The sequence below is a fragment of the Nyctereutes procyonoides genome, unplaced genomic scaffold (assembly GCF_905146905.1).
Source record: "Nyctereutes procyonoides isolate TBG_1078 unplaced genomic scaffold, NYPRO_anot_genome, whole genome shotgun sequence".
Classification (NCBI taxonomy): Eukaryota; Metazoa; Chordata; class Mammalia; order Carnivora; family Canidae; genus Nyctereutes; species Nyctereutes procyonoides.
Genome location: NW_026575049.1, coordinates 24,307,506 through 24,588,482, shown reverse-complemented (window position 1 = coordinate 24,588,482; position 280,977 = coordinate 24,307,506). Strand labels below are relative to the sequence as shown.

The 280,977-nt window shown below is 48.3% G+C and overlaps 10 protein-coding genes, 1 long non-coding RNA gene and 1 pseudogene across 28 annotated transcripts in view; 5 read left to right on the top strand and 7 right to left on the bottom strand.

Moving 5' to 3' along the window:
* Positions 1-445, bottom strand: part of PMM1 (phosphomannomutase 1) — a 9,729-nt gene extending 9,284 nt beyond the window's left edge. The window contains exon 1 of the mRNA XM_055328436.1: positions 287-445. Coding sequence (XP_055184411.1) covers positions 287-373 — 87 coding nt within the window. The 5' untranslated portion in view covers positions 374-445. The remainder of the gene's footprint in view (positions 1-286) is intronic.
* A 4,482-nt stretch (positions 446-4,927) lies between these two features.
* LOC129511601 (uncharacterized) lies at positions 4,928-10,089 on the bottom strand. The gene is made up of 3 exons (XR_008664866.1): positions 9,309-10,089; positions 8,391-8,529; positions 4,928-5,003 (listed from the first exon to the last, which is right to left on the bottom strand). It is a non-coding gene; the product is annotated as an uncharacterized LOC129511601 (long non-coding RNA).
* XRCC6 (X-ray repair cross complementing 6) lies at positions 4,997-50,920 on the top strand. Of its 4 annotated transcripts, none has more exons than XM_055328431.1 (13): positions 4,997-5,633; positions 27,586-27,676; positions 29,678-29,790; positions 30,555-30,693; positions 30,956-31,210; positions 32,616-32,799; positions 39,334-39,520; positions 41,531-41,699; positions 42,614-42,775; positions 44,680-44,809; positions 45,254-45,354; positions 49,730-49,843; positions 50,494-50,920. In XM_055328431.1, the coding sequence occupies exons 2-13, from the start codon at positions 27,601-27,603 to the stop codon at positions 50,688-50,690; spliced, it is 1,827 nt and encodes a 608-aa protein (XP_055184406.1). In that variant the 5' UTR covers positions 4,997-5,633; positions 27,586-27,600; the 3' UTR covers positions 50,691-50,920. The 4 variants fall into 4 exon arrangements, with proteins under 4 accessions (XP_055184406.1, XP_055184407.1, XP_055184405.1 ...); XM_055328432.1 differs by lacking the exon at positions 4,997-5,633 and adding an exon at positions 5,665-5,714; XM_055328430.1 differs by lacking the exon at positions 4,997-5,633 and adding an exon at positions 26,886-26,949.
* Positions 11,097-26,687, bottom strand: DESI1 (desumoylating isopeptidase 1). The gene is made up of 6 exons (XM_055328437.1): positions 26,371-26,687; positions 20,107-20,128; positions 18,741-18,810; positions 16,193-16,302; positions 15,535-15,657; positions 11,097-13,623 (listed from the first exon to the last, which is right to left on the bottom strand). The coding sequence occupies exons 1-6, from the start codon at positions 26,456-26,458 to the stop codon at positions 13,530-13,532; spliced, it is 507 nt and encodes a 168-aa protein (XP_055184412.1). The 5' UTR covers positions 26,459-26,687; the 3' UTR covers positions 11,097-13,529.
* A 6,056-nt stretch (positions 50,921-56,976) lies between the features above and the next one.
* On the bottom strand, positions 56,977-65,283 carry SNU13 (small nuclear ribonucleoprotein 13). 2 transcript variants are annotated; one of them, XM_055328428.1, is made up of 3 exons: positions 65,173-65,283; positions 59,046-59,166; positions 56,977-58,204 (listed from the first exon to the last, which is right to left on the bottom strand). In XM_055328428.1, the coding sequence occupies exons 1-3, from the start codon at positions 65,173-65,175 to the stop codon at positions 57,942-57,944; spliced, it is 387 nt and encodes a 128-aa protein (XP_055184403.1). In that variant the 5' UTR covers positions 65,176-65,283; the 3' UTR covers positions 56,977-57,941. The 2 variants fall into 2 exon arrangements, with proteins under 2 accessions (XP_055184403.1, XP_055184402.1); XM_055328427.1 differs by lacking the exon at positions 65,173-65,283 and adding an exon at positions 60,633-60,759.
* A 15,685-nt stretch (positions 65,284-80,968) lies between these two features.
* Positions 80,969-155,757, top strand: MEI1 (meiotic double-stranded break formation protein 1). The gene is made up of 31 exons (XM_055328365.1): positions 80,969-81,139; positions 83,905-84,028; positions 84,830-84,880; positions 86,896-86,969; positions 88,654-88,759; positions 89,283-89,486; positions 90,005-90,135; positions 94,520-94,634; positions 95,144-95,260; positions 96,602-96,701; positions 96,824-96,958; positions 101,603-101,717; positions 102,582-102,673; positions 103,411-103,552; positions 105,832-105,943; positions 108,942-109,002; positions 110,435-110,532; positions 113,043-113,211; positions 119,732-119,879; positions 128,891-129,166; positions 135,239-135,404; positions 136,493-136,597; positions 138,973-139,083; positions 139,401-139,561; positions 142,353-142,434; positions 142,623-142,798; positions 152,502-152,583; positions 153,029-153,135; positions 154,447-154,578; positions 154,765-154,871; positions 155,644-155,757. The coding sequence occupies exons 1-31, from the start codon at positions 80,969-80,971 to the stop codon at positions 155,687-155,689; spliced, it is 3,816 nt and encodes a 1,271-aa protein (XP_055184340.1). The 3' UTR covers positions 155,690-155,757.
* LOC129511558 (chromobox protein homolog 3-like) lies at positions 124,574-124,940 on the top strand (annotated as a pseudogene).
* A 249-nt stretch (positions 155,758-156,006) lies between the features above and the next one.
* CCDC134 (coiled-coil domain containing 134) lies at positions 156,007-175,061 on the top strand. 4 transcript variants are annotated; one of them, XM_055328368.1, is made up of 8 exons: positions 156,854-156,929; positions 158,033-158,126; positions 158,691-158,809; positions 159,662-159,783; positions 159,999-160,083; positions 162,140-162,393; positions 162,687-162,758; positions 170,973-175,061. In XM_055328368.1, the coding sequence occupies exons 2-8, from the start codon at positions 158,098-158,100 to the stop codon at positions 171,096-171,098; spliced, it is 807 nt and encodes a 268-aa protein (XP_055184343.1). In that variant the 5' UTR covers positions 156,854-156,929; positions 158,033-158,097; the 3' UTR covers positions 171,099-175,061. The 4 variants fall into 4 exon arrangements, with proteins under 4 accessions (XP_055184344.1, XP_055184341.1, XP_055184342.1 ...); XM_055328369.1 differs by lacking the exons at positions 156,854-156,929; positions 158,033-158,126 and adding an exon at positions 156,007-156,105; XM_055328366.1 differs by lacking the exon at positions 158,033-158,126 and having other exon boundaries at positions 156,755-156,929.
* Positions 175,062-176,270: 1,209 nt separating this feature from the next.
* SREBF2 (sterol regulatory element binding transcription factor 2) lies at positions 176,271-238,251 on the top strand. 2 transcript variants are annotated; one of them, XM_055328040.1, is made up of 19 exons: positions 176,271-176,514; positions 201,976-202,401; positions 203,392-203,573; positions 204,420-204,566; positions 206,023-206,244; positions 208,249-208,363; positions 208,584-208,765; positions 211,201-211,393; positions 212,031-212,212; positions 214,765-215,041; positions 217,623-217,792; positions 225,464-225,632; positions 226,879-226,996; positions 227,806-227,915; positions 229,497-229,629; positions 232,176-232,344; positions 234,507-234,692; positions 235,925-236,036; positions 236,507-238,251. In XM_055328040.1, the coding sequence occupies exons 1-19, from the start codon at positions 176,427-176,429 to the stop codon at positions 236,725-236,727; spliced, it is 3,402 nt and encodes a 1,133-aa protein (XP_055184015.1). In that variant the 5' UTR covers positions 176,271-176,426; the 3' UTR covers positions 236,728-238,251. The 2 variants fall into 2 exon arrangements, with proteins under 2 accessions (XP_055184015.1, XP_055184016.1); XM_055328041.1 differs by lacking the exon at positions 176,271-176,514 and adding an exon at positions 186,027-186,155.
* A 2,305-nt stretch (positions 238,252-240,556) lies between these two features.
* SHISA8 (shisa family member 8) lies at positions 240,557-246,604 on the bottom strand. Its single transcript, XM_055329422.1, has 6 exons — positions 246,318-246,604; positions 245,598-245,930; positions 244,942-245,442; positions 242,301-242,431; positions 241,355-241,498; positions 240,557-241,094 (listed from the first exon to the last, which is right to left on the bottom strand). Exons 1-6 carry the CDS (start codon positions 246,602-246,604, stop codon positions 240,691-240,693), a joined length of 1,800 nt encoding a protein of 599 aa, XP_055185397.1. The 3' UTR covers positions 240,557-240,690.
* Positions 246,605-254,448: 7,844 nt separating this feature from the next.
* Positions 254,449-256,826, bottom strand: TNFRSF13C (TNF receptor superfamily member 13C). Its single transcript, XM_055329261.1, has 3 exons — positions 256,096-256,826; positions 255,501-255,746; positions 254,449-255,140 (listed from the first exon to the last, which is right to left on the bottom strand). Exons 1-3 carry the CDS (start codon positions 256,253-256,255, stop codon positions 254,959-254,961), a joined length of 588 nt encoding a protein of 195 aa, XP_055185236.1. The 5' UTR covers positions 256,256-256,826; the 3' UTR covers positions 254,449-254,958.
* A 1,504-nt stretch (positions 256,827-258,330) lies between these two features.
* CENPM (centromere protein M) lies at positions 258,331-276,491 on the bottom strand. 10 transcript variants are annotated; one of them, XM_055329250.1, is made up of 7 exons: positions 276,370-276,491; positions 275,790-275,869; positions 273,761-273,868; positions 269,972-270,051; positions 268,530-268,621; positions 264,613-264,824; positions 263,420-264,252 (listed from the first exon to the last, which is right to left on the bottom strand). In XM_055329250.1, exons 1-7 carry the CDS (start codon positions 276,424-276,426, stop codon positions 264,165-264,167), a joined length of 717 nt encoding a protein of 238 aa, XP_055185225.1. In that variant the 5' UTR covers positions 276,427-276,491; the 3' UTR covers positions 263,420-264,164. The 10 variants fall into 10 exon arrangements, with proteins under 10 accessions (XP_055185234.1, XP_055185225.1, XP_055185226.1 ...); XM_055329251.1 differs by having other exon boundaries at positions 273,761-273,853; XM_055329253.1 differs by lacking the exon at positions 276,370-276,491 and adding an exon at positions 275,975-276,050.
* Between the last annotated feature and the right edge of the window lie 4,486 nt (positions 276,492-280,977).

The window sequence follows — 280,977 nt, the reverse complement described above, 5'->3', positions numbered from 1 at the left end:
GAGGAAGCCTGAGCTGGGGAAGGGAAGCTAGGTCCCCGCTCGCAGCCTCCTCCCTCCAGCATCCCACCCACCCCGACGCTCCCGGGCAGGAGGTGGGCGCAGGTGCTCGGGGGCTGCGACGTGGGGGCCGGGTCCCCATCACTCCCAGCGGACGGCCGTGGGGCGTCAGGGGCCGCGGACCGCTGCATCCCACACTCGGTCCTGGAGGGCCCCGGGGTTACCACTTTGGGCCTCTGAGCGTCCGCGCGACACTCCCGATGGGAGGCGCTGAACGTCGGGGCCTTACCTGGCGAGCCGGCGTGAGGGTCCCGTCCACGTCAAACAGGCAGAGGACGCGCTCCTTCCTGCGGGCGCCCTCAGCGGCGACGGCCATGGCTGCAGCTCCGCTCGCGCGGGAGACGCCGGGGATGCGGCCGCCGGAGCCGCTTCTGAAAGAGGCTAGACCGGGCGGGGCCTGGGGGGGCGGGGCCAGCCGGCAGGGCCGCGGGGCCCGCCCGCGAAGGGGCGTGATCAGGGCGTGATCTTTGCGGGAGGGGCGGGGCTGGGGCTGGGCCAGCTGGCAGAGCCGCGGGGCCCCGCCCAAGAAAGGGCGTGGCCAGGGCGTGATCTCGGCGGGAGGGGGAGGGGCCCGAGCGGACTCAGGAAGGCTGATTCTGATTGCGTCAGGAGGGCAGGGGGCGGGGCAAGGGGCGGGGCAGAACGCGGCGGATTGGTCGGACGGGCCCAGACCAGACGGGGGCGGGGCCTGGGCCTGGGCCCAGCGGGAAGTGAGGGCTAGAACCCGGAAGAGAGGAGCGGGGCTTCCGCGGGTTGACTCTGAGTGTACCTGGTCGAGAAGGGGCTGGCCGGGGGCGGAGCCTCGAACCCCGCAGTGCAGGGGGCGGGGGCGGGACTCCAAGGACCCGAGCTGTCCCCGATTCTCCCTGCCTGCCATCTATGACTCATTCCCTCGTTGCTAATCCCTTTGCCCTACAAATTTTAAGCTTTAAGTAATCTGATGGCCTTTGCTCAGGCTCTGGACTTTGCCAGATGGCCTTACGCCTCCCGCTGTCATTCTGTCCACCGCATGAGGCCCAGCTCATGGTCTGCCTCCTTAAAGAAACCTTCCTGGATCCCTCTTTTCGCAACCATTTAACCATCACATTGACTTTATGGTCAGTCCTAGGTTGTCCACTACTATGTGACTTTGGCCAAGTCACTGCACTGAGGCTTTGTGTCTCCATCTGTAAAATGGGAAGAATACCACCTACTTTGTAAGGTTGCTGTGTGCACCTGCAAAGAAATAATAAATATAATGGAGCCCACATGGGACCTGGTGCTCCGCAGACCTACGCCAAAGGAGAATTTATACAGATGTGCTTGATATTGTTACTGATTAAACAGCTATTGGCACGTCAAAATAATGTAGTTTTGGAATACAGGTGAGGTTTGGTGGGGTGAGGTCTGGAGCCCATGACCACGAAAGAGTTCTTGAGACTTCTTTGATCAAAATGGTGGTTTTATTAAAGCACAGAGACAGGACCTGTGGGCAGAAGGAGCTGCACTGGGGTTGTGAGGAGTGGCTGGTTATATATTTGGGAGTTGGGAGAGGTAGGGAAAAGGGAAATTTTCAAAAGAACTTTCATATGCTAAAGAGGACCTGCAAGATACTGGAGGCCTTGCCTTTGTCAGGTTAAGGTTGTTTTTCCTTCTTGCAATGCATTAACATAAGATAGTTGGGAGCTTCCTGGAGAAATGTTACACTCTATCCACTTCAAGTAGCTGTCAATAGGCTGCATTTAATTGTATCTACATTTCCTTCTGGAAGCTAGGATATTGATAAAAATGCTTTGTTCTTGTAAATTACTAAAACATTTGTAAACTGAGGGAGATTTATGTCTTGGAGGATTGTGATCTCTGTAAGTTAACTATTCGTTTTTCCTTAGCTTTAGGGCGGCCAGGCCAGGAGTGTCTAAGGAATGTCACCTGGGGGAGGGGCTGGTTGCCAGGTGTCAGCTTGTGCTTTGTACTCAGCTAGCCTTGTGCTCCCTCATCAAAGTTTTTTCTTTTTTAACAATTTTCTTTTTTTAAAAAAAATATTTTATTTATTTATTCATGAGAGAGAGAGAGAGAGAGAGGCAGAGACACAGGCAGAGGGAGAAGCAGGCTCCATGCAGGGAGCCTGATGTGGGACTAGACCCTGGGACTCCAGGATCACGCCCTGGGCCAAAGGCAGGCGCTAAACTGCTACCCAGGGATTCCCCCTCATCAAAGTCTTAAAAATGAGCCAGCAATTTAACTTGCAGAAAATAAGGAGAAAAATTGGGGATTGGTTAAAATTTTTTTAACGATTTTATTTATTTATTCATGAGAGACACAGGCAAAGGGAGAAGAAGCAGGCTCCATGCAGGAATCCCGACGTGGGACTCCATCCCAGACTTGATCCCAGGTCTCTAGGATCACGCCCTGGGCTGAAGGCAGGCGCTAAACCGTTGAGCCACCCAGGGATCCCCTTGGGGATTGGTTAAATTAACTATAATCCATTTATGAGGTGAAGTTCTGTGAAGCCATAAAACCTGTGTTGTAGAATATTTTGTGTGGAAAGAGCTTGCAAGAAAAAGTAGCTGTCTGCGGGTGCTGATATGATGGTGAGTTTCAAAGTTTTTTCTTCTTTTGGAAATGCATTGACTGCAGGTTCTTCTTCATCGGGACTCTCCTTTTTGGCTTCCTTCCATACTTTCAGAGCCAAGCCCACCCCTACCTCCCTCTGTGCTCCCAGGGGATACCCTGGCCAGACATTTTTGCTGCACCCACCATTCTTGCCCTGATGCCTGTGATCAGCTCTGGCAGTTTTCATTATCCGTATCCTCTTGTTGTGCCCAAGACTGCAAATCCGAGAAACCACCAAGGAGCCGAACCTATGCAAGCACATGAGGGTTTATTAGCAAGCTCGAGCTTGGGTCCAAGTATACCCGACACAGTGGAGCAGGGACTTGGACCCCGAGGTGGGTTACAGCTGGGTTTTTTATAGGCTGGTCTATACATTCTGATATGGGGCTTAAGGGCATTGAGCTCTGTTCTCATTCTAATATGGGACTTTCTACCACGGGGGTGGGCTCTGTTGTCTTTCTGATATGGGATTCTCTGCCTAGGGCAATTCTGAGCTCTGTTGTCTTTCTGATATGGGATTCATTCTGCAGTTTTTCCTATAAAATTCAGCTCTTATTCACAGGGGCCTAAGATGGCTGTACTTGTGCTAATGCTAAACTTGAGGTGGAGTGGCCTTGATTTTTCTTGGCCTCCATACTCGGAGTGGCACTTCAGTGTACAGTGCTCTTGATAGTTGGGTTTTTGGTTGGTTGGTTTTGTCTTGGTAACTGTGCTGCTCTGGGAAGATCACTGGAGGCAGAGTTAGGAAAATTGCAGATTCGTCCCTGCTAACTATGAGGACTTGGACAGGTCACCTTTCCTGACTTGTTTTTTCATCAATATAATGGGGACTTAATCCCCACCTGAGATAATTGTGTCATAGTCATGCTAGTGATGAGATAGTAGTGATAAGATAGTAGTAGTGACAGAAGTGAGGAGACAGTAGTGATGAAGGAGCAGCAGGCAAGCTAAGGACAAAGCACAGCTGACACCCTGCAACATCCTCCCTCCTAGGTGGAATCCTGTGACATTCCTCCAGGGAAACTTCCAACTATCTTAATTTTAATGCTTTTCTAGGGAGAAAACCAATCTTACCTTGACAATAACAAGGCCTCCAGTATTCTGAGAGTCCTCTTTAGCAGATGAAAGTCTTTTTAGACACCTCCTTTTTCCTCATCCTCAACTCCCAAGTATATAATCAACCATTCTTCATGCCCCCAGTCCAGCAGCTTTCTGCCCACAAATTCTGTCCATGTGCTGTAATAAAACTACCTTTTTATAAAATCATCCTTTTACACCAAAAACGTCTCAAGAATTCTTTCTTGGGACACCTGCGTGGCTCAGTGGTTGAGTGTCTGCCTGCCTTGGCTCAGGTTGTGATCCCGGGGTCCTGGGATCGAGTACTGAATCGGGTTCCCTGGAGGGAGCCTGCTTCTCCCTCTGCCTGTGTCTCTGCCTCTCTCTCTCTCTCTGTGTGTGTGTAACTATCATAAATAAATAAATAAATAAATAAATAAATAAATAAATAAAATAAAAATAAATAGCAAAATAAATGGCATTTTAATTTTTTTAACTTAATATTTTTGAAAGTCAAAATTAATGCAAAAAAATCCACAATGAGCAAAACATCAGATAAAATTTAGAGCGCCCGGGTGGCAGTCAATTGAGCATCTGACTCTTGGTTTCCGCTCAGGTTATGATCTCAGAGCTGTGAAATAGAGCCCTGTGCTGGATACCACACTCAGCACGGAGCTTGCTTGAGATTCTCTCTCTCTCTCTCTCTCTCTCTCTTTCCCTCCCACTTGCTCTCTCTCTCTCTCTCAAATAAATCTTTTTTTTTTTTTTAAGATTTTATTTATTCAGACAGAGACACAGGCAGAGGGAGAAGCAGGCTCCATGCAGGGAGCCCGACGTGGGACTCAAGCTCTGGACTCCAGGATCACACCCTGAGCTGAAGACAGACGCTCAATCACTGAGCCACCCAGGTGTCCCATCAAATTAATAAATCAAAAAAAAAAAAAAAAAAAGGATCAGTAATTGTGCCCTGCTGAGGAGCCATTGTCAAGCTGGGCAAAAGAAAAAAATCTTTTTTTTCCAGGCCCTGTACCAGAGTTTGGTTCATTGATTAAACAAATGCATTGTGCTACACACTGTTCTGGGTTCCGGAAACAAAACAAGGGCCTTGCCCTCAAGAAGCTTTTATTTTCTGTTGGATACAGACAGCAAACAGAATCATCTCCTTGGGAAGGAAAACCCAACTTGTTCTCCTGCTCCTCCTCCTTCTGCTCCATCTGGATCTTGTCCCCGAGGCTCTGAGCACAGGCAGGACCTGAGACCCTCCCAGGACCCAGGAGTGTAGAGTCTGTGGGTGGGGGCTGGAATTAATTTCTCATTAGATTAGATTAATTTCTCATATTTCATGGCCAATACCTGTTTCATTGCCCAAGAATTCCTAGGAACTGATTAAATCCAGATACCTGGGCCCCAGACCTGCTGCTGGGATCCAGAAGCCATAGGATGGGGTTCACAGAGGCAGGACAGGTTTTTGTCTCCTGTGGATTGGGTCCACGGCAATAGCACACCCGTGCCTTAGATCTGTAGTGAACTCATTTCCTTACAAATACCTTTCAAGAGTCTCTTCCTGATTTCTTACCTCAACCATTTCATTCATAAGGCCACTGAAACCCAGAGAGGGGGAGTGAGCTGCCCAAGGCACAGACCCAGGAGGACCTGAGGGAGGAGCCCTGGTGGCCACCAGTGTGTCCCTTTAAGAGAGAGGCTCATCCCTGGCAACTGTGCTCTGATGGGGCCCTGGGAGCCCCCAGGGAGAGGGAGGAGTAAAACTGGGGGTACTGGGGCTTGAAAGACTGGCCAGAGGGCATTTCAAGAGCACCAAACAAAGCCAGGCCTGAAGACAGGAGGCCTGAGACCATCGCCTGGAAGAATCCTGCTCAGGAAGGAAGGCTCTGACTCTTTGGAGCTGGGCATTTGACTGAGGCTTGGAGGTCAGTGGCTTTCATATTTGGTTTGGACACTGTGACTCCTGCCCTGGGTGTTTCACTTACTTTTACCAAGAACCCTTTGAGGTGAGTACCCTTATAGGAATTTCTAGATGTCAGTACTGACCCCAGAGAGATGAAGTTGGCTTTCCAGGATCACGGAATGGTCAGGTTTCACATTCACTTCTGCTCCTCTAAAGCTCGTGGTTTTCCCTGCCCCCTTGGTGGAAGGCCAACTGTCAACATGTGCTAAGTGAATATTGGTGGGGTGTTGACTCTCTTTTTCCCTACATGGAGTGTGACTTTTTGAGGGTGACAGGCCCAGCCTGAGGGGCAGTCATGCTGTAGTGTGTATATAGTCAAACCAACAGCTCCTGGGGCTGCCTCTTCCCAGTGAGGTGACCTTGGGTAGGTCCCTCCCTTAGCCTGTTCCTCATTTATAAATGGGGTCCCCACTGCCAGCCTCTCCCGGGCTGTCAGGAAGATGTGGGGTGCAGGAGAGGAGATGTGCTAACAGAGGCTTTGCAAAGAACAGTCGGGGCTGGTTTGCTGGTTCTAATTCCCTCTGGGTTCAGGGGCAGTGGGAGGCTGGGGAGACTGGATGTTGGCTTTTTTTTCTCCCAGGCTTCAAAATGTCTGCAGGGCTTACATTGTTTTCACAATAAACAAGTCCATGGAATTTAAACAGGTGGAAGGACGCATGCTCAGAGGTGTTTGTGGAGGGAGTGGGAACTGTTGCTGGGTTGGCACAGGCCCCCTTGGGACAGAAGCCAGTGGGGACAGGGATGACAGGGATGACAGGGCCCCACCTGGAGGTGGGGGCAGGACCGGCACCCCCACCACCACCACCACCAGGGGCTGGTGATCTCTGTGGATCAGAGCCCAGCCCCAGGACTGAGAACTTGGGTGATTCACTCCTCACCTCTGGAGCCAGAGGTGGGGAGAGGAGTCCAGCCAGGAGGGGTGTAGAGATTGTCTGATCCCTAGTCTTCATTCTGTAGATGCAGAAGCTGAGGCCCAGGGACACCTGGGTGGCTCAGTGGTTGAGCATCTGCCTTTGGCGCAGGTAGTGATCCTGGGGTCGTGGGATGGAGTCCCACATCCGGCTCCCCGCAGGGAGTCTGCTTCTCCATCTGCCTGTGTCTCTGCCTCTTCCTGTATCTCTCATTAATAAATAAGATCTTAAAAAAAAAAAGGAGCTGAGGCCCAAAGAGGGGGAGGCTTTGATCAGGGTTCTATGAGTCAGAGGCTCAATTCAGGTAGGTCTGCACGCAAGTCCAGGGTTTCTTGTGACCCATCCTTGCTTTCCATGTTGGCTCCACGGGAGATGCTGGCACTGGGCCAGGTCCTGTGTTGGATGCTGGGCACTCAGGTGATCACAACCAGGCCCTGCCTTGGATGGTGCCCCAGTTGGTGGGAGTGTGCCAGGAAACACCCACAGGAGGAAGGGTGTACTGTGGTGTGGGGAGAAGTCAGGAAGGGCTTGTAGAGGAAATGCTGGAGCAGGGCCTTTAGCTCTGAGGACTCGTCCAGCAAACAGTAACAGGAGCTAGAGGTAGAAATGGCTTGCAGTGATAGGGGCCCTCACTTGCAGCAGGGTATAGGGTTGGAGACGTCCAGGGACAAGCTTAAGAAGGACTTTGATAGGGGTGCCTGGGTGGCTCAGCTGGTTAAACATCGACTCCTCATTTTGGCTCAAGTCATGATCTTAGGGTTGTGAGATCCAGCCCCGCGTGCCTGGAGCTCTGTGCTGGTCATGGAGCCTGCTTGAGATTGTCTTCCTCCTCTCCCTCCATCCCACTGTCTCTCTCCAAAAAAAGGGGGGGGGTAAGGGAGTGGCACCTGGGTGGCTCAGTCCATTGAGCGTCTGCCTTTTTTTTTTTTTTTTTTTTTTATCTATGATAGTCACACAGAGAGAGAGAGAGGGGCAGAGACATAGGCAGAGGGAGAAGCAGGCTCCATGCACCGGGAGCCGGACATGGGATTTGATCCTGGGTCTCCAAGATCGCGCCCTGGGCCAAAGGCAGGCGCCAAACCGCTGCGCCACCCAGGGATCCCAGAGCGTCTGCCTTCTGCTTGGGTCGTGATCCCGGGGTCCTGGGATGAGTCCGCAGTCAGGCTCCCTGCTCAGTGGGGAGCTTGCTTCTCCCTCTCCCACTGCCCCTCTCCCTACTTATGCTCTGTCAAGTACCTAAAATCTTTTTAAAAACTTTTTTTATAAAAAAGGGAGGGCTTTGATAAGTGTGAGAGCAACTGGACTGTTGCCCTGTGGCTATGGGGGGCCACGGAAGGGTGGAGGTGTGGGTGGGGGGAGCAAGCCCTGCTCCTGGGACCCTGGGTAGGAGACAAGTGAAGGTTGGTGGTTGTCTGGGCCGCGCGTGCGTGCACAGCGCCACCTGGTGTCCGCCTCTCTCCCTGCGGCATCACCCTACCGGGCGGCCTCCAGCGGAGGGAATTGGAGCAGAGATCTCTGCGGGGGACTCTGAGCTCCCAGGAACCCTTTAGACCAGGACCAGTCCCACAACCCCTGCCCCCTACCAAAGCAGTCAGGCTCCGTGGTCAACGGCTCACATTCAGTGATGTGCCAGGTCCCTCTTGAGTTCTTTGCTGCCCTCTCAGGCCAGAGCCCCCATGAGCTTGAGGAGACATGGGCCTCATGGTCCAGCCTGCCAGCCTGGGAGGGCCTCCTCCTCCAACCACCATCCCACTCCAGAGCAGGTCCCGCCTCCACGCACACATCTGTGATGAGCGGCCTATTCCTACCTCATGGTTCCTTCAAGCTTTGGGGAACTTTGCTGGAATGTTCTCAGAGCTTCTTCTATCCAATACCACCAGGCACCATCGTTCCCTCTTCAGTGGTTCTCCTTCCGTCTTTCTGGGCCTTACAGATCTTCACTACAGGCTGAGAGAACAAAGGCAGGTACCACACAGCATGTCTAGCATCTGTGTCTTCAAATCCACAGAAACATTGCAGAGATGTGCACAAAACCCAGTATCTCTTAGGACGATGGAATTTCAGATGACTTTTTCCTCTCATCTTTGGACTTTCATTGATTGCTTACATTTTCTAAATATATACAATATTGTAACCAAAAAAAGAAAAATCGGTTTGGAAAAAACAAATTAAGATACTTAAGCAGGAAAAAAAAAAAAGATATTTAAGCAGGGATGCCTGGGTGGCTCAGTGGTTTGGGCCTGCCTTTGGCCCAGGGTGTGTTCCTGGGGTCCCAGGATCAAGTCCTGCATCGGGCTCCCTGCATGGAGCCTGCTTCTCCCTCTGCCTGTGTCTCTGCCTCTCTTTCGGTGTCTCTCATGTATAAATAAATAAAATATTTTTAAAAATCAAGATATTTAAGCACACCCCAGATTAAAGCTGGAGTTGCTCAGTAAAAGCTCACAGACGCAGGGCAAGAGGCTGACAGTGAGTGGCTCTGCAGTCACCACAGCTCTGGCCTTCCCTGCTTCCCAGGGGCTGTTCATTCCTCCCTGCACCCTGAATACCTGGGCAACAGGTTGCTTCTTCCCAGCTCCAGGCACTTAGCAGGTACTCAAAACACCTCGCCTCTTAACTGACTACTCTACTCCCCCTCCAGCCCACTGCCCACCCCCTGCAATCCCTGGTTTTCTGCGGCTCCTCTTGCCCCACCCCACCCCAGTCTGTTCTCAACATAGCAAACCCACCTACAAGGCCCTCCACCTTCGCGCTTCCATCACCCCTCGGCTCTTATGCTCGAGCCACTCTGGTCTCTGTTCAGTCCTTCTAGTGTTCTTTTCACCGGCTGCTCCCTCTGGCCGGAATGTCCTTCAGGCCTCAGATTAAACTTCACTTTGCCACATGACTTCCCCAGCCTCCTAACATATTCCCCATTCACACACAATGCCGCCACCAGGTTTTATTTCCTCCCTAGCACTATGCCACCTGAGATTATCAAACTTCTCCACCCTCTGTTTCCTCACATCCCCAAAATAGAACCCCTGCCAGACAGGGGCCTTGTTGGTCCTGCTCACCACTGCATCTCTAACACAGAGCCCAGGGGTACTTTCCATACAATAGGCTCCCAGGTAAACCTTTGGGGGGATGGATGAACCCTCTCAATTGACTTGCCAGGAGTCACAAAGTCTAAAGGTAAAACCACTTGCCAGTTTCTCCACAAGCAGGTAGTACACATCTGCATCATCGTGTAAACATCCTCAGCAGAGAGGAATGGCCAGGGCCTCTGCACGGAGCTGGCTCACAGGGACGCAGGAACCAATTACCCCATTTTACAGATAAGGACACTAACAAACTGGCTCCCAAGTGGCACAGTTAGGACTTAAACCTAGGCACTTTTTTTTTTTTTAAGATTTTATTTATTTAGGGGTAGCCCCGATGGTGCAGCAATTTGGCGCCGCCTGCAGCCTGGGGTGTGATCCTGGAGACCCCGGATGGAGTCCCACATCGGGCTCCCTGCAGGAAGCCTGCTTCTCCTTTTGCCTATGTCTCTGCCTCTCTCGCTTTCTCTGTGTCACAAGAGAGGCAGAGACACAGGCAGAGGGAGAACCAGGCTCCCTGCAGGGAGCCCGATGTGGGACTTGATCCCCGGTGTCCCGGATCCTGGGCTGACGGCAGCACTAAGCCGCTAAGCCACCTGGGCTGCCCAAACCCAGGCACTCTTAAGGACTCCTGCCTCTGAACATGCCAGCTTTGAGGGGGAAAATGTCAGCCAAAGCCACCTACCCTCTGTATCCTCTGGAGAGACAGCACTGTATTCTTCAGCTAGCATGCTGGAAAGACACAGCGCCTCAACAGTGAGGTCTCATGGGTGTGGTGGTGAGAATATGGTCTAGATTCAAGGGCTCAGCCATTTGCCACCTGGACAACTTTTTTTCTCTGCATCTGTCTTCCCCATCTGTAACATGAGACCAATATCTACATCTCAAGCCCATTGCATGTGACAGCACCTAGCATGGGCTCAGCCCGTGGAAGGTGCTCACTCAAAGTAGGTCAAGTGAATCTACAGACACCTGCAGTCACGCTGCTGTCTGGTTGTACCAGGGGACACTCAGAGAGCTGCCTACCCACCCCTACACGTGTTTAAGGAGCTCATGGTAACAAGGTGGGGAGAGAGCCTTGGAGCCATGAACCCAGCCTATAGCCAAACTGAAAGCAGAAGTAAACACTTCTTGGTGCGGCCAGAGTCCTCTGGGGGAAGATCTCAGAAGTTGGGGCCAGCAGATGCGGCTCTGAGTCTTACTTTACCACCAGCCACAAGGTGACATTGGGCAAGTAATATTCTCTCTGGGCCTTTTCCCTATTTTTGTAACCCAATGGTGAAAGTCATACGTTCATCCCTGTTATTGTCACTTCTTAACCATAAGGCTTACAACCAAGCAAAGGCAGCATATCCAGATTCAGCAAAGTTAAGCTCAGAGGGAGACAGAAGCCTGGCTATGTTGGACGCATACCCAGACCTTCAAGCACGACACAAATGCAGCAGGCAGAATGAGTTTATTGCATTAGAAAAAATACCAAAGAAAACCAGCAAACACCTCCGTACTAGACACAGTTATTAGTTTGACTTCAAGGGTAAAAAGGAAATCTCAAAGGTATAGCTTTATTTTGGGGAGGGGGGTGATGGTCTCATCCCTCCACCTTCTCTGTCCCTTTAAACCAATGGACCTCCCTGAAGGTGTCCAGTGTAGGATATGATCACACACATGGCTCATTTCTCACTCTGCTTGCCTCACACACCTGTGTGGAGCTAGCTGGTCACAATGAGCATGCTTCTGGGGTTCTGGGATTGACCGAGAAGTATGAGGACGGGGTTGGGGGTTGTAGCCTCATCCCAGGCTTCCAAAATGAGTGCTGGGGGCTTGGGTGGGGAAAGTGAGCTTGCCTTCCTGGAGGCACTCTGAGTAGACAGCTGGCTGGCCCCTCCATCTCTCCCCACAATCCTTTGGGCACAGGCATTGGCACAAATGGCTGCTGGGCATGGAGTGGGGGTGCTTTCAATGTACCAAGTGACTTAGTTTCTTAGGGTAGCCAGTTTGGTTAACTTCTCCTGGGTCTGGAGTGACTGCTATTAGGAATGCAGCCAGTTGAGCCTGGGTATGGGGAAGAAGGGAGAAGCAGCCTGTGATGCCCAGTCCCCTCTGGAGAGAGCTGAGTTCTGAGGAGAGAGGCCCGGGCAAGGCAAGCTGGAGAAGGACAGAAATTGGGTGGGAGGCAGGGAGAAGGCTGCCCAACAAGAGAAACCAATGAGCTGCCCTCCAAGAGAAACCTAGCCTGAAACCCATCCTCCTTGAGCCCAATTCTGCACATGGGTCTACATTAAAGAGTCCCTGCTGGTTTCTGGTCTCCAAAATGTCGCTTGACATCACAGCTGGTTACCGTGGAGGTGCCCCTGGTCAGGTCACAGGCAAACACTAAGGCAGAAAACCATCTTTTCCTCCAGCCAAGACCCCAATGGTGCCAACTGCTATGACTAATGGCAGAGACAGGAGGAGATGAGGCCAGAGATGAACAGCAGCTTTTTGAAGAGCAAAGGCACCTGCTACGGGCCAGACCCCAGAAAAGAGAACATAATTCAAGTCTGAGAAGTGGCAGGAGCTGTGGCAAGAAGGGGCGCACAGATGCCAGGGCTGGGATTCAGACACCTGGCAGTTCTAAGTCCCTTCCCCAACACTCACTCCCCTGAAAACTAACTTAAGGGAGGCATATGAAGAAAAGGAATCTGAAAGCCTCTCCAGATAAGAAATCTCCAGACTGTCCCTCCCTATAAGCTCCTGGCAGCAACTCATGAGGAAAATGGCCAGTCAGGCTCTCAACAGTGAATTCTTGAAGTCAGAATGACAATGGAAATAACACGTGCCTTCAAAACACATTGAGGATAATGTAAAAAAAAAAAAAAAAAAAATCTATCGAAAATAACTTGAAATTTTCTTGCCACCTTGATTCTGCATTATTATTCTTTCTATGTCAGGGATATTTTTCTAGAGCAGGGAGTCCTTTCCCCTTGGTCCCTAGCCAAATATTGCATATTGGTTGGGGGGTGGGGTGGGAGGTACAGTGACTGCAAATAAACTACATTATTACTTGTAGACATGAAGATTGGGTCTCTGCCGTTCCAGCCCAAACCTTCAGTAACTATCAGGTGAGTTATGCTGAGGAAGAGCAGCCTGTAGGCAGCAAGGCAGGTGCTCCAAAATTGATATCAGAGGATTGGCAATCAGTAGGTGGAAGGAAGAATGGCTTTATCCTGTATTCTCTGGCCTGACACTTGCTGTCATCCTCCCTTGATCCTGAGGCTTCTGGTTGCTCCAGCCCTGGCCCCGTGGCCTTGCTTGGGGTAGGGAGGGAAGGTGAGAGAGGTTGCAGCTACAGAGTTCACTTAGGTTGGTTAGTCATCCTGAAACTGGTCCCAGGTGCACCACCAAATCCTTTGGTTCATTTAAAAACCAGACAGTAACTGCTTCCAGGATGTTGCAACTGCCACTTCACAGAGGTCGTAAAACTCACCTGGGTCCCACAGGTGGTGACAACCTGGGTAGAGCATGGGCATTCTCTGCAAAGAGGTGCTAGGTTGGGGCTCCCCCAAACTGTGCCTCTTGCCTTCTGCTTAAACAAACCCCCTCCCTTTCTCCAGTGTGGAGGACGCTCAGGAAGCAGCGTCAAAAGTGAACTCACAGACAAGACAGCCTTAATAAATTAGTATAATACTATTAGAAGGGATGGCATTTTGTTCTGTATCTTAGCAGCATTGTCCTACATGCAGCCTGATGATCTCCTTCCCTGGGAAATTTAAAAAGCCGTCCCCTGGTTGTTAGCTCTGATGTAAAATTATAAAATAGAAATCTGGTAGGGTTTGTTTTGTTTAAAAAGGAAAAGCCCCTGATGAGGCAGGGTGGTCCCATGCAGTCCTGTTAACTCTGGCCATTGGGTCGGCCTACAGGGCTCCCTCCATGAGGCTGGATCTGGATGGGGTCCAGGAAGGGCCGCAGAGCCTGTCCGAAGGGCCTGTGGAGAAAAGAGACCCAGGGCTGGGGTGGGCTGGGTGCAGACAGTCACAACGGTGCCCACAGGGGTGGTGGTGCCACACCAGGAAGGACACCATAGCTTCATTCAGTTTTCTCACCTACCCCGCACATGACGGTCATTGAGGGGCTCTCAAGACAGCCTGCTCTGTCCTTTTACCCCTGGGGCCCCCTCCTTGGTAGATGCTGCCATTTTACTACCTTCGCCAGATTCTGGTTAGCCATGGCTTAAACGGGCTAGCAATGCACAGGGAACTAGAGCTTTCTGGCCTTTCAGTACCTGAATCTTTAATTTTCACAGTATAAGATAAAAATAAATTTTGAGGAAGGAAGCTGAGGCAAAGGAATGAGGATATGAAAATGGTATCTTCTAGGGAGTGCAGGGGATATTCGGGAAATCAACAATTGCAGGTTGCCAGAAGCCGTTAATGCCACTTTCTAAAGCCCCCTCTCCCCCGTTTGTGCTCAGAGTAGCTTAGCTGGAAAGAACACTGTAAATACTGGAGTCTTAGAGACTTTCCAGAATTCCTAGAACCTTAAATCAGGGTGCCCACAACACATCTCAGTTACTGGCTTTCTTTTTTTTTTTTTAGTGGATATTGCCATTTTTGGAAATCCTGTCTAGGTTCAAAGGCAATGAAGCATTCTCAAGCATAAACAGATGAAACCAGGATACATTAGCCCTTATTCAGACAAGTTCTGGAACTCCACCCATCAAACAATAACAACCAGAACATTCTTCAACTACTTCTATTTGTTTAGGGCACCATAACCTAGATCCTTTAGCGAGGCTGTGGTGTTCAACACGCCCACCAGGAAACAGGCAGGCAAGGCCAGGAGCTAAGGCTCTCCCCACCAGCTGGACACGGCAGTCCCATTTCCTCTGCAAGTTTTTCGCAAGTGGGGTTCCTACCCACATGTGATAAACAGCTCACCTTGCCAAGCCTGCTAAACCTGCCAGGATCTTTGTTGGACATGGCCCCAGTTCAGGAGAAACCGAGTCAGAGTTAGCAGACGGATATGGTCCTGGAGTGGGTAGGGTCTGCCTGAACATAATCAACAGCAAAGGAAGGGAAGGGTGTGATGGGTTTGGGTGCGTGTGTCCTTTTAGGCGACACTGCCTGGATGATGCCCCACAAAGCTCAGACTACATCAGGGTGGGAGGGGCTACAGCATGTTCCTGAAGAAAACATCAACTGAGGGCTGACTGTGTACTACAAGATATGAAGGCCAGTAGGAAGTTGTCTTTGAGGACATGAAAGGGCCCATGGTGCAGGGGAAGAAAGACCAACAAATGACATTTACAGAATAAATCACCCTACTAAATCTCTGATCTATCCTCTGCTTGTCTATTTGCATTTTAGGGAACCTGGATGGCTCAGTCAGTTAAGTGTCTGCCTTCGGCTCAGGTTATGATCCTGAAGCCTGGGATGGAGCCCCATATTGGGCTCCCTCCTCAGCAGGGAGCCTGCTTCTCCGTCTCCCTTTGCCCCTGTTCTCTCTAATAAAGAAAGAAAATCTTAAAAAAAAAAAGTGGCATTTTATGCAACTGTTTCTGGGGAGCAGTGGCTTGCTTCATGAACAAGGTGAAAGGCAGATGCCAGGTTTCTGTACCAATGCTGGAGCCAGTGACAAGTGAGTTTCTAAGTTCTGTGGTTGCACTCAGGCTGGGGTAGAGCTGGCCTAAGTCCAAGGATGGTGAAGGCCACACAGGCAAGCACCAATGACTGGAGGGAAGGGTGGGCCCTCTATGTTGGCTGGTGCCATCCTGACAGGGCCCACTTGTAGTGGGAGGACTCTGAAGAGAGCAGGGAAGGGCAGAGGTGGGTCAGCCAAGTGGTGCTGACCATGATCAGGGATCCGAGGGACAGGGACAGAGGCTGAGGCCACTTACGTGGATAGAATTTCAGAGGGAAGGTCAGTGATGTAAGAAGGGATCTTGCGCCCAGTCAGGAACTGTGCCACTTCATTGGTGAAGGTATTACAGTTGTTTTCAAAGATGTTGTAGGCCTCTCTCCTATACATTGTGGAAAAGGTATGGGGAACAGGTCAGAGGGGCAGCGAACCATATGTGGGATAAGTCAAACCCAGTAATGGCGTGGTGAGCACAGCTGAGTACGAGGGCTAGCATTTTCCTTCTCTCTTACACTCCAAAAGGACTGCTGGATTTGCCGCTCTGGACCGTAAGACACCGATTTTGTAAGGGAAGGATGGAATCAAAATATATGGCTCCTTTGCGGTCTCAGGAAAATCTTTACATTCACAGAAGCAGAGCTTGAGGGTTAGAGTTGAACACTACTACGACTGTCTAAAGCTTCTCAAAAGAAGAGAAAACCCGCTCAAGTTCACATATCACCCCGACCCCTCCGCAAACCCCGTTTTTGAGAGCTCTTACCGTGGCAGGGCTGCCTTTTCTCCATATCTATTCAACAAATACTGGGCCAGACCTTGTGCTGAGTGCTCTAGGGGATGTGACCTGGTGGCTGCCCTCTGGGGCCAATCATCTAGTGGGGGGACAGACACGACTAACCACCACCCATGTCTCCACTCACCGGAACAGAGACTCCCCCAGGGAGGACAGGTACTCCTGAAAGAGTTCTTCTGTGACTTCTGTGCTCCCCACATCAACCACAGAATCTGGGGGCCCAAGCAATGTCCCTCCCTAAAAGAGCCAACCCAAAGAAAGTCATTAAGTCACCATCTCCACTGAATTTTTTCATGTGGCTTCCCATGGAAGACCACAAACGCTCTGCTCCAACGTTTATCTTTCAGAGCACCCAGGGCAGATGAGAGGGCTAGTTGCTATTTGTATCAAGCAATTGCCACATGCTGGCAACATGGCTAAAAAAAGCTGGGCTACTTGTTTCTGGTGGGGCCCTGGGAAGCTGAGTCTCTGGCTGGTCAGACCCCTGAAGCTGTCTACTCATCTGGTTAAGAAAAAACATAGAAATCCAGAACCTGAAGTCTCCCTTTGTCCGCAATGTGGCTGATCCCAAGGGCACAACAAGATAACCAGAAATGGTTAGTGCTCGACAGGCCAGCTTTCTATGCCTGTATTTAAGTGGATGCAGCCAGTTTTTCCTTGTGACACACTTGATGTTCCTTCTAAGACTGGGAAAATGTGAAGGACTCTGAGAAATCAGGCAGGCTGGCAAATACTTCCATAATTCAGTTCTATTTTGATCTGTGAGTCTAATCTAACAATGGTGATAGGGTTCCCCAGGCAAGGACTTAATGGCCCATGAAAGGCCTATAGAAATCCTTGAGTTAACAGACTGCCATAGCAGATCAAAGGAGAGACTGAGGCCAAGGGGGAACCAGCCAAGGGTGAAGCAACAGATCACTGGGGAGGACAGAGCTGGGAATGAGCTGGGGGATAAGGGAGAGCACTCCTTGAGCAGAGCTCCTGAAAAGATCAATCATTCATGCAATAATTATTGAGCACCTACTGTGTGCCTAACATTGTTCTAGGCACTGGGGAAAGCATGGTGAGCAGGATAATTAAGATAGTTCAAGAATAGTGGGCTCAGAATTATAAGAGACTGAAAGGTCACTAGTCGACCCCCTATTATTTACCCACAACAAACATGCATTGAGACTATGTGCTAGGCCTTACGCTAGACACTGGGGTATGATATGGACAAAATAGATGAGATCCTTGCCCTTGTGAAGCTTATAGTCTAGCGGGGATGGCAGACAAAAAAATCCCATAAACCAATGCATAATTATGAGTTGCAATGAGGGTCTTGCTGGAAAAGTTCAGAATGCCATCAGTACGTATGACAGGGGACCTTTCTGGTCTGAGGGGTCTGGGAAGACTTGCCTGAGAAATTGACACTGAGCTCAATCTGAAGGATGGAGAGGCAGAACCAGGTCAAGGATCAGGGAGGTGGACTGAAGTGAGAGGGTAGGTTTCAATGTCCACGGAATGTTCTAGGAAGGAGAAGGGTGTGGGAGTGGGGAAAGGCAAAACCTGAAAAGAGGTCAGTCAGAGAGGGAGACCGAGACCAGATCAGATGGGGCCCGGGGGCCAGGCTGAGCTTGCTAGGTTTTATTCCAAGAGCAGTGGGGAAGAGTTCTGACTGAAGCAGGGGAATACCATGGTCAGTTTTTCATTTTGAAAAAGATCACTTCGGGGGCAGCCCGGGTGGCTTAGCAGTTTAGCATAGGCTTTGGCCCAGGATGTGATCCTGGAGACCTGGGATCGAGTCCCACGTCAGGCTCCCTGTATGGAGCCTGCTTCTCCCTCTGCCTGTGTCTCTGCCTCTCTCTCTCTGTATCTCTCATGAATAAATAAATAAAATCTTAAAAAAATTTAAAAAAAAAGAAAAAGATCACTTCGCCTCCCTGTGCAGAGTTCTAAGAAGGAATGATGTATTGCTGCAGTCCACTTGAGATGTGAGAGTGGCATGGATGGAAATATGGGAAGAGATAGAGAAAGACTGATTTAAGGTGCATTTACAAGGCAGAATTGACTGGGCTTCATGAAGGATTTACCAGAAAAGGTAGGGAACCAGTGAGAGGAAGAAACCAAGAATGACTTTCCATTTATGAGTATCAAAATGAGAGCATGGCTTGGTCTCTGGTTGAGCACCTCCTGTGAAAACTCTGATAGCTCAGAGACCAATTTTTTGGAAAGGTGCATGGGCTTTGAGAGACAGAGTCTTGACTTTTAGCACTGGTGCCACTTACTGGCCCTATAACTTGAGGCAACTCACTTTACCTCTCAGAACTCTCCTCCTTTGGCTGAACATTGGCTGAGTTCATTCTATGAGCTAGGCTCGGAGCTGGTGATAGGGCAGAGAGCAAGACATAGTCTCAGCTCACAAGGAGCTTCCACATAGCTCCCTACAGAGACTCAGGAGCAGCTGATCTACTGTATCACAGACAGTGTGACCCAGAGGGACCCACACATGCTGAGGGAACACAGAAGAGGCTTGGGAAGGGTGTTCTTGAGTTGAGTTTAAAGTAGTTATGAGGAACTATGCCATAGGTTGACATCCACTGGGCTAGAAGCCAGACATACAGAGTGGTAGCAAAGTTCCTGGTCTATGGGAACCCCAGGAACCTTGGGGAAGGGTGTGGGGGGAAGTCACTCACTGGGGGACAGCTGGAGATACCACCACTGCCGAAGTAGAACTCATCCTTGTGTACCACTATGGAGGTGTGCCTGTAATGCAGAGAAGAGATAGGAGAAGTCAGAACTCTTAAAACTGGTCTGAGAAAAAGCAAATACCACCTTGCAAAGAGAGTAATTTCTACCCAAAGATAGGGCTTACAAGGTCAATAACTTATATAACTAACCAAAGGCATAAATATCATAGATTCAGTTTCTCAACTTTGGCATCATTAACATTTGGGGCTGGAGAATTCTTGGCTGGGGGGCTGTGCTGTGTATTCTAGGCAGTTTAGCAGGATTGTGCCCCCCTACATCCCCATACCCACCTCTTCAGTTGTGACAACCAGACACTACTGAATGTCCCTGGGGGCAGAACTGTCCTCCTTGAGCTTTAGGTCATGTCAGCAGAGGGGAGGCCCTATAATCACTCTGATACTGACAAACCTATAGCAGAATAAAGCTCTGTAGACCAAGGTGTGTTCCCAGGCTTTTAAAACTAACAGGAGCAGTCAACCTGGACCATGCTGAGGGCAAGACCAGATGATAAGCAAAAGTGCTCATATTACTTGGTTTGAGTCAAACAAAGCAAAGGATCATTCTGGTCATCCCAGATGTCAGCAGGCTCTAGGAGTCCAGAAGGAATACTGACCTATGGTTTCCTCATTAATGGAACTGAGAGCTCAGCCACCATCTTGTCTGACAGGGATGGATCCAGGACAGAGAGACCAAAGTAGATGTGTTTTAAGACAGTCATGTGGGACCCTTGAGACTTCTGTAGTTAGAAAGCTTGGTTAGGGGTGGGCATGACATCATTCTGCCTTTCTTTAGGGCAGGTTTTATCAACCTCAGCACTAGTGCCATTCTTTGTTATGAAGGGCTGTCCTGTGCATGGTTAGGATATTTATAGCAGCATCTCTGGCCACCACCCACCCATCAAAAATATCTCTAGACACTGCCAAATGTCCCTGGGGTGGGAGGTCAGGGCACAAAACTCCTGGTTGAGAACCACTGCTTTAGAACTTGTAAGTTTTGGGCAGCCCCGGTGGCACAGGGGTTTAGCACCGCCTACAGCCCGGGGCGTGGTCCTGGAGACCCGGGATCGAGTTCCACCTGTGTCTCTGCCTCTCTCTCTCATTCTCTCTCTCTCTCTCTCTCTCTCTCTCTGTCTCTATGAATAAATAAAATAAAATCTTTAAAAAAATTAAAAAAAAAAGAGAGAACTTGTAAGTTTTATGATACAGAGAGCTGGGTTTCAAGCTGGAAGCCACAGTCTGGAACCTGAAGTGCACAGGTACAGCTTTGTTTCATAAACCAGCCAATCAACATAAGGAGTCCCACCCAACTTACCAGATGCCTTCCAGTTGTTTCCCTGTGGAGAAAAGAAGAGATTTAGCCACTTGGAACCAGACTAAATGGCTTCCCCGCATGAGTAAATTCAGAACATGGCTTAACATCCCAGAGTAACCTGGAATGGGGGGACCTGGGGGGGGCACAGTTGGTTAAGCATCTGACTCTTGGTTTCAGCTCAGGTCATGATCTCAGGGTCATGGGATTGAGCTCTTTGCTCAGCTTGGGGTCTGCTTAACATTCTCTCTCCCTTTGCCCTTCCCCCCTGTTTGGACTTTCCCTGAAATAATCTTAAAAAAAAAAAAAAGAGTAACTCATCATAAACCTCTTGGGGCACTTTCTAGGAATGCAATTCTCCTCCAATAAGGTCCTTAGATCCTGATACAGGTATGTTGTGCTGTGTTAAGTAGGTTGAAAAGTGATCAGCATCCATCAGAATGCAACATAAAAAAACACTGGTATGGATGTACCCCAATTTTATGTCTGCTTTTCTTTCCCCTTCAGGGTCAATTTAACTTTGCCTTTTTAATTTGTCTCATATATACAGATAACAGTAGAACAATGGTATAAAAAAGCTATCATCCACTTCTTCATTGAGCATAGGTGAGATCCTTCAGGAAATGACAAAGCAAAACCTAACAAATGCCATCCACCTGAATAGTCAATGCAAATATATTTTATATCTCCATATGGGTAGAAATGGTATTAGGTATGGAAATGAAAATAGGAAAATATGAAGAGATCACTGTCTTGCCTTTAAGAAGCCCAAAGTCAAATGGAAAGAGAGACATACATCGCTTTTTGGCCTTTGGGCTAAGATCAAGTGAAAGACACACATAGCTAAGTAAAATACAATGTTGATAGGCTCTAATCATAGAGTGGTGGAAAACTACACAGTGGTAAAAATAAGATGCTAACTATGATAAAGATAAGGAACTACCTTTACAAGCTGCAATTCAACCAGGGAACAAGTACAGGCAGGAATGGACGTTTCTGCTAGAAGGAATAGTATGTGCGAACACACAGGTGGGATAAAGAAAGGTTAGAGAAAAGCGTACAGTGATGGTGATCACTGGAGGAAAAGCGGCCAGCAGGTGCCCTGGCAAAAATAGGGTCAGCTTGGACAGAAGGCTGCCCTAAACTCTGGGGGCCTTCTTGGTTCCTAGATGGTAGAGTGCCTTGATCAGAGCCACGTTTTTAAAAGACACCTATGTCTTTTAAAAGAGAACTGTAGGGATCCCTGGGTGGCTCAGTGGTTTCGCGCCTGCCTTTGGCCCAGGGTGCAAACCTGGAGTCCTGGGATCGAGTCCTGCGTCGGGCTCCCGGCATGTAGCCTGTTTCTCCCTCTGCCTGTGTCTCTGCCTCTCTCTCTTTCTCTCTCTCTCATAAATAAATAAAAATAAATCTTAAAAAAAATAAAATAAAATAAAAGAGAACTGTAGGGGAGCCTGGATGGCTCAGTTAGTTGTCTACCTTTGGGTTCAGGTCATGATTCCAGAGTCCCAGGATCGAGCCCTGCATTGGGCTCCCTGTTCAGCGAGGAGTCTGCTTCTCCCTCTGCCCCTCACCCTATTCTCATGCTCTCACTCTCTCACAATAAATAAAATCTTAAAAAGAGAGAGAGAGAGAGAGAGAGAGGAGAGAGGGAACCGTAGGTGAAGAGGAACGGGAGGGCGGACAATAGAGACAGCAGACTGAGTGAAGTCTGTGCAGTAGTCAATGGGAGATACTATATGCCAGTGTTAAGGATGACAAGGAAGGGCAGTGAAAGATGCGAGAACGTTATCAGACATTACTCACTTGCCTTTGCCTATAACTTCATGTTAACAATTACTGATTGCTAAACGTTGCTTTCAGTATCTGCCCGGTGACTTTCTAAAGGATGAAATTCTAAGTACCGTGTGAAAGAAAGGGGATATGCTTCCTTTGCATAAACCACTCTAGTTATTCTGTAATTTACCTAGGAAATAAATGGAATGAGTATCTTGCTCCTTTAAGAAAACTTTGTAATGAGATAACATTTAACCTAATTCTTTTTTTGGAAGAGACAAAAGAGACCATGGCCCCTCCATGATGACCCACTGATGGCTGCTTACAGTGTCATCAGAGGCAGCTAAGAATATGACAAATTCAGACCCTCATTTCTCCTCTTGCTAGCAGCAGATCCTGGGCAAGTTTACTCAAGCTCTTTGAACCTCAGTTTCTTCAATAGAGACTTATGACCACAAACAATAATGTATATAAAGCATCACAGTGTGGGGGCAACCTGGCTGGCTCAGTCAGTGGAGCTTGAGACTCTTGATCTCAGGGTTGTGAGTTTGAGCCCCCACTGGGTATAAAGCTTACTTAAAAAATAAGAATAGGGCAGCCCCGGTGGCTCAGGAGTTTAGCGCCGCCTTCAGTCCCGAGCGTGATCCTGGAGTCCTGGGATCAAGTCCCATGTCGGGCTCCCTGCGTGAAACCTGCTTCTCGCTGCCTGTGTCTCTGCCTCTCTCTTTCTGTGTCTCTCATGAATAAATAAATAAAATCTTAAAAAAATAAATAAAAAATAAAGGGGCACCTGGGGGGCTCAGCCAGTTAAGTGTCCAACTTTTTTTTTTAAAGATTTTATTTATTTATTCATGAGACACATAGAGAGGCAGAGACACAGGCAGAGGGAGAAGCAGGCTCCATGCAGGGAGCCTGACGTGGGACTTGATACTGGGTCTCCAGGATCACGCCCTGGGCTGAAGGTGGCACTAAACCCTGACCACCCAGGCTGCCCAAGTGTCCAACTCTTAACTTCGGCTCAGGTCATGATCTCAGGGTCTTGAGATCGAGCCCTGCATTGGGCTCTGTGCTCAGTGGGGAGTCTGCTTAAGATTCTCTCTCCTTGGGGATCTCTGGGTGGCTCAGTAGTTTAGAGCCTGCCTCTGGCCCAGGACATGATCCTGGGGTCCAGGGATCGAGTCCCACATCGGGCTCCCTGCATGGAGCCTGCTTCTTCTCCCTCTGCCTGTATCTCTGCCCCTCTCTCTCTGTGTCTCTCATGAATAAATAAATAAAATATTAAAAAAAAAAAAAAAAGATTCTCTCTCCCTCTGCTCCTCTTCCCCTCTTCCAAAAGTAAGATAAAATAAAGCATCACAGTGTGTGGTACCCAGAAGTTTGATAAATGGAGACTATATTAGGTATAATGGCCTTGGGGAAAAGGGTATAAAGACCTCCAAAAAATAAATTTTACCTCAGGATTGGTGGTAAGATCTAAGAAGAGATTTCAGTACCTAGGGAATTAATATGAAATACTGTGTCTATTTTACATATAAATGTTTCAACTCTGTGTTTGTGTTGCTAGGCTAAATGAAATAACAAGGAGAATAAAATGTAGCTGAGTTTTGTCCTCCAGTTAGGAGACGGGTGTGCTTTTCACTAAAAGACTTGCTACTTTGACTGACAAGGTCACAAATGGACAGAGGGGTTCTGGACTGGGGTTTCTGGGATAGCCCCCAAAAGACTATGGGGCAAGCTCTGCCCTCATCCAAAATGAGCGGAAATTCCACAGAAGTGGATAAGAAGAAACACACTGGATGCTGAAGGGGAATGGTAACCCATTTAGGACAAGCATCTTCAAATGTGGATCGAGCAGACTTACATCCTTTCTTAATCTGAACTCTCCTTCACAGTTATCCTATTCTCACAACATCCTCGTGTAGTAGAGTAGGGCAAATGTTTATATTTATTAACATCATTTTACAAACAGGTAAATAAAGATGCGTGGTTGGTCCGGCATAGAAGCAAGAAAGAAAAACACAATATGAGGCGATATCCATTTTCCACAAGTTTTCAACTCTAGAAAGTAGTGACTATTAGCTTTGACAATCCTTGCATTACTTTTGCAAAAGGCATAAAAAGCAATATGGGAAAAAAGGGATAGAGAAGAGAGAATTAGATTTGCAGGCAAGGTGATGTTCTCAGAAATGCCATTGTGGTCAGATGTGCCAAACTGGTAAAGTTCCCATTTTTGGCTGAGGTGCTTTTAGGATTTTACACCTTTTTTTTAAAAAGAGGGAGGAGGCAGGTCCAGCCACTCCACCTTCAGTTATGGCACTGTTCCCTTCACCCATGATATTCCACAAGGGCCTTCTTTCAGTTCCAGGATAAGACCAGGCTCTATCCTACCTCAGGGCCTTGGTAGATTGATCCCCCTTATGTTTAGGACACTATAACTTCCTTACCACCCTCCTTGTGACACCTTCTTCATCCTTAAATTCCCAACTTAAGTCACACTGCTTCTGATACCCTTATTTAAAGTTAGGTTTCTCTTGTTACTTTTTATCTCAGCACCCTGATTGCTTCTTGCACAGCCTAGCACTTATCACGATTATTATTTGAAATAATTTAAATAATTCTTTTCTTTGCCTATTTTTAATATTTTCCCCAGGAACCAGCTCCATGATGGTAGTGAACATCTTCGCTCAATATATTGTCCTCAGTTAAGCTTAACACATGGACTAGCACATAGTAGGCACTCAAAAAAAAAAAACCAACCTGTTGATTGAATCATGAAGCAGTGAGCCCTAAGGGCAATTGTGGCTATGATCAAACTAACCAAATAATGGCTCCGTTCCAAGAAGTTTAGTTAAAACTTGACTGATGTAGTCTGTGTAGTGTTAGTCACCTTCCTCGGTGACTTTGTAAGTTTTACTTTCAGCTTTACCTTACTCATTTTAACAACTGGATGATCTAGGCCCAAACTTCTAGCCAACAACAGATTGGCTACATAGCAATTATCTGAAGAGCTTATTAAAAATACAGATTTTTTTGGATCAAAACCCCAGGAGACTCTTATTTACTACTTGTGTGATGAAGCTCTGGAATCTGTATAATTAAAATGTTCTTATTTTGAGTAGATAACATATGGGTAGTACACCATTCAAAAGGTACAAACGAGTTTATAGTGAGTCTCCCCTCTATTCCTGCCCTCTGGCATCAAGTTTTCCTTTCTGTAAGTTACCACTGTTTCAATTTCTTAAGTATTCTTCTAGATTAATTATCTGCCTACATGAGCATGTATACATCCTTTGCTTCAAACACACCTTAATATTTAAAGAACTGCTCCAACTTTGTTTTCTCTATTTCCATCGAACAAAACTCGTTGAAAGTTATCTGTATTTTTAACAAGCATCCCAGGTGATTCTGATGTGAAGCCAATATGAGCAACCATTCACTGGCCCAGGGTTAAGAGATTTAAGTTTAATCGACTATGATACATCAGAAACTCAAAAACACTGAAAAGGTGCTTTCCAAAGTAGCCTTGCTTACTCACTCGACTTCTGCCCTCTTGTCTTACCGAGATGAACTAAAACATTCTCTACGGCGCCCATAAAAGCCAGGAAAAACTAGCCATTCAAACGGATGTTGCCAAAGCTGTTCACTTTTTCAATTCCTGGAATCTTTTCCTGCCCAATACCACCTGAAATAAATCACAAACTCGGCAATTTCTATGTTAGGTGAGACATTTTGGTACTTGGGTTACAATGAGGTTTGATGTGCAGTGAACGAGGGCTGGTTTTCTCTCCCGGCAGTTAAGTAGTTTCACGGAGCACCACCGATCTACTACTTCCTCTACTAATCCTTACCGACACAACAGTATCCGATCCTCCTCTCAAATTGCTTTCTAACCATCTGGGCAAAAGCAATGAGCTTAGAGCCCGTGGGGAAGACCGCATTGTCAGGGCAGAAGTTGATGAATCCTGGAGTTCCGGCTCCAGCCGACCTGGCTTCACCTCCACCTGGGAGCAGTGCCTGGGCCCCCGTGCGGCTCTGGCTTCCTATTCCCGTCCACCCCGGGGACTGCAAAAGAGTTTCCTTTTCGCACCGAGGGAAGGCTCTCCAAGGGCCACCCGGGGAATCTCCTCCGCAGGGTCCCTTTCACCACGCGGGGCACCGCGCGGCAGGCAACCTCCCCTCCCCTACGCTGCGCGGAGGAAGGAGTGTAAAGAGCTCCCCGCGGAAGGCAGGGGAGCCTCCGGGATGCAGCGCCGGTTCACCCGGCCGCGCGGAGTGGGCAGCGGGAGGGCGTGACTCCTCCATCCCTTCCTCCTGGATTCACAACGTGAGGTCGGTAAAGTGGGGCTCCAGGCGCCCGAGCCCCCGACCTCTCCCTTCTCCAGTCGCGCTCTCCTCCATCCTCCGGGCCCCGCGTCTCTCCCGGAGCCGTGGTCCAGGCCTCCCTACCTCTGCCGGGCGTCCCGGCACCCTCTCGCCCGCCCCCAGCCCCCTCACCCAGCATGATGGGGCTGAGCCGCCGGGCCAGGCCCTTGGACAGGTCGTACACGTAGAGCTTCACCGGATAGAGATTCGGCGGCTCCATCGGGACCCGTGGCGGCGGCGGCCACGAAGTCCCTCAGGCACCCGGCAGCGGCTTGGACCTTCCCGTACCCGACGGGGGTGGGGAGCGGAGGGAGCGGGGCGGGGACCGAGCCCAGGCCCGGCCTGAGGGGCGGGGGAGAGGCGGCCCTGCGCTGCACGCGCCCCCGCACCCGCCACCGGCAACGACTACTGTGAGGTGACAGAGCGGGGACGGGCAGGGTCCGCGCGGAAGAGAGGGCGGGGGCGGGGACGCACTCTTGCGCATGTGCCTACCGTCCCGGCGGGCGGCGAGGGGCGGGGTTTCGCGGATGGGGTCGGGTTAGTAAGAGACCGTGGAGGAAAGCGAGTGGCGGGAGTGGGCGTGTCGGCTTGAGGAGGGACGTGCGCACTGTGCGTGATGACGTAAAGGACGCTGATTGGGAGCGAGCGCTGGAGCCTGTGCGTGCGCGGCGCCCCGCCTCTGTCCAAATTGATCTCTTCCTTGTGCCTCAGGTAGGCAGGTGCGGGCTGTTTGGTGTGCCCCTTGCTTTCCGGTCGGGGCTGGCCTCCGCCTGCTTCGCTCACTGACTCTTGCGCGTCCCTCCAAGGCTCCCCGGGGGGCAGCGTCAGCACAAGGGGTGCGGACCCGCGGGGTAGACATAGTTTCTGGTCCCCGTTCCCTCTTCCGTGGGAGGCGGCCGCTGGCCTTGAGGCCAGCCTCTGTGTGAGACCCCGCGGGGCGTGGCTGGCGGAGGAGTGGGGGAAAGTTCTGGGGCGGGATGAGCAGTACTGTGGGTCCGCTAGAGGACTGAGTACCCTGGAGCAGGAATCCCGTGGGTTCAGAGGGTGCCGGAGGCCGGACGGGACCTCCAGGTGTGGGCTGCCTCGGAATCCCAGTCCGAGGGCCATCAGCGGCCCTGAAGCGGCCCTAACTAGGGGGTAGCCGAGGGGAGGCTGCTGCTACAGTGATGCCCGTGACCGTATACTAATGCGTCGTAATTACGACGAGCTATGGAGGCAGTAAGATCCAGCATCCACATTCCTCACGAGTGACCTCCAGACTTAAGGGAGGATTTCAAAGGAGCCTAGGCGTCGATATTTTTTAGGTTTGAATTTGCTTCTCACTGATCATAACTTTCTTTCACTTAGTGAGCAATAAACAATATGTCAGGCTGGGAGTCTTATTACAAAAACGAGGGCGATGAAGAAGAAGAGCAAGAAGACGGCCTTGAAGCCGGTGGTAAGTTACACTGACGGATGCTGTTCTGTGTTAAGGACTTTCCCTGTCTCTGCTGCCCAATGGCTTACTCTTCTCTCTTCAGAGAATCTCAAATGCTATTCTCCCTTTGAACTTTGCAGCGCTACCCTAGGCTCTTTTATTTAAGTCCTGGGTAAGAACATTTTAAGTGTTCTTACTAAAAGTGAGAAACATAGGAGATACGTAACATAAAAGGGAAAATTTATTGAAATCTATATAATCTACCAGCCTAGGCAGCCCGTTTGGCGCAGCAGTTTAGCGCCGCCTGCAGCCTGGGTGTGATCCTGGAGACCCGGGGTCGAGTCCCACTTCGGGCTCCCTGCATGGAGCCTGCTTCTCCCTCTGCCTGTGTCTCTGCCTCTCTCTCTCTCTCAGTGTCTCTATGAATAAATAAATAAAATCTTTAAAATAATAATAATCTACTAGCCTAATACAGCCATTACCATCATTTTGGCATTTTGCATTTTTCCTTCACAGATCTTTCATTCTGATATTTCTTAACTATGTATGTCTGTTTTTCTTTGGTTCTGATTTTTTTTTTAATTTATTTGATAGTCACAGAGAGAGAGAGAGAGAGAGGCAGAGACACAGACAGAGGGAGAAGCAGGCCCCATGCACCGGGAGCCCGACGTGGGATTCGATCCCGGGTCTCCAGGATCGCACCCTGGGCCAAAGGCAGGCGCCAAACCGCTGCGCCACCCAGGGATCCCGGTTCTGATTTTTTTATAGTTAATCATAGTGAATATATATCTTTTCATTTTAATTTACAACAGTTTTCTTCCAAAAATATGTTTTTTAAAGATTTTATTTGAGAGAGACAGAGCATGAACAGTGGGGAGGAGGCAGAGGGAGCAAGAGAAGTAGACTCCCCACTGAGTAGGGATCCCAACTTGGGATTCAATTCCAGGACCCTGAGGTCATGACTTGAGCAGAAGGCAGATGCTTAATTGAGCCACCCAGGTACCCCACAAAAAAGAATTTTAAACATACATGCATAATTTTGTGTTCTGCCTTTTTTCCTTAATGTATTATAGATATATTTTCCCTTGTAACTACATTTATGTTGTCTTTATAACTCATTTTAAGGTAGTGTAATTTATTCAGTCTACCTGCCATTGGACATTTTAGTTATTTTCAATTTCTTACTTTAATGAACAACATTGTGGGAAATTTTGCATAAGGCGTTTCCCATATCTAATGTTCCTTTTAGATTGCTAAGAGGTAGAATTCACTGGGTCAAGATAGAATTTTTGTTTAGGGCTCTTGACCTATAATCGCTGTATTGTTTTACAGATGGGTAATTACATATATTGTATTAGAAAGCAGCAGTGTGAAAAAAAAGGGAGATAAACCAGACATTTTAGTGTTTTTATAAAAAACTCAGCATGACCTATGATGCCAGAAAGGAAAAAAGAATACCTGAATCTGATGAAGCCTCTGTACGCCCTCAGTAAGAAAGAACAGGATTATGTCAGTCTACACCAAAAGAATGCAGTCAGTAAAATCCAGATGCTGAAAAACTGTACATAAATAACACAACATTCTGATTCTTCAATGAATAAGATATAAGACAAAGATGGAGGGGGTATCTATAGATTAAGAGGCTTCAAACACTTTTTTTTTTTTTTTTTTTTTAGGTAGGCTCCATGACCAATGTGGAGCTCAACTTGGGGCTTGAACTCATGACCTTGAAATCAAGACCTGAGCTGAGATCAAGAGTCAGATGCTTAACTGACTATGCCATCCAGGCGCCCCCAAAGATACATATTTTTTTAAGTCAAAACTAGTGTTTAGGAATGTTCACTTGAATGATAAAACTGTAAATAAGGAAATGATTATTAAAAATCAGGATAGTGGTTATTCCTGGGAAGAGGGGTGGGCGTTATAATTGGCATGGCTTTTATCGATTTGTTTTATATGAATAATAAACATGATAAATATGAACTCAAGGGCAAACATTTTCTTCTGTTTTTTCCCCCATAGGAGAATATACATATTCAGGAAGAGATAGTTTGATTTTTTTGGTTGATGGTTCTAGGGCCATGTTTGAATCTCAGGGTGAAGTTGAACTGACTCCTTTTGACATGAGCATCCAGGTAAGACCACCTGGATAGTAGGGTGGGAGGTATCATCATGGTTGCTTTATTTCTCAGCTTTGCAGATTCAGAAACTTGATGTTGTCAGTGGCCCCCAGAATTAAGTAGATCACAGGACTGAGCAGCTCTTCTGAGACACTGATTTACCAGATGCTGACATTACTTTAAATGGGTAGACAGGATTTTCCTGGAATACTGACATCTATAATTGTGTAATTAAGCAAATTTTATTCCAAAACATACAGAAAAAAAAAAAGGTGCTGTTAGCAGTTATGGACTTATTGTTGGGTCACATCTCCTTATTGTTAGCTTAAACCTTTCACTTATGTAATTACATATGTTTCTTGGTATCAGGCTACTTGGGGGAAGATCAAGTGGCCTGTCCGAACTCGGTCAATTAAGTATATGACATGAAGGGGACGCAAATCCAGGTTTTCTGATTCTAGTACTGGGCTGTTTTCCCCTCTTATAGAAGAATGTCCTTCCTGAGTAACGTGTTTTTAATTCCCTGATTTCTTATGACAAGAACTACTTATACTTCCATTATACACTTAACTCACTCTGCCTTTTATTATATTATAGTATATATGCCCGTCCCTCTCACTGATTCCTGACTTTCCTCAAGGTAGGGGTCATGCCTTAATCTGATGCCATGTACAAATTCAGCAAATATATTAAGGTTCTACTATGTGCCAGGCACTTATGGAATTTAAGTTTAGTGATAAGTTAAATATTAATTGAATTTTTATTTTGATTTTTGTTAGTGTATCCAGAGTGTGTATACCAATAAGATCATAAGCAGTAATCAAGATCTCTTGGCAGTGGTGTTCTATGGTACTGAGAAGGATAAAAATTCAGTGAATTTCAAAAATATTTACGTCTTACAGGAGTTGGATAATCCAGGTCAGTAGTAGTTTAAGATCCACTTTTCCCTTACATTGGAAGGTCACGACCCTGAACAAAGAGGGATGTGGGAAAGGAAGTAGATGACCTCTTGACTAAGTGTATGCTTTCCTGCACAAGGGGGTTCTTCCTGGGATGTGGACCTTATGGGTTAAACACCTCTGGGGTAGAACGGGACCCTAGGCTCTTCTGTTAGCCTTATAAAAGAAGCACTGACGCAGTTATGATTTTTCTGCCCATTTGACTTCCTGTCTCTGACCAGGTGCTAAACGAGTGCTTGAACTTGACCAGTTTAAGGGGGAGCGGGGGAAAAAACATTTCCAAGACCTAATTGGCCATGGATCTGACTACTCACTGAGTGAGGTGCTGTGGGTCTGTGCCAACCTCTTTAGCGATGTCCAGGTTAAGATGAGCCATAAGAGGATCATGCTGTTCACCAATGAAGATGACCCCCATGGCAATGACAGTGCCAAAGCTAGCAGGGCCAGGACCAAAGCTGGGGATCTCCGTGACACAGGTTGGCATTTTCCCTGTTCTTTTACATGGGCGCTGAATCTTATTGCTTCTTTCTTTTTATTTTGTTTTTTAAAGATTTTATTTATTCACGAGATAAATAGAAAGGCAGGTTCCCTGCAGGGAGCCTGATGCAGAACTCAATCCCAGGACCCTGGGATCATGACCTGAGCCGAAGGCAGATGCTCAACCACTGAGCCACCCCAGTGTCCCTAATTGCTTCTTTATAGTCAAACATTTGCTTTTCTCCATTCAGAATGAAATGAAAGAATAAAATGAAGCTGGGGCAGACACCTGTGTTATATTCCTAATGAAAATGATGAGGCCATTCACTTTCTTTCTTTTTTTATATTTATTTATTTATTTATTTATTTATTTATTTATTTATTTATTTATTTATTTATTTATTTATTTTAGAGGGAGAGCAAGAGTGTGCGTGTATACTAGTAGAGGGAGGGGCAGAGGGAAAGAATCCCAAACTGACTGCGCTGAGCACAGAGCCCAACTTGGGGCTCAATCCCACGACCCTGAGATCATAATCCAAGCTGAAATCAAGAGCCCGATGCCTAACCACCTGAGCCACCCAGATGCCTCAATGCCATTCACTTTCTACAGGGCTTTACTAGAGTGAGCTTTTCTTGACTTTTTATGCTACCATGTATGGTGGTGGTTTGAATAAGTTGTCAGGGCATCTGGCTGGCTCAGGAGATAGAGCAGCTTTTGGTCTCGGGGTTGGGAGCTAGAGCCCTGCATTGAGTATGAAGCCTATTTAAAAAGAAAATAAAAATATTGAATAAGTTGTCATTATAGCATCTGATTCCTTTAGTGATTCTATAAGTCCTGAAACTACATTTTATTTTATTTTATTTTTTATTTTTATTTTTATTTTTTTAAAATATTTTATTTATTTATTCATGAGAGACAGAGAGAGAGAGAAAGGCAGAGATACAGGCAGAGGGAGAAGCAGGCTCCATGCAGGGACCCCGATGTGGGACTCGATCCCGGGACTCCAGGATCACGCCCGGGGCTGAAGGCGGCGCTAAACCGCTGAGCCACCCAGGGATCCCCTGAAACTACATTTTAAAAAATATTTATTTATTTGAGAGAGAAGGAGAGAACAAGCGAGAGAGCACAGGCAGGAGAAGTGGCAGAGGGAGAGGGAGAGGAGCGGAACAAGCAGACTCCCCACCAAGCGGGAAGCCCAATGGAGGGTTCAATCCCAGGACCCTGGGATCATGACCTGAGCCGAAGGCAGACAGACATTTAACCGACTGAGCTACCCAGACTCCCGTATAAGTCCTGAAAATGTTAATAGTCCATCTAGTTCTTTGCATATTTGGGTTTAACCAAAAAAACCTCTTGCTTGCTGAAAATTGTTTTCCCTCAACTTTTGTCCATCCTTGCCCCAGGTATCTTCTTGGACTTGATGCACTTGAAGAAACGTGGGGGTTTTGACATATCCTTGTTCTACCGAGATATCATCAGCATAGCAGAGGATGAGGACCTAGGGGTTCACTTTGAGGAATCGAGCAAGCTAGAAGACCTGTTGAGGAAGGTTCGTGCCAAGGAGACCCGGAAGCGTGTGCTCTGCAGGTGTGCTCTGAACTTGGGCCAGCCGCCCATGATCTCCTACCTAATCATAAGCACTGCACTGCATGGACCTCCTTGGCTACTTACCTCTGGGCGGTGCCCCACTGTGTGTGGCTAAAAACTTGCTTTATTTCAGGATAGCACAAACTATTTGGTTCTCTTGTATGCTAGTTCTTCAGAGTAACACGGCACTCCACTTCCTTGGGATAAACAGTTGTGGCTTGCTGCTGTCCTCAGATGCAGTCACTAGTATATCATCTGCTTGCTTCTCTGTAAATTGTGGTTAACAGTAATACCTGGTAAAGTGCTAGTGATTGTCACTGTTGTTGAGTTATTCTGATTTCTTGTAAACTTGAGACCAACAGGAACCAGATTGTTAAATTGCCTTATTTTAGAGAGCTTTGCCTTTAGAATCCTAAGAGCTCCCCCCCAATTCCCCCTTGTTGCTTTCTAAAGATTCACATCAGACTTTCATTTTAGACTAGTTTCAGCATAAGGGAACATGACCATTGGTAGCTTTTGACCAGTTTTTAAGAGATTACTGACAATTCTACTAGAAAATTCATGAAATGGTTTTAGGGAAACCACAAACCAGCCCATTGCTATGGCTGTAGTTTGGCTCTCCTTTCCCCCTTAGGAATGATTTCTCTTTCCTTGCACAAGCACCCTGGCATCTCTTCTCCCTTCCTGAAATAATGGAGTATTGTTACTATAATTTGGAAATCTAGCACACATTTTGGTGGGGATGACGGAAAGAGTAAAATAGTGGTTAAATGTAGGTCCTGGAGTCAGATTGACTTGGACTATAGTCTTGGTCCTTTTGTGCAACCCTGGGCAAGTTATATAACTTCTCTAGACCTCAGTAAAGTGGGAACAAAAACTGTACCACCTCATAGGATGGCTTATTTAATCAATATTAAATAAGATAACCCAGGCATAGTGCAGGGCACATGGTAAATATTTACAAATGTTAGGTGTCAGTTTTATTCTGTGGAAGAGGTTTTTTTGTTTTTTGTTTTTGGAAGAGTTGTTATAGGATAATTGATATAAATAATAAGTTGGAACTGTTTGAGAATGAATAATGCCTTAGGCCTAGAAAATGATTAATGTTCTCACTATAATCAAATAATGGAATTATTTTATTGCATGGTTATTGTGTGCCAGCCACTGTCCTAAGTTCTTTGTTAATACACAAACTTATTTAATCTTTTTTTATTTTTATTTATTTATTTTTAAAGATTTTATTTATTTATTCATAGAGACACATACAGAGAGAGAGAGAGAGAGAGCCAGAGACACAGGCAGAGGGAGAAGCAGGCCCCATGCAGAGAGCCCAACGTGGGACTCCATCGAGGGTCTCCAGGATCGCACCCTGGGCTGCAGGCGGCGCTAAACCGCTGTGCCACCGGGGCTGCCCTTTTTTTTTTTTTTTTTTTTTTATAAATTAATTTTTATTGGTGTTCAATTTACTAACATACAGAATAACACCCAGTGCTCATCCCGTCAAGTGTCCCCCTCCATGCCCGTCACCCATTCACCCCCACCCCCCGCCCTCCTCCCCTTCCACCACCCCTAGTTCCTTTCCCAGATTTAGGAGTCTTTATGTTCTGTGTCCCTTTCTGATATCTCCCACACATTTCTTCTCCCTTCCCTTATATTCCCCTTCACTATTATTCATATTTCCCAAATGAGTGAGAACATACACTGTTTGTCCTTCTCCGATTGACTTACTTCACTCAGCATAATACCCTCCAGTTCCATCCACGTTGAAGCAAATGGTGGGTATTTGTTGTTTCTAATGGCTGAGTAATATTCCATTGTATACATAAACCACATCTTCTTTATCCATTCATCTTTCGATGGGCACCGAGGCTCCTTCCACAGTTTGGCTATTGTGGACATGGCTGCTAGAAACATCGGGGTGCAGGTGCCCCGGCGTTTCATTGCATCTGAATCTTCGGGGTAAATCCCTAACAGTGCAATTGCTGGGTCGTAGGGCAGGTCTATTTTTAATTCTTTGAGGAACCTCCACACAGTTTTCCAGAGTGGCTGCACCAGTTCACATTCCCACCAACAGTGTAAGAGGGTTCCCTTTTCTCCACATCCTCTCCAACATTTGTTGTTTCCTGCCTTATTAATTTTCCCCATTCTCACTGGTGTGAGGTGGTATCTCATTGTGGTTTTGATTTGTATTTCCCTGATGGCAAGTGATGCAGAGCATTTTCTCATGTGCATGTTGGCCATGTCTATGTCTTCCTCTGTGAGATTTCTCTTCATGTCTTTTGCCCATTTCATGATTGGATTGTTTGTTTCTTTGGTGTTGAGTTTAATAAGTTCTTTATAGATTTTGGAAACTAGCCCTTTATCTGATATGTTATTTGCAAATATCTTCTCCCATTCTGTAGGTTGTCTTTGAGTTTTGTTGACTTAATCTTTTTTAGAGAGAGAAAGAGAGCATGTGTGTGAGTAGTGAGAGAGAGAGAAAGAAGGAGAGAGAATCTTTTTTTTTTTTTTAAGAGTGAAGTTGGGGAGGGGCAGAGGGAAACAGAGAGAAGCAGACTCCTTGCTGAATGCAGAGCCCAGTGAGGAGCTTGATCTCACATCTCACGCCCTGAGATCATGACCTGAGCCGAAATCATGATTCGGACATTTAACTGACTGAGCTACCCAGGTGCCCTTTAACTTAATCTTTTTTTTTTTTTTTTTTTTTAAGATTTTATTTGTTTATTCATGAGAGACAGAGAGAACCAGAGACACAGGCAGAGGGAGAAGCAGGCTCCGTGTAGGGAGCCCGATGTGGGACTCGATCCTGGGACTCCAGGATCATGCCCTGGGCCCAAGGCAGGCATTCAACTGCTGAGCCACCCAGGCATCCCATAACTTACTTAATCTTTATGATAACCCTTTGAGGTGGGTTGAAACCCACTCATTAATAATATAAACTTAAAACATTTCAGTTGAAAAAAAAATTCAGTTGAAGTTAAATATATTAAGTACTTTATTTTGCACCGTTTTTCACATTTTTCTTGCTAAGGTGTGACACAAATCATAGGATTTTCTACTGTAACTTTATTTATTTATTTTAAAAAAGGTTTTATATATTTATTCATGAGACACACAGAGATATATAGAGAGAGGCAGAGACAGGCAGAGGGAGAAGCAGGCTCCATGCAGGGAGCCCAACGCGGAACTCGATCCCAGGTCTCCAGGATCACACCCTGGGCTGAAGGCGGTGCTAAACCGCTGAGCCATCAGGGCTGCCCTGTGACTTTATTTTAACTTAGACTTATGATATTTTCAGGATCGAAAGATAATGTAGTTCATAAATATGAAATTTAAGATTGGTAGGGAGGCTGATGGATTTGCTATTTTTGGTTAGAAATAGAACCAAGGTCATTTGAAGCCTGAGGCCAGAGTAGACCACATTGACCAGTGCTTTTTTTCCCAGTATACTAAAATTTAGAGGACACAACGATTTTTAAAAATTACTTTTGAAGGTTGTACATTTATTTATTTATTTATTTATTTATTTATTTATTTATTTATGATAGTCACACAGAGAGAGAGAGAGGCAAAGACACAGGCAGAGGGAGAAGCAGGCTCCATGCACTGGGAGCCCGACGTGGGATTCGATCCCGGGTCTCTGGGATCGCGCCCTGGGCCAAAGGCAGGCGCTAAACCGCTGCGCCACCCAGGGATCCCAGGTTGTACATTTTTTAAAATGTGTTACATTTATCGTCAGTTCTCTTTCAGCAGCCTTTAGACAACCGAGTCTAACAAGCCAGAATAGGCTTAAACTAGGAAATCACTAAATGGTGGGTGTTCGTGGTAATGCCCGTCTGTGAGTACATACTCCGTTACCAAATTGTTGTTATTATTTTTTAAGATTTTACTTATTTATTCATGAGACAGAGAGAGAGAGAGAGAGAGAGGCAGAGAAACAGGCAGAGGGAGAAGCAGGCTCCCCGCAAGGAGCCCGATGTGGGACTCCATCCCGCATCCCGGAACCACGCCTTCAGCTGAAGGCAGATGCTCAACTGCTGAGCCACCCAGGCGTCCCTCCATTACCAAATTAATCTGAAGGTATGTTAGAGACATGAGAGACATACAGAGAGAGACAGAGATGTAGGCAGAGGGAGAAGCAGGCTCCATGCAGGAAGCCCAATGTAGGACTCGATCCCAGGACTGTGGGATCATGCCCTGGGCCAAAGGCAGATGCTCAACTACTGAACCACCCAGGCATTCCTTTTTTTAAAAATATGGTAAATATATTTGCACATTTCATTATTATAGGACACATTTTCAAGAGGTCTTATTGCTGCATATGATGTTGGTATAAATACCCCGGAACAATACGTCCTAATGGAAAAATCCATCAGCTCTGAATCAGACATATCTGAGTTTGAACAATTATTTTTTAATGATTTTATTCATCTATCTGACAGAGGGAGCACACAAGTAGGGGGTAGTGGCAGAGGAAGAGGGAGTAGCAGACTCCCCAATGAGCAGGGAGCCTGATGCGGGGCTTGATCCCAGAACCCTGAGATCATGACCCGAGCCGAAGGCAGCAGCTTATCTGACTGAGCCACACAGGCCCCCCCCTCCCTTTTTTTAAAAAAATATTTTATTTATTCATGAGAGACACAGAGAGAGGCTGAGACATAGGTAGAGGGAGAAGCAGGCTGCATGCAGGAAGCCTGATGTGGGACTTGATCCTGGGACTCTGGGATCACGCCCTGAGCTGCAGGCAGACGCTCAACCGCTGAGCCACCCAGGCGACCTGAGGCATCCCTTTTTAAAGATTGATTGATTTGGCATGAGTGAGAGGGGCAGAGGGAGAGAGAATCTCAAGCGGACTCCCTGCTGAGTTTGGAGCCCAGTGTGGGACTTGATCTCACAACCCCGAAATCACAGCATGAGCTGAAACAAAGAGTCATACGCTCAACTAATTGTACCACCCAAGTGCCTCTGAACGCTGGTTTTTATTAGTTGTCTGTCCTTGGGAAAGTTAGATGACTTCTCTGAGTGTTTTCATCTGTGAAAAGGACAGTAATAAGGTTTTGGGGTAGTAAACAACAGAAAATGACTCTTGACTAATTTCATATATTCAAACAAAATTCTGATCAAGGTAGTTTAGGAACCAAGGTGGCACTGGGAATCCAGATAGCAAGAACTAATAATGACAGTGTCTTTAGAACTGCTATCAGAAAGTATCCCCCGTGACAAGGTCCTTCCTTCATCACTGCTTATGACCTAGAGTCTTCTGAGATTATGTCTGATGGCTTAAGCCTAGGCCAGATATGTCCACCACTGACCAGAGGAGGGTACAGCACCTTGATTGACATTCCCTCAAAACTGCAGTGGGGGAAGGGCTTTCATTGTTAAAAGAAGGGAGAGGGGATACTAGACAAGCAGAAGCAACAGATCGTATAGTATTACAGGGTTATTATGATTAAAAGAAAATAGCTATAAAGTGATACAGTGCTGGGTGGGCTCAATTAAAACCATCGTTATTTATTTATTTACTTACTTATTTTTAGAGAGAACACCCAGTCATGCTCTTCAGAGCTGGGGGCAAGGGGCACAGGGAGGTGGAGAGAGAATCTTAAGCAGGATCCATGCCCAGTGCAGAGCCTGACTTGGAACTTGATCTCATGACTCTGAGATCATGACCTTAGCTGAAATCAAGAGTCAGATGTTTTGGGGTTTTGTTTTGTTTTGTTTTAAAATATTTTATTTTATTTTTTATTTTTTTAAAGATTTTATTTATTCATTCATGAGAGACCTAGAGAGATAGAGAGAGAGGCAGAGACACAGGCAGAGGGAGAAGCAGGCATCATACAGAGAGCCTGACATGAGACTCGATCCAGGGTCTCCAGGATCACGCCCTGGGCTGCAGGCGGCGCCAAACCGCTGCGCCACTGGGGCTGCCCTAAAATATTTTATTTATTAATGAGAGACACAGGGAAAGGCAGAGACAGAGGCAGAGGGAGAAGCAGGCTCCCTGTGGGCCATGTGGGCCTCGATCCAAGGACTCGGATCACAACCTGAGCCAAGGGCAGATGCTCAACCACTGAGCCACCCAGGTGCCCCCAAACAATCATTATTTTTATTTCAGTACACTCTTTATCATTATTTTAAGTAGTTAACTATATATTCTGAAACTAATTTTTGTGGTATAGACTCTGAAGATAATATTATAGCAAACTACTGTATTATTAAAACACGTTTGGGCAGCCCGGGTGGCTCAGTGGTTTAGCGCCACCTTCCGCCCAGGATGTGATCCTGGAGACCCAGGATCGAGTCCTGCATTGGGCTCCCTGCATGGAGTCTGCTTATCCCTCTGCCTGTGTCTCTGCCTCTCTCTCTGTGTCTCTCACGAATAAATAAATAAAATCTTAAAAAAAAATGTTATATTTATATTCTAAGAATTTGGGTTATTGGAGAGAATAAGACAAGGCTTAGATACCACAAAACAATTTTAGCTAGGAAAGCAAAATCTTTCAGTCCATGGTTTTTTATTTTAATCCCCTCCAGGTTGAAGCTTAAGCTCAGCAAGGATACTGCGCTCACTGTCGGCATTTATAATATGGTCCAGAAGGCTGTCAGACCTCCTCCGGTGAGGCTTTATCGGGAGACCAATGAACCAGTGAAATCCAAAACCCGGACATTTAATGTAAATACGGGCAGTTTGCTTTTGCCTAGTGACACCAAGAGATCTCAGGTAGGCCTGCCTTCTTACTGAATTTTGTCTCATTGAAGAGTTAACAAGGAGGGAGACACTGATCAGCCTAACCAGTTAAATATCTTTCTGTGCTCATCTTTATAGCTAAGCTGTTAAAACACAAAGCCATTACTCTTTGGAGCTCTGACATCTAGATCTTTTTTTTTCTTTTTTTTTTAAGATTTTAATTTTAAGTAATCTCTACAGGCAACATAGGGCTTGAATTTGCAACCCCGAGATTAAGAGTTGCAAGCTCCTCCACCAGCTGAGCCAGCCAGGCACCCAAGCATCTAGATCATTGATACCTTAACAGCTAGAAAGTTAGAACCAATGTTTAAAAGAGATTTCAGTGGAAACTTTAGCTCTTGACCACTCTCTGTTCTGCTCTAACAGTTGAATTCCTTACTTGGGCACAGTAGCAGAAAAAGCTTCATAGTTAAATAGGGAGATGAGCTAGGGAAAGTATGTTAGGTGTGCAGTGCACTTTTTCTGGGGAGAGTTTCCTCCTTCCAATCAAATTTTTCCTGTGCTTTGAAATGATACACATGTGCCTTTCTTAATCTGAAGGACAGACTGAAAATGCAGAACACTGTCTTTCTTCTCTCACCTTTGTTCAATAGATGGAAGGATTAGATGGCTAAAATTAAAATCAAATGAGTCATCCTTTTTAATTATGCAAAATGTGGGAGAAAATCTGAGATTTTTTTGCATAAGTTCAGGACCCAGAAGGATCAACTAAGTGACTAAATATTATTTTGTTTCAACCCATGAGAAATGTTTTGGAGCACAAATCTCGAGCCAGAGTGTTCTGTCCTACTTTCTATTTTTTTTTTTTTATTATTCATGATAGTCACACAGAGAGAGAGAGAGAGAGAGAGAGAGAGAGAGAGAGAGGCAGAGGCAGAGACACAGGCAGAGGGAGAAGCAGGCTCCATGCACCGGGAGCCCGACGTGGGACTCGATCCCGGGTCCCCAGGATCGCGCCCTGGGCCAAAGGCAGGCGCCAAACCGCTGCGCCACCTAGGGATCCCCTGTCCTACTTTCTGAAGAAGACAAGAAATTTCCTCTTCCATTTTGGAAGTAACTAGTTATCCATGTTGGTTTATTCATAGGCGGTAGCTCTTCTGGTCATGGAGTTTCTTTCTTGAGCCAGTGTGCCTACAAAAAAACTCGAGGGCTCTGTTTTGTTCATTAACCTCAAATTTGACTCTGTTGCTAAGTTCTGTTACTAGTCGTGTGTCTTTTTTTTCCAAAGGTTTTTTATTTATTCATGAGAGACAGACAGACAGACACACACACGCACACACACACACACAGGCAGAGATACAGGCAGAGGGAGAAGCAGGCTCCATACAGGGACCCCAATGTGGGACTCAATCCCGGGTCTCCAGGATCATGCCCTGGGCTGACGGCGGCTCTAAACCCCTGAGCCACCTGGGTTGCCCACTAGTCGTATATCTACAGCCACAGTACAAAATTAAAGTTTGGAGGGAATACTTAATATGTGTGTTTGTGTGTGTGTCTGTCTCTCACACTCAGACCCACCGTGGTGCCTTACATAGGTCCTCTTGATAAATAGGCATGGTTTGAGCGTCTTTTGTGGGTCAGAGATGACGCTGAGGGTTCAGTATTTGTTAACTGAGAGAAGGAGTCAGTGCCTGAAGAGCATAACCTTCAGCACCAGAGAGATGGTCATTTAAAGCCTAATTCGATCGTATAACCTAGAGCAAGTTTCCAACCATGAAGCCTCAGTTACTCATCCGTAAGATGGTTTTTAACACCTACCACCTAGGACTGACACAGACGATAGATTGGATAATGAATATAAGATTCCTGGCTGGCACTTAGTAAATGTTAATTCCCTATGGTAGGTAGGAGGCAGATGCCCTTGGTGAGACATCTACCTGTTCCTTAGAAGAAAGCTGATTCTAACCTGCTAGTGTCATGTGGCCATCATTTTGCATCTCCATGTTGCCTGTGTATGTGGCCCTTGTGTTCCCTTTCCTTCAGAACTATGGGAATCGTCAGATTGTACTAGAGAAAGAGGAAACAGAAGAGCTGAAACGCTTTGATGAACCAGGTTTGATTCTCATCGGTTTCAAGCCCTTGATAATGCTGAAGAAGCACCATTACCTGAGGCCCTCCCTGTTTGTGTACCCTGAAGAGTCCTTGGTGAATGGTACGTGTTATAGACTGAGGGTAAATAAATGAGTAACAGAAGGTAGTTCTTCTTGGAAACTGGATAGGATGTAACAAGGGAGTATTTTTTTTTTTTTTAAGATTTAATTTATTTACCCATGAGAGACACAGGGAGAGAGAGAGAGAGAGACACGCAGAGACACAGGCAGAGGGAGAAGCAGGCTTCATGCAGGGAGCCCGATGCAGACTCGATCCCGGGACTCCAGGACCACACCCTGGGCTGAAGGCAGGTGCTAAATTGCTGAGCTACCCAGGGATCCCTGCAATGGGGTATTTTGAAAGTGTTTCATGCTCAGATAAGTTTTGGAAATTTGGGACTACACAAAGTTAAAGAGATTTCTTTAGGACCTCTAATACACTGTTAGATGTTGTGAGTATCCAGGAGGGGCTAAGGAATTAGTATTTTTAAAACTCCTATGGAGTTCTTTCTTTGAGGCATCAGATAGAGTTAAAAAGGGAAAAAAAAAAACCCACAAAAAAACCAGTTTCTTCCCTAGTGTTGGCAATTAAAGGTGATATGAACTAGGTCATTGTGTTTGTGCTGTCCAGACCTATATTCCTCTGTGCTATAGCTAATGAACCCCTGGATTTGACCTGGTTGGCTTTTCTTAGTAACTGGGGCTTATATCATTAGTCTAAAGATAGTAAAAGGGAACTAATGTTAATAATTCACACTCTGAAATGGAGTATTTGAGGCATCTAATCTCATTGCTGTCCCTACTCTTTCTTTCTGTGTTTCTGCTGCCCCCACTTCCCTTTACACCTTACCTATTGAAGTATCATAAGCCCTTTTAAGAAAATGGAAGAGAAATTGTTGGCTTTTAACATGCGCTAAGAGGGAAAAAAGGAAGAGATACCTTTAGGATACAGATCCCTGGGACATTTGTTTTCCAGGGAGCTCAACCCTGTTTATTGCTCTGCTCACCAAGTGTCTGGAGAAGGAGGTTGTGGCAGTGTGCAGATACACCCCCCGTCGGAACATCCCTCCTTATTTTGTGGCCTTGTTGCCACAAGAAGAGGAGCTAGATGACCAGAAAATTCAGGTGACACCCCCAGGTATGTGAAAGATATTTTCAGTGCTTCTGAACCTTGCTCAGACTTTGGAATCCCTTATAGGGTCCCAACTCAGAGCTGCTGAACCAGAGTCTCCAAGAACGGGACCTGGGAAAGGTGTATTTTTAGAGTTTCACAGGTGGATTTAATGCAGAGCCAGGTAAAGCTGCCAAATATGGTTGTGCAGTGCACAGTGTGCACAACTGTACGAGGCATTTCTGCATCCACAGTTGAGAATTGGCTGCATAGAGACTATTTGCAGTCTTTGTTATTGACAAAGTTTCTTTCTTTATTATTTTTTTTAAAGATTTTATTTATTTATTCATGAGAGACACACAGAGGCAGAGATACAGGCAGAGGGAGAAACAGGCTCCATGCAGGGAGTCTGATGCAGGACTTGATTCTGGGATTCCAGGATCACGTCCTGGGCCGAAGGCAGGAGCTAAACTGCTGAGCCACCCAAGAATCCCATGACAAAGTTTTTGGCTCAACTGCTGACACCTTTTTACTAAAAGCCATTGTTTGCCACCTTTGCAATGTTTAATGTTTGGTTTTTCCTCTGCATACACCAAGGCAATGAGGTTTAGTGGAAAGACCATAGCTTTTGAGGTCAGACTTGATTTATTCTTTTTTTTTTTTTTTTGATTTATTCTTATGTGTGGGAAAGTGTACTTTCTTTAGTCTCAGCCCCATCTTTGCCACTTGTTACCTGGCTGACTTGGGCAAATAATTTAATCTTTCTGTTTCTATTCCTTATCTGCAAAGATGAGAATTCTGGAACACTTTTCAGGTTGTTTCCCATATGAAATAAGTTAATAAATGTATAAGTGCCTAGTACAAAGTAGCCAAAAGATGGTAGGTAGTCTTCTTCTTGAGCCATGCTAATAAACAACTATAAAGTAACTCTGTGGAAAAAAAACTTTTTTTTTTTTTGAAGATTTATTTATTCATGAGAGACACACAGAGAGAGGCAGAGACACAGGCAGAGGGAGAAGCAGAGCCCGATGTGGGACTTGATCCCAAGACCCTAGGATCACAACCTGAGCCGAAGGCAGATGCTCAACCACTGAGCCACCCAGGAATCCCAACTCTTTGAAAATGTTATATTTGTAACCCTGGTCATTAGAATGCTGAGGAATAGCTTTATATGTCGGTTAGTGAGTTCTTGTCTCTCAGCTCCAAGCTTCTCCTGTTCTGCTTTGTTCTGCTGAGGTGGACACTCTCCAAACCCAGTGTCCTCCTTCGCCAGCTGACTCTGTCAGGCTCTGTCAGTGATGGGTGCTAGAGGGAAAGCATAAGGCAGAGGCCAGCAAAGGGACCTGCTCCTTCCTTTTGCTCAGTGCCGTTGGCATTGCCAGCAGCAGCCTTTCACCTGGCAGCGGCAGTTGGTTCCAGTATAGATTTTTAAGACTCTTTGAGCCTGACAGAAACTGGAACACAGAACAGCCTGATGACCCTTCCACTTTCCTTTTAGCGTGTGTGTGTGTGTGGTGGGCGGGTGACGAGGGGAGAGACTGAAGCTCAAAGGGCCAGATGGAGCTGGGACTCAGCCCTCCCGGGAGGGGGCACTACCCAACTGGCTCTGGGCATGTAAGAAGGCCGGAGGCTGGAACCGACTGCCACTGGCAGGTGAAGAGCCCTAGTGAATGCCGGCAGGGGCAGGGACAGGAGGGCATGGCAAGGAGTAGCCTGCCTCCCTCTCCACTCTGCAGGCTCCAGAGGGAGTCAGTTAGGCTGACAGTAACAGGAATCATCTGATAAAGGAGAAGCCGGGTTGTCAGCCCCACAGTCCCAGCCCCAGCCTCACAGGACACAGAAGGGCGAATCTGGAGTTGAGACAAATGACAATTCTATAACTGAAACCTTTTGTGAAGTCAAATCTCAGAAAACTCATCTCCCTTCTTCAGGCTTTCAGCTTGTCTTCTTACCCTATGCTGATGATAAACGCAAGGTGCCCTTTACTGAAAAAGTCATGGCAAACCCAGAGCAGATAGACAAGATGAAGGCTATTGTTCAGAAGCTCCGATTCAATTACAGGTGAGTAGTGGGTCCATCTCAGGCTTTCTTTTGGAACAGTCTCCTGAAGTGAGAGGATTGTCTTACTCCCAGGCCACTGCTATGTAGGGAAAGAAAGTGTTCAGGTTCTTTCTCTCCCCATGTCCCACCTCCTCTGTCTTGTTTTTGTACTTCCATGGTCCCTCTTCCTCTGTGTCTTTCTATGCCCACTGTTGCTCGTAACAGACAGATGGGCAGGTGTTGTTTGCCTTTTAAACTAATCCTTGGATTCCCAATAAATTGAAAATTGGAGAGAGGAAAGTTGATTCAATCAAGAGGGGAGAGTCCCTGCTGTTTGATTTGGGCTGTTTTCTCAGCTTACCCTGGACCTGTGCTGCCTCCGTCGGGTTTATTTAATAATTTTATTCATTTGTTATTTTTTTTCAATGTTTCAGTGTACTTATGCTATTATTCTTGTTTTACTAGAAGTGACAGCTTTGAGAACCCAGTGCTGCAGCAACACTTCAGGAACCTGGAGGTGCTGGCTTTGGATTTGATGGAACCCGAGCAGGCGGAGGATCTGACACGTAAGACAGCTATGGTGGGGCTCAGTGGTTCTTTCCACGGAGCTTTTCCTAATGGTTTCCCTCTGGACTGAGAGGTGGATGCATTTTCTAGCACCCTCTAAAGACTCAGCCTTGTCCTTCCAGCCGTATCTGAGAGATTTTCTAGACCAGCATAGGCTGCCTCAGAACAGATTTGGCTGGTTCTTTTTGTTTATGAGATTTTATTTATTATTTGAGAGAGAGAGAATGAGTGAGCAAGAGAGAGAGCTTGAGCTGGGGAAGAGGGAGAAGGAGAGGGAGAAGCAGGCTCCATGCTGAGCATGGCTTGATCCCGGGACCCCAGAATCATGGCCTGAGCCAAAAGCAGATGCTTAACTGACTAAGCCACCCAGGTTCCCCAAGATTTGGCTGGTCTGTAATGAGAAGAGAGGAAAGTGCCAGACTTCTGAGACCTGCCTTTGAACGAGGCCACTTTGTGACTAGATATCGGTAAAAGTAAAAAACAAAAACGGAAACAAATCTGTAATATTTATTGAGCACTCACTTTGTGCCAGGCACTGTTGTCCTGTGTATTGTTGACTCCGTTAATTCTGGTAACTATGAGAGAGGTGCTGCTGTTGTCCTTATTTTCTAGAGAAGGGAGGGACTTGCTGAGGCACGAAGTAATGAGTGACGAATCTAGGTTTAGAATCCACGGAGTCTGGCCTGGAGCCCTTGCTCTGTGCCACTGTGCTTACTGTCTCTCCATCAGACTTTATGTGCTCTGCCTGAGAAGATCCTCCTTGTTACCCAGCGTCAGGAAGATTGGCCTGGCCTCCTCGGTTGAGCTCTGAGCTCGCTGCCAGTCCCTTTCTTGATTGTAATTCTCTTACATATTTCACATGCAGAGTTTACTGATGTCAGTAAATGCCCAGTGGGAAACAGATGAGATTTGATGAAGGCTCTTGACAGACATTGAAAGAATCCAAACAATTAATGTAACCTGCTTAGCTTCCCAGGTATTAATGATCTCTTTTATGCTAAACCAAATAGCCCCAGCACGAGAGCTATGAGAGCCAGTGCACCTGTGCTGTGGCATGACCATTAGCCAGATCTGTCAGGAGGGCATTGCTGGGGTTAAGTGGCCCATCTCTCCGGATGGCCTTTTTTTTTTTTTTTTTTTAAGATTTTTATTTATTTATTCATGAGAGACACAGAGAGAGAGGCAGAGACACAGGCAGAGGGAGGAGCAGGCTCCATGCAGGGAGCCCAGTGTGGGACTCAATCCCACATCTCCAGGCTCATGCCCTGGGCTGAAGGCGGTGCTAAACTGCTGAGCCATCCAGGGAACCCCGAGCACTCCCATTTTTAGAGGAGAAAAAGGGAAGCAGTCCCAGCAAAGGAGTCCCCTGTAGGGTCAACGGAGGCCCAGGAGAAAAATCAAAATTGCATGGTGTCATGAAGCCAAATGGAGAAAGTGAGAAAAACAGTCGCTTCAGTGAGTTATTAAGAGAAAACCATTATCATTGTGTCAGAGGGAAGCAGATACACATCGGATTAGAAGTGAATGAAGATGGGCAGCCCGGTGGTTTATCACCTGCCTTTGACCCAGGGTGTGCCTGGAGTCCCGGGATTGAGTCCCACATGGGGCTCCCTGCATGGAGCCTGCTTCTCCCTCTGCCTTTGTCTCTGCCTCTCTCTCTCTCTCTCTCTGTCTCAAGAATAAATAAATAAAATCTTAAAAAAAAAAAAGAAGTGAATGAAGAATATAAAAGAGCAAAGAGTCAAAGCTGTGTGATGTCTGAGCGGTAAGAGACCTGGGTCCTAGAGCAGATGTCCACCAGGCACGGCAGCTGCAGTTCCGACCAGAGCATAGCAGAAAGGACAGAGCTGGGGACACAGGCTCGGGAGTCACGGACATGAGGGGACGCTGGAGGCAGTGGCAGCAGACAGAAAGGAGGGGCTGAGGAGATACAGGAAAAACCAGAGTAGCCAGAAGTGTTTTGAAAATAGGCAGGAAGAGAAAACACAGCTTGCAGTAAAATTACAGGACAGGAGCCAGGATGCAAGAGGCTGAGGCCCTGGTAAGGAACAGAGAGAATGCCATGGAACAAAAGGGAACAACTGTGTCCAGGCAATTCCTGAGCATCAGGACCGAGATGTGGTTAGTATCTCCTAAGAACGTATCACAGTCCCCATCTAACCTATAAAGAAACTGAGTTTCAGGCAGATCCACGAGATCCCAAGGATACTCAAGTTAGTACTCGGCAGAGCTGGGAATCAAATCTGTATCAGCTGTTCCAAAGCCTGTGTCCATCACCGCCGTGCTGGAGACCAGGCAACTGACTTCCTGATTTGCCTAAAGGCCATTGGGGGTTGGGGGGGGGCAGCCTGGGTGGCTCAGCGGTTTAGCACCACCTTCAGCCCAGGGAGTCATCCTGGAGATCTGGGATCGAGTCCCACATTGGGCTCCCTGCATGGAGCCTGCTTTTCCCTCTGCCTGTGTCTCTGCCTCTCTCTCTCTCTCTCTGTCTCTCATGAATAAATAAATTAATTAAATATTTTAAAAAATGGGAGCACTCTAGGTGACCTTGGGCCCCAGCTTTCTGTCACTTTACTTCTTACTAGGTGGCCTCCTCAGGCTACACCAGTGGTTCTGAGTGCCTGGACCAGCAGCACTGGCATCACCTGGAAACTTGTCAGAAATGCCAACTTTGAGCACTTCCCAAGCAGACTAAACCTGAAACTCAGGTTGGGACCCGGCAATCTGTGCTTTATAAGAGGCCTTCCAGGTGACTTTGAGACATGCTACTACCTCTAGCACACTGGTCCTCAACTTTGGCCATACGACAGAATCATCTGGGGGACTTAAAAAAATCTGGCTGTTTAGGCCTCATGCACAGACCAATTAAATCAGAATCTCTAGGGTAGGGTTTGGACATCAGTATTTTTTAAAAGTCCTAGCTGGTTCCCAGGTTGAAAACCAGAGTTCTTGTAGACACTCGTGTAGACTAGGACATGGGGCTTCTGACTAAGCAGGAGCCCAGTTTGGCTGTAACTTTGTGCCAGGAGCTCCCATCAGTACTCTGCAAACATGGCAACTTGAGGAGGCGATGAGACCCCTCTCATCATGCCTGCCCTGACACAGCTCACATCACAAGCTCTACAAACCATACATTGGTAAGGTAACAATAAAGAAAATAAAAATACTGTTTTTCCTGCAGAGATCTCTTTTTTCCCATTGTATTGGTCTTGGGGAATGCTCCTGCCATCCCAACCGGACCCCAATGCCCCTGGCCTCCCCTGCACCTCACATTCCATCTGTCAGTTCTGCTGCTTCTCAGGTTTGTGGTCTCTTCTCCCCACCCAACTTTGGCCATCTGTCTCCCCTTCCTTCAGTTCATACTCCACACACAGCTCGGGGTGATCTTTCTAAAATGTAAATGGGATCATGTTGCTCCCCTGCTCATAGCCCTTCAGAGTTTCTCCACTGTTCTCAGGATGTCTAAAGTCCTGGGTGCGCATTCGAAGCTTCCCTGACCTTACCATGACTGCCTTTCCAGCCTCCTTGCTGGTCCTGCCCTCCTGACACTGCTTTGAAGCTGTATGTCACCTGCTGTTTCTTACCTTTACCTTCTCCTGCTTGGACCAGCATTTGCCTGAAGAACACTCAGCTTTCCAGATTCGGCTGTGGAAAGTCTTTCCTGACTCCTACATTGCAATGTGCCTTGTCCAGTCCTTTCCTTTATGGCATTGCCTCCTACTGCATTTATGTTTTTACTCCCTCTTTACCCTGACCAGACTATAAGCCCACTGGGGGCATGGACTCTTGTTTGGAACCCCAGGCTCTAGCCTAGTAATTTTTTTTTTTTTAAAGATTTATTCATGAGAGACATAGAGAGGCAGAGACACAGGCAGAGCGAGAAGCAGGCTCCATGCAGGGAGCCCAACGTGGGACTCAATCCTGGGTCTCCAGGATCCCGCCCTGGGCTAAAGGTGGCGCTAAACCGCTTATCCACTGGGGCCGTGCTCTAGCCCTGTTCTTGAACTCTATCACTCCTAGCTATTTGACCTTGGGCAAGTCATGTAACCTCTTGGCTTTCTTCTGTAAAACGGAGAAGAATTTACCTACCCTCTAGAGGATGAGATTTTAAAAAATAAGTTTAAAGCCTTTAGAAAGGTGCCTGGCTGTAGTAAGTGCTCATCAAATGCAATTGTTTAAAGGTACTTGATCAATATTAGAGAGGCTTCATTGAATGCTTTCATGGCCGGGTCAGCTGCCTCCTCCTGGACCCTCCCCTGGCTTCCCTAACTGTAGCAGTTAGGAGCTTTCTCCTCTTGTCCACATAGACTTGGAACTGGGCAGGAAGGTCAGGACTTGTGACTCACCTGGCCACTCTTGTGTTTTGCTTTCTAGTGCCTAAGATTGAAGCAATAGATAAAAGACTGGGCTCCTTGGTGAATGAGTTTAAGGAGCTTGTCTACCCACCAGATTACAGTCCTGAAGGAAAAGCTCCCAAGCGGAGACAAGGTAAGGAGCTGGGTTATTTTTTATATTGTTTATTTGACTCAGTCTGTACTTTGATCATGTGGCATGGTGCCTTAGTACCTTACCCAGTGCTCTGTAAATGCTATTGGGAGGGAGGGAGGGAGGAAGGACGGACGGACGGATGGACTGTCGGACTTAACCAGAGTGAGCACCACTTTTGGGTAAACTGATGGCACTTACACTACTTTGAACTCTCTTCTAGGTGTGGTGCAGTTTTGACTTTATGCTTCAGTGAAGCTGCCTTATTAAAACACCTTCCAGGGGCATCTGAGTGGCATAGTCAGTCAAGTGTCCAACTTTTGGTTTCAGCTCAGGTCTGATCTCAGGGTCATGGGATCAAGCCCCATATTGGGCTCAGTGCAGAGTCTGCTTTGCTTAGGACTCTCTCTTCCTCTCCCTCTGCCCCACCCCATGTGCGTGCTCACTCACTCAAATAAGTAAATCTTAAAAAACAATAAAAAAACAGAACAAACAAAAAAGCAAAAAACCCCTCCCATGGTGTTCTAGGTAGGCATCATAGCTTTATGGAACATGGTTAACTAGAGCCCAGATCACAGGAGGGCGCCTGTGTAGTGTAACCAGGATGCCACTGTTAGTATTTCCAATCGCTCCCTCTTGATCTTCCCCCCCAGATGATGAAGGTCTTGGAAGCAAAAGGCCCAAGATGGAATTATCTGAAGAGGAGCTGAGGGCCCATGTCAACAAGGGCACGCTGGGTAAGCTCACTGTGCCCATGCTGAAGGAAGCCTGCAGGGTGTGTGGGCTGAAAGGCGGGTTGAAGAAGCAGGAGCTGCTGGACATACTCACTAAGCACTTCCAGAAGAACTGACTAGCCAGCCAGCCACCCTTCTGCACTACAGCCAGGCTGCCTAGTTTTGTTCTCATCAAGTTAAAATATGTTTCTCCTGAACCAAGAAGAGTCTGCCTGATAAAAGCCAAGGACCTTACACTTATGGACCTTACATTTAGTGGAGACTTTCTGTTGCCATGGAGACCGCATAGTCCTCCCACTTTGCTGTGTTTTACTGTCTGAATAAAGATCCCTAACTTTGTACTATACACTGTTCTTTAGTGTGAAAGAGAAAGATGTGTCTGCCTCACATCCAGAGATCACTTGCTACTGGCTATCAGCTTAATTTTCTCTCCCATTAGGAGCACATCATCATCATAATGGAAACATATATCCGTGGAGGCAGCAGAGTGTAACAATTAAGGACAGGTGAACATACTTCAGAAATGACAAGCTCTAGCAATAGTCTTCCCATCTTCTGGCCTCCTACCTATTGGCCCTTTCATTGCATCTTTATTTTTTTTTTAACTTTTATTTATTTATGATAGTCACAGAGAGAGAGAGAGGCAGAGACACAGGCAGAGGGAGAAGCAGGCTCCATGCACCAGGAGCCCGACGTGGGACTCGATCCCGGGTCTCCAGGATCGCGCCCTGGGCCAAAGGCAGGCGCCAAACCGCTGCGCCACCCAGGGATCCCTCATTGCATCTTAATGCAGATCTAAAGATCAGATTTCAGAGACCATAAGAAGGTAACATTTCTAAAAAAAAAAAAAAAGGTAACATTTCTAATCCTGGTACCATTTGCTTCATAAGTAAATAGCCCCCTTCATGCTACATTTGTCTTAATGTGACATTCAGGTATATGAAGATACGTATGTTTTCTGTTGCCCTGAGAATTTGGGTTCCAGCATAGGTGAAATGAGTTGTTCCTCCTATTTTTCAGGGGAGCTATAGTAAGATGAGGAGAGCTCCTAGTATTAGGAAAGGGGGAAGAGGAGCAGGGTGTCTTTCTCCTTGTGTGTGTCCCTCCCCCCACAACGCCATCCATCTTCTATCCTCTCTGTACCTTTCCTGCTCTTTCTGTTGCTACTGCTTTTGAAGAATTATCCTGAGAGAAGGAAGGAAAACATCTGGAAGAGTTTTGCATCCACCAAGGATGGCTAGAGATTCAGAATTTGTAGGGTGTGTGTCTTTTAGGATGAGAATAAGCATCTCATGAGACATAGGAAGACTCAAATTATTCTTGTAAGATTTTCAGTTTTGGATTCTTTGTACTCTGAGCATTACAAGGTTTTTTTTGTTTTGTTTTTACTTGGAAAGCAGATGCTATGTTCTTGTTTGACTTTATTTCCTTCTCTGGGGGAGAGGGAAATTAATTATCCACTTAGATGCTTTTGAGGCTACAGGAAGATAATGCAAAGCCATTTAATACAGTAAGTGCTCATTCTTGTTGAGAAATTAGACCATCCCTCTTAAATGCAGCATGCTTGGAAACCCTAGGCTCTAGAGGATATTACTAATACTACAAAGATAGATGCGAATCAGGCTAGTCACAAGTAGGAGAGTAAGAATGAGTACCACTACTAGGCCTTTGTTTTAAACCCTGGATTTCCTGGCCAGTGAGTTCCAGGCTTTTCTATGCACTCCTGAGGGACTTTACCCAAGTCCACGCTCCTTTTCCTGGGTCATCTTTACAAAGTGAAGAGAATGAAAGAGCTCAAGGTAGTGTGAATGATGTTAGAAAAATAACCACTAAAAAAAAAAAAATAACCATCTGATATCTGTGATACGTAGCAGTTCTACGATCTCTGTGAATTAATGACACTTGCCTTCTCTGCTTGTTGATCCTCCAGGAGGGAAGAAACATGTCCAAACGTAATTTGGTTGGGCTTTTGTAAACTCTTAAGTCAAATTTAGTAAATGTACATCTTGAGCAATTTACCTAGCCTTTCAAGCCACAGTTTTCTCATATTTATAACAAGAGTGATAACGTGGAATGGTGAAAATGAGAAAATATGTAACACGGTGCTGAGGAGGTAGGTAGCAGCTCTGAGCCTGCTAACCCCTCTGGCTGCAAACAGGCTTCAGTCTGCTGGGGGAGTGGCGGGGGGTGGCTTGGGAGGGGGCAGTGAACTGGCATATGCGTGCCGCCAGCAGGAAGGAGGGGGAGAGTCCTTGCGGAGCGGCCCCCTGGGCAGGTGGAGCAGCAGCTGGCTGCAGCTGGGGAGCACCAAGCAAACACATTCGCATATGGATGTATACCTCCAGGCCAAATGCAGAGGAAACACCTGGTTATGTCTTGTTTTATTTTTTTATTTTTTTAAAATATTTATTCATAGAGAGAGAGGGAGAGAGGCAGAGACACAGGCAGAGGGAGAAGCAGGCACCATACAGAGAGCCTGACGTGGGACTCGATCCGGGGTCTCCAAGATCACGCCCTGGGCTGCAGGCGGTGCCAAACTGCACCACTGGGGCTGCCCTGATATGTCTTGTTTTAAAGTCTTATTAAAATATTAGAAGAAGGGGCACCTGGATGGCTCAGTGGTTGAGTCTCTGCCTTTGGCTCAGGTCATGACCCCGGGGTCCTGGGATCGAGTCCCACATAGGGCTCCCTGTGTGGAGCCTGCTTCTTCTTCTGCCTATGTCCCTATTTCTGTGTCTCTCATGAATAAAAAAAATATATATATATATATATATATATATATGGAAAGAAAGAAAGAAAAAAGAAAGAAAGAAAAGCAAAGTAGGATGACCACGACCTCTGAGAGAGATTAACCATCCACTTCGTCTCCCTCATCTAGAAATTCCAACCTCAAATCCATATGGGGGAAAACACACACCTGCTATATTTAGCTGGATGACTATCCAGCCTTTCTGGTTTGTGCCCGAACTGTCCCTGAATGTGTAATAATCTTTATTGTAACTGACTGCATCAGTATGAAGGCCAGTCCCACATGGGATACACTTCTGGCCACTTGGAAGCAGCTGGGAACACTTCCCTTTTGGGCCCTGCCAGCACCTCCAGTGTTGTCATGACCCTAGTTTTAACATGTCCATATTTATTGCTGTGTTGACCTGAGAGCCTCACGCCCTCGATGTCACCAATCCCCACAACCTTATTGTCTGTTGCTATGTAACAAATCAGCCCAAAACTGTCGGCTTAAAAACAACGAACACTTATTGTCTCTCAGTTTCTGTGAGCTTGGGAGCTTGGGAGTGGATAGGCTGGCTTGAAGTCAGTCATGAAGTTGTATTCAAGATGTTGGCCAGGCCTGCAGTCATCTGAAAGCTTGACTGAGGCTGGAGGATCCACTTACAAGAAGGCTGATTAATCTTGTTTTTAATTTTCTCTATCTTGTTTTGACATTTGGGATGAGGGGTGCTTATAGGCCTGGGGAGAGACTGCCCCTCGCAGGGCTAGCTAGTTCCTGAACATAGTTAACCTACTTGCCAGCATGCCTCTCTCATGCGAGCCAAACAGCTTACCAATCTTGCCGCTGCCCTAAATCATCCCAAGGCCAGCAACACGGCAACTGGAAACCACTCATAGCCCAAAGCCCACTGGAATTGTTGACTGGCCACCTCTGCCCTGCCTTGCCTTTGCCACAGAAACTCCGATACCAGCTGTGCCCTAAACTTTCCCCTTGCTCTTGCTCTACCTCCTGGCCAAATCCTTGCACAGGGTGCTTCCCCTGTGGCCCTGTGTGGTGACACATGCCTCTCCTTCTTCTTGGAAAATGTGAGTAGTAAATTCTTCCAATGGCATCAACCTCTCCTCTCCTTGAATTTATTACAGTCCTCTCTGTAAATTAAGATCCTGTGAGTACAGATGAGACAGAGGCTCATTGCCATGGCTGGCAGTTAGCGTTAGCTGTTGGGTAGACACCTTCGGACCTCTTCACAGGTTGCCTAAAGGACTTCATAACACAGCTGTGACTTCCCTCATAGCCAGTGATCCAAAGACATGAAGGCAGAAGATATAATGTCTTACGGAGCCTTGGAAGTCACACATCTTTGCGCCATGTTGGTCATGCAGTCTGGTTCCGAGTTGGTGAGGGCTGTGACTGCACAGGGCATGAATTCCAGGTCAGGTTCCCTGGGGGCCATCTTGGAGGCTGGCTGCTGTAGCACATCATGGAAAATACTGACTTGCTTTCTTTTTCTTCCTTCAGAAAAGAACAAGCAATAATACCCACCCACCCCTGGCTTCCTCCTGTGAGCAGAAATGTCTGCCAAAGCCAGAGACACATGCCTGATTTTTCAAAATGTAACTTAGCTGACACTGAGAGGGAAGTGGGGTGATACTAAGTGTCTAGAACAAGCTCCTCTTCCTTCCCTATCACAGTTTGGGATTAAAGATAATGAAAATGCATTGTTCAGTACTTAACATACTACAAAAGACCTTTAGCAAGATCATTATTTTAAGTGTAAAAACATCCTCTAATCATGGGTCATTTCAGCAAACTTTAGATTCTAAAACAGAAGTTCTGGGCAGCCCAGGTGACTCAGCGGTTTAGTGCCACCTTCGGCCCAGGGAGTGATCCTGGAGACCCAGGATCGAATCCCACATCGGCACCCTGCATGGAGCCTGCTTCTCCCTCCGTGTCTCTGCTTCTCTCTCTCTCTGTCTCTCATGAATAAATAAAATCTTAAAAAAATAAAACAAGTTCTTAACCAGTGTTTGTTTGAGATCAGAGGGCCCTTTCAAACCCGATGAAAGCTATTGGATTCTCTCCTGAATGTTTATATGCAAAATTCGGTAACCACCTTCATAAATGGCTAGTTGGAAATTACTAAGTGTCCCTCTTGCCTACATGTTTCTAGGCTTTAGGAATTACTCATTCCACACTTCTGCAGCAGTGTTAGGGCACTGCCACAGGTGCTAGGGCATCACATAAATTCCTGCTCTCTGAGGGCAATAATTGGAAAATCACCTCTGATATCAGTTAAGGACAAGTTAAAAATCAAATGTCACAGCACTAGGGGAAAGAGGTGAGATAAGGTGGTTTGTACCTCAGGCCCTATAGAGGGATGCTTGAATTAAGACGAACATGAGGAGAAAGCCACCGGAGCAATAGAGGAACACCAGATACCAGAAGAAAGTAGGTTTGCAATGTCCGAGAAACCAAATGTGAAACACTGAGCCAAGACAGGACATAGTGGAGAGGCAGAAGGCCACTAGGAGTAGGGGCAAAAGACAAGAGCCAGTTTTTTCAGAGGATGATAGATGGACACCCAGCCCTTTGAAGGCTCAGTGTAGCTGTCGCAACTGGACTAACACTCCAGAGTAAACTGGGCCTTAGGGATGAAGATCCCAGGAGTCCCTGCCCCAACCCACTCCTTAGGGCTCTAGTGGAGATGGCCATTTCCAACAAGGTGGAGATCGGAATTCTTGATCTTCGTGCACCTCCCAAATTATTTGTCTTTTAAAAGTATTATTATAGGGACACCTGGGGGGCTCAGTGTTTGAGCGTCTGCCTTTGGCTCAGGTCGTGATCCTGGGGTCCTGAGATCGAGTCCCACATAGGGCTCTGTGCATGGAGCCTGCTTTTCCCTCTGCCTGGGTCTCTGCCTCTCTCATGAATAAACAAAATCTTAAGCACCTCAAACTCTACCACCCACAAATATAAAACTGCTTGGGGTATTTATAAACACTGGCATGACCTGGGACAATGACTAGCCCAGGAGGCACAGAACAGGCATTAGCAAGACAGGGTGGTTTCCTGCATATGCTCCCAAGCTGGCAAAAGGACTAAGTAAAATCCTCACTCATCTGCCGATTATGGTATCCAGTTCTCTTTACTTCACAAGAAAACCTCCCTTGCTGAGGTACAAGTATCTCACAGTGCTTACCCTAACAGAAGAGGCAGATGAGGTGGCAGTGGCTTCAGTCATCACTTCCCCTCACCCCCAACTCTCTAGCACATGCCAAAGGCTACTGGGAGCCCTAGTTCTGTAAGTTCTCAACTAGGGGTGACTTCACCACCAGGAACATCTGGCAATGTCAGGGGTGAGAGATTGCTACCAACATCTAATGGGTAAAGGCCAGAGAGGCTGCTAAACATTCTACAGCGTGCAGGGCAGCCCCCTATGGTAAAGGATTATCCAGCCCAAAGCCATATCTGTAGTGCTGTGGCTGAGGAACCCTTTGTAGCGCGAGAGCATCTCAATGATCGTGTCTGTATAAGACACTCTGAGCAACTAGAAATCACCTGAGGTAATGGCTTTTCCACACCTGGGTAAAAAGATTGAGAAGCTACAGCCATTCTAATAATGCTAAGCAATTCTTCATTCAGTTTTTAGCTGGATATGTATCAAGAATCACACTTTCTTTAAATTGGAATATGAATATATTTCTTTATTAGGATGCTCACAAGAATGACACACTAGCACTGTCCTTCTGATGTGATAAAGAATACATACATCTGACCCACATTCTGGCAGGAAACAGGCATTAAGGGCTCTCAGAGCTGGTACCAAGTGTCCATTGAAGACAACTCCATTCACCAGAGAGGATGTTTCCTTGATTCCAATGTCTCTGCTGTAGCTTCCAGTCAGGGCTCTGTGACTTGCTCAGACTTCATTCCAGCGTCAGTGGACCCTCTTTTTTTTCCTAGCCACTTCTCAACTCCTTACATCAGCTGCCCCATGTCTAACTCACCCAGGTAGCCTCTGGAATTTTGCAGCACATCTCTTTGGTATGCTGCTGCCCTGCCACCCTCAGGGGCATGGTTGGAATTTGGGGGAAAGGGGAACATCACATTACCAAAGCAAACAGCAGGAGCATATTGGCAAATGACACTTGGACACACATCTAACAACCTCAAAGAATACATGCTTTCTCCCCTAATGACCCATAATCCCCTAGAGAACAAACACATATGGAATGATTCTGCACTCCAGGCACAAAGGATACAAAGTGAATGGTGTTTACATCCACCATGTCCTACACGCAACAGGAAGTGAGCTCAAACCAGATCTCTAACGAGGCTCTTCCCTGCATCTGAATGGTGTCACCACTCTGTTTCTGCCTGTTCTCGGCATTAGTTCATTTTTCAAAAGGGAGGAAAGGATGGTAGAGAGTAGAATGGGAGACAGAGGTGGGGTGGGGGATTAATATACAGAGAACAACCTGTAAAACAAAAATAATACAAAAATGCAAAACCCGGATTTAGTACTAGAATATAACAAGAGAAGGTAGCTGGAGAAACTACATGCGAACAGACGATATGATACACAACCCCAGGGGGAGGACTGGACTCAGTGAGGAGTGGGACAGAGGCCAGTGGTTTACACTAAGAGCCTTTCGATGGACTGCTGAATGGACTGGATCTGCTGCTTCAGCTGCGAGCCTTCTTTGATGGTGACAGAACAGGCAATGACAGGCCTGGACACCCCACAGGCCCGCCCGAGGGCCTGCTTGGAGCGCACAAACACGTAGGGCACGTTCTTATCTTCACACAGCAGTGGAAGGTGCAGGATGATTTCCAGGGGCTCAGCGTCTGCAGCCATCACAATGAACTCAGAGATGCCTCTGTTGAGGGTTTTGGTGGCTGAGGAGAGAAGCACAGGAAGCCAGTAAGTGATGGGGCAGTTTGGGCATGGAAGCTACAACAAAGCAATTTCCAAGGGAAAGAAACACAGGTGCAAGAAAACTGGGCAAAACTCCTCAGATACAAGCATTTTCTGTGTCCTACAGTGGCCTTGGGAAGTGACAACGGATTCAATCGTCAGCCCTCCTCCATGCCTTTCTCAAACCCTACATCAAACCCACCAGTTCTGTCAAAACACATCCTGAAACAGACCACTTCTTTCCTTTCCTCTGCTACCACTTGTCCAAGTCACCACCACCTCTTGCCCAGTCGACAGGAACAGCTTTCACATATGCTCTGCCAGCACGAAGCTCTGCAGTAGAGCACTTCTCAAACTCTGTGATCATGGAAGGATCAGGGTTCGACCCACCCCAATTTGTCATGAGCAACACTTCTGGAAAGCTCACATCCTACCCAACTCACCAAGGAAAATCAGCACCCCACAGCACTGTTGAAACACTTACTCCTGACTGTTCACCTCTGTGGCCCAGTGGTAGTCCACTGACCACATTCTTGTTAACGCTGGAGTAAGGATGACAGCACAGACTCTGCAGCCACAGGGCCCAAGTTCAAATCCTGACTCTCATTTTCATTAGAAGGTAAATGCTGCAAAATGTTATCAACTGGTGGATCTAAACTAATTCTTAGTCCATTAACCTGTTAGCATCTGCTGCCAAAATGCTGCTCCTACATCCTTCCACAGGTTCCAATCCAGAGTATCTAGCCTGCTTTCCAAATGGGAAGTTGAAGCCAGAGACCGTGCCTTTATCACTCTACCTGACGCACTCTCCGGCTGCCTTACCTTCGTTGGCTCCTTTCCGAAGCTGCTTGTAGTTACATGACTGCTGAACAAGGTCCAGTAGTTTCTTGGTGAGGTGGGCATCTGCAAGGGGGTAGGCCTTCGGATTTACATCAGCCTCAGTCTGTGAGGTGGGAAGTGGAGCGGGGGTGGGAGAGTCATTAAAGCATCAGTCAAACTGAACCCGAACTTGTTTCAGATCAGTCACTTCAATTAAATAACTAATTAATTAATTAATTAAAACACTTCAATTAACAACTGAGACAGAGGCAATGATCAGCTTAAAAATTTTTTAGCAATTACCTAGTTCAGTGATGGACACTAAAGCTTATATACTTTTATTTGCCTCTCCTTTGCTTGGTAATATTATAGCAAATGGATTATAAGTAGGCTCTCATGGCTTGGTATCCACTTGAGTCATACAGATTTGCTCAATCAAAATTAAGGTATAATTTTTAGAAATGTAGCACATTTTCTCTCTCTATTCCCCATTCAATATTCAAATCTTCCACTCTCCTCAGTAAGAATCCTGGTTTCCAAACCTCATTTTCTCATTTATCTGACCCGAAAATACATACAAAATGGCTGGTACCAACAAAATGGTTGGTACCTCTACCAACAAGCTCACCAAGGTCAACATTTTTTTGTTCTTAGAATATATCTAAGGCCATCTAGTCAGAGTATTATATTCAAGTTATTAAAGTCAATTTTCCCCCTGTGGTTATCAATTTGATATACAATTAAGGTTCCTTTGTATTCAGCTTGCTTAAAAAAACTAAGATTTTACTTTTCAAATACATAAAACACCTACATGTTTCCAAAGTCAAAGCTATGTTAGTCAACTAAGTGTTCTGAAAACTGGTAAACAGTAAAACATTTGTCCCGCCTTTCCTACACAGATGCATCACTAGGTAACAAAGAGATGACAACTTTCTCTTGTATCATTATTCCATCTAATGGAATGATTCAATCAAATCTCAGCATCCCAGCAGCCCACATTAATTAAGCAATTAATCTAGATATCAGCTACCAATATCACAAGATGCCATGTGATCCTCACCCCTCTTGAAGAACAAAACATCTATGTTCAAGTAGTCTTGGGGGGAAAACAAAAGGATAGAAATCTGATCAAGCCTTTGATTCTAATATTAGATATTTAATGTTACGGGGAATTATTAAATTTGGGGGTATTATAATGGCATTGCAGTTGCTAAAAACCCTAAATTTCACAGATACTGTAATACCTATAAATAAAATGCTACGTCACTGGCTTTGCTTCAAAATCACCCATGTACGGAATGAACTGGATGGGCGCTGCTTATACCACCACCCTTCCTCCTCACCCCGACCTCTCGAGTTCAACCATTTTCATTAATTTCTCATTTGTTTTCCCTATGATTCATTTTATAAATAAACGTATCTGTCTATAAAATTCGGGCGCACTCCACGTTCTCATCGTGAGCACTGAGCGGTCCGCCGCGGCGGCCCGATCTAACCCTGGTTTTGGAGGCTGGACCACGCGGCACGCGGCACGCGGCACCGCAGTCCTAGGCGGAGACCCGAGGGTGACGGCCTGGTGGGAACACTCACCATCGCGCCTGCCTCGGTGGTCTCCTGCCTGGTGCCGCAAGGACACAGAAATGACCCACCGGCAGGGAAGCAGGAAGTGACCCGGGGTGACGTCAGCGGAAATGACACCGAGAGAGACTGCACCAAAACGCCTGGTCCTTAAAACACTGCGGCGGTCCCAGTGAGGGCTAGAGTTCCCCCAAGTGGGGAAAAGGCCTCTTCATTATTGGTCCGCTGTTCTCCATACATTCTAGAATCAACTTCTCAGGGACCACAAAAACCGGCTGGGATAATCTGATTTGTAGATCGATATAATCTCAATTCCAGTAAAAGACCTTTAGGGGGGGGATCCCTGGGTGGCGCAGCGATTTAGCGACTGCCTTTGGCCCAGGGCGCGATCCTGGAGACCCGGGATCGAATCTCACGTCGGGCTCCTGGTGCATGGAGCCTGCTTCTTCCTCTGCCTATGTTTCTGCCTCTCTCTCTCTCTCATTAAAAAAAAAAAAAAAAAAAAAAAAAAAAAAAGACCTTTAGGGGGCGCCCAGGTGGCTTGGCGGTTTAGCACCGCCTTCCGCCCAGGGCGTGATCCTGGGGTCCTAGGATCGAGTCCCATGTCGGGCTCCCTGCATGGAGCCTGCTTCTCCCTCTGCCTCTCTCTCTCATGAATAAATAAAATTTAAAAAAAAAAAAGACCCTTAGGATGCAGAACCTGTCAATCACTGAAATATATATATGTAGCTTAGACTGTTCAATACGCCATTACAATTTTTCCAAAAGGCTTAATATCTTTTAGATTTGCTCCTAGATTTCAGGCTAAGAAAATTCAGTATTTCCTACTGTATTAAGAATTTCTTCTTTGTTAAACAAATTGGTGTGGAATTTTATCAGATTTTTTGTGCTGACTCAGATGAAAAAAACTTTTTTCCTTTAATTTTTCTAATGTTAAACCACCTTTGCATTCCTGAGATAAAAATCAACTTAAATAGGTTTTATTTTTATATCTATTAGCTAATGGACATAAGGGTTTTTGTGTGTGTGGGGGGGGATGATAAAAATGTTCTAAATTCCATAGCAGTGATTGCAAAACTGTAAATATATGAAAAACCACTGAACTATATATACTTCAAACAGGTGATGAACTTTTTATAGTACATGAGTGATCTCAAAGGTATTTTCAAAACCAGATATAGGTTTTTTTCATGAAAAAAACTTTCTTTGCTCTTCAGTTTTATTTCTACTTAAATTGATTTTGATACTTTTTTTCAGGCATTTTAACATTTTATAGAAACTGTTCATCTCAGTTTCTATATTTATAGTGATCCAACTTCATAATACCCTTAATATCTGCAGATTATACCTCCATGTTTGTTACTCCTATTTATACCTCTTTTGCTTATTTTCTTGATTAATCTCACTGGAGGGGACTTTACAAAGAAAATCTTCTGTCTACCCTACAACAGTTGCATCTATTTGCTATTTCATTAATTTCTGCTTTTGTTTGGTGTTTTGTCCTTTTATTCTTTTCCTACCTTTTTATAGTTCCTTTCCCTCCAACATAAGCATTTTAAGGTCCAGGTAATACTTTATAGCTGTATCCTACGTACTCTGGAGTGTGGTACTCTCATTATTGATTAGTTCTGTTTTCAGATTTCCAACATAATTTTTTTTTCTTTAAGATTTTATTTATTTATTCATGATAGACACACACAGAGAGAGGCAGAGACACAGACAGAGGGAGAAGCAGGCTCCGTGCCAGGAGCCTGATGTGGGACTCGATTGTGCCCTGGGCCAAAGGCAGGTGCTAAACCACTGCGCCACCCAGGAATCCCAGATTTCCAACATAATTTTATTCACTAGATTCACTATGACCACCAGGTCAAGTTTATTAATGGTAGTGTTCAAATCCTCTATTTTCAAACTGATGTTCGGGCTTCATTGTCTACCATTTATGTATTTAAATGCTATATAATTGCATATTTGTCTATTTCTTCTTGTAATTATGTCACTTTTATTTTATTCATGCCTTATTTTTTTAGCCACTGTTTATCTTCATGGATGCCATTCACCTTAAAACCTATTTTTTTGATGTTTATAGAGGCTACACACCTTTTAACTTGGTGTACATTTACCATTCTTCTTAATGTCTTAACTGGAGCACTTTCCATATTTATAAAGTACTGATATGTTAGATTCGAATCCTTCTTTTGTGCCCTCTGTTTGTTTAAAGATTCTGTTTATTCATGAGAGACACAGAGAGGCAGAGACACAGGCAGAAGGAGAAGAGGCAGGCTCCATGCAGGAGCTGGATGTGGCACTTCATCCCAGACACTGGAATCAAGTCCTGAGCCAAAGGCAGACGCTCAACCACTGAGCCACCCGGGCGTCCCTGTGCCTTCTATTTGTTCCAACTGATGTTTCTTTTTCTTTCTTTACTTCCTTTGGGTTTATTATTTTTTCATTCTACTATCTCCTTTACCAGCTTGGGGTTATAAGTGTTTATTCTTTTGGTGGCCACCAGAGAGATTTCAAGACATGTCCTTGACTTATCAAAATCTTATGTTCATCAACAATAAAGGACCCAACAACACTTTATTTCCAATCACTCCTAAAAATATGCTTTGGTCAGGTATTTCCAATGCAGTTCCAACAACCCATCTCTGGAATTTAGGATTCTCAACTCTCAACAAAATATCAAAAAGGGAAGACTTCAGGAGCGGGAAAAGTTATCAGAGGCCTCACCTTATGTTTTAATTACAATCAATAATAAAAGATCTGCTCATGAATAGTAACTGAAATTTGCTTAGTGCATATTTATCCACCTTTAATTTTTTCAAGGGTTATTTAAATGAGTGAATGAATGAAATCATATTCCTAGCTAATTTTTTTTAAAAGATTTTATTTATTTATTTATTTATTTATGAGAGACAACACACACACAGAGAGAGAAAGAGAGGCAGACACATAGGCAGTGGGAGAAGCAGGCTCCATGCAGGGACCCCGATTCAGGACTTGATATCGGTCTCCAGGATCATGCCCTGGGGCGAAGGCAGCGCTAAATCGCTGAGCCACCCAGGGATCCCACTAGCTAATTTTCATCCCTAGCTTGATCTATTTGGTCTCCCTGTACACCAGAAAGCTAAACAAACCAACAAACAGACAAATAACAAAACAACACCCCACAAGGTTTTGATTTAACAATAAATACTGTGTGCTCATTAACACCATACCAAGTATTAGGTGTTTAACATGCATTATCTCATTTAATCAAAACAAAATTTTTAAAAATTATTAGAGAGAGAGAGGGAGATGGAGAGAGAGAGAGAGAGAGAGAGAGAGGGCTCACGCGCGGGGGGGGGGGCAGGCAGAGAAAGAACGAGAATCCCAAGCGGACACCACCCTGAGCGTGGAGCCAGATGCCATGCCCAACCCAGGGCCCTGAGATCATACCCAAGAGAAAAATTAAGAGTCGGATGCTCAAACCACTGAGCCACCCAAGCACCCCTGTATTATCTCATTTAATTCAACTCTCACGACATCCTCATGCATCTTATTCCCACTTTAACAGTTGAGAGAAATTTAAGTTCAACTTGAGACCACCTTCCTCCAAAACTTTTCGTGGAATTGTGTAAGATGAGCTGGTTTAGAAGCTTCAAGTTCTAGGCTCAGCCACATACTAGCTTCAAAATAGGAGATGGGGGGCGGGGAGGAACCCAACGGGATCCAAGCTGGGATCCAAGCTCCGCTGGAAGGATTAAACCTCACTATGTTAAGTGGAAGCTCTTTGCAAACTCTTCCTTCTTACCAAGTAAGTACTAAACAAAACTAGGTACCAAGCTACAGGAGTTGATTAAAGGCTGGAAACCACCAACAGCTTAGAGAAGTTGCACGTGGTACTACCGATTTCCAGGACCTCTGATTTCTCAGACCACCGCCTCGCAGAAGCCTTTCGTCAACCCCAGGCCGGGGTCTGGAGTCACTCCACATATCCCACAGCCCACAAACGCCAAAGGCTCCTTTAAGTCCCTGGCACGTGTAACTCGCGGCGGGCACTACAGGCGCAGACCCACGGAGATCCAAATCTCCCTCTCCCAAACATCAACAAAGGGGGAAGTTAGGGTAGGGTAGATTGACTGAACCCAGGGTTCCACACCATCCTCTAGCGACCCCCCCCAAAAAAAAATAATAAAAGACGGAACCAAGTTTTCTCATCCAACTTTCTCCTCTCTCCCACGTGGGTTGGTCTCCTTCTACGCTAGGCCAGGACTCCTCCACCCCACCCCCTGACACTTTCGGCCATGTGCACAGAGTGCCGGAAAGTACCCCCGACCACGGCAGTTGGGGCCCTAAGGCTTCCCGAGTTAGAACCTCGAGCAGGGGTCCCGCGGCTGCCCGAGCTCTCACTCGGGGCGCGGCAGCTGGGAGTTCTCGGCCGCCGGAGGTCTAACCCCGGGGGGGGGTGCATAGACAGCATACGTTCCGTTCTAAGCCCCGGCAGGCTAGTGCGTGGCCTGAACCCGGAGGCTCCCGCTTCCCAGCCCCGGCGCCAGGCGCAGGGACTCACCATCTCTGCGATTCCGCGGTCCCGCCACCCCTCAGGGAGCGCCGGCGACGTCAGAACCGGAGCGCGCGCGCCGCGGCCGGGAAGTCGCGCCGGACGAGTGGAAATGGCCGCGTGCGGCAGGAAGCGGAAGTAACGTCACGAGAAGCGGGGGGGGATCTCGAGCTCTAAAGGCGCCTGCGGGGTCGCGTAGGTTTCCGGAGAGGAATCGCAATTTGCTATTTTTGTTGTCATTATATTATAAATCTTTGGCGGTATCATCATTCCATTGCCTGTTTATCTTTGAGCACGTTCTTGCGCTTTCAGAAATCGTCTTTTTGACCCTGCACTGGCGAGGGAATGGCATGGAGATAATGATGGGTAATCCTAAATGTTTTTCCTCATATTTAGATATCCCTTTCGTGATCCCTGGGTGGCGCAGCGGTTTGGCGCCTGCCTTTGGCCCGGGGCGCGATCCTGGAGACCCGGGATCGAATCCCACGTCGGGCTCCCGGTGCATGGAGCCTGCTTCTCCCTTTGCCTGTATCTCTGCTTCTCCCCCCCCCGCCCCGTGGTGTGATGACTATCATAAAAAAAAAAGATATCCTTTTTTTAAAAAATATTTTATTTACCTGTTTATTTATTTGAGAGAGATAGCTCTAGCAGGAGGGGGAGGACGGAGCAGACTCCCTGCTGAGCCAGAGCCCAGGAGCCCCTTGGGCTCTCTCCCAAGATGCGGGGGATCATGATCTGAACAGAAGGCAGATGCTTAAACCAACTGAGCCATCCAGGCGCCCTCGTATTTATCTATCCTTGCTACAATACTGGTGGGAAACGTAGAGTCCACCGGAAACAATCCATTGAATAGGGAATTCAAGAAGAAGAGCAGGTGTGCGGGTGAGGGTTGAGTTTCTGTCAGCTTGAGTTTGGATATGTCGAAGAACACTGATTTTCTTTTGCCCAGCATACTGCTATTTTCTTTATGCTGCTCCAAATCTCCATTATTTAAAGATAGACTCATGCTTCACCACCTCCAAGAAGTCCTTCCTGATCCTTAGGGCCCTTACTCATTTCTCTCCAACATGATGCACATCTTCGGACCATTTGAATCTAACCCAATGCTATGCCTAGACCAGTTGCGGTATGGGGCAACAGGATGGGTTTGAACTGGCTCCAGGATGGAACATAAATTACATAAAAAATTGCTCCATCAAACTTCACCTCATGTGAATCTTATACAATTTGTCAAAGAACAAAACTTGTTTCCAAGTTAAGAAATGCCCATAGATGGTTCTTGTGTAAGAGTAGAACCTGTAGTTTGGATTCTGTTGCTCACTTTTCAGATTCTGTTTATGTTTCCATATTAATGGGACATGTCAGCCACCATTGTTGGGGAATTAAAAATAAATTTATTTATTCATGAGAGACACACACAGAGAGGCAGAGACACAGGCAGAGGGAGAAGCAGGCTCCATGCAGGGAGCCTGACTTGGAACTCAGTCCTGGGTCTCCAGGATAATGCCCTGGGCTGAAGGCGGCGCTAAACCGCTGAGCCACAGGGGCTGCCCCCATTGTTGGGGAATTAAACATAATTCCAATTTATAGTCCTAGATGTGGCCTTATTTGCTTTTTAAATATCCTTTATAACAATTTCCATTTGTTAATCTGGCCTACCTGGCACCTAGGACCATCATATCTCAGGTCTCCTCAGTAAAGACTGATCAGGACTTGATTTTTTTAAAAAGATTTTATTTATTTATTTGAGAGAGAGTGTGTGAGAGAGAGCATGAGGAGAAAGAGGGAGAAGCAGACTCCGTGCTTAGCATGGAGCCAGACACGGGGCTCGATTCCAGGACCCTGGGATCATGACCTGAGCGAAAGGCAGACTTAACCAACTGAGCCACCCAGGCATCCCTGATGTTTTTATTACTGTAATGAGACAGTACATCATTACTGTAATGGCTCAATTTCCAAATTCTCTTAAAGCTAGGTCACCCTTTGTGTTTTGTTGTTTCCCTTGCTAGTAAGTTGTATTGACATATGCTCAAGATCAGTCTGTCTTAGAAATTTGTCTTTTACCACACTTTTGTGCTTAAAATCCTAAATCCTTGCCATAGCTTACCAGTTCCCTCTCCACCGGTCCCCACCTGCATCCCCATGAAAACAGCTCTGCCTACCTCCTTTTTTTACCCTGATTTCTCCAATCCCATCTATCACCCTTCGTTGGGAGTAATGTGCTCCACTGTTTTTGCTTAGCTAACTCCTGTTCATCATGTCTTCAGTGAAGCCTCCCTGATCACCTAGACCAGGTAACTGTCCCCGCTGGATAGACCCACAGCTCTGTGCACTTGCCTGTATACCACTTGCCAACCTTGCCCTTATTTGGTATCCACCTTTTCAACCACACTTAGAGCTCTATGAGAGCAGGTCTTGTAGATTCCTTGGGTACTCTGGATACCTATCTTCTGGCACTATGACTGGCCCAAGGGTAGTGGGCATGCAGCCAAAAAGGAATTTGGGAAAAACTCTGTCATGAAGGAATTTGCTGGCATGCAGCCAAAAAGGAATTTGGGGAAAAACTCTGTCACGAAGCCCATAGATTCCAGGGGAGTTGGTTGTGAGAGCAGAACCAGCCCTACAGTCTCACTCCACTGTCCATGCCCTCCTGCCAAGGATTAGCAGGAACACACCTTATAGTCTTATTACTTACTGCACCAAGGGAGAATGTACATGAGGAATGATAAGCCTTCTCAGTAAGAGGATGTTAGAAAGTATTTACTGTAGGATTTGGGTTGTATTAGGTGATTTTAGGGAGTGTCTAAGGGATTGTGAGATTTGCTCTGGATTAGATGCCATCAGAGAGTGCGAATAATTCTGTGATGGTCACCATTTTTTTAAAAAAGATTTATTTATTTTAGAGCGAGCACACAAGCAGGGGGGAGGGGCAGAGGGAGGAGAGAATATCAAACAGACTCCTTACTTAATGTGGAGCCCAATGCAGGGCTTGATCTCTTGACCCTGAGATCATGACCTGACTCAAAATCAAGAGTTGGCCACTTAACTAAGACACCCAGGAACCCCTAAGATGATTAGGCGTCTTAATAATGTTATCTATAAGGTAGAAGGAATGAAGTGGGGCTAGGGCAGCCTGGGTGGCTCAGTGGTTTAGCGCTGCCTTCAGCCCAGGATGTGATCCTGGAGACCTGGGATCGAGTCCCACATTGGGCTCCCTGCATGGAGCCTGCTTCTCCTTCTGCCTATGTCTCTGCCTCTCTCTCTGTGTGTGTCTCTCATGAATAAATAAATAAAATCTTTTTTTTTAAGTGGGGCTAAAGCTGTAATTGGTAAAGAAATATTGTCACTCATATTAGCCAGGATAAGAGGAATTTGGTGATTTTTGTGGTTTCAATAATGTTTGTGTTTTTGTCTGTGTTCAAATGTGATTAAAGAATGATCTTGTTTTTGTCTTGATTATCACAGAGTGGTTTTGTCTGATGTTGATAACCCATGAAATCATTTATGTTGAACAGGTGAATACCAAGGGTCAGCTCCTAGGAACACCAAATCTTGACTGATAGAAATGGGCCAGTTCCTAGCTGTCATGGGCTGATTTTCTTTTTCTTTTTCTCACCATCTTTCTATTCCCACCTTGGATCTCTTATTGACATTAAGAGCCCTGGTAGAGAAAGCCCAATTGGCCAAGCTTAGGTCACACACCTGTATTCCTTGACTGTCCTGGATCTATGGGAGAGTATCAGGTATAAGCTGGGGTGACATTCAGCCAGGATACATCATGTGACATATTAAGTTCTTAAAATAGAGGAATACATCCCAACTGGTTGGTAAGTAGGTGATGCCCCTCTCCTGGAATGCTCAGGAATACATACAATGCAGTTATTAAAGGGTTAAGGCCTGGGCACCTGGGTAGCTCAGTGGTTGAGTGTCTGCCTTCAGTTAAGGGTGTGATCCAGTCCCGCATCAGGTTCCCTTTGGGAGGCCTGCTTCTCCTTTGCCTGTGTCTCTGCCTCTTTCTCTCATGAATAAATAAATAAAATCTTAAAAAATATAAAAGGTTAAGGCCTGGCCCTTCTAATTAGGCTGCTGTTCCTTCCTGCTCCACTGTTCAATATTTTGAATATAAACTTTGGGTGAAAGACAATCTTCAGGGTAGAATTTATTCCTCTACTATCACCAATCCTGAGATGGGAAAGGTAATCCCCAATAGAAAACCAGAATACTTTGAGCAAAGAGGAAGGAATGCTGGGTGGTCAAATGAGAATACACATGTCCAACACAGTGTTCATTATTAAATGTTTGGTATTGGATGGACAGATGGACACATGGATGAAAATACCTAATAGGAAGAAAGAAATCATGCAGATGACAGGTTACATCACCCCATCACACATGGGGGGAATGTAATCTCTTCACTCTGGAGGACAGGATATCTAAAACAAATTCTTCTTCCTCTTAATTTCTTTTTGGCAGTTCCCCAGTGCGGTTCTTACCTGCACTGAGGGCATGTTACCCAGCTCTGGTGCTGGGTTCAGGAGCTGGACCTGAGGCTGTGGCTCCTTTGTGAGGTAGCCTCAGTGACAGGGGTACTATGAGGCAGGGGCTACCTCACCCCAAATGGGCTGAGTCAGGCATACCAGTCCTGCCCTCCAACTCCACTAACACCACCTGCTCACTTAAGCTTCGTCATGTTGCTGCCACTGCTGGGAGCCTGTGTTGTGGTGGGGCCATTCCAGGGCCCTGAGTGGGAGCCCGTGCTGGGCCTGCTCTCTGAGGATCACAGCTGTAGGGACCCTCGGTGTTGTGGCAACCTGCTGGTGCTCTGCCTCTTTCTGATCTGGCAGGTCCAGCATTATTGGCAGCAGATCACCAGGACTCATCCCAGCATGAAGAAGGTCATCAAGGTGAGGGGATCCCACACGCCTCCTTCCCTCAGCACCATGATGGTCTCATTCATTTGTTACAAGGACCCTGTTCTAAGCCCTATGTACCAGAGATGAATCACATGGGGGAACTTAAGACTGGTCAGGGAAAGCATCACCAGGCCCCAGATCCATCTGTCATCCTGGTCTCTCTCCCTCACTCCACACATTCAATCCATCTACAAGTACTATGGGCTCTATTTGCAAACCATATCTCATCTGATCACTTCTCAAAACCTCATCACAGCCACCTCGGCAAAGCCTTGCTCATGTCTCACCAACACTGTAGCACTGCTTTCTGCCTGGTTCCTGTGGCCTCTCATCCAAGCACAGACAATATTCCACTTGGCTGACAGAATGACCTTCTTTCTTTCTCTTTCTCCTTTAAAATTTTAATCCAAGGATAATACACATACACAGATTATATGTGTATAGATCAATGAATTTTTACAAACTTAATACATCCATGTGCCACACCCAGATTAAGAGATACCACTACTGCAGCCCAGAAGCTTGCAGTCAGAACTATGCTGATTCCTAATAAACTAGGCTAATTTTGCCTGTATGAAATCATATGGTAGGTATTCTTTTGCACCTGGCTTAACATTATACATGTGAGCAAGAACTAACGTTTAAAAATAGATCATAGCCCTTTGCCCTTCAAAATCCTGCAATGGCTCTTACCAATATATACTCCCTGTCAAACTCAGAATAAAATTCAAACTCCTAAGCATAAATCCAAGGCCCAGCATGATCTGTCCTACATTTCTCTCTGACCTCATCTCCCAGCACTCTTCATCACCTGTTCCATTCTTGGCATAGGGACTCCCTTTTTTTTTTTTTTTTTTAAGATTTTATTTGTTTGTGAGACACACACAGAGAGAGGCAGAGACATAGGCAGAAGGAGCAGCAGGCTCCCTGACAGGAGCCCAATGTGGGTGGGACTTGATCCCAGGATCCCAAGATCATGACCTGAGCTGAAGGCAGATGCTCAACCACTGAGTCACCCAGATGCCCTGGCATAGGGACTCCTTAATGTTCTTATGCATGACCTTGTTCTGACCTCTGGGCTTTTCCACTAACATCTCCTCTGCCTTCAGTGCTCTTTCTTCAGATGTCACTTAGTTGCCTATTGTTTCATTCAGGTCTCCAGTCAAATGTCACCTCCTCTGAGAGGCTTCTGTGACCAGCCTGTCTAAAGGAGTTAACTAACTTCATACCCACTCTATTTTTATTTCCATCAGAACACTTTTCAATACCTAACATGTTGTATACTTGATTATTGTGTCTTCCATGTCTAGAAGATAGCTCCTGACAAGGACTTTGTCTTGGTTCATGCTGGTAACCCCAGCATCAAGAATAGTGCTTGGCCTGGAGTAAACTCTTTGTCTTTCTTGATTGAATGCCCTGAGGGAAGTGATTCCCTCTTTTCTGAGCCCTAGCATCCTCATCTGGATACTGGATTGTAATTATAATCTGTGAGCATTAGATGAGACAATGTGTGACCAAGGATTTTGCTTCTCCATTCTTAACAACAGGTGCCACTGCAGAAGTGGGCAGTGCCCTCCACGAGACATGACACTTGTTTCAGGATGACCCATGAATTCTTCAGCCTTAGTGATTTCAGTGGCCTGGATGCTCATGTCCAACAATGGGCACAAAAGAAGAGACATGAATACAGGAGGAGTCTCCAGGAATCATGGAACCAATACCTGCTCTCTTGGCAGCACCCACGTCAGGGTTCATCTTGGGATTTCTGCACCCCCTTTGAGCCTTTCTTTTGCACCACATCCTTTTCAAGCACCTGTATGCTCTCTCAGGACAGTTCTTGGGAAGCATGGCAGGTACCCTGGTGTCTCAGTGATGAGCAGACTCACCTGATTTGCAAGCCACTATCCTCACCCTTGGACAGGTACCAAAAGATGGAGCAGCTGCTGGTCCACTCCCAGGAAGAATTGATGCCACTGGAATCTGTTGTCAGCATGAGGTCTCACCTCAAACCTATGATTTTAGCCACCTCTCTCAAGCCTCCCTTCGTCTCAGAGGCTGCAGTTCTCCTCCAGAGACTTCTTGCCTGATCCTTCCAACCAGCAAGTGGGAATGTCCACCTGGAAGTCCTGGGGCTGCTCACAAAAAACCTGGGTACCAGAGAGGGAGAACCACATGCTAGTCAGAGAGGCTCTAGAGTGGGGAAGCCAGACAGAGAGTAGTGGGGAAGATACTTGGGAGATTCAAGCAACTGTGGGGCAACTCCCAATGAACTTTGAGATGGAGGATGATGCAGAAACTAAGGTCCTGGAGTGGAGAAGCCAGAGACTAGTAATATGTAAAACTGATGGAGATATCCTGACACTAGGGTCAAAGAACCAGGACCAGATGGGAATTGAGAATAGAGCCAAAATTCAGGAACTAGGAAATAGAAATGAGAGGGAGGCTGAAGGTGAGAATCCTCCTGAAATCCAGGCACATATAGTAGAAAAACAGAAACAGTTAAGATGTAAAACTGATGCAGAGACTCAAACGCTAGAGTGGAGGAACCAGGATAAGAGTAGAAATGATGATGCTGTAGAGATCCAGGCATTTGAGAACAAGAAAGAGGCCAGAGAAGAGAATGAAGGAGAGACCCAGGCCCAAGGATTGGGGAAGCAGGACCAGACTGGAAGTGAGGATGGTGAGGAAAACCAGGTGCCCGGCTGGGGAAAACAAGACAAGATTAGAGATGATACTGGTATAGGAATTCAGGCACAGGAGTGGACAAACAAGGTCCATGTTGGAGGTGAGAATGATATGCAAACCCAGGTATCTAGGAGGGAGAACCTGGCAGAAGTAAAACAAGAGGAAGGTGTGGAGACCCAGACCCTCGGGTGGGAAAAACAGGAATGCATTGGAAGTGAGAATGTTATAGGGATCCTGACCCCAGGGTGGGGAAAGCAGGATCAGGGTGGAAGTGAGAAAGCTGGGAGGATCCAAGCATCTAGGGAAGAGATCTGGAAACAACTAAGACATGAACTTTTAGTGGGTTGGAGAAACCAAGGCCTGAGAAAGGGGGAGGTTATTGGGGAAGCCCAGTTATCTAGAGGGAAGAACCTCAGGGAGATAAGACAGGAGGACTGGGTAGTGATCCATACACCATGGTGGGGAGACGAGAGACCAGTAGCAAGTGAAATTGACAGAGAATGCAAGATATCATATTGGGGGAATCAAGTTCAGATTGGAGGCAAAATGGACAGAAAATGTGAGATACCATGTTGGGGGAATCAGGATCAGATTGGAGGCAAAATGGACAGAGAATGTGAGATATCACGTTGGGAGAATCAAGATCAGATTGGAGGTGAACTTAGAGCAGAAACTCAGGCACCTGAGAAAAGAGACCAGAGAAAAGGTGGAGATGAGGACGATACCAATACCCTAGCTCCTGAGGAAGAGAGTCAGGGACAATTAAGATGTGAAACTCACATAGACACCCATCCACCAGAGAGGAGGAACCAGGAACAGTTTGAAGATGAGAATAGTATAGACATTCAGGCACTAGAAAAGAGAAATAGAAGGGTTAAAGATGAAGATGGTAAAGAGATCCAGGAACTTGGAGAAGAAAACCAGGGGCAGTTAAGCAGTAAACATAATGCCAAGATTCACACACCCATGTGGGAAAATCAGGAATACATTAGAGGCAAGGATGGTGCAAACACCCAGGTATCTGAGGCGGAAAACGGGGGAGAATTGACAAGTAAAATTGATGAACAAACTTATTCAGCAGAATGGAAGAAAGAGGGGCAGGTTGGAGATGAAAATGGTGCAGAAATTCAGGTTCCAGAGAAGACAAGTCAGAGAGAAGCTGGAGGTGAGGATGATACAGACGCCTGGGAACCTAGAGAAGAAAACCAGAGCCAGTTAAAAGGTGTTACTGATAGAAAGACCCATTTGTCAGAGTGGAAGAACCAGGAGCAGCCAGGAGGTGAGAATAGAACAGAAATTCAGGCTGGAAGTGAGGATGCTGTAGAGAACCAGAGGCCTGAGAGAGAGAACCAAGGACGGTTAGCTAGGGAAACTAGAGAGAGCCACTCACCAGGAAGGAGCAATGGGGAGCAGACTGGAGGAAAGAAGGAGGAAAATCAGACATTGGGGAAGAGAAGCCAGAGAGAGGCTGGAAGTGAGGATAATGGAAAGGTCCAGGGACTTAGGGGAGGGCCCCAGAGACTAATAACAACCAAAATTGATGAAACGAGCTGTTCATCAGAGTGGAAGAACCTGGAGCAGGTGGGAAGTGAGCATGGTGCAGAGACTGAAATACAAGGGAAGAGAAACCCAAGAGGGACCACAGGTGGTGATGGTACAGAGACCCAGGCTCCGGGGGGAGATTACCAGGGACAGGTAAGAAGTGAAGTTGATGGAGAGATCCGGATACAAGGGCCAGGGAACCAGAACAAGGGTGGAGATGAGGATGCTGCAGAAATCCAGGGTGTACGGAGCCAGAGAAAGTACAGAGCTGAGGCGGCGGGAGGTCCTCATATTCCAAGGGGAGGAAACGAAGAGCAGGTCAGAGAAAAAGATGCTGCTAAAGGTAGTCTCCTAGTTGACTCTTTGGAGGGTGAGGGGTCCCCAGCCATCACTGGCTCCGGACATGAGGCCATGGCACAAGAACCACCAGACACCTCTGCTCTCTGTCCTGAGATGAAGCCTCTCCCCAGTTGGAGTCAACTTTCCCTGCAAGCCAGTGGGGAGGGAAAGCATTTGGTCAGCCAGAGCATGGCCTCTGCCAAGAAACATAGAGCGGGGGTCAGTCTAGCCTTCCAGCAGGCCCCACCTGAACCCTGGAGAAGCCAAAAACAGGATAAAAGGGTGGGGGATCCAGGGAAGACTGCTGGCCTGACTCAGCAACTCCAGAACTTACAATCTGGAGAATTTCTGGCTGCACCCCTGGGCCTGCCCTCCGCCTGCTCCTCTGTCTTATGTGGCCGAGCCCCTCAAGCTGCCACAGCTCTAGCGGGTGCTCCCACTGTCCTCACTGTCCCGCCCAAGGGGCCAATCCTCAAAAAGAGTCAACAGCTCCTCCTGGAGTCCCTCATGCGATGGAAGATCGTACACCTGAAGTGGGGCTTCCCCCAGAGGATCCTGGAGTCCCATTTGCTCTTTAACTTGTTAGAACCGTGCCCACTACCCCTTGCTGGCGTGAGGCTCCCTGGATTATACACAGTCCGTGAGCTCCAACAGCAGCAGGAAAGACATTGTGAGGCCCAGGGCTTCAGGCCAGGTCTTGAGTCAACTGAGAGATCCCAGAGAGTTCAGCTCCCAGAAAGAAAAAGCCCAAAACTTCCCACCCAGGACACAGCTCCGGAGAAATGTGGGTCACACCAGTGTAAGTCCATGGGCATTTCCATCCATTCTGAAAAGCCTGGGAGAGTCAGGCCACCAGGAGGCACTAGAGAACCACTAGATGTCCAGGAAGAGGTTCCTCCTAGAGCCAAGGCCGCTGCCGCTCCCAGGAGGAGCTCTAGGCCTGCAGCACAGTCTAGGAGCTGGTGTGGCCCGGAGCCGGCCAGTGAGAACAGCAGAGACAGGAAAATGGTCCGGCTAGGAGCCTCCCAGATGGTAGAGATGGCTCCCTGCAGAGGGAGGACCTCATACCCCAGGACGGGCCATGACCACTGGAGGAAGGAGCGCATATCCCAGGAGGCCCCTAAGCCCCCCAGTCTCAAATGTCAGCGGCCTACACATGGGAGAAGAGGAAGCCTGGAGGCTGCCGGGAGCAGCCAGGCTGGGCAAGAGCCTTCCTCCTGTTTCACAAACACCTCCAGCTTCAAATATAGTCTCCACTCTGCTGCAGCAAGGTTGAGTATGACCCTTCTAAACAAGGTATCCTGCTCCTCACACCTGGCCAAGCCTCGGCACTCAGCTCCCAACTTGAGCCTGAGGGATCCTGCTCCTACCCTGCTTCCCAAATTGGGTGACCAACATACACGGGATGGCAGCAGTGGAGTCCATATTTCTCTGAAGAGAGACCTTCAGCCACCAGGTCACTACTGTGCCGAGGCCACTCTTCCTAAGACAGAGAGCTTCCGGGGTCAAGGGGAACCTGAGAACCTAAATGGAGCCCCACAGAATGCATCGACCCCCCAGAAGTTTGGTTTTGTGAAGCATTGGAGATGTTTTCTGCTCCAGCATGGCTTTAGAAAGTAGGCCACAGGCCCAAGGTCCTCAGAACACATAAGAGAAGGCACAAGAATGGTCTGCTCACCCTAAAAGCTTCTAATAAAATTGATTATTTGGGCCCAGTTGGGGTTCTAATATTTCTGTCATATATTTTCTGAGTGTCCCCTTTTGGAGGGTGAGATATTTTGTGGGTGGGGTAGAAGCTATTCTACGGTATTGAAGGTTTTGGGAATGTGGGTCAACCCAATGTCATCATCTCCTTAACATGTTCGTTTCCCTAGCCCCCCACAGTAGGTTTACTGAGGTTTCTATCAAGGATCTGTCTTGCCCTGGTCCAAGATAATTCTGATTGAAGTAGGGATACTCAAACTGAGCCTCAGCTGCTTGTGAGGAGGGGTGGCGATCTGCACTTAGACACTTTTAGTCACAAGGAAAGGAACTGATCACGGGGCATCTTCCCAGCTGGAACTCTGCTGCCCATGAACATACTTCATGGAAAAAGCATCCCTCCTACCACTTCTCGAGCACTGTCAACCATTATTACTTGTTGTCTTGCCTGTCTCACCAGGGAGACATCCTGGACCCAATTATTTGTTTTAATCAAGCCTGAAACTTTTGAGCCAAAAGACATTATGTCTTATGACATTCCCATAGGTAGCTTCAGCATGTGGAGGTAGGTTCACAGAGTCCAGATCAGTGAGTGCTGGAATTGGGAATTTAATTCAGGTTCTCTCCCTCCCTCTCCTCCATCCTCCCTTCCTCCTTTCCTTTCTCCCTTCTTTTCTTCCTTTTTATTTAACTTTCCTATTAACTCATTGTAAAACCCATACATGCTCATCATAGAGAGTTTAGAAAATTCAGAAAAGGAAAAGCAATCCATAATCTTATTACCTAGTTACTGTTTTGATGTTTTTCTTGCTATGCATTGCTGCCTGCAAAGGTGTTTCCATAGCAATTAATGCCTACGTCTACTACAGCATTTATACTGTGATAGGTAGGCTCTAAGAAGACTTCTTTTTTTTTAATTTTTATTTATTTATTCATGAGAGACACAGAGGCAGAGACACAGGCAGAGGGAGAAGCAGGCTCCATGCAGGGAGCTAGACGCGGGACTCGATCCTGGGTCTCCAGGATCACGCCCTGGGCTGAAGGCGGCGCTAAACCGCTGGGCCACCTGGGCTGCCCTCTAAGAAGACTTCCAATGCTCCCTACCTCCCAGCATTCATGCCCTTGTATATTCTCTCCTTGCCTGTAGATTGGATCTAGTGCCTGGCTTCTGACAGCTAGGATACAGCAGACATGATGGAATGTCACTTCTGAGAATAGGTTAGAAAGTCTGTAACTCCATCTTGGTCATTTCTCTAGTTCCTTTGTTTGCTTCCTGAGGGAAGCCATCCTCCATGTTGTTAACTGCCCCAATGGAAAAGCATATATGGCAAGGAATTGAGGCCACCGGAAAATAGTTGTCAAGAAAGTGAGGTCCTCACTTAGCCTTTGAAGAGATGAATCCTGCCACCAATTACATGAGTGAGCTTGGAAGCAGATCCTTCAGCCTTAGTGAGTCTCGAGATAACCAAAACCTTGTGAGAGACTTTGATTGAACCAGGGTCACTTAGATAAGCTGTGTCCAGATTCCTGGTGCACAGAAACTATGAGATAGTCAATGTTTCTTGTTTTAAGCTGCTAAGTTTGGGGGGCATATTAGTTTTCTATGGCTACTATAACAAGTTACCATAAACCTGATGGCCTAAAACAACTTCTGGAGGCCAGAAGTATGAAATCAAGATGTCAGAAGGCCCTCCAAAGGTTCTAGAGGACAATTCATTACTGGTTCTTTTCAGCTTCTGGGAATTGCAGGTGTTTGTTGGCTTGTGGCACCATCACTCCACTCGCCTCCGTGGTCACGTTGCTTCTTTCTTTTAATCTGTGTGTCTCTTCTTAAGACACTTGTCATTGGATTTAGGGTCCCCTGTATACTCCAGGATGATTTCCCCTCAAGATTCTTAATCACAGCTGCAAAGATCCTTTTCAAAATAAGGTAACATGGACAAATCCTGGGGATTAGGATATTTTATAAATCTGCTCTGGCTGCTACAACAAAATACTATGGACTGGGTGGTTTAAATAACAGAAATTTATTTTCTCACAGTTATGGAGACTAGAAGCCCAAGATCAAGGTTCTGGTTGATTCAGTTTCTGGTAAGAACTTTCTTCCTGGCTTGCAGATGGTTGCCTTCACACTGTCTTCACATGGTTTTTCCTTGGTGCATGTATATGGAAATTGAAGTGAGAGATCTTTCTTTCTCTCTCTCTCTTTAAAAGATTTTATTTGACACAGAGAGAACACAAGCAGGGGTAGTATTAGGCAGAGGGAGAGGGAGAAGCAGACTCCCCACTGAACAAGGAGCCCGACGTGGGGTTCAATCCCAGGACCCCGAGGATCATGACCTGAGCTAAAGGCAGAAGCTTAAATGAATAAGTGCCCCCCCTTTAAAAATATTTTTAAAGTAATCTCTACTCCCAATATGGGGGTTAAGCTCATAACCCTGAGATCAAAAGTCACATGCTCTACTGACTTAGCTAGCTGGGTGCCCCTCTTCCTCTTCTTATAAGACCACCAGTCATATGGGACTAGAACTCCACCCTTATGACCTCTTAACTTTAAATATCTTTTAAAGGCCCTCTCTCCAAATATAGTCACATTAGACGTTAGGGTTTCAACATTTGAATTTGGGAGGGCACAATCCATAGCAGACATGGAGACATATTTTTGAAGGTCACCATTCAACCTATCTCATGGGGTCATTTGTTACCCAGCAATAGATAACTAATACAAACATACTCTATTACAATAATTTGCTCATCTGTCTCCTCGACTGAACTTGAGGACAAGAATGGTCTCTTGCTCATTTTTTAAAAAAATTTTATTTATTTATTCATGAGAGACACACAGGGAAAGATAAAGACACAGGCAGAGGGAGATGCAGGCTTCTCTCAGGGAGCCTGATGTGGGACTCAATCCTAGCCTCCAGGATTATACCCTGAGTCTAAGGCAGATGCTCAACCACTGAGCCACTCAGGAGTCCCTCCTGCTCACTTTTGAATCCTCTAACTCCTAGCACAGTTCCTGGCTCAAAACTTTGTCAAAAAGGATACGTACTTTTTAAGAATATACAGGATAGGGGGATCCCTGGGTGGCTCAGCGGTTTGGCGCCTGCCTTTGGCCCAGGGCGTGATCCTGGGGTCCCGGGATCGAGTCCCGCGTCGGGCTGCTGGCATGGAGCCTGCTTCTCCCTCTGTCTGTGTCTCTGCCTCTCTCTCTCTCTGTGTCTATCATAAATAAATAAATAAATAAATAAATAAATAAATAAATAAATAAATAAATCTTAAAAAAAGAATATACAGGATAATATTTAATGATATGGAAGATGTACATGATATGTTTTTCTTTTGGGAGAAGCAGTTTACAAACTTTTGTATGTTACTGTTGTAAAAATCTATAGACTAAAAGAAAATATATCAAAATATAATTTTTTTCTCATTGCCTTCGTTGACTACGTATTACTGCTATAATGTACTTAAGATGTGTTGCTTGTTTAGTTCACTTGTATACATAATTCCACATCTTTTGTGCACAGTATTTTAATAAGAACTTGTCGGGTCAGCCCGGGTGGCTCAGCGGTTAGGCACCTGCCTTTGGCCCAGGGTGTGATCCTGGAGACCAGGGATCGAGTCCCACATCGGGCTCCCTGCATGGAGACTGCTTCTCCCTCTGCCTGTGTCTTTCCCCTCTCTCTCTGTCTGTCATGAATAAATAAATAAAATCTTTTTAAAAAATAAGAACTTGTCCGTGTTAATACCTATTTATCTCAAACATTACTTCATAATGCAACACTGCACAATAAACCATTGTTTTCTGAACTATTTTGCCATGGAAATAATTTTTTGTACTGTCATACTGCTTCTGCATGTAGAAAACACCTCCTGAACTTACCCCCATCACCATTAGCCATTTGCTGGACACTCTGGTGCTAAATAATTCCTTGTAGATTGATAGACTTTTACAGCTAATATGTCTAAGAGTAGACAATCTTTTCTTCTGCAGTGTTCCTTGCTGCTCACAAAGCTTCAAGTGCCCTGCAGCCCTCTGTGAGAGGATATCTAATGGGAAACGTCTTAGTCTCTTCGAGAAAGGGGTCACGTAAATTTAAAATAATACTAACAGCTTTTAGATCCTTGAGATCGTTTAATTTTTTGATAGTCGAGTTACTTCCTTTCTTTCCTTTCTCAAGCTTAATGATAGCTCCTTTATAAATATTTTTCAACCTACAGAGTGGTGAAGGCGAACTCCTGCGGACTCAACTGACTGAGCCACCCAGGCGCCCCCCCTAAAGATTTTATTTATTTATTTGAGATAGATCAAGTGCGAGAACGCATGAGGGGGAAGGGGCAGAAGAAGAGGGAGCAGCAAGCTCCCCACGGAGCAGGGAGCACCCCTGAGGACTCCCTCAGCAAACTGCCTTGTACTGGGCCGACACCCGCCAGACCTCGCCAGCGCCCTTCACACGCCCTCGTGGGCGGCTGCTTGCAGATTGTAGCACGCGGGTTGCGCAGGCGCATTACCTCGCTTTTCCCTCCGGTGCGCGGCGGAGGGCGGTCTCTCCAGTGCGCTTGCGCACACGCTGCGCGGGAAACGGTGCTGGTGCCGTGGCGGTGGAGTTCCCGGGGAAGACATGGCTGTGAGGGACGCGGCCCGAGGCCCTCCCGGGCCCGGGAGGGACGAGGAGACGGCGCTGCTCTTCGAAAGGGCTCATTACCGGCATGACCCGTGCTGGCTGCTGCCCGTGCCCCCGCGCCTCTGTCTGGCCTGCATGCTGGAGCTGCTGCCGGAGCCCTGCGTATCGGTGCGAATGGGGCCCCGGTATTTCCCCCCACCAAACTGGGCCTTCCCTCCCCGGACCAACTCCCTCGAACCAGACGCACCTTTCCTAAACCGGGCCCACTCGCTTCGTTAAATCACCCCCCTGAACGGGCCTGCTCCCTCGCCAGGCCACAGCTGCCGCCTTTGCGACTCCACCTCATCCTCGGTTTACCCGGCCAGCCGCCCCGCCCTGAGCTGAGTAGCCCTTTGCAGACTGGTCTCTGCGCCTGGCTCTGTGCCTCAGCTAGGCCTATTCGTGCCCACCCCAAGCCCCCCACCCCTCCGGGACTCGCTGGCACGCATGCCCTCCTCCCCTTCCCTTCTCTATGGCTGCCCTGCCATTTCTCCAGGATTTAGCCTTGGCTCGGCCCACGGCCGGGTACTCGCGCCGGGGAGGCTCCTCATTCCCTTCAGACTTCGGAGGGTATAAGTGTGGGGGAGGGGTCTCTGCCTTGGGCTCTGCGATGGCCGAGATGACACGTGAAAAGTGAAGTTCAAGCCAGGCAGTGTGGGGTGAAGAGGGACAGACCTTTCTCATAAGCAGAGCTGGCTGGAAAATGGGATGCCTTTTTTCCTCACTGCCTACCCACCTTTGTAATGAACTTCTTGTCCGTGGAGGCATCCAAGAAAAGTGCGGGAGATCTCTTTCCTCTCAGATTCGTGGGAAGGGAATTCCCGCCTTGGAGGGAGAGGGAATGGGCTAGATCAATGGTTCTCAAGTTTTTTTATTCTCAGGGTGCCTTTACAGTTATAAAATGTGTTGAGGATCCCAAAGAGCTTCTTTTATGTGGGTCGTATCCAATGATGTTTACTGTATTAGAAGTGAAAACAATTTCAAAATACTACTTTAAGAATAGTAGTAAGTCGATTACATATTAGCGTAATTGGTTTTATTGTGGCAAAATACTCATGATGTAAAATCTACCATTTTAAGCGTGCAGTTCTGTGGCATAAGTAATTTAAATAAGAATAATGATATTTTCCAAAACCAAAAAAATGGGGAAAGGAATGGCTTTGTTTTACATTTTTGGCAAGTCTCTTTAATGTCTAACTTAAGATAGCTGGATTCTCATATATTTCTGCGTTTCATCGGTTGTATACTGCTTGTGTAATCTTTGGAAAATTTCACTGTACACTTGTGAAAGAAAAAGAGTGAGAATAACAAACCATATCTTAGTATTAAAGTGATTTTGATCTTTTGTATTCTCTGTAAGGATTTTGGGCACTGTCAGGGGTTCCCAGGCTATGCTCTGAGAACTGCTGGCTAGCTGACTGTACTTGAGATTTCACTCAGGCCAGAAGTTCTGAGGCTGCCCTTCTTGGATAGTGAGTCAGAGATACAGAAATAAATAAGATTGATGTGGGGGAGAAAATGAGAAGGCTAAAAATTACTGGGAATTTAGTAAATAGACATATTTGTGGTCAACTGCTGCTGGGATAGGGAGGGAAATTGATTGGGAAAAGTTTTTTTTAGAGGAGGAAGCATGTGAATTAGGCTTGAGAAAATGAGTGATATTTAATATTTAGACCAGAGGAGATGGGGGAGCTTATGCCAGGAAGTAAGTATTAGCAAGGATGGGTTTGGGGAAGTAATCAGAGTGTTCGAATGGAAGGTGAGGGAAGTGAGATTGAAAAGCCAGGTTAAGATGAGTTCCTCCAAGAGTCTGAATCCAAGCTAAAGAGCTTGGACTTAATCTGATGGGTGAAAGTGAGTCATCGAAATTTTTTGAGTAACTCATTTAGATCACTAGCTTAATGTATTATGTGGGAGGAACTGGTGAAGGAATACATGAGATTTGCAATCACACAGGTTACAGGCAACAGGAGATGTACCTTCATCTTTTATTGAATGCACTTTTGTTTTAGCTTCAGCTCTCCCCAGTTGAAAGGGTGATGTAGTTAGTTGTACCCATGTTCCTGCTCTATCCTTGGTGCATCCCCTCTCCCCTGCCCTTTGTTAAACCTAACTTTTGCTACTGTCTTGAGCACTTTACACAGCTACTACCCAGTTCCCTGTACTGGGAAGTAAATTGACTGTGAAGACTTATGTCCATGTTGAATGGAAGGACGCATTTCTCTACTGACCTCTTTTTTTTTTTAAAGATTTATTTATTTATTCATGATAGACATAGAGAGAGAGAGAGAGAGGTAGAGTCACAGGCAGAGGGAGAGGCAGGCTCCATGCCGGGAGCCCAAAGTGGGACCCGATCCTGGGACCCCAGGATTGCGCCCCGGGCCAAAGGCAGGCACCAAACTGCTGAGCCACCCAGGGATCCCCTCTACTGACCTCTTTGAGGCTCATGCAGGGTTTCCAGAATTACTCTCCTGGACTGTTGAAGTGGAAAGGGTACTAACCTTGGACAAGAGCTGGTTGGAGACAGATTTGAGTCCTTAGGAATGTCTCTGGGCCTCTGTTTTCTCATTTGTAAAGTAGTGACAATAATACCTATTTTTGCCAACTTGTTAGGTTTAAATGAGCTAGCAGACAAAGGAGTGATTTGTGAATAGTAAAGTGCTCTGTAAATATAGGGTAGTAGAAATCTTAGCTCATGTATAATCCTCTGTATAAATACATGGATTCCGAGTGTAAATGATGCCCTTTCCTATACTCTCTTCAGGGATTATGACCTTACCATAGTTTAGATGAACCTTCCAATATCATCTTGTAATTATATTTAGAGATTATTTGTTTGGGTTCAGAATGGCTGAGACTTGCTTGCTACTGAATATTTTTTCATCTGCCTCAAGTTGGTGCGTAAGAAGCATGTGCTTTCCTGCTTCCAAGATGCTCTCTTGAGGCATGCCTCCCTGGTCATGCCGCTGGTGGCTCGGGACCAGAGAATCTGTATCCACTTCATAAGCATGCTTTTTGGTAAGATTAAAGGGGAAACTTGTCATTAATTTTGCATGTATAGCATGTACATTTGGGTTTGGAGAAATGGTCTTGGTCTTTAGGTTTTTTGCCATACAGCAGTTTAACTTATTAGTAAATTGTTTTGTCATAATGATGAAGAAATGATCCCATTTCTAAGACACATGATGCATTGTATGGTAACTGGCTTTACTACACCCAAGAGGTTAGTAAAAGTGTGAATATGAATATGGGAAATGTGCTATCTTTCAAAGAGTCCACTCTGGTCTTTGAACAGGATCAGAAGATCCAGACTAGACTCCCTTGTCCTGATGTGACCCTGATTGAATTACTTCCCCTTTCCTGTGCCTGAGATGGATTAAAAGGTCCCTTCTTTTAATACAATTATAATGTCCTGTGGAAAGAGCCCTTTCAGGGAGGAAGAGGAGCTAACTCATATTGGGTACTTTACTGTGCTAGAGGCTTTTCAGGCTTTTATCTGCCAAGACAGTCCTTTAAGGGGGAGAGGATGATCCCCAAGGCTAAGGGAAGTCATAGCTAACAACTGGCAGAACTGGAATTTTACCCCAGGTCTATTAGAGACTCCAGAGCACTCAGTTTTTATGCTGTGCCACATTGACTGTTTTTATCCTTTTAAAGCCAGAGTGCTCTGGTCACTGAAAGTCTAGGTGTTTGGTGTTGAGGATAGCATTTATCTGGGACATTGCTTAAAGCTGCTATTAGTCTAGAATTTACAGTGTGCCTTTGTGGATTTCTCTTTTAACTATGAACCATCCCCCTCTCTCTTGTCTTGGCTCCAAGAGCTATTATGCAATGTGGAAGATGGGAGTGTTACAGACCTCTGTATTGAAGGTAAGGTAAAACTCTGTTTACCTAGCATTTGAAGCTGGGGATATTAGCCTGAATTGCAGCTCTAGTTGTTTGAGACCTTGATGAAATAAATGTCTCATTTTAGAAACAGATCAAGAAGACTCACTTGTCAATCACTAAGTCTGCACTTCTTTCTCAGGCACCTATTCTGTACCATGTACGGTATCAGACACTAGGAATGCATAGATAGGTAAGACATGGTTCCTGCCCTCTAAGAGTTTACACTCCAGGGGAGAGATTGGATAGCAAATAATGAGAACTGATAAACACTGTAAGAAAGGCATGTATAAACTCTGTTTTCATTCCATCCACATTGGTTGGTTGGAAGTTGTCTGCACATAGGTGATGGTAAAAAAGCTGTGGAACTGTGTCAGTTTACTTACAAAGGGCTCAAGGAGTAGAGTGCCTGATCTTGGGGTTGTGAATTCTAGCATCATGTTGTGTAGAGATTACTAAAATAAATCAATAAACTTTAAAGGGCTCAAGGAGAAAGAAGACGAGAGCATTGGGATAGGAGGATTCTTGCAGAAAGAGCAAGAATTGTGTCAGAATCTATTCAGGAATCAGAAACCACACAAGCTATTTCAATGGGAAAAAAACTTTAAAGAATAGTTAACTGGCTAACTGGAGGCAAAAAGAGAACACCAAGTTTTCACAGAGGTAGCAATTTCAGAAAGCAGCTCCCACCCTTAGACCTGGGGAAACAAAAGGAGGTTGGAATTATTAAAACATAAATTTTCTCTGGGGAGAAGATGCTGCTTGGCTGCCTCTCCATCCATGACCATCCAACCACATAGCAGCTGTAACAGATCATAAACAGGTCGTAAACTGTATATATTTCTGACCGTCTCTCAGTCTAAATAATGTGGACAAACAAATGTACCGCTTGAAGTTCTGACTACTGGCAGGAATGGGGAAATTTCCCTTCACCATTTAGCCACTTTTGAGTGGGGCTATAATCCTAAAGCCATCCATCTCTGGATGGTGCCAGTGTAACTTGGACACCTTCATCAGACCCCAATAACTGAGGTGGTAGGTACTTGGTAGAGACTGCAAAGCCAGAGAGAGAAGCAGGACTTGCTTCTTTCCCACTGTTTCCTGCTTGCCTTCTTCATGTTTCTATCATTTTATTTATTTATTAAATTTTTATTTATTTATGATAGTCACACACAGAGAGAGAGAGAGGGGCAGAGGGAGAAGCAGGCTCCATGCACCGGGAGCCCGATGTGGGATTCGATCCCGGGTCTCGAGGATCGCGCCCTGGGCCAAAGGCAGGCGCCAAACCGCTGTGCCACCCAGGGAATCCCCTGTTGCTATCATTTTAGAGTACTTCTTTACCTTGGAAGTGGCAGTCTTCCTGCAGCAGCAGCTGAATCTAATTCGTAGCTTTTCCCAGACTTGCAGAGCCAGCCTCTTTACTGCTCCTCAAACATACCAGCAGAAGCATCACAAATGATTGTATACAAGGATGAGTTTGGGGTTGAGAGATAATATAGGCAATTATTGGCACGGGAACTCACCCATAATTCTGTTTTCTAGGATATGAAGGAGCAAATTGTGAGGAGGAAAAAAAAGTGGAGATAATATAAAATAATTTTCAACCTTAGTTTCCCAGTAGACTTACCCAAGTAGCTTTATTTTTTTTTCTTTTTCCAAGTAGCTTTAAAAATGTCTAAATGCTTAGGCTTTTTTCTAGAGATTCTGATTTGATTGGTCTAGAGTGGGAGTTGAGCATTAGTATTTTTAAAAAATTTTTTTTTTTAATTTGAGCATTAGTATTTTTTTTTAACTTCCTAGGTGATTCTAATGTGCAGCCTAATTGTGAACCACTGATATAAAACAATGAAGAAGCCAGAAATCCTTTGGTTTGAATATGTACACAATTGAGATAGAAAAGACTACACCACAAGAAAATGGCTTTGAGTAGAAGGGCTATGAAAGGTGAAATATGGGCCAGGGGTTGTCTTCTGATTAGTAATGCTACTGTGTATGCTCAGTCCTTATCCAGCTTACAACTCAGCTGAAGTTAGAGCAGACCATCCATTGCCTGCTGGATGAGTGCCACAAAGAGGTCAGTAAATAATTGTGGGTTCTTGAGTACCCCTCAGAATCTTCAGATATCAGAGCTGGGCCCACCCCTCTTTGGATGGATAGGCGGGGAGATTGAAATACAGAGAGAGAAAGGGACCTGCCTGAGGTCACTGAGTCAGTGGCAGAGCCAGAGGTAGGGCCTGGGTTTTCTGATGCTACTCCATTACTTTTATAGCTTCCCTCCTTCCTCCTTCAACCTTCCAAATGCTACTTCTGTGTGCTGACATAAACATAATCATCCCATGGCTATTTTATTTTTTTTATTTTAAAATTTTAAATTTTATTTATTCATGAGAGACACAGAGAGAGGCAGAGACACAGGCAGAGGGAGAAGCAGGCTCTATGCAGGGAGCCTGACTTGGGACTCGATCCTGGGTCTCCAGGATCACGCCCTGGGCTGAAGGTGGCACTAAACCGCTGAGCCACCCAGGCTGCCCCTCCATGGCTATTTTCTATACTCTTGTAAGTACAACACAGATTTCCCTGATGAATTTATCAAGGAAATCTGTTTACTATGTCTTGGCTTGGTATTTTTTTTTTTTGGCTGGAGTTGTATACAATATTTTATACTGAATTCATTTGGTTTTATCAGCATCTAAGGTGAGCACTGAGTAGTTAACCTGCCTTCTTCAAGATAGTCAAAAACACAAATTCAACAAGCAACTTGCATTGTGTTTAAGATTTAGGAATAATATCAGAATCACTTTTTATTTTTTTGCAAAAGGAAGACAGATGCTCATCTAACCCCAAGAACAACATGTAATTATAAATTATACTGGGATCTCTGGGTGGCTCAGCGGTTTGGCGCCTGCCTTTGGCCCAGGGCACGATCCTGGAGTCCCGGGATCAAGTCCTGAGTCGGGCTCCCGGCATGGAGCCTGCTTCTCCCTCCTCCTGTGTCTCTGCCTTTCTCTCTCTCTCTCTCTGTGTCTATCATGAATAAATTAAATAAATTATACTAAATTATAATTTCATTATTATTACTCTCCATATGATTATACACCAGATTGAATTAATAATTATATACAATTATATGTATATCCATACTTGTCATTATGATGATACTGCTTAACTCTTTAGAGCACTTTCCATATGCAAGGCATTATTAGGTGGTTTACTTGGCAGATCTCATGTAGTCCTAACAACCCTATGAAGTTGATACTATTATTATTTCCCAGCAGGGGAGTTAAGAGTCTTACTTAAGATGCTATAGCTAGTCACTAGAACAGGAGAAAGATATACTATCAACTCTCCCTGTAAACCATCAAGCAAGCATAGGGCCTGACAAATAGTGTTCAATAATAGCTATGATAATGATAATACTTTTTTTTCTGTACTGAGCCAGAATTTTGTCTTTATGATGTTCCCAACTTTCGCCCTGCAATTTCAGGCTCTGTAGAAGACAAAATATGCTAATTTTAGTTCAGTTTAACAGTCATGTACTGAGCGAGGTACTGAGCACTCTGAAGGGAATTGGACTCAGCCCCTTTCCTGGAGGTCTTCCCAGTACAATAGGGGAGATAGACAGTTAAAGGGGCTGATTACTGATTGCATTGAGAGACGTATACAGTATAGGCTTTGGTGTGGATAGAGGAAGATGCATTTCGGTGGGGGAATCTGTCTTGATCCTAATTTATAGAATGGAGTGTGTTCACTTTCTATAGCTGTGTAACATGCCCTCCATGCGAGGCAGCCTGGCCACCCTGACCCTTCTCGGCAAGTTGGTGGATGCCGTCCCTCTCCTGGCAGACAAGCTTGTAATGGAGCACAGTGAGTGACCTCTGGGGAAAAGCTGCCACTACCCTTTACCTGCTTTGATCACACTTGTATCTGGGTGATCCATTCACTATACACACCTGGGAAGTCATTACTTTCCTTTTTTAGGCTTTAGTTTTCCTGTCTGCAAGATGTGCTCTATGTTGGCCAACTTGAAAAAAGTATTTCTTGACTCTGGTCTTGAGCTATTTTTGTTCATTATGTTAACTCAAACTAATTAAGTACCTACTTCTGAACTCTCCTTTGGGTGAAAGGAGGAATTAATTCTAGAATATAAAAGTACTTTTTTTCTATCAGTAAAATGCAAATGAATATCTCACAGAGTATTTGCCCAAGGGTAAATCACTTAACTTCTCTAAGTCTTGATTTTCCCTTTTGATTAAGTGCCCAGAAATCATTTATTATGGGGGATTATAAGGGATTATCATTACTACCCCACTGGGCACAATGGTTTGGAGTTTTATATAGCAGTTGACATTGTGAGGTTTCCATGGCCCCTTGGTTGTTTTCTGGACAGGTGATCTGATGGAGCATCTGTTGAGAGGTTTAGTGTATCCCAATGAGGGAGTGCAAGCTTCTGTCTGTTACCTCTATGGAAAGCTATACTCCTCACCAGTGGCAGCTGAGATGCTTTCGGGCCATTTCCGGGAGAAGCTGTGTCCTCTCTTCCTTTCCACCCTGGATGGTGCCCAGACAAAGGAGCTACAGATCAACTGTTTGGGTAAGGCATAGGACCAGAGAGAAAAAAGAGAAAGCTTTTGAGATTTTGCTTCAAGACTTGTTAGCTCGCTAGTGGTGGAGAAATTTGCTGCTTTGTAAGGTAGAAGTCATGGGTTTGGGAGATAAGATGCATAAACTGTGACAGATGCCTAGAGTTGGTGTGACATCTTAAGAATGTTGCCTTTGGGTGTGTGGGTGGCTCAGTTGGTTAACCATCTGCTTTCTGCTCAGTTCATGATCTCAGGATCCTAGATTGGGCCTCATTGGCTTCCTGCTCAGCAGGGAGTCAGCTTCTTCCTCTCCCTCTGCCCCTGCTTTGTGCTCTCTCAAAGTAAGTAAGTAAGTAAAATCTTACACACACACACACACACACACACACACACACACACACACACACTCAGGGAGAGATGTCTAAGGAGACATGAAGAAGTTTCCAGAGGATGTATTAGGGGCTACCTTGGGTATACTCTTGTGCCTATACTCCTTTTGCCTCACCTCCTGACCCTTTTGTTTTCCTAGGTTTGCTGAGGCAGTTGCTGAAGTATGATCTCTTTGTGTCTCTAATCATGAACAAGTCTGCACTGGCAGAAAGTACTGAGGGTGTTGAGGGGACACCAGGAAAGACCTCACTGCCTTTGGTGCTCAAAAAGGTGATTGTCTTGTGATTCCTGGTCTCTAGATTCAATAACAAGGGAGCCCAAATGGTTCCTGGACCTTGTATCACTCCTACATAAGATTTCCAAGGTATTTTCTTACTGGTCCAAACAATGTGCTATTAGAGTACTGAAAATACAGTTGACCCAAGGGGTCAATGCAGGGCTTGGGGCACTGACCCCAGTGCAGTTGAAAATCTGCATATAATTTTAAACTCCTCCAAAATGTAACTACTAATAGCACCCTGTTGACCAGAATCCTTAGTGATAACATAAGCGGTCAGTTAACACAAATTTTGTATATTATATGTATTGTATACTGTATTCTTTTTTTTTTAAGATTTTATTTATTTGGGACGCCTGGGTGGCTCAGCAGTTGGGCGCCTGCCTTCGGCTGAGATCCTGATCCCAGGCTGTTGGATCCATGCGGGGAGCCCAATGTGGGACTCTATCCCTGGTCTCCAGGATCATGCCCTGGACTGAAGGTGGCGCTAAACTGCTAAGCCACCCGGGCTGCCCTATACAGTGTATTCTTAAAGTAAGCTAGAGGAAAGTGTTATTAAAATAGTCATAAGGAGTAGAAAATATTTATAGTTCTGTACTATATTTATTGAAAAAAAACCCATGTGTAAGTGGACCTGTGCAGTTCAGACCCATACTACTCAGGGGTCAACTGCAGGTTTTATTTCAGTTGTGAATCCTCAGATACACATCTCCTTAATGTCTAGGCTGGCTGATAATGCAGAATACAGGCAGTGACAGAAACAAAATGCTGTCTCAGTTGTTTTAGGGATAAAACTCAAGCTTCTTAGCTTGGTATCTAGAGCCCTCTTTCTCTGGATCCTGCTTACCCCTTCAGCCTTATTAGCCTATCTCTTCCATCCCACAACGCAGTGCTCCAGCCATATGTAACTTCTCCCTGGCCTTGCGTGTACTAGGACAGCCTGTTTCTGTGCCTGTGTGGGTGTTCTTCCCCTTTGCCTTTAAAGCCGTTTCTCCTCTCCTTTGTCTCTTGATCCTTCAAGGTCTATAGGGTTCCCTGTCCTCTTGGTTCCTTTAGGTAGAAAGTGCCTTATGTCACAGTGCTTACTTCACCATATTATGGTTGATCTATTTAGAGTTTCTTTAGGACAAGACCTGAGTCTGGCTGGATCTCTCTGCAGTGTTCAGCACAGGGCTTGGCAGAACTATTTATCCTCATCTGATATTGGGGATATCATTGATTGACCATATTGTGGCACTTCTTCTGTAGAAAAGAGGAGGAGCCCTGATCAGAAGTGGGAAAGGGAGAGTTGGGGATAGATAAGGTAGGTATTAAAAAGCCAGTGTAAAAAAAAAATTAAAAAAAGGGATCCCTGGGTGGCGCAGCGGTTTGGCGCCTGCCTTTGGCCCAGGGCGCGATCCTGGAGACCCGGGATCGAATCCCACGTCGGGCTCCCGGTGCATGGAGCCTGCTTCTCCCTCTGCCTGTGTCTCTGCCTCTCTCTCTCTCTCTGTGACTATCATAAAAAATAAAAAAAAATAAAATAAAAAAGCCAGTGTAAACCGCTCCTCCTTGCTTCCTTGGGATGCCTCTAGAAATATCCATGTAGGGCCTGTGAACTCTGAAGAGCAAGTCCTGTGTGTCTGAGCCAAAAAACCTCATATTGGGTTCTTTTCTGTGCTCATTTTGTTGCTGCCATCCTGGAGTCCATGGTAACATCTAATTAGAACATTTGATCCCAGGCTCAGCAGGGCACAAGGTCTTGTGTCCTCACAGTGCACCAAGGCAGCAAAATGGTGGCAGGGACAGAGATAGAGAGCACTTTCCTAGGGGGACATGACTTTATAGAGACAGGAGTCTTGGTTTAGGGGTCCTAGCCTCCATTCATATATGGAGACTGTTCTCTTGACAATTTTGGATGGTCAATGTATTATTTTACAACAGCAACCAGCAAGATTGGGGCTAGGGTTAGATGAGGGAGGCACTTGCCTTTGGTGCAAAATATAAGGGAATGCTAAAAAACTCAGCAATCAAGATAGCTAGTATTTTAATACAATTTTTTGAAAAAAATCAAAGTTAATGCAAAAAATTCAGAATGAACAAAATACCAAATATGTATCCCTTTACCTCTATTCTGGCATTTTTGTCAGAGTCTAATGTTACTCCTTTCTGCCTTTGGCTGATAATCAACTTATTCTTCCAAAATTCAGGTCCCTGGGAATATAATGTCAATGTTTGTGTCCCTGCTATTGCAGTGTTGATTCATTCATTTAGTCAGATATACACTGAGCACTAATGTGATACGTCAGTCACTATGTTAGGCACTGGGAATATCATGGTATGTAAACAGATGAGTTCCATGTCTTTGCACAGTCTAGTGGGGAAGGCAGGTAATGAACGAGTAAGTGAGCAAGCAAAGTAATTCTTGTTTTGCTACAAAGGAAATAGGAGATGAGATGTGAGGAAGGCCAGCTACAGGTTGGGTGGTCAGGCAGGGCCTCTCTGAAGGGTTGATGCTTGAGCTGACACTTGAAGAATTAAAGTAAGCCAGTGGTTAGTTATACTTCAGGGGGATAGTTGATATGTTCTAAAAGCAGACGGAGACCAATGGGATGGATGGTGGGTATGATGTGAAGGGGCAGGAGATGAGTCTAGAGGGAATATCATGCAGGTCCTGATGGGTCATGGTAAATAATTAGGACTATTTTAAAGATAAGTTTTCATAATTTTGTTTTTAATGGAAAAGTAGAATTGGAGTGTTTCTTTCTCAACACAATGAGGAGTTTGTACTTTTAACCAGAATCATTGTTTTGCTTAAGGATTGAATATCATTTTTGTAAGAGACATTTTTTTCACATTTTAGCAGCTCTGAAATTGGGAGACATTTTATCATCAACAGTGTGTCATAGTTTAATTATAGCTCTTTTTCCCTAGTGGCATATAAAATAATGGTTTGCCTTACATCAATAGCATCTTGAAATACATGTCATTTTCTATATAAAAGAGAACACATTAAAGATTAAGATTATCTAGAAACTCCTTTACATATTAACAGAAGACTAGTCAATTATGTGTCCATTTTTAAGTCTAAGATGACTGAGATGGTTTAAGTTTGCACTCCTCAGATGCATTTCTATCAGATATGATTGGGACTTAGTCCTTTTCCTCTGAAACTTTAAAACCAGGCACACTCTCTTTTGTCTCATGATATATATCTACTTGCCATTTTCCCACAGGAGGCTAGTTTCTCCTACACTTAAAGTCTTCAGTTGCAGTTAACCCTTTCCTTGATTTCTGAGAGTTTATGGGACTCCTAATAGGTAAGGTGTCCAGTAGGAGTTTAGATGTTATCCAGGGTACAATGGAAATTCATTGAAATATTTTGAGTAGAGGAGTAACCTGATCTAAAACTCCGCTGTAGGAAGACTCCTAGATTTGGACGTGGCTGACCTGGGTTTCTGCCTTAGCTTTGCCACTCATTAGCTTTGTGGCCTGCAGTAAGTGACTTAACCTCCTTGAGCTTTAATTCCTTCCTCTGTGTGTTGAGAGTCTCCAAGACCACCCCTAGGTTCAGTGATTCTTTAGGAGGACTCACAGGTTTAGTAGATAGTCATATTCATGGCTAGTATTTATTACAGTGAAAGATACAGAACAAAATCGGCAGAGGGAAAGTTCAAGGGAAAACAAGGCACAAGATTCTGAATCCTCTCTTAGTGGAGTCAAACAAGGATGCAATGAATTGTGGCAACATGTGAAATGGAGCCTGGCAGGGAAGCCCATTAGAGTCTCAGTGCCCCAGATTTTTATTGGGGGCTGACTGTTCATGTCAGCACCTTCTGGCTAACACATACCAAAGTTCCAGACTCCCAGAAAGATGACAGGTATTCAGCATAGACACCATTGTTTGTGCAAATAGGTTAGTCACAGAGAGTCACTCCCATTGGTTCTAGTAGTGGCAGGAGCCCTCCTGAAACCCAACATCTGAAACCCAGTCAGTGACCAACTTTATAGACGGGGCTTTCTAAGGATAACAGCCTCATGCCTGCATTTTTAGTTCTTTTTAGCACAGTCTGTAAAGGGGACTCATAGTAGAACCTTCCCTTGTTATCTCTCAGGTTTGTTGCAAGCATCAAAACCAGATGAGCGCTGTGAATGTACTTTTGTCAATGAAGTCCCAAACCCTTCTTGGTGATGGTTTTAGTGTTCTTTGATGTCGTTGTGTTCTTCTGTTGTTTCCCACCTGCTGTTCTTTATAGAGACCCCATTCCATGATCCATAAGTGCTCTCCCTGAGCACCAGCCTTGTGCCTTATGCTGGATAGTGCAGGAGGCACTCAGACTGCCGCGTTCTACCCATCAGTGCTGTGACTGTGGCACTTTTTGTTGCCTGTTTCTCCAGCTTCTCCTCTCTAGAGATGAGACTCTGCAGGTGGCCAGTGCCCACTGTATAACTGCGGTGCTTGTCCACTCCCCAGTGAAGCATGCCTCGGCCTTCATCCATGCTGACATTCCAGGTAGGGAGCTCCTTTTAATCTTTTCCTCTGAGGACCCCAGAGTTCTGACTGGAGACCCTGGAGTCACAGCAGCAACAATCATATTGGGGTCCTTTGATAATGTGTACTAGAGAGATGGGTTGGTGGCAGGCTCAGTAGTATAGGACAGAGTCTGGGAAGTAGGCCTCATCAAGTGAATCTTTTTGCTACAGCTCTCTTAGATGACCGTGAGCAATCTGTTACTGATAGGGATAACACCTAGTATGGAGTGATAGAAAGACCTGTGGACCAGGAAGACAAAGGGAACTAATGTTTCTCATGACTTGTTATGACCAGGAAATATACCCTAAGGTGCGCTGTCAGCATTGCCACATTTAGGTCCTCAACTTGGCTGTTTTATGGATAAGGAAATTGAGGATCAGAGAAGGAAAATAACTGGTGTAAATTTACAGGGCTAGTCACTGGCAGAGAAGGGATATGCAGTCAGCCTCTCTGGCTCTAAAAACCTCTCTCTCCCCTCTCCTGGCCAGAGTTCCTCTTTGAGCACCTGTCCTCTTCCAGTGAAGTGCTTATCTGGTCCAGCTACAACTGCCTGATACTCCTGGCAGAAGAGCCACTCTTCTTTTCCAAGTGCCACACGGTGTATGGTTGGTAGTGGGAATCCTACACTAGCTCTGGGTAGGGTGGTGGTCAACTTTTTTTTTTTCTTTTTAAGTAGGCCACATGCCCAACATGGAGCTCAATGTGGGACTTGAACTCATGACCCTGAGATCAAGACCTGAGCTGAGATCAAGAGTCAGATACTTTATTGACCAAGCCACCCACACACCCCTAGGGTGGTCAGTACTTTGAAGCTGGGCATCGGTAGGAATGATGGGGGACTAGCCTGCACCTTGGAGAGGAGTACTGGGTCTGGTCATTTCCATCAGCCCAAACTCATCAGTTTCCATATGCAAGCAGTGATATCCAGACAGCTCCCTTCACTGATTAGCAGACATATCTGTGTTTGGCAAGAGAAAGGTATTCCTATTAGCCCCTGAATGAATTCCTGCTGTACCTTAAGAACAATTTTACTGGCCTTGGACTCGTGCTTTTCCTGTCCCCCAGATATGTGTCTGTCTAGTTAGTCCCTAAGTTTAGCTGATTCATTCTTTTATGGTTTCTTTTCTTTTTTTTTTTAAGATTTTATTTATGACACACACATGCAGAAAGAGAGAGGCAGAGACACAGGTAGAGGGAGGAGCAGGCTCCATGCAAGGAGCCTGACGCTGGACTCGATCCTGGGTCTCCAAGGTCACGCCCTGGGCTGAAGGCGACGCTAAACCCCTGAGCCACCCGAGGCTGCCCTGTTTCATGGTTTCTTGAAACTGTCCCATCCTCTTCCTTCCTGGTGATACTTTTTTGGTCTGGGACTTTTTATATCATGTCTGGATTTTTAGACTGGGCACATTCAATCATTCATTTTATATTCTGTATTCCTGTTCTGTGTCAGGCACCAGGATAGGACCACATTTATAATGTAGTCCCTGTCCTCTAGAAGGGGAGAGAGATACAAATGAACCAACTGGAGCTCTGCTAGAGTGAAGTATAGGAGGTGTGGGAGCTCAGTGGAGGTCCATAGCTCTATGTGAGTGGATTAGGAAAGGCTTCCGGGAGGAATGGAGGTCTGACCTGATTCTTTGAGAAGAAACAGGAGTGTGACTAATGGAAAAGGCACAACTCTGTCAGTAGGCTTTTACTAAATACCTTGAGTTCAAGGGCCTGTGCTATGGCTTATGCTGGGTTTCAGGGAGACAGAGATGAATCAGTTAAGTGCCTGCCCTCAAAGATCTCACAGTCCTATCCCATCAGTTTGATCTTGTCAGGGCTCCTCCATGAGGGGCCACCAGCAAATGTGTGCTGTCCAGAGCCTCTCACTTTTCCTGGGCAGGCAGTGAAGGAACTACCAAGCACTGATCCCTGGCCTCTGCCATGTCATTTTGAGATAGGGATCGAGTCAGTGGTGAGGAGTCTACAGGGAAGCCTGAAGATGAACAACACAGAGCTACATAAGCAGGGCCTGCTGCTTTTTGCTGAAATCCTGACGCGGTGAGCAAAGTGATGGGGTGTCAGACCTGTAGGGGCCAGACTGGAGATGGAAAGAAGTATTTATTCCTGGTGGCATCAGTGATAGATATTCACTTATTTGTTATTAATTTATCATTTCTCAGGCAGCCAGAGGAGATCAAGCTGTTCACAAGCTCAGCCATATGTAGAGATGCTGGCCGTGCTCTCCAAGAAGCAGTAAGCAGCCCTGTGTTGGAGGTGGCTGCTGAGGCATTGAAGGCCATTTCTGCCTTTCTAAGGTGAGAGATCTAGGCAGGCTGAACTTTCTACCTTTGTATGCCCCATGGGTTAGGCCAAGCCAGGGGATACTTGTCCTTTAGGTCAGGGAAATTTTCTTGAATTTCTTCTTTCCAGTATGCTATTTACTCTGTTCTCTCTTTCTGGAACTGCCATTCAAATGTTGAACCTGGATTGGTCCTCTAATTGTCTTTCTTTTCTGACAGCTCTTCATCTTTTTGTCATTATACACTAGTTTCTGGGAAATTTTCTTGACTTTATCTTTCAACCCTCTTATTGTATGTTATATTTTTGCGTTCATATATTTTTTAAAGATTTTATTTATTTATTTGACAGAGAGATAGCACAAGCAGGGGGAGTGGGAGAGGGAGGAGCAGTCTCCTGGCTGATCAGGGAGCCCAATGCAGGGCTCAGTCCCAGGACACGGTGATCATGACTTGAGCCAAAGGCAGACACTCAACCAACTGAGCCACCCAGGCACTCCTGCTTTTATATTTTTAGTTTGGAAGAGTTCTTTCCAATTCTCTGCATGATTTTTTAAAAAAATTTAAAAATATTATATATATATTTTAAAGTAAGCTTTATGCTCAATGTGGGGCTGGAACTCATGACCCTGAGATCAAGAGTCGCATGTTCCACTCACCAGCCAGGTGCTCCATCTGCATATTTTTTTAAGATTTATTTATTTATTTATTCATGATAGACACAGAGATTGAGAGAGAGGCAGAGACACAGGAGGAGGGAGAAGTGGGCACCATGCCAGGAGTCTGACGTGGGACTTGATCCCGGGACCCCAGGATCGTGCCCTGGGCCAAAGGCAGGCGCCAAACCACTGAGCCACCCAGGGATCCCCCCATCTGCATATTTTTAAATAGCATTTTACTCTATTCATTTCATGGATATAATTGAAAAAAAATCTCAGTCTTTTGTTTTAGTCCAGACTTTCCCCCTATTTTCTTCCTTTTTTAAAAAATTTTATTTATTTATTCATAGAGACAAAGAGAGAGAGAGGCAGAGACACAGGCAGGGGGAGAAGCAGGTTCCATGCAGGGAGCCTGACATGGGACTCGACCCCGGGTCTCCAGGATCACACCCTGGGCTGCAGGTGGTGCTAAACCGCTGCGCCACCGAGGCTGCCCTCCCCCTTATTTTCTTCCTACAAATTGTTCTTTCTGCCTAAAACGCTCTTCCCTAAAATCTTTGCATGACCGACTTCTTTCCCATCATTCAGGTTGCATTCAGAGCATGATTCCCTAACCTACCCATTAGGTTGTTATAACACCTACCAGACACTTGATAGTTCTTGCTAATTCATTTGTTTTCTGTCTCTTTCCACTTTAATATAATCTCCAAGAGGTCAGGGACCCTGTCAGTTTGTTCACTACTATATACCTCACTCCTGAAAGCATTTGAATGAAGGATATCAAAATGAATGGTAAGACTAAGAGATCCTAAGGTCTTTACTCATTTTGATTTTAGTTTGGGTGATTATCCCCCTACATCTAGATAATATGTTTATATAATGCTGTTTCTTTATTTGTCAATTTAGGACATTATTAATTGAGTCACCAGTAAGAAAGGCCAAGACTGAGATCATATTATTTTGTCTTCTCTACATTTCCTTGGCATTTTTGCTAGTTAATATTTTGTCTTGAAATCTTTAGATCGTATACTTAAAACTTGTTTTTCTTGTTCCCTCAACTCGAAGCAGTATCTTTTGACTCTCTGCATGGTTAGCTGAGTTTATGAGCATCCAACTTTTCCTTTTTCCTCCCTACCTTCTGCTTTTCAGGGTCAGTCAGCTGTACTTTTCAATTTTACATGGTAAACGTTGTTAATATTTATAGTCTCTTCTGTAACCATATTTAAATCTTTTTGATTTGACACTAGGTTGGTTCTAAAAATGGAAACAAAAAATAACATTTACATTACAATGACTTCAGTCTATTTCTTTTCCACCTCTGTCCTTTCCTGGATTTGAGTCTCTAAATCTGGGGCATGAATCCAAGTGAGGGTGAGGTGAGTAAACTAACCGTAATAAAGGCACAGAGTAAGAGCAGTGTCAATTAGAGGTGCCCATGTAGAACTGGAAGTCTCCCAGGAGGTCAGTGTTATGGGGGGACTGGTAGCACCTTTCAGGCAGGAGGTGAGTGGTGTTTGAGTTGTGCTAAGAGGGATGAGAGAGATTTAGGTTTGTGGAAGGACCATATGCATGGGAAAGTTTAGAGGATTACTTAGGGTGTAGTAACCAGTCTGGCCAGAAGGTTGTGTGAAGGTGAGTAATACATGAAGAAGCTTGGAAAGCTGGTTGGGTCAGAATTGTGGAGAGTGCTGAATAGGGGGCTAGTTCTTAATCCCTAGATGATTTTACTTTTCATGTTAATTTTCCAGAATGTGTATTGAGATGGTCCTTCTGAGGTGAAGTGGTTCACTGAGTCTCTGGGAAGCACCACTGGAAGAGGGAATGAGGAATGAGAACTGCTGAAAAGAATTTAAAGATAGTGGAATCAGGGCTTGGCAATCAGTATGGATAGAAACTTAGAGCTAGGGATCCCTGGGTGGCGCAGCGGTTTGGCGCCTGCCTTTGGCCCAGGGCGCGATCCTGGAGACCCGGGATCGAATTCCACGTCGGGCTTCCGGTGCATGGAGCCTGCTTCTCCCTCTGCCTGTGTCTCTGCCTCTCTCTCTCTCTGTGACTATCATAAAAAAAATAAAAAAATAAAATAAAAAATAAAAAAAAAAGAAACTTAGAGCTTCTAGAAATGAAGAAGGAGGGGATCCCTGGGTGGCGCAGCGGTTTGGCGCCTGCCTTTGGCCCAGGGCGCGGTCCTGGAGACCCGGGATCGAATCCCACGTCGGGCTCCCGGTGCATGGAGCCTGCTTCTCCCTCTGCCTGTGTCTCTGCCTCTCTCTCTCTCTCTCTCTCTGTGTGTGTGACTATCATAAATAAAAAATTAAAAAAAAAGAAATGAAGAAGGAAAGGCAAATCAAGCCTTAACTATCAGGATGCCTGCTGGCTCAGTGGTTGAGCATCTGTGTTCAGCTCAGGTTCTGATCCCAGGGTCCTGGGATCGAGTCCCACATTGGGCTCCCCACAGGGAGTCTGCTTCTCCCTCTGCCTGTGTCTCTGCCTCTCTCTCTGTGTCTCTCACGAACAAGTAAATAAATTATTTTTTAAAAAAGCCTTAACTAAAATAAATAAATAAATAAAAAATTAAAAAAAAAAAAGCCTTAACTATCAACAGTAAACTGAAGGCCTGTTAGAAGGCCCAACAAATTACTCTTAGTGTTCAAAAAAGGCGTGGTGATGAGGGTTGACATAGATTTCTCCTTTGTTACTGCACTGGGTTGAATAGCGTCCCTCTAAAATTCAGGCCCACCCATAACCTGTGAATGTGACCTTACTTGGAAATAGGGCCTTTGTAGATATAATTGAATTAAAATGAAGTCATATAATCTGGGCTCCTAAATCCAAAGACTGGTGCCCTTATAAGGAGAGGGGGATTTGGACATATAGTAACACAGACACACACACACACACACACACACACACAGGGAAGGTCGCCATGTGAAGAAGAGGCAGAAAGTGGAATGATGCAGCTATGAGGCAAGGAATGACAGGGATTGCTAGCAGCCACCAGTAGCTAAGGGGCAAGGCAAGATTCTTACCTAGAGTCATTAGAGGGAGCCAACCTTGATTTTAGATTTCTAGCCCCCAGAAATATGTGAGGAAATTTTTCTGTTCTTTTAAGCCATGCAGTTTTGATGATTTGTTACAGTACCCCTAGGAAACAAATATAGCTACTTTATACCCTATCAAGTAGTCATTCATTCATTTAACATCTTTTAAAATTTATCATTAGTTTATAATGCATCTAGCTCTGTTTAGGTAAAATGAAAAGACAGAGTTGGTCTCTGGCCTCTTGGAGCTCACAATTAGACTAGTCTATGACTCTTGTCTCCCTGAATCAATGGAATATAAAAGTTCAAATGGACACTATGTGTTACTTTCCATATTTACCCCACACTCACAATGATTGAATCTCCAAAGCTAGTTTCTAGTCTTTGCTTATAATTTCTAAGAATGGAGAGCTCACCCTGCCTAGATTTTTTTTTAACCTTTATAGAGTTTGACCCTTAGAAAGTAAATTGTGGTTTTCCTTACCACGGTAACAGAGAACAAATTTGGTCTCTCTTCCCCATGAGAGCGTATTACTAATTTGAGGACAGTGGCCATATATATCTCTTGAGGCACTTTCAGTTCTAGATAGTACTTCGTTTTGAGAAAGCCCTCTGTCTCCTTAATAACAGCAATAATAGTCAACACTGTCATTTAAAAGGGCTTTCTATCTATTAAGCATCATGCTAAGTGGTTGGCATACATTATCAAATTTAATCCTTAAAAGAATTTAATGAAGAAAGTACTATTACCTCTCATTTAGTAGGTGAAGAAACTGAGGATTAGGGAGGATGAGGAATGTGCACAAAGTCATGCAGCTAGACAAGTGTTGGAGCAAGGATTTTTATCAGATCAGATCCTGAACCTGTATTTTGATCCATCACATTGTCCCTCATTGCTTAAGAACCTGAGGGTATCTTGGAACCCTTATCTTACCCTAAGCTTGCTGTTGTCTCTCTGGCTGCAGGAAGGACCATCAGAGTACTCCACCTGTGCAGTACAGGGAACTGCGAGCCTTGCTTGAAGCCATGCTGAGTCGCTGTGCAGATTTTTCCCAGACCCCGCTGAGCAGGAGGCCCCTGGTCAGTACACTGTATGCAGCCTGTCTCTTCTGGAGATCATGTATGGTGTGTTTTAAGAAGATAATTGCTTTACCTTTGTATGCTTCTTTATAGCTCTTTCTCATACACATATATCTATGATGAGATGCTATTTTCCCCCCTTAATGGCAGAGCTTTGAAGCTTAATAATTGCTATCTTTGTCTTTGCAGATTTGGAAACTGAAGCCACAGGGTTAACTAATTTTTCTCTAAGGTCCAAAACTAGCAAGTATCTGATTTGGATAGTAAATCCTAAATAGTACAAACCAGTAGGTTGTACCCAAACCTAATATATTATACCATTTTGTCTTTTATATCATCCAAGCAGTTAGTGGTAAACATGCTCACAAAATTATTTAAGGCTGGAGTCACTAGATGCTTAGAAAGAATCTGACCAATGTGCAATGTGTTGGCTTTTAATGGTCCATGGACTTAAAATATCAGAAAGATATGGGTAATATGGATGTTTGTTATGTCTTTCAGAATTAACTTTGGAAACGAATTTTATCACACCTGATAGGGTGGGATTTTCGTGTGTTTTGGAAGCAACTAACATGGGCATTAGAGCCAGTTAGGCTAATGTCCACCAGCCTGTGACAGCTTTCTGCATATAATAGAACAAGAGCAGTCCTGTGGTTCACCGGGAGACAGATGATTAATGTTCCCCCAGAGCTGTTAGATGACTAAATCTGCGAGGATATATATAACCAGAATCCCCTGGAAAGTGTTATGTGTGTGGGAATGCCAGGCTCCAGTGAGAGGAAGAAGCCTGTGGTCCTCCAAGCACAAATTGGGACACAGAGTAGGTACTTGGCTAATAGGTGCCCTGTCTCCTTCTTACTTCAGGGCCATGCCTCCAGTAGAGATTCTGGGAAGGCCATTCTTCGAAGGGGAAAATTCCTCCTCAGCACCCTGGAGGGGTTTAGAAATGCCTGCAGGTGAGGGGCCCTCTGTTTTCTGAGGCAGTATTATGGAGGGTGAAGGTGGAAGAGAATCAGACTAAGGATGAAGTTTGCTTGATTTTTGGTGCTTTGTTGCATAGTGAGAATGCTTTGGCTGGGACAGAGGTTGGGGATGTGTGTGTGGAAGGGTATGGAGAGGAGGTTTGAGGAGGAGGAGCTAGAGTAGGAGGTTTCTGAAGATTCCCTCCTGGTGAAGTTTTTGTTACTTTACATTGAGGATGTGTCTCATTCAGCTTTGTTCCTCTTTCCAAATAATGTGTCTAGCCTGTGGCTAGACAGTGGGAATAGAAAGATAAGGTCAGGTTGACTCCTGCCCACAAGGAGCTCACAGTCTCTTGGGAAAGAGGTAGTTTTGTGGATATATATGGGGAATTCATTAGGTTGTCACAGATCTGGGGAGGACATTCCTGGGAGGGGGAGCAGCATCTGTAAAGGTAAAGAGATGTGAAATAGCAAGTAGCGTGGTATGTTCAGGGAAGTACATGTAGTAGGGTAGAAGAGTCATGTATTATGGGAGAGGAGGTGGGGAGCACGAAGCTGGAGCAGTAGCTAAGGACCAAGTCCTCCATGATTGAGGCCTCTCGAGTTGTCTCCAGATCTGCTGATGGGGATATTTTCCCTGAACCCTGAGCTCAGGTGTCCCTCTGGGAGGATGCTTCTAACCTTTATGTTGTATAGGTAGTAGTGGATATACTCACATATTGATTTCTTAGGTTGGCTGTGGAATTCCAGAGCGAGCCTTCAGCCCAGGAGAATCCATTCACAGCTCCCAGTGCTGAGAAGGAAGACACTTTGGAGGCCTTCTCAGAATTTCTTCTTAGTGCCTGTGACTCCCTTTGTATCCCCATGGTGATGGTGAGTTCCCTTGAGCCACAGATAGCATGAATTTTGAGGAGGAGAAGAGTATGATACTGAGCCAGGCTGAGACAGACAGCAAGTACTCATCTAGATCTTCTGAGGGTCTCAGAACAACAATACTGTTGCTTAGGCATTTTTCCTTTGGTTTTGGAAACAAAGTGTAGCAGCACCTGGCGGGCTTAGTCAGTGGAGTGTGTGACTCTTGGCCTTGGGATGTGGGTTTGAGCCCCATGTTGGGTGTAGAAATTACTTAAAATTTTTTTAAATTAAAAAAAAATTTTTAATCTTAAAAAAACCCTTCAAAACCCAAAAAACTCCAAAGTGTGTTCTTCTTTTACATTAATACATGCCTCTAAATAAAAAATAGAAAGCAGTAATAGTAAAATAATAAACACTGTTTATGGGGGTGATAAGTGCTTCGTATTCATTACCTAATTTGATCATCCTAGTGATTATATGAGATGGGTACTATAATTATCCCAATTTAAAGATGAGGTTGTCATGTTCCAATAGTTGTAAAGCAAGTGCACAACAATACTGAAATTTGAACCAGTGTGTCCTTATGATTAGTAAAGAACAGTGGTGAATGTCTGTGATTCAAGATTTACTAAGGAACACATGTATTCTGTAAAATGAGATTGGCCACTCTAAAGAGAGACCTGATCCAAAAGCACTTTGTTTGGAGCTGACTTGAGTTGGAGGTGGTAGGAAAAGCTGGGTCCAGAGCAGCTGACTGCTTGGTTGACTTTAGGTAATAAGTCTTGTCCTCTTTGAGGTTTGGACATCCTGTGATTCTGCAATGCCTTTTAGTCAGGGCACCTCCAAACACCTACTGGAAATAGGTAGCAGCAGGGAGTTTCAGTAGCGGAACTCTGGTTCTGGGGGCAGAGACCTCTTGGAAGAAGCCTTTAAGCCAGCCTACTAGAGTCTTCAGGTGGGTAACAATCAGGAGCTATAGGCTAGATGCATGCTCTGATTGGCACTCACTAAGCAGTAACACTTAAGTGTTTCACGATGGTTTCCTCATCTGTTCTGCCTTCTTTCTATGAAGTGTTAGTCAGACCTAGAACTAGATGATAGAATTATTATATTATTCTTTCTACTTTTCTGTATTTTATACATTTTCTTTAATTAGCATATATTCCTCCCTTCCTTCCTCCCTCCCTTCCTTCTTTCTTTCCTTCCTTCCTTCCTTCCTTCCTTCCTTCCTTCCTTCCTTCCCTCCCTCCCTCCCTCCCTCCCTCCCTCCCTCCCTCCCTCCCTCCCTCCCTCCTTCCTTCCTTCCTTCCTTCCTTCCTTCCTTCCTTCCTTCCTTCCTTCCTTTTTCAGATTTCATCTACTTATTCATGAGAAACACAGAGAGAGAAAGAGAGAGAGAGAGAGGGCAATGACACAGGCAGAGGGAGAAGCAGGCCCCATGCAGGGAGTCCGATGTGAGACTTGATCCTGGGACCCCAGGACCATGCCCTAGGCTGAAGGCATGTGCCAAACCACTTAGCCACCCAGGCGTCCCTTTATTACCTTTCTAAATAAAAACCTTTTTGTTGTTTAAAAACCAAAGAAAAGGTATCTTTAAGAACCACATCCTTGAGACTCTAGCTTTTACATGTAGGGAACTGAGACACTGAGAGGGAAGGGTAACTGACCCATGGGAACAGTGACTTTGTGCAGAGCTTGACTGGAACCCAGGTTTGTTTACTCTTAATCAATCCAGAGCTCTGTCTGCTACATCAAGCTGCCTAATGACTAGTGTTTAGAGATCACATGAAAAAAAAGTGAAGATAGTTTGTAAACCATATGACTATTACTAATGGCAATGGTCTTAGAAACTTGAGTGTCAGGGAGGGGTGCCTGGCTGGCTCAGTCGGTGGAGCATGACTTTTGATCTTAGGGTCATGAGTTCAAGGCTTTCGTTCAGTGTGGAGCCTACTTTAAAAAAAAAAAAAAGAAACTTGAGTGTTACTCTGCATTATAGTTTAGAAGGTACTTTTTACAATCAGATATAATTTGTTTCTGGGATATAGGTCTTGTTGTTATTCCTGTTTTATTCTTTTTGGTGCAGAAGCCCAGAGGTAATGCGTCTTATACAACTTACTAAATGGTGGATATAAGCCTTGGATGCAGGCTTGTGACTTCAGGTTCCCTAGCTTTTCTTGTGCCCTTCAAGTGAAAGGGGTTAGTCTACTGTTGCTAGATTTCGTGCCAGTTTTGCTGATGCTTTCTTCTTCAGAGACTCAGTCCTGGTGTGCTGTGTTCTTCCTTCTGGTTCTTTGCAGAGACACTCAGAACAGGCCACCCATCCAAACCTGATGGAAGTTTTCCTCTCCATTCTACACAGCCTCTTTATCATCGTCCCTCACATGAAGGAGAAGTTCTCCAAAAAGCTCGGTAGGCAGCAGGCAAGTGTGAAAGTCAGGAGGGAGGCAGGTGCTCAGAGTATTCAAAGAGAGCCCACTTCCTGTGGGCAGGAGGTTTATGTAATCACTCAGAGTCAATATCCATATTCTGCTCAGTGTTGGGTGGAAGGGAATACCATCCAACAATCAAAGGTACTTAAAGTAACTTCTCAAATTTACTGATACTTCTCTGAGAATGTCAAGGAGTTCCACCTCAGAGCCCACAGCACACATCTTTCCATATTGCTCTCCATACTTCATACTCAGACCTCACAAGATGTTTAGCATCTCTGACTTCTGACTGCTGAATTTCAGAAGTACCCCCAGTCATCGTGACACCTGAGAATTGTCCCCACATACTTCCGGATGCCTTGGTAAGGGGTGGCACTCCATGTGAAAGCTGGTGTCTATCTGTATGCTGAACTGCCTTCTTAAAATTGAACCCCTGTGGCTCTCAACTGCCTTAGCCATCTCCAGGCCTTCTTGCATCTATTTATTTTCTTCTCTTACTAGTAATTTTTTCCTCCGAAGCATAAACCTTCCTTTCTCACTTTTCCCGTAGTCACCTTGTAAATACTTCAATCTGCAGAATAAGCCCAGGAGTCAGAGTCAGAGTCTGCTTTATTTTCCTTAGAAAGTAGTAGTGATGGTGAGAATGGGAAGGGGAAAAGAGCCAAAAACAGTAAGGGAGGAGAGAGAAAGGTAATAATAATTAATAACTAATAACTAACATTTATTACACTCTTACTATTGTCAGGTACTGTCTTCTTTCTTTTTTTTTAAGAAACAGACTTTTTTATTTTTTATTTATTTTTTTTAATTTTTTTTTTTTTATGATAGTCACACAGAGAGAGAGAGAGAGGCAGAGACACAGGCAGAGGGAGAAGCAGGCTCCATGCACCGGGAGCCCGACGTGGGATTCGATCCCGGGTCTCCAGGATTGCGCCCTGGGCCAAAGGCAGGCGCCAAACCGCTGCGCCACCCAGGGATCCTTATTTTTTATTTTTTTTTAAGATTTTATTTATTCATGACAGAGAGAAAGGCAGAGACACAGGCAGAGGGAGAAACAGGCTCCATGCAGGGAGTCCGATGTGGGACTCGATCCTGAGACTCCAGGATCACACCCAGGCCTAAGGCGGCGCTAAACCGCTGAGCCACCGGGGCTGCCCAGAAACAGACTCTTTTAGAAAGATTTTATTTATTTATTCATGAGAGACACAGAGAGAGAAGGAGGCAGAGACACTGGCAGAGGGAGAAGCAGGCCCCATGCAGGGAGCCCAATGTAGGACTCAGTCCTGGGACTCCAGGATCACACCTTGGCCCTAAGGCAGGCACTCAACTGCTGAGCCACCCAGGCACCCCAAGATATTGTTTTCTTAAAAAAGAGATTTATTTTAGAGAGAGAGCACATGGGAACAAGGGGAGGGATAGAGGGAGAGGGAGAGGGAGACAAGCAGACTTCCCACTGAGCAGGGTGCCCTACGCAGGGCTTGATCCCAGGACTCTGAGATAATGACCTGAGCTAAAATCAAGAGTCAGATGCTTTGGGGATCTCTGAGTGGCTCAGCGGTTTAGCACCTGTCTTTGGCCCAGGGCGTGATCCTGGAGTCCTAGGATCGAGTCCCATATTGGGCTCCCTGCATAGAGCCTACTTCTCCCTCTGCCTGTGTCTCTGCCTCCCTCTCTCTCTCTCTCATGAATAAATAAATACAAATTAAAAAAAAAAAGTCAGATGCTCAACCGACTGAGCCACCCAGGCACTCCAGGTGGATACTGCTTTAAGCACTCCAGGTGCTTTACTTATGAACTCATTTATAAAACCCCTAGGAGTATGTACTATGATTATTTTCGTAGAAGGAGAGACATAGAGGGAGAGGCAGATACATAAGCAGAGGGAGAAGCAGGCTCCCTGCAGGGAGCCTGATGCAGGACCCAATCCCAGGACCCTGAGATCATGACCTGAGCTGAAGGCAGATGCTCCACCACTGAGCCACCCATGTGCTCCAGAGCTTTGAGTCTTAGAGAAGATTAGTAGAGTCAGATTTCTGTTTTAGAAAGATCATTTGTGGATCAGTGTGGACCATGAGTTAGAGGGAGGCAAGATTGGAGAAAACAGTTCAATCTCTTGCATTAACTCAGTCTGGTGATAGGAACTAAGGCAGTGTTAGGGGATGTGCACCAGTTGACTGTGGGGCAGGAGGGAGAGGGAACAGCTCAGGGTAATGCCTTGGGTTGTAACTGCCATCTAGGTGGGTCATGGTGATTTTTATTGAGAGGAAGCTCGCTAGAAGAGAATTTGATTTGGGAAGGTAGTAGAGGATGTGATCAGTATGAGCCAGGATGAGCGTGTCCTAAGTCTGGTTTAAACTGCTCTCAGTGATTGAATGTCTGTCTTTGACTCAGGTCATGATCCCGGGGCCCTGGGATTGAGTCCTGCATCAGGCTCCCTGCATGGAGCCTGCTTTTCCTTCTGCCTATTTCTCTGCCTCTCTCTGTGTATCTCTCATGAATAAAGATATAAAATCTTAAAAAATAAATCTATCGGGGATCCCTGGGTGGCGCAGCGGTTTGGCGCCTGCCTTTGGCCCAGGGCGCGATCCTGGAGACCCAGGATCGAATCCCACGTCGGGCTCCCGGTACATGGAGCCTGCTTCTCCCTCTGCCTGTCTCTGCCTCTCTCTCTCTCTGTGACTATCATAAATAAATAAAAGTTAAAAAAAATAAATCTATCAAAAAAACAACAACAGCTGGGCAGCCCTGGTGGCCCAGCAGTTTAGCACTGCCTTCGACCCAGGGTGTGATCCTGGAGACTGGGAATCGAGTCCCGCGTCGGGCTTCCTGCATGGATCCTGCTTCTCCCTCTGCCTGTGTCTCTGCCTATCTCTGTGTGTCTCTCATTGATAAATAAAATCTAAAAAAACAAAAACAAAACAAAACAAACAACAAACAAGCAAACAGCTACTCTCTGCTTTCTTCCCACTTCTCCCAAGCTTCCTCATCGTTCATACGACTAACCCTGGAACTGAAGGCCAGGTTCTGCAGCAGTCTGAGGTATGTATGGTCTCAGGCAGAATTAGTGCCAACCAGCCAGTGTCCTTGATTGGACAAGTAGAAATTTCTGACTGGTGTGGTTTATTCATGGGGGGATTGACACCGTGTCAGAATTGCTCAGCAGCTGGTGGTATGAGCTGGACGGGCTTCTACAACTTTTATTTAATCTGGTTCTGTTGAGACACTCATTCCATGTGATACTTGGATGGGCATCTGTTACATCAAAGCTGGAAAGCCTCTTAGAGATCATTTGTCTAACCCCAGTTGTTGTACAAATGGGGAAATGGAAGCCCTCAGAGCGTAATGAAAGAAGAGACCAGAGAGAGAGAGAGAGAGAGAGAGTGTGAGAGTCATGTTCTAGATACTGCTAGCTGAGCATTTCCAGAGGAGAAGCTCTCCTGTTCAAGGTAGAGACTTCTGGAATGCCTGGGTGGCTCAGTGGCTGACTATCTGTCTTTGGCTCAGGGCATTGTCCCAGGATTGAGTCCTGCATCATGCTCCCCTCAGAGAGCCTGCTTCTCCCTCTGCTTGTGCTCTATCTTTGTGTCTCTCATGAATGAATAAATAAAATCTTAAAAAAGTGAAAACAAAACACAAAAAAACCAGAGACTTCAGTCTCTGTCTTGTTACATTTCTATTTTTTATTTTTTTAAATTTTTATTTATTTATGATAGTCACACAGAGAGAGAGAGAGGCAGAGACACAGGCAGAGGGAGAAGCAGGCTCCATGCACCGGGAGCCTGACGTGGGACTCGATCCCGGGTCTCCAGGACCGCGCCCTGGGCCAAAGGCAGGCGCCAAACCGCTGCACTACCCAGGGATCCCTGTCTTGTTACATTTCTAGAGTAACCTTTTCTTCCTTCCCATTTATGGTTTTCTACCTGTCTCTGCGTTTACTTGACAGAGTCCATTTGTTACTGCCTACAGCCTGCAAGGTGACCATAATGCACTATCTAAGTCTCCTTGCATATCTCTGAATAAAACACCAACCTTCAGGAGGGAATACAAACACAGGGATCTGTCTGGATTCAAAGTCACAATTTTGGATTGGACAGGTAGTTCTTCTTGACTACTTGTCTTGATTCAATAGCTTCGTTTTAAACTAGTATTCCCAAGCCCTTTCCTGGCTTAGCAGCACTCATTTTTTGTTAGTATGGTTTGTTAAGTTGGAGTTCAGTAGCCCTCCTTGATTTATTTTTTCAGTTAAATTTTAGTGAATGCTTGTGGGTCTAAGTTACAGCTGTGGCAGCAGGTTCCATATTTATTATTCACAGCTACCTCCAGAACTCTTCTTCTAGGGCCACGGATGGCTAGAATTTCACTGGGCTTTGGCACAAGGCAGTGGTGCCCCGGTATATGGCAGGGATAATGCTGTCCCAGCCAAAGTTGCAACATCCTCTCTCCTGTTCTCTCTTCCCCTTCACCCTCTAAGGCATTCAGCCCTAAATCAGGTATGTTCCAGCTTCCTCTATTACATGATCCTCAACCTCCTCTCAGCTCCAGAGAAGACAGAACCACCTTCCAAAGAAGGTAAGACGCTGCAGCCTGACCATTCATCAGGTCAGTGGTTATCTTTTACAGTCTGGATGCCTTTGTTGATTAGCTGGGTAGTGAGTCAATATCACAATAATTATGACCTCTTTGCTAGAAGCTGCCCAGAGGAACCATGAAGTCATGGAATGGTGGAACTGTAGGTTAACACCTAGGGAGATGAGATAATAGAGTCAGAAAACAATAAGAACCTGAGGTTGCTGGATCCTTAGACTCACAAGGTTGAGAAAGACCCCAAAGCTTATCAAGCCTAGTTCCTCATCCTGGCCGTCTCCTCTGTAACTTCCCTTATACCAGACTTTTCGCTCTCTGCTTGTTACCTCCAGAGACTTCTCAAAATACTTTGAATGGCCTGTTCCACTTCTTTGTTTCTTCATTCCAAAAGTATTTCTTGAGCATCTTCTGTGTGCCAGGTGCTGGTTATAGAATTTCAAAGTTCTGTCCTTATGGGATGACAGGTAGACAGTAAACACACAGATACAATGTCAGAAATGAGTAAGTGCTATGAAAAAAATAGGCCAAAGGGATAGAGGATGATGGAGGGAGAAGATGCAGGTTAGATAGGTGGTTAGGGAAGGCCTCTGTGAGTACGTAACATGTTAGCAGAGGTCTGAGTAAGTTAAAAGAGGTATCTTCAGAGTCTAGAGGGGGAACAGCAGATGTAGGGCTGAGAGCTGAAGTTTTTCCCTCTATTGAATATTCACTGAACTTCTGCTACGCCAGGAAGGCCTCAGGGCTGCTGTGGACACAGTGATAATTATGTCGTGTTCTCTGCCCTAAAGAGTTCGTCTATCCTAGACCTCTTTTGGTATAACATAAAATAATTTAATCATTGTTCTATTCATTCATTCATTCATTCATTCAGCAAAGATGATACCTTCTTTGTAGTGCTGGCCATGTTTCCTCTTTTTTACATTTATGAAGATGTGTCATGTCTCCCTACTTCCTAAACCTCTCTTCCTCTTTCTTTTTTTCCTGACACTGTGCAGAGAGAGACAGAAGCCTACGTGAATATTTTCATTCCTTCCAACATGGCTTGGCTCCTAGTTCCCACACTATAGCATCCACTCCTCTCTGCGTGATGTCCTGCTCTCTGCCTGTTCAGGTGTGGTCTGGCCTGCAGAGAGACGAGCACAACTACTTCTGCCATGGTTGCTGCTTAAGATATCGTTGGCAGCCACTGCATAGCACCTCTTGTGCTCACCTTGCTAGTCTCACTGCTGCTGACATCGCCCTCTCTTTTGGGAACAGGACACATATTTGCCACATATCTGCCTTGTCAAATCTGAGTGCCAGGAAGAACAGCAGACCTTACTTATATTTGCAGCCTGCTTCTTTCTTTTATATATCAGGAGAACCGGTGGGTGGATATGTGAAACTCAAGAATATTAGTTTCATTTTGATGATAATGATCATAGTGTGCTTTGGTGAAGAAATCACTAAACTTAGAATTTAGGAGATCTGACCTGGCTCTGCTATTAGATTGCTGTGCGACATTCTCCATCCTCAGTTGGCCGTAAGTCCACTGTACTGGTAGGACAGATTTCACTTGACCTCTCACTTGGCTTCCTGCTTTTGGTCTTTCATCCTCCAACCGATCTCCATCCACTGGTGGAAAGATCTATCCCGAAACCAAGTCTTATCATCCTAACACCCTGGCCTTCAGCTGTGGTCCCCAAACATCAGTCTGTGGGGCACTGTGATGAAGGTTCCTCTGATCTGTGGTAAAATGTGGAAAATAAGGGTAATATAGTGAATTTTCTATAAAGTTGACTTTATTGAAAGTTTAAACTCTGAAGTCTTCCTTTCTTTTCTGAAACAGAGGTTTCATAGGAAATGTATTCTTAGGATAAAATCTAAATTCTTCACTCAGCATTCAAACAACAAATAATGTCACATAGTTCTGCAACTCCTGAGACTCCATATCTATTCATCACTGGTTCCGTCAGCCTGAACTCCTTTCTGCGCCCTAAACGTGTCCTCTTATGCCTCTGGGCCTTTCAGCACCTTGCTTCCTGTGCCCAGGATTCTCTGCTCTCACTTTTTTTGCCTGTTTTCTGCTTACCGTTCACAGTCCCCTCCTTTTGGAGCTTGTCCTCTGAGCCCCAGGTAATACAAGTCACACCCTCCTCCACGCTTGAACAGGGTACTTGCTCACACATGTCCTTTAACCATCTCATTATGTCTTTTCTCAGCCACCAGCTCCTGGAGATAGGGCCTATGTGTCACAGCCTGGCCTAGAGGAGCCACTCAGGGAACATTTGTCAGTGAATGAATGAAGGATTGTATCCATGTTCTTTCACATGTTACCTTTCATTCCTCCTGATAGACTGAAGGGTGCATAAAGGAAGCAGAAACTCTGATTTCCCTTTATCTTGCATGTACCCTGCTACCCTTTGCAGTACTCTTCATATAGTAGATACTCATATGCTGATTATCTGCTTTCCTGTGTTGTCTGTGTGGCTTTCTCTTGCTTCTTTCTTCCCCAGAACTCTCTGTGGTATCCACATTCCTACAACATGGGCTACCCCACATAAGCAGCAGGAACCCTGAAAGCCTTGCCTTCTTATCAGATCGCCAGTATATGGAGAAAACTGCTCGCCAGAGACAGTACTGCATCTTGCTCCTCTTCTACTTGGCCTACATCCACGAGGATAGGTCAGTATTCCATGCCAGTGGCTGGCAATGCATCTTAGGACTCTCATCTGTAGCCCAGTTTAGTTCAATAAATATTCACGGAGACATCTGCTCCAAACCTGGTGCTGAGCACTGGGGACACGGATAAGTGAGAAATGGGTTGTATTCCTGAGGGGCTCACATGTTGGAGGAGGGTTAAGGAAGCTAGGTAATCACGGTGTTGAAAGCAGAGGCCTAGAATGCTAATGAAGTTTTTTTAGTATGCTTAAAAGGTATTGTTTGTGCATAGAAAAAAAATTAGTGGTTTACTTTGGTTTTAAGAATTACTATATAGGGGCAGCTGGGTGGCTCAGTTGGTTAAGAGTTTGCCTTCAGCTCTGGTCATGATCCCAGAGTCCTGGGATCAAGCCCCGTGGGCTCCCTGCTCAGTGGGGAACCTGCTTCTCCTATTCCTTGTGTCCCTCCTCTCCCTGGTGCTTGTGCACATGCTTTCTCTGTCTCTCAATTAAAATATTTAAAAAGAATTACTACACAGGGGTGTCTTAGTCAGTTGTCTGCCTTCGACTCAGGTCCTGATTCTGGGGTCCTGGGATCAGGCCCCATGTTGAGCCCCCTGCTCAGCAGGGAGTCTGCTTCTCCCCCATACTCCTAGCTCATGCACTCTATCTCTCTCTCCAATAAATAAATAAAATCTTAAAAAAAAGAATTACTATACAGTTTAAGGGGCTCCTGGGTGGTACATTCTGACTCTTGGTTTTGGCTCAGGTCATGATCTCAGGGTCCTGAAATTGAGCCCCACCTCGGTCCCTGCTCTGGGCATTAAGCCTGCTTACGATTTTCTTTCTCCCTCTCCCTTTGCTCCTCCCCCCCCTTAAAAAAAAAGAATTACTGTACAATTTATCAAAATTTTAAAATCAAAGCTTAAAAATGTTTTTTTTGAGCTAGAATTCCTATAACATAAAATTAATATTAAAGCTAACAGTTCAGTGGCATTTAGTATATTCACAGCATTATGTAACCACCACCTCTCTCTAGTTCCAAAACATTTCCATCACTCCAGAGTAAAATCTCATACCTATTAAGCATTCACTCCTTGTTCCTCCTTCTGCTTAGCTTCTAGGAACAACAATCTATGATCTGTCTCTATGGATTTACCTATTCTGAATATTTCTTATAGATGGATTATACAGTACATGACTTTTTGTGTCTGGCTTCTTCCACTTAGCATAATATATTTGAGACTCATTCAGTTAGCATAATATTTGTAGCACATATCAGTACTTCATTCTTTTGCATGTAGCTTATGTAGATTTGCAGCATCATATGTTAGAGACTATTCTTTCCTGCACTGAATTGTCTTGGCACCCTCATTGAAAATCACTTGACCCATGTGATTCTTTTTTTTAATTGAGATATAATTGACATATAACATTAATTTCAAGTGTACAACATAATGATTTCGACATTTGTATATATTGCAAAATGATCACAGTAAGTTCAGTTAGCATCCATCACCACGTGTAGTTGCAAATTTTTTTCCTGGTGTTGAGAAGTTTTAAGATTTGTTATCTTAGCAACTTCTTTATTTATTTATTTTTAGATTTTATTTATTTGAGAAAGAGAGAGAAAGCACAAGCAGGGGGTAGGGAGGAGGGGAAAGGAAGGGGAGGGAGGGGCCAAGGGAGAGGGAGGTGAGGGAGAGGAGGGGGAGAGGGAGAGGGACAGGCAGACTCCCTGCTGAGCAGGGAGCTTTGTGCAGGCTTGATCCCAGATGACCCAAGCCAAAGGCAGATGGTTAACCGCCTGAGCCACCCAGGTGCCCAGCAACTTTCAAATATACAGTGCAGTATTATCAACTGTAATCACCATGCTGTCCATTACATTCCCAAGGTCTCTTTATTTTATAACAGGAAGTTTGTACCCTTCACCCATTTTGCCCACTTTCAACTCTCATCGCTAACAGCCACAACAGCCACCAATCTGTTCTTTGTATCTATGAGTTCAGTTTTTTGTTTCATTTTTTTTAAGATACCAAATATAAGTAAGATCATACAGTTATTTTTTTCTCCCTTTCACTTATTTCACTTAGCCTAATGTCCCAAGGTCAATCCATGTTGTTTTAAATGGCAGGATTCCCTTTTTTTTAATGGTTGAATAGCATTCCATTGTGTGTGTATATGTAGGACATTTTCTTAATCTACTCATCCACCAGTGGACACTTAGGTTTTTTTTTCCATGGCCGTAGTAAATGGTGCTGCAGTGAAAATGGGGGTGTAGATATCTTCCTGAGTTCAGATAAATACCCAAAAGTAAAATTGCTGGATCATATGATAGACTATTTTTAATTTTTTGAGGTAACTCCATTCTCTTTTCCATAGTGACTGCACCAATTTTACATTCCCACCAGCAGTGCTCATGTATTCCCTTTTCTCCTTGCCAACACTTGTTTTTTGTCTCTTTGATAATTGCCATTTAACAGATATTAAGTGATAACTCATTGCGGTTTTGATTTACGTTTCCTTGCTGATTAGTGATGTTGAGCATCTTTTCTTGTACCTGTTTGTCACCTGCATGTCTTCTTTGGAAAAATGTCTATTTAGATCCTCTGCCCATTTTTACATTGGACTTATTTTTAATTTTTTAAATAAAGTTGTATGAGTTCTTTATGTGTTTGAATATTATTTTTTTATCAGATATTATGATTTGCAGAGATTTTTCTCCCATTGAATAGATTGCCTTTTCATTTTGTTGTTCCTTTGCTTTGCAGAAGCTTTTTAGTTTGAAATTGTCCTATTTGGGGCACCTGGGTGGCTCAGCTTGGGTCATAATCCCAGGGTCTTGGGGTCGAGCCCTATGTCAGGCTCCCTGCTCAGTGGGGAGTCTGCTTCTCCCTCTCCCTCTGCCCCTTCCCCCCACTCATGTTCTGTCTCACTCACTCTGCTCTCTCTCTCAAATAAATGAATAAATAAATCTTAAAAAAATGCAATAGTCCCCCATTTATTTTTGCTTTCAGTATAGGATCCAAAAAAAATCATCCCAAAGACTGATGTCAAGCAGCTTACTACTGCCTGTGTTTTCTTTTAGAAGTTTTATGGTTGCAGGTCTTACATTCATGTCTTTAATTCACATTGAGTCAATTTTTGTGTATGGTATAAGAGATTGGACCACTTTTTTTTTTCCATGTGGCGTGCAATTTTCCTTATACCGTTTATTGAAGAGACTATGCTTTCTTTCCCCATTGTATATTCTTGGCTCCTTTGTTGTAAATTAATTGACTCTATATGCATGGGATTATTTCTGGGCTGTATGTTTATCCCATTGGTCTATGTGTCTGTTTTATGCCAATAACATACTCTTTTGATTACTGACCATGTGATTCTTAGAATGTTTTTTCTTAAAAATCATGTAAATATTCTAGTAAAATAGTTGGGTATAAAGTTAAAATAAAGTACATTTCTTTTTTAAAAAATATTTTATTTATTTATTCATGAGAGACAGAGAGAGAGAGAGAGAGAGAGAAAGAGAGAGAGGCAGAGACACAGGCAGAGGGAGAAGCAGGCTCTATGCAGGGAGCCTGACATGGGACTCCATCCTGGGTCTCCACAATCAGGCCCTGGGCTGAAGGTGGCGCTAAACTGCTGAGCCACCTGGGCTGTCCATAATGTACATTTCCATACACCTGCTAGAGTTAACTACTGTTATGTACCCTGTATGAACTTGTCTGTGTATCAGCAAACAAACATATGCTTCTTTTTTTCCAATATACAGAATGGGATATTATATAAGGTCTTCAACTTGTCTTTTAATCTAGCAATTTATCTTGGAGATCTTTTCATATTAGTGTTTGTATTAATAGATCTACCTCATACTTTTAGTAGCTGTATAATATTTATATTATACCTATCATTTATTTTATTTTTATTTCTTAAATAAGCATTTTATTTTGGAGTAATTATAGATTTATAGGAAAGTTGCAAAGAATAGAGAATTCTTCACTAATTTTCTCCTAATGTTAACACGACTATGGTACTAAGACATCAACCTTGGTACACTGGCATTTTTTCCTTTTTTTTATTGTTGTAAAATACACAAACATAAAATTTATATCTTAACCATTATTAGTGTACTGTTCAGGAGTACTAAGTACATTAATATTGTTGAGCTACCATCACCACTATTCATCTCCAGAATTCTTTTCATCTTGCAAAACTAAAATTCTGTACTGGTTAGATAACTCTACATTTCTCCTTCCCAGCCAACAGCAACCACTATTCTACTTTCTGTTCCAATGATTTTCACTATTCTAAGCACTTCATATAAGTAGAATCATGCCGTATATATATCTTTTTGTGACTGGCTTATTTCACTTAACATAGTGTCCTCAAGATTCATCCATGCTATAACACGTTAGAATTTCCTTCCTTTTTATGCTAAATAATGCTCCATTGTATGTATATACCACATTTTGCTTATAGATTTGTCCATCGACAGACACGTGGACAGCTTCCACCTTTTGGCTATTGTAAACAATACTGCTGTGAACATGGGTATGCAAATACCTCTTTGAGACCCTGTTTTCAATTCTGGGTATATACCCAGATTGTTGGATAATCTGGTAGTTCTATTTTTAATTTTTTGAGGAAATGGCATGCTCTTTTTCACAGCAGCTGTACTGTTTTACATTCCTGCTAATGCTGTACAAGGGTTCCAATTTCTTTTCTTTTTTTTTAAAGATTTTATTTATTTATTCATAGGCACAGAGAGAGGGGCAGAGACACAGACAGAGGGAGAAGCAGCCTCTATGCGGAGAGCCTGATGTGGGACTTGATCCCGGGTCTCCAGGATCACACCCCAGGCTGCAGGCATTGCCAAACTGTTGCGCCACCGGGGCTGCCCGGGTTCCAATTTCTCTACATACTCACCAATGCTTGTTATCTTCTGCTTTTTAACAGTGGCCATCCTAATGGGTGTGAGGTTATTATCTCATATTTTGATTTGCATTTCTCTAGTGATTAGTGATGTTAAATACCTTTCCCTATGCTTATTGGACATTTGTATGTCTTCTTTGGAGAAATATCTATTCAAGTCCTTTGCCCATTTTTGAATCACCAAGTTTTGTTGTTACAGAGTTTTAGGAGTCCTCTATTATTCTGAATATTAATCCCTTATTAGATATGTGATTTGCAAATATTTTCTCCCATTCTCTGAGCTGCCTTTTCACTCTGTTGATGGCATTTTTTGATACCCAGAGGTTGAAAACTATCAATTTGTCTATTTTTTTGTGGTTGTTGTCTATGCCTTTCGTGTCATATCCAAGAAAATCATTGCCAAATCTGGTGTTGCAAAGCTTTTGCTTTATGTTTTCTTCTAAGAGTTATATAGTTTTAGGCCTGGACCCATTTGGGGAATATTTTTCTTTAAATATTTTATTTATTTATTCATGAAAGACACAGAGAGAGGCAGAGACAGGCAGAGGGAGAAGCAGGCTAACCATGGGGAGCCTGATGCAGGATTCAATCCCAGGACCCTGGTATCATGCCCTGAACTGAAGGCAGACACTCAACCACTGAGCCACCCAGGCGTCCCGGGGAATATTTTTTTTTAATATTTTTTTCTTTATTTATTTATGATAGTCACACACAGAGAGAGAGAGAGAGAGAGAGAGAGAGAGAGAGAGAGAGGCAGAGACACAGGCAGAGGGAGAAGCAGGCTCCATGCACCGGGAGCCCGACGTGGGATTCGATCCCAGGTCTCCAGGATCGCGCCCTGGGCCAAAGGCAGGCACCAAACCACTGCGCCACCCAGGGATCCCCGGAATATTTTTTATATCATGTTAGGTGAGGGTACGGTGTCTTTCTTTTGCATGTCCAGTTTTGCCAGGACCATTTGTTGAAAAGCTTGTCTTTTCCCCCATTGAGTGGTTTTGGCATTCTTGTTCAATTTCACTAGTTTTCCCTCTACTGTCCCTTTTCTGTTCCAGGACATTATGGTTATTTAGTATTACCCATTTTAAAATATTTAATTTTTTTAGAACTTAATTCAATAGGTAGTGAAGTGATGGTGGAAAATTCAAAAGGTATAATAGGGTATATGCCTCTTTTATTTCACCAAAAAAAGTCAGTCTCCTTCTCACCCCCATTTCCCTTGCACATACAAGCATAGATGTATCCCTTTCCCAGAAAGTAGCCCATTGAACACATCAATGTTTAACGATAAAGAGTAGTGGATTGGTGGCCAAAAAAAGGGACTCCTAAACCCCAGAAGTAGCATTCTTCTCTTTAACAGTGCTAGTCCAGTCAGCAGACCCTTCACCTCCTAGTTACTAGTGTGGAGTCTCTGGCCCCTTACAAGGCCTTGTGCAAAGCATAGAACCATGTGCTGTGTGTGTATGACAATGTTTTGTAAGTATATGTAGCATGCTGTGTGCAAAGGTGTCATTGGGTTGTGGACATGCTGGGGCAGAGGACAGAAGGCAGCAGGAAGATGTGGCAAGGCAGGACAGCCATTTCTGTCTTTTTCACTCACTCTACTTGGTTGACAGGTTTGTCTCAGAGGCAGAATTATTTGTGGCTGTGCAAAGCTTCCTCCTGTCTCTGCGGGACCAGGGTGAGCGCCCTCCACTGGTGGTCTTCAGAGCCTCCATCTATCTGGTTTCACTCTGTCAGGACAAAGACAGAGCACTAGATGAGGTATGCACCAAAATGGTTGGGACTCTTCCTCCTCCCTCTATACCCTTTATATCATGGGTCCTTGAGAGACCATGGTGGCACATATATAGAGAGAGATAGGAAGAGAGGGAGAAGGAGTCTTGGTGGAATGGGGAGGGAGCGGGGGCTGACCTGTTCAGAGCTTATGTAATTTAGCTAATTCTCTCAATAGTCCTGAGAGGAAGATTATTATTTCCATTTTTTACAGGTAAGAAAATGAAGACTTGGGTTAAAGTAACTTTCTCTAGATCACACAATTAATTGATGGGGGAGCCAGGACTCCAATTCAGATTTGACCAACTCCCAAGGTTCTTTTCTTAGAAGCACCACCTCTGGTTTGAAAAGGAAGAGAAAAGTGTGAGCTATATATTTCTATAAACAGTTTATCAAAGTGGGTGATCACGTGATCTTGGAGCACTTTGATAGTGGTTGTTTTCTCTTTCCAGATTCTTTATAAATTCTTATGGATCAAGGACTATATCTGATTCATCACTAAGTCTTTTGCCTCTTTCATTAAATATTGCTTCTACTCCTTAGATATGGAACTTCAGCCTCAACCTAAAGATACTCTTTCTTCACTGACTGAATTTTTCCTTTTTGTAAAAGGTTTTCAAAAATTTTATTTAACCTCTACACCCAACCTGGGGCTCAGACATGACCCTGAGGTCAAGAGTCACACGCTCCTCCATCTGAGCCAACCAAGCACCCCATAATTCTGCCTCTTTTTGATTACTGTTGAGGCAAAAATGATGTAACTAGACCTGGTTTAATTTGAATGGAAGCAGAAAGTTGTAGTTGAAGTGCATGAGTTTTCAATAAAGTAGACCTAGATATAAATATCCCATTATATCTTTTTTTGTGACATTTAAAGCCATTGGTGATCATTGCCTACTATTAATTCATTAGGGGTTGCAAAATAATACTATCTTAATTCTGTAATTTAGTCTTTGTTTATTAACTGGGATAGTTGCATAAAAAGAAGCTTTCTTTATCAACTATTCAGTTACTCAGAATGGTAGATTGTATAGGAAGCATAGGTTGAATATTTGAGTCTTTCCTTTTAATTACAGTTTTTTACAAAAAAGGAATTGGTTGTCTAGAATTCCCTAAGGGGAGCAAAGAGATTTTTTTAGTGTCATTATGAACTCATGGATTTAAAAATATTTGGCATGTTTCAATCTACTGTAGTTATTATCCTTTTGTTATCCTATCTTCAGTCAGTGGGAGCCATTCAGGGTAGCTCCTGAGTCCTTGACATAACCCTCATAGTCTTTGGCAGAATTTGGGTTTTCTACTCTGATTAAGATGCCTTAAGCTTATATATGCTTCCTGCTCTCCCATTTGCTTTTGAACCTACCCCAGTTAGGCTTTCACCCCTACCACATCTGTCACCAGTAACAGATACTTGAGTAAAGCCAGTAACCAATATTTAGTCATTGCCTTACTTGACTTGTCAACAATGTTTGTTTGTTTGTTTGTTTCTTTTTTAAAACATTGCCTTTATTTGGCATCTAGAATGCTGTGTACTCCTGATTTTCCTCCGACCTCTCTGGCAGTTCTATCTTAGTGTTTTTTGCTGATTTTCTCTTATCTTTGGGACCTCTAAGTGTTGTAGTGCCCCAGGGCTCAGTCTTTGATGCTCTGCTTTTCTCTCTAAATTTATTTCTTTGCTAATCTCATATAGTCCCATGGTTTGATTCATGGCTGAATTAAAAAAGATGACTCTGACTGCTAGGACAATAGACCAAAAGGGTACAAGGTGGAAGTGTAGAAACCAGTTAGGAGGCTACAGCAATAATCTGGACAAGAGATAGTAGAGGAGGTGATGAAGAGCTTTATCCTCTGGATAGAGAGAATCTCTTGATGGATCAGTGTGAACTATAAGAATAAGAGAGAATAAAAGGATATATATTTTAAATATTTATTCTTGAGAGACACCGGGAGGGAGAGAGAGAGAGGCAGAGACACAGGCAGAGGGAGAAGCAGGCTTCATGCAGGGAGCCTGACTTGGGATTCGATCCCAGATCTCCAGGATGAGCCCCTGGGCTGAAGGCGGCACTAAACCGCTGAGCCACCCAAGCTCGCCTGAAAGGATATTTCCAAAGATTTTTGGTTCTGATGGAGGCTGAAGAATTGTATTGAAATAGTAGAGAGAATGAGCTGGAAAGATAGTGGAGTGGTGGTAAAGTGGGATACTTGAGTTAGGATTATTGAGGAACATCAGTTCTTGGTAATGGCGGGACCTAGGGGCATGACTGGCTGAGGCAAATAGAAGCGATTAGAAGGGAGAAGAGAATTTAGAGGCCATGTTTCAGGAACTAGGGAGGTGGGAGCAAAAATAGCCTCAGCTTGAGAGATTGTAGGCAAAACAGGTTTCTGGAAGAGGATCAAAGCAACAAGGTGAAGGGAACATTCAAAGAAGAGGCAGAGGACAAGGAATTTGCTGATAACTGTGAGTGACTTCTAGAGGGCACTGTGAAAGGGTTTTGGGAGCTAGGAATGAGTGGGAGATGGGAACAGAAGAGGGCATGTTTTGAGCCATATGGGATCATCTAGAAGTTCTGGACTTTCTGAGGTGATTAATGTAAACGGGAGAAAAGGATAGGATTGGAATAGTCCTGACAGTTTCAAGACTAATAATGATGGTAAGATTGGATTTGGGAGGCTTCTTTACATATCTACCAGTGGTGGTGTGGAAACTAAAGGAGTTCATGGAGCTCCAGGCTTTCCCTCTAGGGTTGAATCCATAAATGATATATAATATTATTTTGCATGCTTAAAAATTATATATAAATATATAAATGGGGGGATCCCTGGGTGGCACAGGGGTTTAGTGCCTGCCTTTGGCCTGGGGCGCGATCCTGGAGTTCCAGGATTGAGTCCCACGTCGGGCTCCCGGTGCATGGAGCCTGCTTCTCCCTCTGCCTGTGTCTCTGCCTCTCTCTCTCTGTGTGACTATCATAAATAAATAAAAATTTAAAAAAAATAAATATATAAATGGTAATACATCATCACAGCTTGATTTTTTAACCAATTTTACTTTTTTATCTTTATGTATTATTCATTCAGGATTTTTTATTATAGTAAAACACACAAACAAGATTTATCATCTTATCGATTTTTAGCGTATAGTTCAGTGGCATTAAGTACATTAATATTGGGTAACTACTACCACCATTCATGTCCAGAACTCTTTTCATCCTGCAAAACTGAAACTCTATACCCATTAAATAATAACTCCCCAATGTGGATTGACCACTTACTTGCCAGGTGCCATGTGGGCTCTTGTCAGGATTAGGGTGAATCAAACATGTTCCCTGCCCTCAAGGAGCATCAATTTGGCAGGAGAGACCAAAAGAGTCTCTGTAGGAAGGCAATAACAGCAATGAATGCTCTCCTGGAGCTGGAGGACTAGTCAAGAGGTATGAAAACACACAGAGAAAGATATTGTATCTGATTATGGCATCAGGAGAGGCTTCATTGAGGAGAGAATTAAGATACAGAAGTAGGAAGTTTTCTATTCTATCCCTTCAAGGGAGAAAGTCTAGTCTAGTCTAATCTAGTATGCCTTAGCTAAGTCATATAAGAGACAGAGTGGAGAGAAGCTGGAAAGGTAGATTTAAGTCTTTAACATGCTCAAAAATAAATTTAAGAAAACAATTCCAAGGTGCCTGGGTGGCTCAGATGGTTACGCATCTGCCTGAGCTCTGATCCTAGGGTTCTAGGATCAAGCTCCACATCAGGCTCCCTGCTCTGTGGGGAGTCTGCTTCTCCCTTTCCTTGTGCCCACTCCAGTCCCCACTCCTGCTCTCTCTCTCTGTCTTACTCTCTCGGTCTCCCCTCTCCTTTCAAATAAATAAAACCTTAAAAAAAAAGAAAATTCCATTTGTAATAGCATCAAGAAATAAAATACATTAGAATAAATTTAACAGAAGAAGTACATTTCTGATCATTGAACATTGTAAAACATCATTAAAAGAAATTAAAGAAGACCTAAACAAATAGAAAGACATCCTATGTTCATGAGTCAGAAGACCATAACCAGTTAAAAGATAAAAAAAAATTCTAGGATATAATGTACAACATACTGACTATAGTTAACAATTCTATTTTACATATTTGGGAATCACTGGGCGAGTAGAGCTTAAATGTTTTAATCACAAGGAAAAAGATTTTGTAACTGTATGAGGTGATGGATGTTAGCCATACGTGTGATCATTTCACAATATATGTATTTATCAAATCATTACATCATATATGTTAAACTTACAGAATGTTATATAGCAGCTATATCTCAATAAAACTGGGGAAAAAAGAAGACTTAATAGTGTTCAAATGGCAATAATCCTCAAATTGGTCCGTAGATTGAACATAATCCCAATCAAAATCCCAGTTGCCCCTCCCTCCCTCCCTCCCTCCCTCCCTCCCTCCCTGCCTCCTTCCCTCTCTCCTTCCCTCTCTCCCTTCTTGAGATGGACAAGCTGATCCTAAAATTCATATGGAAATGCAAGGAACCCAAAGTAACCAAACAGTCTTGAAAAAGAATAAAGTTGGAGGACTCACACTTTTTGATTTCAAACTTACTACAAAACCGGAGTAATCAAGGGAGATTCTGTAGATATAAGACGATCTGCTTCGAGGTGGTAAATAATAGCTCTTCAAGTCTGCAATAAAAAATGGCCTTTAGTAAGAGTACATTGCAAAAAATGGAAAAGAAACAGAATGAAAGAGTAACAAAGTAGAAGAAGCAGAGCCTGAAGAGTTTGTGGTGGAAACAGTACTGGACAATCATGCAATGAATGAGAAGGCAGAGTATTTCCTCAAGTGGGAGGGATTTACAGATGCTGACAGTACCTGGAAATTGGAAGAAAATTGAGATTGTCCAGAATTAGTTGAAGCATTTCTCAATTCTCAGAAAGCTGGTAAAGAAAAAGATGGTACAAAAAGAAAATCTTTATCTGAGAGTGAATCTGATGATAGCAAATCAGAGAAGAAAAGATGCTGCTGATAAACTAAGAGGCTTTGCCAGAGGTCTTGATCTGAATGAATAATCTGCTAGACAGCAGGGGGAGAATTCATGGTTCTCATGAAATGGAAAGATTCAGATGAGGCAGACGTGGTGCTGGCAAAAGAGGCAAATATGAAGTATTCTTAAATTGTAATTGCTTTTTTTGAAGAGAGACTAACTTGGCATTCTTGTCCAGAAAGTGAAGTTCCATAATTGTTATATTGCTTTATATATATATATAATTTATATGTACATGTATATATATATATATATATGTATATATATGTGGGTCTTGGTTTATTAGTGTGAAGAAATAACATTCTAATGAAAAACCAGTTAGATAGGTTGGTTTGGAAGTAGTATTGGGGGAGTTGTTAGGGTTCTTTTGCATCTATAGCACTAGTTACACTGAACAAATAAGTTTCCTGTAGTTGCTTCCTTTATCAGAAAAGAATATTTGCGAGGCACCTGGGTGGCTCAGGGGTTGAGTGTCTGCCTTTGGCTCAGGGCATGATCCCAGAGTCCTAGGATCGAGTCCTACATCCGGCTCCCTGCAGGGAGCCTGCTTCTCCCTCTGCCTGTGTCTCTGCCTCTCTCTCTGTCTTTCATGAATAAATAGATAAAATCTTAAAGAAAAAAAAAGAATATTTGAGACTATGGTATATTATTTCCCTGCATTCAAGAACACCTTTTCTAAGTGTTGGGGGAAATCTTCATAGTTGTTACTGAATCAGAATTTGTGTTTACTTCCCATATGCCTAAGGACAATTCTGGGCTTTTTGTTTACTTGGGTTTTTTTTTTTTTCGTGTGTGTGTATACATTAAATTACATACTTAGTTTCCTTATCTCTCTCTCTCTCTCCTTCTCCTTCCTTTCTTCCTTCCAGTCTCTTTCTCTGGCTTTCTTTCATTCTTTCACATTTACCAAAACAAAAAGAACATTTCATAAACATGGATAAGCCCATGTTTCTGGAATGCCATCATTTTCAGCAAACTAAGAAATAAATCACTTAAAGTTAAATTGAAAATTTTCCTGAAACCTTAGCCTTTCAAATTTTGTAGTTAATTGGGCAATTTAAATATAATGTAAACAATTTAAATTGGACAATTTAAAAGCAGCCGTATCAGAATCCATATCTGTATCTATAGTTATATGAATGCAACTTTATTTGCAAAACCCCTGGGAGGAAAATTTTATCACAACCTCCCCACTCAGATAAGAAAACTAGACAAGTCCTGGTGTGTTTTAATTAGGTGAGCAAAACTTAGTTAAATGGACATTTAAAGGTTCCTTTTAGGGGATCCCTGGGTGGCGCAGCGGTTTGGCGCTTGCCTTTGGCCCAGGGCGCGATCCTGGAGACCCGGGATCGAATCCCACGTCAGGCTCCCAGTGCATGGAGCCTGCTTCTCCCTCTGCCTGTGTCTCTGCCTCTCTCTCTCTCTCACTGTGTGACTATCATAAATAAATAAAAATTAAAAAAAAATTAAAAAAAAATAAATAAAGGTTCCTTTTAGTAAACCATTCCTTTCCAAGAAGTTGAAATCCCTGTGCTGTTTTGGCTAAAAGGTCATGATTCATGGAATATCTAAGACTTCTTTTTTTTTTAAGATTTTATTTATTTATTCATGAGAGACACAGAGAGAGACAGGCAGAGACACAGGCAGAGGGAGAAGCAGGCTCCATGCAGGAAGCCCAATGTAGGACCCTCCAGGATCACACCCTGAGTCAAAGGCAGGTGCTCAACCGCTGAGCCACCCAGACATCCCAATATCTAAGATTTCATTCATGGAAACATAATCATAATTAGATTGTTAGAGATATTGGCAGTTTAGGATCTGCTGGAATAAATGAGTGAACAAACTGCTGTAATCTAAATTCCTGACCTGTATGTTTTTTCTTTACCCCAACTCATTCATTGCATGTAGGCTCAATTTTCTCAGTATTTCGGTTACTGGTTCAGCAGAAGCTAGGAAAAACAATAACTTTGTAGTAATCGGAATGTTTTCCAACTATATATATATATATTTAACATTTTTAACATTTATTGAGGATTCTTGCCCAAATCTGTCCATATCCTACTGGTTACAAACTTTCTAAATCTACTACTCCTTCCAGTACATTAGAGGGGGAAAAATTTTTCATAATCTCCAAATCCACAACAATAAAACAATGTTGGAAACTGCCATAAGAACACAAGTGAAAAAAAAAAGTTTTCTAAGAACCACAGGACTATAAATTTAAGAAGGACACAAAAAATTCTAAATGAATCAAACTCATCTAATTATATCCATTAAATGTATAGCTTTTTTTTTAAAATTTTTATTTATTTATGATAGTCACAGAGAGAGAGAGAGGCAGAGACACAGGCAGAGGGAGAAGCAGGCTCCATGCACTGGAAGCCCGATGTGGGATTCGATCCCGGGTCCTCAGGATCGCGCCCTGGGCCAAAGGCAGGCGCCAAACCGCTGCGCCACCCAGGGATCCCAAATGTATAGCTTTTTAAAAAAATGTTACTCATACTTCATTTGAGTGGTTTTAAAAAAGAATCACCAACTATATATTGTTTATTGTGAATCCTGGTAAATAGTGATCAATAGTTTTCCTTTAAAAAATCCTAGAATAATCAAGACTAGGTTTCTGACATAAGGATAGTCATCTAGATCAATGGAATAGAATTGGCATTCCAAAAATAAACCCACATATTTTTTTTTATAAGGATGCCAAGACAGTTCAGTGGGAGAACAGTCTTTGTAACAAATAGTGCTAGGACAACTGGATGTCCACATGCAAAAGAAAGAAGTTGGACCTTTATCTCCTAGTATACCTAAAAATTATTATTATTTTAAAATATTTTTATTTATTCATGAGAGACACACAGAGAGAGGCAGAGACAGGCAGAGGGAGAAGCAGGCTCCCTATGGAGAGCCCGATGCAGGACTCAATCTCAGGACCCCAGGATCATGGCCCAAGCCTAAGTCAGACTGTCAATCACTGGGCCACCCAGGCGTCCCAGTGTACACAAAAATTAATTCAAAATGGATCAGACCTGGGCAGCCTGGGTGGCTCAGCAGTTTAACGCCACCTTCAGCCCAGGGCCTGATCCTGGAGACCCGGAATCGAGTCCCACGTTGGGCTCCCTGCATGGAGCCTGCTTCTCCCTCTGCCTGTGTCTCTGCCTCTCTTTCTGTCTGTGTCTCTCATGAATAAATAAATAAAAACAAAAATCTAAAAAAAAATGGATCAGACCTAAATGAAACAGCCCAAACTATAAAACTCTTAGAATAGCATATTAAGGACTAAGCTTTGCTATATGTGCAATGGGAAGAGATGGGTTTTTGAGGGTTAATAAATGATTCAACACATATGCCCTTTGCTGCCTCTGTGCCAGGTCCTATGCCCGGTGCACACATTAATCTGCATCAGTCTGTTCCCTCAAGCAGCTCAAGTCTAGTATGGGAGGTAGACACCTACACTGATAATCACAGCACACCGTGGTAAGTATCATTATAGAGCTGGGTTTCTCAGCCTTGGTGCTATTAACATTTTGCACAACGTAACTCTTTTCTGTGGGAGGCTGTCCTGTGCATTGTGGGATATTCAGCGGCATCCCTGCTCTCTCCCACTAGATGCCAGTAGCACTCCCTAAATCAAGAAAATAAAAAATGTCTGTAGACATTTCTAAAAATCTCCTGTGGAACAAAATCACTCTAATTTGAGAACCACTGTTACAAGGTAAGCACAATGAGTTTTCTTCTCACCAGAGGGCACCGGATGAGCCACTGAAGATGTCCTAGAGTACTGAGATGCCAAATACATTTTTCCCACTTACATCTTGGCTATGTTTGTTGGGCTCTTTGGGTACTCTGCAAGATTTATTTAATTTCTTTTTTCTTTTCTTTTCTTTTCTTTTCTTTTCTTTTCTTTTCTTTTCTTTTCTTTTCTTTTCTTTTCTTTTTTTTTCTTTTTCTCTCTCTCTTTTTCTAGGCTGTGGTCAGTGCCATCAGAAAATTTTTAGAGGACATCCCAGACCTACACCTGGTTTACACCCACCATCCCCTCCTGCTCAAGTTCTTCCTGTCGTATCCTGAGCTGATGAGTAGGTTTGGACACCGTGTCCTGGAACTTTGGTTCTCCTGGGAAGAGAGCAGCTATGAGGAGCTGGATGATGTCCCCTCTGCTGGGCAGTCCTCCCTTCCTGCCAGCTTAGCAGCCCTATTCCACATGCTCAGAAGCAGCCCCAGCATCCTGCTCATTTTGCTAGTAGGTGACCTCTTCCTCCTTTCTGCATTCACAGGTGGTGAGGCGCTCTCTGGGAGTTGGTTTACTGAGGTCAGAGGCAACTACAGTTGCTTCTGCCTGCTTCCAGATTTATTGCTGTTTCCATGTGAATGGGAGGTCCTTTTGGCTGACAGGTGCCTGGTTTCTGTAAATCCATACTCAGAATTTTCTAAGTCTGATGGAGGGCTGCTTACTGAGAGATCTGTCCCTCTGTATTTCTCAGGGGATAGAACTATGAAATGCTGACCTCAGTCACCATTCCCTCTCACCTCCCTGTCTTTTTTCAAGCAGATTCTACTAACAAGGATTAAATATCAGAGGAGATCCTTGGGGCATGGAGATGGAGATGGCTGATTGTAGAGGATCCAGGCCTCTTTTTTGCCATAACTCACAGGATAATGTTATATATGCAGTGCACTCCCTTGGGCAAGTCCAGAATTGTCAGAAATTCTAGCACTTTTTTTTTTTATGAATTAAGACATTCCTATAATTTCTATCAGGTGTATCAGATAAATCAGCTGCCTGTTGTCTGGAGTTTCTAATATGCTAGCTTTAGTGCTATCTTTTCTTCATCCACTCAAGAAACTGAATTAATGAAAGTGACATTATTTTATTACAGAAGTAACTGCTGTAATTTATTTAATTTAAAAAGAAAATCATTTGCACCATTTGACACTTTGTATTTAGTGAGTGACTACTAGTGGCAGGTGCCAAACTGACCACAGCACAGCAGCATAGGAGACACTTAGTTTAAAACCACTGCTTTCGGGCAGCCCCTGTGGCGCAGCGGTTTAGCGCTGCCTGCGGCCTGGGGTGTGATCCTAGAGACCTGTTATCGAGTCCCACGTGGGGCTCCCTGCGTGGAGCCTGCTTCTCCCTCTGCCTGTGTCTCTGCCTCTCTCTCTGTCTCTATGAATAAATAAAATCTTAAAAAAAAAAAAAACCACTGCTTTCAATGCCAGCTCACCAACTTTGCCCTTTCCTGGACGATGTTCTTAATCATCAACAAACATGGTTTCTTAGAGTGTTTTCTTTCTTTCTTTTTCTTTCTTTCTTTTTTTTTAATTTTTTATTTATTTATGATAGTCACAGAGAGAGAGAGAGAGAGAGAGGCAGAGACACAGGCAGAGGGAGAAGCAGGCTCCATGCACCGGGAACCTGATGTGGGATTCGATCCCGGGTCTCCAGGATCACGCCCTGGGCCAAAGGCAGGCACCAAACCGCTGCGCCACCCAGGGATCCCCTCTTTCTTTCTTTCTTTCTTTCTTTCTTTCTTTCTTTCTTTCTTTCTTTCTTTCTTCTTTCTTTCAAGATTTATTTATTTATTTATGATAGAGAGAGAGGCAGAGACACAGGAGGAGGGAGAAGCAGGCTCCATGTCGGGAGCCCGATGTGGGACTCAATCCTGGAACTCCAGGATCACGCCCTGGGCCAAAGGCAGGCGCCAAACCACTGAGCCACCCAGGGATCACCCCCCACTTTTAAAGATAGATAGATAGATAGATAGATGGATAGATAGATAGATTGATAGATTTATTTATTTATGATAAACATAGAGAGTCTTAGAGTGTTTTCTATTGGACTATTAGAGTGACTGTGGTAGAAATAACACCTTCATGTTGTATACCTCACTTCCTTAGGTACGTACTAATGTCCATATTCACAAATGCATGCATACACATCCCCCTCAAACTTAAATCTTCACCTTCCACTCTGGAGATCTGTCATCTTGTGAGGTCATGTGTGTTGGCTTGATAGGGGCCGCATTCAGGCTTTGACTCAAATTCTTCCTTGGAGGAGCAAGGAAGGAGAAGCAATGGGTTAAAAATAAATAATCAGTTCATAGAGGAGGAAGGCAAGGTGGGTGCCAGGGAAAGTAGCAATGGACAAAGTGAAGATACTGGATTTTCTTTGCCAGATGAGGCATTCAGGGTTGGTTTCTCATACACAGTAGGTACTTACAAATATTTGCTGACCCTTTGAATTAGGGTTCTAGGCAAAGTCTCAAAAAAAAAAGCAGATCTTCTGAAATATTTTTTTTCTTTTTAAACAAATGAAGAAATAGGTTTAGGAAAATTTTCCATAGGTCACAAAAGTTGAGATTAAAACCCAGATTTTGACACCCTGTCTAATGTTCTTCCCAGTAAACTGAGCTAATTCTGAGAACAAGAGAGAAATAAACCCTGATCCAGTGTCCTATATAACAGGAGAGCTGTCTATTTGAGCAGGGAGGGTATAGGGAGGAACTGGACCTACAACCTGCCTTATGGGCCAGGGAGGGAATCAGACACAACAAACCAAACATACCTGTCATAACAGTGTGGCAATAAAAGTCAGGCAGAGTGCTTGGGTGGCAGGGAGGTTAGAAGGGTGTCATTTCTGTCATATATTGCAAAAGATTTGATAAGTGAAAGTGTTGGGGGAGAATCCTGCTAGGCCAGCACAGCAAGCATCCAAGTGCTTACTGCGATTCAGGGACAGTGAATGAGTGGTCTGGTGTGATTTTGGAGCATGGAGGGTATGTCACCATGAGCTGAGATTGGTGAAAGATAGGAATGAGCAGGTTTTTAGAAGCCCTGAGTTTAGTTGTTCACTTTTTCTCTTATCATGTATTTATTTGGTTTTTATTATTAGGCCCTAGATTTTGAGATACAAAGATAATTCAGATATGGTTGGTCCTTGCCGTTGAGGAAATCACAGATGCTTGTTTCATCTGTAACCTTGTAGAGACTTCTAAAGCATCACTGGAAGGAGAAAACCAAAAGAATGGTGAGACTAGAAAAAAAAATCTCAGATCATGACGGTGGGCTGTGGGAGTGGTAGGCAAGTCTAAATCCCTATTGACTTACTCCTGGTTATTCTGGTTATCTTCTCCTCGGACCCAGACTCTCACTGGTCCTTGCCCTCCTAACCCTTTCCATGTTTTTGTCCTTCCCTTTACAGTCAAATTCCTAGAAGTAGTTTTCTAGCTCTCAAAATTGTCATTTTTTATTCCCTCTCTTATTGGCATTTGCCTCCATTGATACTTGAACCATTCTTATTACCAAGATCAACAGCAATGTTCTTGTGACTACTTACAGTGGACTTTTTCTCATCTTACATGACCTGTTATTTTCTGACAATTGTCCACTTTTTATTGGCACATTCTTGGTTTTGGCAATACGAACTCCCTTAATTTTTCTTTTACCTTTCTTGGTGCTTCTCTCAGTCTCTTACGGTTTTCTTTCTGGCTAGTGCTTGAAAGTTGATTGTTCCTCAAAGTTTTTTTCCTAGGCTCTCTCTCTTTTTTTTTTTTTTAAAGATTTATTTATTCATTCAGAGAGAGCGAGAGAGAAGGAGAGACACAGGCAGAGGGAGAAGCAGGCCCCATTCAGGAAGCCCGATGGACTCGATCCCGGGTCTCCAGGATCACACCCCAGGCTGCAGGCGGCACTAAACCGCTGCGCCACCAGGGCTGCCCCCTAGGCTCTCTTTTTATTCAGTTTCTTCTTTCTAGGCTGTGTCAATAATTCTCATGGATTTGGTTGCCTCCTGCTATATGCTGATGACTTAAATCTCTTTCTCCGTGACTTTTCTCCTGAGCTCCTGCTCCATAAAGCTAACTATTAGACATTTCTGTCTAAAACGGAGCTCATTATCTTCCTCCCCTAAGTTTTCTTTTTCAGTCTGGGTTTTTCTAGGGTTAAGATCCCTCCCTGGTTGAAGACTTATCTTAGGCTACTAGCTTTAAGGAACATAAGTAAAGGCCAAATAGAAAAGGCCAAATAGAAAATGAATCTCGAGAGACCAAATCCTCAGATAGACCCTTGTGTCAGGGAAGCTGAGCAGGTGCCCCACCCTTTGTTGTGGTGACTCAGTTTTTGTCCTTGAATGTGAACCACACGCCACCCCTCCTTCGTGGGCAGAGAAGGAGCCTTGTACTTTGCTGGCCTAGAATTCAACAGGAAGGATCTATCCTTAGGGCTGGATCCGATGTAGAGACCCAGGAAGATGAAGACTTTTCTGAGCTTTGGTTTCCTTGTGTATAAAGTAGAGATAACATGTGGATAAATATATGGGAATAATATGTGGAAAGAATACGTAGGGACACTCTTGCTATTCTGTACACCATAGGATATCATTCACTGATCATTGACTAACTCTGAATCAGAGAATGTTGATCTCAGAGCAGCTTATTGAATTGTTCAAGGTCATGTAACTTATAAGGGTCATGACTGTGATTGGAGCCTAAAGTTAATGAGATTTTCACTAAATTGGATCCTGGAAACATCAGTGGTGAAAAAGAATAACAAGGAACAATTTTGCTGTCTGTTTATATATATAATTCTTACCATTTCTCCCCAGCTTCTAGCCACAGGAGGGGAAGAGTCTAAAAATATATGTTGGTACCAATTTCTGTTTTTGACATGGGTAATTAACAGCTGAAAACAAAGCTGTTAATTGCCACTCTTATCAATGGGTGGTCTTTCATGTAGGTTGTTTAAATATGAAAAACGGTAATGTCACAGAAGCTCTGTTTGTTCCCTCCTTGGCCACATCATCCTAGTTGATCCAACCCCAGAAAATTCTGGACAGCTCTGGGCAGGAGCTGGGCCATGTTCCACCCAGAGCTTTCCCCACTGACCCACACAGTGGGGTGCAACTCATCTCCCCCTCCCCCGCCCCTACATTTACCATACCCACCAAAGGCTGAGTAGCTCTCTATCTTTTGGACTATTAAAATTTAACTCAGAATTCTGAGGGACCAGATCTCTGGTTAGGCAGCCAAGTGCTGGTGATGAAGCAGGATCAGGAAATTGGTTTGACCTTGGGCAAATCATGCTTCCTCTGGGCTTCAGCCTCATACCCTGTAAAGTAAAAGGGTTGATGTAAATGCACCAGTAGTCTCTCTAGCCCTCCTGTTCTGTGATCCTTTCCTTCCAGAGATGTTTTCTGAGTCCCTGCAAGGTGACAAAGATGAAGCCAATCTTATCAGTATTTTTCATTAACTCATAGTGTAGTAGAATTTACAGTGCCACTGCTGTCTTAATAGGCAGACCATTTAATCTGCCTTTTTACTCATTTGAAAAATTAGGGTGACATCTACCTGGAAGAGTTATTAGGAAGATACAGATAATGTATCAGCAAACATACAGCTACAATTTGAATACATTACAGTGCCTGATTGAGCAGTTGCTGTTGATTTATAGTTGTTTCTCTGGCAGCTGTGGACATTTGTGAAGAGCCAAGCCCTGATGCCCATGTGTCACTCAGTGATCAGCACATCTGGAGTTGTCTAGCTGGGTGCCCTGTAGCCATGTCTCTATGTGTCAGCTGTCCTCCCTGGAAAGGGAGTCTGTGTGTGACCTTGGATTCATAGCACTCAGCATGTTAACCTGTCCAAAGGAATTGGCTTGTTTGAGCTGGTAGGTGCCAGGAGCTATCAGTAGGATCGTCTCTGGTGTGACTTCTGACTGGCTTTGCCTTTAACATATACTCACTAAAATAACTCTGAGAGCAAATAAAAAGTGATGTCCTTTCCTACTTTCTGAACCCAAGGCCTTTACAGCTTGGGGCAGAAATAGCCAGATGCCATGGAAGAGAAGGGGCCTGACCTGGTCTTCGCTTCCCTTCCTGTGCCCTGAATCTGTCCTAACCTATCCTCTTCCTGCCTTGTGACATCACCACCTCCCTCTCTTTTCCTCCCTTAAGGCACATTCAGGTCCTCTGTCCTGAAAAAACCTCTTCTTGACCCTAAAACTTATATTTGTCAGAGAAAGGTATCCTGGAAAGTAGAAAGATATTTGGACTTGGAGGTAGGAGATTCAAATCTTAGCTGTGCCACTTACTGGGTTATGTGACCTTTGGCACACCACATAATCTCTCTGAGGCTTTTTCTTCCTATTTAGGATGGACCTGTTCGGCAGATTAGTACATAACAGGTGTCAAGTAAGGGAGCACTCCCTTCCCCATGTTTTATGACACCATCATCGTGGGTCCTTCCCCAGTCTCTGTCTTCTTCACTGTCCCAACTATGATATTCTCTGAGGTCTGGCTTCCTTTTTTCCTGCTCAGGATCTCATCTATTCCAGCTCAGTGGACACAGCCCACAAGGTACTAATTGTCCTAAGAATATATTTGAGGAAGAATGAGGATGTTGAAGTGGGTGGTCTCATCCGAGGCCACTTCCTGCTGATCCTACAGCATCTATTGGTGGAACATGGGGCCTCTCCCTCAGAAGGTCAGTCTGCAGCTGTGGGGGGGCGTGTTTTGACCTGAAACTCAGGAGTGGGCATCTCTGCCCTGATGAAGTCTGCTCTAGGAGAAAGAATCAGAGTTTTCTTTGCAAAATAAAAGGCCAGTGTGGCATCAAGCTAAACTTTACCTCCTTCCTCTCATCAAAGAGTGAGCACTCAGCATATTTGGTGTGTGTGTGTGTGTGTGTGTGTGACATATGTTTATGTTTAATGTCTCTGTTTAGCATAGGTGGGTGTGTTCAGTGTATGCATGCATGTCCCCACCCTGCATGGCATGTGCTTAGAGCTGTTTGTCTCAAGAATGGTAACCTACCTCCAGTTGGGAAGAAGAAAGAGGGAAATAAGGAGGAGGCCAGGAAGGCAGCAGCAGCACACAGGAGTGGATCTGAAATGTGTTAGAAGCTGCCAGTGAGATACAGAAGGATAGTTTCTAAATCTGGAATGGGACTCCTTAGAGTCAAAGAAGTTTGATGTTTGGTACAGTAAAAAGACACTGAAAAGGTTGGCATTGGGTTCTCTTTTCCTATTTTTAAAAAGTTGAATTTTAAAATTTCCAAGCAATTAAGAGGAAGTGGGAGGAGAACTATGGTTCACTTGATCTAGTCCTGACTGAGGATGGAAGTTTGAAGGTAGATTTAAGGGTGTCTGGAGGAGATGAGTCCTTCCATTTCAGGAAAGGATAAGTCCCGTCTAATCGATAATGTATAAAAGCCATGAGATTTCGTGGAAACAAAATTGAAAAAATGTGGACGTTGAACTCAGATTTAGGTTCAAGTCCTGGCCCTGCTACTAACTGGCTGTGGGAGCTTGGAGAAGTAACTCAGCCTCTCAGCCTGTTTTTTTAACTACAAAATAGAAATAATCCCTATTTCACAAGGGGGATTGAGATATCAAATTTCTGGTACCCAACCCAGAGTTGCCACTCAATATGTCAGTTGTCCCTGTGCCTAAAGAAGAAGGCAGGAAGTAGGAGTGAATCCCGACAAATATTTACAAAGGGGTAGGGTATCTGTCCGACCTTGGGGTGATCTGAGTATCAGGTCTCCTGATCAGCCCTCCTTGTTCCTCACAGCCTCAGGGAACCTGCCATTGCTACTGAGCCTCCTTTCTTTAGTGCAGCTGAAGAACACGTCAGAGCAAGAACTGGACAGCATGGCCATGAAGCTTCTTCACCAAGGTGCTTGGGCTTGGGACAGTGCTTAAGGGCCCAGGGCTGGGCATGCTCCTTTATTCCATCATTCAGCCCTTTGGAAGAAGCTAGTGGGTCACTGTTCCTGTGGGTTTCTTGCTATGGGACATTTTAGATCTTTCTCTAGTTGTACTATGGGACTATTTGGGAAATGAAACAAAAACAAAAACAGAACATTGTGTGACAGATACACCTCTAGAGTCAGAAATGCCTGGGTTTATTCTCAGTCACTAGCTATGCAATCTTGGGCAATCACCTAGCTTTAGGTTCCTTACAAGTTAAATAGTAGTAATTAGCTGATTTAGGGTTGAAATAAGGGGTAACTAGATGTGGAATGCTCACAATGCTTGGCATGCAGGAGACCTCCAGTGGAACTCTTTGTGTAGACTCACTTTTCCTGGCACAAGGTCAGTTCTCCACCTCACTCCACAACTGACTCAGAATCTAATGATCTACTTACCAGTTCTCTAGACCTCTTCCACCCATACCAAACCACATTGGGACCTTTCACTACTGATTAATGTAGTTGCCCTTCATAGGCAGCATTTTTTTAAAGATTTTATTTACTTATTCATAAGAGACAGAGACAGAGAGAGAGAGGCAGAGACACAGGCAGAGGGAGAAGCAGATTCCATGCACAGAGCCTGATGTGGGACTAAATCCTGGGTCTCCAGGATCACGCCCTGGGCTGAAGGCAGCGCTAAACCGCTGAGCCACCTGAGTTGCCCCAATAGGCAGCATTCTTAGGAAGATTAATTGAGGAAATACTGAAATCAATAGGAAAAATGGTGTGTGTTCAGTACCTGCGGACTGTCAGGTGTCGTGGCCACAGATGAGGATGGTTTCTCCTCACCTGGAGCCCAGGCCTCCTCATGAGATCAGTGTCAAGCTTAAAAAGGGCCTTCAGGCCTGGCCTGGTGTTGGACCCAGCCTGTCTGTCAGATCAAGGATAACACTCAGCTGGGAAGGAAGATTGCCTGTGACAAAAATCAAACTGCTGTCAAAAGGGCCTCTGGAGGGGGTAATGATGACCTGAAACATTCATGTGAAATGTAATATACATTTACTTATAATCCTTGAGTCTTTTATTTGAGAGCATTGTAGGTAGAGGACGGGGTGAGGAGGGGGGCTGCTTGTCTGGTTGACCACAAGCCAGTTAGGAGTCAAGTATGATTTGGCTGCCAACACAGTGAGTGGAGACTTGGATAGATTTCGTATTGGGGGGATCCCTGGGTGGCGCAGGGGTTTGGCGCCTGCCTTTGGCCCAGGGCGCGATCCTGGAGACCCGGAATCGAATCCCACATCGGGCTCCCGGTGCATGGAGCCTGCTTCTCCCTCTGCCTGTGTCTCTGCCTCTCTCTCTCTCTCTCTCTCTCTCTCTCTCTGACTATCATAAATAAATTAATTAATTTAAAAAAATAAAAAAAAAGATTTCGTATTGGGGATGGTGGGCAGGGGAGCAGAGAGTATTGAATCTTAGGAGGAAAGGGATGTGTTCTATAGATATTTACAGTGTAGAAACTACTCTGAGGAGGGCTAGGGGAGCCTGAAGAGGCATCTAATCTTGCCTTGAGAGGTTACAGAGGGCTTATGGAAGAGATAAACTTTGAGTTGAATCTCAATTGCTGAATAGGAGTTAAAGACTTAGTCAGATGAGGGTGATGTGAGAGAGAGAATATGGCACGTTAAGGGAACTGCACACTGATGGTGATGGAGTCCCCTGGGAGGGTGGTGAGTACCCCATTGCTGGAAGATTTCAGAGGCTGGATCTTCTCTTGCTCAGGTGGTAGGTTAGCCTGGATAACCTCTGCAGACTCTCCAACCTGGAGTCTGTGCCAGCAGGAATGCTGTTACAGGATGCCTGTAGGTCACCTCAACTTGTGTAGTCTGTTTTTTTTTTTAAGATTTTATTTATTCATGAGAGACAGAGAGAGAGAAAGAGGAGAGAGAGGGGGGGGGGGCAGAGACACAGGCAGAAGGAGAAGCAGGCTCCCTTCAGGGATCTTGATGTGGGACCCGATCCCAGGTCTCCAGGATCATGCCCTGGGCCAAAGGCAGGCACTCAACCGCTGAGCCACCCAGGGATCCCCTGTGTAGTCTGTTGTAAGTACAGCTGAGGACTGCTTGCCTGAAGTTTTTTAGATGAGAGTGTGAACATACCTTCAGGTTTGTCTGTGTTTGTTTCTTTCCATTGGCTGTATTACCAGGGACACTTAGTTTGTGCTTGGTCCCCAAGACTGACAGATTGACATCTGACATTAGCCAACAGAAGGATAGGTTAAAGATAACCTATGAGAATTGTGAGTGCTAGTAAGCATTTAAAACATGGAGTGCTACATGAGGGGTGCCTGGGGCTCTTGCAGTGAGCAAGCTGTGTGGGAAATGCAGCCCTGCTGATGTGGATATCCTGCAGCCCTCCTTCAACTTCCTGTATTGGAGCCTTCATCAGACTACACCGAGCAGTCAGAAAAGAGGTGCTGGGGCCCCAGCTGAGACAACGAAGAGAAAAGGGTGTTGGGTAGTGTCTGTAGCCATTGCTGCCCTTAGTTTCTTCCTCTTATAAAAATATATAAGGGGAGGGTATAGCTGGGCCAGATGGTCATAAGGTCCCTCTGGTTCTGATAACCTGTGGTTCGAGAATGAAGTTGGAACCCTTAAAGCCTCAAACTGATCTGTTTGTTTATTCACTATGTGTGCATGAAGTTCCCCTCAGGTGCTAATCACGAGGCTGGCACTGAGCCGGGGCTCCTGCATAACCTCTGTGGCCCTTGCTTCACCAAACCATCTACAGCTGCTGCAGTACTCCTTAGCAGTACCGCCCTGATTGAACTTCTGGAGAAGACTCTGGCACTCACCTGGACCAAGGTGGACTCTCCCAGGACTGAACTCCTTTGCTCCGCCTGGCTGCTCACTGCCTCTTTCTCTGCTCAGCAGCACTATGGCAGTCTGCAGGTTAGTCACTAACTCCTGTGGCTTTGGGGCATGGGGTGGCATACAAGGGAGTGACAAAGTTCCTGAGTTCTGGTTCTAGCTCTGTGGCTTATTAGCTGAGTAACCTTCATAAGGTATTTGATCTCTGAACTTCAGTTTCCTTGCCTATGGAATGGGGAAGAAAACATCCAGGGTTGTTGTCAGGTTGGTTTACATTAATTTACCATACCTGGATAACCTACATGCCAGTCTGTGTCCTAAGCACAGAGAAATAAGAAATACACCATGTACCTCACACTTGGGAAACTTGTAGTCTCTAAGCAAAGCCTTGAAAGGTAAGTAAGACTGTACCAGGCAAAGATAGTCGGGAAAAGATGTTCCAAGTAAAGAGGAATATTTGAGCAATGACATGAAACTACACAAATTTAGGACATAGTGTACATACTTGGAGACTGGTGAGGTGCTGTGTGATTAGAATGTGCAGAGTAGATGGTCAGATTGGACAGGAAGACAGAAGCCAGCCCATGATCTTGTGCTGGGTGGTAAGCTGTGAAATGCCACATATGTAAGCTGTCGTTTTGATTGTTGGGGAAGGGAACAGTGGACATAGCCACAGAGCACCTCCTTTCTTCTCAGTCCCTCCCCACCCCCTTGTGTAGGACCTTGTCATCATAGAGCCCTGCAGGAGGTTGTCTGTGGGCTGCTCCACATTCAGGTGTCTCCTTCCTCAGCCTGACTGCATCTTGTGGATAGAAACCATCTTCTAGCCTTTGAGATATCTTTGCCCTGTGCCCAACTCTGTGCCATTCTAGGGCCAGGCACATGCTCCTTTGTGTAGAAGTGAAGTCATTTTTAAAGATTGGCCTCTAAAAAAAACCAACCAACCAACAAAAAAGTTTGGCCTCTAAGATGGCATCAGGCTGTGGCAGATCTAAACTATAGTAAGTCTTCTGGTTGTTGACCATGGCTTCAGTTTGGGATAGGAACTTTTTCTGATTTTCTGTATGAGGCTGTTGGGCCCACCTGTACCGCTGTTGTTACCTGTCTGGATGGAAGCCTGCACTGTGTCCCTGGCTCTGCCCTGGTCCTCAGCTTACACCCAGCCAATTACCTACTAACCACCTCCACTCTAAGTCCTCCCCACTCCCTTAGCTCAGGCCTGATAGTTCATCCTCACCACTAATGTGGCCTATTCAGTCTCCTGGCTCCTATCCTTTCCCTAGCTCCACATCTCTTGTCCCTGTAGCCAGTCTCTGAATTCTCCACATGGCCACTGAGACCCTGCTTACCTGGCCCTTCTGCAGCCTTACTTTCTGCCATTCTATCCTCCTTCTCTGTTCTCTGACCAACTGTTAGCTCTTATCCAGATCAGCACTACTCTTTCGCGGCTCCATACTGTTGATGGTTTGGTTTTGATCAATTGATTTTTAAATTTTTAAAAATATTTTATTTATTTACTCATGAGAGAGACACAGAGAGAGAGGAGCAGAGACACAGGCAGAGGGAGAAGCAGGCTCCACACAGGGAGCCCGATGTGGGACTCAATCCCAGTTCTCCAGGATCACGCCCTGGACTGAAGGCGGCACTAAACTGCTGAGCCACCCGGGCTGCCCTGATTTTTAATTTAATTATCCTCTTAAAAGTTGTTTTATTTATGAGATTGAGAAAGAGAGAGGGGAGGGAAGGGGATGGGGAGAGGGAAGGGGATAAGTAGCCTGGGCGGAGCGTGGAGCCTGACTTGGGGCTCAATCTCAGGACCCTGAGATCATGACCTGAAACCAATAGTCAGATGCTTAACCATTTGAGCCTCCCAGGCACCTCTAATGGCCTTTTTTTTTTAAAAGATTTTATTTATTTATTCATGAGACACAGAGAGAGAGGCAGAGACATAGGCAGAGGGAGAAGCATGCTCCCTGCGGGGAGCCCAATGTGGGACTTGATCCTGGGACTCTGGGACCACACCTTGAGCTGAAGGCAGACACTCAACCACTGAGCCACTCATGCATCCCTATTTTTAAGACAGTTTTAGGTGTGCTGAAAAGTTGAGCAGATAGCACAGAGAGTTCCCAAATAACTCCCACACAGTTTCCTCTATTAACATCTTATATTAGTATGTTATCTCAATACCTTTGTACAAGTTGGTTCTTCTGCCTAAAACCTGCTGATTTCACTAGCCAACAAGCATTATTGAGGAACTGCTTTGTGTCAGACTGTGATAGATCCCAGCAGAGAAGTAATTCCTGCCTTGAAGCAGCATGTGTTCTCTGGGTAAGGAGAGCAGAGCAGACTTGGCTTTGAACGTATCCCCTCAGTTTGGACATTGCTTTGGCTTTAAAGAGCACATTCACTAATGCTGATCCTCAGCTGTTCTTCACAGTAGTTCTGGAGGGAGTGAAAGCAGGTGGCCTTGTTCCCATTTCATACAGAAAGACAGGCTGGGAGAGGGGTAGTGATTTACCCTTGACCACATGGCTAGCTAGTGGCAGAGCCAGGGTTTTGATTCTGTCTGACTCTAGATCTAAATTAGTTGGATGCTGGGCTGAGGTGGAGACTCAACCACAGATGAGGCCAGTGAGGCTCCCTAGTGAGACAATGGGGGATATTTGGGAAAAGAAAGGTTTTCTATGTACAGGTTAATTTGCTTCCTCACATTCCTGAATCTAGGACTGGTGGGCTCACAAGACTGTGTTGTCCTCTTTGTCCCTCTGAATGTAGTGGGTATGTGTGGGTACCTGGGAGATATTGGGACAGCTTATTTTCTGCTCAAGCTGCCAGACTGTGGGAGCTATCCCCTTACCCCCTGTCCTACCAGGTTCACCAGACACTGTCCGTGGAACTGGCCCAAATATTGAAGGTCCTCAGCTTCCCAAAGAAAAAGGCTGCGCTGCTCTCAGGTATGGCCTCAGGGACCGCTAGCAGGAAAAGAAGAGCTTTTCCCTTTGGCTGTGAGATGGGGCTATCCCCCACCAGACCAGCCTATGGTCACCCCATTGTTATCTCCACTTTCTTCCCCCTGTGATAGAGCTAGGTGGGACATGGGGAAGGGGGCAGAGACTGGGTGTAAGGGATTTCTTGCTTTCAGCTGCCATCTTATGCTTCCTGCGGACAGCCCTGCAACAAAGCTTTTCCTCTGCCTTTGTGACCCTGGTGCCCTCAGAGGCCCAGCCACCACTGGCCCCTGAGAACACTGTCTTAGCTCCACTGGGAACATCACAAGTATTGTCCCTGGTCATTGGACTGCAGAACCTCTTGGTGCAGGTAAGGTGCTTGCTGAGTGGGACCCTGTTGGTGGAGCCTGCTTTATCCAGAACAATAGGAAGAGATGGCTACCTGTCAGGAACCTGGTATTTCCTCCAGGATTGGAGGGTGGATTAATTGGGACCTTTAAAGTTACAGTGATAGAAATGAAACTCAAAATGGCTCATAACTGAGAAGGTCAGGGGTTAGCACTGGCTTCAGGCCCAGCTAGATCCCAGAGGCTCAGACAATGTTATCAGAACTCTGTCTCCAGTCTTGGTTCTGCATTCATCTCAGCTTTGTTCTCATGGGATGGTAGGATAACCAACAGAAGCACCTGGCTTATATCTTTCCAGGAGCAAGAGACTTTCTCTTTCCTAACAGTACCTAGAACTGAGTCTCATTAGCCTGGCTCGGGTAATGTGCTGTTCACTGTGGCTGGGCCATGGGATGCTTTGGTTGACCTGGCTTGGACAGAGCCCTCTCCCAGAGGATGGGACATATGGTGAGCTTTCCATAACTCAGTATAGACTGAACATGAAAGAAGGATGGTTCTCCAAAAGAAAACTGTTCACAGAAAAAGGAAGGGTGAATTTCATGTAAGCCAAGACAGTAGACGTTTACCCCAAAGGGTTTTATGTTTCACAGCTTAGAGGACTTTTGGAGTTCATTGTTTATCCAGCCATCAAATACTGTGAAGAGTGGTGGGGGCATGGAAATATGTCAGGTGCCTGCCTTTGAGGAGTGAACATTTGGGGAGGGGCTGCCACAGAAATAAAAGGTGATAACACTGTGATCAGTTTTGGGGTAAAGGGAGACACTGCACTGTGGGAGTTCAGGGTAACTAGTGGGCTAGTGTAGGGTTAGTGCAGAGCTGTCAAAGGTTTCCTGGAGGAGGTGATTGAGCTGGGCTAGAAAGACCAAGTGACTTGTCCTACCTCCGCAAGGGCAGACGGGGCATCAGAAATGGGATTGATCTTGATGGCAACACTATTTTGTTCTCTGGTATGGACTTATTTGCTGTCCCTGGTCTCATAACGTGTCTCTCATCCTTGATTCTCCAGGACTTTCTTCTTTTTTTTAAGAGCTTACTGTGTATTATTTTCAAATATGAGCTGGTTGCTATGGGGTGACTGAAGCCCTAGATGTTATTCTGTTATACTTGGACTCTCTTTTCTTGCCCTGTGGAGCTTGTCCAAGGAGACAGTCAGATCTGGTCTGATTTGATAGCAAGTCATTCATGGGCCAAGAGGAGGGAGGTGAGAGGAGCCAGCAAATGAATGAGAGGAGTTATAGAAACTTCCTGGGGGTGAGGTGAAGGCCTTGATTTGAGTATACTCTATTTGGTGTCAAGATAATTACTGTGCATATAGAATATGGCTGGTGATTGTGGGATATTATGTTTAAGTATTGATCCCTACTGGGCCTGTGCACAGTATGGAAAAAGTTGGAGATGTAAAGGAGATAGAGGATGCTCTAGGAGTGGTTCTGTGCTGACTCTGTGGTTGCTGAGACTTGTCCTGCCAGCACATCTATGCACAAGGCTCTATACCTTTAGCTCTCTCTGTTGTACGTTCCCATTTTCATACCAGTCTTCACTGGTATGAAAGAAGTTCCTTCTTAAAGGAAGGAACTGTGTTTGACTAATCTTTGCGTTTTATTCCCCTTGTGGATTCAAAACCAGATGAGAAATCAGGAATCAGATGAGAACCAAAACATTGGCTTTATTTCTGGTAAACACTGAAGTAGAATGTAGCTGGGACTTCAGGTCATATGGGCTTTTTTGGCCTGGAATTTTTCATATAGAGCAAAGGTAAAAGAATTTTATAGTGGAACATTCACACACCCACCACCTAGATTCCACTATTAATATTGTAGTATCTTTATATCTCTCCAAAAAGAGTGTGTGTGTGTGTGTGTGTGTGTGTGTATATATATATATATAATTTTTTCCCCCAAAGAGAGCTTTTATAAGTGTTAAAGGGGGCACCCCGGGTGGCTCAGTGGTTTAGCGCTGCCTTCAGCCCAGGGCCTGATCCTGAAGACCTGCGATCGAGTCCCACGTCAGGCTCCCTGCATGGAGCCTGCTTCTCCCTCTGCGTGTGTCTCTGCCTTTCTCTCTGTCTCTCTGTCTCTCTCTCTTTCTCTCTCATAAATAAATTTAAAAATCTTAAAAAAAATAAAAGTGTTAAAGGGTTTAAAACACTCTCTTTTCCCCCAGGCCAGATCAGAAGCCCGTAGGCAAGGAAATTATGTTTACTTTATGGACACTTTGCCACCTGGCCGTGATCTTAAGAGTTTAAGTTTAGGGACGCCTGGGTGGCTTAGCAGTTGAGTGCCTGTCTTTGGCTTTGGGTATGATCCCAGAGTCCCGGGAGCCTGCTTCTCCCTCTGCCTCTGTCTCTGTTTCTCTCTCTCTCTTTGTGTCTTTCACAAATAAATAAAAAAAATCTTAAAAACAAAAGTTTAAGTTTATGGGAGCATGACCTTTAATACCTTGATCCTGTTCTGATGGCACAGTAAATGTTAAGCTAGCATTTTACCTGTTAGATAAATCTCTCCTTGGGTGAAGAGGAGCCAGTTAAATGTGGGAGCAAGGAGAAATGCTTTTTCTCCAATGTTTTTAACAGGCTGAGGTTACTATTTTAATATTCAGAAGTAAGAGTAAAATGATTCTCTTATACTCAATATCCAGCATAAACCCTGGCACCAAATTAGCATTCAGTGTTTGTTTGAATGAATGAATGAATGAATGAAGACACAGAAATGAATATAATATGGTTCTAGCTGAAGTACACAGATTATAGGAAGCACTAATGATTATAATTAATGCCAAAATGACCTATTATTTGAATCAAGAAAGTCTCTATAGCAGAGGTTGCATTTAAACCAATCCTTGAATGATTGAAGAACTTTCCTTAAACCAGTAGCCTAAACACTAAGGGGTCAGTGACTTCCTGTACCACCATTACTATTCACCTCCCCTGGCCTAGGGGTCACCAGGCCTGGGACACTCTTCTGTGCCCCTGGCAGTTTTTTTTTTAATCATGCTAAAATATTACATAACAAAATTAACCATTTTAAAAATCATTTTAAGGCATAGTTCTGTGATAATAAATGTATTTATGTTGTTACACAAACACTACCACCTTCTATCTCCAAAACCTTTTCATCTTGTCATACTAAAACTCTGTCCATATCAAACCATAACTTCCTATTGCCCCCTCTCCCCATCACTTGATAACCACTGTTCTGCTTTCTCTGTTTGACTCTTTTGACTATTCTAAGTAACTCATTTAAGTAGAATAATATACTATTTATTTCTGGAAGCTTTTTGCTATCTTCACCAGTCCTTGGAAAGAGGAATCAACTCAAATAACTCATGAATTCCTCGTGAAGAGGCTCCTGGGTCTTCGCTGGTTGTTGCTCAGCCTCACAGTCACTGTCCCTGATGAACAGGACCAAGTAGCCCCTTCCTCCCTTCTCTCAATGACACACTCCTGAGAAATTCCCTGGCCTTCTGCTTTCAGCCATAATGACCTTTCTATCACTGCCCTTGACCCAAGGAAGTATATGGAAGAGCCATTTTGTTCTCTGTCCTTCCCCCAGGACTGGAGCTAAGCCTCCTTCAGACCCTTCCATAGGTTTGCTGTTTAAAAATAGTTCTGTATTTGTTCAGTCATTCATACATTCAGCGAACATTATTCCACAGTAATCCAAGAATAGAGGAGGTCTGTCTGTCCTCCCCTCTTTCTCTCCCCCACCCCCACTTCTGAGATCCAGAATGGTTTATTCAACCCTGTAATGAGGATCGCATTTATCATATTTTATTATATGATCAGTGATTTGCATTTCTGTCTTCTTCCATAAAACTGTAAATTTTTTTTAGGCAAAAACTTCTGCTTGCAGGGGTCAGAGGAGGCCTCACAGAGAAGGTGACATTTGAATTCAGCCTAAAACAATGTCTAGGAAGAGGTAGAGGGAAGGGCATTCTGGGCGGAGAAGACAGAATGAGCAAAAGTACATGATATAGAAGTGTGCAGTGGGGAATGGGGGCAACGAGAAGTAGATGACATTGAAGAGCTGGGCAGGGGCCATGCTAGTCAGTACCTTATATACCAGGCCAAGAAGTGCTGAGAGAAGCCACCAAGGGCTTCTATCAGACTGATCATTGGCAACCTCAGTAGGGAAGAGGGAGGAAAAAGCCTGAGGCAGGGGGGACTGTGGAGCAAGAGGTTGTTGCAGTGACCCAAGTAAATTAGTGAGGCCCATTTCACACCCACTGGGATGGAGAGCTAATCAAATAATACCAAATTCTGGTGAGAATGTAGAGTAAGTGAAACTCTCATACATTGTTGGTGGGAATACAAAATGATGCAGCTACTTTGGCAAACAACCAGGAAGTACTTCAAAAAGCTAAACACGGAGTTACCGTATGACCCAACAATTCTACTCCCAGGTATATGCCCAAGAAAATGGAAAGCATTTGTCTACACACAAGCTTGTGTAGACAAACAGATGTTCATAGCAGTACTATTCATAATAGTTCCAAAGTACAAACAACCCTAATGTTCACCAGCTGATGAATGAATAAATTGTATATACACACGCTTGAATACTGTGTGGCCATAAAATGTAATGAAGCAGTCACATGCTACAACATGGATGAACCTTGAGCCTCCATTTCACTATCTAAAATAAAAGGAGTCTTTCAGTGTTAAATGATTTGGGCCTATGAGAACTGCTTTAATTCCCCCAGGAATGGAGCATAGCAGGGAAGTGCTGGTTGCAGTGAGGATGGAGACGGTGTCCAGAGTTCATTATGCTGGGTCACAGAGGGGAAAGAAGGGAGGTTAGTAGCAGCAGTGGAAGGGTCTGAAGAAGGGCTGTGGTCACTGGCATGATTTGCATTGGAGTAGGGCGAAGCCAGGGCAAACTTCCCTTCTGCTAGTTCTTAGAGGAGCCACCAGGATTGTAAATCTCTGAATGTCTCCAGAATAGAAATATAGTAGGTTTGTTTTGGGTTTTTTGGAGATGGAGACCATGGCCAGGAGGTGGAGCTTGCCTTTTCTCGTGGGGCAGGACTGTGTAACTGGATTCCAGTCCAGTTGCTACATTCCTGTGGAAACCTGGGGAAGGGTAAGTGTGGGCCTGGGCAGGGAAGAGGCAGTTTTTCCTTGTGCTCAGACTTGGCTTTGTGATCGGGGTGGGAGTGGAATGTTGTTACTAATTTGGAAATCAGTGGGCTAGTTTTACAAGACGTGAGGTTTTGATCTCAAGGATCATTCTTACAAGAGCAGAGGTTCATGTCAGGTTAAGGTTCTAGGAGAGTAGGAGGTGGGGAGGGGACATCGCCTACTCTGTGTAAGCACTTGGCACATGTCATTTATTCACCACAACTCCTCTATAAGGTAGAAATTACATCTTAGTTTTTTTTAAGATTTTATTTATTCATGACAGAGAGAGAGAGAGAGAGAGAGAGAGGCAGAGACACAGGCAGAGGGCTCCCTGCATGGAGCCTGATGTGAGACTCGATCCCGGGTCTCCAGGATCACACCCTGGGCTGAAGGTGGTGCTAAACTGTTGGGCCACCGGGGATGCCCCCCCCCCTTTTTTTTTAAAGTAGGCTCCAGTGCAGAGTCCAATGCAGGGTTCGAACTCACAGCCCTGAGATCAAGACCTTGCATGCTAACCGACTGAGCCACCCAGGTGCCCCTGATCTCAGTTTTATAGACAAGGAAACAGAGTCCCAGAGATAGTAAGTAACTTGTCAAAGGTCACACACTTTTAGGTCAGAATTCAAACCTAAGTCTCTTTGGCTACAAAATCGACGTTCTTTCAGTGTTCCAAGATGCGCATCTTGTGAACAGGTGCCATTGTTACCTGAGTGATAGTACCTAGCTTTCCTAATGCCCAATGGCCTTGGCTCTTCATCCACCTTTCAGCTGGCCCTCGTTGGGTATATAAGGTAATATGGACACTGGGTCAGAGAGTGGCACTCAGGCCACAGCTCTTCACCAGATGAGGAAGCCAAAGGCAGTGGCTGGGTATTATACCAAGTGGTCTTGGGTATTTGGGAAGAGGCTGGAAGTTCCCACTGGTTAAGAGTTAATTTTAGATTGGAGAAGGAGAAAGGGCACAAAGCCTAGGGTTTTCTAGACCTGCCACCTATTGATATGTACAGGTGTCCTCAGATCAAATTTTTTTTTTCCTCTGGCTCTCATTTTCTCAGCTATAAAATGAGGTGAGTAGATTAGCTCAAACATTTGAAGCTATGTGCCTTGGAGGTCTTAGGGGTTCTGTGGAGAAAACCCAGGGGTTGTTAAAGAGGGGAGTGTTCTTCTGTTGTGCATTTTATGAGGCTGCTCTCAGCCTTTATTGTTTACTCTGTGTCAAGCACTGGCTGAATAGTCTATACCTGTTCTCATCCAACCCTGTCAGCAACTTGGTAATTTTTTTTTATCCCCAGTCAGCAAGGATAAGTGACCTTAGCCAGAGTCACCTAGAGTAAGTGATTAATAAGCAAGGATGCAAGCCCAAGTCTGTCCCATATTCTTTTTTCTTTCTTTCTTTTTAAAAGATTCTCTTTATTTGAGAGAGAGAATGAGAGCATGGGCAGGGCGTGTGGCAGAGAGAGAGAGAGGGACAAACAGATTCCCTGCTACTGCTGAGCAGGAAGCCCAACTCAGGGGCTCAATCCCAGGACCCTGAGATCATGACCCAAGCCAAAGTCAGACGCCTAACCAACTGAGCCACCCACATGCTCCGTCCCCTATTCTTAACCACCACATTGCTGCCTTCCAAAGAACAGTGTGAAGACAGCATAGCCTTTTTGGGGGTTAGTTTTTGCATTTTAAAAAATGCAAATGTTTTTGAGATGTAACTTACATGCAATAAAATTTACTGGTTTTAAGTGTACAATTAAATGAGCTTTACAAATAGTTTTGTAAACACTACCACAATCATGGTATTGAACATTTCCATCACTCCAGAAAGTTCCCTTGTGCTCCTTTTAGTCCATCTCTTCTCCCTATCCCTGTCCCTCATAAACACTGATCAGCTTTCTGTCACTATAGTTTTGCCGTTTCTAGAATTTATATAAATGAAATACAAAATGTGGTCTTGTGTGTCTAGCTTCTGTTACTTAGCTTAATGCTTTTTTTTAAAGTTTTTTTTAATTTTTATTTATTTATGATAGTCACAGAGAGAGAGAGAGAGAGAGAGAGAGAGAGAGAGAGAGAGGCAGAGACATAGGCAGAGGGAGAAGCAGGCTCCATGCACCGGGAGCCCGACGTGGTCTCCCGTCGGGAGACCGGGGTCTCCAGGATCGCGCCCTGGGCCAAAGGCAGGCACTAAACCGCTGCGCCACCCAGGGATCCCTAGCTTAATGCTTTTGAGGCTCATTCACATTGTCATGTGTGTCAGTACTTCATTTCTTTTCATTGGTGAGTAGTCCTCCATTATATGGCTATACCACAACTGTTTATCCATTCACCTATTGACTTGGGACTTCTAAATTTTTGGCTATTATGCATAAAGTTCTTAAACTGAAGTATAAGTCTTTGTGTAGACATATGGCTTCATTTCTCGTGGGTACATATCTAGGAGTGAAATGCTGTGTCAAATGACATACTCACTTTCTAATGTGTGTAACAAGTTACCACAAATGTAATGGCTTAGCCCCACACTGTGTATTATCCCACAGTTTTTTTTTTTTTTTTTTTTTTATCCCACAGTTCTCTACTCAGACTCAGAAGTCTGGGTGGGTTTGACCAAATTCTTTATTCAGGGTTTCACAAGGCTGAAATCAAGGTGGTGGCCAGGCTGGGTGCTTATCTGGAGGAAAGATCCACTTCTTGGGACGTCTGGGTGGCTCAGTGGTTGAGCAATTGGCTCAGGGCATGATCCTGGAGTCCCGCACTAGGCTCCCTGCATGGAGCTTGCTTCTCCCTCTGCCTGTGTCTCTGCCTTTCATTGTGTCTCTCATGAATAAATAAATAAAATCTTAAAAAAAAATCCACTTCTTCCTCAGCGGCCTCTTCTAGGTTCTTGAGGTTGCCCACATTCTTCCTTACCCAGCCCCTCTATCTTCAAACCACCAATGCATGCTGAGTCCTTTTCACACCTCCAGGTTCTCTGGTTCTGTCACCAGCCAGACAAAACTGTTTTTCAAGGGTTGGTGTAACTAGATTGAGACCAAACAATCTTCCTTTTGCCATATTTCGTAGCATAATCACAGGAGTAAAATCTGGGGGCAAAGGTCAGGAGATTGTCTTAAAATTCTGCCTACCACATAAGGTAAGTATATGTTTACTTTATAAGAAACCATCCAACTGTTTTCCAAAATGACTGCACCATTCTACTTTCCCACCAGAAGTTGAGAGTTCCAGTTGCTTCAGATTCTGGCCAACATGGTATTGTCAGTCTTTTTAGCTATTTGTGGGGTTTTGTGGTGTCTCATGGTAGTTTTCATTTGGATTTCCTAATGCCTGATGATAATGAGATCTTTTGGTATGCTTATTAGAGCATAAAATTTTGTTTGATGTAAGGTTCTGCTTGAAAAAAAGGTTGAGGGATCCCTGGGTGGCGCAGCGGTTTAGCGCCTGCCTTTGGCCCAGGGCGCGATCCTGGAGACCCGAGATCGAATCCCACTTCGGGCTCCCGGTGCATGGAGCCTGCTTCTCCCTCTGCCTATGTCTCTGCCTCTCTCTCTCTCTGTGTGTGTGTGACTATCATAAATAAATAAAAATTAAAAAAAAAAGGTTGAAAGAGGGGTGCCTGGGTGGCTCAGTCTGTCATTTGCCTTCAGCTCAGGTCATAATCCCAAGGTCTTGGGATGGAGCTCTGTGTCAGGCTCTCTGCTCAGTGGGGAGCCTGTTTCTTCCTCTTCCTCTGCTTGTGTTCTCTCTGTGTCAAATAAATAATCTTTTTTTTTTCAAAGTTTTTATTTATTTATTCATGACAGGAGAGAGAGAGAGAGAGAGAGAGAGAGAGAGAGAATGAGTGAGGCAGAGACACAGGCAGAGAGAGAAGCAGGCTCCATGCAGGGAGCCTGATGTGGGACTCGATCCCGGGTTTCCAGGATCACACCCCGGGGCCGAAGGTGGCACCAAACCACTGGGCCACCCAAGATGCCCTAAATAAAATCTTTAAAAAAAAAAAAAGGTTGAAACATACTGGCTTAGATAAACTGAGGTTCTTACAGAGTCTGTAATCTGTGAATCTCTTAGTGGGGCTCAGGGCTTAACCACTTTTCTGAAACAGTGAAAGTCTCTCTTTTCTTTTTTTAAAGATTTTATTTATTTATTTGAGAAAGAGAGCAGGAGTGGGGGCATGTACAGAGGGAGAGGGAGAAGCAGACTCCTCGCTGATCAGGGAGCCCAAAGTGGGGCTTGACATGGGGCTCTATCCCAGAACCCTGAGATCATGACCTGAGCCAACAGCAGCAGCTTAAGCAACTGAGCCATCCAGGTGCCTCTCCTTTTCTGAAAGTCTCTTGAATGTAGATAAATGTAGGTAAATCGTCAGTATAAGCACTATGCTCCATGTGTGGTTTAGAGATGAAAGCAACAAACATTTCTTGATTATGTACAGGGTTACAATCCCAAATCTGAAATTCTGAAAACCAAATTATTCTGAAAACCAAATGATTTTTTCTTGGTTGGTATCAAAACTCATTGGTAGCAAAACTTGACATGAATGGGTTTTGTTTATTTTTTTACAGAAGGACCCTCTTTTGTCTTATGCCTGTGTTGGCTGCCTGGAAGCCTTGCTTGACTACCTGCATGCCCGGAGCCCAGACATTGGTAGAAGCCCTCCCCATTCTCTGATGTTCCCATAGGGCTGGCCAGCCCCTGCCACCTTTCTGTCCCAGACTCCCAACCTCTGGTTTTTGATTTACATTCATTTTGTTTAATTCTTTTCACAACATGCAAGGGCATTGCAATGCCCATTATATGGATGAGGACACTATGGTCCAAAGAGGTCAAGTAACCTGCCCAACCAAAATCACAAAGCTCCAAAGTTGCAGAACCCTTCCCACAATAGTGGGATATGTGGTCTCCCTAAGCCAGGCAGCATAGGTGGATAGAAGCCCAGGGAAAAAAGAAACTTCCAGTGGCCAGTTTGTCCAATGCCCTGCCTCTAGCTGAGCAGCCCCTTTTTAAGCCAATAAAAGAAATTCCTCTTCATCAATGTTCCAAGGCCTATGGAAAAGCAGTAACAACCCAGGGTGACTGATGTTTCCTATAGCATTTCATGTGGTCTCCCAGCCCTGGAATCGGTTTTTGCTGTTTACCCTCCTGGATGCTGGAGAGAGTTCCTTCCTCAGACCTGAAATCTTGAGGCTCATGACCCTGGTAAGTACAGAATGGATGGTCCTGTGGGGTGAAGAATGTCATTAGCTGGGTGTTTTTGAAGAGTCCAGGTAGAAGGGTAGAAAGTAGAGGGGCTGGGTGGGCCTTTACCTTACAAGAGGCCTGCTCAGAGAATTTCCTGTAAACACCCACATCTTTTCACCCCAAAAGACCCAAATACTCTAATTCATTCACACATGAAACATTGGCCAGGGCCTGCTGCCACATCTAGATCCTATGCTAGGGACCAAAGAGGTCACTGAGCCAAATGCTCTGGCTTTTAAGGGTCCCTCAGTCTAGAGAAGGAGATACATAAGGAAACTAATAGTTAAAACATGACAGTATTAGTGGCACAGAAGATACACTAAGTGCTTGGAATGCAGTAAGTGCCTATTGAATAAACAACAAAGCAGTGAGCCTGTGAATGATAGTGAAGTGGATCAATGAATAAATCAGTATTTGGTATGGGAACACAGAGAAGAGTACAGCTGACCATTGAATACTATGGGGGTTAGGGGTGCTGACCCCCTCACAGTTGGAAATCTGCATGTTAGCTTTTGACCCCCCCCCATACTAACTACTAATAGCCCACCGTTGACTGGAAGCCTTACCGATAACATAAACACGTATTTCACATGTTCTATGTACTAAATACTGTATTCTTACAATAAAGGAAGCTAGAAAAAATGTTAAAAACATAAAGGGAAACTACTTTGACAGTACTGTACTATATTTACCCAAAATAAATCTGTGTATAAGCAGACCTGTGCAGTTCACTCCTGTGTTGTTCAAAGGTCAACTGTAATAGCTTCTGCCAGAGCCAGAAGGGAGAGGTGAATAAGGATGTAGTAAGCACTAAGTTAATGCCTGTATTTCTTTAATGAAATGAAAGAACATTCAACAGGAAGGTAACATTTTAGCTGAGGCTTGAAGGATTAATAGGCCAAGAAGAAAAATATTCCAGGTAGTGGAAGTGAAAGCAGGTACACGAGCACATGGTGGTATATTTGGGTAACCACATGTAGTCCATTTTGGCCATGAGTGGAGGTGACAGGCCAGGGAGTGAGGGGAAGAGTACTGAAGGGGTCAGCAGGACCAACTCTCAGGGTTTCACAGTCTGCCTCATTTACCCCACTCTTCTATGATACAACCCCACCACCTCTGCCCACCGACCCTGAGCTCCTGAAGGCAGGGTTCTCTGGGCTTCAGATCTATGCCCTCAGCCCAGTGCCAAACACAGCAGAGGCACAGGAAGTCAGTGAATGAAGGAGATACCAAATCCCTGTGTGTTTGGGGCTTTTCTCCCTGGCCTAGTTTGTGCGGTTCCAGAGCAGCAGTGTCCTCTCTCACGAGGAGGTGGATCATGTTCTGCAAGGCGCAGCTTTGGCTGACCTCTCCACCCTGTCGAACACCACGCTTCAGGCTCTGCATAGCTTCTTCCTACAGGTGGGTGGGAAGGGAATGCTGTATAGCCACCATAAGGCTAGATCCACTCACCACCATCTTCGCTATGGAGAATGGGCGCTCTAGCCACAGCGGCCAATGGGAAGCCAGGAATGCAGAGGGTAGAGGGTAGAGAGGGTCTGTATGGAGTGGCCACTGAGGCCTGTATTCCCTGTCACCTTCTCTCAGGTCCAGAGCATGGGCCTCCTGGCTGATCACAGCATGGCTCAGACCTTGCAGACCTCGTTGGAGGGCCTTGCCCCCAGCACCTCCGCCCAGCCGCCCCTGGACATGCTGTATCCTTTCTTGCATCTGGGAGCCTTGGTCTGGGCAAGGTCATCCAGGCTATGGGAGGCTGTGGCATCATGCTTCAGATGGGTGACACTGTCTGTAGCCTTGTCCTTTAAAGTATATGTGTTGATGAGGATAATTAATAGTGAGAGCAAGGTCAATGACTTACTCTGTTTTAAGTTCCCACCAAGGGCCAGACACATTACATGCACTGTGTCTAATCCTCACAGAAGGTAGAGGTGTTAACATAGCTGTAACTTAGACCAGAGAGGTTAAATGACATGCCCAGAATCACACAGTGATAGCATCAAGATGTGACCCCTGTTTGTCTCCAAAGCCACATCACCAAACTCAGGAAGGAGCCAGTATTTCCCCAAGAGTTTGAGAAAGTAGTTCAAACCCAGTTCATACTGGTGCTTCCCTCAGCCTAATGGTGCATGTACGCACGCGCTTGATGACTGACCTGTCCCCAAGAAAGACTGGGGCTGTGGGCAGTGGCTAGAGGCCCTCTGGGGTGGTTGTGGTGCTCCAGACACCAGTGGAGCTGGTGGGTGTTGTGTGGTCGTGCTTCCTCCACACCCCCACTGGCTACCTCCCTGGCCCTCCTCCTTCCCCTGTGCCTGAAACGGTTCTCTGTTAAATAGCAACTACCTACCCAGGTGTTGAGGGCCCAGTGTTAGAATCCAGCCCACAATTCTGAAGAATTCTGGGCTCTGAAGTGTGGTTCTCCCGTGGTTGGCTCTACCTTTCTGCTGTTCTCCTCTCATGTTCTGCCAGTTACCTGGGAGGAGTGGCTGTATCCCTGTCCCACATCAGAGACTGACCCTCATGACTCGAAGGCCCAGAAACAGAGAGAAGAGAAAATCAGAGCAGAATTATTGGGGAAATGGATGACAATTGTAGCCATTTACTCCACTGTTGACATGGAATCAGGAAATAAAATGATACACTCGCATGTCTCTGTTGGCTCTGTAAATCAGTCTCAACTTCTCTGGACTCCCTGGAGCTGGTAACTCTGCCAGATAGTGGATTGCTTCAGAAAGGAATGTGTCCTGGTAACATGTAAGGAGCACCAGCCAGTTGCCTCAGCTGTACTCAGTAAATACCCGTCCGGCCATCCACGGGGCTAGAAGTGCGCAGAAAGGCCAAGTGTTTGCTACCCGTGCGATCCAAGTGCCCTAGAGGTACTCTACCTGCTGCCTCACCTCATGTGAAGGTGGAGAGAGGTGCAATGCCCAGGTAAGGAGGCTGAGCAGGGCAAATCTGCCTCGCTAGCCGAGCCCCACTGTTCCCTGGCTGAAGCAGGCCCCTCGTGTTTCCCTGGGCTCTCCCCAGCGCTTGTATTTCTATGTCCACGTGTGCGGTTCTTTTACTGTCAGCTCTCCACACCTGCGCCTGCTTCCTGCTCCCAGCTCAGCCCACCGCGCCTCTGCTTCCCGGTCCCCCACCCCCACCCGCTCTGGGTGCCGGGAACTGGGCAGCCCACCCTTACTCCTGGGGTCTGGCTGTACCGACTCTGCACAAAACTGAACTCCGGCCTAATGAACGGATAGGGAGGCCCCCGAGACTGGGTTTAGAAGCTGGTGGGACTGGAGCAGAGGCGCCAACTTCGCACTGCAGGGTTCTTAGAAAAACAACAGCGAGTCGTGACCCACCGAACCGATCCGGTCAACTTCGGTTTAACACTGTCAGCTGATGGAAAGTTTCGGTCAGGGCCCCAGTCCGCTGACGCGCCCCCTGAGTTGGGCCCAGACCCCACGCAGACTTCACTTCCTCCAACCTGAAGGAGACGGGGCGACCAGCGCGAGCGCCCGGCACGGGGTGGGCGGGACACGACTCCCCTTCACGGCGCTCGGGCCGCGGGGGGCGGGGCCGGAAGTGAGGTCAGCGGGGCGGCGGTCGCGGCCGGCGCTCATTGGCCGGCAGCGGCGCTCGGAGGTTCCTGCGCTACCGCTGGCGCCTAGTGTGAGGACCCGCGCCTTTGCTACTCGCCCGGCGGGTCGTGGAGCGGGGCGGCTCGCCGAAGTCCTGCCCGCGCGCCCCTGCCCGCAGCGCCCGGCCAGGTAGGTGGGGGCAGGGGTCGGGGGAGGGCGGGCTCCCGGTGGGGGGTGGGGAGGCAGGAACCAGGGGCCCTGAACCTGCTGCTGGGTTAGGGGATGAGACTCGCGGCTCCGAACACTTCTTGTTGGAAGGACTCGTTCTCTCCCCTGGGGAGACCCAAAGGGCTCGGGGCAGCAAGCCGGGTCCGCGAGCCCGCGTGGCCGGCTCAGATCCCACCGTCGCCATATCCACCCTCACAGAATGTGTTCGGAGTAGCGTACCCAGCACCCAGCCAGGAGGAGCGCTGGGGGCGCACGGGGCGGGATTGAGAGGCAGGGCGAGCGGGAGTAACTAGAAAAAGCAGAATCCGCCTCCACGGAGTCCGCTTTTTCGGTTTTCCTTCCCAACTTCTTTTCCCTTTCAGTCATTACCGGCTGTCTAATACCCCCAGGCTTCAACTTCTGCCATAGCCCAGGTCTGGTTCCCTGAGTTTAGAGCTTCACGTGGAAGGCAGGTGGTCCTGGGTGCACTTGGGCTACTCCTTCCCATTTTTAAGGCCTCAGTTGTCTCCTCTTTGTAGGATGGCTCCGAGGCGGTTCTCTGAATGATCTCTGCAGGCTCTGTCAATAACAGCATCTTTCCCTGGAGCAGGTGTCCTGGTAGAACAGTGGCAGCTTTGAGGTAGCCTGTGCTCATTTAGAATCTTGGTTTAGCCTGCGGATAGCTGAGTTCTTTGGGCAGTCACCTCACTTTTTTTGTGCCTGGGTTTCCACATTGGTAAAATTGTGCGCTCTCATCTCAGTGGGAGGCCTCCTCTGACCACGGTTTCATATTGCATCCCACCAACTCCCTCATCCTTCTCTGCTTATTTTACAAGTTTATTGATTGTTTCCCCTACTACAGACAAAAGTACCACGAATGCAGTGATTTTGTTTGTATTAGACACTGCTGTATTCCCAGCTCTAAATGAATGTGGTACTCAGAAAATAATTAGGGAATGGTGCTCCAGTAGGAACAGGTGTTGTGGTGCCCGTGGTTCCATAGTGAATGAGTGGCAGCCTTCTTACCTAAGCCTGTGTTGCCTCCTTTCCTGCCCTACATCCCTTCTGTTCTTTTTTTCTTAAAGATTTTATTTTTAAATAACCTCTACACCCAGTGTGGGGCTCGAACTTACAACCTCAAGATCAAGAGATGCATGCTCCACTGAGTGAGCCAAGCAGGTGCCTCATTTCTTTTGTTCTGATGGTAGAAGTCAGAGAGGGAGGGAAACTGCAAGTTTCATATGTCCCCTGACTGCCTGGGCTTCCTTAACCAGATACTTTCTTGGGATCCAGCATGGGATGTGTTGAAAGGAAATAATGACCAGCCCCTCTTTCCCCAGGCTAATACTCACCCAGTCCTTTCTCCCTACAGCAAGGAGATGACTTTCTTATCTCTGTTTTACAGGTGGAAAAGCTGAGGCTCAGAGAGGCTGAGCAATTTGCCTGAGGGCCCACAGTCAGAGGCAGAGCCAGAGCTCCAGCCCACAGTTCTAGACACTGACTCCTGTGCCTTAACCATCCCTAAACTACCAATATTATCTGTTTCATCCTTTCTACCATCCCACAGTGTTTGTGTGTCTGTTGGTCACAGGCCCTGGGTTGAGACTGGTGCTCCAGGGCTTCCCAAAACTGAATTTGTGGTATTTGGAGGCCATGTTATGTCAGGAAGTTGCCATTCACTTGCACTCTGTGTTTTATATAACCAAGCTCTGGATCTCACCTCTCTCTGGGTTACTTACCTAGCTCTAGGATCTTACCTATGGATCTTCTTCAGTTCCTGGCCTTCTCCTTCATCCTGCTATTGTCTGGGACAGGAGTCACAGGCGCCCTGAAAACCTCCCTGGACCCTAGCCTGGAAATCTGTATCCTTTGGGATGGCAGGGGGGTTAATGAGCTGTTTCTGAGGAGATCTATAAACAGTCTTTCTGTACCCACAACCTCTTGGATTCTAGGGTTGGAGCAGACCCAGCCTAAGGGGACAGGGGAGAAAAAGTGAGGTTCTCTAACCAAACTTTGATCAAGTCAATTCTCTTCTGATCCTCAGGTTCCCCATATGTTAAATCGAGAAGGCAAGGCAACCCCCACAGGGGCTCTGAGGATTGTGCATGTGTTTTGCATGTTGTGGGTAAGATTCAGGCCCTGGTATACTAGGCTCCCTACTTTGGCCAGGCTTTGGGGACACAGAGAAGAGTCAGGACCAGTCAGTCCCTGTCTTTGAGGAATTGACAGGCCCCACGCTGGACTCTGTAATCAGCACTAATGAACCATGGACGGGGAGGAGAGGCATGTAGATACACGGTGCTTTGGCTTTGGAACTGGGTCTCAAAAGAACAGAAACTCATGGAGAAGGGGTGGTGGCATCCCAGGCAAAGTGTACATTATAAGCAGAGAAGTGGAGGTTCTGGGAATAGTGAATGGTTGTAAGAGGTGGCAGGAAGACCATGGGAGGGGAGGACAGGAGCCACTTCCTAAGGGATGTGTTCAGGGTGTTGGATATAGAATCTTGTGTGAAATGGACAAACGATACATTGCAGGATATCCATGCCTCTCAGTTTGTTTCTTCCCTGGAGGTGGGAGGAGGGGGAGTGTCTCAGCTATGGGCATCTATGGCCCTTGCAGATACTTGCTGGTCGGGAATGGGCCCTCTGGACTGGGACCAGTGGATTATCCAGGCAGGAGTATGGGTGTAAGCCCCTTAACTTAATGCTGTTCAGACAAGAAGATGTTTGAGGTGAAACGACGAGAACAGCTGTTGGCACTGAAAAACCTGGCACAGCTAAACGATGTTCACCAGCAGTACAAGATTCTTGATGTCATGCTCAAGGGGCTCTTTAAGGTGCGTAGGGGCTCTTTAAGGTGCGTGTGGGCACAGGGTAGCTCATGGCAGGCCTAGTCTTTGTTCTGGGCACTGATGATGGGTAGGAGTTCCCTAAGGGGATGGTGTTCAATGAGGGGGAACTATATGCACAAGATTTGAAATAGGGTTTAAATAAATAGGGCCATCTGTGAAGGGTTCTGCAAAGCCGCTCAGCCTGGGTGGGGTTCCCTCAGGTGCTGGAGGACTCACGGACAGTGCTCATTGCTGCAGATGTGCTCCCAGATGGGCCCTTCCCCCAGGACGAGAAACTGAAGGATGGTATGGTCTTCCCAATCCCACCCTTTCCTCCTCCCCACTACCTTAATCTTCTACAGCTGCTCCTTCCCTCCTATTCTTCTCACTCTTTTTTTCTCTGGAAGTATCCTCTTACAACACCTTGTCCCATATTTCTCCAGGCATTTCTAGGCTTCAGAGCCAGTTTTCTGGGCCCCTGATATGGGTATATTCCTTTGTCCTGTACTGTGCTTGGGGCATGAGAAACAGAGAAGCCTTTGCCCATGACCCTACCTCAGGGATTCTTGCCTTTTCTACCATCCTGACCCTTGTAGAGAAGGCAAGGGTTGTTCCTATTTATAGGAGAAAAAGCAGTTCTGTTGAAGAGACTGGCCAGTGGGGGCAGTTAAGAGTGCTCTTTACTACTGTTTTAAAGCCCCAATTCCCTTAAATCCTTTTTGAGACACTGGGAAGAACAGATAAGATAATGTTCTGTGTCCTCTTATCTCCTCTTCCAAGAATTGTTCTCCTGTGGTAATTCCCCCCCTTCCCCCATTAAGTGGTTATATTCTAACAGTAAAACTGGTTAGATTATACTGTCTGGGAGAAGATGGAAATAGCACTTAAATGTCAAATGGTGGGGACTTTACAAACATCACCTCAAATCTCCGCTCTCAGAGGAAGGCACCATTGCCTCCATTTTCTAGATAAAAGAGGACGAGTAGTTTGCTCTTGCAAACCTGTAAACCAAGCTAACTCCTAAGTTCTTTGAGGTTCAAGATTGTTCTGAAGCCCAGAGGTTCCCACTCCACTTGTCTTGGACCCAATCTGGCATCTACTTATCTCTCTGTGTGGCCTGGCCAGTGCTGGTGAGGGCTGCCTGGGCCTTATCTGCAGTGGTGGCTCAAACAGGGACTTATAGCAGGGCTGGGAATGTAGTTATAGTTCATAATAGCCTAGGTTGTGGGGGAACCTGCTGCCATGATGGACATACTAACTTAGTCTGAACTGATCTGTTGATGAGAAGGACATTAATGGGAAAATTGGTGAAATTCAGATAAGGTCTAATAATTAATATCGATGTTAATTTCCTTGTTTGGATAGTTGTACAATAGTTATATTAGATGAAGACATTAGGGAAAGCCAAGTGAAGGAATTTTATAATATATGATGGAAGCCTAAAATTATTTTAATATAAGGTTTTTTTTTTTTTAAAAGGTTTTATTTATTCATGAGAGAGAGAGAGAGAGAGAGGCAGAGACACAGGCAGAGGGAGAAGTAGGCTCCATGCCCGGAGCCCGACACGGAACTCGATCCCGGGACTCCAGGATCATGCCCTGGGCCAAAGGCAGGTGCTGAACCACCTAGCCACCCAGGGATCCCCTAATATAAGAACTTAAGTAGTTAAAACAATAAAATCGGGAGGTGCCTGGGTGGCTCAGTTGGTTAAGCATTTGCCTTTGGCTCAGGTTATGATACTAGGGTCCTGAAATCTAGCCCCACATTGGGCTCCCTTCTCAGTGGGAAGTCTGCTTCTCCTTTCTCTCTGACACTGCCCTGCTTGCGTGCCCACGTGCTCTCTCTCTCTCTCAAATAAATAAAATCTTTAAAATAAAATAAAACTGGAAAGAGATTTAAAAAACCGCCAAAACCCTAATGTGTTCCCTGGTTGTCCTAATAGTCATGACCCCTCACACATACTACAGTTGTGTTAACTGTGGGGCCTGGCTCTGGATATTTAAAGGCCAAGTTGGGGAAATAAGATCCAGCCAAGCCTCATGTGACGCATGTGTCTTCATGTGCAGAATGGCACCCATCTCTCTGGTCCCCACAACAAATGAGATACGGGGGAAGAGCATGGCCTTTGGAGTCAGACCTGGGTTTGCAGCCCAGATTTGCCACTCACCAGCCATCTGAGCCTCATTTTCTGTCTGTAAAATGGGAACAGCAGCCTTATCTCCCTCAAGGTGGCTTTGAGGATTCATTGATCTGGTGGACCTACAGCTATTAGCATACACTATACACGTGGTCAGCACCTGTGGATAGTGGGCACAGTTCCCTTGTCTGATTAGTAGGCTTAGTGGGCTTCTACTCTCTGTAGGGTGGCTGGGGCTGGCCAGATGGGCAACAGAAGGGCATCTGCCCAGGCCACTCATCAGGATCCTCTTGCCAGCTTTCTCCCAAGTAGTGGAGAACACAGCCTTCTTCGGTGATGTGGTGCTGCGCTTCCCGAGGATTGTGCACCACTACTTTGACCACAATTCCAACTGGAACCTCCTTATCCGCTGGGGCATCAGCTTCTGCAACCAGTCGGGCGTGTTTGACCAGGGGCCCCACTCGCCCATCCTTAGCCTGGTAAGGACTAGGGCAGAGGAGGTTCAGGAGCCCTCTGCCTGGTGGTGTACTGTGAACCTTGAATCTGCCTTCATTTGGGCCTGAATGTCAGCCCTTGGTTGTGCTTTCTGTGATAAGCCTCGGGGCGCCTTGAGATGCTATCTCAGGAAGTTCTCTGCTGACCTGGGTCCCTAGGGGTCATCACCTTTTTCACATCTGCCTAAGTGTTGGGCCTGGGTCCCACCATGGAGGGAGTGGCTGTGGGTAAGGAGTCAGGAGAAGGCAGAGGATGACTAATTTTTCTTCATCCATAGATGGCCCAGGAGCTGGGGATCAGTGAGAAAGACTCTGACTTCCAGAACCCATTTAAAGTAGACCGCCCAGAGGTAAGCTGTTGGGGCCTATGACCATGTGTGGTCTGCCTCTGCCAGGTCATGGGAAGCCAGGTCATATAGGGGCTGGAGCATGAGGACTTTCAACTTGGAGCCAGACATACTTGGGGTTGGATCCATATTCCATCACTTGCTCATTGGTGCCTTTGAGTAAGCCCTGTCTTTGTTTCAGGCTCGCTGTCTTTTTTTGGGGGGGGACTTTTTTTTTTTTTTTTTTTTTTTTTAATTTATGATAGTCACACACAGAGAGAGAGAGAGAGGCAGAGACATAGGCAGAGGGAGAAGCAGGCTCCATGCACCGGGAGCCCGACGTGGGATTCGATCCCGGGTTTCCAGGATCGCGCCCTGGGCCAAAGGCAGGTGCTAAACCGCTGCGCCACCCAGGGATCCCTAGGCTCGCTGTCTTTTCATGGTATATGGACCCCAGCTGTAGGGGAGGCAGTCAGAGGCTGCAAACACACCCATCCCGATGTATAATAGGCATCCAACATCAAGTGGATGCTGGGGAGATCAGGCCATGCTTCTCTGCCCTTGAGCTTCTGAGCACTCAGCCAGGCCTCTGTCTCACATTCCTGCATATGCTTTCATCCAGAGGTGGGCTCTGAGTGCTGAAGACTGCAGGGTAGGATGACAGATGGGGACACATACAGTAGAGGGGAGAAGGGAATCAAGTAGCAGGGGCAGGAAAGGCTGGAGGACTGGACTTGTCAAATCACAGGCTCTCAACTCTGGTGTAGGGAGATGTGTCAGGGTCTTCGAGGGACCTAGGGTTTTAGCCTGCTACAGTTCTATGGATGCTGAGAGGTCAGAGACATCAGAGTTTATTATAGCAAAAGCAGTATCCAGACTGTTGGCCTGGTCATATGGGTTCCCCTTGTTCCCCAAGTCACCCATGCAGATGCTATGCATGCAGTGGGTTTGTGTGAATCTGAAAAATACCAAGCTTGAAATATTTATAGCCTTTATAGTGAATAGAAGCAAACCTACACTTAGGGGGGCAATTGTCATGTCATCCTTCCCAGTTTTCTGCAAGCTGTCCTGACAAATGGCCCAGATACAGAGTGATCGGGGCTTTTCTTTCTTGGTGTACCCAGTGAGAACATGGAGGGATGTTCAGGGCTCTGGTTGATTGCCTCCCCCACAGTGTCCCCCATCCCTCCCCACACCCCCTCCCCAGCCCTCTTAGCTTAACTTAAATTTCCATATGAATGTGATATTCAATCTCAATGATCTGATAGGTAGAGGCTAGGACCAAATATGTTCAGTTTGTTTCATACTGCCATTAGATTAAAGCTTCCATCATAGGACTCTGAGCAACAAAATGAAGCCAGCCTGCAGTGTTGAGCTCAACCCTCTAGTGTTGCAGATTCAGCTAGCTGTGATAAGTCGTGGGTGGGCCAGTGGGTCTTAAGTTAGACAATCAGAATGTGCTCTAAGGCCAGTCAGTTACTCGTTACCATCCACACATCTTTGATGTCATTGTCAGTAGTTACAGGGAGCAATAAATGGACCCAAAGTAGCCCTTATCCCCAGCAAAAGGACATTTCTTTTTCTTTTTTTTTTTTTTATTTAGAGAGAGAGTATGCACATTCATGTGTTAGTGGACAGGGTGGGAGGGCAGAGGGAGAGAGAGAGAGCAAGAGAATCTTAAGCCGGCTCCGTGCCCGGCATGGAGCCTGACATCGGGGCTCCATTTCATACCCCTGGGTTTGAGAGATCATGACCTGAGCCGAAATCAAGAGTCTGATGCTTAATCAACTGAGCCACCAGGCACCCCAGTAAAGAGGCATTTCATGGCCCACTGCTTCCCACATGCTACTACTTGATTTGAGTCATCATTATATTATTGACCTGAGCCCTGAGGGCAATATCACTATGGAGTTGCAGCCTCAGTTGCCCTACTTGGCATAATGGAAGGGCACTCAGGCATCAGGAGAAGCAGATGGATTTTTATCTATCAGATTAAAACAGGCTGTACTGCTATCTATGTCTGCACAGGGTCATTTTAGGAACTGCTTTTGATGGCATTGGGCACATTAAAATAGTTCACTACTGACCATATCCATAAGAGTTTTCCTATCACAAGGTTGAGTGAGAGTAACATACCCAACAGCTGATCAGATAGTCAGCTGCAGCTGCCACTTGGCTTGGGCAGACTCTAGAATTATTTGCCAAATGGCAGGGCTAGATCTAAGAGACCAAGAGGATTAATTGTTCCTTCCCCAGATGCTAAGATTATTGCTACAGAATCAGTGTGCCACATCCCAGTACCCATAATTCCACTTTTTCTCTAATCGTCCCCTACTCTCACCTGGACTTTCTTTCCTCCAGAAGGGTCAGATATGAATGGGACAAGAGCATTTTTACAAAACATTCAAAGACACATATTTTCTGGGGAGATCAGGCCTTGCTTCTCTGCATGGGCCTGATCCATCATGGGCCACATGGGCCACTGTAGGGGAACTAGAGGGAGCATACCCAACCAAGTGGTCATTATCCTAACGATCTCATGTCATACCATTCCAACCAGGGACTCTAGGTGGTCAAGTCAGAAATACAGAGTCCTCTGCTTTGCTCCTGTCCCTGGTGGAAGGTATGTTGCCAGTCTAGTACAATGATGCATTTAGGTGGCAATGCTAGTTAACTGGGCATTATAGTCTTGATCAGTGTTTTGATTCTGGTTGGTCTCATCAGGGAATGGGCCTTATGACAGGCATCTAAACAAGTGATCTGGATTATTAAATTATCAACCACTATTTGTTTTCATAGTTTGTGGCCTCAAAGAGGAATGGTTGTCTTTGATCTGCCCATCCATAGTCTTCTCAGTGGCAGGCCATTAGCATAATGACAGTCAGTAGAAATATGATGTGCGTGATATTAGGAATATTATCTAGGCAAGGCTGGTGGCTTCTAATTCTGATCATTATCTGACTGGCCTTGTTGCAGTCAGTCTTCCAGCATTGTCACTGGGGCTGCTGTTGCCAATAGACAAGAGTGTCTAGGGTTCCCAAGAGCACCCCCAGGTTTAATGAGGACTGAGTGTATAGTTCTGCTCATGGCTGTAATTTAGGATACAATGCAAAATCAGGAGAGGGAAAAGGCTCATAGGGTGAATTTTGAGGGAAACCAGGCACAAGCCTCCAAGAGTCCTCTCCCAATAGAGTTCTTCAGGATATAACTTCATTCCCTCAGCAACAAGATGTGACATGTGAGAAGCTGTCTGTCAGGGAGGTTCATTAAAGACTCGGTGCCTAGGGTTTTTATCAGGAGCTGGTCACTTAAGCGCCTACGGCCCAGTGCATACCAGAATTCCAGACAACCAGGGGAAAAGCACGTGTTCAGCATAAACCACATTGTTGGCAAAGTTTGGGCTCAGTGAGTCACTCATCACTTAAGGTGGTGAGAGCCCTCCCAAAATCCAAGTTTCCAGATACCAGCCAAGATCCAACTTTAGAAGCAGGCCTTTCAAAGGATAGCAGTCAGACTGGCTAACTCTTCTGGACAGTGCCATTAGCTCTTAATTTAGGTGAACAATTAGTGGATCAGGCATCAGTATTTAGTGGAACCTCTGAATCAAGGCCCCCTTTGAACCAGAGGCTTTGCTTCAGGCAGTAGAATGTGAGATGTGGGTTTTCCTACTAGGGTTGCTGTCACCCTGTCATGTAACATCCCTCGAGGTTGCTTGCTTCCATTGCAACCCTGATAAATGGCCAGTGTAAGAGCAGTCAGAGCATATCCAGCAAGAATATGCAGGGACATTCAAGGCCATGGCCAATTGCCTTTTTCAGTGAGGGGCACCCACAGGGATGCTTTATTGCTGCGACACTGGCTCTCCTTGCCCTGTAGATCAGGAATGCCTCTGACACAGGAGGAGGGTGAGAGCATGCACCAGAGAGAATGGGTATAGGATAGATTTAGTTTGGCTCTGTCCCAGTGTGCTCTGCTTGGAAATAACCATAGCAGTAACATGCTTGCCTTACTTCTTTTTTTTTTTTTTTTTTTTAATTTTTTTTTTATTTATTTATTTATGATAGTCACACACACAGAGAGAGAGAGAGAGAGAGAGAGAGAGAGAGAGGCAGAGACACAGGCAGAGGGAGAAGCAGGCTCCATGCACCGGGAGCCCGATGTGGGATTCGATCTTGGGTCTCCAGGATCGCGCCCTGGGCCAAAGGCAGGCGCCAAACCGCTGCGCCACCCAGGGATCCCGCTTGCCTTACTTCTTGTTGGCTGGGGACATTCTCAAGATTTTACTCACTGTTTAGCATTCAGTAGGGACCTGTCCTACCAGCAGCAGTTCAGGTTTACTCAGCTCCCCTCATGTACTCTCCATGCTAGGGAGTGTTCTGGGATGTCCTCTCCTCCTTCTTAGGTACCCGTCATTAGAATGAACTCCCACCTCTATCTGCAGGCACATCCCAGACCTCAGCCCTCTGGAGGCTGGGGAGGAACCAGCAAAGAAGTCCTAGAATGACAGTGTGAGAGTAGAAACCCAGGAGGTGATTGTTTCCCAGAGACCCTGTGAGGAGAGTGTAGCAAAGAGAGAGTGAGTGGCTTGTAGCAAGCATCTGCTGGAAGGCCGAGGAGCGTGAGGCCTGAGAACTGGCCCCTGGCTTTAGGAATATGGACACTGGCTATCAGAGATCCTAATATAAGCTGTTTTGGTGGAGCAGTGGGGACAGAGATTAGATTTCAAGAGAATGAGAGTCAAGGAAGTGAGCACAGCAAATGCAGACTACCTTTGAAGAGCTTTCTTTTCATGGGGAACAGACCTATGGGAGAATAGCTGGAAGGAGTGTGGATTCCAGGGGAAATTTTAGGTAGGAGAGACTAGGCATTTTTGCATGTTGATGGAAATAGCACAATAAGGAAGAAGAATGGATGGTGCAGGAGCGGGAGAGTTGCTGGAGCTTCATCCCTGAGCAAGTAAGGCAGGGGAGATTTGGTGCCTGGAAGAGCAGTGTGGGCACAGAAGCAGCTGGGTTGATGGATGTGGAGGTAGGAGCTTGTGGAAGTTGTCTTGTGAGTGTTTCTGTCCTCTACAATGGTGTGTGGGGGAGGAGTGGAGTAGGGTTGAGGGCTCAAAGTGTGTCTAGGAGAATGGCTGAATGAGCAGACCAAGGAGACATCCCAGATTGCCAGGCAGCACGAAGGGCCCACTTGAGGTTAACATCAGGAATTTTTTTTTAAAGTTTTTATTTATTTATTTATGAGAGACACACAGAGAGAGGGGGAGACATAGGCAGAGGGAGAAGCAGGCTCCCTTGGGGGAGCCCAATGTGGGACTTGATTCCCAGGCCCAGAGATCATGACCTGAGCCAAAGGCAGATGATCAACCACTGAGCCACCCAGGCACCCCTAACATCAGGAATTTAAAATAGGCATTAGGGCAGGCCCAGTGGCGTGGCGGTTTAGTGCCGCCTGCAGCCCTGGGTGTGATCCTGGAGACCCGGAATCGAGTCCCGCGTTGGGCTCCCTGCATGGAGCCTGCTTCTCCCTCTGCCTGTGTCTCTGCCTCTCTCTCTGTATCTCTATGAATAAATAAATAAAATCTTTAAAAATTTTAAAATAAAATAAAATAGGCATTAGGCCTAGTGGGAAGGGGTTCTGGGAAAAGGAGAGGCAGTGTTTCTCTTCTAACCAAGTCAGGTTTGGGCTCCCCTGGTGAGGCTGAGCCTTCTGGGGTTGCTGGGCCCAGATCTTTTGACTTCCTCTACCCTAGCCAGAAGCCACACCTCTGTGACTTGGGGAGTCTCCCAGCTCGTCACCCATCTCAAGAAGATCAGAATTAATTAATAGCGATAAGAGGCAGAGTGTGGTAGGGGCGAACACTGTCCAGAGAGATGGGAGGCCCTGGGGACTAGTTCCAGTTGTGCCTCCCACTTGCTATATGACTTAAGCATATCACTTACCCTTTCTGGGCCACAGTTCTCTGATTTCACCCCATCTTCCAGATATTCAATCTAATGTGGCAGGTACTTTGCTCCGCAGGTAGACCTTCGTTTGTTTTTAATTTCTACCTTGATCAACATTTGTCACATTTGCCCTAAATAAATGGGCATATTTCACAGCAGAGTTAACTTGAGTTTGGGGTACTATTGCTGCATTTCATATTCTAACATGGTTCATTCATTTATTTAAAAAATACATACTGGGATGCCCAGGTGGCTCAGTGGTTGAGCATCTGGTTCGCCAGGGCATGATCCCAGGGTGCTGGGATCCAGCCCCACATCAGGGTCCCTGTTCAGCGGCGAGTCTGCTTCTCCCTCTGCCTCTGCCTCTCTCCCTGCTTGTGTGCTCTCTCTCTCTCTCTCAAATAAACAAAATCTTAAAAACAACAACAACAACGTACTGAGTGCCATCTATATGCCAGGCAGGGGATGCCTAGGTGGCTCAGTGGTTGAGCATCTGCCTTCAGCTCAGGACGTGATCCCAGAGTTCTGGGATCGAGTCCCACATCGGGCTCCTGCATGGAGCCTATCTCCTCCCTCTGCCTGTGTCTCTGCCTCTCTTTGTGTGTCTCTCAAGAAATAAATACACAAGACCTTTAAAATATATAAATAAGGCAGGCAGGTCCTGTGCTAGGGGGTGGTATCGCAGTGAGCAACACCTGACAGGATTCTCTTGTCCTTGGAGAGTGTTGGGGGGGGGGGGGCGGGGCGGACACAGGCACAAAGCATGTGATCATGAGGGAAGAGCCAGCCCCAGCCAGGAGTCAGGGCAGGTCCCTGAGAGTGGTGACTGCTGAGCAGGAGCTAATGTAGCAAAGGGGCAGGGACAGGACCACAGCATGTACAGAGGCTTGAAGTGGGAGCGACCAGGGCATCCAAGAACCCAAGGCAGGGAGTGTGAGGGAGGAACACGGGTAGGCAGCATGGGCCTGCAGATGCAGCATTTGGAACTTGATCCTGAGAGTAATGCAGAGTCACGGAAGGGTTTAAGCAGGAGTGTGACATGGTCAGATTTGCATTTTGCTTTTTTTAAAAGATTTTATTTATTCATGATAGACAGAGAGAGAGAGAGAGGCAGAGACACAGGCAGAAGGAGAAGCAGGCTCCATGCCGGGAGCCCGACGCAGGACTCGATCCTGGGACTCCAGGATCTCGCCCTGGGCCAAAGGCAGGTGCTGAACTGCTGAGCCACCCAGGGATCCCCGCAGATTTGCATTTCGAAAAGAACTAACTGCTGTGAGGAGAATGACTAGAGAGGGACCAGAGTGGGTGGAGAGAGCCTTAGGAAGCCCGGAGAGTCATTGGGAGGGAAGTGGAGATGGTGATGGGGTTAGTGATAGGAGAGACGGAGAGAAGTAGATGAGTTTGGGAGAGACTTAGAGTTAATAATGAGCCATGCCTTGGCCAAGGACTCCATGTGGAGGGAGACAGGGGGCAGCATGGAGCCCTGCTGTTCTTGAGGACAGGGAGACTGGAAAAAGATTGGGTTTTGGGGAGATGGAGGCATGCCAAGTCTGGGGCATATTTGGGACATCCTAGTGGCGTTTAGATATGGAGATGTAGATTTAAGCAGCAACTGAAATATACACGTAACAAAAGCCGTGGGTTTAGATGAGCTAGTCTGCAGAGAGCAGATGCCCTGGGGATTGCAGTTGAGGAATGCCTCCACTGAAATCCTCTTCTTCCCACCCTGGCTCGCCCTGTGTTCCTGTCTCCTCACCAGGACCACCATCCACGTACCATGGAAGCCGAGAGCCTGGGCACTACCATCTTCTTTTCCACCTCCTTTTCAGGGTCTGCCAGTTTGACCTCTGACCCACTGCTTTCTGTGTACTCCAATGCCTGGGCTTCTCTGCAGCTTGTTTGAAAGCAGCGGGATGCCCACAGTCCCTGCTCTCACTGGTGCCCTCCCCTCCTCAGGGTGTGGGGGAGGAGGGTGGGTCTATGGTCATCTTGGGCACTCAGCCGCCTCACCTTGAGGAGTCTCCTTATGGTTTCTCAGATGTCCCATGCAGGTTCACACCTCAGCACCTGCCCCTCTCTCATCCTGTTTGCCTGGTGAGCTCCTGGTTATCTTTCAAAATGCTCTAAGCAGCTTTTCCCAAGCTTATTGAACTATCTCTTTGTCTGTAGGCTCCATGAGGACAGGGCCTGAGTCTAAGTAATCTTCCCACCACCACAAGCCTACAGCAGCCTAGCTCAGAGCAAACTCTTTGCTGCCTGCAGACTAAACCAGACTGCTCTGCTCTTCTCTCAGTTCATTTCCAGCACCGACCCTTTCCAGAAAGCCCTGAGGGAGGAGGAGAAACGCAGGAAGAAAGAGGAGAAGCGGAAAGAGATCCGAAAAGGCCCACGGATCTCAAGATCCCAGTCTGAGTTATAGCCATGAGCAGCCCAGGGCTCAAGGGGCCAGGAGGAGACCACTCCAGAGGAAGAGGTGGAGGTATCGACTGGTGGTGAGAGCTGGCCCTTGTGAAAGAGGAGGTGGCATTCCCTCAGCCCTCTGGAGCCGGCTCTGCGCCCTAACAGAAGTGACTGGGCCACAGAGGGCTGGATTTCCTCCCAGGGGCCTCCCTGGAGGGAGTTCCAAGGGGGCCTTCAGAGGATGCCATGCTGCAAATCAAACCACATCAAGATGCCGGGGGATCTGAAGGGATCCCAGCTGGACTCTCCCTTTGGGTTAGGACTGCTGGCCAGCTGGCTACCACCCTTCTGGAGGAGGCAGCAAAACCAGGCTCTGAGCCACTTGTGGAAGTGCCATGCCTGCTGCTGGCCCCACTGTGGCACTAAGCTGCCCAGCACAGGTCCCAGCTCCCTGCAGTGATATAATAAAAGCCAGCAAACCCTCCGAGCTAACCAAGTCTGGTTTGGGCCCCAGGGAGCTGTGAACCCTTTCGTGGGGCAGGGGCCTGGGTAGGGGGACCAGGGGTCCTCCAAGATGTAGAGACTACCTTAAAGGATATTCCCACCTCATTACGAGGAGCCCTAGGCCCTGGCAAGGCAGTGAAGCAGGGGCTTGGCTTAGCTCTCCTATTCCCTTCTCAGCACTGTCCTTCATGAAGGAGTGAGCAACACGATCTCTGTCCTCAGATCTCTGGAGACAGTTCACGAGCAGGTGCAGGGTAGAGTCAACATGTAGTGTCTGGCAACCCTAGAAGTCCCTTGGCCTGTGGGTAGAAGATGTCAGGGGACAGGCTGTAGCTCTGCAGCAGGCTGTGCTTTGCAATGGCAGTGCTGCCCCAAACTGGATTGGTCAGATGGAGAGTTCCCCATAGCAGAGACCAGGGGCCATAGAGCAGGGAATCTGCAGAGGGAATTAGGCCCTGAATGGGCAGCTACCCTTGAATCATGCTCCTCCCAGGCAGAGGAAGGAGGGACTCCGATGGGAATTCCAGTTCAGTTTCTCTGACCTTGCCAAGTCATATCTGTCTCTTAAAAGAGGAGAAACACATGACTATCCCAGAACCCTCCACCCCCCCCCACCTCTGACAGAGTCCAAGAGAGATGGGAGTTTTGTCTCTGCCCCTCAGACTTGCTGAGTGACCTGACCCAGCCCTTCCCTGTGCTGTGGCTTCATTGGCAAAATGAATTTTAGTCTGAATCCTCTGCCCAGCCCTAAACTGCTTCTCTGAGTCTGGGGCCTGGCTTCTCAGTGACAGATGCTCTTTTCTGATGGGTCTTATGTCACCCTGTATGTACAGTTAAAGAGAGGGGTCAGTCTTACCTATCTTCACCTCTGTCCTGTCTGGCTCCCCTCTCCTTCTAGGCTCTACCTTCTACACCTTCAGCCTTTCCATCCTCAAATGGGCCCAAGTTTCCCCATCTGACACCTTCAAAGAAAGAAACAGAACCACTCAGCTCTCCCCCTCTCTCCTTCCCTTTGATGCCACTGGTGAATTGTTCCTGGAACTCCACCTCAAGTCTTAACTGTAGGCAGAGCCTTCCTTCCCATTTCCTTGTCAGGATGTATAGAGGCCGTAGTTCCTTGCAGCTGGTATTCAGTCCTCTGAGCAAAGTGCCATTAACCAGATGTACCAACCATAATGGGAGTTGTGCTGGTGGAGGTAGTGGCTGCTGGGACTAGAGTTATCAGTGGGGCAGGGGATGAGGGCAGTTCTAGTAGCCACACTGTCTTCACTGGTGTTTTCAGCATGGTCTTAGATACTGTTCCTGTCTGCTGAGTTTCAGAGTCCAATCTGAGGCACCCCTGGAGAATCTCAGAGCTCCCCTATATCCTCAGAGGCAGGGTTTTTCAACAGTGGCATTTATTTACATTTAGGGCCAGATAATTCTTTGTTGTGTATATGAGGATGGCTGTTCTGAGTGTTGTAGGATATTAGCATTCTTAGCTTCTGCCTACCAGATGCTAGTAGCAGTCTCTGGACATTACTAGATGACCCCTGGGGGTAAAATCTCCCTGGTCCACAGCCCTTGTTCCTCCTTATCCCAGCCCCACATCTTTGTCTGCTGTCCCTGGTTCCTCAGTCAGTGCCCCCAGGGAGATGCTGTTGGAAGCTCTCTGAGATGATCCTCCCAGGCTTCTGGGCTAGTATGTTGTCCTGGTTCTCTACCCTCAGTCTGAGTCTGCTCTGTCTCTTCCTGATTCCTCTCTCCTCACCTGCCTCTTAAACAAGACATTTTTTTTAAACTAAATCTCTCCTCTCTGCTTTTTTTCTTAGCAGTTGCATCCTCTGAGACTCCAAAGCTGATGGCACCTGCCCTCTTGCCCCTTATAACCCTCAGTCCTTATGTTTCAGTTTTTCCAAAACCAAACTTACTAGTTCCCATCCCCAAGCCTAATCTCTGTGTCAATCCGTAGGGTACATGTTCTTGCCTAATCCTGGAGGAGGTGACAACTAAATCTGGGGGAGGAGGGAGGGCAGGGCATGGTGAGCAAAGCCCTAAAAAGGGAGGTGTCAAAGGTAGTAAATGAAAAAGGATATGCAAAGGTCACTTCTCTGGCCTGTAGTAATTGCCCAGTATGTGGTATATCTCTGGATATATGGTTGTCTGCTCCCTCCCTTTTCAAGTGGAGAACCTAGGTCCCTTTTTTTTTTTAAGATTTATTTATTTATTTATGAGAGAGAGAGAGAGAGAGAGAGAGAGAGAGAGAGGCAGAGACACAGGAGGAGGGAGAAGCAGGCTCCACCCCGGGAGCCCGACGTGGGACTCGATTCCGGGACTCCAGGATCGCGCCCCAGGCCAAAGGCAGGCGCCAGACCACCGAGCCACCCAGGGATCCCTGAGAACCTAGGTCCTAAGGAGTGACTTGTCTAAGGCTGCTCCAGCCCCGAGAGCCAGTCTCTTTTCCCAGTCAGGACAAAGTGCCAACTGGAAGAGATGTTCAGTTAGGTGGGATCCAGGGCCACAGGGAGAATGCCAGTGTTCTGCTGAGGCTGGGTGCAGCAAAGCCACCTTTCTTTGGCAGTTTCTACTGAGCCTTCATGTGTGCCTCTGGAGGCCACTTTGTTAGGCACTGCAGCCTCTGGACAGGTCCAGTTGAGAGTTGGGACAGTGCAGAGTGAGAGTAGGATGTGCCTACTTCCCTGTTCATGCAGCCCTCTTCTCTGGGTTGGGAGACCACTAGACCAAAGTGACTTATGGTAGGCCAGCAGACAGTCACCCTTCAGTGTGGGGAGCCCTGCAAGAGGCTTAGTCAAAGGTGGCACTGCCCAAGTCAATGCCTAGTCCTGAGCAGAGCAGCAGGGTTTTCTGTCTCAGGGTAAGACTAGTAGGTGTAGTCTGCATGTGAGCTCTTCTACATGTGAACAATGAAGAAACATTCTTGTCCTTTTTTCCCCCCAAAATAGGCAACCTTTTTCTTGTTATACATGTTCATTATAAGAAGTAATTTTAAACAATGCTGAAATACCAAGGAGGAAATAAAATTAACCCTAAATCAAACCACCCTGTAATCAATGACTGACAGTCAGCTGTTGGGCCTTCCAGCCTTTTAACTCTTTTTTTTTTTTTTCCAGCCTTTTAACTCTTAATGTGAACACATAGATCTCTATTTTGTTGGTTACAATAGCTACTGTGTATGGGCACATACAGTATGTCAGGCCTTATGCCAAGTGTGTGCTGGCAGCAGCAGCTCCTGCCTTAGGGCCTTTGTCCATATCTGTTCCCATGGCTACGCGAGACATGATTCCTCAAAATTTTAGGTTTCTTCTGAATTGTCAGAGTCCTTTGTTGCATCACACCCAGTACGTTCCCTTGATGATTTGTGCCATTGTCTGCTTTTTACTTTTGTTTAATGTCTTCTTTCACTACCGGAAGCTCTCAGAGGGTCAGGAACTGCCTCTTTTTGCCTGTCAGAGACGTTCAATAAATATTGTTGAATGAATGTGCAAATGATCTCGTTTAATCTTCAAAACTGAGAGAGCACTGTTTCCCCTGCATTTGAGATGACAAAACTGAGGCTTAGAGCAGTTATTTAGCCAGCCCAAGGCCACACTGGATCCACCTGTCTGCCTCCACGTGGCCTATGTGCTCTCTCACCTCTTGACCACAAGAAAGCTACTTTTCCTTTTTAACAATATATTGTGAGAGTCTTGGTCAATAAATAGACATTTATGTACCTAATCTTTGATGATGCCATGGTATCCCATCGTGTGGCTGTAATTTGTTCATCCACTGGTTTATTGGGCTTCCCAATTTGTCCCAGTTACAGAGGGTCTGTGATGAACGTCTTTGAACTAACATGTTTGGGCACTTCTTTGAGCACTCATGCTTTTATTCTATAGGGTAAATTCCTATTAGTCTGCACATTTGTTTATACCGTGACCAACTGCAGGATGGGGCCACGGGGCGCCTGAAGGAGTGGGACTCCGTGGAACTCCGAGCGGGCTGCGGCACCGTGACAACGCTCGTGCCTGGGCCACGCCTCAGGAGGCCTTTGGTCTCGGGCTCCCCAGGGCCGCCTTCTGAGGCGCCCGGGGTGAGGACTGTCGGAGTGGGCGCGTGGTTGAGACAGGTGCAGAGGCTGAGGTTGTATGATGCACTCCGTACTCGGGACAGCTCGCGGCCCGCGCCGAGCCTCCGTTTCTACCTTTTTAAGAAGCTTGCAAGGAATAGCGACTTGAAAGAGCCAGACTCTTCGGGGCCCCAGTGTTGGGGGGCCAGGTTTGATTCTACCCGCTCTCCCGGGCAGGCTGGGCGGGGGAGCAGCTGGGAAGATGACGTAATGTGCTCCCAGCTCTGGGGGCGGCCAGCGGGCGGGGGCGAAGAGTGTTAACCCTTCAACCCCCAGCCCGTGGGTGCGAGAGCTTGCCGAGGCAAACCCAACGGAAAAGGGAGCGGCGCCTTTAACCGTGGGGAGGAAGGCTGGGCCTAGGACCTGGGGGCTACTCTCCGTATTTGCTACGGGCCCACGAGGGGTGGGGCCTCGCTATGCAAATCTGAGCTGCTGATCGATGACGCGCCATCACCCCACGCGCCGCTTCGCTCGCGGATTGGCCGCGATGGGCCTGGTCCCATTGACAACAAACAAGGGGGTGCGCGGCCTGGGGGCGGGGCCGCGGAGGGCGCGGGTTGGGGCGGGGGAATCCCGCCCCGCCCCTCCCGCGCGGCGCAAACATGGCGGCGGCTGGCACCGGCCGGTGAGGCGGTACCGGGAGGGGACTGTCGGGTGTCATGGGCGGTGGCGGCTGCACCGCCCCCGCGTCTCCCTGAGCGGGACGGCAGGGGGGCCTCCGCGCCGAGCCGGGCGATGGACGAGAGCGGCGAGCTGGGCGATCTGGAGACCATGGAGACGCTCACAGAGCTGGGCGACGAGCTGACCCTGGGGGACATCGACGGTGAGTGCTGGTGGGTGGGTGGGTGGGTGGGTGGGTGGGAGTGCGGGGGCGCGCGGGGAGGAAGGGGTTACGGCGGCGCGCGGGTGCGCGTGCGCCCACCCCCCGCAAGCCCTGGCGCGCGGGAAGGCTCAGCACGCGCGGTCGGCCCGGCGGAACCCAGCCCTGTCGAGCGCTGCGAGTTTGGGCCCCCGCGCGGCCGCCGGGTTCTGCGGCGCCTCGTGTCCGGAAGCGGAGCTAGGGTCGTGGGACCGGGGGCGCGGAGCCGGGGGCGTCCCGAGCCCCGGGGGAGCAGCCTGAGGAGAGCCGCGGCCGCCGCCTCCCTCGCGCGCCTACACGCGCCGCCCGGGGTCGCGCTCTCCCGCCGCCCGCAGCTCCGCGGCGCACCTGTCACTCCCCGCCCGGCTGCGGGGGCGGCTTGGGGATCACCGAAACCGGGTCCCCAGGCTCCGCGCGCTGCTCTCTGGGCTTCCCGGGGCTGACCCGCCGCCGGGTCCCCTGGCGCTCAGGGAAACTTTGGGCAGGGAGCGGCTGCAGAAGCAAGTTGCTGATGAAGCGAGCGGTGGCGGCGGAGTGTGGACACTTCTCTCCGGGGTGGAGACCCGGGCGCTCCTGCTGCCGCGCTGCAAAGGGAATTGAGCAGCGAGAATTTTGAGTTGTGGCCCTTCGGGGACAGGCTGGGGAGCGGGTAGCCTTTGTTCCGGAGACCTTAACAGCGGAGTGGAAGAGCTGGTAGGAGCCCAGGGATTCTCTCTTGCAATGCTCTCATTTTGTGACCATGGGAACCCAGTGTTTGGAGAGGGTCAGCTACTTGCCCAAGGTCAACCAGCTGGTTAGAGAGCCCATCTCCTGGGCTAGTGTTGGGGTCACTGTATCAGGCTTTCATCTGACTCTTGGTAGTGAGGAGTCCAGTGAATAGGTTAATAATCATAATAGTAACTCAATAGTTGGGTTCTTCTGGTGTTGTAGTCCCCAAATTCTTTTCATTGTTTCACTTCTCACTAGGGCCCCATGGGAGACTGAGGCCAGATGTTTGCTTGTCTAAGGTCACTCACCTGAGATTGTCCAGAACCCATGCTTTTAAGCAGTGACTCAAGTGCATTGCGCTCTTAGTTTATAAAGTGCTGTCATGTCCAGGATTTCACTACAGTCTTGCAGGCAGAAACAGTGGCTACATCCCCATTGTACAGATGAAGACACTGAGGCAGCAGAAGATTCTCTTTTAGAGGGAGAGATAAGTGGCAGCAGCTAATTGAAAAGGATCTGTTTCTCATTTTGCTTCTGTGACGTTTAACCCCTTGGCTTCTCCTTGCCTTCTGTTTTTGGCCCTCCTGGCGGTGAGCTAAGACCCTTAATTGAAGCCCCAAATCTAACCACAGATTTTTCCACGAAGGGCTCCTAAATAGAGATGTATTAACAAATGGAGAAGAGAGGTTCTTGGAACTTAACAAGGACAGCTAACATATTTTGAGCATTTATGTGCCAGGCACGGTGTTAAGCACTCATACATGTGAATAGTCTCAATCCTTGACAACACTTTCGCCAGGTAGAATAACATCTGTTATACTACTCTCATCTCCTTTAATAAATCCTGAAACAGAGGCCTAATGTGGTTCATTAACTTAGCCAAGGTTACCTAGCCAGTAAGAAGTATGTCCAAGGCTGCCCAACAGCAAGCTCACACAAAGGAACTCATGTGCATTTTGCCTTCTCATTCCATAACTGATTCCTATTTATATTAATTTATAATGTGTTGAATTCCCTAGTGGTTAAATATTAACCTTTCCCCTATAGTCTTCTGAGTAAAATATACCTTATGGAAACTACCACCGTGGTTCCGTGGCTTCACAGGTCCCCATACCAGATTTGGGAAAAAATGACTCCCTGTCCAAACTGGTCAACAAGTATTCAATGCCAGCTGTGGTTTCTCAGCTGTAGGGAACATGAGAGACAGGAAAGAGAATTTTATGGCCTCATGGAGCTTAAGATGAACAATAATAAAACTAGTAATGCCAGGATAGAATAGCTTATACTTGCTCAGAGCAGTAAGTGAAAGTCATCACTGAAGGAGTTTGGTAAAGACTCATACCAGGAAGACCACACCAAGGAGGTGGCCTTTGACCGGGGTCTTGGAGCACAAGAAGGGTTGGGCAGGGTGAAGGCCAGTGGTCTGCAATTACAGATATCCCTGAATTCTACATCCATTCCTCCTCCAGAATGTCAGCTTCATGAGGGCCAGATCTTTCTGTTTCCTTCATGCTGTATTTCTTGCACTTAGAACTAAATACTTGCCGAATGCCTGAATAAGTCCAGCAACCTTGGGCTGGACTATCTAAGTTATACTAGATAGACACAGCCCCTGGGGTTGGGTTAGATCAGTTGCTTCTAGGAGCTAGTCAGGTAAGGAAGAAAAGACTATGAATATGAGTACGCATACTTTGTGTGTGATGGGGGTTGGGGGATGGTACTTGGAACCTCGAGCTTTCATGCCTGCCTCCAGGAACCAGGTGGGCAAGGATGCCTCACTGGGCAACATCATTCCTGCTGTAATCCATGAGTGTCCTTTGAGGATGTGAGTCCAAGGAGGCCGCATCCGTTCATTTGTCCAGCACATCTCTTAGGTGGCTTCTAAGGACCCATTCGATGGACAGAGTGCCGAGGAGAGATTTGAACAAGACATACACATTCTCTTCTCCCTCAGAGAACATAAATTCTTGAGGGAATAAACACAAGCTGAACAAATAACTGAAATGAACACTCTGGCAGGATACATGAAGAAAAGAAAATGGGCCCGTATTCTAGAGAATGGCTAGGGCAGACTAGACTAGGTAGGTAAGGGAAGCCTCTTGGAAAAGGGATCTGTCATCTGTGAAATATCCACATTTTAAAATGTTGGCTCAAAGTGGTTTTTGTTTGTTTTAAAGAAGCATACTGTAGGCCCAACAAAGAAACATGTTGGTTGGTCTCCAGGACCTTGTTCCACTGCAGGATGCTCTGTTGTTCCAGGCTACCAGCACCACCTCTCCCATGATGGGATATCTAGAGTACTTTCTTTTGTGGCAGATAGCTGTATTATGAGAAAGTGCCTCATGGATTGTGATAAACCAAGTCTTCTGGAAAGGCAGAGAGGTGAGATATTTTTTCCCACTGGGATCAGGAAAAGCACAGTGACAGAGGTGTCCTTCTTATGAGACCCAAAAGGGTGGGTAGCAAACTCAGCGTGACAAGCACATGGCAGAGGAGGATCAAGCTGCCTTAGAGATAAAGGATTGCTCGCAAGTTCTTGGACTCTTATGATGTGTGTAAGGAAACGGTAGAAGATAAGGTCTGAGAGGTGAGTTGGAGCTAAACTGAAGAGTCTTCATACCTGATGCACATGTTTTGTGGAATGTACAGAGGGAACTGCTGAGGATTTTTAAGTAGGGTGATGACACACTAACCACTTATTTTAAGAAAATTTGACTGTGGCGATGGGCAAGGAAGATTGGAATCAGGGAGACCAGGTCAGTGGGAGGGAACTGCAGCCATTTCCAGGTGTGAGATGATGATACTAAGGGTGATGGGGTTGGGATAGGAAGTGGCCATCATGCAAGATGGTGGACCTAAAACAGTAGGGCCTCAGCGAAGGCCTCACCCTGAAGGCAGAGTAGAGGTGGAATTCTAAGATTCCATCACAGCTTTGATCCTGGGGCATTGGGAAAGTTCAGGAGCCAGCAGGAAGAACTGGTCTAGGGAGATGATAAACATTTGTCTTCAGTGGGCAGAAATTGAGGTGCTGGGGGTGGGGTGGTCATCCACAAGGTAATCCGAGGCCAGTGCTCAGGAGGAGGTCAAAACTGGGGATGGAGATTGAGGAGTCATCACTGGAGTTGAGGCTAGAGGTGAGAGAGAAGATAGAACGGAGAGGTCAGATCAGGTGAGGAAAGTGTAATGAAAACTAAGGGAAGGAGAGCTTCTCAAGGAGTGGCTAGTGGATGATGACGGATAGTGCTGCAGAGACAGCAAGGAGGACAAAGCCATGAAAGGAGTTGCGGGATTTGGCAGTTTGGAGGCTGACATGGGACAGAGCAGTTGGATGAAGGGGTCAAGTCTACGTAAGCCATAAGGAAGTCAGGAATGAGTGGGTGACGGCAAGTTGAGGCAGCTGTTTTCTTTGGAAAAGATTGAAGAGACCGCTCAGTGAGCTCATTTACCTTCGTCTTTGTGGATTTGCCCTATTCTGAACATTTTACCTACATGGACTCGTACAAGATGTGGCTTCCTTCACTTAGCATAATGTCGAGGTTCATCTGTGTTGCAGCATAGTGTTCCCTTGTGTGGATACGTCATGCCTTATTTACCCATTCATCAGTCAGTGCCTAGGTTGTTTCCACTTTTTTGGCTGTTATAAATGAAGCAGCTAGGGACATTTGTATACAAGCTTTGTTTGGGCAGACGTTTTTATTTCTCTTGTGTATATCCTCTACATTTTTTTGTCGCTGTTTGTGTTTTTCCTCGGACTTACAATAGCATCAGTTATTCACTTCCTTACTTTCCATGTTCCTGCAATGAATTCAGCCCTAATTCTTGTGACAGAGATTCTCAATAGGGGGTTAGTTGCTTTTATCCCCCTATTGGGATAAAAAGGGAAGCTCTCCTTCCCTTAGTTTTCATTACACTTTCCTCACCTGATCTGATTTTATCCCCCTTGTCACTGTCTCTTCTGAAGCCCTCCGTCCTTTTGCCCCATGTCATATTTGTCTAGCTCTGCTGTCCCACACTTATCCTGGGATTGCTTTAGCCATCAGTAGGGAGCGGTGACCTTGAGGCCCCTGTTCCCTGGTTCTTGTTTTTTTTACTCCCTAGTTTTGTTGGAGCACATCCTCCAGTAGCTTCCTGAGAAAAGGTTACATTAGAGGGAAATTGGGGGGTGGGATGGGGCCTTGTCTATCTTAAAACATCTTTATTCTGATTTCATGCCAGTTTGCTAGTTTGGGCGGGTTTAGAATTTTAGGTTGGACGTAATTTTATATCAGATGTTGGAAGGCATTGCCTGATTGTCTTCTAGCTTTTGGTAGTTGAGAAATATGATACCATTTGATTCCTGATCTTTTGTGTGCCACCTGTTTTCTCCTCTGGAAGCTTACAGGCTCTTTATCCTTGGTATTCTGAATTCCATGGTAACACACTGATGTGAGTGATTGTCAGCCACTGTACCTACATGGTGGGCTCTGGGGGGCTCACTCTGTCAGGCACTTACATTCATGTAGTCTTCCTATGGCTAGTCCATGCTGAGCCCCAGCCTGCCAAGGAACTTCCAGTTCCTGAGCCTTTGGGTAGCACTGCCTTGTCCTCTGCTGTCTTCATTCTTGCAGTCAGCCCCGTCTTTGGCAGAGACCCTGACACTACCTAGTACTAGAGAGGTGCTCTGGAAAGGTGTGTCTGATAAAGGATAGCACCTCAAGCCCAGGGTGTTGTGTGGGCCCCCAGCCAGGTGTCCACATCCATGGGGAGTTTGGTGTGACCAGCATACCATTGGGAGGCCCAGGTCAGGAGAGGGATGGAAACCTACTACAGGCTTCTCTAGGGAGTGTGTTTGGGGAAATTGCTCAGTAAAGTGAAGCACAGATCTACTTTTTACCCTTGGGTGTATCATTTTCAAGACCTAAACTTTGTTTTGAATCTTGAACATAGATCACTGTAGCTAATGTTTGGGTGGGAAGAGCTGCTGTTGCTCACAGCTTGTTTATTTCCTACCTCATCTTAGCTCCTGATCTCCTCTAGTTCAGTTTCCTAGGACATAAAGTTTTCTGAGGTTGCTCAGATCACTGACTCCTCCCGGGGTCTGTCTGGCTATGCCCTTGACAAACACTGTTCTGCATTCACACCCAGGCCTTTGGCCTAATGTTTACTGAACAGTATTTTTTTTTTTTAAGATTTTATTTATTTGTTCATGAAAGACACAGAGAGGCAGAGACAGGCAGAGGGAGAAGCAAGCTCTTAGTGGGGAGCCTGATGTGGGACTCGACCCCAGAACCCCACAACCTGAGCCAGAGGCAGACGCTCAACCACTGAATGACCCAGGTACCCCCTGAACAGTCTTTTCTGTCGTTCTCCTACTCAGCTCATGTATTGGCATAAAATATATATATATATATATTTTTTTTTTCTCCATTTCATAATTTAAAAAGTTCTTTAACAACTTGATTCAGAAAGCGCTTTCTGACTATCAGATTGTCAGTATCCTCTGGATTTTGTGTGAGTTCTATTAATGTGTGCACAAATTGTTACATTTTTACGTAGGGGTTGCTAGGTGTTGAAATAGTTGAGGTGGAATAGCCATATAATCCAGTGTAATCCACCCAAATAGGCAGGCCCTTGCATATCCACATCCCGTGGAACGGTTGCGTCATTTGCAGCTTTTCATAACATAAGTACTATTGTCCAGAACGCATAGGAGCAAGTCACTTTGGAGTCAGTTCATTGGTGTGTGTTTCCCAAAGAGGAGTCCATCACGAGGTGGGTTACAGCTCCTTCACAAGACCAGCTGTGGCCCTTCCAGTTTGGAAACTCTCCAGGGCTTTACATTTGCTGGGATTGCTGTGCTGATTGGGACTTACTGCTTGGAAAATATTTTTATTTATTCAAAAAGGCAAGATGTTCATATGGTGAAATAAAAAAATGTGAGAGGGTACTGTGAAAAGTCATGCTCACAGCCCTTCCCCCTGGTGCTTAGCATCTACCAACTCTGCCTCCTCATAAGTAATTCATTTTTTAGTTTCTTTTTACCTTTTTCAAAACTTGCTTAGTGCAAATATAAACAGATAAGTATGGATTTTAATATTCGCTCCCCTTTTCTGCACAAATGGGTAGCATGTGACAGGCTTTGTTCTTCTGCATCTTACCTTTGTTTTTTTTCACTTAACCGTATATATTAGAGATCTTTCCAGTCTTCATTGCTGTATGGTTTTCTATTGCATGGATGCCTGTAACACATTCATCCAGGCCCTTTATGGTGGATATTTGAGGGTGTTTCTAGTTCTGCTATTACAAACAATGCTGGGGCAGCTGGATGGCTCAGTAAGTTAAGCATCTAACTCTTGATCTCAGCTCAGGTGCTGTTCCTTAGGGTTGTGGGTTCAAGCCCTGTGTTGGGCTGGTCCACACTGGATGTGGAGCCTACTTAAAAAAACTTAAAAAAAAAAAAAAAACAATGCTGTGGTAACTAGCTTTGTAAATTCAGAATTTCATACACACGCAGATCTAAGTATGGGATAAATGACAAAAAATGGGATTGCTGGGTCAAAGTGGGGGTGGTGATACCTACATCACAGATGCTGCAAGAATCAGATGATAAAAGACGTATAAAAGGAAGAGACAGGAACTAACATTCTGTTCTGGCCCCATGGGTTTGCAGTTTTAAGATATCCTAGGAAACTTCTGTCCACAGTGGATGTACCAATTCACATCACCATCAGCGTGTAGAAGAGGGCCTGTTTCCCCTCAGTTTCCTGGTAGAGTCCAGAACTCTGTCCCTTTAGTCTGCCTATCTTTGCCACCTGTGTGCCATTCTAGAGCTCACAGCGCTCCCTCAGCCCCCGACGACACACTACAAACCCCTCTGTCCTGGCCTCCAGAGCCTCACTTGACATTTCTGTATTTGAGGCTCCTGGATAGTCAATGGGTAGCAACCAGCTTTCTGAATGATCCCGTCCTGTGCCTCAGATGTTCTCTTTGCTTGCCCAGGACCCTGGTGCTTGTGACCTCTGCCACTTTTGGTTTCTTGGAGCGATCGTTCATCTGGTTTGCTCACTCTCTTTACTTTTCAAATTGATCCTTGGGGCGCAGGGTGGCTTGGTCTGTTGAGCCTCCCACTCTTGGTCTCGGGGTGGGTCTGTATCTCAGGCTTGTGGGTTTGGGCCCCAGGCCCAGCGTGGATTCTACTTAAAAAACAAAAGAAAACTCCTGAATGTACAGCAGTTCCTCATTTTCAGCTCTCTACTTTGGGGGACTTGAAAAATGATTTGTTTTACCTTGTTTCGTTGGGACTCTCTTCTCTGGCTGTGCTCTTTCATATAACTTCATGGTGGCAACCCTTGCTGCCCTGCAATTTCAGTGCATCCTCTCAGAAAAAATTTTGGGGGCTTTCCATCACTATAAATGGTGTCCTGGAAGTTGTTTCCTTTCACCCGAATTCTCTTACGATAACTTTTCACCGAAATTGGCAGACATTTTAGGAAGTATCAGTTGTTATGAATAGCCCCGTTCTCATCATGCCTTCCTTTGAACTTTAAAAGTCATTGGTGTTCTCTCAGAGAATGTGACTCGTCTTTTTCTTTGTTGTTATTGACTGCCTCTGCAGTTGCCCCTACTTTTCCATCCTTCAGCAGGTTTTGAAATCACTGTGTCTGCAGCACCAGCCGTGGGCCTCGCAGTGTCTAAGCAGCCCTGCAGCTGAGACCTTTACCCAGGGCATGTGTTGTGCTGGGCTCTGTGTGCAGCGCTGGCAGGGGAAGCAAGGACCCTGCCCTTCACACAGCACATATGGCCTTTTGTCTACGTTGTCTCCTAATATGTTTTTGCTTTTAATCCTTTCTCCCAATTCTGTGGTACGCTACAGATGAGAAACTGAGGCCCAGACCACACAACTAGTAAACGGTAGAATGGTGACCTCAATCCAGACCTGCCTCACTCCAACAACACCCGTGTCCTTTTCCTATACTTTGTGCTGTCTGATGTAAGTGAGCTTCTGAGTTGCAAACCCAAGATGGTGTGGTGGGCTAAGGCCAGGGGGACTGAGGAGCCTCTGCTCACTTCTCACTTGTGTTTATCTAGAAGGGTCTGCTCTGTGCTGCCCTTCAGGTGACTTCCCTGGGTCCTACAGCATTTCTCTGAGTCTTAGTTTCTGCTGTGAGGTGGAGGCTGGGGATAGCTACGTCACATGTGCCGCAAGAAGTAACCTAGCCAAAGCATATAAAAGGAAGAAGGCAGGAACTGACGTTCTCTTTTGACCATATCTGAGAATGAATGAGGAACTTCACATTGCAAGTTGACTCTTAGGACCAAAGGGCCTTTTTTAGGATACGGTTTTGAAATGTTTATTTCTCCCTTTTGAAAGGGCTTTTGTAGGTGTGGTGGGCAGGACACAAAGGAGTAGTCACAGAGTGCAGGGGAAAGCGTTCCATTCTTGGACTACAGGATTCAAGGGTTAAACTTGTTGACATGATGGAATTTTTTAAAGAGTAGCAGGATCTCAGAGGCTGGGCCTCCAGGTAGGACTCCCTGGGGAACCTCTGTTTAGAAACTAATCCTAAACCATTGACAGGCTTGGAAACTGGAAAAGCAGAGCCTTTTCTGCATTACTTAGGCCCTTTGGAATTGCTAATGAATATGTGTCTAAATGGCCCTTATAATCTGGCTTTATCATCTGGCCTGTGGAACTGGTCTGTTTGGTTCAGAGTCTGGTTTGGACCAATGATGAAATTCTGTCTGCCAAACCAGATGTAGAGCTGCCTTGTTAAACTGGTGTCTGCCCAGCTCAGGCCTTCACCATCCCACAGCAACAGGGGAAGATAATGCTTCTTGCTAAGTATGAAATTTATGGTGAAGCCTTGGACTTTACAAAAGTCCTTCTGATACATTCATCTTCCTGACAGTGCCGTGAGGTAGGTGCTTGATTTTTATTCCTGTTTTGCAGATGAGACACTGAGACGGAGAAATAGAATGAACTGCCCAAGGTTTCCCATGCTGACAGAGTCAGGAGTTGTATTTGGGCCTTCTAACGTGGGTTCCCATACTCTTTCCTGCCCTGTGGGAATGAGGTGGGAAGTGTCCTGACTCAGGAAGCCTGTCTAGGAGCCCCTGCTCTGGTCAGAAGTTATTTACAAATTTTTAAATATAATTTTTAAAATTTGTTCAAACCAGTTCAGCATGAATGAGTACCAACATATTCCCAGCATGGTGTTAGACTCTTTGGGAGTATTGGAGATGAGTGTGAAACAGTCCCAACTTTCAAGGAGCTGAGCTCCAAACAACCTGACCTAATACAAAGCGAAATGCAACAGAGGTCGTAACAGAAGGACAAACCTTCCCAAGTTTTTTGAGCACTAAGGAACAGAATTAGCAAAATTTTCACAGAGACTTTGGCATCTGAGCCGAGATGTGAAGGATGAGGGGATAGAACTTTAGGGTCAGGGTGTTCATTGAGAATAATTTGGCACACTCTGAGAACATGATTCAGGGTGGCCAGAATACAGTATAGGACTGAGGTTCTCGAACTGCCAAGTGTCTAAGAACCCACAGGTCTGGGATGACATCCAGGAGGGGCACTGAATGAGTGGAGAGGTGGGATCAGAGAAGGTTCTTATGGAGGTACTTTGTAAGCTGAGGCCTCAAGGCTAAAGGGGCAGGAGAGAGGAGTCATGCTCTAGGCTGAGGGACCAGCCCTTCCGAAAGGCACCTGCCTGACTGTGTAGGCCGTGGGCTGGCCACAGTCCTGATAACTGTTATCTTTCTCAAACACGATTTTGATCAGCTCCCTCTGCTGCTTCAGTGTGCTCTCAAGAGTCTGGGTGATAAGCAGCAAAAACTGCCTCTGGGTAGCCTAAACAGAAAAGGAATTTTATTGGAAGGACAGTGGTGCACAAACTGGCCAGAGAAGCTGCAGAGCCAAACTTGGAAAATGGGCCAGAACCAAGGGAGGCTCAGCTAAGGATAGCCCAGGGGCAACTGGGTTAGGACCCCACTGCTTTCCTGGGTCACTCCCAGTTGGGGGTATGCATGAATCCAGGCTGGGTGACAGAAAGCCTTACCTCCTACCAAGACCACCTGATGGGGGTTCTCCACTAGGAATATCAGGGTGCTGATAGGGTGCGTTGAATGATGGACAACCCACAAATGTCCACTAGCAAATGTCCACTACATTCCCTATGTCTCTCCTTACCTCCAAAATAAGAACCAAATGCCTAAGGGTGCCACTAAGGCCTTTCACAAGTTATTTAGAAGCAGCTCCTTCTATCTCTCCACTTCAGCTGCTTGCAGGGCATTTCCTGGTGCTGTGGTTTTGTTCAGCCTGTTTCCTTTGCCTACAATACTTCCTTCTGTCTAACTCCTAAACCTCTTCATCCACTGCCTTCCAGCATGGATCCTTGCTGTCTCTACTCTCTGACAGCCCTTTCTTTGTGAGGCACTTGTCTGTTCTCACCCTTGTCACGGTGCATGGGAGTTGGTTGGCTTTTTCTTCCCTGTGAGATGGGGAGGTGGGAAGGGAACCAGCCCGTTGGAGTCCTTGCTCTGAGCTGGAGCCATGGTAGGTGCTCAGCATCCTCCAGCTCTCAACACCATAACACACAGGATATGCAGGTGCTGGTTGGGTGTTTGTAGCACAACTTAATAACCTACTTTGCAAGTATTTGTTTTGTCCTTAGTCTTAGGGAGGTTTGGAGGTGGTAGTGAGTGGAAGGATGGGGTGGTGGGTTATAGAGGTCTTTCACCTTTTCCTGGCTGGTTTCAGGACCGAACATGGTTGAGAATCCCCTCAATGGAGACTCTGCCCCCAAAAGAGTCAGGAGGGTGGTTCAGCTCGCTATTGATTTCATGGACCCTCGGTTACCTACCACTGTAAAGTGTGATGCCCTTGTCTTCTAGAACAGGACCATACAGTATCGGTTCCTTGGAGTTGTACTCTTTGCATCTTGTTTACTTTTCACTCTTTCCAGGAGAGTGAAAGCAATATGATGCAGGGCAGAGCAGGTAAAGAGCCAGGAAATAAGGGAAGACCAGAGATGACAGTCCTTCCCTTTCTCAGTGGGGGATGTTGGCTCTCATTTGTGAGTGAGGCACTAAATGACCATCTGCCCGGGTGCCAGGTTCTGTTTGGTGACGTCCATTCAATAATAGAACCGAAGCATCTGTACGGTGTGGCAACTAAGAGCTTGACCTCAAATTCCAGCACCATCACCTGCTGACTGGGTGATGTTGGATAAGTTACTTAACCTCTCTGTGCCTCATTTTCCTTGTCTGCGAAATGGAGGTGATACTGGTGTCTACCTCAGAATGTTGTGGAGATTAAATGAGGAAATCTAGGCAAAGCACTTAACACAATTGCTGACACATAGTGAGAGCTTGGTAAATATTAACAGTTATATACTATATTATTGCTACCACTAATTGGCTCAAATTTTTTCATCTTAGTTGTCGTTCTTAGAGTCTCTTCTTAACCTCTTCCTAAGAGTAGGCATTTCAAAGTAATGAGTGGAATAAGAGGGACAGCCTTTCAAACGTGGGGTGCCAATAAACTGACGCCTCTCATTTGGCCTTAGGTAAGGATTAGAGGCCTGGGTTTGCTGGCTGGGACCTAGGGTGGGGCTCTTGCATGGGTGGTACGGCCTTTGGTTATTGACTGCAGCATTCATTCTGAGCCCAGGCCATGAGGCGGGGCATCCGGAAAGGAAGCTCCATGGTGTGATGGTTGGGGCAACTTCTGGTGCAGAGTGCTTGCAAAACGATCACAGGCTTTGGAAGAGGAGACTGCCACACTCTTACCCACCTGCTTACGACCATGTGCAGGTCACTGCCTCTTTGGACTTGGACTTGTTTCTTCTGTGTAACCACCGCCACCACCACCACCTTTCAAGAACTTTTGTGTCAGGCACTGTTCTCTGGGCTTTATACATACTAACTCTTTTTTAAAAGAGTACTTGAGGGATCCGTGGGTGGCGCAGCGGTTTAGCGCCTGCCTTTGGCCCAGGGCGCGATCCTGGAGACCCGGGATCGAATTCCACGTCGGGCTCCCGGTGCATGGAGCCTGCTTCTCCCTCTGCCTATGTCTCTGCCTCTCTGTGTGTGTGTGTGTGACTATCATAAATAAATAAAAATTAAAAAAAAAAGAGTACTTGAAACAGTTACGTCACAGGGTGATTTGAAGATTATATACCACCATATGTGTGAAAGTGCCAGCAAGGTGTTAAAAGCAAAAACAACTGGGTGACAGTGCTAATGAGGTTCTTTTCCAGTTAAGAAAAAAAAAAGTCACGCTTAAATTTTGCATATAAATGTATACTTACACACAAACATCAGATAAATAGCAGTAAAAATCAACAACAACAAAAGCTTTTTAAGCAACATAAGCTACAGGTATTTCACATTGTGCACTTTCTTTTTATCCTAACAGTTGGCACCTGGCCATGGCAGATCTTTTATACAGGGTTTTGCCATCAGAACACATGCCTCTTGAAGGCATTTAATTTTGTGTCTGGCACATAGCAAACTCTGTTAATGTTTGTTGACTGCATATCTTAAAGGATGTGTCTTTATTGATTTGCTTTGTATTTTAAAGGAGAGAGACTTGAAAAAGCATCTTGTCGAGGCAGAAAGTCTCATTTGGAGAATAATGTAATCATTTGAGTAGGAAGGTATGTTCACAAAACACAAATAGCCAGGCAAAAATATCTCTCCCCTCTTCCCCCGGTGAGTCAGTTACATGCATGCTTACCTTGAGATTAATCTTCCATTCACATTGAACTTAATATTGGAAATAATGAGATAGATTACGTAAGCACCCCCCCACACACCTCTAAATTCTCCTTATTTTATTGTCACTCCAGGTCTCTCTTATGTCTCTCTTCCATGTTGTGATGAGCATAAATGTAAAATCCAAGAAATGTTTGTTTTATAGGGGAAAATTGTATGCGTAGAGGAGAGATTCAGATAAACCTAAATCGATCTCAATTCAAATCTTGGTTCAGCCACTTTGTGTCTTCTGAGGGGGGCTCCAGCAAGTAATTTAATTTCTTTGAACCTTATTTTCCTCACTTGAAAAGCAAAAGAATAATACTGGTCTTAGGATTTATATAAAGTACTAAGTAGGTGTCAGTGATAGCTATTATTATGTTGTTCACCTAGAATCAGTAAGAAATTAATTTTAGTCATAGCCACCTCTATACTTTTAAATAAAATATAAGTGTGATGTCTAATTAAAAAATAAGTTTATTAGCTTCATCACTGAGTTACTTTTGCTTTTAAACATCAGTAATGTGGAGCGCCTGGATGGCACAGTCGGTTAAGCATCTGACTCTTGGTTTCAGCTCAGGTTGTGATCTCAGGGTTGTGGTATCGAGCCCCATATAGGGCTCCATGCTCAGCACAGAGACTGCTTAAATTTCTCCCCACTCTGCCCCTCCTGCTCAGGCTGTCTCTTTCTCAAATAAATAAATCTTTTTAAAAAAAATCCATAGTGTGACCATTGGCTTCTATTCAAGGGTTAAATTAGAATCTAACCTGGAGATGATGCCCTTTCATATTTTTTATGTTTAAAAATAAAACAGCACTATGAAAGAATCAAATACTTTTTTATGTTCTGGGTATATTCATATATATGTTTATAAAATGTATATATGTGTGTGCATTTATGTATACACATACACATGTGTGTATGTGATATATATACCTATATCAGAGTTTGGTTAATTCCCATATCTAAAGGAAATGGACGCTCGGGGAGATTTCTTTTCCAAAGGCAGCTTGACAGTTGCACTGCTAGATTCATGGCCCAGTGTTGCTAATCCAATAGCCAGGTCTTCTTCAGCCAGTTCTATGTGAATTTATACTTGGGAATCCCTTTTCTGTTTGGCCTTCCAGTTCGTTCTTGGTTTTTAGCTTTTTGACCTCCTGCTTTTCTCCCTTACTATGATTCTTTGCCATACTTCCCTTCACAAAGTCCCTAGGAGGTGGCCTGTTTCCTGGTGTGGGCCATTTTCTAGAACCTTGCATTTGCATTCTTGAACCAGTTTTCAGAAGATTCTCTTCATCAGTTGAAGTTACCCAAGTTTTTGTTCCAGCTATTCTGATATTATCCTCTCAAGTCAGAATTCAGTCCTAAGTTTGTGCTTAGGATGATACTTAATGTGTTCATGATGTGTTCTGGGGAAGCCAGCACCCCCCCCCCCTACAAACCAGCATGAGCAACCACTGAGCTAGAGAGGCCTCCCCTTCCTAGAGCATTGTTGGATGACTTGATGTGGCATTTCCTGTTTTAATAAGGAGAAAGACCAAGTTCATCACCATGAGCTATAGAACCTGTCATGATTTGACCTTGACATACCTGCCCAGCCTGGTGCCCTACCAGTTGCCCATTCTCTTCCACAGCCCACCATGCTAGCTTTGTGCCTTCAACCTTGGCTTGTGAGATTCCCTGGGCCTAGAATTCATTTTGGGTGCCCACCAGCCTTCAGTCTAGCTCCCTCAGGAAGCTGTTCCATTGTCCCTTCCCAGTGTCTTCCTTGCTGCTGTGATTATGTCACTTGCACTAACTCATTGAGGTTAAGGAGTTTTTTTTATCATCTCTCTAGGCCAGCACACAGTGGGTGCTCAACATGTTTAAATCCTTTTGCATTTACGTACCCACTCCACCAAAAGTAGAAGCTTTGCAGAAATTGCAGATTTGTCCAGATTTTCCAGGATAACCTGGATTTCAAAAATATCTTGTCCCATTGTGAGGTGATATGTCCCTTCCAGTTTTGGTTCAGAAAGCATAATTGCCATTTTTACAGATTGCCTGAAAGTTGCTTTGGAGAGCATTTCAGTGAATTGATGCCAGTTTTTTTTTAACTGCCAGAGTGGTTAGTGCTTGGAGAGGTACAGGGGAACAGAGTTTGTCCGTGCACTTGTGAAGCATAAAATATAAGAAAAGCATTTAAAAATATAACTTATTACATGTAATGTGGCAAAAATAAAATTTTTTTAATGTTATAAACCTACTCTTAGACTGATATCAGCACATATCAGAGATTTATTAACATTATTAATGAGAAAACCGTCAGGATGACAAAACTGGATCCAAAGAGAATGTAAGAAACTAATATTTATGTAGTTTAAAAGAGGATGCGGGAATAAGAATGCAAATATAGATGCAAAACTGGTCAGTGTCCTACAGGGCAATAAAAAAACAAAGCCTTTGAGTTCATCTTTTTTTTAAATCATTTGCAGCTTATCGATTTTCTATAAGTGAACATCTAACTTTACAGAATGTGGGCCTAATCCATAGTAAATAGAAAGTCAAACAAGTTTATGTTTACACAGCATATCAGATGACCTTTGTGTAGACAGGGTAGACATGACTACCTCTAGTATGACTCTAAAGGAACACTTTTTTTTTTTTGGCCTTATTTTCAAGTTTTGGTAATTTTTTCTTTTTCCTTTTTCTCTTTTCTTTTCTTTTCTTTTCTTTTCTTTTCTTTTCTTTTCTTTTCTTTTCTTTTCTTTTCTTTTCTTCTTTCTTTCTTTCGCATGTGGGATCCCTGGGTGGCTCAGCAGTTTAGCGCCTGCCTTCGGCCCAGGGTGCAATCCTGGAGTCCTGGGCTAGAGTTCCACGTAGGGCTCCTGGCATGATGGAGCCTGCTTCTCCCTCTGCCTGTGTCTCTGCCTCTCTCTCTCTCTCTCTCTCTCTCTCTGTCTTTCATGAATAAATAAATCTTAGAGAGAGAGAGAGAGAGCGCGCATGTGCAAGCAGGGGTTAGGCGGGCGGCAGAGGGAGAGAGAATCATAAGCTGGCTTCATACCTAGCAAGGAGCCAGGGCATGATCCCACCACCCTGAGGCCTGAGCTGAAATCAAGGGTATGCTTAACCAACTGAGCCACCCCTCAAATAATTTTTCTTAACAAATAAATCACAGATGGGTCCAAGAGCACAAAGATGGCTGGATCTGAGATAGAGAAGAGTGTCCTGGTTGAGAGTAATTTTAAGTGATTTTGAAATAGAATTGTGAACTTCAGAAAGGAAGAGGGTGGTAACGGGCAGAAAAGGTGAGGCATGGCAGTCACAGAGAAGGATCCCCTCCCTAATCCCGCCAAAGGTATGTGCAGAAAAGGGTGTGGGTATTTTCCCCAGGTGGATGATGAGCTAAGGAGAGTGGGAAGTGAAATCCTTTGGAGTAGGAGGGAGCAATCGGTAGGAAGCTTTGAAGCTTGTGTTTGAGAGATTTGAGAGATTTGATTTGAGAGACTGTTGGACCAACAAGATACTCAAAGAAGACAGTTGTCACTAGGGAGGAGGTTGCAGTTAAAATCAAGGTAGAGTATAGAAGTTAAGCAAAGAGAACTCTGATACCATGAAAGGAGACCTGCCAGAAGTTCATAGTAAACTTCTGGCAGAGGAAAGAAGAAAGACCAATTGAAGGTGATGCTGAATATCATTCTCCTGGTTGAAACTGAGAGCTGCTTGGGGGGGGGGCCCTGCTGTGTTGGACGGAGAAGTTAGGACTGGCCGGCCCAGCTGGGACTCTCTGAACCTGCCCCTGACACCCAGCCTGGCAGATAGGGAGAGAGAGAGCAGACCAGAAGACCATTGGAGAATGACTTTCGCTTCCCTTTGTGCTTTCTTTTACTCTTAATTTTCAAATGTTTTATTTCATTATGTAATATTTGATATATGCAGTGATACATTTGTGTTATGTAACACGAGCATTTGAGAATCCCACCTCCCTGCCCGATTTTCCTTTGTGGTTTCTTTGCCAGTAAAAAGAGTGTACTCATCCCTTGCCTAAAATATAGGATGTCTGAGTCACTAGTTTGCCATCCGGTGTCATTCAGCCCTCCTCCAGACTCCCTGTCTCCCAGGAAGGTGACCCAGAATTCCCGTGATGTACATGATGCTGTCCCTGTGCTATGAGCTTCTTAGCAAATGTGCTCCCTGGTGTTTCGAGTGATTTTAGGCACGAATTTGCCTGAATTTGTTATAATTGTCCCTGCGTTCCTTATATTATTGCATTCCAGGGTTTCTACAGCAAAGGGTGTAGGTGTCAGCCCAGCTCCTGAACTGCTCTTCTGGGTGACCTGAATGGGGGTAACTCATGTTTGAGGTCCTGAGAAAGCAGTGGTGATTACAGATAGCAAAATGGTAGAGAAAGGAAAAACTATCTCACTATTGACCTTCAGGTTTGATACTAGTCTACATTTGATTTCTTTTTTAATTATTAGAAAAAAAAATCCTAGGAGGGAAGATAGGATCATCAGCTTGAGTGCAGGATACTTGTTTCTTAAAGAAGCATACTTGTAAAAAAAAAAAAAAAAAGAAGCATACTTGTTGGGAATTAACTTTTGTGTTTACCTCTTTTTTTTTTTAATTTTTTTTAATTTTTTATTTATTTATGATAGTCACACAGAGAGAGAGAGGCAGAGACACAGGCAGAGGGAGAAGCAGGTTCCATGCACCGGGAGCCTGACGTGGGATTCGATCCCGGGTCTCCAGGATCGCGCCCTGGGCCAAAGGCAAGCGCCAAACCGCTGCGCCACCCAGGGATCCCTTGTGTTTACCTCTTGCTCACTGGTTGTGGTCCATCTGATTCCCAGCAGCCTACAAACATCACATACCACACTTACTCTGTCTTTTATGTTGGTTGGGCAGATCTAATGTGAAAGATTAAATGAACGACACTAAATTAAGAAAGTTTAGATGAATGTCCTTATAATCTTGGGGATGAGGAACTTTTTCAGTGTAACACAAAAACCAGGTAATTTCATTACACAGTATTATCATTTGCATATCATATTATAGCAGTCAGTTCTGCTATAATACAACATATACATTCCTAAAAATCACTGCACTGAGCAAAATCATGTGATGCAAACCAAAAGGCTTATGAGGGAAATGGACTCTTTTTTTTTTTTTTAAGATTTTTTATTCATTTATTCATGAGAGACAGAGAGAGGCAGAGAGAGAAGCAGGCTCCATGCAGTGAGCCCAATGTGGGACTTGATCCCAGGACTCCAGGATCACGCCCTGGGCCGAAGGCAGGCTCTAAACCGCTGAGCCACCCGGCATCCCGGGAAATGGGATTCAGGTCACAACACTCAAAATCTTTAGAAGTGATTAAAAAAAAAAAAAAAAGATAACCTGAAAAAACTAAGAGCTAAAAACCTAATAAAACAGCTTAGTTTTATAGATTATTAAGTCAGTAAGAAATATGAAATACCACAAGAAATGGGGCCCCTTACCCTAAAAAAGACCTGAGGTTTGCTTGTGGAAGTGAGTGTTAGAAGTTGCAGCTTCTGAGTTATTGTGAGGTGATGGACGAAGGGATGTCTGCAGTCCGATGGAAAGTTCTGATCTAGATGTGGATGGTTATGATTCATAATACATGCTGTGACCTGACAAAGCTGGTGGATGTTTGAGGTGTGCACCTGTGCTCATTTTGCATACCCCTATGTGGCTCATTTCAGCTGGGTGTGTTTTGCATTTCCTAGTGTTTCTCTCATGCATAAGTAAACACAAAATTCGTGACATGCCCAAATTGTTCCCTAATATAGCCAAATGCATTGGAATAAATTCACATTTGCAAAACAAGAATCCAGGCAAAACTGACTGTCAAAAAAACCTGCCACAAATAACATGCACTAGATACTACTGAGTGCCAGGCACTGTGCTTTAGATTCCATGCAACCTCTCTCTCAGCAGCAGCCCCATGAGGTAAGTATAATTTCAACCCCATTTTATAGATGAGAAAACTGTGACCCAAAAAAGTAAAACTTACTCCCAAATTATAGGGCTAGGGCATGATAACGTAATCACTGTGGCATTATATTTTCTCAACAAAAAAAATTTTTTTGAAGATTCTACTTGAAAGTGAGAGAGCATGTGAGCAGGGGGGAGAAAATGGGGGTGGGGGGGAGAAACAGATTCCCCACAGAGTAAAGAGCCTGAGGCTGGGCTGGATCCCAGGACCCTGAGATCTTGAGCTGAGCCGAAGGCAGATGCTTAACCGATTGAGCCACCCAGGCACCCCTCTTTTTTCTCAACAAATTAAAAGAAAAATAAAGTGGATTGTATGTCAACCATACTTCAATAAAAAATAACAGTGTGGCAGATATATGCACATATATAAGGAGGAAATACTCATAGTATATGAAATTTTTTTGAATCAGTAAAAAGAGACAACCCAATAAAAGAATGCATAAAGATCAAGAGCAGGCAATTTAGAAAGAAAGAAATACAAATAGTCAATAAAATTGGCAGGGAGACATCCAACCTCATTAGCGCTCATTCATCCAAGCCGAAACAGTTTGATGTTGTTCTTTCCCCACTGTCTGGATGACAGAAGCAGATGTGGGGAAATGCTGGCAGAAGCATAGGTCGTTACAGCCTCCCCAAAGCACACATACCTGTCTTTTGACCTAGCCAGTCAATTACTAGAAATTTATCCCAATCATCAAATCAGTGGGAAAAGATTTTTGTAAGAGTTGGTAATGCTGGGGCCACCTGGGTGGTGCAGTCGGTTAAGCATCTGACTCTTGCTTTCAGCTGAGGTCAGGATCTCAGGGTTGTGAGATCAAGCCCCACGTCAGGCTCTGTGCTCAGCTCAGAGTCTGCTTGAGCTGTCCCTCTCCCTCTGCCCCTTCTACTCATGTTCTCTCTCTCCTAAATAAATCCTTTAAAAAAAAAAGTTTCTAATGCTAAAAAATTGAAAACAGCCATTTGTCATCACTAAGTGGTTAAATTCTAGTGTGTTGATACAATATGCTACGATACAGTACTGAGGGACTCAAACAAAGGATGCTGCTAAATCCACAGTGGTCGAAACTGAATACTTTCTGTGTTTTATTTTTATTTATTTATTTATTTTTAAAGATTTTATTATTTATTTATTCATGAGACACACACACACAGAGAGGCAGAGACACAGGCAGAGGGAGAAGCAGGCTCCATGCACCGGGAGCCCGACGTGGGATTCGATCCCGGGTCTCCAGGATCACGCCCTGGGCCAAAGGCAGGCGCCAAACTGCTGCGCCACCCAGGGATCCCCTTTCTGTGTTTTATTAAATAAAGGGGGCAGGGTACAAAATAGCATCTTCAGTGTGATCCCACTTTTGTAAAACTGTTCTCACACGTGTGCTTGTGTGCACAAGCAAGCCATGCCTGTGTAAAGGAAGGACACATCAAAACATTGACAAGTAGATGCCCCAGGGAGGTGGAATTGCTGGATTTTTTTTTCATTTAACTTTTTTCTAAATTTTTTAATAGTGAGTTTACTTTTATGATTTTTTAAAAAAAGGTAGTTGTTTAAAACATTATCTGGGGTGCCTGGGTGGCTCACTTGGTTAAGCATCTGCCTTCGGCTCAGGTCATGATCTCAGGGTCCTGGGATGGAGTCCCACATGGGGGCTCCCTGCTCAGTGGGGAGCCTGCCTCTCCCTCTGCCCTTCCCCCCAGCTTGTGGGAATCTCTCTCTCCCTCGCCAATAAATAATCTTTTTAAAAAAAATTATCTGGGCAGGAGCAGTCCGGGTGGCTCAGCAGTTTAGTGCCACCTTCAGCCCAGGGCCTGATCCTGGAGACCCGGGATCGAGTCCCACATGGGGCTCCTTGCATGGAGCCTGCTTCACTCTCTGCCTGTGTCTCTGCCTCTCTCTCTCTCTCTGTGTCTCTCATAAATAAATAAATAAAATCTTTTAAAAAAATTATCTAACGCAAGGGGGTAATAAATACGAAATATAAGAGCATCAGTGACCTTTCTAAAGTCATTCTCTCAGCACATACCTGGGCTAGGTAGCAAATTCCTGCTAAAGGATGTTGGCTGACGTGACTATGCAGTTTGGACACTATGTTACCTCATTTGGGGGCTTTAGATTCTATACTCCTGACCAAAATTAATCTGCCCAGATTTCAGATCACCTCCCTCTCAGGAAGATGTTGCTAGCTGGGCAGGGTAAAGTGCTTGATGTTACCTCCATGTTGCAAGCTCCATAAAGTGCACATGAACTTGGGGTTTCTTCGGATGAGACTCATGACTGGTTGCAATGCACAGGTGACAGCTGCAGTCTCTGATTTTGATCATAAGCTTTAAAGAGACCAAAACTCAGGAGTAATTTCTTGGGGCCCAGCTTCCTTGATGCAGCAAAATTATTCCTTATAAGAAGTAACTAAAAAGGGCAGCCTGGGTGGTTTAGCAGTTTAGCACGGCCTTCAGCCAAGGGTGATCCTGGAGATCGAGTCCCATGTTGGGCTCCCTGCATGGGGCCTGCTACTCCCTCTGCCTGTGTCTCTGCCTCTCCATCTCTGTGTGTCTCTCATGAATAAATAAATAAAATCTTTAAGAAAAAAAAAACAGCTAAAAAATAGTTCTGTAGCTTGTTTGAAGAGGGTAACCGCCAGGAGCACCCCTGCTGGGTAAGCTAGGATTTACAGGCCAGAGGGTGGCCTGCCTAGCTCCCAGGAGGCCCATCCCAGTTTGGCCTTCCCCTCTAGGGACCACAGCTCATCGTGCAGGATCTGGAACTTCATTTTCAAAGCCCCATAAAGCTTGTGCCTTCTTCCAGGCCTCTCTTTTCTGGGTTTCACGGCTCTCAGAGGAAATGAGAATCTCTATAATTGCGGCACTCCAGTGATTGGAGCAGGGAACACGAGACATTAGGATACTCCCACGGGTACAGCTTGGAGCTTTAGAGCAAAACTGTACCCGAGGTGGGCCTTTGGCATCTTGGTTCTCCAGGCCTCATTCTGGCTGGTGGGGCCTCCTCTCCTCTGTCACTGCAGACCAGATGGGGTCCTGGGAAGGCCCCACCTCCCTTGCTGGAGCTGGGGCTCAAAGAGCCTCTTCCCATCACTTCTTCCTTCAAATGTTTGGTCTTAAGGGGCCCCTCTGTGCGTCTCAGCCCAGTGCCTATCTGCCTTGCTGCAGATAACACCACCAGAGCTTGTCATGTGTGGGTTGGAAAGGATTTATTTTTTTTAAGTTGTTGCATCCAATTTGCCTCCATTCTCTTAACCTGCTTTGTGAACAAGCTTTAGGACCTCTGCAGGGTTACTTCACCATGCCAGCCCAAGTCTTTCTCCGCGAAAGGTTTTAGAGAACACTCAACTAGATGAGATCAGTGGAGCCAAGTGCCCAGGCGGTAGGTGCTCTGGAATTATCACTGACAGGTTAAGGGTCTGCCTCTCACCAAACACTTTGCACAAATTATTTATCAATCCTCACAACAAAGAAGCCAAGTATTCTTTTTTTTTTTTAAATATATTTTTTTAATTTTTATTTATTTATGATAGTCACACAGAGAGAGAGAGAGAGAGGCAGAGACACAGGCAGAGGGAGAAGCAGGCTCCATGCACCGGGAGTCGACGTGGGATTCGATCCCGGGTCTCCAGAATCGCGCCCTGGGCCAAAGGCAGGCGCCAAACCGCTGCGCCACCCAGGGATCCCGAAGCCAAGTATTCTTAAGGCAGCCTTTTGTGGTGAGGAAACCCGCGTGTAGAGAGGTGACTTGCCCTCTTGAGACCCTACCTAGTACCAAAGTCTGTGCCTATCTGCCAGGCCTCTGGCCTCTCTTGCCTTGTGCCCTCCTTAGCTTTCCATGGATGAAAACAGTCAATCAGGGATTGACGTTCTTTTGGCTCACAAAACACCTCTGGGCTGATTCCACAGGGTAAGAACTTTATGGGCATTCTGGAAAGTTCAACAGATTATTAGGTTTCTCTTAAGCATTTTCTTAAAACTTTTTATAAATCTTGCGTTGTGCTTGGATTGTTTAGCACTAAAGCGTGTTTTGTTTAAATTCTGTGCTGAGTTTAAGGACATTTCTTAGTTTAATCATTTACAAGGAACTGGAATTGGTTGGTACCAATTACAATATCTGTGGCAATGTGCCCGTTTCTCCTTCCCACACACAGCAGGCTGAGTGTCGAGGGGACACAGCAGTGTTGAGGTGTTGGTAAATAATACTACTACATAGTCATTTAATCTTACAAGATGCTGTTTTGTCAGCAGGTTGAACTGATGAAACTCTGGAAGTAATGAACTGCTAAACTTCAGTCGTCCTGTATGGTCATCCTAGAAACCCCCAGTAGCTTTCTGCTTGCATAACATAGGACTCTTCATAGCCCCAACCCGCTACCACCACACAGGAGCATGTGCATGCATATGCGCGCATGCACACACGTGCACGTGCACACACTGTTAGAGACCTGGGAAGGTGGGAAGGACTTGGCTGGTAAAGGTTTGGGAGAATGAAAAGAGTTGGTGTGTTTTTTGTTTGTTTTTGGTTTGGGGTGTTTTGGTGGCTAAGTCAGAGCATCAAGCGACCTTGAATGTTTAGAGAGGAGGGTGTACAGTTCAGAAACAAGCAGCAGCTCCTTGGGAATGTCTTAGAGAGGAAAGGGGAGGGAATGGAAGCAGTGTGAAGAACCTTGGGTCTGAAAATACCCATGAGAAAGCCAAGGTTCCAAACTTCTAATGGGAACCAGCCCTGTGGGGAGGCAGGAGTCACAAGAGATGAATTTTAGTTGTGGATTAAGTTGGGTTTTGGTAAATTTCAGGGTGAACTAGGGGAAGAGATTTAGGGCCCTTTGGGCTGGGAACTTTAGGGGTCCCAGGTACTTGGAACACACATCCCAGTGGTCCCACAACTCTTTGCCCCGAGAGAAGGAGCATGGCCAGGGTGGGCCCTCTAGAACACAGAATCCAGGGCCGGGGTTGCTCTGCCCCAACCTTCTGGCAGTGAGTGTGCTGTGGTGCAGTAGAAGAGCCTGAAGCTGGGAGGCAAGGAACTGGTCCTAGTCCTTGCTGTGCCCTGATGAGCTGTAGGACCTTGGCCAAGTTAGTTCCCTGTTCTGGACTTCCATTATGATCTTTCCATCCACTCCACCCCCTGCAGTTCCAGGACTTGGAGGCTATTGATTTTGTCATCCCTGAGTGTTCCTGAGGGTACCAACAGTGCCCAGGGCTATGTGCTTTCTGGGGAGAAGGCCCAGAGGCTACCTGTGGTGAGGAAGGAAGGCTGCCTGAGGTGAGAGCAGTTTAGGGTCTGGCCAGACCTCCTGACCTCCTGATTCCATGCGTTGTCATGGGGAGCAGTCCTGGGTTGGCGGTGGCCTCACACCTGAGGCTACTGAGCTTGAAATCCTTAGGACAGAGACTACCCACTTTCTTCCCCAGTGTCCCCAACTGTAAAATGAGACCAACAATAACCTCCAAAAGCAATACTTACCTAGCCCAGGGGTGGCTCTTGTTTGGCCTGATATAATCAGGAAAGTTAGTGGAAAGGGCCTGGAGGTGGGGTGGGGAGAGAGAAGAACATCAGACAGATGAATCCTGACCTGTTGTTCTTCGGTTGGCCACCTTAGCTCAGGAGGCCCTCCTGAGAGGGAGGTGAGGGTCTCCTGACCCATTTCTGCTGTGATCGTGGGAAAGCCTTTAGCTTTGTATGCCTCGGTTTCTTTTCTTTTCTTTTTCTAAGATTTTTTTATTTGTTTGAGAGAGAGCCTGAAAGCAGGAGTGGGGGGAGGGGCGGAGGGAGAAGCAGACTCCCCACGGAGCAGGGAGCAGACTATGGGCTCCACCCCAGGACCAGCCCCCGCCCCACCATCATGACCTGAGCCCAAGGCAGACGCTTAAGCATCTGAGCCACCCAGGCGCCCCCATGCCTCAGTTTCTTAAGCAAATTTGGAAGTTAATAGATATTTTGGATGGCAATAAAATTACTCCTTTTCGTTTCTTTCCAGAGATGCTGCAGTTTGTCAGCAATCAAGTTGGAGAGTTCCCTGACTTGTTCTCCGAGCAGCTGTGTAGCTCCTTCCCCGGCGGCGGCGGCGGCGGCGGCGGCGGCGGCAATGGCAGCGGCAGTGGCGGGGGCGGAGTGGGGGACCCCTCAATGTCGCGGTCCTTCAGCCAGGTCCCGCTACCTGCTTTCTCTCCCGCCGCCACCTCCCAGCAGGCTCCCGCCCTGCAGGTCAAGCCTCCCCCCACCACGGTCCCCACCCCGCCGCGGGCCACGCCTGTTCTTCAGCCCCGCCCCCAGCCCCCGGCCCCGCCCCCGGCCCAGCTGCCGCAGCAGACGGTGATGATCACCCCCACGTTCAGCACCGCTCCGCAAACGAGGATCATCCAGCAGCCTTTGATATACCAGAATGCAGCCACCAGCTTTCAAGGTGATTCAGAAGTCAGAGATGATGGTGATTGGTTGGTTCAAAAGTTTATGTGCCATGTTGCAACCACATCCCTCTCTGGGGATGATGGAATCAGCAATTTGGTCCTCTTCTGATTGAGTTTTGGGTAATCCCAACAAGGACCGTGGTGTGGGGATAGTCCACACTCTGCCTCTTCAGATACCCTGATATCTGTTGTGCCTGCTTCAAGGATATTGGGTCAAAGAATGGAACAAGCAGAGCAGGTGCAGGGCCGTGCTGGTAACTGGAGCTAGAGGCTTGAATAAAGTGAGTCTAGAGACTTACCTGAACAACAGCCAGATCTTGGCACCTCGAAGTTGAGAACTATTCATTCAGCAAACATCTCCTGAGCAGCCACTACAGAGACTATGAATTAGAGCAGGTGCTACATCTCCGTTCAGCAGGCCCTCAGTGTGTGGTGAGCTAGTGAGTGACTTTCTGTTGGGCTGTGCCCAGTGCCTTTGCAGCAGACCTCCCTCCGTTTTCGGACCCTTTGGGGGAGCCCCAGGTGGGATTAGTATTACTCTGAATTTCAAAGGATCTTAAAGTTCTTCAGTGGGCATCTGAGGGTTTAGGGCCTACAGAGAGGCAGCAAAGCAAAAAGCTGAGACTGTCATCCCAAAATGCACTTTCTCTTCCTTCCACGAGGAACAATGGAGCCTTATGGAATTGTTGGTTCTCTGTATCTATCAATTCTCCTACTGGGTGCAGTCTTTTGCTGATTAAGCTCCCCTCACGTCCACCCCTCACCCAGAGTAATAAAATAATCTGTTCTCATTCCCTCAGAAATTGATGCAGCTCCCATGGAATATTCTTGTTATCTAGACCAGCCTGTAAATGACTGTGTACATCTTCTTCAGCAGCAGGTGGGGAGTCGGGCTAGTTCTAAGGCACCCCATCCGAGGTGGCTACTGCAGCTACAGTGACACTGCATTCCTCGTCCGTGTGACTTTTCCCTCCTCTTCTCCCAAGTCCTTCAGCCTCAAGTCCAAAGCCTAGTGACATCCTCCCAGGTGCAGCCAGTCACCATCCAGCAGCAGGTGCAGACGGTACAGGCCCAAAGGGTGCTGACGCAGACAGCCAACGGCACGCTGCAGACCCTCGCCCCGGCCACGGTACAGACAGTTGCTGCACCCCAGGTGCAACAGGTCCCGGTAGGTAGCCGGTGAGGATTCAGGAGGGTGCTGGGTGGGGCTGGGCGCTGGTCTTGAAAATGTGGTTTACATACTAAGAAGGACCAACAGAGTGTAAGGGAGTAGCGTTTGGGCCGTGGTGAGCTGGGCATGGAGACCTAGCTGGGATGGCATCTGTGGAGGTACACTGGCCCTCACACAGTCCCAGTGGAGGTGGATTATTATTTTTTTAATCTTTTTTTTTTTAAAGATTTTTATTTATTTATTCATGAGAGACAGACAGAGAGAGAGAGGCAGAGACACAGGCAGAGAGAGAAGCAGGCTCCATGCAGGGAGCCTGACGTGGGATTGGATCCCGGGTCTCCAGGATCACGCCCTGGACTGAAGGCGGCGCTAAACTGCTGAGCCACCTGGGCTGCCCTGGAGGTGGATTATTTACCCCGGTCATGGGTAACTGGAAAGGGATGTGCCAAAATGTCTTGAATTTATGTATTACGGTGGATTGTAGTTTCTCACTAACAAGGTAATTTATCTATTAAAAAAAAAAAACAAAACGCAGGTTTTTTTTCCCCTATCTGCTTCTCAGCCCTGTTCCTGGCTTTGCTGGGTTTGTCGAAAATCAGCCCTCTGTCCCGTCCTCCATCCCCAGACTCTGCCCCTGCCAGGCCCTGGCATTACTCTCCTTGAAGCCTTCCAGCCTTCCAATCCAAGACCCTCTTTAGCTATATTCTTTCTCCTTGTCATCAAGTTGTGTTCTTGGTTTTAGGGAAATGTTATTTTTTCTTCTTTCGTGGAGGGAAAGAAGCTAAAGCAAAAGAAAAAAAATAACACTGCCTTCCTTTTTCCTTTTCTTTATTCTCCGTCCAGGTCCTGGTACAGCCTCAGATCATCAAGACAGATTCCCTTGTTTTGACCACCTTAAAGACAGATGGCAGCCCTGTCATGGCCGCAGTCCAGAACCCAGCCCTCACCGCCCTCACCACCCCCATCCAGACAGCTGCCCTTCAAGTACCAGTAAGAGCTGCCTTCCTCCCTCCACCCCCTCCTTTCCTAGAGGTGTTAGGCCCCAGAGATGTTAACAAAACCTCTACAGAGTGGGTAGGTGCAGAAGCTCTATGGAATGTGTCAGATTGCAAATATCACCCCCTTTTAGGTTCCCTCCCCACTGTCTTGAGAAGTACCATCAATGCATGTTATATGGGAGTACTAGGGACTGAGGGAGGAGAGAGGACTAGCAGAGGGTCCCCGGTTCCCATGTAGCAGCTCCACACAGGAATGTCTGCCTCTTAGGTCCTGCTGATGGAGGTTTGACTTCTGAGGGACCCTAGACCCATCAGGCAGGGAGGGGCTATAAGGTGAGGGACACGGAAGGCCCCCATCCTTGGGTTGCAGGGTCACAGCCACTTTGGTATGTTTTGGCAAGAGAGTCTGATAGAGTAATAGGTGATCAAAATTTGAAAGTAAGCTTTATTCATAAGAGCCAAGAACTGGAAATAACACATGTACAAAAAGAACTATTGATACATATGACTGCTGAACCTCAAAAATAGTATGTTGGGCAAAAGATGCCTATCACAAAAGAGTTCATGCTGATGATTGCATTTATATGAAGTTTTAAGAGGCCAAACTAAGCTGTGGTGATAGAGGTCAGAGCAGTGATCACAGAGAGGGAAGGGGCAGACTGAACTGGAAAGAGGCACAAGAGAACTTTCTAAGGGGATAGGAATCGTCTGTGTCTTGGTCTGGGTTATCTTGGTTACATACATTATATCCCTATGTAAAAATGTATCAAGCTATATACTTAAAATGTGTATTTTTTTATTATGTGAGAATTATTTCTTAGTGATTAATGAAGTTGGGTGGTTTTTTTATTTGTTGGTTGGCCATTTGGATATTGAAGCCATTTTTTGAAAATAAAGCTAAAATGAGTAAAAAATAGAAACAGAGAGGGGAAAGCAGAGTTGAGGAAAGAGGAGCCTCTACAGTTGGCCTGTTTACTCAGTAGAATGGCTCTATCGGTTCTGCTCTTGTGCTTGTTGATGGCCAAATTATATAAGGAAAGGCAGCAAGTGATTTTACCGTCATGTGAGAGGAAGAGATGTATCCTACACCAGGAGAAACTTTGCCTTGGAGCCAGAATGATATGGTACATTTTATGCGAGCTCAGAGGTAGCTAAATAGTTTGACACCAAAGCAGAAATCATAATCTTTCAAGTACCCTGAGACCAAAGTTTAAAATATATTTACCCACATTAACCCTATTGTGTGATTTGTTGACAGCGGTTCTGAAGGGGGCTTAGTAACTCAGATACTGTGGCTCCTGAGGTTTCTTGGGGCCTGAGTTAATCCAGCCAGGAAGGGCATCAGACTGGGCAAGGCCACATGGCCAAGGCTGCAGGTTTGTGTTCTGGGATTGCTTCATTCAGACTAACCATGGGCTAATTCTGCTCTGTGTCTGTGCCTGTTCTAGACTCTTGTGGGCAGCAATGGGACTATTTTGACCACAATGCCTGTGATGATGGGGCAAGAGAAAGTGCCCATCAAGCAGGTGCCTGGGGGAGTCAAGCAGCTGGAGCCCCCCAAAGAAGGAGAGAGGCGGACGACACACAACATCATTGAGAAGCGGTATCGCTCCTCTATTAATGACAAAATCATTGAGTTGAAGGACCTGGTCATGGGGACAGATGCCAAGGTGGGTGCCAAGCATTACGGTATTTCATGGGCCATCATCTCCTCATCTACCTATCTTTGCTTTAGGAATTTAGGAAAACCCAGGTCCAACTGGGTGAATGTAAGGATGGTTAGAGGTGCTTTCTTTCTGTAGCATCTTGGGGTTTTTTCAAGATTATAAAATATAAGCCAACATAAGGGAACTGTTGGGTTTGGGAAAGTAGCAACCTGGCTGGACCTTTGACTCTGCTCTGTGGTGATGATGGATCCCAGGACCCCAGGTGGAGGGCTGCCTACTGCTCACTGGCAGACAGGTGCAGATTGTATGTACCTTGGAGTCAGCTGGTGGTGTTGCTGGCATATGTTTAATTGTGTTCATGGGTGGTTAGCAATATTTTTACCTTGCAGGGAAGAAAGAAAATGGAGATCAGGTCTTTAACCAACAGCAAATAGAGGGAATAGATTGTTCATTATTTTGAGTTTTTCAGTGAATGTGTCTTCTGTCACATAGTTTTTTTTGTTTGTTTGTTTTTGTGTTTTACCTATTTATCTTCATCATCTCTATTTTATTTTATTTATTTTATTTTATTTTTTTAAAGATTTTATTTATTTATTCATGGCAGAGAGAGAGAGAGAGAGAGAAGTAGGCTCCGTGCAGGGAACCCAACGTGGGACTCGATCCCGGGTCTCCAGGATCACACCCCAAGCTGAAGGTGGCGCTAAACCGCTGAGCCACCGGGGCTGCCCCATCATCTCTATTTTAAAAGAAAATGTGGGGATCCCTAGGTGGCTCAGTGGTTTAGTGCCCGCCTTTGGCCCAGGGTGCGATCCTGGAGTCCCGGGATCAAGTCCCACGTCGGGCTCCCAGCATGGAGCCTGCTTCTCCCTCCTCCTGTGTCTCTGCCTCTCTCTCTCTCTATGTCTATCATAAATAAATAAATAAATCTTAAAAAAAAAAAAAAAGAAAAGAAAATGTGATTTTCTTCATAGCCTATAGATCTGAAATGTGCTAACATAACTTAAGATGGCTATCCAACAGTGCTCCGGTTTTTTGTCAGTTGTTTTCTTTAAAATTTATTTTGGGGGGGATCCCTGGGTGGCGCAGCGGTTTGGCGCCTGCCTTTGGCCCAGGGCACGATCCTGGAGACCTGGGATCGAATCCCACGTCGGGCTTCCGGTGCATGGAGCCTGCTTCTCCCTCTGCCTGTGTCTCTGCCTCTCTCTCTCTCTGTGACTATCATAAATAAATAAAAATTAAAAAAAAATAAAATTTGTTTTGGTTCTAGGATTATTATAAGAAAGAAGAGTACTAGGGACTCCTGGGTGGCTCAGCGGTTGGGCGTCTGTCTTCGGCTCAGGCCGTGATCCTGGGGTCCTGGGATCGAGTCCCACATCGGGCTCCCTGCATGGAGACTGCTTCTCCCTCTGCCTGTGTCTGCCTCTGTGTGTGTGTGTGTGTGTGTGTGTGTGTGTGTATGTCTCTTGAATAAATAAATAAATCTTAAAAAAAAAAAAAAAAAAGAGGGATCCCTGGGTGGTGCAGTGGTTTGGCGCCTGCCTTTGGCCCAGGGCGCGATCCTGGAGACCTGGGATCGAATCCCGTGTCGGGCTCCCGGTGCATGAAGCCTGCTTCTCCCTCTGCCTATGTCTCTGCCTCTCTCTCTCTCTCTCTCTCTCTGTGACTATCATAAATAAAAAATAATAATAATAATGAAAGAAAGAACGAAAGAAAGGAGTGACAATATTTATTTATTGTCACTATGTACCAGATCGGGGGCTACTCTCTGTACATGTATTATCTCATTTTACCCTCACTACAAGTTCGTGATTCATGTATCATCATTATCCCCATTTTAAGGAGGTTCAGAGATGCTGAGTAACTTGTCCTGGGTAGCACAGCTAACCAGTGATTGAGCCCAGCATCTCAGTCCGGAGCCATGCTTTCACCCCATGAGCTCTGGCCTCCCCACTCACATTGTGCCACCTGCAGTGATGCCACTGTGTTTTTACCTGGCTTCCTTCCCAGATGCACAAGTCTGGTGTTCTGAGGAAGGCCATTGACTACATCAAGTACTTGCAGCAAGTCAATCATAAACTACGCCAAGAGAACATGGTGCTGAAGCTGGCAAATCAGAAAAACAGTGAGTGTGTGCTCATTGAGAGAAAGGTTATCAGGCCTTCTGGTTGTAGAAGTCCTATGCTAGGCACTGGGGAGAGCCCATGGATGCTGTGTACAAGGTACCTTTGTGGGTGAAGCAGAAGCAAGGACCATGTGCCCCTTACCCAGCTCAGCCCTGGTCCAGGCACCCAGGCGGGGGCTCTGTACAAACAGCTATTTGCCAGATGCGATTTTCTTTGCAGAGCTCCTGAAGGGCATCGACCTAGGCAGCCTGGTGGACAATGATGTGGAGCTAAAGATTGAAGACTTCAATCAGAATATCCTTCTGATGTCCCCTCCGGCCTCTGACTCAGGGTCCCAGGCTGGTTTCTCCCCCTACTCCATCGACTCCGAGCCAGGAAGCCCTCTGTTGGATGATGCAAAGGTATGAGCTTTTGAAATCCTCTGATCCCTGGAATCTCTCCCATATCTCCTAAGTTAACTGTGGAGAAGCTGCCGATAGGGAGGCAGGCCAGGTGTTGAGAGGACTGGGGCGGGAGAATAGGAATTCTGTGAAATTAGGTCCTACTGCGTCCCCCACAAAATCCACTTAACTGGTTCAGTGTAGTCCAGTTTAACTGGTCCTTGCTGAAAGAGCCCATCTGAGAGGAATAAGGGCCAGATCCAGAATGGGAACACACAGCAGCTGTCATGCGGGTGCTAGGAGTTGCCGGAGGCGCCTCATTACATCCCTCACTCATAATGGGCCTGGCAAGACCATTTTTTGATGTTGCTTGGTTGGTTTAGGGCAAGGCTGCCTCTGGGCCCTCTTCTGGAAATGATTAGTTTCCAGTCTAACAAATAACATTCCAGCCGAGGGCCTTTCATCATCAAAGAAAGCCGCTGGCAATTGTGGTTTAATGGAATTAGCCAATAGAGGCTCAAGCCTAATGATCTAGTAGTCCTGGGAACCCGTGGAGGCCACTGGCAATTTCTAACTTCAAAAGCACAAACTTCCCTTCTAGCCTGAGTTTTTGATCAAACTGTTTATAGTATCATGTTCTTAATCTTGGTGACGAAGCTCTGTTTGTGAAATACTTTGTAAATGTGATTCTGTTTGGTAACAGAAGGCCATATGATGTATACATTGAATTAGCTAGGCATCTGTCATCAGAAGAAATTTTCAGATGGCTTTAAAATACTGAAAAGGAGTGGTATAGTATGTGCACACTGGAAGTTGGGAGAGATCTGGCTCCAGCCTTCCTCCCTGCCCCTCTCTCTGGGCACCCTGGGCAGACAGGGCTCCTTTCTCCAGTCCTCCCTCTGTAGGACGGGGAGGGGGAGAAAAGCAGCCTTCTGGTTTTACCACAGGCAAACTCCTGTAAATAGATCCATACTGAAGTTGTATGGGTTTTTTTGGTTTTGTTTTGTTTCTTTTTTGGTAAAAATTTTGTTTATTTGAGAGAGAGAGAAGAGACCATGAGAGAGAGTAGAGTACACGCAAGTTGCAGGGAGAGGCAGAAGCCAACTCCCCACTGAGCAGGGAGCCTAACATAGGGCTCAGTCCCAGGACCCTGAGATCATGACCTGAGCTGAAGGCAGACGCTCAACTGACTGAGCCACTCAGGCACCCCAGTTGTATGGTCTTTAATCAGGTCTGTTGGTGTTTAATTTGCATGAGATAAAACCCCTATTTTACAGTAGCATGAAGTACTGGCATACAGTGTGAGGAGTTTTGAAAAGCAAGGGTATACACATATATAACTATCACTATAATCAAGATATAGAACACTTCCATCACGCACAGAGCTCCTTCATACACCATGGCGGATAGTTCCCACACCCCTCTCCAGCCTCAGACAGCTATTGCTCTGATTGCCGTCACTTTAGATTAGATTAGCTTGCCTGTTGTGGAATTAAACAGAAACAGAAGAGCAGCCCCGGTGGCTCAGCGGTTTAGCACTACCTTCAGTCCAGGGCGTGATCCTGGAGACCCAGGATCGAGTCCCATGTCGGGCTCCCTGTATGAAGCCTGCTTCTCCCTCTGCCTGTGTCTCTGCCTGTGTGTGTGTGTGTGTGTGTGTGTGTGTGTGTGTGTGTGTGTGATGAATAAATAAGTAAAATCTTTAAAAAAAAGATAAATACATAAATAAATAAACAGAAACAGGGATCCCTGGGTGGCGCAGCTGTTTAGCGCCTGCCTTTGGCCCAGGACGCGATCCTAGAGACCCGGGATCGAATCCCACGTCGGGCTCCCGGTGCATGGAGCCTGCTTCTCCCTCTGCCTATGTCTCTGCCTCTCTCTCTGTGTGTGTGACTATCATAAATACATAAAAATTTAAAAAAAAAAACTTAAAAAAAGATATTGAACATTTATTAAAAAAAAAAAAAACAGAAACAGAATCCTGCAGAATGTTCTCTTTGTGCTCTCCTTTATAAGCAGGACTCCTCTCCCTCTGGTCTTCGGAACATATTCTTGTCCCAGGTGGCAAGAGGATGAGCGCTCCAGTGTCTGAGAAGCAGTCGGAGGGAGAGCTATGGGCTTCTTACCTGTGTCCCATGCTTTTCCTGTCTGACTTTTTTTTTTTTAAAGATTTATTTATTCATGAGAGAGAGAGAGAGAGAGAACGAGGCACAGACACAGGGAGAGGGAGAAGCAGGCTCCATGAAGGAAGCCTGATGTGGGACTTGATCCTCGGTCTCCAGGATCACACCCTGGGCTAAGGCAGTGCTAAACCGCTGAGCCACCCAGGCTGCCCTCCTGTCTGACTTTGTAGTCTTGAGTTTAAATCTCATGATCTGCCTCCAGTTCATATAAAAGCAAAATGCTATAAAAACCCATGCAGTATTTAATTCCAACCTCTTGGCCCTGTTTTGAAGGTCAAAGATGAGCCAGACTCTCCTCCTGTGGCTCTGGGCATGGTGGACCGCTCTCGGATTCTGCTCTGTGTGCTCACCTTCCTCTGCCTCTCCTTTAACCCCCTGACTGCCCTGTTGCAGTGGGGAGGGGCCCACAGCTCTGACCAGCACCCATATTCCGGCTCTGGCCGCAGCATCCTGTCACTTGAGTCAGGTAGGCAGAGGACCCCTTGTACCACCCAAGGGGGGGTGGGCGGCTGTGACAGGAGATGGGCCCTGTGTGTACAAACTGCTCAGCTTGTCCACCAGGTTCCAAAGGGCTTTTGTAGCAGGCCTGATAAGGACTGGCATAAGTCCCTATTTGGAAGTAACAGGGCACACCCAAGCTCCGTCAGTAAGAACAGAAGAAATCAGGAACCTACACTTCTATTATTATAGGGGTTGGGGATAAGGGAAGGGAGGATACCTATTTGAAGGAGATGTGATATTTTTGTCCGAGTCATGAAATCAGTGGTCTAACCAAACCCACCTTGATTGACGGTGATTTTTGCTATCTTTGTTATCTAGCTATGGTACCTAGTTCCATAGTGACAGGGGCTACGGGGCTCCTATTTAGGCTACAGAACTGTTCCAGATTTGCCTATTGTGTGGATTAAGGTTATGTTTTATTCTTATGGAAAGCATTTAGACGTTGTTACTAAATGAAGCAATCTTGTTACCCACACTTCTGAAAATGAGGTAGAAGGCTTCTAACCTGTTAAATGCTGGGGGTTAGTCAGATGCCCTGCAGTCCCCTAGGGCTGCTCTAGGAGGCCGTTCCTCATGGGCTCAGTGGAGACCTTCCTTTTTAGGTTCTGGGGGCTGGTTTGATTGGATGATGCCAACGCTTCTCTTATGGCTGGTAAATGGTGTGATTGTCCTGAGCGTCTTTGTGAAGCTGCTGGTCCATGGAGAGCCAGTGATCCGGCCACATTCACGCTCCTCAGTCACCTTCTGGAGACACCGGAAGCAGGCCGACCTGGACCTCGCCAGGGTAAGTTCTGCAGCTGATAACTCAGCGACTTATATTGAATACCCTGGTATATAAATATGCCCTGTGGTAGGTGCTTGTGGGTGGTAAGAGTAGGAAGGGACCTGGCCCCTGATGGTCATAGGCAGCAGAGGAGAGGACTCCTATGTGTAAATTATTGCATGAACACAAGATAATCAATCTATGGTCTGGGTTATGACAGAGGAAAAGTAAAGTTCTACGGGAGTTCAGACAGAAGGGACGAGTTCTGGTCAAGAGGATCTGGGGCTTGAGCCACACGGTCAGAAGCAGGAAGGACCTTCTAGGTGGAGAAGTCATGAATAGATGGGGTACTTGGGGACCAGCAGGTAGACAGGTATGTCCAGAGTGCAGGATATATCTGGGACAGATGAGGTCTAAGACTGATATTGTATCTCTGGCCCAAATTGGAGTTAGTAGTCGAAGTAACTGGGCTTTTTTCCCAGTTATCTGGAGAAATCCAGGAAGGTTTTTGAGCAGAAAAATTAGCTGAAAGTTTTCTGTTGAAATTAACAAAGAATTTATAGGAAGGATTCTGGGGCAACTCACAGCATTGAAAGAAGAGTTCAACGTCACATCTCAGAGAAACAAGAGCCAGAACAGTCCTCAGTTTCAGTAAACCACAGGCCGGCTCTCGCCTCCTACAGGATGCCATGGCCACCAGAGAGAACTAGACTGACCAGCCTGGAACTGTAAGCCATGCCTAGGGCTGTGGCACCTGGAATACAGATGTCATTGTTAGGGGCCTACCCCTTAAAGTGAGACTATTCCTAGAAAAAAAGCATTCCAAGCTGTATATCCTAGAGGCAGATTCAGGTCCATGTTTCAGGATTGTTACTCTGGCAGCTGCGTGAAGGATGGGGTGCATGAGGGGGCACAGAAGTAAGTTGGGGACTCCTGGGATGGACCAGAGGAGAGGTGGCAAGAACCCAGAATTGAAAGGAAAAACTGATTCCAGAAATATTTGAGATGTAAAGTGGAGAGGAGGTGATGAGACACTGACACCGGGGTGGGGGAGTCTGGAGCTGTGGTGGCCTCTGTCTGAGCCATGTTGCTCACAAGTGGGGTGAGAAGGGACCAGGAGGCAAGGCTGAGGTGGGTCGGGACCAGAGTGTGCTGGAAGCTGCTCATCAGCCAGGAGAGAGGTGCTGTCCCTGCACTGACCACTTCCCGTAGTGATGCCAGAAGGAAGTACAGGTGTGCCCACTGCAGGACAGGGGAAGGGAGAGGACAGTCTCCGTGTTTGCCAGTGATGAGAGAAACAGGTGTTCAGTACAGGGCCATAGACTCTCCACTAGACCCTCTCAGGATGGCCAAGAGTAGTTTATCTAGATCCTTGGTTATAGTAGTCTAGCCAGGTATTTGTGTAAAACAGTGGTTCTCAGACTTTAGCAGGCAACAGAATCTCCTGGAGAGCCCCAACCCCAGAGGTTCTGATTCAGCAGGTGGCGCAGGGTCGGGCTAGAGCACCAGGAATTTGCATTACCTTTTTTTTTTTTTTTAAGATTTTATTTATTTATTCATGAGAGACACAGAGAGAGAAAGGGGGAGGGAGAGGGAGAGAGACACACACACAGGCAGAGGGAGGAAGCAGGCTCCATGCAGGGAGCCCTAGGTGGGACTCAAGTGGGACTCAAAGTAGGACTCGATCCCAGGTCTCCAGGATCACACCCTGGGCTGAAGGTGGCGCTAAACCACTGAGCCACCTGGGCTGCCCAGGAATTTGCATTTCTGACAAGATCCCAGGGGCTGATGCTACTGGTTCCGGGAACCACACTTTGAGAACCTAAAAGCCTAAAAGATCACATTAGCCTGAAAAATGATCATTTATGTCCACTTTATCATCTTATGTGTAAAACTACTGTGGGAAATTGTGAGTAGTATTTGCTCCAACATAGACCAGAGTACAATCCCAATTTAGTAAAAGGCGAGGAGAATATACGTGTAAATGTCAGCTATCATTCTTCCTGGGGTGTAAGGTCACAGGTGATTTCTTTTTACTTTTTCATAGCTTTCTGAATTTTCCTGGACTCTTCAATGAGCATGTATTACTCTGGTAAACTAGGGAGTGAAGGGAGAGTAAAAGTTTTTGCTAAAATAAAAAGAGGTGGGTGCTTGGGTGGTACAGTCTGTCTGACTTCAGCTCAAGTCATGATCCCAGGCTCCTGAGATTGATTCCACAGCAGACTCTCTGCTGAGCGGGGAGTCTGCTTCTCCCTCTGCCCTTTCACCCTGCTCGTGATCTCTCAAATAAATAAATAAAATCTTTTTAAAAATTAAAAATGAAAATAAAATAAAAAGGGGCACCTGAGTGATGCAGTCAATTAGGCGTCCGACTCTTGATTTCAGCTCAGGTCATGATCTCAGGGTCGTGAGATTGAGCTCCGCATCAGGCTCTGAGTTCAGCAGAGAGAGTCTGCTTAAGATTCTGACTCCCTTTGCCTTTCTCTCTAAAATAAATAAATATTTAAAAAATAAAGCAAAATAAAAAGGCCACAGCAAGGCCAGTGAATGTCACACCTCTCGCTGCTCTCTAGGGGGATTTTGCAGCTGCTGCAGCCAACCTGCAAACCTGCCTGTCGGTGTTGGGCCGCACACTGCCCACCTCCCGCCTGGACCTGGCCTGCAGCCTCTCCTGGAACGTGATCCGCTACAGCCTGCAGAAGCTGAGCCTGGTGCGCTGGCTGCTCAAGAAGGTCTTCCAGCACCGGCGGGCTGCCCCGGCCACCGCCGCAGGCTTTGAGGACGAGGCGAAGGCCAGCGCCCGGGACGCGGCCCTGGCTTATCACAGGCTGCACCAGCTGCACATCACAGGTGAGGGGTGGCCACTGCTTCCTGGCTGGCCTCAGGGTGCCCGATGCCGTCTCTCCACCTTGGCTGGGTTTGCTAGTTCTCTGGCCCATCGGAGCCCTCTTCCCACTGCTGCCCTAGAACAGTGGGACGGACCTTCCACCCACAACCATGGCCACAAAGGTGGCTCATTACTGTAGCCCATCAGTTTAAGATGCACATTTTTTCACATTAATGTCTCTACGTTTAGTCTATGTTCTTTATATGGCGGCATGGTATGGTTGAGTTGGCACTGTTTTTTCCTTAGTGGTTCTTAAATTAATAGTAGACTTAAAATTGATGTCATCTTAGATTCAGTGAAATATTTATTTCATTCAGCTGCTGCTCTGCTAATAGGCAGGCAGGTCAGCAAGTGAATTATGATTTAGTGTGGTAGAGGTAGGAGAAGGATTGGACTTCAGTTGCAGGGCGGGGGTATACTGCTGAGGAGGGTTTCAGGAAAGGCTTTCTGGAAAGTCTTAGCTTTGTATGACAGGATGGGTTGAGTTTGCCAGCCATGTGGAAGGGGGTGTGCCTTCCAGGCAGAGGGATGTTCCCAGGGAGGAACCCCACCTGGAGTGGCTCTTGAGAAGAATATTTCAGTTGTCCTGGAGCCAGCTGCCAGGCAAGGGGAGGGTGATGGGAGCCAGGCAGTGAGGGGCATTCGGACAGTGATGACACCATCAGATTCTGACGAGAGTTGATTCACTCTGCTGGCAGGTAGGAGGTGGGTGGAGAGGATTAAGGATTGCGTCAGGGAGTCCAGGGAGGAGCAAATACAGCTGGAGACGAGAGGTGACAGGAGGAGAGAGAGCAGAAGCTGATAGACAGGACTTGGGGAGCCATGGGATGAGAGGGGCAGGAAAGGAGTGGCAAGGTTGGTTCCCTGGTTTCTTGCTTGAGAGTTTGGGGAAATGGTGTTGCTGCCAATAAAGGTGAGGGAAACAGGCCAAAGAGCAGTTTTCCAGGGAGAAGGTGAGCAGTTTAGTGGAGAATGATGAGCGGCGGTGGACGTGCTGGCTCCGCAGCCTAAGAACAGGGCTTCGTCTCTGGCCTACAGTGAGAAAACTGAGGTTGCTGATGAGAGGCTTTTGGTGAAGGGACCTTCAGGGGACCCAGAAAACACCACATACTACGTGCAGGCCAAGGGCAAGTCAGGTAGAGGCTGCCCGAGAGGTTTGGTGTTGGGGAAGCAAAGTCAGAGGGTTTGAGAAGGGAGGTTGCCATGGGGATATCCAGTGAAGGTCAGAAAGCAGCAGTGGGATGTGGTCCTAGGAAGGTGATGGAAGTACCCTGGTGATGAGGGAGCTGCAGCCCAGAAATGGGGCCTTAGCAGGCCCCAGGGGTGACATGAATGGGAGATGGGACCTGTGGGGCCAGCCGTGAGGTTTTCACACCTGGGGTCATGGTGATTTCCAGCAGAGGGCCCTTGTCTGCAGACCATGCTTCACTCTTCTCTGACCTCTCAGTGTGCCCTTGGGGGATGGAACCAGCTCCCTCCCTGTGTTCTCCCAGCTGTCATGTTCTGGAGAGTTCCAGCTGGAGTAGTTCACATCACTCATTCCCTCCACGTTTGCTGAGCACTCTGTGGGCCTGGCTTTATTCAAGGCACTGAGAGGACAGGTGACTAAAACATGATCCCCTTTTTGCCGCCCAGCCTCCCTCTCCTGAAGAGAGAAAGCCAGCTGGCATCTCCTGGAGGAGAGAGATGTCTGTGCAGAACAAAATGTAGGGGCTGATAGAAAGATGAGGGAAGCAGGGTGGCCCCAGGGGGGAAGAACGTGGGGCTGATGAGGTCAGGAGGCCTGGCTTGGCCACTGTCTGGACCTTTGACAAGGGGCTGCCCCCAAAGCGCAGCCTCCCTCAGTAAAGCTCGTGTGCCCTGGTGCCCTCCCAGCCCCGTAGCAAGGACCAAAACGAGCTCAACAGTGTGGAAGCCTCAACGGCTTCGATGGGCCCTCGTACCCATGCAGGGACACTTTGGCCCCTGCCTTCAGGGTCACACCACATGACTGCAGCCCTCACGCGGGAGCATGTAGGAAGCCTTTTCTAGCCGTCCACCTGCTCACCCAAGACGTGTCCACCATCAGCGCCGATTTGTGTTATTTCCCCTGTGGAAAGCAATGTGCTCATTACATACCGTGCATTCTTTTACAGTGAAAAGAAATTCATGTCGGTTTCTCTTGTTTTGTTTTTTAATTTATATTACCTCTTTCCATGTTTGGAGATTCAAGATGTTTCAGCAGAACGTGGAAAGTGTGGAAGTGCCTACCTGAGTCCCATTCATCGACCTGCAGTCATAATTGCTCTCATTTCCACAGCCCTTGTGCCACGTGGCAGGCACTTGACATACATTTTCACTTGTCCCAACAACCTGTGGGGTGGAAAGGAGCACACAGCCACTTGGTCTCAGAGCCTCGCATCCCATCCAAGACCATCTGATGACAGAGTTCAAGCACTTTCTTCAGTCCTTGTGCTCTTGCTGTGATGGCACTACAGAAAACAGGAAAAAAAGCTTGGTTTGGAGGAATCCAGCCACATTAGTGTCTGTTTCTGCCTGCCACAGGGAAGCTTCCTGCGGGATCTGCCTGTTCAGATGTACACATGGCTTTGTGCGCCGTGAACCTGGCAGAATGTGCAGAGGAGAAAATCCCACCGAGCACGTTGGTTGAGATCCATCTGACTGCCGCCATGGGGCTCAAGACCCGGTGTGGAGGCAAGCTTGGCTTCCTGGCGGTGAGTACCCTGCAGCTCCCTTCTGGGGACTTGCATGAAGCCCCCTTCCCTGGCCAGGAGCTAAGATACAAAGATGGGTGTGGGCTCTGCCTTTGGGGGCCGACTACCTAGAGGGTTAGATAGCCAGTCAGTGGGTTGTTTCACAAATATTTAGGCACTGAACAAAAGAGACAAAAAAACAAACAAACAAGCAAAAAAACAACAGAACCCCTCCTGGCCCTTAGAAGCGTAAGCAGACATTTCAACGCCTGAAGAAAGAAGATTGATTTCAGTGATACAGTGACCCATATTCAGGGGGTTAAATATATGATTCTCCTGCTCTTCCAAGTGGTCATAAAAATTTTTGACATTTTCTGGTTATGTCTCCTGGTGTTTTTACTCATACCAAAGGTAGCAGTTGCATTCCTTGTAGTAATCACAGCACTCTGAGTCCTGAAATGAAAAATGGTGCCTGTCTTGGAGGAGCCCAGGTCAGCCCCAGGGCAGGAACGGCTGTTTTCAAGCGCCTCCATTGTGCCTGGCATAGGGCCAGCCTTGGGAATTCACTGTTGGCGAATCCACAGTCCTTGTTATCAGCTAGCTCACAGCATCTGCTGACCTCAGGCTTTCTCTTACTCCAGCGGAAAGAGGCACATTCTGTTCGGTGCCCACTTCGAGGAGGCTGCTGAATGCATCAGCTGTGTTCAGCACAGAAAGATGACATCTCCATTTGTTGCCTTATCTCCAGAATGGCACCGATGAGCTGATGAATAGGAACATGGCCTGTGGTGACACTGATGTTTCCTGAAGTGTGTTACCCTCATCTAGGTGACAGAGGGCATGAGGAAGCCCAGTGTACTCTCTGTGTCTCAGTCCTGTTTCAGGGACCTTAGATAATGATGTTCATTCAGCAAGTGTCACTGAGTCCCTGCTCTGTACCAGGCATTCCCTAGAGTGGAAATGCAGTGGAGAACAGAACATTCACCCTGTCCTCAGGGAGCGCACAGTCTGGCAGGGAATCCAGACTAGGAATGGGGCTTCTTGTTCTGCCCAGAGAACACCCTGTTCTTGACCCAGGCCTAGGGAAGTGAGGGTGACATTTCTGGGCAAGGTTAGTCTAGGCTGAGAGCAGGAGGTGTGGGCTAGGCTGCTTCCCTATCCTGTTTGTTTGTCCTAGTGCTCTGGGTCAATGTCATCCCACTTGTAACTTTTCTACCCCCAGAAAGCATTTCGAAGACATTAGTTGTATCAAAATACAATGCACATATAGAAAAATGTGAGCATTTTAATTTACAGTTTGTTGAATTTTCGCAAAGTGAACTCACCCATGTAACAGCAGTTGTCCAAATCAAGAAGTAGGACTTCTGGGGCGCCTGGCCAGTTCAGTGAGTGGAACACGTGACTCTTGATCTCAGGTTGTGAGTTCGAGCCCCACATTAGGTATGGAGATTACTTAAAAATAAAATCTTTGAAAGAAGAAGTAGAACTTCCCATCACCCCAAGAAGCTTTTGCGGGCTTTTGTTCACACTGCCCCCTACAAAGATAACTGTTATTCTGAATTCTGGCGCCATAATTTAATCTGCCTCTTATTTGTTATTTCTGTAAACGTTTTACTGAAGTATAATATCCATGTAGAAAAGTACACAAATCCTAAATACACAGTTCAGTGACTTCACAAAGTGAATATACTCATACAGCCAGCAGACAGATCAAGAACAGAACAGAACCAGGACCCCAGAAGCATCCTTTGGGCCCCCTGCAGTCAGCACACTCCCCCTACTGCCAAGGCCTCCCACCAGGGTAACCACCATCCGGATCACTTAGGTGTTTTGCCTGTGTTGGAATGTTATAGGAGAGTCACACAGCATGTAGTATATGTGTCCAGCTGCTTTCACTCAGTGTCGTGTGTAAGATTCATTGCTCTACAGTATTCCATTCTGTGCCTAGACTTAGAGATGGACTTTTTGAGTTGTTTCCTATTCTTGGTTACTATGAACAGCACTGCTGTGAACATCCCTGTTCGTTCTCTGGTGAGCGTGTGATTGCACTTCTAGGGATGGTATTGCTAGGTCAGTGGTTACACGTATGTTCAGCTTCAGTAGACAACGCCTAACAGTTTTGTTTTGTTTTGTTTTGTTTTAAGATTTTATTTATTAATGAGAGACGGGGGGTGGGGTGCAGGCAGAGGGAGAAGCAGGCTCCATGCAAGGAGCCCGACGTGGGACTCGATCCTGGGTCTCCAGGATCAGGCCCTGGGCTGAAGTTGGTGCTAAACCGCCAAGCCACTTGGGCTGCCCCCTAACAGTTTTCCAGAGCAGGTGTACCAATTGCCACTCCTCCCGCGGTGTATGAAAGAAAGTTCCAGTTCTATATCCTCTCCAAACACATGATAGTATCATTTCTGGCCTTTCTGGTTTTCATTGGTAATTTCCAGGGCATTAATAATGTTGAGCACCGTTTCATTGGCCATTTGGATAATTTCTTTTGTGAAAATCATGTTAAAGTGTTATTACCTGTTTATTTGACATGTCTGTCTATTGATTCAAGGTTATTTATTTTGGCTTTGATCCTTTGTTGGATATGTGCTTTGTGTGTATCTCCCTCTTGTGCTTGCCTAGTTTCTCTCTTTTTTTTTTAAGATTGATTTATTTGAGAGAGAGCACGAGCAGGGAGAGGGAAGAGGGAGAGAGAGAATCTCAAGCAGACTCCTCACTGAGATAATGACCTGAGCCAAAACCAAGAGTCGAATGCTTAGCCAGCCGAGCCACCCAGGTGCCCCTATTTATATTAGAGAGAGAGAGCGGGGGTGGGGGAAAGGGGGGAGGGGCAGAGAATCTCAAGCAGACTCCACCCTGAGCACAGAGCCCGACTTGGGGCTCGATCTCACGACCCTGATATCATGAGCAGAGACGAAACCAAGAGTCAGACCTTCAAGGAACTGAGCCACCCAGGGGTCCCGCCTAATCTCTCTCTTAATGGTGTCCGTTGATGAGCACAAGTTGTTAATGTTCGTGAAATCAGACGTTTAGTCTTTCCTATCACAGATACTTTCTGTCCTGTTCAGTGCATTTTTGTCCTCCGTTACAGACACTCTACTGGGTTTTTCGCCAGTCGCTGTACTTTCTATTTCCACACCCAAACCCATATCCACCTGGAATTGACTTTTGTGTGAGGTGAAGGTAGAGATGCAAGATCTACTTTTTTTCCTATATGGATATCTCCCTGCCCCAGGCTCTATTATTAAAATGCTTGTCATTGCCTCACTGGACCAACTGGCACTTTTGTCATAAATCAAGTGCCCATGTGTAACGAGTCTGCTTCTGGATGCACCACCACCACACACCCTAATGGTTGAGTCTTCTAATGTGTCTGATATCTGGAAGTGTCAGCCCTCTAGCTTTAGTGACTAGTTTGTGCCCTTTACCTTCCCCTATAAATGTTGAGATCATCCTATCATACTGAAAGCCCCCCCTGGGGTTTTGACTGTCCTTACTGCCAAGACGCAGCTACGCTTCAGAGGGACTCAGCCTGCTTGAGGAGGGTATATGTGTGGCAGCCGAGGATCAGGAAGATGGTGCCCTTGAAACTGTCCCTGCCCATGAGCCCCTCTCCCCAAAAACATCTGATGTGTCTAACAAAGGGTAAGCAGTCACTGTGTATTTCCTCGGAGTTTCCTCCTTGCATGTACTAACATACACGCATTATCTATTTAATGTGATCCTACCAGGGGATCCCTGGGTGGTTCAACGGTTTGGTGCTTGCCTTTGGCCCAGGGCGCGATCCTGGGGTCCTGGGATCGAGTTCCACGTCGGGCTCCCGGCATGGAGCCTGCTTCTCCCTCTGCCTGTGTCTCTGCCTCTCTCTCTCTATGTCTATCATAAATAAATAAATAAATCTTTAAAAGAAAAAAAAAATGTGATCCTACCAGAAACCCTGTTCTGCCACTTGCTTTGTCAACCAAACAATGAGCCATGGGCCTCTTTCTTTGCTACCTCCTTACTCCACAGAGAGGTTCCTGGTACTCTAGCACGTTTGCCGGGGCATGTTCAGTTGCCTCTAATATATGCAGTTACGGTGCTGCCGGCAGTGTCGCCACACACTCTCCTCACCCACTTGTATGAGTCTCCCCTGAGGTGAAATCTCTCAAAGTGGTGAGCTCACTCAGAGGGCATAAGTATCTGGAACACCGATGGTATTGCCAGATTTGCATTTCAGTAAGGTGGACAAAGAAGAGGAACTGATTTCTAGGAAAGTAACCACCCCTTTCATCTGTTGGCTTCTCTTGAGAGGTGCCAGACTAGCAGACCCAGACAGTACTTAAAGAGGAAGAAGCTTTGAATTCAGTCAAATGCAGCTGAATTCAGTCAGCTAGCAAATGAGTTGGGCTTTGAGGGCAAGCAGAAGGCTGGCCTCTCTGAAAATGGTTTAAACCAGAGGTTCCCAGTCTTTCTCCGTTCATGGCACCCTTTGTGTCCTCAGTAATTTTTACATGGTTGCCCTGGGCTAAAAGAAATACCTAACTGTTCTGTTTATTTATTAGTTCTGTACAGACATCTTAATACACATTTAGGTCTTAACAATTTAGTAGCCAATAAAGAAATAGACACAAAATTGAAATAAATAGTATTTTTATTTTTTAAAATATATTTATTTATTTATTTATGAGAAACACAGAGAGAGGTAGAGACATAGACAGAGGGAGAAGCAGGCTCTCTGTGGAAAGTCTGATGTGGGACTCGATCCCAGGACCCTGGGATCACGACCTGAGCCAAAGGCAGATGCTAAACCACTGAGCCACCCAGGCATCCTGTATTTTTATTCTTGATAACTGTAAATAATTGACTGCTGGGATACATACATGTGCCTGTTCGGTGTTGCAAACCTTCTCAAGCCTTGAAATCAGAGTAGCATCACCAACTTCTGGTAACACCACCAACGCTTGCTTTTTACTACAACAGCCTCTAAAAACTCAGCTTCGTGAAGCTATGACATCATCCAAAGAAAGGTTGTGCAGTCTCACATCGAGACTTCAAACTACCACCACTTAGTAGTTTAAGTGGTGTTTGACTCAGTTGGGCACGGCTATATTTACCTCAGAAATGTGAAATATCCAGTGGTGCACCTGCAGGCTCCCTGTGGTGCTTGGGGGTACCTTGGCACACAGTTTGAGAACCATAGGGTAAGCCTGGTATGGAAAGACAATGTGGAATTGGAACTTCGGGGTGGCTCTCAGGATCTAAGCAGTTCTGAGTCTCCTGACATGGCTGCTCAGTTTGGCAGTTAGCAGATGAGTTAGAGGAAGGGGGGCTCATAGGCCATGGCTTGGGTGGATTCTGGTGTCTGTAGAATTTAGAGAAATTAGGGCATCCCAGGTAGCTCAGCAGTTAAGTGCTGCCTTCAGCCCAAGGTGTGATCCTGGAGACCCGGGGTTGAGTCCCACATCAGGCTCCCTGCATGAAGCCTGCTTCTCCCTCTGCCTGTGTCTGTGCCTCTGTGTGTGTGTGTGTGTGTGTGTGTGTGTGTCTCATGAATAAATAAATATAATCTTAAAAAAAAAAGAATTTAGGGAAATTATCATAGAGTGATAATGCCAAGAAAATTAAAAGAGCAACAGAAGTTATTCTTTCAGTTTGCCTTCTAGAAATTATACTGTAGATGATTATATCCCAGGATTTATATGTCTTATTAATTCAAACCACTAAACTCCAGCTCTCTCTCTCTCACATACACACACACACACACACACACACACACACGCATGCATGGGCGCTGAGATAGATGTCTTAAAACTAAGGTTTTTCTTAAGAATTAAGCTTTAAAATGTACTCTAACTTAATGATTTCCTTAATCATTCCTTGGGTTCCTCTTGTAAAACCACCTAACCAGGCTTTTTTGCTGCTTCATTTGGTGACATTTGGGCCCTTCTGAGGAACCAGTGGTTTTCAGTTTCCCCTGAAGCAGCGCCCTGCTCCCTTGCTTATCAGGCAAGTGGTAGAAGGTTCTCTGACTTCAGAGGCCCCGGGATTGCCACCACCCCACCCCTAACCTCTGTTCAGTTCAGGCTCCTCCACTGCAGTTACCGGCTCAGATTCAGCAAGCACTCTGTTGACAGTCAGGAGGTGGTCATGGATTTCCTCCGCACTTGTTCTCCAGTGTCCCATCTCAAATACAGCGGTCTGCAAAGAGTAGGGGAGTCCATTAGTGCTGCTGGCCCCTTGATGAGAGACTTCGGGGAAGATTCGTGATTGTACTAGAGTTTCTCCATAGAGCAGTCTGGCCAGGTCATTTTCTCTCAGATTCAGGCAGCACTCTCCAGATCTCCCGCCCCCACCCCAGGAGAGTCCATCATCTCTGTCTGTTCCCTGAGTGGCACTCTGGCTGGTGGTGCTATTTCTGACCCTGGCATTCAAGTCTTCTAAAGCCGTTATATTAGCTGATGGCTACTTAGAGCCCAGTAAAGGTCAGACCCATCACGCTGAACCAGACACGGAGGCGCTGCCCTCATCGTGGGCGCCAGGGAGGAAGTGCAAAGGCTGAAGGCCGAGAGCATGTCCCAGTGGCCCCTCTGGGCTTCCTGAGCCCTGGGGGTTGTACTTCTGCCTCCCTTCCATCCTTCTCTGCTCAGCTCATTCAGATGAGCCTGCATTGAGCAGTTTTATGGGTTCATTCAGATGAACCTACATTGAGCAGTTTTATGGGTTGGAAATCATGGGTTTTAGAGTAACAATATCCTCACTCGGTAATTGACAGGATTTCTGAAAACATGGAGAGACAGCGTGTCTGCAGTTCTTCCTGGGAGCCTGTTACCTGCAGGTAGAGGAGGGTCCTGGAAGATGAGGGCACTGGCTTCGAGCTGCCCAGCGAAGAGGCTCTCAAAGTCTTTCCTGGCCTTCCCTCTCAGGCTGGTGTTCACATCCGGGAATTGTCTAGGGATGATGTGGTAGTCCCTTTAGGGGGTTAAATAAAGCCCTTCAGGGGCAATTCTGGGGGGGAGACATCATCATATGCACACATGCCTGCATGGGTCCTTAGACGAGCCTCGGGGCTGCTACCCTTCACTTCGGTGCCTTCCAGTGTGACTGTGACGTAAATAACACTAGCCACTTGCTGTGTGCCTTTTCTATACTCTTCATACTCAGAAGTAAAAGAGATGAAAAATCAGTCAAAGCTGATCAGAACACAGTTTTGCCTAAAAATATCCTAAGAGATAAGTAATAGAAAGGACAGAGAAGGAAAAGCCCCAGGATCCAAGGGGCCACCTGGCTGGGACACAGGCCCTCACAGGGCTGCAGGTGGAAATGCAGCTGGGGGGCCCCTGTGACCTCTCCCCCACGATCCACCCCCTCCCGATCCCTGCAGGTTGAATGCCAGCAGGGCCAGAGGGAGATTCCAGGAGGGGTGAGGCAGACGGAGCAGGGCAGGGTGCCACGGGTCCCCACAGGTACCCTGAAACCCTGTCCATCCCTCCTGCTGCAGGCTGTGCCTGGTCACCATGCCCGGCAGGCTCTACTAGAGCCACTTGCTCTAGTTTCACTGGTGGCGTTTACTCCTAGGGATGGGGGGGGCTCCCGGCCCTCCTGCTGATCTTTCCCCAGCCTATTTCCACCGTCGTCGTGCTTTCTGATGACCCCAGGGTGGCTGCAGCCAGCATTCTCCCGCCCTAATCACCCCTGGTCCTTGTCTGTCCACAGAGCTACTTCCTCAGTAGAGCCCAGAGCCTGTGTGGCCCAGAGCGCAGCGCCGTCCCTGACTCACTGCGCTGGCTGTGCCACCCCCTGGGCCAGAAGTTTTTCATGGAGCGGAGCTGGTCAGTGAAGTCGGCTGCCAAGGAGAGTCTGTACTGTGCTCAGAGGAACCCAGGTGAGAATTCTGCAGCCACTGAGGATTGGCAGCAGCCACGAGAGCCACCAGTACTTCAGGGGGACTGTGCTTCAAACACATGGGGACACAGGTGGTCTCAGTCTTGTTTTCCCCAAAGCTCGGGGACGCCACAAGCCTGGTTAGCTAGGCTCAGTATGCAGCTCGCCTGTCTCTGACATTCAAAGCCTGTGGTCCATACCTCCCCACCCTGTTCTTGCCCTCGTTCTGGCTGCTTTGGAGACACACAGGATGTGTGGAGTTACTATTCGCTGGCTCCCGCCTTCTGGGCCCCCTGGAAAGCAGATGTGTATAAGGAGCAGTTAGAGAGCAGTAGATGACAGGCGGTCATCAAGTGCTCAGAGTGGTGGTGGCGACAGGGCTCCAGGCAGCAGAGGAGACAATGGCTTGCAGTCCCTGGCGTTTGACAGTGATTGGAGGCGACTTGTCCCACTCTCAGACTTGAGCGGCCAGTGGCTTTCTGCTCCCCGCGTGCGTTCCCCTCTAAAGTGGGAGCCTGGGGAGAGTGAGGCATGTTCTGCAGGTATGGTCTGTGTGTGAGCTTCCGCTACCCCCCCTTTTTTTAATGATAACTTTTTGCTCAATATAAGAATGGTGCATGACATAAAAAGAAAGGATAAAAGTGAAAGCAATCCTTAGTCTCAACTCCATCCCCACAGTCTGCTTTGTCTACACTGCAGACTTCACTGGCCTTCTCGCCTCGCACAGGCTCTTTCTAGGCCTCATTGCCCAGAATGTGCCCTGCCTCCCCATCCTTGTCAGATGGAGGCCCCCACATCTACACGTGTGAGGGGAAGGAAGGGGCCGCTGCCACCCTGCTTCAGGCCTGCCATTGGGGACTTGGTAATGACAGCTGTTGCAAGCACTGCAGACCATTGCTGGCCACAGGAATGGAAAACAGGTCTTCTGTGTCATGTCAAGGCAGTGGCCACCTCCTTGTTCTCCTTGGCTGACTGTCCCTCCCATTTTCTGTTTACTGATGAGGCTTGCAGCCCCAACCTTGAAGTACTAAGTACTGTGCCAGGAGACAGCACCACACACCTCCCCACCACCTTCCGGCCACCTAACAGGGTGGTTCCAGGCTTTGGTTGAGAAGGGGCTTTGATCCTCATTCAGAGAGGAGAGCTGTTCCTCAGGTCCCTCTCCCCACCCTTTATTTTCTCTGCAAAGACAAAATGGGCTCACGATAAGACCAGCTGACCCTTTTGGCTTTTCCCCTCTTCTTCAGCTGACCCCATCGCACAGGTCCACCAGGCCTTCTGCAAGAACCTGCTGGAGCGAGCAGTTGAATCACTGGTGAAGCCTCAGGCCAAGAAGAAGGCTGGAGACCAGGAAGAAGAGAGCTGGTAACGTTTCCCGGATGCGCCCCTGCCTCGGTCATCTGCGAGGCTCACGCACCTGGCAGGAAACAAGCCTTTGTGCAGGGTCTGCAGGGAAATGGAATGATTCCTTGGTCTTTTTTTCTCAAACCTGGGAGCCCTATGAGAGTCCCGAGTGAGCTTGACCTGACCTCTTTGCCCTCTCACACCAAGTGTGCTGCTTTTCCCCTCGTCCTTTCCCCATACCTCCACCAAGCAGAGGCAGTTCTTGGAGCAGATCAGAGATGTGGCTAGGTTGCGCTGCTTTTTGGGGTGGTGAGGGGTGGCCTGTAGGGGGCATAGGAGTAGAATGTGGAAGGCTGAGCAAAAGGCAGCCGTCTGGGGGACGCAGTGTGCCAAGCAGTTTCTTTCTCTTACACAGCAATTGAGCACGGTCTTTCCTTCTCAGAGTAACAAGACCTGTAGGGCAGACAGGTGCTGGGGTCACTGCCCTACAAAGCCCAGGTCCTGCCCAGAGTGCACGTGAGCAGAGCAGGGAGGGCAGTTCTGTCCTGTGACATCAGCAGCTTTGTGGGAGGAGATGACGTTTGAATTAGGCCTTGAGGGGAAGAGTCAGAAAGAGAAAGGCTGGAGCATCAGGAGCGGCCCAGGGACAGGCAAAGAAGGCCTGTGGAGACTGACTGGCATTGGGGGCAGGGCTCAGGGTGTGCTTGGTGAGGGGGGGGTAAGGGGCCACAATGGCCACTGGCTTTCAGAACTGGGGCACAGGTGCCAGCCACAAGGGTGGGCCTTCTGTACATCCCAATATACAGTAAAGCCGTTTCTTTTCTCTCTAGCGAATTCTCTAATGCTCTGGAGTACCTGAAATTACTGAATTCTTTTGTGGACTCTGTGGGGATTGTGACCCCGCCCTTCTCCAGCAGCTCCGTGCTCAAGTCGGCCCTTGGTAAGCACCCTACAGGGTGGCTCTGCGGGCCTCATGTTGCTTAATTCACTCCTCACAGCCCCTTTGTCCCAGGGGCTCCAGGGCAGTGATGAGTGTGCACCGGAGACTCTTCCCTGGACCTGAAGCATGGGTCTGTGGCCCACACGTAGCCCCCACCCATAGTTACCCTGCTGGGTGGGATTCTGGAGATAGGAAATAATGATTCTCCTCAAAGTATGATGGTGAACAGTGAATATATTTCTTGGGCCCTAGCCGAGTGGGGCAGACATCTTACCAAACACCCAGACTGGGCAGCAAGTGGTCCAAGTAGTGGCGGCTCACTGTCTGATGCACAGTGGTCCCAGGGCTGCTTTTGGGTCTGATGCTGTCTGCTGAAGAGACTTTTTGATCCGGGTATCTGTACTGCTCTGCAGCTACCCATTGGTTGAGCTGGTGCAAGCCACTGACTGAATTGGCACCAGGACATTCTTTGTTTCCATCCCTCGACTGCCATCAGGATGATGGCCTAGCAGCTGTTTCAAGGCTGCTGGGAGAAGGAGGCTGTCAAGCTCTCTCCTGGCCATTCTCCCCAGGGAGGAAAGGATTCCAGAAAAAAGGAGCTGCCCCATCATGATCCCTGACCGGGTGGCCTAGCTTTAAAGAAGCAAGGCTCTTCCACCTTTTATCTTACTTAACACTTCCGCCCCCCCCACCCACCACCCACCCCTGGCTTTATGAGACCACTAGCACCGTCATCCTGCAGCTGAGAAAACTGAGCCTCTGATAGAGAAACACTAAAGATCCTCACAAGAGCTTCTTACTGCAAACACTTGAGAAGCCCCGTTTTTCATGACTCTTAGAGATTCAGGTTGTTTCTAGCATTTTACTGAAAAAGTACACTACAGGGGCACCTGGGTGGCTCAGTTGGTTGAGCATCTGACTCTTGATTTTGACTCAGGTCATGAACTCAGGGTGGTGAGATTGCTGGGAGGGGAATCTGCTTGAGATTCTCTCTCTCCCTCTGCCCCTCCTCCCTGTTCGTGCGCATATGTGCTTTCTCTCTCTCTCTCTCTCCAATCTTTTTTAAAAATTATACTACAGGGATGCCTGGGTGGCTCGGTAGTTGGGCGTCATCTGCCTTTGGCTCAGGGCATGGTCGCATGGTCCCGTGGTCGAGTCGCACATCGGGCTCCCTGCATGGAGCCTGCTTCTCCCTCTGCGTCTGTCTCTGCCCCTCTCTCTCTGTGTCTCTCATGAATAAATAAAATCTTTTAAAAAAAATTATACTATAGTAAACATCTTTGTTCTACTTTTTTTCTCTGTTTAGGCCAATTTTTTGTGATAGCTTGCCCAAAATGGGATTACTAGATTAATAGGAGTGAGCATCTTTAAGGCTCTCCATACAGATTGCCAAACACTTTCCAAAAGATGGTACTGGCTCGTGTCCCACCAGAATTGCATGAGAGGGCAACCCAAAGGTCCCCAGCCCATTACCAGATGGTAGTGATGGCTCGTGCACACGGGGACACTAGGCGCAGGCAGCCAGGCTGAGTGCGGGAGGTCTATGGTGCTAGAGTAATATTTGGTACTATTCCCTCCTAGGTCCAGATGTCATCTGTCGGTGGTGGACATCCGCCATCACTGTGGCCATCAGCTGGCTCCAGGGAGACGACGCAGCTGTACGCACTCATTTTACCGAAGTAGAGCGTGTCCCCAAAGCCCTGGAAGTAACAGAGTACGTAAGCCTCCTTGACGACTTACTTGCTTCTTTCCAGGGGATTCCCTAAAGCCAGGGGTGCCAGGCCCACTGTTCTGTGTTAGCAGGAACAGGCAAGTCTGAGTGGTCGTTGGAGTGAAAGGTCAGGCAGCCCAGGGACTACATGATAGATGGAAGGAGAGAGCCAGCGGGAGGAAGAGGGCGGCATGGAGACACCGAGCTTGGCAAGCACCCTGTCCGTGCCTGTGCTGTCCTTGCAGCTATCTGCTGATTCCGGGGCCACCTCCCCCATTGTCCGTGGAGCCACAAGCTAGAGGGAGGGCAGTGTGGCTCCTGGCATCCTTGGAAGCTCATGGAAGGTGGCTCCCAGCCAGCACGGGCTGTGAGGGGCCCCAAGGATCCCTCTCTTGTGGGCCAGCACTGGACCCATTTTCCTTCTAGCCACCTCAGCCATATCACTCAAAGGGCCTTGGGCCCGTAGCACAAGGCACAACTGGAGAGCTTTTGACCTTCCTCCTGGGAGACTCACGCCTGCCTCTTGGATGCCTTTGGCACTGCCTGCTGACACTGGCTGTTTCTGACTGAGTGTCCCTAACATCTTCTGCAACCCCAGAGTAGTAGTAAAATGCTCCAGCAGGTCCTGTCCTCAGAGCCAAGGCTGGAACATTTCCTGTCAAGCAGACTATTAACCAGGAGAGCAGGAAAGAGCTGAGAAAAGAATGTCTAGGCAGATTCTCTAAGGTAGGGCAGCCCTGGTGGCGCAGCGGTTTAGCGCCACCTGCAGCCCGGGGTGTGATCCTGGAGACCTGTTATCGAGTCCCACGTTGGGCTCCCTGCATGGAGCCTGCTTCTCTCTCTGCCTGTGTCTGCCTCTTTCTCTCTCTCTGTGTCTCTATGAATAAATAAATAAAATCTTAAAAAAAAAATTCTCTAAGGTAGGTCTGACACCCCCATTTCACTTAAGTAACCTGTTGTCGACACCCCGATTCGTCAGCACCTACCTTGCACCCTACCCTGTGTGTGTTGTCTCCCAGCTAGTGTGCCTGAGGACATGACAGGAAATTGTCCAAAGTCCCCTCATGTGAGCAGCAGAGCCCTGGCATCAGGCTAAGACCCTCAGCAGACATGCCTCACCCAGAATTCAGTCGCCCTGGGGTCCTTAGGGATAATGATGCTGTGGGACCCCACCCTCACCCTCCCCAGCCTCTCCCCAGTCTGCTCTATGAAAAGACACTAGTTTCTCTACAGAGTTGAACACCCAGCTTCTGAGGGGATGGCCCCTCAGCAGGTGTAAATCATGGAGTAAATACTTTATGCCCCCATAGGTGGCGGCAAGTGGGACTGTGGCCACTTTATAGATTGTTTGTCGGTTAGATGGCTCCTTAGTGACAGTCCTGGTGGTTGAGCCCAAGTCTCTGATCCTTTCCTCTTGGCCACATGCCCTGTTTCCGGGCCTCCTGGACCTCTTCCATGATTCCATCATTTATTTGGTGGATGCTTAACTGAGGGCCCTCTGAGTGCCAGCTGGGTTCTAGGCTCTGAGAGGCAGCAGGGAACACGAGCAAATTACAGCCAGGAGCGGGTAGATAGTGGCCAGACCTGCACAGGCTCTTCTCCTGTGGGCACCTGGTGCGATTGCCTTTGCCAGGCCAGCCGTGACTTCCGTGAGGCAGCCAGTGCCTCTCTTCCCCGGGAGGTGTCTGGGCCAGAGGGAGGGAGGCCCATCAACCACAAGTTGGTGTCAGGGGAACCGGAGGTGGGTACAAAGGGCCTGACTCAGTGGGCAGCCAGAGGAGGCTAATAGGGGGCAGGACAGGAGAAGGCAGCCCAGGGGCGCAGCAGGAGGACTAAGTCTCAGGGGACAGGCTGGTGAGAGCGGGCTCGCCCCTGCGTCCACGCCAACAGAGGCACAGGAATGTGAAGGGGAAGGAGGTGAGCTCCGCATGCCCACATCCTGTAGCAGGCAGAGGCAGGGGTGGGGTGAGGGTGGGGGTGGGGAACAGGGCCATGGCTAGGCTGAGAAGGGCCTGCCCTCCCTCTGCTCTCCTTGTTTCCTCCCCTCCAGCCACGCTGGCCCCCGGATATTCTCCGGTGTGTCAGAGACTCAGGACTTTTGCACCTGTTGCTCCTCTGCCCGGAATCTTCCCTAGAAAGCCACACAGCTCACTCCTCTGTTTGTTAAGGTCTCCGCTAAAATCACTTTTCCAGAGAGGACATCCTTGACCACCATCCTTTATAAGATGCCTCCTCCTTCCTCTGCCTGACTTTCCTTCCTGGCGCTTACACTGCCTGGCGTCACATCTTCAGTGTCCAGTGCATTTATTACCTGACTCCTGTGCTAGAGAGTGCGTGCCTGCAGGCAGGGACTTGGGTTGTTCACCGCTGCATCGCCAGGCCTGGGCTCTGCCAGCATTCCTTGAATGAAGGCCTGGTATTTCGGATCTGGGGTCATCATGGCAGTATTGGAGTGGACAGGCCCACGTGTCACCAGCTCAGGCTCCTCCTCGTGCTACCCTGGTGATGCTCACTGACCTCTTGCCTCTTGCCTCCCTCTCACTGCCCAGGAGCCCCCTGGTGAAGGCCGTCTTCCACACCTGCAGAGCCATGCACACCTCACTCTTGGGGAAGGCGGATGGGCAGCAGAGTTCCTTCTGCCACTGTGAGAGGGCCAGCGGCCACCTGTGGAGCAGCCTCAACGTTAGCGGGGCCACCTGCGACCTCACCCTCAACCACGTGAGTGGGGCTTGTCTGGTGCCTCAGGGAGGTGCTTAGCTGTGGTGGGTAAGAGCACTCGGACCCAGTGTGTGGGGCTACGTAGGAGACAAACCAGGCCAGCTGTCCCTTTCCCCCAAACATAGCCTCTTGGCTCAGTCGGGCTCCCTTTGAGTCCTTCAGGCAAGCATGTTTTCACCTGCACTTTTGCTGAGTTTGCCGGGTCCCAGATCTTGCTGGCCAGGGCTCTGCGTTTACTCCAGGCCACTTGCACAACTCCCCCAGGCTGCTGAGGGCCAGCCTGCGAATGGGCGCCTACCTGCCACACACGCAGCCTGAGCTGACCTACCACCCCGGACACTCCGTGGCCAGACGGGCACCTCCTAGCGGGCAGCTGTGGTGCATTGTAGTTGCATTGCATGTTCTGGCGGTACCCGTGCAATGTTTCCACAGTGCATCATGGAGGCCTGCCTGGCCCTCGAGAGACTTCTCCCTATGCCTTGTTAGAGGGCACTGCTGTCAGTGTTGGACCCTGAGACATGGCCAACCCGGGAGAGGGGAGGGAAGGAATGCACACAACTAAAAGCAAAGCGTCACCTGCTCCCTCAGGAGGGCATGGTTTTACTCCACAGAGGGAGGGGCGAGCTATGGTCAGACTCTTGAGACTCACCGAGGTTTGGTCCCGAGTGGCCAGCCTGGCATTTATGGCTAGAGGTGGTCAGTGGTCTCGGATACTGGGGTGAACCCAGGAAGCGGGCCCGCCCTGTAGGACAGGCAACGTGCAGAGAGGGCCCAAGAGCACAGGCCCGTGGAAGAGCCACATCTCACTATGCACCTGTCCTCTGCTGGTCTCCTGTAGAGTTTGTCTTCATGAGGGAACCGGGTAGTCTCAGCTGAGTTTGGGAAACGTGAGAGAGGCCGTAGCACCCTCAGGTGGCGGTTCTTTATGGGAGAATGGGCCGGGAAGAAAGAAACCCCCTGGATCGTGACATCTCTCAAAGGACAGAATCCAACCCAGGCTGCCACCCCTGCCCAGAGGTGCTCCCCCAACACTCACCTCTTAGAAATGTCAGGTTTTGTTTGAAGAGGAAAGCTTTACGTGTGTCCCCTTAAGGCTGTCATCAGCCAGAAAACAGTGTGGCAAAGGGTCAGGGGCACTGAGCGGACATGAAGCAGGGTCCAGGGTGGGTCCAGTGCCCTGGTGAAGGGGCAAGAAGAGGAAGGTCCTTAAAAAAAAAAAAAAAAAAAAAAAAAAAAAAAGAAGAGGAAGGTCCTGGGGGAGTCCACGTGTGACCCCTCTCCAAAAGGACTGGGCTGTCTCCTCACCCTGGTGCTGGTGGGAGCCAGGCAGGCAGGCAGCCCAGCCTCGTGGGTGTCGTGCAGACAAGAGGATCTCTCTACCGTGCCCCCACACCTGTGGCATCCATGCCCAATAGCAGCTGGCATTTACAGTACTTCCCAAGGCTGGGCATGGTACCCACAACAGTGCTCTCATGTAACACAACAGCCTTGTGGTGCCATGTTGTGGATGAGGAAACTGAGAGCTTCAGTCGTGTGCTGGTCAGTGGCAAAACCACAATTGATTTAGGTCAGTGGGTCCAAACCCAAGCATTCCATGGCTCCGTGGTTCTGCCTTCTTGGGCTCCTGTTTCCCCAGCTGCAGGGACCACCTGGGCTGAGCCTTGCTGCCTTCTGTTGGAGTGAGCCGCTCCTCCTCCCCCTCCTCCATCCCCTGGCTGTGCTGCCATTTCAGGCCCTTTGATCCTACTTGACGTACTGGCAGGGCCGTGGCACCTTTTGTGTATCTCAGCCACCAGGCCAGCCATGGGGTGCTCCTGTGAGGTGAGAGGAACCCCAGCCTTCCTGTCAGATCCACGAGGGTTTATTTCCTCGCCTTGACCCGTGTGTCTCCCACACAGAAGCTACTGCCCCTCTCTGGGCCTCACTTCCTCATCCACAGAATGGGAAGAACAGATCTCCCACCCGGGGCCACGAGAAGGACTAGGTGCCGTGACTCGAGTTCGCCCATCAGCTGTTCTCTTGCTCCCTGCAGAGCGTCTTCCAGGCTGCTACTCCCCGGGGACACTCCACTTCCTCCCAGAGCTGCTGAGTGTCGGGCTGGGCGGGGCCTGTCCCAGCAACGGGCCGGTCACCCTTCTCCTCCCTTGTGGCTCATCACACAGGTGGTCCAGCTCCTGACCTGTGACCTGCTACTGTCACTGAGGACAGCACTTTGGCAAAAGCAGGCAGGCGCCAGCCAGGCTCTGGGCGAGACGTACCACGCATCAGGTGCTGAACTGGCTGGCTTCCAGCGGGACCTGGGCAGCCTACGCAGGCTGGCTCACGGCTTCCGCCCAGCATACCGCAAGGTGAGGCGCACCGGCCGCCAGGGGAAGGCAAGCAGCGGCCCTGGAACCCGGGGGGCCCAGTGTGGGGCTGCAGCCTTGGCCCTCCGAGGTCAAACACTGGGATGGGTGGGAAGGGCACGGACGAGGCTCTACTCTGGTTTTTCTAACTGGTATCAGAGTGAGAAAATCACCCTACAACTTCATCTAATTCTTTTCTGAGCCACTGGGGGCTTTGGTTCTGCCTCCTGGCTGCACGCAGCACCCCCTTGGTGGTGGCCACGGGATCTGAGAAGTCTCCGAGGGTAGCTGTATAATTGGGTTTATTGGACCCAAATACTTTTTTTGTGTGTTTTATTTTTATTGCTAATTAGAGTAATGTACTAAACATATTCTTGCCTGAATTATTTTCTAAAAATTCAAGTGAAAAGGCCAAAAGCATCTGTGAGATGGAAAGGGACTGAGAAAGCAAGGCTGCTCATCAGGCCCACTCAGGGTCACACTGGCCACTGTGTGGGGTGAGCCAGGGCAGACAGTGGGCAGACATCCATAGTCAGCACTGACCCAACCCCCGCTGGGGAGAAGAAGTGCGCCCCAAGTTTCAGGGGCCTCTGATCTGCTCAGGGGCCATCAAAGGCCTTCTCCTCGTGAAGCACCATTGCCTTCCTACCTCCCCCACTGCTGATCTCTTTAGCGGCTTCCCCCCTCTCCTCTCCCCCGTGGCCTTCCTGGGTGGCACCCCAGACCCTCCCCACAGATGGAGACATGAAGGTAGGGAGGAGCCTTGAGATGTTAGAGAATTACAGATCTAGGCCTTGCCTCCCGTTCCCCAATGACTTGTGTTCACAGAAGAGCGGCACTTTCACCTGGAAGCCTTCTTCAGGCCTCGCTTTCTGAAGGAAACTCCCTGGTGCCAGCCCAGTTCTCCCTCTCCTCCGGCCGCCCCCCCCCCCCGCCCCCTCCAGGACTTGAGGCTGCACCCAGGTCTCTGGTCCTCCGACCCCGGGGGGCATGTCAGTGCTCTGTCTCCAGGAGAGGGGAGCAATCCTTTGCTTCTTTTTTGACTCAGTCTCCCTGCTGCTCCTCCAGGGGTCTGGCTTGGATCGGAGGGCAGAGTGAGGACAGTGGTTACTTCCCAGGGGAGAGCCGGGCAGGGGGTGTGGAGGGAAGGGCCATTGGGGGGGGGGGTGGCAGACAAGATGCTGAGAGAGGCACCTACGGGGGAACAAACAGGCGGCCCCCTCTGCACCCCCCAGGTGTTCCTGCATGAAGCCACTGTGCGCCTGATGGCAGGAGCCAGCCCCACCCGCACCCACCAGCTACTGGAGCATAGTCTGCGCCGGCGGACTGCTCAGAGCACCAAGCACGGTGAGTGTGCCTGCGCCCCAGCTCTAGGCCTGGTGGGGGAGGGAGGAAGGGGAGGGAGGAAGCGGGGCCCCAGCCCAGCACTTACCTTGGCAGAGCCCCAGGGAACGTCCTCACCTGCAGAGTCTCAGAGGTGGTGTGAGAATGGAAGCAGCTGAGGCCTGGTTCCATGGGCTGCTGGGAAGGATCCCGAACCTGTGGGGCCGGGGTTTGGTCGGGTTGTGGCTCCAGCCTCAAGAGTGGGGACAGGAGGGCTGGAGACACTGTCCTGGTGCGGGGCCCTGGAGCCACACCATGTGGGGTGCTAGCCACGCACACATCCTGTCGTCCGGGAGCCAGGGGAGCACCAGAGCCTACCATCCTGAGTGGGCCAAGGTTAAATAAGCGAGCCCACAGCAAGCCCTTGCAGCAGCGCCTGCGTCACGGAGGGCTCTGGGTGAGTGGTTCCTGTCCGTCTCTGCTCACTCCCACAGGAGAGGTAGACGCCTGGCCCGGACAGCGAGAGCGGGCCACCGCCATCCTGCTGGCCTGCCGCCACCTTCCCCTGTCCTTCCTGTCCTCCCCCGGCCAGCGGGCGGTGCTGCTGGCTGAGGCGGCCCGCACCCTGGAGAAGGCGGGTGACCGACGCTCCTGCAACGACTGCCAGCAGATGATTGTCAAGTTGGGGGGCGGCACGGCCATCGCCGCCTCCTGACCCCCGGGCGCTGTCCCCTCAGCGCCCCGCCTCCCTCTCCCTCCTCCCTCTGAGTCTCTCCCTCCTTCCTGTCCAGCGGTCTCTCTCCCTGCTTGCTCTGGGAGGGGTGGGCTGAGCCTTGTCTTCGGAGCTGTCACCTGCCGAGGCCCTTGGACCACCGGAGCCTGGCAGGCCCCTGGGCAGAGCCCCAAACGCTGCTGCGGGAAGGTGCCCGTGGTCCAGGGCCCCATGGGTCTGGGAGAGGAGAGCCAGGGTGGGGGCAGGAGCTGAGTTCCCTGATGGGAGAGCAGCCGGGCTCCCAAGCTGCTTGGCCCCCTGCCCCCAGCCCGCCACCCTCCCCAGCTTCTCTCTCTCTGAACACCTCCTCTCCTGCTTCCTTGTTTTTTATCAGGCTTTCCCTGTGGGGGACGGAGGCCCCTGGGCACCAGAGTGCTTCACCCATGGCTCAGTGCCCCCTCGCCCCTTCCCCCTTTTTATACAGATGTTTTTATATCCGTGTGCTTGGGTTTGCCGTGATGCAGGGCTGAGCTGCTGTGGCATCTTTATTTCTCTCCTTGGGTCTGTGTCCCCTCCCCTGTGCCTGACAAAGCCAGTTCATTGTTTTCTCCTCATTACACAGGACAGCGGGGGAAGGAGGGGAACCCAGCCCTGGGGAGGCAAGTGAGCGGCGGGAGGGGGCAGGCCTGGGCTTGGATGAAATAATGTTGGCATTATTTTTTAATTTTTTTAAAAAATAAATGGTATCGTATTTAATTGTCCTGTTCCTTCCCACTGCCCGCCCCCTGGGATGGCAGCCCAAGCTCAGGGTAGGCCCCGGGGGGCTGGGAGAGACGGAGCCACCCATCAGGACTGAAGACCAGAGGCCCTCCCACCCCAATTCCTACCTCCACGGCCGATTTTTATCCCTAATTCATGACCTGAAAATAAGCGGGGGTGGCCGGGACCAACCCCCAGTCCCTCCCCAGGGACAGGCCCCTCCGCGAGGTGAACGCTAGTGATGAGGCTCTCTACCTTCCTAGGGGTCATGGGAGGAAGAGTGCGTCCCCTTTTCTGGATCCCTGGCTTGGTGCCTCCCCCGAGGCTCTTTCTACCAGGACCCAAGGACTGCCTGAGACCCCAGAGCCTGCTGGGAGGCCGAGAGGGGCCGCCTGTGCGCCTCCGCCTCAGGCTGGGTGGGGTAGAGAGTGGGCAGGGCCTCAACCCCCCCACCCCCCGCATGGACTGGGGGTTGCACATGGCAGGGGCTGCCCTGACGCCAAGTGCGGGCTGAGGTGGCTCAGCTTGTACCAAACCCGTCTTTCCCTGCTGCCCGTCCCCCCACACACTGTAATTTGTGGCCTGTGCCCGCCGGGTGAGCCAGCCCTTGTGTCATGTGTATATACCGTGCCTTTTCTCATTAGTGTTTAGGGGCGGGAGGGGGTGGTTTTTCACTGACGGGGATACACCTATGGCTTCCTTGATATGGAATCATTCACTGTGTCCTGGATGTAGGTGATTCAATAAACACAGATTGGTACCACCCAGCATGAGGCGTGTGAGGGTCTGTAGCGTGACTGCTGTCATGACCAGCCAGGTGGCTGCGTGGCTGGGCTCCTGGTGGGTCCGGGACGGAGGATGCCCTCCCTCTGCTGAGAGGCCCCTGGAAGGCTTCACGAGGCCCCTTCCCAACAGTGCAGGGCTGGGATGGGGTCTGGGATAAAAGTGCAGCCGGAGGAGCTGCTGGGGTCAGAGGTCACTGTCCAGGACACAGCTGGCTGCTCATGGCTGGTTTCAGACTGGGTGCTAAGCCCCTGCGTGTTTACCACCTCCAGGATAAATCCCTCCCCTCCTGGGTGGGCTGCCCCCTAGTGTTCCCTCCCGGGCCTGCAAGTCACATCCTAGCTGGGTCACCCAGAGAAAGACATCATCTCCGCCTCTTGCCATGTGTGCACAACAGGGATGACAGTCCCTGCCTTTGAGTCCCTACATGCCTGTTGGCCAGGGTCAGTGGTACGACACACAAAGTACCGGTTTACAGCTCCGTACCTTGTGAGTGACGAGGGGTAAGACCACGAGGAGCAGCGGGCTGGAAGAGGAGACAAGTGACTGGGGATGGGCCAGGGGAAAGGAGGGCAAAGTCTGCCACCTGACCTGGCTGAGAAATGAGCCGCCCCCGTCACAGGAGGGCGGTCCCAGCAGCTCTGCTGCCCCAAGGGCCAGAGCAGCCAGGAGGCCCAGCTGCAGCAGGTCCAGCCCTGGCCCTACCCATAGCCTCAGCCTTGTGCCCCCTGGGATGGAGACCTAGGGTCCTTGGGACTGAAAATGAGCAGGGGTTGCACCCATCTCCCAGCAAAGCCCAGTCCAGGCCTTTGTCACCAGGGTGGGTAGCTGTGGGTGGCCCATGTGATGTGCCCAGGAACCTGATCCTTTTAGGAGTCTGCAGGCTCCGTGACTCAGCACCCACCCTCCTCCCCCCCACTCTCTACACAGCTGCAGGATAGGCCCTGGGGGCACCTCACACCCAGTTGAGGGTGCGAGGACTGTCTCCCCTACAAGCCCTAGGAGCCCTCGCTGCAGGTGGGACTGTGGACTCTTGGCTCTTTCCTGTCCTGAGGCTTCTGAGCCTTGGATTCCTCAAAAGCCAGAAGAGATAGTGAGGTGGGCCCTCCTCCAGGTGAAGAGCTGGGGGTGGGGGGGGCCTCAGGGCAGCCCTGCGGGCAGGAGGAGGGTCTGAGACTGCATGTGCCTCAGGAGCACCACCACCCCGCCCCCCTGGCACATGCCTTCATACCTTTCCTGTCCCCAGAGTCCCCAGACCGCCCTGCCTGCCATGCATCGATTCAGTCACAGAAGACAGAAGAGTCCTAAGCTAATCACCTGGGTGACCTTGGTAAGTTACTTAGGTCTCTAAGCCTCAATTTCCTCATCTGTAAAGGCACACACCCACCGGGCTTTTGTGAGAATTAAATGAAAGCAGCAACAGATGGTGGCCGCGGTTAGTAAAACAGTATATACCATGCCCAGGGTACACGGGAGGGAAACTGAGGGCCAACTGGGCAGCTTCGTTGATGCCACACAGTGAAGGGCATAACCCAGACCTCAACCTCCCCAACTGTCCCTGGCATAAAGAAACTCGATACACCCAGGCTGCTGGCAATGCCCTGAGACACAGCTAGGTACCCGGAGCCGGCCTGGCAGGAAGGGGGAGCGCTGGCAGTGCCGAGCATGTGCGAGCACCCCCAGTGGGGCACTGCCAAGGCTCCATGTCCAGCATCCCCATTCTCTTTGCTCCCAGAGCAGCTACTGGGAGGAGGCTCCCCCATCCTGAGCACCAGCTGTCCACTTGGCCCACTGCCCACACCCATTAGGGGGGCGGCCCTGGACCAAGCTGGCCAAGTGGCCTGCAAGCCAGGTGCCGGCTCAGGGCCAGATTATGTCAATGAGGATGAGCCGGGCTCAACCAACTCAAGATGTAGAGTGACTGGCTGGAGGGGGCTCATCTCCGGTAAGGGACACGGACCCTCCCAGGGGGCCTCCCAACTGCCCCCTCTCCCATGGCTCCCACTGGTGTGGACATTAAGCTTGGCAATCGACCCTAACTACCCTCTCCAGCCACTTCTCCCTGGCTCCCAGGACACCTGCCTGGCAGCTCTCAGGAGCAGTCCTTTGCTCTTGCACATGCTGTGCCCTCTGCCCGTACTGCCGTCTGTCCAGTCAATGACCAACGCCTCCACCATCGGTGCTTCTCAGGGCCAAGCCAGGGCTCCTTTATTCTCAGGGATGGGAGCCACACAAAAGGCTTTATTTACATGAGGAACCCGGGCGAGGGCCGGAAATCGGAACCCCTGGCCTTCCCCAGTGGGCCCCTTAGCTCTGCAGGCTCCCAGGCTCAGTCCACTGGGGCAGGCATAAGGGCGGGCTGGCCTTCCACAGCCCGTGCCCCCCAGGCAGGCGAGGGCCCCCAGAAGCACCGGCGCCCTGTCTTCACACGGTGACCTCGGCTTTGCTGTTAGTGCTCAGGTGCCGGGGCCCGCGGCCGGCGCTACCATAAAGGGCAGGGGGCTGCGGGCTGAAGGCCTCAGGCAGCTTCTCCACGCTGAACTGGCGCCGGGGCGCATGGCCGGGCCTCCGGGGCGCCGGGGAGGCCTGGGAGGCCTGAGCAGCCGGGTGGCCACGGGGGGTGGACCGGAACTGGCGGCCGGCGATCCAGGCCTTGTAGTGGCCCGATGGGGCAAGGCCAGCGGGGGGCGCGTAGCCCGGCGGGGCCCAGGGGCAGGCGTCGAGCAGCGCAGGCAAGTCCTCGTGGGGCCGCGGGGCCCGCGCAGGGAGGGTCAACGGGGCAGCTTCCGCTGCGGGGAAACGCTGGTAGAAGTCCTGTGGGGTGGCTTCTGCAGGGACAGTGAGGGGGCGGGGAGCGAGGTCAGGCCCGGGGGCAGGGCCAGGACCGGTGGCCCGGGGAGGGGACTAGAGGCCACTGGCTGCATAGGCACGACACAGAAGTTGGCCGAAGTTGGCCGCAGCGCTGCCCCGCAAGGGTGGGAGCTGTGGAACTGGAATCGGGACCCCAGCCCTGTAACCTAGGAGCTTGGATATTCCAGGTGCAGCGCTCCCCCCTCCCCTTGGGGAACGGGGCTCTCCAGCCACTCACCTGCGACCTTGAGCGCTGCGGCCTTGAGGGTGGCGTACTTGGCATAGGGCTGCAGCGTCATGCTGCCCCTGCCCTGCAGCCTGGGGCCACGCTGGGGGCCGGGGGTCGCTGACCCCAGGGGCACGTTGTTGGGGCGCTTCCTGTCTGGAGCAGGGGAAGGGGAAATGAGACCCGGCCTGCTGACCTGAGGACACTCTCCACCTGCGGCCTGCTGACCCGAGGACACTCTCCACCTGCGCCACCACCTCTTCACTGTCCTCTCCCCACCGGCACTTCAAGGAGAGCCTGTGGGAGGGCTGCTTGGAAGAGACGGAGCCCAAACCACCTTCTTGATAGACTCCAGGGCCTGGGGCAGGGCCTGCCTGGCTCAGAATAACCTGAATAATAGCAGCCAGCCCTGAGTGGCTGCTAGCCTAAGGGATGGCTCCCAGCCTGTCCAGCTTGGGCCAGGCACGGAGTCCCAGGACCTGCTTCTCAGGAGACAGTTAAGGTTTGAAAATTCCAACCCACAGAGGGGAGAGGAGGGGAAGTTGCTGTGAAGCCTGCCTCACCAGTAAGAGGCCAAGAGGGAGGCTCCAGCCTGGAGTTTAAAAAGACCCCCTGGAATCCACAGGCTGTGCCAGGCAGTCCCCAGGGCACTGCTGAGCCAAGGCCTAGAACCACAGCCTGAGCCAAGGATCCCTGAACCTGGAACCTTCCTTCCTCACCGCATCCCTGTGCCTGGAAGTTGCAGGACACCTTGGAGGGTCCCTCTTTACCACGGGGAGCTGGCCAGCTTGCCCCACCCACACTCACACACCTGCAGAGGCAGGCAGCTCCTTAAAATTTCGAAACAGCCAAGAGCCTCTTGCCCCTCAGCGCCCCACTTCCCCTGGTCTCGGGCCCACAGCAGACAAGGGAGGCCCGTGCTGTAGATCGACATAGGCTGCTGTGCCCGCTTACACACCTGTGTGGTTGGGGGAGCCCCGGGGGGGGGCATCACTCATCTGCACCTGGACACAGCTACCCAGAGGTGGGCCCAGAGGTGGAGGCAGTGGCTCCTGGGAGTCCGGCTGCTTCAGAAGTTCTGTGAGTGTCCTGTGGGGAAAGAGTGATGAGAGACAGTCCTCCCAACCTCCGGCTTCCCCACTGGCCCGCCCTCGGCCTAGCTAATGCCGGCCACCACCGCTCCGTCACTCTTTCAAACTCCCTGGGCCTCCTCTCTGCCCTGCAGTTGATCTTACACATCAGGTTTCCACTTCTCATTTCCCCAACATGGCCACTTCCAGAGCAGGTCAGGAAATGCTATGGGTCCCCTGACATCTGGGCTACCTTGTTTTTCAAAGACTCTTCAGAATCCCTAAGACCTTCTGAGTTGAGCCTCCTCTCCCAGTGAGAGCTCTGCAAGCCTCTCAGGCTCCTTGCTTCTGCTGTTTTCTGTGCCGACGACCTTCCTCCATCTCCCTCCACAAAATTCCTACTCATTCACACCCCACCAGAGTCCCTCTCTTCCAGGAAGCCTTCTTTACCTGCCTACCTAACTCCCTTCCTGCAGCAGAGGCTTCCGCTGGCACAGAGCTGCCACATGGACGCAGAGGGGAGGACAGACACACAAGAAAGGAGGGAGGAGCCAGGAGATCCCACCTTGGCAGCCCAGCACCAAAGACTACATGACCTTGGGCAGCCGCCTCCTGGGTACTGGGACACCCAGCCCCACCCAGGTGTGACAGCGTCTGACTGAGCCTTCCCTGCCGACAGCCAGTCCCAGCCTTTCCGCCCAGCTGCCTTTGGTGCCCAGAATCTCTGATTTTCTTCTGGGGCAGTTTGATCCTCCCTCCTTCCGGGGGCTGGGGCCTCAGTGGCTGAAGCAGGAGGAAGCACGGAGACCCTCTGGGGTAGGTGCAGTTTGGCTGCAATGTGGCAGGGTCAGGAAGTCGTGTCCTCCCCACACACACACACCTGCCCGAGCTGCACCTCTGGTCCCCAGCCCTCCGCTGCCCGCCCCTGTGTTCTCAGCTCTGCGCTCCTCTGCCAGCGATCCCGAACACCTGAGTAATTTTCATGCCTCTGGGCCTCTGCACAAACTTCTCAAGGGACAGATCCAGCTCCCCTCCAAGCCCTGTGAGCTTGGGGAGCTGACCATCAATCTCAACAGAGTGAGAACAGGGGTTCAGCACACACCCACACATGAGCCTAAGTGGGGCTTCAGATCTCCCCAGAGAAGAAAAAAAAGAGGGCATGTGGGAGCTGAAGCCCAGACAGAGGAAGGGACTGGCCTAGGCCACAGAGCACATCATGGGTGGGCCAGCTCTTCCAGAAGCATCGCCAGACCTGCTTCCCCGTCCCTTGCAGATGAAGAGGGACCTAGGTGAATGTATCAGCTAGGCTGCCCCGGCCGCCCCCTCTACACCATCACGGCCCTCAGCTCCTGCTGCCCTCACTCTAGTCAAGGACATGTCCTGTCTTCTCTTTGCCCGACATGAAGGACTCAAGCTCAGGACCTGCCCCCACAGCACCCAGGGCTCAGGACCAGAGCCTCCACATCGCCAAGGCAGCAGCACAGTGGATGAGGTCAGGGGTCCAATCCCAGTTCCACCTTGCGGCTGCCGGGACACAGTAAGTTAAGTGGTCTGGGAGACAGGGGTGCTGCGCGGAGCCAAGGAAACCCTCATCCTGTGCCCCTGAAGACTAGGAGGCGGAAGCATCCATACCTGGCCTACGCAGGCCCACCCAGGCATGGGGGCTTCTCTCTATCATTGTCACCTCTAAAACCCAGCCTGTCGCACACCCCAGGGAGCCCAGACCTGGGTAAGTGAGGAAGGCACAGGCCCCAAAGCACTTGGGCATGAGTGTGGGGGTGTGGGTGAGAGTTCCAGGGTGAGGACACAGGATCCCAGAGTCGTCATTCTAGCTAAGACCCCACTTAACACAAAGCTCAGGCTCAGCTAGCACCTGGCCTCGGCAACAACGAATCTGTGTCCCCCACATTTCCAGTGCCTTCCTACACAGAGAGAGACCCTGTCCCTTGCCTGGAATGGGGGGGGTGTATTGAATGGGGCGTGTGGGGGAGGCCTTATCCCCAGGGAAAGAAGGTCAGGCCTGAGTCACAGCTATGGGGGGTGGGGTGGAAGGGAAGTGGGGAAAGAAGCAGGAGGGGAGCTACAGAAAAAGCCCCTTCCCTTCCCTTCCCTACCCTACTCTGGGGCCCAAGACGCCCAACACTACACCAGCGCACGCCCGCACGCCCCCACCCCCCGCTAGTGGGGCTCCGACCTTTCCTGGGTGCGGCCTCTGTGCCCTCCCGCCCACTCCGGAGGAGGAGGGAGCCGCGGGGGAGGGCGGCTCAGCACCCAGCTCCCTCCGGAAGGTCAAGGGAGACGGTATCAGCTGTCTCCCTCCACGAAGTGGGGGTGGGGGGAGTAACAGGCTTGGAGACAGAGATGGGAAGGAAAAACCAGGAGGGGGCTGCGGACGCGACCAGAGTTCGCAGACGCGGCGGGGCGGGGCGGGGCGGGGGAGGATGAAGGATGGCGAGGGGGGCGCCCACGGGCCGGGGAGGGCTGTCCAGGCGGCGGGTGCGGGGATCCCGGCCCGGCCGGCGCGCTCACCTGGTCACCGTGCGCCGCGCGCGCGGGCTGTGCGCCCTCTCCAGGCCCAGGCGCGCCCCGATGCCGGCCAGCACGAGCAGCGCAGCGACGCCGCACACCGCGTAGACGGCCGTGTGGCTGCGCTCGCGGCCCGGGTCCCGGGGCGCGGTGGCGTCGCGGGCGCGCGCGGGTGGCCGGCCCGTCTGCACCCAGGCCGGCGTGTCGTAGTTGGAGCAGCGGCTCTGGTCGAGGCGCCGCGGCCCGTCGTGGCAGCAGAAGCGGTAGCCGCACGTGCCGCAGCAGAAGCTGTAGGCGCCCGAGCTGCAGTTGAAGGGCGGGTCCCACTGGCCCATCACGTCGTAGTAGCCGCGGCAGCGGTCGCCCCCGGCCGGGGCCGCAGTGGCGGGCGCCGCGGGCTCCTGCGCCTCGGGGGCCCCCGCGCGGCCCGACGGCGGCCGCGCCAGCAGCAGCGCCAGCCCGAGCGCGAGCCGGAGCCCCGGCGGGCCGCCCCCGCCCCCGCCCCCGCCGCCGCCGCCCCCGCCGCCGCCGCCGCCGCGCAGCCCCGGCGCCCCGGCCCGCTCCATCGGGCCCGCGCCTTCGGCTACAGCGCCCCGCGCATGGCTGCGCGCCGCGGCTCCCCGCCGCCCGGCCTCCGCGCCGGCCCCGCCAGCCCTCACCGACCGCGCCGGCCCCGCCGCACGCCTCCTCGGCCGTCGCCCTCCTCCCGGGCCGCGGGGCCGGCGGTGGGGAGCCCGGCCCGAGGCTCGCGGGGCCGCACCTCCGGGGGGCGCGTCCTCCGCCGGCGCTGCCTCGGACGCCAGCGGCCGTCCTCACCCGGGACGCCCCCGGGCCGGGCGGCCAGTCCTCGCCCGCGCGCCCCCCGGCCTCTCCCCGGCCGGCGGGTGTGCGTGGCCCGGGCTAGCGGGGGCGGCGGGCCGCCCGACACCGCTGCCTTCCCGCCGCCCGCTCGGCGCTGCCCGCGCTCTGCCTGCGGCTGGGGCTCCGCGCGGCTCGGGCGGGCGGGGGAGGGAGGGAGCGAGCGGGGGGAGGAGGGCGGGCGGGCGGGAGGCAGGGCCGGGGGAGGAGCGCGGCCGCCGCCAGGGGAGGGAGGGGGCGCCCCGCCGGGGACCCTCTCCGAAGGCCTCCCCAAGCCACCCCTCAAGCGGGGAGCCCCAGGGCCTTCGGGTCACGGCTCTCAGGGCTGTGACTTCGGACACAGGCGGGCGCGAGTGCGCCTCTGCTTTACAGGTGCGGGGGCTCCGGGCCCCGAGAGGCCCCGGAGGGTCGCGGCCGCCCCCCCGCCCTGCCCCCTCCCCGTCCTCCCCGTCAGTTCCGGCCGACACAGAAGCGGGACAGGTGGCAGGCCCTTCGGCCTCTCTGCGCCTCGATTTTCCCGCCTCTCAAATGGGAAGGAGACCCGCGCGCGGAGCCGCTGCCGGAGGCCAAGCGCCGGCCGTCTCCGCGCCGCCCCGAGCGCTGCGTTAGCCCCGGGGCGCGCGCCCGGGTCCCAGAAGCCCGTGGACCCCGGCCTGGGGCCCTGAGGTGTCCCCACTTCTGCGGCGATGGGCATGGCCTGGGCCGCGTCCTCCCGGGGTGTCCTCGCTACCCCAGGTGTAGGGGGAGGAGATCCGGCTGGACCCGGACTGGGGCGAGGGGGCGGGGCCGGGCCAGGGGGCGGGGCCATCCGCCGGCCCTCGCCCCGCCCCCCAGGACGCCAGGGTCCCCTGTCGGCCCCGGGAGAAGGGGCGGAAGGTGGTACGGACCGTGCACCCAGTGCGGAGCCGTTCTCTGGGGTTTTCGAAGCTAGATTTAACTGGAAGATGTGACCGAACCGGGCACCTTGCTTCCCTCTGCCTGTTTCTCTTCTTAACATCAAAAACTCTCGAGGGGGAGGGGCGGGCGGATTCATAATCCCTTTCAGGAGGCAGAGGCCAGTATGATGCCCCCCACCGTCCGGATGGGAGCACCAGGGGAGCCAGGGTAGTGTCCTCTTCTCCCCAGTGCTCCCACACAGCGTCCTATCTGCTGAATGAACAAATGAAGTGACTTTAGTCTCTAGTTTTTGTAAAATAAAGAATTTGGGCTCCTTCCTGCTCCCCTTTGCGTCGGGTCTTCCCTCAGAGACTGGGATCAGCTTATTAAAATGGAGGAAGTGGAGGGAGCAAGAGGGAGGATTTACATGTAAAGGAGGATCAAGTCCCTGTGTTGCCGAGTTGAGGGGCTGACGGGCCCCTTTCAGGTCTCAGTGCTGAGAGGCCCTCCCCCTCAGGGTCATTCCTCCGGAGGTAGCCTCCCCCCTCCTCCTCCACCGGCAGCTCTTCGGATCCAGTCCCAAGACCCTACCCCATTAGAAGACTTTATTGCAATTTTAGAGACAAAGAAAATAGATGAGCAAAGCAATGAGATGAAATTGCCTTAATCCCATCACCAGGGACAACAGGCTAAAATATGCCCCACTTTACATACTGTTTCTTAGTGCCTGGTTTACTTTTTGCCATCAGACTTTCCATTTATTATTCGGTTTAGAATTTAGTCGCTCTATTTTCTGGAGCACTCATTCCTGCTTCCTCGGGGTGGGGTGGGGTAGTCCCAGAAAGGACTCCATGGCACGAGCTGTCTGATTTGTATCAGCGCCCCCACCACGCCCTGCTAAACTGCCCTCCTGGTTACTGGGGCCCTGAGGGTGACTGCTTCTTCCGCCTTCCTCCCCTATTGCTGCGCACTAGGCTTAAGCAGGCTTGTCTCTGCCCCGCATCCTCCCAGGACTGTGGCCCCTTCTCAGGTAGGGTGACCCTACCGGGCCCTGAGCTCCCAATGTTCTTCCCTGAGTTATGTCCCTTCCCTGGACCCTTCTCTCATCCCACTGTCCTGGCGTCATTGGGTGCTCCACTGAGCTTCCACCCCCTGTCGCTGCCATCGGGCCCATATATATTTGCCCAGTGCAGGAGCTGGGGGCTGGATTCCAGCCCCCCACCCCCAGGACTGATGTCCAGCCTCCAGCTCCTCCACACACCCATGGCTTCCTCTCTATCTCAGTCTGGTTCGGTGGTCAGCCAGCAACCACAGATGCCCACATCTGGCAGGCCTATCCCAGGCACTTACCGCCCTCTCAATATTAACACACAGCCTGGGGCTGGGGAGGGGGGTTCAAATGCAGAGACAGGCCACTGCTGGCTGACTCAGCCCTGGGATTTGGCTACTCATTCAGCTGGCACTGCCCTTCAGGTGTCTGGCCATTTGCTGGGCAAGGTGATCTAGAAATGGAGCAGTGCAGCTGAGGAGTGACCCTTTTGCCCAGCTGCCCTCCTCGGACCCTGGGGTCTCTCTCCACAGCAAGGCACCAGAGCACCTGCCTCTTGTCTCCTCTGCCTGCCACCCCCCCACACACCCTGTGTCACCAAAAATCGCCCATTGATCCAAGCTTAAAATAACCCCTGGCATCTGCAGCAAGCCCCACGGGGAGGGCAGAGGAGCGGCATTTATGTGCCTGAAGGGCACCCGCCCCGCCCCCAGCTCTGAGTGCTGGCAGCTTGAGTGCGAGGCTGTCTAAGTGTGCTCACGACTGTGAGCTGGAGTGCATGTCTGGGGCTTGCATGATCATGAGAGTCTTCCTTCCACCATGGACATGTGTGCGCACATGTGTGTCGGTGTGGATGCACCTGTGCACACATGTTCTCCCCTCACAGCTGAGCCCTCGCCTGGTGCCCAGCTCTGGCTGTGCAAGGCTCCGGGTCCTGAGAGGTCATGGACATTCAGGAAAGCTCGAGGCGGGTCTCAATGTTCCCATTTTAGACTGTGGGCCAGTGACCAGTCTGCCCAGCCCTGGGCCAGGGAACTTGGGATTTCCTAGAGACAAACCCAGGCCCCAGTGAGCAGAAATGACTTGCTGTAACTGGCACACAGGAAGGACCAAGGTCTGGCTTGGAACCTGTGGGGAGTCCCAAACCTCCTTCCGGCCAGTTTAGTATAAAGAGAGAGAGCAGCTGGAGGATCCCAGCCCAGGGCCCAGGGAAGTGTTCCTAGGCTCCGATAGACAACGAATGCGCCCTGCCTCCTCCCTGAGCTCCCAGGCCTTGCGCAGGCTCTCCGCTTCTGGAACGCCCTTCCAGCCCCTCACACTGACCGCACCTACTTATCCTTCCCTTTGGAGCCAGACTAAGGTGGGTTGGAATTCCTGCTCTAATAGGACCCACAACCTTTCTTGGCCTCTTTTCTCATTTGCAAGATGAGCTGCTTGCACCTTTTTGACGGGGCTGCTGAGATGGTGATTGCCACCATGGGTACCATCCGAACGCCTCCAAGGTCACATTCCCAGGCCCATTTTGCTTCCATTTCTTCCATGATGGAGGGTTACCCAAAAAGCAGAGATTCTAGAGAGCTCTGGACTCCCTGCTAGCACAGATAGCACAGATGCCTATGCCAGTACCGGGAGGGAGCGGGTCGGGAGGGGAGGGCCCATGGCTCCTTTGTCTTCCTGAGAGCAGCTTGTGACTCAGGCTCCAGCTGCCTGTGGGAGGGAGGGGGCGCCCAGGCTGAGGTCGAGGGGGAGCAGGATGGGGGGAAAGAGGTGCAGGGGAGCTGGGGCTCAGCCTCCAGTCCGAGGTCCTTGCTCACCCTCTCCCCTGCGAGCCCTTCCGCGGCCTCAAGGAGTCACCCAGCCAACATCACCCCTGGAAATCGCTGGTTACCCCCCAGAGTCTCTCCCTTCTGGACCCTGCAGAGGCCCCGGTGAACATGCAAATCTGGAGCTGGCCACTGAGTCCCAACTACAGGAATAGATTCAGAGAGGACAGGGCTCAGCGGAGGCCACACAGCGCGTCCACCCACCGGAACAAGTCCTCCCTGTCCCGCAGCCTGCCAGCCCCTGGACACAATTCTGAGGTCGGCTCCGAGCCCACAGCCAGGAGAGGGGCCGGGAGTGTTGCACCCCTCGACACAGACACTTCGATCCAAAGCCGGGGCCATACATCCAGGGTTTCGAGAGGGTCCTGGTGATCTTGGCCCCGCCGCTCGCCAGGTGCAGCCCTTTCTCCTCGCCCTTCGGCCTTGAACCCGCGCCTCTGCTCGCTGCGGCCCCGCCCCTCTCCCACTGCCCCGAGGCTAGGGGCCCTCCGGCGCCCCCGTCCCTGGCCCCGCCCCCCACTCTGCCCCCCCCCCCGCCCCCTCCGTCCCGCAGCCCCTGTCCCCGGCGCTCGGTGGCCGCAGGTCTAGGTGCCACCAGCTGGGCTGACCGCAGAAGCTGCGGAGATAGACTTTCTCCTGCCCCGGAGTCATCTTCTGGGTCCCAGATTCTCTGCAGCCCAGGGGAGGGAGGAGAGGTTCAGAGGCCCTCTGGCCCCGGGACCCCTGCAGCGTTGTCTGCGCTCTACAGACCCCTACAGACCCCAGGGACAGGGGCACCCGCGTCTTCCCGGCTCCTCCCCAACCCGCCCTCTGCGGGACCCTGGGCAGTCGTTCCTCCCCCACCCCCAACCTCCACCGACGGGGTCACCCCAGGCAGCTGGGGGGCAGGCACAAATTGGAGAGGTCAGATTTCTTTTTTTTTTTCTTTTTTTTTTTTTAAGATTTTATTTATTTATTCATGATAGAGAGAGAGAGGCAGAGACACAGGCAGAGGGAGAAGCAGGCTCCATGCAGGGAGCCTGACGTGGGACTTGGGACTCGATCCCAGGACTCCAGGATCATGCCCTGGGCCAAAGGCAGGCGCCAAACCACTGAGCCACCCAGGGATCCCGAGAGGTCAGTGAGGAGGAATGTGGCCTGAGCCACCCAGAAGAGAGCAAATGGACTGAATTCCCACCCTGCGACCAGAGGGTGGCCAGAGGGGCTGGAGAAGCACCCGGGGTTCCCTGAGGACAGTGCCCCCATGTGCCAAGGGGCAGGCATGAGCACAGGCCAGGTTCTGATGCAGCCTCACCTGGCACTCCCAGGCCAAGGTATCTGACTCTCCAGCTCCCCACCTGAGCTCTGCTTCTTGACCCTTCTGCAGCCTCTTCTCTGCACCTTTACACGCAGTGCCCTGGACCAGGAATGGCTGTTTTCTGCTCCATTCCAGTAGGGAAACTGGGCAGGACTCAGGGCATATACTTCCTACTATCCAAAGCACTCCCTAGATGCTGGATCAGTCAACCTGCTTGGAGCATCCCCTGGCCCTGGCAGGGATCATCACCCTGTCCGGTCATCGTGTCCTGCTCCATCTCTCCCACAGGACTAGACCTAATGGCAGGGCCTGAGACTGACCTCCAAGCATTGCCCAGAATGGCCCTGGCACAGAGCAGGTGTGTTCGACTCTGGTGTGATCATTGGGATGATGAGTGGTAGGAATGGGATGGATGAGTGGTAGGAATGGGAAGTACTGAGTCCAGAGCCTCAGACCAGCTCTGGGAAACTCACTTTCCAGAGGAATTTCTCATGGTTAGTGACTCCAGGCAGGAAGTGTCTGCATCCCAGGGAAAGGAGGTGGGGGCCCTCCAGGGTGAAGACCCTACTTGCCACATGACCTCTTTAGTCTCAGAAAGCTCGTTGGCCCTTGGGCTCCATTTTGAAGATGAGGAGACAGGCTCACGGAGAGATGCCATCAGCTCCTGAAGGGAAGGGCTGAGACAGCCAGAGGTGAGGGGTCAGGTCTTTCCTCCCTGGCCTCCCCAGCTGGGCCTCCCCACCCCCACCCTGAGCCCAGAGCCCAGGGCTGCTGGGCAGGAAGTGAAAGGTGCCTGCAGGAAGCCCCAGGAGGAACTGAGACTTGAGCCAGCTCCGCCTCCACCTGCCCGGGCCCTGGGGACCTCAGGGAAACCAGACCCTCCTTCAGGAAAAAACGGGCCAGAAACACAGATGTGGGTGAGGGGGAGCTGCTTCTCTTAGCTCCCACCCCAACAGGCAGCTCTTCCAAAGTCTATCTTGGGTCCTTTTTACAGCAAAAGGAGACTGGTTGGGCAGAGAAATCTTTGAGTAGTGATGAAAACAAGGAGTAAAGCCTGGAGTCAATCCCTGGAGTCGCTCCCAAGGAGGGCACCTGGGCCACTGGCCTTCTGCACAGGCACTCAGGGCAGGGGCACGAGCCTCTGTCTGGCTCAGCTCCACTGCGGCATATCATAGTTTGGGCCAGATTCTTTCACCTTCTAGGCCTCTCTGTTCCTATCTGCAAAATGGGACATCTAATCCCTGTTCATGGACTTGAACTAGTCTAGATTTTCAGGACATCAATTCAACCGACAGGGGCCATATAAAAAAAAAATTCCAAGGCAAAGATTTATGTCAAGGAGATGCTGCTGCTCAACTACGACAGCAAACACCAAAACAACCAAATGCTCAAGGGGAAAGCTTTGCAAATGTTGAAAACCTTGTTGGCAAAGGGTTTATAGACAAGAGAGGGGACGCCCAGGTGGCTCAGTGGTTGAGCGGCTGCCTTTCACTCAGGGGGTGATCCCCATCCAGGGATTGAGTCCCACATCGAGCTCCCCGCAGGGAGCCTGTTTCTCCCTCTGCCTGTGTCTCTGCCTCTCTTTCTGTGTCTCTTATGAATAAATAAATAAGATCTAAAAAAAAATTAATAAATAAAGACAAGAGAAAACTCACCAGATATGACAGCCAAGATATGAATTTATATGTGTGGGATGGTTACAATTACATGGAACCCATGTCTCAGGGGCCTGATGTCACTGCGTCATTTCTACATGGGCTCCACCCTAGGTTACTGTCCTGAACTTTCCAAAGTGCCTATAAAATATATGTCTCGATTTTTTTTTGTAATAAAAGAAAACTTTTTTTAAAAGCAAACAAGGGACGCCTGGGTGGCTCTGGTGGTAAAGCGTCTGATTTAGGCTCAGGTCAGGATCTCGGGCTCCTGGGATGGAGCCCCACCCCACCCAGAGGTCCTCAGGCTCCCTGCTCAGCAGAATGGGCTTCCCCTCACCTCTTCCTCTGTCCCTCCCCCTGCTCGTCCTCTCTGAAATGGGTCTGAAATGGGTAAATAAATGGGTAAATAAAATCTTTAAAAAAAAAAAAAAAACAAAAACAAATGCCCATGCCCCTCCTCCAGGTGCTGTCACTAAGATCAAATGCAGTAACCTCATGAAGTCTCCTTAGAAAGCTAATTAAGACAGAGAACCAGGGACTGGAGGCCCCTGAGTGGTAGGGTCCTTTCCCGGGACCCTCTTGCCCACATCTTCCCCCACTCTGCTCCTGGTTCTTCCCCAAGGAAGAACCCTTCTGTTATTTGCTAGACAGCAATGATGCCGAGCCTTCTCCCTTCCTGGGGCTCAGTCTCCTCGTCCTCCTCTCACTCCTCCCCATGGGGGAGTGGAGACAAGGCTTCTTCAAGGTTCTTTCAAGTCCTTCTCCTCGAGGGCCACAGGCCTGGAGGAGCACTTTGCATCCAACCTCCCCCCCCCCAACAACTTTTCAGAAATGGAAACTGAGACCAGAGGGGAAGCTGGGGTTTGGCTGGGACATAGTGGGGCCAGAGGTTTGCATGTCTGGACCCCAGAGGGGTTTTACCCACTTGTTGTACCTCCAGGGCCCAGCCTGCTTCTGTGGTGGAAAAGGTGAGTTGGAGATCTAGGGGCCAGGAACAGCCCAGACTCCCCAATCCTGAGACAAAGGGGAGTGGATGTCTGGCCCATCATGGGCCTGCTTCCCACCCTCCTGCATAGGGGCCTGGCCACCTGACCTTGCCCCAGCCACCTGGCAGCTCGGGGGGAGGGGCACCTGGGATGCATTCAGGGACAGGGTGGCTGGAGAGACTTAAAAGTGGGTGTCAGGATTTGGGGCCTCAGACCATTTTCTAGGCTGAGAAGGGGGGGCGGGAAGCTCAGGTCAGGGACGGGTGGGCAGAAGGCAGCTGACGCATGGAACAGCACATGGCCAAGGCCCTAATGGTACCCCAAACTCCATCTTCTGACTACTAGTCCGTGCTTCTCCTGAGAGTGCTAAACTACAACACGTTCCAAGGAGTGTCCTGGACAGAGTCTGGGTCAGGAGGTTCTAACTCCGTGTAGGAGGGCCAGCAGGAGAGGCAGCGCCTGACCGAGTACGGCGTGGCCCACTGGAGGAGATGGTCTCGCCCGAATTCTGAGAGAAAGGGGTGCTGTTGTCAGAGGACCAAATCCACCAGGATGATGGGTGACCCCAGGGGCTGGCAGAGAATGGCCAAGTGACCACGGCACTTGGGACCTAGTGCTTGAGGAGTGCAGGCCATACAGAGAGGGAGCTCAAGGGACGTCAGGTCAGGCTGGTTCAAGGCCACAGGCCTGCTCTGGCCTCTGAATAAAGGAGCCTCTTGAGGATCCTGGGCCTTTCCCTGAGTACAGCTGAGTGTGCCTTGAAGGCAGCAGGGACTCCAGGTGGCCTCTGACAGAGATGCCTGGCAGTGTGCCTCCAGCGTGAGTGCACAGTTCAGCCCCAGAGGAGCTCCAGATTTCCTCCCAAGTGCAAGCCTGGGGCTCTGGGAGCTGCTACGAGGGTGAAAATGGCATCGCAGGTCCTAGAAGATTGGGCCAAGCTCAGGGTTGACCCTCGGGTACAGATACCTGAGAATTAGCACAACCCAGGCTATTTGTTAAAATCAAATCATCTTGTATTAGATCCTGAAGCAAACCAGTCAGTTGGTTACTTGTGGTTGCCATTAGCCTCAGTTAAAAGCGGGACAACTCTGAGAGCAAGTATTAAAGAAATACAACACCCAGCTATAAATTAAGCATCCTCGCACTTGATCCTCTTCCTAGATTCATTCTGGTTTACGGTGGCTTTCTGGCACTGAAAGAAGAACCTCCTACGCGACGCGCCCCCACCACTCAAAAGCAGAGGAGCTCAGCCACAACCTTCCAGGGCTGCCAGAGATGGTCTGGTTTGAAGCCAAAGGCTCTGTGCCGCCCGAGCCCTGTGGCCTGTAGTCTGTGGTTCTGCAGGGTTAGCTGAGGAGCAGCCTGGTTCCCAGAAGAGGGGCAGGTGGCCCCTGTGATGAAGACCTGAGTCCACCCTCCAGGTCACTGGCTGACAGCCCACAGGGAGGACAGGGGCCACCTCCTGGCCCCTCCGGTGCTACTGTTGCTCAGGCCCAGCTGTCTTGGTGGTCACCAGCTCGGTGGAGCCCAGCTCTGTGGCTGGCACAGGGACGCTGTGGGCAGGTGGGGTGTTGGCTGGGTCGTCTCCGGCTGGAGGCCACACGGGAGCTGTCGCGTCAAGGGGTCCCGGGGGGACGATGATGACATTGTCCAGGGTCTCTAGTTGGGGGAGGGGGGGCAGGGAAGGCAAGGTCAGGAAGGCGCACAGCTTTTCCCCACCCCTGTCCTGGAAGCCTCAGTGGAGGGACAGCCCCGGACTGAGAAAAATCCCGAAGCCCCGGCGGGGATGGGGAAGGGTGGCATGTGTTGGGCCCTCGGGACAGGAAGTGCAGATGGGAAGTGCCGGCGGAAGGGAGAAGCGGGGGCCTCCCGTGTGGGGCTCCGGCGGCTCCGGCGGCTCCGGGGCCAGGGCTGCGTCCCTCCCGCGGGGAACCGGCCCGATCCGCTGCACACCTCCCGAGCGCCCCGGCCCCGCCTCCCTGCCCCCCGCCTCCCTGCCCCCCGCCCCGCAGAACTTACCGCGCGGGTGCGGGTGCGGGCGCGGGTCCGGGGCCCCCGGGGGAGCCGCCGCGCGCAGCCGCCGCCGCCACCTCCAGCCCAGCAGCCCCAGCAGCACGAGGGCCAGCGCCAGGCCCAGCAGCGCGGGGGCGCCGAAGAGCAGCGCGGGCAGCGGCAGCGCGGCCTCGGCCTCCGCGGCGGCCCCCGGGCCCACCGACTCCTGCGGCTGCAGCGCCGTCCCGGGCGCCAGGCTGCTGGGCCCGGCTGCTGGCGGGGCGGACGGGGAGGGGGCGCAGGGGGCGGAGGGGAGGGGCGGCCGGGGAGGGGGAGGGGCGGAGGGAGGCGAGGCTGGGCCCGGGGAGGGGGGGCGGGGGGAGGGGGAGGGAGGGCCGGCGGGGGGGGCGGGGGAAGGGCAAGAGAGGGAGAGGTGAGGGCCACATGGTGACCGCCGGTCCCCACGAGGCCCCGCTTGCAGCCCCCCATCAAACCAGTCACCGCCCCCCGCCCCCGTCCCGGCTGGCCTGCGGCTCCGCAGGTTGCGCGGTGGGGGGCCCCTCCCCCTCCTTCCCAGGGCTGCACCCCTGCTGACCAGCTGGCTGAGTGGGTCGGCTCTTACCCGGTCTGGGTTCTGGCGTCCGGAGCAGCTTGCAGGCCACGCAGTTTCGGACCAGAGGGTCAAAGCACTCGGCCTGGACGCAGCGCGTGGGGGCCGGCCCGTCCCTGCCCCGCGGGCTCCTGCCCCGCGGGCCCCGCACGCCTCTCCTGTCGCTGCCCATGCTGCTGTGCCCAGCGCTCGCTCGCGGGGGACTGAGCCTGGCTTAGGCTCCCAGAGGAGGAAACCGGGAGGGGCCGCCACCCACTGGGCCCCGCCCCACCCTCCTGCCTGCTGGGGTGGGACCACTCGCAAGGCCCTGCACCCCACACCTTCTCTTTCTACCTGTGGTTCCTCCATTCAATCACTCAACCATCACCCCCAAACGACTGCTGGGCGGGCCCTGTGCTGGGGCACAGACCCCGCGCTCCTGGGCAGTAGAGGATGGGCCCCTGCAGTCAGGACCTCTGGGTGGCCTCCTCTGTCCTGCTCCTCAAGGCCAGCCCACAGCCCCAGACAACCCCCACCAGCCGTGTCCTCCTCACCTCACCTGGTCCCCCTCTGGGGCTCCTTCCAGCCCTTCCCAGGCAGAGCAGGTTCGGTTCACAAGGCTTCCGGAGTGCCCAGGGTGCTGGGGAGACAGCGCCTCAGGGCAGCAGTCACGGAGGGGGCGGGAAGGCTTCAGAAAGGACGTGATGGTGGGAAGGTGTCTGCTGAGAGAGGTCTAGGGGAGCATGCCTGACGGAAGATGACAGAGATGGGGCCCAGAGACTGCTGGGCCTGGGGGCTGGGCTGGACTCGTGGCTGAGGGTTAAGGAGCCAGGGAACCACGCAGGGCTTTCAGCAGCCGGCACCATAGTCAGACTTGGGTGACAGTGGGGAAGCTCTGGCTGGAGTAGAGGACACAGCGGGGGCGGGGGGGGGGGACGGTGGCTGAGGGCCCGAGGACAGACAGCTCAGTCCCCAGATCCGAGGTAGGAGGGAGAGACTCTGATCAATAGATGAGCAGACAGACCAAGACCCATGGGTCCCAGGGCTGTGTGTGTCCTGGCCTGCCTGCCTCTGAGTCTCACTGGGGTCCCTTCTGTCTCTACTCTCTGGTGTTTGGCCTGTCACCTGTGTCTCTCAGATTGAGCCTCAGACACACACACAGGCCCCTCCTTCCTCCCTTGCCGTCTGCAGGGGCTGGCAGAGAGCTTTGGCGGGGATGGGGTTGGCCATCCCAGCTCAGGGCTGGGGAGCGCAGAGGCAGGGGCTGCCTGGACAGGGCAGGAGCAGATTCAGGCAGCTGCGAGGGGGAGAGAACGCTTCCAGCAGAGACGCTGGCGAGGGCAAAGGTGAAGAGGGGGAAGAGGGGGAAGCTGAGTCTGGAGACAGGCAAGGGGATGCTGCAGAGGAGGGGAGGCAGGGATGCTCTGGGCCTCTGCCTCAGGCTCCTGGGCCTTGGGGAGCCCCTACCAGAGCGCAGGGAGAGATGCTCTGAGCTGTGCTGCAGAAGCCACCCTGTCTCTGGCTGCTGTGGAGTTGGAGACAGGACTCCACAGTCCAGGGCAGGGGAACCATCTAGAAGCTGTTTAGGAGCAAAGAGTGATGCTGTGGCGTGAGAGGAGCAAGGCTGGCCCCGGGTTTCTGGCTCGAGGGACTCCGGCAGCCCCCTGGGTGGGCTGGCATCCAGGAGCCCTGGCCCACTGCCTCTCCATCCTCTGCCCACGGCCCAACAACTCCAGGGCAGGAAGGTGTAGGCGTCAGGGCAGCTGCAAAGGAGAAGTGGGTCTGGGGTGGTGGGTGTGGGTGTGAGTGTGGGTGTGTGGTGAGGGGGTGGGGGGGCCGGGAGCCCAGAGAGGAGGGGGGGCCGAATCACCACCCCCATCACTGATGGTGCCAGTATTGCCTGGGAGCCCTTACACGGGGCCAGGCACCTCGTTAACCCTCACGCCATCATTGGGTAGAGCAGACTGAGTCTTGTGGGAACCTGGAGCGAGGATGGTGTCCCTGGGAGAGGATGGCCCGTGGGGCTGGTCTGGGGTCATTTACAGGAGCCACTTCTATGTGGCAGCTGCACCTGCTCCGGCCAAAGCGGGGGAGGCGGCCTTCAGGGGCCCAAGCCAGAGGGGCAGAGTGGTGATCTACCCGTGGCCTCCTAGGGCCCAGGAGGGCACGTGTCGGGGACAGGCCGTGGCGAAAGGCGTGTGCGATTAGCTTCGGTGGTGTGTGCAGGTGCCTGACCCCGGACAAACCTTGTCACTTGAGACTCCTGAATGAGAAGCAGAGGGAGGCCTTGAATCCCGACTTCACAGTTAAGAGAAATTTCCCCAACAGACCAAGGTGATAAATGTTAGGTTAAATCCTCAGCAGATTCCTTATTTGGGGTTACATCTCTGAAATCAAGATTATTATTTTTTTAAAATTTTATTTTAATATATATTTTATTTATTTATTCATGAGAGACACAGAGAGAGAGAGGCAGAGACACGGGCAGAGGGGGAGAAGCAGGTTCCCTGTGGGGACCCCGATGTGAGACTCGATCCCAGGACTCCGGGATCATGAGTCTCATGCTCGCTCACTCAGGCACCCTATGATTTTACTTTTTTAAATAATCCCTACACCCTACGTGGGGCTTGAACTCACAACCCCGAGATCAAGAGTCTCACGCTCCACCGACTGAGCCAGGCCGGAACCTGATAGTTTTAAACACTTTGTTATCATCACCTCAAAGGTACTGAGTAGGAAAGAAGGGACTTTGCTGCTGAAACCCCATCTCACGGAGTGTCACTCGGTGTTCTCATGTTCTCGTTCACTGATGAAGTGTTTTACAAAGATAACTAATTTGGGGTCTTTCGGGGGAAAAGGAGTCTCTGATGATCTTTGTCCCTCAAATTCCCCCCAAAACACCCTCCCAATGGTCCGGACACGGGCGGTGCTGTGATGTCGGGTTTCCAGATGGTGAGGCAGGGGCTCTGAGGGGCCAGGGATGACCCAGCGTCGGGGGAGCCAGGACAGGGCCTGTGCCCTTCATGTCTGGGGCTGGGGCCGGGGGCAAGGAGGAAGCTGCCGGTGGGACACGCTGGGTGCTAAGCGGGGGTGGGTAGGGTGGGGGGGACATTCCCGGGGGAGACCGAGGCCCCGCTCCCCAGACCTAGATGTGAAAGTGCTCAGAGCGCCAGGACGCACTCCTTACGTGAACATCATTTTTAATTGTAATTCTGTAATACCTGCACACACTCTCATGAAAAAACCCTCAAACAATACAGAAGTCTATGAGTAAGGAGGGGCATTTCCCTGCTGTCCCCAGAGGGAGCCTGTTCTGGTTTTTTACTTTTTCATCCCATCCTGTTTCATGCCTTTAAATTGTCAGGCAAGTACCTGCGGGGAAACAGGTTCTGTGATTCATCAAAGGGGCCACACAGTGGGAGCTGCTCTGGGGACTTCCCTGCCCTCCTCTGCCCCGTGGGCTCTCTTGTTCGTATTTGGTTGTATTTTGTCTCAGGAGTGGTCAGGGGCCCCAGGGCAGGGACCCCTTTTTCATGTACTTGGCGCTGGCAAATAGGACACTGCGAGGAAGCCCCTCTCACTGGGGGACAGCGGGAAGAATGTGGGGACAGGACCAGGGGCAGGAGAGGCAGAGGATCCACACGAAGTCCTGGTGAGGCTGGAGCGCCCCCAGCCCCTCTCCCCTTGACCCCCTTCCATGAAGTGGTTATAAAACCCCTGTCCAGGTTTTCACAGGCCCAAGCTCCCTCATCGCCCCCACCACGTGCCCATACACACACATGCACACACACGTACACACATGCATGTGTGCACAGTCCAGCACGCCTCAGGGCAGGGCTCCCCAGCAGGTCTGAACACGGTCCCGGGTTGGGGGACACAGGCCGTCTATGTGAGATCAGAATAGAGACCCCAGCCCCCAGCTCCTCAGCGTCTCAGCCATAGGGAGCAGTCTGCGCCTCCTGGGGGCTAGGCCGAAGGCTGGGGTGGGGGGCGGAAGAGCAGGGAGCCTCCCCAGGGGCTGCACCTCCCTCAGGCCCCATTCAAGGCACCCCACAGCAGCGGGGACAAGGGCCGGGCTCTGGGTCTCCCTGCAGGCTGCTGACGCACAGGCGGACCCACGAGCAGACTCCTCCATTCAGTCACCACTCACTCACTGAGACTTGCTGTGCACCAGGCACTGTTCTAGATTCTGGGGAGACGGCAGGGAAGCACAGAGACAAAATCCAAATGGGGAAACCATATAGTAGGTGAGGGGCTGAGAAGTGCTGGGGAGAAAAATTCAGGAGGGAAGGGTGTCAGGGAAGGCCTGGTAAGATCTTGGCACAGAGGGATGGAGGCGAGAGTGACCCCCTAGGACCAAGGCCCAGGGAATGGCACAGTCACCCAGGAAACGGCAGTGCCCAGCACGGGATGACCGCCTGCCTGGCCCTGTGCCCTGCAGGAGCCCACACCCCTCGCCTCAACCTGTGGGGAAATGGCACCGTGATTGCCTCTTCACAGAGAGGAAAGCAGGCTCAGAAGGATCGGGGACAAGCCAGGCAGCCCCTCAGTCCCTGAGCTCTCCCCCCACTGCTACCACCACACACACATCTCTGGAGTAACCCCCCTGGTCAGCAGGCGGGGAGGCAGATCCAGGCCTCAAGGAGCCTGCGGCCTAACACAGCAGAGGATGACCAGGTGCCAGGAGCCCTGGGCCTGGCCTTGCAGGGCTATTATGTAGCCAAGCAGTAGCCCCCGGTCCCCCCCCCGAATGCCCTTGGCATTCCTCCTGACGGAAGAGGGTGGCCCCAAGGGAGGCTACCTCCTGCCCAGGTTAGGGGCGCTGGGACTCCGCGCCCTCTCTCCCTCCCAGAGTTGGGCCCCAGGGTCTGTCCACAGGGTCACACTCAGGTGGGACTCCGATTTGGGCAGGTCCTGACAACCCACTACATCGTCCCCGCCCTCCACCCCTTGAGCCTCCAGGTGTGTACGAGAAGCCTTTCCATCCGGATTCTCTGCCACTCGACTGTGGCCCAGGGGAGGCCCAGGGAAAGAGGTTAAGCCAGCAGGTGCCTGGTGGAAAGGGGACCTTTCTGCTGGAGTCCCGTCAGGCAGGCCTGGCCCAGCACCAGGTGTGGGAGGTGAGGGCCAGGCTGGGGCAGGGCCTTTATCTCAGGAGCTCCCCAGCACTCACCCTGCCCGCCACGCCCCTGCGCAGCGGCAGCCAACCCCAGGACAGTCTGTGCGGGGCACACACGGGCGGGCACAACAGGCACGTCAGGCTCTTTGGTTTCTCTGAGCCTTACGAGAACCTCGAGAGACTGTGGGGACAGGAAGACAGGAAGTGAGCTGCCCCGGGTCACACTGCAGGTTGGCCACAGACCCCAAGTCAGTGAGACTCACAGGCTGGGTCCTTTCCCACTGCATCACTTCCCCTCTGTGACCAGGCTGCCCTGTCGGAGCCGCAGCCCGAGGCCGCCCCAGCCTCTGCTCAGCGAGGGGTGAAGGAGACACAGGTGCCAGGCTGCAGAGCCCCCTCCTCACTGGGGCGGGAAACAGCGTTAGATCGGGGCCAGGACACACAGGCCCGGCCATCTCCTACGAAGTGAGTTCCCTGGGGTCGCCCAAGGAACAAAACAGGCTGTGACCTTGAGCAAGCCCGGCCCCTCCCCACAGGCAGGGCCCACCCCAGTACCCAGCCAGTAGGGGCCCAGCAGCTCCCAGATCCAGCAGAAAGGCATCTTCTCCTGGAGCCTCAGGCTGCCCACCCATCTACACAGCTAGCCCACCCCCAAAACTGCCCCCAATGTGACCATTTTGTGACCAAGGCCAGCCTGAGAGTCTGACATCTGTTTAAACTAATGGCTTATGCTCGGACCTGAGACCAGCTGAGGAGAAAGGCATTAAAAACTAGCCCGACCTGCTCCTACAGACAAGGAAACTGAGGCTGGTGGAGGACAGCTGACGGGCCTAAGGTCATGAGGCCAAGTGCAGCGTCCCCCAGCTCCCTCCCAGCCACCACAGCACCAGGCACCAACCAGGCAGCACTGGGCATAAAGAGGTCCCTGGTCACTGGCCCCGCAGGTACAGAGTGGCCGCGCTCCCTGGTGGGGGTGGCAGGCCTGGAGACCTGCTCACTGCCGGGCAGGGGCTGCTCAGCTCTGCGCGGGGCCGAGGCGGCCTCTGGGTTCCTGGGCCCCAGCCAAGCTCCCTGCGGCTGGCACAGGAGCAGCATCACGTTCCCCTGGCACTTGGAAGGCTCTCAGATCCTCAGCTGGAGTGTGATGCCACTTCTCTTGTTAAATGGCACCAGGTGGCACAGAAAACATGGCACAGGGACCAGAGAGACGTGTGCCCCATGCTGGCTGGGGGGAGGCTCGGGGGTATGGGGAGGACCTTCCCCTATCAACGTGACGTGCCCGGCAGAGGCAGGCAGGCTGCAGTCCACACCCCACCTCTCCGCCTGGATCCTGTGCTCCATCAGCTCCCCAGAACCACCCTCCTTCTGCTCGCCCCCCACTCTGCCCTGCAAAGCCCCACCCTTTATGGCCCAGGCCACTGAGGGGCTGAAGACAAGGCTGGTTCCCAGGAGGCACCTCTGCCGATCAGATCCTGCCCATCCTCTCAGAGACCAACACGCACTTCTACTTCTCACCTCGGCCTCTTCCTTCGGCCCTGGACACGGCAGCCTCACCACAGAAGCTGGCCTCCCTTCCTCAGGGCCGAGGAGCCCCAGGCTTACAGTCGTGCTCTTCCTGGCTCGAGCAGTGTTCCTATCCTGCTCCTCGCCCGCTCCTCCACCAGGCCTGCCCCTGTGCTAACGGGCACCTTGCAGGCCCGTCCTGAAGTGTGGACCCCAGCATGTGGGAGTGGCTCCTTGAGACTGCCCTTCCTGACAGCTGCTTTCTCAGGCACAAGGCTTGCGTGTCTACCCTCGTGACGCCTGCCATGAGTTCCAAGCCGGCCCCCCTTCTCATAGAGCATGGGCTCTGGCCGTGATCCGTGACAGCATGTCAGAGCAGAGATGCTCTGGGGCTGGCCCCACCCAGGGCACCAGGCAGGGCTCCTGACGCCCGAAGACGCAGGCAGCTCCTGGCCCAAGCCGGGTGTGGGTAGAGGGCACATCATGGTCCAAGGGAGTCCCAACCTGGCTCTCCTCCCATTGTCTCACCCCCCAGACCCCATGTACCCAGCGCTGCCCACAGGGGAGTGACAGTGGCCTCAACCTGGCTGACCCGATTTTTGGATTCCAACCCTGGCACTTCTGCAAATTCTCATTAGACCCAAAGGGGAAGGGGAGCCATAGTCATGGCACAACCTCTGGCCACCAAGGTGGGAGCCAGCCCTCTAGACAGCCTTTCTCACGATTTCCACAAACTTACCAATTCATAAAGAGTGTAATTTCTGGGTTCACACCAGCTTTTGAACCTAGCTCTGTGATTTCAAACAATAGTTACTGTTCACTGAGTGCTTAGCTGGGACGGTGCAAGGCCCTAATACAACGGATTATGGGCTACAAGCGGACAGAGGAATACAACAGCAGGCTTGTCACCTGTCATTTCATTCAGGTCTCACACCGCAACAAGGTCAACAGAACGATCTCCATTACACGCCTGGGGAAACCGAGGCTCTATGAGGCCACAGCAGGCTCTGTAGGAACGGCAAGGCTAGGATGTGGGGTCAGACTGGGTCACAGAGTCCAAGCTCCCGCTGCCCGACCCTCCTAACTGTCCAGAGTCGGTGTCCTCATCTGCAAAATCAAGGTGGTGGAGACCAGGGGTTTTCAAACTTTTTTTGAGCCACAGACACTTTGTTCAAATGAAGCCTGAAGTGGAGATGCAGCCCGGCAGATGGATGAAGACACGGGGCTCTGCTGTGGTGAGCATGGGAGGGGGGGTGCTGCAGCCCACCCGCTGGGCTCCCTGCTGCAGTGCAGAGGAGTCTGGGCTGTGCAGGGAACAACTGCAGACCCTGAGCCTGTCAGGCCCTGACCCGGTCTTTGACAACAGTGGAAGTTGACTGCACAGGGCACCAGGCTGCGGGGAGGGCCAGCTTGGGGGCCAGCGGCTCTCACAGGTCCTCCGGGGCGGGGTTCTCAGAGCTCCTCAACAGGGACAGCAGGTTCAGGGCTGAGACGCCGGGCACGTGGCCAGCGCAGATCTGCAGCATGCGTACCAGGCGCTGCGCCACGGTGGCTCGAAAGCCTTCCCTCTGCAGGGGGAGAGCAGAGGACAGTGGTGAGGCTGATCTGGGGCAGCATGCCCCACTCCCCTTACTCAGAGTAGCCGCACAGGCTGCCAGAGGCGAGCGGAAGCTGAGCTGTGGGACCACTGCCCGTCATGGCCATGCCCCTGTCCACAGCATGCCTCACCGAGCAGCTTCCAACTGCTCCAGCTTCCAGAACCTCTAGACACCCTCCAGGATGCCTCAGACGATGACCCCTCCTCCAGAGGAAACAAAGCTTAGCAAGCAGGGCTGGCGAAGGAGGGTGTAGTGGCCGCTGAGCTGGGATGTGAAGCAGAGCTAGTTCCAACCACCGCCCAGGAAGCAGAGGCCCCGAAGGCTCCTTACCTGGGAGCTGAGAAAGACAGTCCCAAGCATGGAAAAGAGGGCAGAGAGAGGCCCTCATGGGGATGGGGGGTGCGCCAACATAGAGTTCCCTCATCAGGGCTTTGGAAGGCAGGGGCCCAGAGGCACCGGTGGGGTCGGGTCAGGTAGGGTGAGCAACTCTGTCCCCGGGCCTGGTGCCAGCAAGCGCAGCAAAGGAGGCGCCATGTCAGTGCCTGGTGAAGGACAAACCATGCTCAGCAGCCCTCCCTTGTCAACGGGCGCGGCGGGAGCATCTCGTCCTCCCCCTGTGCCTCCTTTCCCTGGGGAAGTGGGCATCACCGTCCGACCAGTCGCCCAAACTAGAGACCAGGCACCCTCAGTCCCCCAGCTCTTGCTCCCTGCCATTGTCACTTGTGACTTCTCGGTCCAAATCCAGAGGCAGCTGTCATTTCCACTAAGTCTCTTTTCCCTGGAATGCTTTCTACCTGCCCCCAGGACACCACACTCACCTGGTCCTTCCTCCCGCCTCATAGGCTGCTCCTTCCTGTCACACATCCAAGTGCTGCCCCGGCCTTGGCCTTGCCTGTGCAAGGTTTCTCCCCCCCACACTCCCTGGTGACCTCATCCAGTTCCGGGATCTAAAACCATCTCACTGCCCACGATACCCAAATTATATCTCCAGACCCTTCCTCTGAACATCAGACACACATATGTGGTTGCCTACTCGATTTCTGGGTAGACATCTGACAGACATCCTGATCTTATTAGCATGTCCCCAGGGGAGTCCCTGAGGGTTCTCCCAACCTGTCCCCGCCATAGTCGCCCCATCTCAGCCAAAGGCACCTCTATCCTACATTCTAACAGTTGCTCAACTGAAAACTCCAGGGCCATCCTGAGTCTCCTTTATCCCATGTCTCACCCCCAGGTCATGGGCACATCTGTTAGTTCCACCCTGGAAATACCCAGTATTGCAGACTGTCCTGTCTTCCTCTTCCCCAGACACCACTGAGCCCAGGCCACTCCTAACTCTTCCAGAAACAGCCTCCGGGACATTTCCTCATTTCTGCCCTTGCTTCTCTTCCACACACTCTTCTCCCAACAGCTGGAGGGATCCACGTAGACCCCCATCACATAAACAAAAAAATAAAAATAAGGCCCATGTCAGGCCACATCCCTCCCTGCCCCTGCACCCTCCCTGCAGCTCCAGGTTTACTCAGTGAAAGCCACTGCCCTTACTAAGACCAACCAGGCCCTCCTGCTCAGCCAAGTCACTCTGATGCACCAACTACTACTGTGCCCTCTCTTTGCTGTGCTCCTGCCCTAAGCCTCCCTGGGGCGGGGGGGGGGGGGGGCGGCGGCTGGACACACCAGGCAAATCCCACACTCCAGGCCTTTGCACTTGCTGTCCCTCTGGCCTCTGTGCTCCTCCACGGCCTGCCTACCTTCCTACCTTCTTCAAGCCCATAAAGTCCTTTTTAACAGTCATTCCTGTCAATCCCAATAAACCTGACTGCTTTTACCACCTGATGCACCACATCCCCATTTTCTAACACTTTGCGGCCTCCACCCCAAGACTCGTCTCCGGCCAGGCCTTCTCCACATGCCACACTCCAGAGATGTGGCCCCCCAAACCCAAGTCTGACCACATGAGATGCTCCCATCACCTGCAGGAAGGACCTCATCCTACTGCCAGGCTCCCAGGTCTGTACATGTCCGACTGCTGCTGCACACCATGCCTGGTGGTCTAGCTTACCCGATTCTGCGGGGGCAGGCGTGATGCCTGGCTCATCTGTGTGTGTCAGGGAACAGCACAGGCCCCATCAGCGGTGCTCGGAAATACATTCACTGGGCAAATCCCCCAACTTCTCAAATTGTGTTTCTTCATGTGTTAAACCAGGCAAGGCCTTGAAATATGGTAAGGCTCAAATTTAAATATGCAGAGTGTGCCCTGCAAAGGCCTGCACAGACACGAGGAGTGATGACTGTCCAAACACGCAGTGCTTGGTCTGAGCGAGTGCCAGGTTTAGTTGTGGGCAGGCCCGCTGCTGCTGGAAACAGATAGCAGCTGCGGGCCTTTTCCTGGAGGGCTCCGGCTCCCGGAGCCCCCAGGAGCTGGTGTGGCCTGCCACCTCCTGGCCACAAGGAGAACTGCACCTACTGCACAAGGAGAAGCGCCAGGTAGGGGGCACCACAGCCCGGGCTGCCTAAGGTTGCCGAGCTGTGGAGCAAAGATTATGATTCTCCTTTAGCCATAAGGAGATGAAGGCTGCATGTGGGCGAAGTGACTTGTTCAAAGCCACTGAGAGCAGGCTAAGAAGGGAAGGAGACAGCAGCCTGCAAACCCGCCGGCTCTACCACTAACATACTAACTAGATGACTGAGCAAGTTCCCTCTCTTCTCTGGGTCTTGGGTTTCTGGGCTATGCTGTGAGGAAAGACTAGAAGGGCAGGCACTTTGGGTGTATCCTAGGCCTCAGCGTCCTATCGGAGTGCATCGGAGTGCTGACTAAAATAGTCCTCAAATATGAAAAATGAATTAGTGACAGAGTGGTACGTGCATCTTTATCGATGCACTGAATAAGGGGATCTGTCCATCTGCATATGAGATGGAAACATCTGTCATTTCTGTTGGTGACAGCCCAGCCCCTGCTATACTACTGACATCTCTTGCCTATATTCATAATGCTAAATTTCACATAGAGTTTAGTGGGAGAGAAAGAAGTATTTTTTTCTCATACAAGTTCACAGATCACCTGAATTCTACTCATAGGTTCCCTGAATTCTACCCTCAGAGGGGTCCACAAACCTGTGAATAAGAACCCCAGGTCTGGGTGGTGGTAAGGGACAGGATGCTGACTCAGTTCTCTCTGCATTACATCACTTTGCCTTGGGAACAGGTGCAAGACCCAGGACAGAGCAGAAATGAACCTCAAAACCAATAAACAGACCCCAAAATTAACCAAGCAGGTTGGGTACACAGGTGGAGCAGCCCAGGCCCCGGGAGCCCTCTGTAGACCTCCTAGAGAGAGCAGCTGCTGAGCACTTTTAGCAAAAAGTCTGGATTCATACTGCAGAAAGAGAAGCTGAAGAGGAAAATTTACCAGCAAAATAGAAATCTTCTCTGCTATGCTCATAATTAGGATCACTTATGAGAAACCTATGACAAACACCAACGGAAGTGAGTTGGGGTAGGGGCCTCTGGGTGGCTCAGTGGTTGAGCATCTGCCCTTGGCTCAGGGCATGATCCCAGGGTTCCGGGATCGAGTCCTACATCAGGGTCCCTCAGGGAGCCTGCTTTTCCCTCTGCCTGTGTCTCCCATGAATAAATACATAAAATCTTAAAAAAAAAAAAGTGGGTTGGGGTAGAACCGACACCATAGATATCCCTCCAACCCTCTACCTACCCACCCACTCCCCCACCATTCTGGCTGCCTGCTGGATGCCCTGCCCCAGGCTGGGACTGGACCAGTTCTGCAGTCCACGGGCATAAGGGGGACAGTGGACATTCTGACTGTGGGAGGACATGAGGCAGCACTGGTTAATATAACAGACAAGATGCCTGGCGTCACAGCACTTACAACCAGCAGGAGAGTGAGAGATTAATGAGCATCCCCATATATATACACAAGACTGAGTTATGAGCGAAAACAAAGCAAACGAAAAAGCAAAGTAACAAGCCATAGCACCTGGCATCTGAGAGGCACTCAGGCTGAAAGCATATCATCGCCCTACTTTACTTGTGTGTACCCCAACTCTTTGGGTGACTGATCCACCCAAGATACAGCCAATGAGCAGAGAAGCCAGGATTCAAATCAGAATCTTGTGGTCTTCACGTCAGGACCCCCTCGCTTGGGCACACCCTACCGCTTCTCGCTTCTCGACACACCCTACCATGTGCTGACCACCCTTTCCCTGCACCCATGCGATCAGCGTGCTCACCTCCAGGTCACAGAAGAACAGAGGGCTTCTGTAGGTGTTGGCCAGCTTCGTGATAGTGTTCCGATGGATGCTACAGTGGCTCTCCTGCCCAGCTGCAAAGAAGCCGTGAGTGCTGCAGGCTGAAATGTCTACCCTCGTGGCTGCAAGCCAGGAAGCACTGGGCAAACTCACTCGCTACCCTTCTTTGGGCCTCAGGTGCTTACTGGTCAGTGGGGTGACCATCCTGTTTGAATTTCTTTTCATCAAATTAGAAAATAAAGCTGGAAGGCCTTGGAGAGAGTGCTCTGTAAACACATGAGTTTCCTCATCTATAAGATGAGGATGGGAACAGACCCCAACCCACTGAGGTACTATAGAGATTCAATGAATTAATATGTAGGAATGACCTGGCATTCCTTTACTCATCAATGTTTATTTTTATTTATTTATTATTATTATTTTTTAAAAGATTTTATTTATTTATTCATCAGGAACAGAGAGAGAGAGAGAGAGAGAGGCAGAGACACAGGCAGAAGGAGAAGCAGGCTCCATGCCCGAAGTGGGACTCGATCCCAGGTCTCCAGGATCACGCCCTGGGTCAAAGGCAGGTGCTAAACTGCTGAGCCACCCAGGAATCCCACTTATCGATGCTTATTGAGAAGAATCTGTGCCAGGCCCTCCTTGTCAGTTTAGCTGGGTGGAGGTGGACAGCTCAGATACCCCACTGGTATAGGAGGAAAGGTGGCAGGTCTACGGGATGGACACCCCGGGGCCCAGAGTGCAGGGCCAGTTAGGGAGGTGTCCCCCAGGAGATGGGATTTAAGGGTTAGCTAGACAAATAGGAAAAGAGCATTCAAGAGAAGCTGTGTGATATATAATCATTAAGGGTGTGGGCTCCGGGACAGGACTCTCTAGGTACGAACATTGGCTCTACCACTTTTTAGCGATGGGCCTTGTAAGGTTACTTAACCAGGTGAAGAGTTTCCTCAGCTAGAGAACAACAATATGTGCCTCAAAGGGTTGTGTGTAATAAAGATTAAGTGATACAGAAACGAAGCACTTTTAGAACAACATCTGGTAACAGTGAGTGCTCCGGAAAGGTTAGCTGCTGCTATTTCTGCTGTTAATATTACAAAGTCTCTGGAACAGCAGAACTTGTTCAGAGAACAATAAGCTGAACCAAAGAACAGGAGGGTGACAGGAGACGAGACCAGACAGGAAGGTGGAAGGCCAAACCTGGGACTTTATGGGAGATGGGGATTTTACTCTGAAAGCCACAGGGAGCCACCAGGTGACTCTCAGCAATTATCTCAGCAGAATGCTCTGCTCAGATTTGCTTTCAGAGAGACCGCCAACAGGTCATTTTCTGAAGCTCATGTTCTTTTAGGCCTCCGGGGCAGCCTCGTTGAGGAGTCTACCATGGTGCCAGCCACACAGCGGGGGCGTGGGCAGGATGCACTTACCACCCATGGCGAGGAAGCCCACCTTCCCCAGGAAGAAGGTGGCGTCCACGTGGCGCAGGGACTCCTCCACGTTCTGGAGGCTGGCGTGAGAAAACAAATCAGAGGACAGACCTTACCCCAGAGAAGACAGAAGGCTGTGCTCCTCATCCCTCAGAGACCGAAGAAGGTGCATGAGGGTAAGAGGAAACACCCTAGAGTAATATTTTGTCTTTTGTTTTGTTTAAGTACTTTTAAAATTACAAAGTGACTCAAGCCTGTATAACAATCCAATATGGATGTATTCAGTAAACGGCGCAAGTCTCCCTCTCCAGCACCACCCTTCTGTCTCAACATCCCAGAGGTTATTGCTGCTCACAGTCTGGGATATAATTCCATTTGCAGGGACGCCTGGGTGGCTCAGTGGCTGAGGGTCTGCCTTCAGCTCAGGTAGTGACCCCAGGGTCCTGGGATTGAGTCCCACATTAGGTTCCCTGCAGGGACCAAGCTTCTCCCTCTGGCTAGGTCTCTGCCTCTCTGTGTGTCTCTCATGAATAAATAAATTTTTTAAAAAATTCCATTTGCATATGAATTTCTCATATGTAAATAGAGGCAGTGATATGTATAAGCACGTAGTTGGATTTAACCTGTTAAATTCTTTGGGATGGGGACGCCCAGCAGTTAAATGTCTGCCTTCGGCTTAGGGTGTGATCCTGGGATCCTGGGATCAAGTCCCACATCAAGCTCCTGGCATGGAGCCTGCTTCTCCCTCTGCCTCTCTGTGTGTGTCTCTCATGAATAAATAAATAAAATCTTTAAAAGAAAAATTATTCGAAATCACCACCCAGTATCACAATCTATTTTCTAGGTGATGGACACTTGTGTGGTCTCCAATTTTTCACCATTACAAAAAATGCTGCATGGGAGCACCTGGGTGACTCAGTGGTTGAGTGTCTGCCTTTGGCTCAGGGCGTGATCCTGGGATCTGGGATCGAGTCCCTCATCTGGTTTCCTGCTTGGAGCCTGCTTCTCCCTCTGCCTATGTCTCTGCCTCTCTCTGTGTGTCTCTCATGAATGAGTAAATAAAATCTTTAAAAAAAAAAAAAAGAATGCCACATGAGCATTCTTTTACACATATTCTCACACATGCAGACAAATGTTTTTGTAGGATCGATGCTAGATGTAGAACAGAGCTGGGCCACATTATGTGTCTTTAAAATGTACTTAGATAAAGGGATGCCTGGGTGGCGCAGCGGTTTAGCGCCTGCCTTTGGCCCAGGGCGCGATCCTGGAGACCCGGGATCGAATCCCACATCGGGCTCCCGGTGCATGGAGCCTGCTTCTCTCTCTGCCTGTGTCTCTGCCTCTCTCTCTCTATCTGTGTGACTGTCATAAATAAATAAAAATTAAAAAAAATGTACCTAAATAGGGATGCCTGGGTGGCTCAGACGGTTAAGTGTCTGACTCTCCACCTCAGTTCAGCTCATGATCCCAGGGTCCTGAGATAGAGCCCCATGTTGTGTTCCGCATTGAGCTAGGACCCTGCTTGAGATTTACACTCTCCTTCTCCCTCTGCCCACCCTGCACCCCCCCCCGCCTGCTGACCCCACTTGTGCAAATATACCCACGCTCTCTCTTTTAAAAAAAAAAATTACCTAGGTATTGCCAAATTGCTTCCCAATTGGGTGACAATATTTATAGTTATATCACATGTATGAAAACACTCTTTTCCTCTAGGACCTTTGGGCCTTTGACCTTCTGGGCCAAGGGTTTCATTCATTGGTGTCCAAGGAGTGATGAAGAAATGTGTCCTGGCCAAAAAGCCATCTTGGTCAGGTGAACCAAGCCAAGGTTTCAGCCTGAATGAGCAAGGTCTGAGGCAAACAGTAAGAATGGCTCTCTGCGCCTAAGTGTGACTATAGAGCAGAATCTCCACAAAGTGTCCCTTTTGGTGAACAGGGTGGTCATACCCAAAGAACAACAGATCTGCTGAGTTAGGACCTCTGGCAATCATGGCAGATCTCAGCCCTTTCTCTGTCCCACCATAAGCTCAAGTCACTGCTCACCTGTTCCAGCTGGCCAGGCAGTATGTCTGGACTTGATCCTGCTGCTGGGTGTGTCTAGTAGCTCTATGTCCCTAGTTCCAGGTGTTTCCACCACAGCCTTCCCTTAACCCCCACCACTTGACTTGGTTTCTTTTTTTATATATAATTTTTTTAAAATTTTTATTTATTTATGATAGAGAGAGAGAGAGAGAGAGAGAGAGAGAGGCAGAGACATAGGCAGAAGGAGAAGCAGGCTCCATGCACCGGGAGCCCGACGTGGGATTCGATCCCGGGTCTCCAGGATCATGCCCCAGGCCAAAGGCAGGCGCTAAACCATTGCGCCACCCAGGGATCCCTTGACTTGGTTTCTATGCTGGATGCTGCACCAAACCTCTCAGTCAGCCATCCCCCAACAGGGAGAGAACAGATCTTCTTCTGTACTCCCCAGGGTGGCTGCTGTCCTGTCTCCAGGGTTGCCAGTGCTAAGGGAAGCCAGGCTGGGCCCCAAGCATCATCACCAATCATTCATGTTCCCCTAGCTATGGCGCCACACCACTCTGGGATCCTGACCCTGGACTGGCCTTAACAGTCCTGCACACGTTATGCTCTTCTTTCCCTTCACATTAACCTTTCTTCACGTGGAACTTTCTGCTTACTCCCATCTTTACCTGGCTACCTCACCTCCAGTAGAAAGCCTACCTTGCCCTAAGTCCTGAGAGTCAGAGGTCTTACTGGGGCTCTCATAGCCCAACACATTCTTCTTCTTCTTTTTTTTTTAAGATTTATTTATTTATTCATGAGAGACACAGAGACAGAGAGGCAGAGACACAGGCAGAGGGAGAAGCAGGCTCCCTGTGGGGAGCCCGATGTGGGACTCAATCCCGGAACCTGGGATCATGCCCTGAGCAAAAGGCAGACACTCAACCACTGAGCCACCCAGGCATTCCCCCAATGCATTCTTCTTTTACGGTAACCTATGCCAGATACTGTAATCACCTCTTCGGAAGTCTAGCTTCCTCTCCCAAGTGGGCTAGGAACACCTTGGGGACAGGGGTCTGCTTCATCCATGTCTGTGCCTGCCCTCAGGGATACAGAGAAGGCTGCAGAAAGCATTAGCTAAATGGCCAATGACACTGTTGGGGTTTATCAGTGTCTTTTTTACTTTAAAATTAAAATTTAGGGGATGCCTGGGTGGCACAGCGGTTTGGCGCCTGCCTTTGGCCCGGGGCGCGATCCTGGAGACCCGGGATCTAATCCCACGTCGGGCTCCCGGTGCATGGAGCCTGCTTCTCCCTCTGCCTGTGTCTCTGCCTCTCTCTCTCTCTGTGTGACTATCATAAATAAATAAAAAATATATTTAAAAAAATAAAATTAAAATTTATTTATTCATTTCAGAGAGAGAACGTGCCCAAGTACATGGGGCAGGGCAGGGGAGGTGCAGAGGGAGAGGGAGAGAGAGAGAATCTCAAGAAGACTCCCTGATGAATATGGAGTGCACACGGGGCTCAATTCCAGGACCCTGAGATCATGATCTGAGCCAAAATCAAGAGTCAGATGCTCAACTGATTGAGCCATCCAGGTGCCCTTTTAGCAGTGTCTTTAAAATATCATTCACTTGCCACTGGCTCCCCATCCTCACCTTCTGGGCTAACCCCAGGCAGCCTCTCCCTGTGTCCCCTCTTTCCCATCACAAGTGAGGTCATCATCCCAGCACACCCCTATGCCAAGTCTACCTGAGCCCCGTCAGCCCCTATTCTCTGGCTCTCACCTGTATTTGCTGTGAAGGTTGACCACAAACATGATCAGGTCAATTCGAGGCCGATTCACATCGGAGGGCAGAGGGAGGGATCTGGTCAGGTGGCTGAAAAATGAGAAACTGCAGGATAAAGATATATATATACCCACATCACAGGGACTATTCACATGCTGCCCTCCATGGGGTAAGAGGCTGTCAAGGGCTCCTCACCTATTCCCCAGATGCCCTTGAGGGCTAGACTTCTCAGGTGAGCACAGGGGCAGAGCAGAACTGGTCCTATCTAGACTTAATCCTTCTGCCAGAAAGGAGCTCCATTTGGTAACCACCTCGGAAAGAGGGAGTTTGGGATAGAAGATGGCAATGGGGCTAGCCAGCCACACTGCATGCCGGGAGGGAGATCAAACTCAGAAGTGGGGTGTTAGACTATGAAGATTAGGGGTTAAAGGCTGAACCCCTGGGGCACCTGGGTGGCTCAGTCAGTAAGCATCTCCCTTCAGCTCAGGTCATGATCTCAGGGTCCTGGGACAGAGCCCTGCATGGGGTTCCCTGCTCAGTAGGGAGCCTGCTTCTCCCTCTCCCCCCTCCCTCTGCTTGTGCTCTCTATCAAATAAATAAATAAAATCTTTTTTTTAAAGATTTATTTGTTCATGATGAGAGAGAGAGAGAGAGAGAGAGAGAGAGAGGCAGAGACACAGGTAGAGGGAGAAGCAGGTTCCATGCAGGAAGCCTGATGTGGGACTTGATCCCGGGACTCCAGGATCGCGCCCTGGGCCAAAGGCAGGCGCTAAACTGCTGAGCCACCCAGGGATCCCCCAAAAAAGATTTTTTTAAGTTTATTATTTTTTTAAGGTTTTATTTATTTATTCATGAGAGACAGAGAGAGAGAGGCAGAGACATAGGCAGAGGGAGAAGCAGGCTCTATGCAGGGAGCCTGACATGGGACTCGATCCAGGGTCTCCAGGATCAGGCCCTGGGTTGAAGGTGGCGCTAAACCGCTGAGCCATCAGAGCTGCCCGAAAAAGGTTTTTTTTTAAAGTAGAAAATCATGCATAATATTTGACAGTGCACACTTAATTTTAAAGAGCACTTAAAAAAAAGATTTTATTTATTTACTCGTGAGAGACACACAGAGAGAGGGGCAGAGACACAGGCAGAGGGAGAAGCAGGCTCCATGCAGGGAGCCTGCCCAATGTGGGACTCGATCCCAGGACCCCAGGATCACACCCCAAGCCCAAGCAGACGGGCTCTACCGCTGAGCCACCCAGGTGTCCCCAAATAAATAAAATCTTAAAAAAAAAAAGCCTGAACCCCTTTGGAGGGTGATGGAAGTGGGCTCAAATCTCAAGTATGCCAATTATGAGCTATGTGACCTCAGGTATGTCACCCTCATCATCACTGTGGTCTAAACTTGTCCCCTCGTAGGATTCTTTAAATGCTATAATGGGGTTTATTCTCCTAGTAATGGGTGTTTCTGATTCCCACGAAGGTACACCCTCTAGATTGGGATCCTTCCCCTTCAACATGAGCCCCTGGAGCTTATCTATCAGGGAGAATGACACCCACATATAACCAGTCACTTGATTCCCACCAGCAGCTGTTTTTTTCTCTCCATCAGTTAGAAAAAGAAAAACAAAATTACTACTTTAGTCAACTTTTCTCCAAATCTGGGGGCAGCGCGGGGCGGGGGGCAGAATCTGAACACTACTCTGTGCTAAGTACTGTTCAAAGCACTGGGCATTCAGTAGTGAACAAAAGTCAAAGTCCCTGACCTGGGGGTGGGGAGCTGACCTCGGGGTTCATGGAGGTGGCCGACTGAAAACAAGCAAACTAACACGTGAACAAGGACATTTCCTGCGGTGACAAGCGCTGGAGGAAAACTGAAGTATGTGACCGAGCGAGGGAGGATCCGTCAGCTGGGGGCAGATCACGCCTGGGCGGGGGGTGGGGGTGGTGCCGGCCCCACCTGCCCCCGCCTCCCTGGCAGCGGGGCACAGTCAGGCCGTGGCGGAGCCATCGGACACCCCCGCCCTCAGCTACGTACATCTTCAGCTCCGAGGCGCAGTCCTCCTGGAGCATCGCGTCGGCCAGCTGCTGCAGAAGTGCATCTTCCGTGCCCACCAGCTGCCCAGGGAGAGAAGGCGGCCTACTGACGCCTGGGGCTCGGGCCACCGACCCGGCACCGCGCGACTCCCGGGTTCCCGCTCCCGCGCGCACGGCGCGGTTTACCGAGCCAGGGCCCCGCCAGGCGCTCGGGTCCTGTCCGCACAGCACTTCTCACCTGGGCCCTCCCTCCGGCGGCCAGACCATCGCCCCCGCCCCCGCAGCCGCCCCCCGCAGCCGCCCAGCCTGGAACTCAGGCTCCCGGACTTGGCCAGTCTCCGCGCCCGGCCACTCCACCAATCAGAAACCGGGAAAGAGCCCGCCGCGCGCCTATTGGTGGATACGCCCTCCAGCCTCAGAAGGCGGCTGTTCCGATTGGTTCAGAGTGTGGCTCTCCCGCCCACCACGCCCCAGGCCAAAAAGCGCGCGCCAGAACCTCAGAGAGCCCAGAAGAGCGAGCAGCGGAGGCGCCGCCGACAGGGAAAGGCAAGTGGAGGAAGCGGAACCCGGCTGACGCCTACCAGGATGGTGGCCGTGTTCAGGCCAGGCTGCTTGTCCAGCGGCCGCAACACCGACATCCCAGGGCCGGGAAGAAGCGCGACTGTGGGGCGCGCGCGGATCCTTCAAACCACTCGGCGGCACGCCCAGAGGTGTGCGGCCGATAGGCACGTGACTCCCGCTTGGGCGGGGCTTTGGGGAACGGGGCGGGGTCCTCTTAAAGGAACCCTGACCTCCCTTTTTAAGCCTGTGGGACAGGCCCTTTATTTCACGCCTCAGAGAAAGAAGGTAATACAGTGATTCAGTCGTTCATTTTCGTTCATTCATGCATATTCATCATACTCTTGATTCCTTCCAAACTCGCCCCTCCCTTGTCATCCCCAGCTCAGTTGACTCCATCCTTGCAACTGCTCAGAACAAAACATTGAGGTCATTCTTGGCCCCTCTTCTTCACACCCTCATCCAATCCATAAGCAAGCCTGTGGGTTCTAGTGTTAAAATGCATCCAGAAGCTGACTACTTCTTGCCGCGTCCACTACCACCACCAGGACAAGCCACTGTCATCTCTCACGCGGACTTGTCACTGGCTCCCTGCTTCCAGCGTAGTCCCCAGGGTGGCTGTTCCCCACACAGCAATCAGAGTTATCCTTTTTTAAAACAGAATCTGTTCAAAATCCACCCAAAGTTCCCATTTCATTCAGAGTACATTGCAAATGCCTTCCGTGGACTTTGAGGCTCCGTGTGTTGTGATCCCTGACAGTCTCCCTGACCTCATCTTCTGCTCTTCTCTCTCTTACACTCTCCTTGTCACAAGGGCCACTAGGGTGTTCTTCAAATATTCCAAGTATCCTTCTACCTCCTGCCTTGTCCTTGTTGGTACCCTGTGGCTGAAAAGAAAGCTCTTCTCCCAAATACTCACTTGGCTTGCTTTCTCATTTTGTCCATGTTTCTGCTCCAGTGCCACTTTATCAGAGGAGCCTTTCTTTTTCATTAAAATTTTTTCTTAAAGTTTAAACATTTATTTATTTATTTAAATTTTAAATATTTTTTATTAATTTCTATTTTTTTTAATTAAAAATTTTGGAGAGGCCTTTAAGAACCTACCTAAACAACCCTACCTAAAATAGCAAGTCTTGGGGAGCCTGGTTGGCTCAGTTGGTAAAGCGTGCCACTCTTGGGACGCCTTTGGCCCAGGGCCTGATCCTGGAGACCCGGAATCAAGTCCTGTGTCGGGCTCCCTGCATGGAGCCTGCTTCTCCCTCTGCCTGTGTCTCTGCCTCTCTCTCTTTCTCTCTCTCTCTGTGTCTCTCATGAATAAATAAATCTTTAAAAAGAAAAAAAAAAGTGTGCCACTCTTGATCTTGGGGTTGTGAGTTCAAGCCGCATCCTGGGGGTAGAGTGTATTTAAAAATAATAAAAAAAATTTACAAATTTTTAAAGATTTTATTTATCCTTTTGACAGAGAGAGCACAACAGGGGGAGCAGCAGGCAAAGGGAAAGGGAGAAGCTGGCTCCCCGCTGAGTGGGGTGGAGTCCCATCCTGGGCTCCATCCCAAGACCCCAAGATCAGGACCTGAGCAGAAAGCTGATGCTTATCTGACTGAGCCACCCAGGTGCCCTAATAAAAAGTTATTTTTAAAAACCCCATTATCTTGGGGCACCTGAGTGAATCAGTGGTTGGGCATCTGCTCCCTCTGCCTGTGTCTGTGCCTCTCTCTGTGTGTCTCTCATGAATACATAAAATCTTTAAAAAAATTATCTTTTAAAAAATAGCAAGTTGTTCATACTCCTTGTCTTTCTTTTTCTGCTCTATTTTCTCAATGGCACTAATCTCCACTTCACATATAGTCAAGAACTGTACAGAGTCTGAGATTGTACCATATTTACAAACTAATAAACTGTTTATTATTGTTTAGTAATAGTGTGTTGCTGTTGCATGGATGAAACTCCTGGGTAAGAGACAAAAGATTTTGTCTAATTTGTTTCCTGTTACTCATGGTAAAAACAGTAGCAGAGGCTCCATGTCTGTCTGCATCAATGCTCCATGTCTCCCAAGCCCTGCAAAGGACCCACCACGGAGCCCTATACACCTCAAGGATGGCAATATAGAAGAGGAACACAGGGATTAGAGATTCACTGCTTTTATAGCAAGTGGTAGGCATGTTTGTTCTTTGCTGGGGGTGGGGGGAGACGTCACCTTCTCCCTCAAGGTTGCTTGCTGCAAACGCAACCCTGAGAGATAGTCTGGGCAAAGAGCTTTAAAGGCCTTGCTTTCTTGGCATTCACAGCAAGAACCCGCAGGGATGTGCGGAGCCCATGGCTGGTTGCTTCTCTCAATAGTTATAAAATTACTTACTCATTGTCTCTCCAGCTACAGCGTAAGACACAGGAGAGTAGAAACGTTGTCATTTTGTATGTCCAACACTTTATTTTTAAAAATATTTTATTTATTTGAGAGAAAGAATGAGCAGGAGTGAGGGGCAGAGGGAAATGAAGAAGTAAACTCCCCACTGAGCAGGGAACCAGACATGGGGCTCAGTCCCAGGACTCTGGGATCATGATCTGAGCTGAAAGCAGACACTCAGCCAACTAAGCCACCTACGTGCCCCTGTCTAGCACTTTAAAAAGTGCTTGGCCTGTGGTAGTTGCTTGGTAATTATTTGTTGAATGAATGGATTGATTTATATCCATTGATTAATTCTAAGCAGTGATTTCTTTAATCATCTCCTAGGGCAGACCCTACCCCCCACCTCGAGAATACAGATGAATCAGACATTATGTATCAATGCTGGGGTTGGGGAGCCAGGTCCTGATCACACAGAGACATACTCCCTGTCTTACCTTCTCACTGCAGACTAGACTATATCTTGCTTAGAAAGAGCTGGAAGTGACTTTGTGGAGTTCCTGCCCCAGCATAGATGGCCTTTGATTCTTCTGGCGTGGGATGTGGAGGGGACTCCCCAAAAGCCCGATGGTGATGAGTACTCTGAACATAAGGTAAGCCAAGCTGGGGGATAGAGAGGGACGGGAAGAAGCTATGTTAGGTGAGGGGAGGCCTCTGTCAGCAGGTGATGCTTGAACAGAGGCCTGAATTCAGCGGGAGAGGAGCCAGTTAAGTATATTGAAGAGGATTCGGGCAGAAGGAGCAGCAAATGTCAAGACCCTAAGGGGGGAGCATCCCTGGCACTTCTGAGGAACAGCAAGAAGGTCAGTGGCTGAAGCAGATGGAGTGAAGAGAAAGTGGGAGAAAGGAGGCTACAGAGATGACCGAGGCCCTTGGAGTGGCCTGGAGAGGCTCTGGCCCTGTCAGTACTTTCTGAGACCTTCAATGAACACATGCTGAGTGCCTGCTTTGGGCCAGGCCTGGTGCTGAGCACTGGTGACCCAGGCACCAGAGGTGTCATCCTGGCTTCAACGGCAGTTGGCCAGATGACAAGAACCAATGCAGCACATTTGGTGAGAGCCACCCCAGGAAGCAGCAGGAGCCCAGAAGCATGAAGGGTCCCTGGGGAGCCATCGCTACACTTGGCTGGGGATGTGACTATTGGCTGAGGTGTTAAAATGACTTGGTGCTTGTCACATGAGCAGTGGAATAGAAAAGAGCTGTGTGTAGGATACCGTGATGAAGGGTAGGGATGGGCAGGAAGGCCAGACCCAGGCCTGGAGGTTCTTATATCAAGAACATTTGGAGCTGGCAGGGTCATCAGACACCCTGTGGGATAGTGTTTTTCTTTTTCTTTCTTTCTTTATTTTTCTTAAAGATTTTATATAAGTATTTAAGAGAGAGAGAGCACAAGTAGGGGGAGAAGCAGGCTCCCCACTGAGCAGGGAGCCCATTGTGGGGCTCAGTCCCAGAACCCTGAGATCATGACCTGAGCTGAAGGCAAGACACTTAACTGAGCCACCCAGGTGCCCCTGAGATAGTGTTTTTCAAACTGACTTCTATAGAGCCCTGGGGAGATGCGTCGGGGATGTACTGTAGGGATAAGGGGAAGCTGTGTAGGTAGGGTCCAGAAACTGCACCCCATTATTTAACAGAAGCAGCTCAGGCTTTATCTCTACTTTATATTGAACTTCCCATATGTTTGTGTATGAATAAAGAATTATATGGCTAAAAGTATTTAAAGCTGTTAATCATATTTTTACAGCTTTATCAAAGTATGATTGATACATGAGAAGCTACACATATTTTTTAATATTTTATTTTTTAAATTTACTTTTAAAGATTTTATTTTTTTATTTAAGAGACAAGGAGGGAGAGAGCATGAGCAGATGGAAGGGGCAGAGGGAGAGGGAGAAGCGGACTCCCCACTGAGCAGGGAGCCTGACGCAGCTTGATCCCAGGACCCTGAACTGAAAGCAGACACTTAGCCAACTGAACCACCCAGGCGCCCCAAGGTGCACATATTTAAAATATACAGTTTGATAAATTTGAGCTATGTGTCCACCTAGGAAGCCACCACACAATCAATGTAATGCACATGTCCATTATCCCCCGAAAGTTTCTCTGCATTCCTTTGTCATCCCTCCCCCAACTCCTCTCTGTCCTCCCACTCCAGACTGTTGAGAAGCACTATGGAAGCTTTTCTCACAATAGTCTCATACTGGACTGGAAACAAGCCAAATGTCCT

Bases quoted from the DNA above. Each gene is read 5' to 3' on its own strand.
- DESI1 (XM_055328437.1), bottom strand. From the start codon at position 26,458: ATGGAGCCGCCGAATCTCTATCCGGTGAAGCTCTACGTGTACGACCTG. The intron at 15,658-16,192 runs GTGAGTGGAGAC...CACAATGTATAG, and splicing joins CTGGGGGAGTCTCTGTTCCG to GAGAGAGGCCTACAACATCT. The intron at 13,624-15,534 runs GTAAGTGGCCTC...TTTTCTCCACAG, and splicing joins CCCTCTGAAATTCTATCCAC to GCCCTTCGGACAGGCTCTGC.
- XRCC6 (XM_055328431.1), top strand. From the start codon at position 27,601: ATGTCAGGCTGGGAGTCTTATTACAAAAACGAGGGCGATGAAGAAGAA. The intron at 27,677-29,677 runs GTAAGTTACACT...TTTCCCCCATAG, and splicing joins AGACGGCCTTGAAGCCGGTG to GAGAATATACATATTCAGGA. The intron at 44,810-45,253 runs GTGAGTAGTGGG...TTGTTTTACTAG, and splicing joins AAGCTCCGATTCAATTACAG to AAGTGACAGCTTTGAGAACC.
- SNU13 (XM_055328428.1), bottom strand. The intron at 58,205-59,045 runs GTAAGGCAGCCG...TTCTCTCCTCAG, and splicing joins TCGGAAAGGAGCCAACGAAG to CCACCAAAACCCTCAACAGA.
- MEI1 (XM_055328365.1), top strand. From the start codon at position 80,969: ATGGCTGTGAGGGACGCGGCCCGAGGCCCTCCCGGGCCCGGGAGGGAC. The intron at 84,881-86,895 runs GTAAGGTAAAAC...GTGTATGCTCAG, and splicing joins TACAGACCTCTGTATTGAAG to TCCTTATCCAGCTTACAACT. The intron at 136,598-138,972 runs GTGCTTGGGCTT...GGGCTCTTGCAG, and splicing joins CATGAAGCTTCTTCACCAAG to TGAGCAAGCTGTGTGGGAAA.
- CCDC134 (XM_055328368.1), top strand. From the start codon at position 158,098: ATGCATGCTCCACTGAGTGAGCCAAGCAG. The intron at 159,784-159,998 runs GTGCGTAGGGGC...GGGTTCCCTCAG, and splicing joins TGCTCAAGGGGCTCTTTAAG to GTGCTGGAGGACTCACGGAC. The intron at 160,084-162,139 runs GTATGGTCTTCC...TACTCTCTGTAG, and splicing joins GGACGAGAAACTGAAGGATG to GGTGGCTGGGGCTGGCCAGA.
- SREBF2 (XM_055328040.1), top strand. From the start codon at position 176,427: ATGGACGAGAGCGGCGAGCTGGGCGATCTGGAGACCATGGAGACGCTC. The intron at 215,042-217,622 runs GTGAGGGGTGGC...TGCCTGCCACAG, and splicing joins GCACCAGCTGCACATCACAG to GGAAGCTTCCTGCGGGATCT. The intron at 229,630-232,175 runs GTACGTAAGCCT...CTCACTGCCCAG, and splicing joins AAAGCCCTGGAAGTAACAGA to GAGCCCCCTGGTGAAGGCCG.
- SHISA8 (XM_055329422.1), bottom strand. From the start codon at position 246,604: ATGGCCCCGCCCCCTGGCCCGGCCCCGCCCCCTCGCCCCAGTCCGGGT. The intron at 245,443-245,597 runs GTGAGGGCTGGC...CGGCGGCGGCGG, and splicing joins CGGCGGGGCCGGCGCGGTCG to GGGCGGGGGCGGGGGCGGCC. The intron at 242,432-244,941 runs GTGAGCGCGCCG...CTTTCCCCACAG, and splicing joins GCGCGGCGCACGGTGACCAG to GACACTCACAGAACTTCTGA.
- TNFRSF13C (XM_055329261.1), bottom strand. From the start codon at position 256,255: ATGGGCAGCGACAGGAGAGGCGTGCGGGGCCCGCGGGGCAGGAGCCCG. The intron at 255,747-256,095 runs GTAAGAGCCGAC...CCGCCCCGCCAG, and splicing joins GACGCCAGAACCCAGACCGG to CAGCCGGGCCCAGCAGCCTG. The intron at 255,141-255,500 runs GTAAGTTCTGCG...TCCCCCAACTAG, and splicing joins CCCGCACCCGCACCCGCGCG to AGACCCTGGACAATGTCATC.
- CENPM (XM_055329250.1), bottom strand. From the start codon at position 276,426: ATGTCGGTGTTGCGGCCGCTGGACAAGCAGCCTGGCCTGAACACGGCC. The intron at 273,869-275,789 runs GTACGTAGCTGA...TTTATCCTGCAG, and splicing joins TGCGCCTCGGAGCTGAAGAT to TTTCTCATTTTTCAGCCACC. The intron at 264,253-264,612 runs GTAAGGAGCCTT...CTCCCCCTGCAG, and splicing joins CTGTCTTTCTCAGCTCCCAG to AGGGAAGGCTTTCGAGCCAC.